General features: G+C 44.3%; 4 protein-coding genes and 1 pseudogene across 16 annotated transcripts in view; 2 read left to right on the forward strand and 3 right to left on the reverse strand.

Moving 5' to 3' along the window:
• Window positions 1–25535, forward strand: part of LOC311135504 (MOB kinase activator 2-like) — a 99094-nt gene extending 73559 nt beyond the window's left edge. For 6 of the 11 annotated variants that reach the window (XM_084169509.1, XM_084169508.1, XM_084169503.1 and 3 more), the window contains 4 exons: window positions 14437–14597; window positions 16210–16303; window positions 22722–22846; window positions 23169–25535. In XM_084169509.1, coding sequence (XP_084025635.1) covers window positions 14437–14597; window positions 16210–16303; window positions 22722–22846; window positions 23169–23482 — 694 coding nt within the window. In that variant the 3' untranslated portion in view covers window positions 23483–25535. Of the gene's footprint in view, window positions 1402–1758; window positions 2417–7464; window positions 9801–14436; window positions 14598–16209; window positions 16304–22721; window positions 22847–23168 lie in introns of those variants that run through there. The other 5 variants (XR_014613775.1, XR_014613774.1, XM_084169501.1 and 2 more) reach the window with 5 other exon arrangements.
• A 95-nt stretch (window positions 25536–25630) lies between these two features.
• Window positions 25631–28377, reverse strand: LOC311135503 (ATP-sensitive inward rectifier potassium channel 11-like). The gene has a single exon (XM_084169500.1). It carries the CDS (start codon window positions 27257–27259, stop codon window positions 26108–26110), a length of 1152 nt encoding a protein of 383 aa, XP_084025626.1. The 5' UTR covers window positions 27260–28377; the 3' UTR covers window positions 25631–26107.
• Window positions 28378–34272: 5895 nt separating this feature from the next.
• On the reverse strand, window positions 34273–162048 carry LOC311134439 (ATP-binding cassette sub-family C member 8-like; the record flags this gene model as incomplete). 2 transcript variants are annotated; one of them, XM_084168120.1, is made up of 40 exons in its annotated part: window positions 34273–34410; window positions 47818–47880; window positions 48651–48784; window positions 49714–49817; window positions 56069–56177; window positions 56282–56360; window positions 56468–56598; window positions 57010–57130; window positions 57312–57425; window positions 57711–57813; window positions 57912–58004; window positions 58103–58260; window positions 58455–58524; window positions 59601–59767; window positions 68396–68643; window positions 72856–72917; window positions 73712–73815; window positions 76229–76354; window positions 76513–76650; window positions 77258–77338; window positions 78601–78685; window positions 82562–82660; window positions 82986–83027; window positions 87325–87381; window positions 93825–93930; window positions 94077–94149; window positions 94300–94467; window positions 95026–95137; window positions 100973–101118; window positions 104945–104985; window positions 115049–115211; window positions 121863–121997; window positions 130387–130542; window positions 131832–131996; window positions 138092–138280; window positions 144357–144599; window positions 149190–149356; window positions 157381–157502; window positions 158328–158469; window positions 161892–162039. In XM_084168120.1, 40 exons carry the CDS (start codon window positions 162037–162039, stop codon window positions 34273–34275), a joined length of 4902 nt encoding a protein of 1633 aa, XP_084024246.1. The 2 variants fall into 2 exon arrangements, with proteins under 2 accessions (XP_084024246.1, XP_084024247.1); XM_084168121.1 differs by lacking the exon at window positions 72856–72917 and having other exon boundaries at window positions 73719–73815; window positions 87349–87381; window positions 94300–94413; window positions 161892–162048.
• A 49192-nt stretch (window positions 162049–211240) lies between these two features.
• On the reverse strand, window positions 211241–263140 carry LOC311134765 (harmonin-like; the record flags this gene model as incomplete). The annotated part of the gene is made up of 20 exons (XM_084168543.1): window positions 211241–211334; window positions 221048–221103; window positions 221551–221660; window positions 222134–222233; window positions 222859–222912; window positions 223418–223459; window positions 242259–242332; window positions 242702–242844; window positions 244643–244708; window positions 245699–245841; window positions 253442–253498; window positions 253585–253644; window positions 256391–256579; window positions 256795–256852; window positions 257126–257150; window positions 257269–257377; window positions 257917–258055; window positions 258300–258443; window positions 259315–259382; window positions 263105–263140. 20 exons carry the CDS (start codon window positions 263138–263140, stop codon window positions 211241–211243), a joined length of 1767 nt encoding a protein of 588 aa, XP_084024669.1.
• Window positions 263141–265214: 2074 nt separating this feature from the next.
• Window positions 265215–287161, forward strand: LOC311134742 (coiled-coil domain-containing protein 77-like; annotated as a pseudogene). The gene is made up of 12 exons (XR_014615411.1): window positions 265215–265300; window positions 282962–283008; window positions 283266–283456; window positions 283878–284020; window positions 284123–284219; window positions 284346–284418; window positions 284740–284831; window positions 284942–285090; window positions 285433–285700; window positions 285857–285982; window positions 286251–286403; window positions 286500–287161. The product of XR_014615411.1 is annotated as a coiled-coil domain-containing protein 77-like (transcript).
• Window positions 287162–288358: the final 1197 nt, after the last annotated feature.

Consider the following 288358-nt stretch of genomic DNA (forward strand, 5'->3'; position numbering starts at 1 on the left):
AAAAGCTCTGCCTTGTTCTGGCCTCTCTCTCCTCCCCCTTCTCTATCTTTCTCCTCACCACTGCAGCAGCCATTCAGAGCGATGCTCTGGAGCACCAGAGCTCCACCCCCCCCAGCCTCCCTCCCCCATCCCCCCTGACTGAGCTCTGTGCTGGGGCCAGACAGGGAGGCATGTGCCCTAAGAGGAGCCATGCTGGCAGAGCGTGCAGATGGACCTGTACAGGGCCCCTATCAAACCACCTCACTCTCAGATACTTGTAAGATATACACGGGAGGAGTTCACAGCCACCACCGCACACAAACAAGCAGGGTCTCTCTCTCTTGCGCACACACGCATGTAAAGATTTCTCACACACACTGATTGACCCTGACAAACTCTCAGACCCTTACACACGCAGACTGTCTGTGACATACACACTTAGTCACACACACACACACTGGGAGTGAGCTGAGCTCCAGAGGTCCCCCAGATTAGTGTGTCTTTGTGAGTGTCTATGCCATGCTACAGCAGTCAGCTGGAATGTCTCTCATTTGCAGCTGCAAGCCCACTGGTCCAGCCTGAGAGAGGGGGACAAGGAGAGAAACCTGGGCCATATTTATAAAATGGCTCTGAGTAGGAGTGCTGATAAAGGGTCAGTTTTGGCTTTTAGATCATAATGAATTACATGATATTGACGGGGGGACTTGATCCTAGATCAGCACTCCTCCTCTGAGATGCTTTAGGGATACCAGCCCTGGTCAGAAAAGGGAAAAATGTAGAGTGAAAAGGGGTCAGAAGGAAAATGTCAAGAGAAAAGGAAGATGTTAAATGGAGGGGCGAATGAAAGATGGGGAAAGAAGTGTCTGAGGATAGAAGGGAGAGAGGAAGATTTAGAATGCCTTTTTATTCATAATAATAATAATTGGTAATTTAGCAGACGCTCTTATCCAGAGCGACTTACAGGAGCAATTAGGGTTAAGTGCCTTGCTCAAGGGCACATCGACAGATTTTTCACCTAGTCTGCTTGGGGATTAGAACCAGCGACCTTTCGGTTACTGGCACAACGCTCTTAACCACTAAGCTACCTGCCGCCCTTTTATCATAACCTGAGAAAGTCTTCTCACTTTCTGTTGCTGTAGTAGGCCTGTTTTCAAGATTGCTTTGTACTCTCTTTGTACTCAACGTTGAGGATCGATATCAACCAAGTCCAGATTGTGTAATGCCTCTATTAACCCGACCTCAGACTTGCGCCGAAACAACCAAAACACCACCTCAGCCTTCACACTCAATCTTAATTGGAGGCTTTCAGAGCTGGTTTACCTCACTGCCTCTCACCTGTACACCACCAGTCCTGTTGTGCCAAAGTCAAGTTGCTACATGCCCATCTACTGCTCATCTCCCGGCCTCACAGTTAAGTTCCAGGTGAGGTTCAGAGTCAAACACAAGAATGTGGCCTCGCCCTTTCAACATGTAGCCTTTCATGAACTAACCACGTTCTGCTGATATCAGGCCTCTCAATGCAGCTAACCTATCTAGTGAGATTACTATAGGCCTGTGCAACAAAAATATAGGTCATTGCTGCCATCTAATTGTACATTAATTGTTTGAGATTTAATTTTAGGAATTGTTTTAATCCAGCTGGTTGGGATATAATAGGGATAGCCTCAGGCTGAAGAATATTAGCTTGGTTTAAATTGATTAGACCACTTATCTTTGTGTTTACAGTATGCTTTTGGCATTGTTTTAAATTTGTTACAGTACAGTACAACTACATAGTTATTACAATGTTAGATCAAAGTTACAACTGTCATAGTAGATTGTGTCTTCATACCACAGTGTGATCATTATTAACTAGAGTTACATTTGTAACCGTTATGGCTAGATTGTAGCACAGAATCATGTACTATGTAGCCTTCTTCAGACCACCTGGCTCTTTCTTGTCCTTTGCGACAACTCTTCAAGAAAGAACATGGACCACGTCCACATGAGCTGGCTGTGACGTCCGCCCGCCCGCACCTCTCTGATTCAGAGGGGTTGGGTTAAATGCAGAAGACACATTTCTGTTGAATTCATTCAGTTGTGCAAGTGACTAGGTATCCCCCTTTCCCTTATTGTGGGGGTTCTGTTTTCGCACCTAGAGGAGACTCCTCTCCCCCGATTGGCTGCAAGTAGAGAAGGTGGGCGGGCAGTTGCGAAAGCCACAAATAGGTTTCTCCTCAGGTCTTCTGTAGCCTACAGTCAAAATTGTAGTATTTAATTGTACAGCCTCATCGGAGAGAAACGGTGTGGAGAGACGTTTTCTAAAGTTTTTCCGTTCAATTATGGTCGGAGATTACTGTCCTATTTCAGGAGACAATACGGATATGCACTCACAGAGGAACTCAAAAAGTGGATTAAGTTGTAAAATGGTCCTTCAGGCGGTGGGCAAAGTATTAAGGTAAAATAACAGTATTTTAGACTTCACTTTTCGGCTAGTTTACTCGTTGCTACGGTTCTCTGTAATGTCAAGACAAGGCAGCAGTGGGCTCGCGCGACCGTACGCGTGACCGCAGCATGGTTGGTGTAGTGGAACTTTCCATGGGACAGCGAACATCCAATCAATGTCTGATTTGGGGAATACAATTTATTTTAGGCTACATTTTGTAAGAGATGTCTGCTTTGCAATTAGATAATGTATTTATAAAAATTAAGTGGAAGTACAGTTTTTGATAAAATATGAAGAAAGTATGCTCTCGACACCCAGTTAACATGATACAGTAGGTGTAGAAGCAACAGTGTGTCCATGGTGTGTGTGTGTGACGACCAACATCGCCACAATGTAAGAAGTGGGTAGCCAATACTGTCATTTTCATGTCGGTAAACATTCCTCTCTAAATCAGTTCTTGGTTTGATGCGTTGGCAGCAGATATTGGATGCAGGAACATGTCGTTTTATGGCACTGAACGTCGAAAGATACTTTTAGAATAGAATAGGCGCTGTCAACTTTCTCACTGCAAAGTAGGCGCTACTTGCATTACCTTAAACATAGGCCTACTGTTTTCTCGCTGTAGTATTGTAAACAGCTCACAGTTTAAAAAGGAAATTGCTGTGCGTCTTAAACTGCAATTACAGGCTTTTCGACTCTCAGGTTACGGGTTAGCAACAATTCACTAGTCAGTGGAATTTGGTTTGGCTTCCAGCATTCAGCGACAGCTCGACATATCTCCCCAGCAAGACTGAACAAGAGCAATGTGATATGCCTCCTCAACCACTGTAAATAATTAAAGCCCCAACTTCCGTTTTAACAACTTCAAACAAAAACATTGCTTACTTAGAGGTGTTTTGGATAGAAATGTGTTTATGGTCCTTCATTCTCTAGATAAAACATTACAACACACCTTTAAAAGCATATACATATTGCACTGTTCTTACACAATGCCACCTGTTTCCTTATTGCATACTACAGATGTAACTTAAAATGTATGATCCAAATAGTGTTAGTATTGAATGTGTTTGTGTCATTAAACAAATACAAAAAAAAACATCACAGACCCACTTTCAGAAATCATCCCAAGATCTCTAGCAATGTGGGAAATATCCACCAAGTAACCCATGACACTGCCTCATAGTCTGTATGGGCATGGCTGGAAGTAGACACATTGGTTTTCTGACCAGGAAACGCTCTGGACCATTATACCAGGAAACACTCTTTTAAACACCCAAATAGGCTACAATTTGGGCCCACCGTCCCATAATTGTTTCTTGTTAACTGTCATGTAGTCAGTTTAAAACTTGTTGGCCTAACCATGGGGCCTGTCAGTGTGGCCTTTCCTTATGAAGTCTTTGAGAGATGTAATGAGGCTAATCCTTCATGGGACAGAGTCGACAGACTGACCATGCTGGTTAGTTCCTCTTTGAAGTTTCCTCTCTCTTACCTCCACCTAAACGCTTGGAAACATTCAGTCCCAATAATGGAACCTTAGATAATAGATATGGGTATGTACAGTATAGGGATACTTCAGGATTTTGGCAATGAGGCCCTTTTATCTACTTCCCCCAGAGTCCGATGAACTCATAAATACAATTTTTAATGTCTGTGTCCATTATGAAGGAGGTTAGAGGCATTTTCGCGAGCCAATGCTAATTGCGCTAGCGCTAGTTAGCAACTTCCTTCAAACTGTACGCAGTCATAAAAATGGTATCCACAAGTTCATCTGACCCTGGGGAAGTAGATAAAAGGGCCTCATTGCCAAAATCCTGAAGTATCCCTTTAAGAATGCCCACCATTTTAGGATTCCGTGTTGTAGGAATGAATTATTGTACATTACAGCAGTCACAATACCAGTATTGTACATTATAGTAGCAGATGGCAATCTGTCAAATCTAACAGGTAACGACAAGTTATGCATGCCCCTCCTTTCAATGGAGCTCAAGTTAATCTACTCTCTAGAATGCCAAAGTGATTGCAACCGGTTGATGCATGTAGCCTACACATACCGCCTTTAAAAATTAACTTTTATCACCTTCAAGTGGATTTTCCAGTTCACTGACATTTGAAGAATAACAAAAGGGAAACTATGGCAGCGTTTAGACAGGCAGTCCAATTCTGATCTTTTTTTTGCTATTTTATTTTTCTGACCAGCTCTGAAAAAGATCTGATGTGAAAAGATCTTATGTGATTGGTCAAAAGACCAATTAGTGGAAAAAATATCACAATTGGTCTGCCTGTGTGAACACTGCCTATGAATGCATAGTTCTCAGCGTGTTGCAATGTAATTTTTCATCACAAAAGGGACTGCTCCTTGTAATACGTTCCGGCATTCAACATACTTTTTTACCACCTGAACATTGAGACGCCATATCAGTCCTTCCACAGCCGTGGGGACAGTGTTGTCTCTTGCTTCCTTGATCTGAACTATAGGCTGTTCATCAAAGTAGCCTATTTAGCATTGATAACCAAATATAACCTCAGCGACTGCTTCAAATAGTAAATCAAACAACAAGAATCCACCCCCCAAAATTGTTTATTCACAGACTACTGTGAAATGGTAGAACCTGCTGTAGCCAACTAGCTAGCCATGTGCTTTTTTCTTCTTGACCAAAACATGATGACTTCTATTTTTAGCTGATATGAGAATGAATACACAAGCAGCATATCAAACTGGGATAATGTTTTAGGTTACACTGGCAAGTATAAGAATATTTGCCACGGCATATTTTTTAATTATACATTTGATTATTTCACATGGAGATGTGGGAAGCTAACAAGGCAAGCTAGCTTGCTATGTTTTTAGCCAGGCTAAATCCAGCTAGCCAGGCTGCCAGCTAGCTTCTACTAGCAAGGGAAGGTGACTCTTCCTTGGTTTCACAAAATAAAGACAAAAAAAAACAATTTATCGCCCCCTTGTGAATGGGATTGGGACCAGCGAGGATATTGTGTTTCCAAAAGGTTTCCGCTACTCCAAAAATACCACTACCCACATGCAGTCAAGCACCTAGATCAACGGAGTGAAGCTTGTAGTAAACCTAAGCTGTTCTCCCCCTCTCACACACGTCTGTTGTAACGTTGATGCCCTTACATTATAGTGTCTGCAGGGGTTCTTTATGAGCTCAGCGGGGCAGTGGGGCTCTGAATGGGGTTTAGCCCTATTGCAGCACACAGGCATGGGAAGGAGGGACCCCCAGCCTCCAACACATTGTCAAGTGATCCTGTATGTCATGAAGGGAAATTGATGTGATTGTAGGAAATATGGCATGAAAACGTCCATTCAACTAGATTAAGAAAAACAGACTTAACAGAATTCGCATGGCAAAAGAAGACTATCAAACAGGCCTCAGGACAGTTTGCCTTTGACTTCTAAAAGTACAAGAAATCAGAGAAGACTGCCATTGTTGCACATTTCTACCTATATATTAGTGGAGTATGAAATGTGTGGAGATTTCTGCCCTTACTCCTGTCTCTTTATAGCCCAGTAATGGCTGCCGTGGCTTGGTTGGCTCGGTCTGCTCCTCTCTGTCTGTGGTTTTTCAGGGGAAAAAATTGTATTTGTATTTATTATGGATCCCAATTAGCTGCTGCCAAGGCAGCAGCTACTCTTCCTGGGTTCAAGCCAGTTTATACAATTTTAAAAACATTACAATACATTCACAGATTTCACAACACACTGTGTGCCCTCAGGCCCCTACTTGAGAAGTATACTCAATTTTGATGCCTGAAATAGATCTAGGGCTGTCCCCGACAAAACAAAAATGTAGTCGACCAAGAGTCGTCTGTTCTTTCGACCAATGGACTGGTGGACATTTTAAAACGTGTATTTTTCCATACAGTGCATTCAGAAAGTATTCAGACCCCTTCACTTTTTCCACATGTTATGTTACAGCCTTATTCTAAAATTGATTTAAATCGTTTTTTCCCCTCAATCTACACACAATACCCCATAATGACAAAGCAAAAACTGAAATCACATTTACATAAGTATTCAGTTCCTTTACTAAGGACTTTGTTGAAGCACCTTTGGCAGCGATTACAGCCTTGAGTCTTCTTGGGTATGACGCTACAAGCTTGGCACACCTTTATTCGGGGAGTTTCTCCCATTCTTCTCTGCAGATCCTCAAGCTTTGTCAGGTTGGATGGGGAGCGTCGCTGCACAGCTATTTTCAGGTCTCTTCAGAGATGTTCAATTGTGTTCAAGTCCGGGCTCTGGCTGGGCCACTCAAGGACATTGAGTCTTGACCCAAAGCCACTCCTGCGTTGTCTTGGCTGTGTGCTTAGGATCGTTGTCCTGTTGGAAGGTGAACCTTTGCCCCCGTCTGAGGTCCTGAGAATTCTGGAGCAGGTTTTCATCAAGGATCTCTCTGTACTTTGCTCCGTTCATCTTTCCCTCTACTGACTAGTCTCCCAGTCCCTGCCGCTGAAAAACATCCCCACAGCATGATACTGCCAACACCATCATGCTTCACGGTAGGGATGGTATTGGCCAGGTGATGAGCGGTGCCTGGTTTCTTCCAGACGTGCCGCAATGCATTCAGGCCAAATAGTTCAATCTTGGTTTCATCAGACCAGAGAATCTTGTTTCTCATGGTCTGAGAGTCCTTTAGGTGCCTTTTGGCAGACTCCAAGTGGGCTGTAATGTGCCTTTTACTGAGGAGTGGCTTCTGTCTGGCCACTCAACCACAAAGGCCTGATTTGGTGGAGTGCTGCAGAGATGGTTGTCCATCTGGAAGGTTCTCCCATCTCCACAGAGGAACTCTGGAGCTCTGTCAGAGTGACCATCGGGTTCTTGGTCAGCTCCCTGACTAAGGCCCTTCTCCCCCGATTGCTCAGTTTGGCCGGGCGGCCAGCTCTAGGAAGAGTCTTGGTGGTTCCAAACTTCTTCCATTTTAGAATGATGGAGGCCACTGTGTTCTAAAAACCTGTTTTCGCGTTGTCATTAGGGGGTATTGTGTGTAGATTGAGGCAAATTAATTTAAATCAATTTAGAATAAGGCTGTAACAAAATGTGGAAAAAGTGAAAGGGTCTGAATACTTTACCAATGCACTGTATATAGACACACCCGCTGTGTTTTTTAATAAAATCAACCTATATATAGTCTACTGAGCTTGTTGGATGCTTTAAGCACAATTAAATAAGACACACAAATGACTTGAGGGAGCTAGAGATCAAGATAGTTTAAAACCTTTTCCCGACCTTCCTTCTCCTGCTGCTGCTGGCCTTCGCAGATTCTGCCATTACACTCCTGAAGTTGCCAATAATAGGCTACAGCAGCGGTCAGCAACCTTTTCCATTTGCAGTGCCAATTTATCTTACCATTTCTACCAATCTGCGTGCCAGTTATGATTTTCATATGCACATTTTCGTGGAACAGTTTTTTATTTCTTTATAATAAAATCTTCATATCTCAGTCATTGTAGAAATTAATAGAAATTGTATCTAAAATGAAAATTATACAAATCTAAAAGTAACTTCCATTGCCATTGCCAGCTATGTAAATATAGCCTACATAAAGCCAACAAATAAAAAACATTGCAGCCTGCAGATAGATAATTATCCTGATAAAAAATAAATCACATTGGCTATGGTCTGTCTGCAAGGAACTTGAAACATTGTATCAACTATCAACTTGGTCCAGCCTGAAGCTTGAGCTAACAAACTTTGAACATTGTATAAAAATATTCTGGACCCTCAGTTTCCCACGCCAGTGAGCTCCGGAAAAAGACTGCTGTATTTGCACAAGGGATAAGAAGTTGCTTGCATTTAAGTCGCTTGCAATATTTACCATAAAGTAGTGTGAAAGTATCAGGTTTTGACCACTAGATGCCGCTGTTCCTGCTATACCGCCACACTCTTTAATACATTTTTCTGGTCTCTTGTGTTTATTAAATAGATCACAACATTTTCTTTGGATAGAAAACCAATAGATTTGGTTCATGATGAAAATAAATTGTTGTCATCCTCACAATTCAAGCCAGTCCTCCATGAAAGCAAATCAGTTTAACTTTATTTTATGCTTAATCTGTCTCCAGGAAACGGCTCCTTTGTGTGTGTCTGATTTATTCCCTTCAAAAAAAGCTTGGGATTAGTTAGTGGTAGACCATTCCTGGTGAACAAGCAAACCATTAGACTACAGCAGTTCTAATGGTGTCAATGCTATGGTCGCTAATGGTCTTCAGTGGTGAAAGTCCCAAAAATACACTGTATAGTGTATTGGGTTGCATTGAGTTTCAAAATCACTATGTATAAAGCTATTTCCTGATCATTTTTATTGATAAACATAACTTATATTATTAGGGCCACCCCATTTTAGTCCCTAGTCCATTTTTCAAGTTTTGGGCTTGTAGAAAAAGTCTTCATATGAGAATTGCATAGGGATAGCCCTCTGAGAGCTGGCCACTTGTTGGACTATTCAAGGAGAGTTGAGTTGAGGCATTAGGTTGCTATTAGGACAAACTGAATTGCTTTCATGGAAGACTGGCTTAAATTGTGAGGATGACTACACAATTTATTTTCATAATGTGACAAATCTATTGTTTTTCTGCCCAAAGTGGCAAAGGAAATGTTGATCTATTTACTAAACACAAGAGACCAGTAAAATGGATGTGTGTGTGTGGCGGTATAGCAGGAACAGCGGCATCTAGTGTTCAAAACCTGGCCGGTACTTTTACACTACCTTATGGTAAATAATGCATGCGACTTCAGTGACTAATGTCTCTGAACGGGGGAAAAAACAAAACCAGATTCACAGGGAATACATTACATAGTATGGAGAAGCAATACTCCAAGCCATATCTTCATTTTACTTGTCAAACATAAATAACTGATTCTGTATACTGACTGTTGGGGTGGGATTGGCGTGGGGGGTCCATGGGTGGCTTTAGACAATTGTTGGGGATTTCTCATGTCTTACTCATTGGTAGGAAGAAGTTTGGTCCAAATTGGATGTTGGGTAGTATATTGAATATTACCTGAATCATATCAATTAAAATGGCCAATTTGGGTGCAATCAATTAGTTTAATTTCTCAGATTAAATAATATTTCAACAAAATAATATTTCAGGGATGCTAATCGTATCTGTTACTTAACTACCTCTTGACTTTCTATTGATTCCCTTTTTGGCCTCGGACTTACCTTGGGGTTGGTTTGGTTTGTTTCCAGGGTTGTTGTTCAGATTGTTTGTTGGTCAACAAAGTACAGGAAGAACATCCAGACATCTGTTCCTTATCTGTTGTTGTCTTGTCTCCTCTACCCTCACTGTAGATACTGTAGGGTTTTCCACTGCTGGTCGGCTGGTATTACATCATCGAATTAAATCCAGGTGGTGAGAAAAGCAGCATGTTTCTCTGGTGAGAAGTTCACCCACACATACCAGAGTTACAGGAAACATACTCAGTAGGTGATTCAAAAATCCATCATAGCTACCCTTCAGAGGAAACGGGGAAAACTCATCACATTGTCTGGCATAACTTTATTGTTTATGCTCCAAGTACACATTCTTCTCCCCAAATCATCTTGGGGTCCATGTGTTAATTTCCTCTGTTATGGGGAGTGTTAGCTGATCCTAGATCTGTGCTCTGTGTGCTAGAAGCCATCTTGTTTACGGTAACTGTGTTGGATGGATGTGAATGCTGTTCCCTGTCACAGATTGCATTAACCACTTCCATATGCAAATAGTTAGATGCCGCCACAATTCACCAGGCCAATTTAAGCAAGCTTTGTGAAATATTGCGCTTGGCAGGCAGGCGCCTCTGGCTGAGGGGAAAGTCAATACATGGATAAAGTTAGCAATAATGCACTAATAAAAACAAGAACTGTTTTAGCTTCCAAGCCTTTAAAGTAGCAGTATGTGCGTCAGTGTAGATGGAATTTGCGTGTTTCACTGTTGAGGTGATAACTAAACATTGGCCTAGTGTTAGCGATGCCTACAAAGTCGCCAAGTGGCTTGATTTCAAAGGTTGCTTAGAAAATAAACCACTGTTAGCTTAATGGATACAGCCTTTTTGGTAGCACTTTTAGTCAAAGCACTTTGGGCTAATTCCTCTGCATATTTGTGTAACGTGTGGTCCCAAGTGATGTTATTAATTGGAAGCAGGTTGTTGGGGCTGAACAGTAACAGCCAGTCTTGTGTTGTACCTGCCAGAAGGCTGCCTCTCCTTAGTGGGCTTCTATTGTAGTCTTGAACACTGCATAGTCAGCATTCAGTAGCCACACAACATATTTCTTATAGGCCAACGAGTTGACGCCTGATAAGGAGGATTGAGGAACTGCGCTCACTGCACCAACATCGTTTGCACTCTGAAACCTCTGTAAACACACAGTTCAGATGGTAGATACATCTATGGATTTTGTTGTCTTGAAGAGTGGTGGTCACAGGCACTGAATGGTCCACTTCAGAAACGAAACGATCCACATAAGTTGCCCGAAACTAGGATCACACACATGCGCGCGCACACACTCTCTGTCCTCCTCTTCTCGGGTTCATGTTCAGTGTGACCACTTCTGAGGTGAGAGGTCATATTTTTGCACGCCACACCAGTCTTCCCATGCACCAGTGGGATGATTTATTTTTCCCTACCCTGATTTAAAGGCTGGGGCACTGCAGATTACACTCCTAACTAATGATTAATGACCACCTTTGTCTCGCCTCTTTCCCCCTCTATATCCCTCATTATTATTTCTCCCTCCTCCTACCCTTTTACATTCTTACTTCTTTTCATGTAGACCTGTCTCTCTATCCCCCTCTCTGCCTCTCCACAGACTCACCTGTCCAGTCAGGGTCAAGAGCCACAGGCCCTACACTCCCCTCTCCAACCGCTTTCATCTTTCTGTGCCCTCTACCCTCTTGCTCTTGGCTACCTGCTCTCCTATCTCTTCATCTTTTCTCATCCCTTTTCCTTTCTCCACTATTCTACATTTGGTAATTACCCCTTCTCTCTCTTTCTCCTTTTCCTATCTTACCTTCCCCATCGTTCCCCTCTCTCTTTTTTATTTTCTTATCTCTGTCTGCTTCCCTTCCTCTCCCTCCCTCGCTCTTCTCCCACACCCCCTTCCCCCATAAGGAGCATTGAGACAGATGTATGTGATCCATGCGGTTAAGGTACATGTTCTGTCATGTGAAACAGCTTATCGCCAGCCATTAAGGCTTCATCTACGGATGTTATCAGAGTACACACGTTTTCAAAGGATTCCATAAGCCCCTCAGAAAAACAACGGGCTTCTTATTTTTTTCATGTAGAAAACATTGTTTCACTGAGCCATTTCCTGTCTCTCCTCCCTAATTTCGTCATTTTCCATACCATGCCTCTGAGGTATTTTCTGGATCCATTACTTTATTTTAGGATAAAGAAAACATCCTCTTTGCCAGCACCCCTCCCCTGACACACACACACACACACACACACACACACACAGGGCCGTGCCTGCTCTTGGTTAAGGTCTCCCAGGCAGAGTCTTTCCCATAAAAGGCGTTGTATTCCTCCTCCTCACCAGGCCAGGCTAGACCAGACCAGAGGCCAGGGCCAGACACACGTCTCTGGGCAGGAAGTTGGCATGCCTGGTACTAGGAGGAAACCATGCATGCCATAGACTATGTAGTCACGCTCATCAGCCGGGTGTCTTAAGACACTGCTTATAGGAAAGCTTTGAAGCCTGTGGCTCAAATTAGTGTTTAAGTACATTTACATGACATTTTAGTCATTTAGTGAGTGCATACATTAATTTTTTATTTTTTGTACTGGTCCCCCGTGGGAAACGAACCCACAACCCTGGCGTTGCAAATGCCTATTCTAGCCCACAGTAATGGGTTCTTCAAGTGTGCCTGTATGTGTGTGTTTTGTGTGTGTTTTTGTCAAGGTCGTTGCATGCGTGACTATTTGAAGTCTCAGGATGATTTCCCGAGGAAAAACGGACAAGACTGCCGAGCCAGTGTGTGGTCCTAATTACTGTTTTTAATTCAATAACCAAACACACATCCTCAGATCTGATTGAAGTTCCTTTTAGCGGCCTGGCAGTTCTGGGTTCAATAGCATTATTCATATCAATTTAAATGATAGGTGAGCTCTTTTCTAGAGTAGACGTGGTGTTATTGATCTATAACAGGAAGTGGGGTAACGTTGTAATGCAGGGTGATGTTGAGGTCAGAACTGGAACCGTTGGATGGCTGACTGACAGACTGGATCTCACAGCTGTTGGCTCTGTCAGTGTTCCGGGAGACTCTGTCAGACCCTTAGTCTCCATCTATCCCCCTTTGTCTATCACTCTCTCCTTCTCTCTGGAAGTCTTACAGCTGGCTGTAGCTCCTCTCCCTCTCATTGCACGACCAGCTGGACACGGCAGCTGCGTCACCATCCTGATTCCGCAGTAACGCGGACCAGCCCTGTCTGCTGATGTCTGTGTGTCTTTCACCTTTCAGATCTACAGCCCTCTAGTCCTCATGACACTAAGTCAGACAGTAGAGGGTGGTCTTAAAAGTCCTCAAACATGAACAGTTGGCAGTGAATGTTGTAAACATTCTGTACAGTACTTTCCTCTGTCTTTAAATGCATGTCTGTGTGTGAAAGGGAAAACCTAGAGGTACGCCTCGGGGGCAAAAAGTTCCGGGTTTTTGAGCAATGTTCCTTGGTCCAAGAAGCCTCGGGCTCCAGAGTCCTGTCATGTTTTGTAAATGTGTTTAGTAGTTCCCATGGATATGTGAGGGTAATGTCAACTCTTTTTTTGGGGGTTCTTCTCTCCTCAGTCTTTCTTTCTCTTTCTGAAAGTACTTGATTAGGCCTAGTTCTCAGTCTTGGCTGTGGACAGCCTCTGTTTCCTCCCTCTTTGGAAAACAAACTAGCAGTTGTCAGAGTGTTGGCTTCCCTCTGCATGGCTCCTGCTGAAAAGACAGAGTGTTTAGGGCCTTGCTGTTCTTACTCTCTTCCTCCTGATTCTGGACTGTCGTCCAGGAATTAGGATCTGGGAGTGGGAAGGAAAGGCTAGAGCCAAGAACACATGGAGGGGGGGGGAACATTGTGTTTAGACAGAGGGTGTGGAGAGAGATGGAGGAGGGGGTGGATAGCGTAAATGAGGGTCAACAGAGGCGCAATAAATTCAGGGAGTAAAGTAGGACTCCCCTGTCCTCAAACAAACCCAAACACTGTAATAAGAGAGAACGGGAGGGGATGAAGATGAAGATGTAGAGGGAGGGAGATAATAAAAAGAATGGAGCGAGGAATTGAGCCATCAGAATGCTAATCGTGTTCTTAAGTGGGACACTGAAACTCAATAGAGGTTAAGCTCAGTGAAATCCCCAAGATGTTAAAACCCTGACCGCCAGAAAGTAGTGCCGTAATCGTCGTTGCGTTAATTGAGCCAGGCTTGCAGTGTCCCACAGCCCTGCTTTTGTCTGAAATAGGCTAGTCTCACTCAGCCTATTAACTCATTCAACCTTTAACCCCTAGATAGGCTATATCAGTTTACTAGCTGTTTGGGTGAGGGGAGGCGGAGAGTTACGGCCCTGGAAGTGTAGTGGGAGTGTGATATGACAGTCTCATGCTAAAAGTAGCGCTGGAAGTACAAGGTGCTGCGGGCGGCTAGCTGTGTGGTAACTGGCCCTTACGGCAGGCCAGGGGTCATGCCCTGGGTCAGGTACAAGAACAGAATTCTCTCTGTACAGATGCTGGGTGCATGGTCCTTTAGCGGGCTCAAAGCCCCACAGCGGGAGAGAGACGGCGAGTCTGGCACTGACCTGTGTGCGAGTGTGAAACACATGGTTGTCTGCCAAAGTGGCTATTTACACTCTCAGGCCAGGGTGATAAGGCTCTTTCCGTTAGTGCATTTAATGCATATGAAACGACCCTCTGCAATGTAATGGCTACTAGCTAGCTACGGTACCTGCCTTTTAAATTTTTGTCAAACTGAGTAGTTCTTAAAATGTCCTCTCTGTCGTCTGTGACAGTCCCTGTGCATCGCTCTAATCTGTCCCCCTTCTCTTCCTGTCCCCTACAGGAAGTCTAAGACGAAGCCCAATGGGAAGAAGCCGCCAGCGGAAGAGAAGAAGCAGTATCTGGAGGCGGAGTTCACGAAAGTACGCGTGGTCGACTTCGACCTCAAAGAGCTGGTGGTGCTGCCCAGGGAGATAGACCTCAACGAATGGCTCGCAAGCAACAGTGAGTTAGCAGCAGCTAATAACACTGATAAAACATATTTGGGTCGTGTTGAGCTTCCACTCGTCTTTCCAGACACAAGATGCTTTCAGAAAAGTTAAACACTTGACAGATTACTTGAATATTTCCTCAGTATTCAGGCATCTGGATTTCTGCCTTACCAGAGTGTGTCTTCAATAACAGCACTGCACTGTAGCTAAATCCTAAAGACATTTATCTCCAGGTGCAGCTCCTTATGTTATGGGCAATTCCACGGTAACAGAGTGACAGACTTCAGATTTTGTACTTTTTCAAATGTATATCAAAAACCAATGATTGCAAAGTTAAACAAACCATACAACTATATGCACAAGGACTACTTTCAGCAATTTCCACTGAAACTTTTACAAATACAAAATGTTCAGTGGAAATTGTTCAAAGTAGTCCTTGTACAGAGAGTTGTATGGTTTGTTTAACTTTGCAATCATTGGTTTTTGTTTGACATACTTTTAAAATGTAAATGTCTTTCTGTTACCTTGGAATTGCCCATATACAATAGCTCGATAAGAACAACATTATCTCAGGGGTTCCAGTCATCTCAGGCATCTCCATCTTAGGCATCTCCTCTGGAAGTGTCTGAACCCCTGTAATGCCCTGCAGGCTGAGACAGCAGAATATTCCATCCAGACTATTGACAATCCACTGCCTGTTCTATACAGTGCCTTTTTATCTAGTGCCTTCTCCTCAAACAGTTAACTATCATCTTAAACATATTATACAATAAAATATATTGTTGATAGTTTAGTCATCTTTGGCATCTTCTCTAGTGGCTTGTGAAGCCCTGTAAAACCCTGCGTCCTCAGTGCGGATTGTTTTATCAGCCTTCGTGTGAGGGGGACTACACAGGGTTTATTTAGTTTGTCTCTCAGGGCTTGTTTTGGAGACTGCGCAACCTGCCAGGTGCTCTCCAGAGGGAGATGGAAAGAGCCTTCCTTTTTTTAGCTTTATGTAAAACAAATGGAACGTGTTTTCGCCTGCGAAGGCAGTTTCCGCTGTGAAATCAGGGAGTTGCGCAACAAGGCCAAGCCCTGTCCGTATCGATTCGTATCAACCACTAATCAGGTTTGTTTTTGAACACAACAACGCTCGTCTTATCAATGTTTTGGTTATGTTAACTGTCTGTTAACAGCATTGAATGATACGTAAGGTTGGCCACAAACAAACATAGCAAAGAAGAAGCATGAGAAACATACAAAGAAGTTGCCTTGCGGCAAAAATGATGGTTATGAATGGAGTCAACAGTACCTCCAACCTCCTCTCCCTCTCTCTGCTTTATACCTGGGGTTGAACATGTACACTACTGTTCAAAACGTTGTCTGTGCAGATTAACATAGCTGGTGCTCCGAAGGGACAGATGTTGTCCCATTCACTGTAAGCATCACACTGCAAAATTACTGTTCAAGAACAGTAATTACTTGGATCAAACAGCTTACATATCAAATACTTGGAAGCAGCAGCCGAACTATTTGAAAGTAGTTGATGTATGTATGTATGTAGGCTATTTGACCAAGGCTAGGTCTAGAGCAGACTCATTACTGAGTGTAATAATGAGTGTATTACTCTTCTTTCCCTTCAGCAACGACCTTCTTCAATCTTATAAACCTGCAGTACAGCACCATCTCCGAGTTCTGCACTGGGGACACCTGTCAAGCCATGACAGCCTGCAACACGTAAGTCATCTCCCCCACCATTGGTTTATTCATCAGTGCTCGGCCTCCCATTGGGTTATTTATCAGATGTCTTGGATCCCGTTGGATAATTTACGAAGGGTGCTTTGACACGGCAAAAGACAGACCATCTCTTGATAGCAGGAGAGCTTCTGACCGCAGGGCTGTACTCACTGTTACCCCTGACTTTCTGTTTTGTGTTCCTTCTCTCTCCCTGTCTGTTCTGTAAAGTGGAGGGCTGTAGAGCTATCTAATGCTAGTGAGAGAATGTCGGAATGTAGGTTATGCTGTGAGCCTTCTCCAAATCGCATGAGCCTTTCTGAGGTGCCTTGTGTTCCTAGCTGGACTGGTGCATAGTGAGGTCTCTGTACTTAGAACACAGAGTTCCTAGATAGAGGTCCAAGATCTAATGGTTCTGAGAAGCTGATGGAGATCTGGCCATATTGTTTGTGTTCCATTGCCAAGTAAACTGGAGGGGGCTATCTAGCTAATAGTTCTGGTCACTCTCAGAAAATCCTGTTGAATATGTAGGACTTTCCATGTGCGCCATGACATGAGTCATCACTATACCATGCATCCGTCCCCTGATGGTTTTAGCTCAGAAGTCACCAAACAGTCTTAAAATGACACCTTCAGCCGTAGTTGTTCATAAAGGAATGCCTTTAATCTGTACAAAGAGCTATCTACAGTTACTGTTTGTCTACCCCCATACAAAGGCAGAGCATACACTTACAGTAGTCAGAGTCAAAGACCGTCATAACATGGAGGCCTATTCATCCCTGTCTAGCAGATGGGAGGAGATTGACTGTAAGTATTTACCCAACGAGTTGACCCTGTCAGGGCGGGGTGCCGTTTTCATGTGTGAGCCCTTGTCTTGGGAAAGAGGCCCTTCTCGCCTGTGTATACTTAGGGCTGGAAAAACCAGGTCCCCCACATTTAGGCTAAACCACACTGTGTGTGTGTGTGTGTGTGTGTGTGTGTGTGTGTGTGTGTGTGTGTGAAAAATGACAGTGACAGAGCGAAAGCAAACAATAGAGAAGCCGTTGAGGAATGACAGGCCTGTGACAGAATTGTTGTCAGGTGGCCTTGTCGAGAACCATGCTTCCCTAAAACGGGAAGCCTGGGGAAGTTCATGGCAGAAAAATAGCTAAATATTGGTGGAGACCCGGTGTAAATCGGTGAGGCCTTGCAACACGTCAAACCAATCAAATGCCTTGCTTGGGCAGAACTCCAATAGTGCTCACTAGATTAGTGTTGTAGGTACAACAGTGCATTCGGAAAGTATTCAGACCGCTTCACTTTTTCCACGTTACGTTATAGCCTTATTCTAAAATTGATTAAATTGTTTTTTCCTCTCATCAATCTACAAACAATACCCCATAGTGACAAAGCAAAAACAGGTTTTTAGAAATATCCAATTTACATTAGTATTCAGACCCTTTACTCAGTACTTTGTTGAAGCACCTTTGGCAGCGATTACAGCCTCGAGTCTTCTTGGGTATGACGCTACAAGCTTGGCACACCAGTATTTGGGGAGTTTCTCCCATTCTTCTCTGCAGATCCTCTCAAGCTCTTTCAGGTTGGATGGGGAGCGTCGCTGCACAGATGTTCGATTGTGTTCAAGTCCGGGTTCTGGCTGGGTTCTTGTCCCGAAGCCACTCCTGCGTTGTCTTGGCTGTGTGCTTAGGGTCGTTGTCCTGTTGGAAGGTGAACCTTCGCCCCAGTCTGAGATCCTGAGCGCTCTGGAGAAGGTTTTCATCAAGGATCTCTCTGTACTTTGCTCCGTTCATCTTTCTCTCGATCCTGACTAGTCTCCCAGTCCCTGCCGCTGAAAAACATCCCCACAGCATGATGCTGTTCTCCCATCTCCACAGAGGAATTCTGTAGCTTTGTTAGCATGACCATCGGCTTCTTGGTCACCTCCCTGACCAAGGCCCTTCTCCCCTGATTGCTCATTTTGGCCGGACGGCCAGCTCTAGGAAGAGTCTTGGTGGTTCCAAACTTCTTCCATTTAAGAATGATGGAGGCCACTGTGTTCTTGGGGACCTTCAATGATGCAGAAATCTTTTGGTACCCTTGCCCAGATCTGTGCCTCGACACAATCCTGTCTCGGACCTCTACGGACAATTCCTTCGACCTCATGGCTTGGTTTTTGCTCTGACATGTATTGTCAACTGTGGGACCTTTACAGTGAAGAAAAAAAGTATTTGATTCCCTGCTGATTTTGTACGTTTGCCCACTGACAAATAAGTTATCAGTCTATAATTGTAATGGTAGGTTTATTTGAACAGTGAGAGACAGAATAACAACAAACAAATCCAGAAAAACTCATGTCAAAAATGTTATAAATTGATTTGCATTTTAATGAGGGAAATAAGTATTTGACCCCCTCTCAATCAGAAAGATTTCTGTCTCCCAGGTGTATTTTATACAGGTAACGAGCTGAGATCAGTAGCACACTCTTAAAGGGAGTGCTCCTAATCTCAGCTTGTTACCTGTATAAAAGACACCTGTCCACAGAAGCAATCAATCAATCAGATTCCAAACTCTCCACCATGGCCAAGACCAAAGAGCTCTCCAAGGATGTAAGGCACAAGATTGTAGACCTACACAAGGCTGGAATGGGCTACAAGACCATCGCCAAGCAGCTTGGTGAGAGGGTGACAACAGTTGGTGCAATTATTTGCAAATGGAAGAAACACAAAAGAACTGTCAATCTCCCTCGGCCTGGGGCTCCATGCAAGATCTCACCTCGTGGAGTTGCAATGATCATGAGAACGGTGAGGAATCATCCCAGAACTACACGGAAGGATCTTGTCAATGATCTCAAGGCAGCTGGGACCATAGTCACCAAGAAAACAATTGGTAACACACTACGCCGTGAAGGACTGAAATCCTGCAGCGCCCGCAAGGTCCCCCTGCTCAAGAAAGCACATATACAGGCCCGTCTGAAGTTTGCCAATGAACATCTGAATGATTCACAGGAGAACTGGGTGAAAGTGTTGTGGTCAGATGAGACCAAAATGGAGCTCTTTGGCATCAACTCAACTGGCCGTGTTTGGAGGAGGAGGAATGCTGCCTATGACCCCAAGAACACCATCCCCACGTCAAACATGGAGGTGGAAACATTATGATTTGGGGGTGTTTTTCTGCTAAGGGGATAGGACAACTTCACCGCATCAAAGGGACGATGGACGGGGCCATGTACCATCAAATCTTGTGTGAGAACCTCCTTCCCTCAGCCAGGGCATTGAAAATGGGTCGTGGATGGGTATTCCAGCATGACAATGACCCAAAACACACGGCCAAGGCAACAAAGGAGTGGCTCAAGAAGAAGCACATTAAGGTCCTGGAGTGGCCTAGCCAGTCTCCAGACCTTAATCCCATAGAAAATCTGTGGAGGGAGCTGAAGGTTCGAGTTGCCGAATGTCAGCCTCGAAACCTTAATGACTTGGAGAAGATCTGCAAAGAGGAGGGGGACAAAATCCCTCCTGAGATGTGTGCAAACCTGGTGGCCAACTACAAGAAACGTCTGACCTCTGTGATTGCCAACAAGGGTTTTGCCACCAAGTACTATGTCATGTTTTGCAGAGGGGTCAAATACTTATTTCCCTCATTAAAATGCAAATCAATTTATAACATTTTTGACATGCTTTTTTCTGTTTTTTTGTTGTTGTTATTCTGTCTCTCACTGTTCAAATAAACCTACCATTAAAATTATAGACTGATCATGTCTTTGTCAGTGGGCAAACGTACAAAATCAGCAGGGGATCAAATACCTTTTTCTCTCACTGTATATAGACAGGGGTGTGCCTTTCCAAATCATGTCCAATCAATTGAATTTACCACATGTGGACTCCCAAGTTTTAGAAACATCAAGGTTAATCAATGGAAACAGGATGCTAAATTTCGAGTCTTATAGTAAAGGGTCTGAATACTTACGTAAATAAGGTAATTCTGTTTCTTATTTTTAATACATTTGTAAAAATTTAGAACAAGCTGTTTTTGCATGATGGGGTATTGTGTGTAGATTGATGAGGAAAAAATCATTGAATCCATTTTAGGCTGTAACGTAACAAAATGTGGAAAAAGTCAAGGGCCTGAATTCTTTCCGAATGCACTGTATATGGAAAAAAAAATACGTTTTAAAATGTCGACCAATTGTTGGTCGAAAGAACAGACGACTCTTGGTCGACACACATTTTTTTGGGGTCGGGCACAGACCTAAATATTGTAATGAAATGCAATTCCAATACGCAAACCCCATGAACCCGGATGCTCCCAGTGTTTCTAAGGAGGATTGTAGTCGTAGGCTGTAACAGCTGTGGAGACGTGCAGTCTGTTAGTCAGTCAGCCGGTCAGTCTAATGGTGTGCCACAGTTACAGCACCCCGCCCTTTTCCTGCCTCTCTGGCTGGCACGCACCCACCCCACAACAAAGTCCCAGTCAATTGCTCCTACCCCAGGCACTGCAAAACGCGCTATTTTAGGAGAAAACTTTCCATGATCTATAGGAACAGGCCCATTTGGTAGTCATTTATGCCCATTTTATGTGGGTGGGTGAATGGACGGGTGGGTGTGTTTTTTTGTTTTTTTTTGTGGGCTAATGACGTCTGTCTTTTTTGGCATGTTTGCTGGTCTTTGTAAGGTTGTCTGTGTGTGTGTGTGTGTGTGTGTGTGTGTGTGTGTGTGTGTTATCCTGTTGTACTCTCCTCAGTGTGGAGTCCCTGGCCTGGTGCTTGTCTTGTGGTCAGTAGGGTCCTCCTGCAGGGTCAGTTATCTGGACGCTCTACATTCCTCAGGATTTGTAATGTCTGCCCTACTGCCTGCCAGACCGAGACCACGCCATGCTGCTATTGCTAACTCAACTATCCCAGTTTGCAAAATTGGTTGAACTTTTCAACCAAAAATATGTATTTTCAACGTCTTGTGCTCATGGGGATTCTGCTACGCCGGCTAAGGCACGCTTGGCGTACTCCGCTAGTTCACTTACCTCTACTGCTACAATTTCTAGCTTGCTTTGGGTTTCAGTCAGACCTTTGTTCAAAAGCAATTAGCCTTGTTTGTAGCTTGACCTTGGTAAATCCCACAGACCATGCCATCTCTGCTCTACGGCTCATTTGGAGCCTGTGCTAGATTGGTAACCCCTCTAGTTTTGTCAGCCTGTCAGCTACCATACACTGCTAGCCTCATTAGCTAATGGCTATACCACTGTTAGCTCTGTTTCCCTGTTGCTTTAGCCGTGCTAGCTTTGACCTTGCTCACTCCTAGATGGGCCTTCCCTGTGAGTTCTCTTATTTGGTTATGTGGTGCCTGGCCATACTGATGTGCAGTTTATGACCCCTTTAGCTCTCATACCCAGCTAGCTTCACTCTCACGCTGCTAGCGCCAGTACAGTATTCCCTGGTAGCCTGTGTCATGCTAGCCATGCTATCTTAGTTTGGTGACTTCACTGACTTGCAATTTGACCTTGCTAACTCATGACTACCGTGGCTAGCCCTGAGGGGTTGCCTTCAGTTACAGCCATTGTCTAACTGGGTCACCCCTCTCCGGAAATGTTTGACCAGTCAGTGCGAGCACCGCGCAACCAGGGGATCAGTATCGTGTCACTCCGAGACTGCAGGGAATTCGGCCCAAACAGGAAATGAAACGGGCATGGGGTTCATTTAAGTCCACTGGAATGAAAATATGCAAACATGTCTATGTTAGAAGGTGGTGGGGTTGGCTGGTCCTGCACTGGGCTGGAGGCCTGTGACAGGTTCACACGCATACACACATACACAGTTCAATCATTCATCACGTTGGGTTAAAGGTCCCGACGGTCACACCCGATCCCCTTAATAGTCCCACCTCCTGAATCCAAGTGTTTGACATGGGGGAGGGGACCAGTAACTTTATGATCAAACTTTATCAACGTAGAAGCAACATACTTTGGTCATCTATGCTTTGATCTGGTTTCATCCAAATATCATCCGATGGCATGTAATACATGATTTTGACTGTTCATGACCTTTCAAAGGAATTTTGGTCTTGTTTCTAGATGAGGAAATGCTGTGAATGTGGGGGCTGTCACATAGGGTTTGTGTGTTTCACCTTTCAACATAATGATGTGAATGATTCAGCCATTTACAGTTTCTGGAAAAGCACACCATGCAGTGTAAGGAAGCTGCCTCGCTCTTTCAGGTTGTTCCTTTTCAAGATCAGATGACTTAATAACATACTAGGCAAAGTAATAATAGACTAGATCTTGTTCATTTTTATTTCCTGGGGCCACCCATATGGAAAATGTATGCATGCATGACTGTAAGTCGCTTCGGATAAAAGCGTCTGCTAAATGGCTATTATTATTATTATTATTATTATGTATGTAAATAGTGGAATGGCGTAGAAAAATAACCCGCTGTCTTTCTGTTTGTGTCCAGAATATACTACTGGTATGACGAGAGGGGAAAGAAGACTAAGTGCACTGCCCCTCAGTACGTCGACTTCGTCATGAGTCTGGTGCAGAAGCTGGTCACAGACGAGGACATCTTTCCTACGAAATATGGTGAGTTAAGCTCTGGTCCACATCTGCAGCGCCTCGCTGTGGTCAGTCTGCAGCACTGCAGCCTCTCTGGTTCTGACATCAAACTGAAGCTGGGGCTTTGTGAACTGTGCCACTGCTGCCCTCTACTGTCTCAAGTAGTAAAGTGTTTAATGTTTTTTGGCACTTCATAGCTGTCTTAGCATTGTGATTGTAGCTTCTTTAAATCAGAATGGCGACGCTAGCACCAATTAAAACATACCAAATGATTTCTAAATTGCTCTTTCCCCCTCTTCTCTCCTCTCTCTCTCCTTCCCCCTCTTCTCTCCTCTCTCTCTCCGTGCAGGCAAAGAGTTCCCCAACGCGTTTGAGGCGTTGATAAAGAAGATCTGCAGGTATCTGTTCCACGTCCTGGCTCACCTCTTCTGGGCGCACTTTAAGGAGACAGTGGCCCTGGATCTACAGGGCCACTTGAACACACTGTATGCACATTTCATTGTTTTCGTAAGGGAATTCAACCTGGTCGACCCCAAGGAGACCTGTATCATGGACGACCTGTCCGAAATCCTCTGCGCCCCCGCGCCCCCAGCGCCCGCCGCCCCTTCCTCCCCCACCTCGGCCCCCTCCCCTTCTTCACACAACCATGTGACGGAGAGATGAGCAGGGGTTTCCGCGACAAGCAGCCCCGGGAGGAAGATGGTAGAGGGAGAGATGGAAACAGAACGCCTGGTCCCCTTCCTAGACCTCTGGCTTCAGCAGCAGGACCTGGAGACCTTCCACTATCCTTATATTTCGCTATGACGCCAGCCAGCCGGAAGGATCCAGGGGGGAGGGTTTTTTGGGGTTGGGGGGGGGGGGAAGTGTTGTCACTCCAACAGGAATTGGTGTCAGCATGTTCCTCCCAGGGGCAAATCCCTCCCATCTGCTCTGCAATTTAAACTAGGAACAAACTATGTGTAATGTTTTATTTTACTTTTATTGTATTATTTTCTGTTGGAAAAGTTCTATTCAGTTTTATTTTTTGTTTTATTTTTCTAATTTGGGACAGTGTGTCTTTTTGCCCTTTCCTCCCTCTGTCCTCTGCCTAAAGTATAGTTCAGGATGGTGGCTCTGCTTTGCTTGAACATACTATTGTAGTGTTGTCATTGTGTGGAGAAAAGGCGACTGTTATCGGATTGGCTCTTTGCTCCCCCTAGTGGTGGGAGGATTGAAGGGGGAAGGTCACTACGCTGGCCTATAGGGAGCCATGTTACTGCCTGGTGGGCGATACTAGCCAATCACTGTTTGGGTTGTTAATCTGGGGATGATTCAAGTGCTTCCTACTCAGGACCAGAGAGAACACAAGTCACTGCTGCCAGAGAGAAGTACTCTCTATTATTCTCTCCCTCCCTCTCTCTTTCTAGCTCATTCTCTCTGTCCACAAAACGACTCTCAGTCCCTTAAATATTACAGTTGTCATTCTCGTATTACTCTAGTCAGGTATCACCTGATGTACCCCTCTTTAACAGCTCCATCCCAGAGGCCACCCATAGAGGGCAGTATAGACATAGGGTGGCACTGCCACACAAACAGGGAGATGGAGAAGAAGATATAAAGATTGTATTTTAGATATATTAGAATCTGACCAGACATGCTACTACAAGACAGACTGGTTCCCATTATCTGGGTACAGGGGAGGGTGGTGGAGACCTTTTCCCCAGGGAAAAGAGCTGTTTGCTGGGGTGCGATACAGCGGCAGCCCCCCTGCCCCCTCCAGCAGCACAGGAGAAGGACAAAGACATTGGTTATGTCTGCACGCCCAGAAAGAAGGGAGGAAAGGAGGAGAGAAAGGATAAGTGTGGGGGTGGTCTGTTTGCTGTTCTGGATTGCAGAACAAGCCCCCACTGTCTCTTGACGATACCCCCCCCCCAGCCCAGCCCCTTAACGTTTGGTTTTTATTTTCCCTTTAAAATGTACTTTTTTAAATTATCAAAGACGAAACTAGTTCATGAAAAATAATGGCATCCTTACACATGTATAGAAAAATGCAGTCTGCTTCAACTTGACTACAGAGTGGAGAGCGGAATCCGTCAGACAGCCTCTATCAAGGAGGATTAGGGTTTATAGTTCTACTTCTATTTATAATTTAAAAAATGTGCAGGGTTCTTCAGTTCTGGCTTTCATTTTTATGTATTTTAATTATTAACTAAGTTAAAAGCAATTTAATATTTTAAACTCTGCGGATTATAATCGAATAAAATACATAAATGCCGCTCTGTCTCATGTTGTCTTCTGTCAACATGATGATGATGATGATGATGAGGATTAAGTAGATGTGTGGCATGCATAGTAACTTGACGAGGAAAACGGGTCACTTTCAAGGAAGTTCTCTTCTGCATATCATCCATGCGCACACATACTGTACAGTACATGTCAAGTGCTTTTCAACAGGTATTCCTTTTTTATTTCCAAGTCAAGCTTTGCATACAACTATCAAAGACCATAGTCATTTTTACCATACAAGAGCATCATTATGTAGATCAGTACTGGTCAAGTCCATGAGGGCCACAGTGACTGTTATGGTTTTCATGCAGGGTCAGATGGAAAGCCTGCAGGAGGCTAGATCTCCAGGAGGAGTGTGTTGGGCACCAGTCTACTACACACACGCTGGCCTCTGCCTTCAAACTGGATAATTGCATAACTTTGTATAATGTTATAAATCTATCAAACTGCATTCCATCATGCATATGTTTTCATTGAGCACCCTGAGTAAGAAGGTATTTGATACGTGCATATTCTGGGATTGATAGAACGGCAAGACGTTCAGGCCCCTAAAATCACCTAACGCTTCAGGTAAATAGTACATTGACATTGCAGTCTATAGGGACACATGGCTATTAGGCTACAATACTTGATCCTGGTCCTGGCTTAATACCCACAGGGTGTGCGGGATTTTGTTCTAGCCCAGCACTAACACACTGGATTCATCTAATCATATAGTCCTTGGTTGAAGTAGGTGTAGTTGCTTTATCTTGGCCAGGTCGCAGTTGTAAATGAGAACTTTTTCTCAACTGGCTTACCTGGTTAAATAAAGGTGAAATAAAAAAAAGGTGTGTACTGGGCTAAAACACGCATGCACACCTTGTGGGTCCCATTGACCAGAATAAGAACATTATTGGACATAATAAACAAAGCATTTATGTAATATTACGAAAAGATACATTAAAATGTTATTGGTAATAAAAAATAATCTTTTCATATACAAAATGCATTGGCACTATCCACTGCTTTATAAAAGTAGGCTATTTAGGCTAGTGGGCTGATTGTGCTTTGACGCTTTATGCGCATTCTCGCGGACGGCCGCAGGGTGGCGTGCTCGTGCAGTTTAAACCTGGCGATGCCTCCGTCCTCATCCAGCTTCTTGGCACTGCAGCTGGGTGTCGGTACTCTAACCGTGTTACCGAATTTGGAGTAGTCTACCGCGTACGTGCCCTCTTCCTCGGATATAGTGGGCACAAAGCGCTGCCCCCACAGTATCTCCTCGGACAGGTAGGATGTCCGGGCCTGGGTGGTTATCCCCGTGGTCTCCACCACCCCCTCCAGCACCACTATCACCTCGATGTCATTATTTTGTAACTCCGCTGGGGACAGCTCATAGAGCGGGCTGTCTTTGTTGATAATGTGACATATGATAAGGGGGGCCACCAGGAAAATACCGTTGGTCCCTACGGGGTTGTCCATGTGAATGTCTATCTGGTCCAGGGGGACCACCTCGCCCTCCGGAGTGGTGCTGCGCCTTACCACTTGCATCCGCACGGTGGCGCTGATGATCATGCTCTTCCTCAGGTCCCCTAAACGAATCATGAAGCAAAGCTTGTTATTTCGGATGGAAATGACAGAATGCTTGCTGAAGATCAGCGTCTCGGCGCGCCGATTCGCCTGTGCCGTCTTCATAAAGATGCACCCCAGCATGATGGCGTTAATCAACAAGCCCACGATGTTCTGAATGATAAGGACCACTATGGCAGACAAGCATTCCTCTGTGACCATACGTCCACCGAACCCAATGGTCACCTGCACCTCTATGGAGAAAAGGAAAGCAGAGGAGAAGGAGTGGATGTCCGTTACGCAAGGGACAAAGTCGTCACCTTTTTGTTCCAGGTCGCCGTGCGCAAAGGCAATGAGCCACCACACCATCGCAAACAGCAGCCAGCTGCACAGAAACGACATGGTGAAAATTATAAGTGTGTGAAGCCATTTTAGATCCACTAAAGTGGTGAAAACATCCAGTAGGAACCGTCCTTGTTCGCGAATGTTCGTGTGGGCCACATTACAGGTTCCGTTTTTGGCAACGAACCGAGCCTTCCGCGCTTTCGCCTTGAATATAGGGTGCTGGACATCCTCAGCCAAGCGGGTCAGCAAGTAGTCGTCCGGGATCAGTCCTTTTCGGGACAACATAGTGCTCCCATAGCCTACTATTCTCCGCGGGACCACTTGCCAATGATTAAGCAGATTAGCAACCTCCTCTTGATGAAATCTATAGGCTAATTTCCTCTTCTCATGTGCGTCTTCTAACCGAAGGCGACTGCCCGTGACAGTTCTCTTCCGAATGACAGCAGCTGCCGGAGGAAGAGAGTTGTGCTGTCATCTAATTTCTAAAAGTATGTGAGCTCTTCACATTGCCCCGGTCCAGATCAGGCAGGCGCACCACCATAGCCGCCCAGGTCCCATGAGAAGATTCTGCATTCAGCTGCCGCTGTCAATCACGCACTGCAACTCGATAGTAGTGTACCGTCGCAATTGACGCACCGCTCTGGCGCGCTTGTCCCGCGATTAAAGTACATATAATTCCCCCACGTGTAGGCCTACCTATAAAAAGGTAGATGAATCGCAACAGCAGTTGTGTAATCGAGTGTTTTCTGTAGTGGTGATAAAACTACCCCCATCCATTGTTTGGATGAGGCAGGCAGGTTTTCTGAAGCGCAGTGTATAGGTGCTCGTGCTTGGAAACGAGAGCTCAAGTTGGGAAGGCGTTTAGACAGAACAAACAGTTCTTTCTTTCCATAGTACTCAGTCAGTAGCCTAATATAAAACATTATGTCAATGCCTGGATTATGCTGGTAGCATTTCCCCCTCTAGGGATACATTAACTTAATTTAGTTAATTTAGTTAAACTCCCAATAGTTTATTTCTGGAACGTTGTTACATAGGGTCAATTCAGAAAGAGTGGGAAATCATATAAACTGGGACAGCTTAATCCTGACGCGTTTATTTATTGGTCTGACAAGAGAAAGTCAAAACTATTGTTACTAAACCTTTGCAGAGAAACCACATGATCAAAGTCACATCACTTCATTGGTGTGACATCATAGTGGGGGACAGAGCAAGCTTCAACCAGGAAGCTCACCCAGCGAAGCACACTGTAAGATCAGTGATATAGCTTTTTTCTGTTTTTATGTGATAAAACTGTCAGAAATAATGCACTGTGCCAAATTGGGATGTAACTGTGCATACTATGTACTGGTGCATCAAAATACATAAAGAAAAGTTGACAATATTTTGTTTCAATTTTGTAATTCAGTATTTTTGTTGTCCTGCTTTACCAACCATAGCTAGCTAAAAAGCATGGAGTAGCTAAAGTGGGACAGTCTTATAGGCTTTTCCAATGGAGTAAAGAGATCCAGTTTACATTAGGGACCCCTAATGTAAGGGCTCTGGTTCTTGTAGTACTACACTAAACAAAAATATAACCGGAACCTTTAACAATTTCAAAGATTTTACTGAGTTACAGTTCATATAAGAAATCATTAGGCCCTAATCTATGGATTTCACATGACTGGGAATACAGATATGCATCTGTTGTTCACAGATACACTACAGAACAGCTCAATACCCATTATTAATATGGAGTTGGTCCCCCCTTTGCTGCTATAACAGCCTCCACTCTTCTGGGAAGGCTTTCCACTAGATGTTAGAACATTGCTGCAGGGACTTGCTTCCATTCAGCCACGAGCATTAGTGAGGTCGGGCACTGATGTTAGGCAATTAGGCCTAGCTGACAGTCGGCGGACCAATTCATCCCAAAGGTGTTCGATGGGGTTGAGGTGAGGGCTCTGTGCTGGCCAGTCAAGTTCTTCCACACCGATCTCGACAAACCATTTCTGTGTGGATCTCACTTTGTGCACAGGGGCATTGTCATGCTGAAACAGGAAAGGGCCTTCCCCAAACTGTTGCCACAAAGTTGGAAGCACAGAATCATCTAGAATATCATTGTATGCTGTAGCATTAAGATTTCCCTTCACTGGAACTAAGGGGCCTAGCCCGAACCATGAAAAAAGCCCCAGACCATTATTACAGTTGGCACTATGCATTGGGGCAGGTAGCGTTCCCCTGGCATCCGCCAAATCCAGATTTGTCCATCGGACTGCCAGATGGTGAAGCGTGATTCATCACTCCAGAAAACAAGTTTCCACTGCTCTAGAGTCCAATAGTGGCAAGCTTTACACGACTCCAGCCGACGCTTAGCATTGCGCATGGTGATCTTGGGCTTGTGTGCAGCTGCTCGGCCATGGAAAACCATTTCATGAAGCTCCTGACGAACAATTATTGTGCTGATGTTGCTTCCAGAGGCAGTTTGGAACTCGGTAGTGAGTGTTGCAACCGAGGACAGATTATTTTTATGCGCTACACGCTTCATCACTCTTCGGTCCCGTTCTGTGAGCTTGGGTGACCTACCACAGCGCGGCTGAGCCGTTGCTGCTCCTAGATCAGGGTTCTTCAATTCCGGTCCTGGAGGGCCGAAACACCTTGTTTTTCATCCTCTCCTTCTAATCAGGGGCTAATTCAGACCTGGGACATCAGGTGAGTGCAATTAACTACCAGGTAGAAATAAAAAAACAGAAGTGTTTCGGCCCTCCAGGACCGGAATTGAAGAACCCTGTCCTAGACGTTTCCATTTCAAAATAACAGCACTTACAGTTGACCGGGGCAGCTCTAGCAGAGCAGAAATTTGATGAACTGACTTGTTGGAAAGGTGGCATCCTATGACGGTGCCACATTGAAAGTCACTGAACTCTTCAGTAAGGCCATTCTAATGGCAATGTTTGTCTATGGAGATTGTATGGCTGTGTGCTCGATTTTATACACCTGTCAACAACGGGTGTGGCTGAAATAGCTAAATCCACTAATTTGAAGGGGTGTTCACATACTTTTGTATATATAGTGTACCTTAAAAAGCATAAAGTTGATCAGGCTGTTGATTGTGACCTGTGGAATGTTGTCCCACTCCTCTGTGCGAAGTTGCTGGATTTTGGCGAGAACTGGAACACTGTTGTACACATGATCAATGGGTGACATGTCTGGTGAGTATGCAGTCCATGGAAGAACTGGGACATTTTCAGCTTCCAGGAATTGTGTACAGATCATTGAGACATGGGGCCGTGCATTATCATGCTGAAACATGAGGTGATTGCGGCGGATGAATGGCACGACAATGGGCCTCAGGATCTTGTCACGGTATCTCTGTGCATTCAAATTACCATAAATAAAATGCAATTGTGTTCGTTGTCCATAGCTTATGCCTGCCCATACCATAACCCCACTGCCACCATGGGGCACTCTGTTCACAACATTGACATCAGCAAACAGCTCGCCCACACGTCTGCCATCTGCCCGGTACAGTTGAAACCGGAATTCATCTGTGAAGACCACTCTTCTCCAGCGGGCCAGTGGCCATCGAAGGTGAGCATTTGCCCACTGAAGTCTGTTACGACGGCAAACTGTAGTCAGGTGAAGATCCTGGTGAGCACGAAGAGCACGCAAATGAGCTTCTTTGAGACAGAAATTCTTCGGTTTTGTAAACCCACAGTTTTGTCAGCTGTCCGGGTGGCTGGTCTCAGACGATCCCGCAGGTGAAGAAGCCGGATGTGGAGGTCCTGGGCTGGCGTGGTTACACGTGGTCTGCGGTTGTGAGGCCAGTTGGACGTACTGCCACATTCTCTAAAACGACGTTGGAGGCGGCTTATGGTAGAGAAATTAACATTCAATTGTCTGGCAACAGCTCTGGTGGACGTTCCTGCACTCAGCATGCCAATTTCACGCTCCCTTAAATCGGACATTTTTGTGTTGTGTGACAAAACTGCACATTTAAGAGTGGCCTTTTATTGTCACCAGCACATGGTGCACCTGTGTAATGATCATGCGGTTTAATAATCTTCTTGATATGCCACAGCTGTCAGGTGGATGGATTATATTGGCAAAGGAGAAATGCTCACCAACAGGGATGTAAACACATTTGTGCACAACATTTCATTTCATGAAACATGGGACCAACACTTTACAATGTTGCGTAAATATTTTTGTTCAGTATATATGTACAGTTGAAGTCGGAAGTTTACATACACCTTAGCCAAATACATTTAAACTCAGTTTTTTCACAATTCATGATATTTATTCCTAGTAAAAATTCCCTGTCTTAGGTTAGTTAGGATCACCACTTTATTTTAAGAATGTGAAATGTCAGAATATTAGTAGAGAGAATTATTTATTTCAGCTTTTATTTATTTCATCACATTCCCAGTGGGTCAGAAGTTTACATACACTCAATTAGTATTTGGTAGCATTGCCTTTAAATTGTTTAACTTGGGTCAAACGTTTCTGGTAGCCTTCCACACGCTTCCCACAATAAGTTGGGTGAATTTTGGCCCATTCCTCCTGACAGAGCTGGTGTAACTGAGTCAGGTTGGTAGGCCTCCTTGCTCGCACACACTTTTTCAGTTCTTCCCACAAATGTTCTATAGGATTGACCAAAATCAGAAGCTTCTAAAGCCATGACATCATTTTATGGAATTTTCCAAGCTGTTTAAAGGCACAGTCAACCTAGTGTTTGTAAACTTCTGACCCACTGGAATTGTGATACAGTGAATTATAAGTGAAATAATCTGTCTGTAAACAATTGTTGGAAAAATTACTTGTCATGCACAAAGTAGATGTCCTAAGAGACTTGCCAAAACTATAGTTTTTTAAAAAGAAATGTGTGGAGTGGTTGAAAAACGAGTTTTAATGACTCCAACCTAAGTGTATGTAAACTTCCGACTTAAACTGTATATATATTGTTCATTTTTTATTGTACAGTATTGCTGTTACTTGAGTGAATTCAGAAAAAGTGGGACACTTTTTGGATTTCTGTCTTCTGTAACCTCTTCAGACATCTAACATTTTAGCCCAAAAAATGTTATATTTCTGAAATTCTCAGATGTTTCCTAATCACACAAAATTGAATTGTCATTAGGGAACAATTAGGACTATAATAATGGTGTCCCAGTTTATCTAACCTGTTGTCCCAGTCTACCAAATGCAAACTGAAAATATGGTTGACTCAGTGTACACAAATGGGTGTGTCATGCCTCCTGTGAAGATGATAAAAAAAAAAAATTGTGATTAGGAAACATCTTGAGGATTTCAGAAATGGATGATGTGTTGGGCTAATATGTTGGATAGATGTCGAAAGAGGTTACAGAAGACGGAAATGCATTCCGAATTCACTCTATATAAGGTTATTTATCCATTCCCAATGATAGACAATCTTCCCAAACACTAATGACATAATGCATTGATAAGAACATAATTAGTCAACACACTATAAACTATTTTTTATCTCAGATAGTAGGCCTAAACATACACAATCTCAGTCCCTCTCATGCTGTTTACAACAGTGGAGGCTCCTCAGAGGAGGAAGGGGAGGACCATCCTCCTCAGTGAAAACATTGAAAAAGTTATCATTTTTAGATAAAACTATACATAAATATATTCACGTCACCAAATGATTGATTAAAACACACTGTTTTGCAATGAAGGTCTACAGTAGCCTCAACAGCACTCTGTAGGGTAGCACCATGGTGTAGCCGGAGGACAGCTAGCTTCCGTCCTCCTCTTGGTACATTGACTTCAATACAAAACTTAGGAGGCTCTTGGTTCCCACCCCCTTCCATAGACTTACACAGCAATTATGACAACTTCCGGAGGACGTCCTCCAACCTATCAGAGCTCTTGCAGCATGAACTGACATGTTGTCCACCCAATCAAAGGATCATAAAATGAATCTAGAACTGAAAGCATAAGCTACAGCTAGCTAGCACTGCAGTGCATAACATGTGGTGAGTAGTTGACTCAAAGGGAGCGAAGGACAATAGTTGAACAGTTTTCAACAAATTAATTACTTCAAAAATAAAGGAGAAGCGAGAGAGAGAGTAATTTTTTTCCCACTTTTAGTTTCACTTACTTAGCTAGCAAATGCAGCTGGCTAGTTTACTTACTCAAACACCAGGCTCAAACAGAGGGATGCTATGTTAGCTAGCTAGCTATGACTATGCAACACAACACTGGAAATCTTCCAAGTCAAGGTAAGCTTTTGGTTTTATTAATTTATTGCCACCAGGGACTGCCGGTGTAACTGCTTACTGACTATACACCCTAACGTTACTGCATGATTGTAGCGGTTTACTAACGCATTACTTCTATTAGCTATGTTGACTAGGACGTTACTTTAGCTAATATCGGGACAACGATGTAGGAAGTGTGTCGCGGTTATGTGTGTCACGACAAACAAAACCCATGCTGAGCTGGGTTCACATTTTCAGGAAGCCCATGGGGTGCTAGGGCCTACATAACAAACCAGGGGACTCCATAAATGTTCATAATATTAACCTTGGCACTCCCATAAACATGACCAATTGCTTGGAGGAGACTGAAATGTGTGTGACCTGGGGTGTGTTCAGCAGTAGGCAAGGTTTTGGAACGCTCAGATAGAATTATGCTAAATAGAACAAACATGCATCTCTGACCTGTAGAATATGGAATCACTCTATTCGTGTCATTTCTATCTGCAACATTCGACGTTTGGCTATTGAACGTGGCCCTAGAGTCAAAAGGGTGTCCGGCCCCCTAGCAACCAATCAGGGCTCACATGTCAGAGTGCGAGGCCGGTTTATGGTAGTGGTGAAGACTCCATGATTCTCAGCTACTATTGACTATGGGCGCGTTCCTTTGCCCAGGTGTTGCTGACGCATGCCAGAGTTTACGCCTGGATAGGTATTTTACGTATCACTTAACCACATATGTTATAGCAATCTGGTGCCCAAAGGCACAGTCGATGATGTTGCATGCATCAACACCAGAGCAGGGGAATGCGACCCATTTCTAGAACAACCCCAGAGTCAATTAGTTTAATTCTAACCCAGCCTTCCACTGCTGACTCATTGCTCTGTACAGTGAGAGAGGTCAGATACATCTACCTTCCTGTTACTAAATTGTATGCAAAATTGTATACTGCTTCACAATGAGTATTTATGTTTTTTATTAACAAAGAATTAACATTTTATGTACGAATATCATACAGAATTAGAAAATAAAATAATAATATATAGTCCATGGTACAATTGTACTTTGGAATGTCCTCCCCTCTTCCTCCTCTGTCACTTGTCCGCCTTGACGAAGGAGGCGAAGACACTGTCCTCTTTCTCCAGCAGCGCCTGGGGTCTGTCGTATTCTAGAATTAGTCCTCTCTTCATCACTATCACCAGGTCTGCTTTCAGGATGGTGTGGACACGATGCTGAGTAAAGAGAGAAAGAAAAGTGGAGAGAAATAAACTGATTAGGTCAAGGAGAAATATAAAAGTTTTCAACAACTTCTGTGTTTTGACATCAAATCAAATGTTATTTGTCACATACACGTTTAGCAGATGTTATTGTGGGTGTAACGAAATGCTTGTGCTTCTAGCTCCGACAGTGCAGTAATATCTAACAAGTAATATCTAACAATTTCACAACATATACCCAATACACACAAATCTAAGCAAGGAATGGAATTAACAATATATACATATTGGACGAGCAATGACAGAGCGGCATGGACTAAGATACAGTAGAATATTATAGAATACAGTATATACATATGAGATGAGTAATGCAAGATATGTAAACATTAAAGTGACTAGTGTTCCATTTCTTAAAGTGGCCAGTGATTTCTATAGGCAGCAGCAGCCTCTAATGTGCTAGTGGTGGCTATTTAACAGTCCGATGGCCTTGAGATAGAAGCAGTTTTTCAGTCTCTCGGTCCCAGCTTTGATTCACCTGTACTGACCTCGCCTTCTGGATGATAGTGGGGTGAACAGGCAGTGGCTCGGGTGGTTGATGTCCTTGATGATCTTTTTGGCCTTCCTGTGACATCGGGTGCTGTAGGTGTCCTGGAGGGCGGGTAGTTTGCCCCCGGTAATGTGTTCGGCAGACCGCACCACCCTCTGGAGAGCCCTGCAGTTGCGGGCGGTGCAGTTGCCGTACCACACGGTGATACAGGCCGACAGGATGCTCTCAATTGTGCATCTGTAAAAGTTTGTGAGGGTTTTAGATGCCAAGCCAAATTTCTTTAGCCTCCTGAGGTTGAAGAGGCTCTGTTGCGCCTTCACCACACTGTCTGCGTGGGTGGACCATTTCAGTTTGTCAGTGATGTGTACGCCAAGGAACTTGAAGCTTTCCACCTTCTCCACTGCAGTCCCATCGATGTGAATAGGGGGGTGTTCCTTCTGCTGTTTCCTGAAGTCCACGATCATCTCCTTTGTTTTGTTGACGTTGAGTGAGAGGTTATTTTCCTGGCACCACACTGCCAGAGCCCTCACCTCCTCCCTGTAGGCTGTCTCGTCATTGTTGGTAATCAAGCCTACTACTGTTGTGTCGTCTGCAAACTTGATGATTGAGTTGGAGGAGTGCTTGGCCACGCAGTCATGGGTGAACAGGGAGTACAGGAGGGGGCTGAGCACGCACCCTTGTGGGGCCCCAGTGTTGAGGATCAGCGAAGTGAAGGTGTTGTTTCCTACCTTCACCACCTGGGGGCGGCCCGTCAGGAAGTCCAGGACCCAGTTGCACAGGGTGGGGTTCAGTCCCAGGGCCTCGAGCTTAATGATGAGCTTGGAGGGTACTATGGTGTTGAATGCTGAGCTATAGTCAATGAACAGCATTCTTACATAGGTATTCCTCTTGTCCAGATGGGATAGTGCAGTGTGCAGTGTGATGGCGATTGCATCGTCTGTGGATCTATTGGGGCGGTAAGCAAATTGAAGTGGGTCTAGGATGACAGGTAAGGTAGAGGTGATATGATCCTTGACTAGTCTCTCAAAGCACTTCATGATGACAGAAGTGAGTGCTACGGGGCGATAGTCATTTAGTTCAGTTACACTGTGTTATCCTCAAAGCGGGCGAAGAAGGTGTTTAGGTTGTCCGGAAGCAAGACGTCGGTGTTGGCGACGTGGCTGGTTTTCTTTTTGTAGTCCGTGATTGTTTGTAGACCCTGCCACATACGTCTCGTGTCTGAGCCGTTGAATTGCGACTCCACTTTGTCTCTATACTGATGTTTTGCCAGTTTAATTGCCTTGCGGAGTGAGTAGCTACGCTGTTTGTATTCTGCCATATTCCCAGTCACCTTGCCATGGTTAAATGTGGTGGTTCGCACTTTCAGTTTTTTGCGAATGCTGCCATATATCCACAGTTTCTGGTTAGGGTAGATTTTAATAGTCACAGTGGGCACAACATCTCCTATACACTTCCTGATGAACTCAGTCACCATTTCAGTGTATTCGTCTAAATTATTTTCGCAAGCTACCCGGAACATATCCCACCCCGCGTGATCAAAACAATCTTGAAGGTTGGATTCCGATTGGTCAGACCAGCGTTGAATAGTCCTTAGCACGGGTACTTCCTGTTTGAGTTTTTGCCTATAGGAAGGGAGGCGCAAAATGGAGTCGTGGTCAGATTTGCCGAAAGGAGGGAGGTGGTGGGCCTTATAAACATCCCGGAAGTTCGAATAGCAATGGTCGAGAATTTTAGCAGCCCAGGTACAACAGTCAATATGTTGATAGAACTTCGGCAGCCTAGTCCTCAAATTTGCTTTGTTAAAATCCCCAGCTACAATAAATGCAGCCTCAGGATATGTGGTTTCCAGTTTGCATAAAGTCCAGTGAAGTTCTTTGAGGGCCGTCGTGGTATCGGCTTGAGGGGGGATATACATGGCAGTGACTTTAACCAAAGAAAATTCTCTTGGGAGATACAGTGGGGAAAAAAAGTATTTAGTCAGCCACCAATTGTGCAAGTTCTCCCACTTATAAAGATGAGAGAGGCCTGTAATTTTCATCATAGGTACACGTCAACTATGACAGACAAATTGAGAATTTTTTTCTCCAGAAAATCACATTGTAGGATTTTTAATGAATTTATTTGCAAATTATGGTGGAAAATAAGTATTTGGTCACCTACAAACAAGCAAGATTTCTGGCTCTCACAGACCTGTAACTTCTTCTTTAAGAGGCTCCTCTGTCCTCCACTCGTTACCTGTATTAATGGCACCTGTTTGAACTTGTTATCAGTATAAAAGACACCTGTCCACAACCTCAAACAGTCACACTCCAAACTCCACTATGGCCAAGACCAAAGAGCTGTCAAAGGACACCAGAAACAAAATTGTAGACCTGCACCAGGCTGGGAAGACTGAATCTGCAATAGGTAAGGAGCTTGGTTTGAAGAAATCAACTGTGGGAGCAATTATTAGGAAATGGAATACAAGACCACAGATAATCTCCCTCGATCTGGGGCTCCACGCAAGATCTCACCCCGTGGGGTCAAAATGATCACAAGAACGGTGAGCAAAAATCCCAGAACCACACGGGGGGACCTAGTGAATGACCTGCAGAGAGCTGGGACCAAAGTAACAAAGCCTACCATCAGTAACACACTACGCCGCCAGGGACTTAAATCCTGCAGTGCCAGACGTGTCCCCCTGCTTAATCCAGTACATGTCCAGGCCCGTCTGAAGTTTGCTAGAGTGCATTAGGATGATCCAGAAGAAGATTGGGAGAATGTCATATGGTCAGATGAAACCAAAATATAACTTTTTGGTAAAAACTCAACTCGTCGTGTTTGGAGGACAAAGAATGCTGAGTTGCATCCAAAGAACACCATACCTACTGTGAAGCATGGGGGTGGAAACATCATGCTTTGGGGCTGTTTTTCTGCAAAGGGACCAGAACGACTGATCCGTGTAAAGGAAAGAATGAATGGGGCCATGTATCGTGAGATTTTGAGTGAAAACCTCCTTCCATCAGCAAGGGCATTGAAGATGAAACGTGGCTGGGTCTTTCAGCATGACAATGATCCCAAACACACCGCCCGGGCAACGAAGGAGTGGCTTCGTAAGAAGCATTTCAAGGTCCTGGAGTGGCCTAGCCAGTCTCCAGATCTCAACCCCATAGAAAATCTTTGGAGGGAGTTGAAAGTCCATGTTGCCCAGCGACAGCCCCAAAACATCACTGCTCTAGAGGAGATCTGCATGGAGGAATGGGCCAAAATACCAGCAACAGTGTGTGAAAACCTTGTGAAGACTTACAGAAAACGTTTGACCTGTGTCATTGCCAACAAAGGGTATATAAGAAAGTATTGAGAAACTTTTGTTATTGACCAAATACTTATTTTCCACCATAATTTGCAAATAAATCCATTAAAAATCCTACAATGTGATTTTCTGGAATTTTTTTCTCATTTTGTCTGTCACCTATGATGAAAATTACAGGCCTCTCATCTTTTTAAGTGGGAGAACTTGCACAATTGGTGGCTGACTAAATACTTTTTTCCCCCACTGTAATACGGTCGGCATTTGATTGTGAGATATTCTAGGTCGGGTGAACAAAAGGACTTGAGTTCCTGTATGTTACTACAATTACACCATGAGTCGTTAATCATGAAACACACACCTCAGTCCTTCTGCTTCCCGGAGAGATATTTATTTCTGTCTGCGCGATGAACTGAGAACCCATCTGGCTGGACCGATTTCAACAGAATATCAGAGAGAGCCATGTTTCCGTGAAACAAAGTATGTTACAGGCCCTGATGTCTCTCTGGAAAGAAATCCTTGACCTGAGCTCGTCGACTTTGTTATCCAAAGACTGAACAATTAACGAGTAATATATTTGGAAGCGGTGGGTGGTGTGCGCGCCTCCTAAGTCGAACCAGCAGGCCGCTCCGAATGCCTCTCCTCCGCCGGCGATGTTTTCGGTCAGCCACTGGAATCAGTTCAATTTCCCTGGGGAGAGCAAACAAAGGATCTGCTTTGGGAAAGTCATATTCCTGGTCGTAATGCTGGTAGTTCTGATGACCACCGCTCTGATATCCAAAAGTTTTTCCCAGCTGTATGTAATGATACAAAACACTTTCTGAGCTAATAATGTAAAAAAGAATACATAAAAACACAAAATACCGCAAAGTTTCCTAAGAGCTAGTCACGAGGCCGCCATCTTCGTCGGCGCCAGGTACATAGGTTACATAGATTACAAATATATACAGTGCATTCAGAAATTATTCAGACCCCTTTACTTTTACTTAGCCTTATTCTAAAATGGATTATTCTTTTTTTCCCTCAATCTACACACAATACCCCATAATGACAAAGCGAAACAGGTTTGTAGAAATATTTGCAAATGTATTACAAATAAAAAACACACCTTATTTACATAAGTACTCAGACCTTTTGCTATTTTACATTTTAGTCATTTAGCAGACGCTCATACTGCTATGTGATTCAAAATTGAGCTCAGGTGCATCCAGTTTCCATTGATCATCCTTGATGTTTCTACAACATTATTGGAGTCCACCTGTGGTAAATTCAATTGATTGGACATTATTTTGAAAGGCACACACCTGTCTATATAAGGTCCCACACTTGACAGTGCATGTCAGAGCAAAAATCAAGCCATGAGGTCGAAGGAATTGTCCGTAGAGCTCCGAGACAGGATTGTGTTGAGGCACATATCTGAGGAAGGGTACCAAAACATTTCTACAGCTTAGAAAGTCCCCAAGAATACAGAAGCCTCCATCATTCTTAAATGGAAGAAGTTTAGAACCAACAAGACTCTTCCTAAAGCTGGCCGCCCGGCCAAACTGAGCAATTGGGGGAGAAGGGCCTTGGTCAGGGAGGTGACCAAGAACCCGATGGTCACTCTGACAGAGCTCCAGAGTTCCTCTGTGGAGATGGGAGAACCTTCCAGAAGGACAACCATCTCTGCAGCACTCCACCAATCAGGCCTTTTATGGTAGAGTGGCCAGACGGAAGCCACTCCTCAGTAAAAGGCACATGACAGCCCACTTGGAGTTTGCCAAAAGGCACCTAAAGGACTGACCATGAGAAACAAGATTCTCTGGTCTGATGAAACCAAGATGGAACTCTTCGGCCTGAATGCCAAGCGTCAGGTCTGGAGAAAACCTGGCACCATCCCTACGGTGAAGCATGGTGGTGGCAGCATCATGCTGAGGGGATGTTTTTCAGCGGCAGGGAGTGGGAGACTAGTCAGGACCGAGGAAAAGATGAACAGAGCAAAGTACAGAGAGATCCTTGATGAAAACCTGCTCTGGACCTCAGACTGGGGCGAAGGTTCACCTTCCAAAAGGACAACGACCCTAAGCACACAGCCAAGACAATGCAGGAGTGGCTTCGGGATAAGTCTCTGAATGTCCTTGAGTGGCTCAGCCAGAGTCTGGACTTGAACCCAATCAAACATCTCTGGAGAGACCTGAAAATAGCTGTGCAGTGACACTCCCCATCCAACCTGACAGAGATTGAGAGGATCTGCAGAGAAGAATGGGAGAAACTCCCCAAATACAGGTGTGCCAAGCGTGTAGCGTCATACCCAAGAAGACTCGAGGCTGTAATTGCTGCCAAAGGTGCTTCAGCAAAGTACTAAGTAAAGGGTCTGAATACTTATGTAAATGTCATATTTCAGTTTTTTATTTGTAATAAATGTGAAAACAAATCTAAACCTGTTTTTGCTTTGTCATTATGGGGTTTTGTGTGTAGATTGATGAGGGGGAAAAAAAAACAATTTAATCGATTTTACAATAAGGCTGTAACGTAACAAAATGGAAAAAGTCAAGGGGTCTGAATACTTTCCGAATGCACTGTATGCTAGGCACATTGGGGGAATTCCAACCTGAGTTAAGCGGGTGTAAATGGAACGTACAGTGGGGAGAACAAGTATTTGATACACTGCCGATTTTGCAGGTTTTCCTACTTACAAAGCATGTAGAGGTCTGTAATTTTTTATCATAGGTACACTTCAACTGTGACAGACAGAATCAAAAAAAAAAATCCAGAAAATCACATTGTATAATTTTTAAGTAATTAATTTGCATTTTATTGCATGACATAAGTATTTGATACATCAGAAAAGCAGAACTTAATATTTGGTACAGAAACCTTTGTTTGCAATTACAGAGACCATATGTTTCCTGTAGGTCTTGACCAGGTTTGCACACACTGCAGCAGGGATTTTGGCCCACTCCTCCATACAGACCTTCTCCAGATTCTTCAGGTTTCGGGGCTGTCGCTGGGCAATACGGACTTTCAGCTCCCTCCAAATATTTTCTATTGGGTTCAGGTCTACCTTGAGATGCTTCTTACGGAGCCACTCCTTAGTTGCCCTGGCTGTGTGTTTCGGGTTGTTGTCATGCTGGAAGACCCAGCCACGACCCATCTTCAATGCTCTTACTGAGGGAAGGAGGTTGTTGGCCAAGTTCTCGCGATACATGGCCCCATCCATCCTCCCCTCAATACGGTGCAGTCGTCCTGTCCCCTTTGCAGAAAAGCATCCCCAAAGAATGATGTTTCCACCTCCATGCTTCACGGTTGGGATGGTGTTCTTGGGGTTGTACTCTTCCTTCTTCTTCCTCCAAACACGGCGAGTGGAGTTTAGACCAAAAAGCTCTATTTTTGTCTCATCAGACCACATGACCTTCTCCCATTCCTCCTCTGGATCATCCAGATGGTCATTGGCAAACTTCAGACGGGCCTGGACATGCGCTGGCTTGAGCAGGGGGACCTTGCGTGCGCTGCAGGATTTTAATCCATGACGGCGTAGTGTGTTACTAATGGTTTTCTTTGAGACTGTGGTCCCAGCTCTCTTCAGGTCATTGACCAGGTCCTGCCGTGTAGTTCTGGGCTGATCCCTCACCTTCCTCATGATCATTGATGCCCCACGAGGTGAGATCTTGCATGGAGCCCCAGACCGAGGGTGATTGACCGTCATCTTGAACTTCTTCCATTTTCTAATAATTGCGCCAACAGTTGTTGCCTTCTCACCAAGCTGCTTGCCTATTGTCCTATAGCCCATCCCAGCCTTGTGCAGGTCTACAATTTTATCCCTGATGTCCTTACACAGCTCTCTGGTTTTGGCCATTGTGGAGAGGTTGGAGTCTGTTTGATTGAGTGTGTGGACAGGTGTCTTTTATACAGGTAACGAGTTCAAACAGGTGCAGTTAATACAGGTAATGAGTGGAGAACAGGAGGGCTTCTTAAAGAAAAACGAACAGGTCTGTGAGAGACGGAATTCTTACTGGTTGGTAGGTGATCAAATACTTATGTCATGCAATAAAATGCAAATTAATTACTTAGTCATATAATGTGATTTTCTGGATTTTTGTTTTAGATTCCGTCTCTCACAGTTGAAGTGTACCTATGATAAAAATTACAGACCTCTACATGCTTTGTAAGTAGGAAAACCTGCAAAATCGGCAGTGTATCAAATACTTGTTCTCCCCACTGTAATTCCCTTTTCATGCACTTTTCTCTCTACGTGTATTCAATCAGACCTTGAACTTAAGCATGAGAATAGTATGCATGCTATTCACCAGGTATTCGTTTGGGTTGAGATCAAAGTAATGAAGGTGTGGCGGAGGTGTGTCTACAGGTACGCCGTATTCTGACCTTGATTAAATTCCCTCATAATTCCGCCACCTTTACACGAGAGGAATTCATGAATAAGTTCGAGCGAACCTGCTGGTTCCAAGTGGGAAAAGCATAAACTTGATAAGAGCTCTTGATAAGAGCTAGGTAAATGAGTAATCCTTATGGAGAAGGGGATTGTAAATACACATAGCAATTGTTTTAGATGATTTTTCCTTATGATCCCTGGAGACGAATGTGAAACCAGCCATATGGAAGCAAACTGAAAATCATATTAACATGACATGTATTGCGGCCCCTTTTCCACAGTGAAGCAGGCTATAAATAGCTGTGCCGTTATTCAGAATTGTAAGTGTATGCCCTCATAATTTACAGGGATGATATTTGGAGACCCAGGCTATAGGCTTCTGCAGCGCCGAACCTGCCCAGTTGATTTATGAAAGCACTTTAGAATGTTTTAATTATATGCCCAGCCTTTTGTCATTTTTATTTTACCCACATACATTTATAACTGTTAGCTTCCTTCTATTTGTAACCTACATTTTGCATCGTTCCATTCCGTTTCCCTTTCTTTCCTCTGACACGTCTGTGTAGTTGTTCCTGAGGTTCGCTAGCAATAGTGGATCATATTAGGCTAAACGTTGTGCAATAATTTGGGACAAGTAGCCTATTTGAATCGTTATGGAACTCAGACCACAAGTAGCATAGGAAAGGCGTTCATAGGAAAGGGGTACATTTCCTAAGTCTGAATCGGCCCCATGATGACCAGCATAGGCCTACTAAAGATATATTTTGGGGAGCTTCCTTTCATGGAGCTACCCTACAGATGTAGGATCTTAATTTGAGACAGTTTGCTACAGCAGGAAAATAATCCCACAGCAACAGGAAATGTGAATTATTATGTGGATTATAATTCATTGACATTTTTGTTGGGGTTGATACAAGGGAAAATCTCAAATACACACAAAAGATCCTGCAACAGGGTGACCAGATTAAGATTCTACATCTGTACCTAGCTATCGTCCTTGAGGACCAGAGTTGTGCACCAGAACTGTAAATAATGTGTCTCCTAGGGTTCTCTCTCCATCTCACTTTCCCATGGGAAACCACCACATATGGCTGCCTGGTAGTCACTTTTGACTCTTGATATTCTAACTTAAGTGAATAAAAAGCATATTTGCTCCCACTGAATGCAGTCCAATAGAAAAAAACTAACCAGCAGGACAGTGGCCCTCCAGGACTGCACTACCAGTTCAGATTGCTATATTTCTATTTTACCCAGTTCTACCCATGCTACAGTATTCACCCCCCCCCTTGGCATTTTTCCTATTTTGTTGCCTTACAACCTGGAATTAAAATAGATTTTTGGGGGGTTTGTATCATTTGATTTACATAACATGCTTACGACTTTGAAGATGCAAAATATTTTTTCTTGTGAAACAAACAAGAAATAAGACAAAAAAACAGAAAACTTGAGCGTGCATAACTATTCACCCCCCCCCCCCAAAGTAAATACTTTGTAGAGCTCTGGATAAGAGCGTCTGCTAAATGACTTAAATGTTAAATGTTAGAGCCTCCTTTTGCAGCGAAACCTGTTTACAGCTGCAAGTCTCTTGGTTATTTCTCTCTAAGCTTGGCACATCTAGCCACTGGGATTTTTGCCTATTCTTCAAGGCAAACCTGCTCCAGCTCCTTCAAATTGGATGGGTTCCGCTGGTGTACAGCAATCTTTAAGTCATACCACAGATTCTCAATTGGATTGAGGTCTGGGCTTTGACTAGGCCATTCCAAGACATTTAAATGTTTCCCCTTAAACCACTCAAGTGCTGCTTTAGCAGTGTGCTTAGGGTCATTGTCCTGCTGGAAGGTGAACCTCCGTCCCAGTCTCAAATCTCTGGAAGCTTGAAACAGGTTTCCTTCAAGAATTTCCCTGTATTTAGTGCCATCCATCATTCCTTCAATTCTGACCAGTTTCCCAGTCCCTGCCGATGAAAAACATCCCCACAGCATTATGCTGCCACCACCACGCTTCACTGTGGGGATGGTGTTCTCGTGGTGATGAGAGGTGTTGGGTTTGCGCCAGACATAGCGTTTTCCTTGATGGCCAAAAAGCTCAATTTTAGTCTCATCTGACCAGAGTACCTTCTTTCATATGTTTGGGGAGTCTCCCACATGCCTTTTGGCAAACACCAAACGTGTTTGCTTATTATTTTCTTTATGCAATGGCTTTTTTCTGGCCACTATTCCGTAAAGCCCAGCTCTGTGGAGTGGATGTTCAAAGTTTCTGATATTTTTCTATAACCCAACCCTGATCTGTACTTCTCCACAACTTTGTCCCTGGCCTGTTTGGAGAGCTCCTTGGTGGTGCCCCTTGCTTAGTGGTGTTGCATACTCTGGGGCCTTTCAGAACATGTGACACTTAGATTGCACACAGGTGGACTTTATTTAACTAATTATGTGACTTCTGAAGGTAATTGGTTGCACCAGATCTTATTTAGGGGCTTCATAGCAAAGGGGGTGAATACATATGCACGCACCACTTTTCCGTTATTTATTTTTTAGAATGTTTTGAAACACTTTTTTTGTGTATGTCCATTACATGAAATCCAGATAAAAATCCATTTAAATTACAGGTTGTAATGCAACAAAATAGGAAAAATGCCAAGGGGGATGAATACTTTTGCAAGGCACTGTATATCTACACTCCCCTCCGTATGCATTTGGAAAGTGAAGCTACAATTGTAAAGTCCACCATTTTGGATTTAAGATCAAATGTTCCATACATAATGTCCCCTTTTATTTGAGGGTATTTTCATGCATATCTGTTTTACAGTTTATAAATCAAAGCACGTTATATAGTTCCTCCATTTGAAGAAGTCAAAAGTATTTGGACAAATTCACTTATAGAGTATTAAAGTAGTCAAAACTTAAGTATTTGATCCTATATTCCAAGCACGCAATGACTAGATCAAGTGTGTGACTCTACAAACTCGCTGGATGCATTTGCAGTTTGTTTTGGTTGTGTTTTGCCCAATAGGAACCGACTGATTAATTTCTAAGTGACTAGATAAGATGTTTCTGAACACTTGATAATGCCATGATTAATAAAGATCATCAATGAATCATGAATAATGATGATTGAGAAAGTTACAGAGGCTACAACAAAAGCTGCTAACCTTTCACCATTACCAATAATGGGAGATACCTATACTCCCAATATAACGTGTGTACAATTCATTGATTAGAGAGAGATTTCAAATATCAATTTCATTTGTATACCCTGTAGCTTTAGAATCGCGGCAAAGTTGGTTCCTGTTTCAGTCACTTCTTTGGTCATATTCACGTGCGTCAAACAAAAACACCCTAACGACAAACCAAATAATGCTTCCCACAATGCAAGTGATGGCTGCATGGTGCAGTTGGTGAGAAGCAACTTCAGCGACTTGAAGGCGACTTCATTAAAAACTGCATGACCTTTAATCAAAAGATTTTTGTAAACTTCATGCAGTCGACATGTGATACAATTTTTATACCCATAATGCAACACACTTTGAAAGACAGTGCTAAAGATGGTCACCGTCTTGACAAAAGTGATCCACTCAAACTCAACCATTGTGTGCCAGGAATATAGGACAAAATACTAAACTTTTGAGTACTTTTATACACCAGAAGTGACTTTGTCCATATACTTATGACTTCTTCCAATGGGGGGACTAGGTACATTTCTAAACGGTAAAATATACAGTGAGGGAAAAAAGTATTTGATCCCCTGCTGATTTTGTACGTTTGCCCACTGACAAAGACATGATCAGTCTATAATTTTAATGGTAGGTTTATTTGAACAGTGAGAGACAGAATAACAACAAAAAAATCCAGAAAAACGCATGTCAAAAATGTTATAAATTGATTTGCATTTTAATGAGGGGAATAAGTATTTGACCCCTCTGCAAAACATGACTTAGTACTTGGTGGCAAAACCCTTGTTGGCAATCACAGAGGTCAGACATTTCTTGTAATTGGCCACCAGGTTTGCACACATCTCAGGAGGGATTTTGTCCCACTCCTCTTTACAGATCTTCTCCAAGTCATTAAGGTTTCGAGGCTGACGTTTGGCAACTCAAACCTTCAGCTCCCTCCACAGATTTTCTATGGGATTAAGGTCTGGAGACTGGCTAGGCCACTCCAGGACCTTAATGTGCTTCTTCTTGAGCCACTCCTTTGTTGCCTTGGCCGTGTGTTTTGGGTCATTGTCATGCTGGAATACTGCAAACTTCAGACGGGCCTGTATAATTGCTTTCTTGAGCAGGGGGACCTTGCGGGCGCTGCAGGATTTCAGTCCTTCATGGCGTAGTGTGTTACCAATTGTTTTCTTGGTGACTATGGTCCCAGCTGCCTTGAGATCATTGACAAGATCCTCCCGTGTAGTTCTGGGCTGATTCCTCACCGTTCTCATGATCATTGCAACTCCACGAGGTGAGATCTTGCATGGAGCCCCAGGCCAAGGGAGATTGAAAGTTATTTTGTGTTTCTTCCATTTGCGAATAATCGCACCAACTGTTGTCACCTTCTCACCAAGCTGCTTGGCAATGGTCTTGTAGCCCATTCCAGCCTTGTGAAGGTCTACAATCTTGTCCCTGACATCCTTGGAGAGCTCTTTGGTCTTGGCCATGGTGGAGAGTTTGGAATCTAATTGATTGATTGCTTCTGTGGACAGGTGTCTTTTATACAGGTAACAAGCTGATATTAGGAGCACTCCCTTTAAGAGTGTGCTCCTAATCTCAACTCGGTACCTGTATAAAAGATACCTGGGAGCCAGAAATCTTTCTGATTGAGAGGGGGTCAAATACTTATTTCCCTCATTAAAATGCAAATCAATTTATAAAATGTTTGACATGCGTCTTTCTGGATTTTTGTTGTTGTTATTCTGTTTTCTCACTGTTCAAATAAACCTACAATTAAAATTATAGACTGATCATTTCTTTGTCAGTGGGCAAACGTACAAAATCAGCAGGGGATCAAATACGTTTTTTCCCTCACTGTATATATATGAAAATATACTCAAATAAAAAGTGACATTCTGTACTGTCGCCTCGTCTGAAACATTTGATCTCAAATCCAAAATGGTAGAGTATAGAGCCACATTTCACTGTCCAAATACATACGGAGGGGAGTGCATGTTACAACCATTTGGATTACACAAGATGAAGGTCATAGCAGAAGAGGAGCCTCCAAAAGAGATACTTACTGCTATAGTAACCACTGTTCTATCAGCGAAGGCAGTCATCACCACCTTCTGTAGGATGCTTTCCTGTAGGCACAATACAAACCCAACACAAAGTCAGAAGAGGAGGAAACGTTTATAACATGATATTCTTATATCCATGAGTCTTATGCACAGAGTACACTGTACTTAAAAAAGGTAAAATAGTTTGTGCCTTCGCTATTTCATCAAAACATGTTTTATATTACGTCACAAGTAATACCAGCGAGTCACACGATTATTAGAGTCAAGAGTTAGAGGCTCGCTGTCAGTGTAATTATTCTCTAGTTAGCATTATCATCATCATCAGAATTTACACACACCGAAACCTTGATGTCAACCCAAAACATCACTTCTCCTGACTCTAATGCTGTCCGATCCCTCTGCTGCTCTATTAGCTCCCATTTATGATACGCTCCATTTCCCCAGGGTTACTACTGTGCTACTGTGAGCCAGTGCAGGCCCGTCGTTGTGACAGGTCATTTAAGTGTGTGTGCGTGCGTGCGTGTGTGTGTGCAGCAGTGAAAGGAACCTATTTAGGAAGCCCCATTCATTCCCTCCTAATCCCATTGATTTCTCTAGGGCTCTCTTACACTCCTACCCCCTTTAAATGTATTCCTCTATTCTCCCCGTTCATCTTTAGAATCAATTACTTTATCCTCTCATTTTCATTACACACCTCCCCTTTTGCTGTTCACCCACCCTCAACCTCCTCCACACTCACTCACTTTCTCCCATTCTCCCCTCCCTACTCACCCTCTGCCTTCCCATTCCACCTCATCTCCTCCTTTTACCAATCTACCACACACACGTCTCACCGTGGCCATGTCTATAGAGGCTGTGGCTTCGTCCATGATGAGGATGCTAGACTTCCTGACGAAGGCTCTGGCCAGACAGAAGAGCTGTCTCTGGCCCTGGCTGAAGTTCTCCCCTCCCTCTGTCACTGTGGCGTCTGCAACACAACAAATATTATCGCCATAATACTGGACTATATATATGTCTTTAGCCTGAAAGAACATTTGTATTACAATGACATTACATAACCTACAAAACATCAAATACATATTATTAGACTTGTGCTTGACCACATGAAAATGGATTTGTCAACTCTGTCAAATGAACAGACCTTTTCTCTGGCTGGTAATTGATCAATATCAAATCAAACATTTAGCAACATTCAGTCTCTACATCTCTCTGTCACTGTGCAGTGTGGATAGCCACCACTCAAACACACACGCACGTTCTGAAATGTCTTAATCTCTTGTTTCTTTTCTTTCTTTCTTTCTTGGGATTATTTGTGTATTAATATTGTACTGTTAGACATTTACTGCACTGCTGGAGCTAGAAACACAAGCATTTCGCTGCACCTGCTTTAAAATCTGTGTACGCGACAAATCAACTTTGATTTGATTTGACACACTTTCTCAGTCTTAACTTGAGTACATCATGTGAGATCATTTCCTGCAGCCATTAGTCCGCTAGAGAGAGAGTCTAAAGGTTGGAGCTAGCTGCCCTATCATCTTACAGCCATGATACAGAATCTACTCTAGGCTATAGATAACTGACACATTTTCCAACTGATCAGACAATGGATGAGAGCATGAGAGATTGGTCAGGGCACCACTGCTCTCAAACCCACTTAATCTATCATAACCAACCAGCAGGGTTTATCTGGGGTCAACTCAGAGCGGGTGCTGCACTGATATACTGCTTTCCAAATCATACAGTATATAATGTTGTTGAGACCGATATATCTATATCTCATTAAGCACCAGCTCTCAGCTCATATCTCTGAACAAGATACTGTATAACTTCAGAGCATGCATGCATGGGCGCGCACACACACACACACACACACACACACACATTCACACTCCTTACCCAGTCCTCCTGGTAGAGTCTTGACCACAGGTTTGAGCTGAGCGATGTCCAGAGCCTCCCACAGCATGTCATCAGTAGCCTTCTTCTCTGGGTCCAGGTTAAACCTGATGATCACACATACACTGACAGAGTCATACACTCAACAACAAAAAGGTTCTTGAGGGGTTCTTTGTCAGGGGTGAGGGTGATGTTTAACCTTTTATGGGGGCATATCAGGAAGGGTTATTTACTGCTGTGATAGTTGTGAAGAAACATCCTGTTCTTTCCCTCTCTACCACGATTTCCTTTATTCCATGAAATGCTACACTTAAAAAGTTACTGCAATTTTACGGCACACTACAGGCAACTGGTTGCAGTTAAAGTACGGTAAACAACAAGTTACTGAATGTTGTGTATTTATGCCAACTGTCAGTGGATGTGTTGTACCAGTTTAACTGGTTGATGGTTATGTTGTCAAAGGTTGAGCACTTCTTTTAACACTGTCAGTTATGCAATCTTTGTAAGAGCATGTGACAATAAAGAGCTGCACTGTTAAGAGGTTACTGTGCATTACATCACTGTAACTTAATGGCAGTTAGTTGCCTGGAAGTAGCTGTGAATTTTGCATTAACTAACTGGCAACCAGCTATTTTAATATCCAGTAACTGCTAGTAACTTACTTACAACTAGCTGCCAGTACCTTCCTGTACTTTCACTGAACTTTTCTGATTACAAGCTAGCTTAACATTAGTTGACAAATATTAAGCAATTTTTGTGGTGATTACACTTGGGACCCAGCCTCACCTGGCCTCAACCTCTTGGTTGACAGCAAACTGACCTTCCTGTCACACCATCAGGTCAGTGAGCGTGACAGAGATCAGCACAGTAAAGTACTGTGAAATTTACAATAACTACTTGCAGCAAGCTTACAGTAAAATAAACATGAACTTCCTGGTGACCAAGTACCATTAAGTTACTGGAAAATGAACAGTAACTTCTTAACAGCTCAGCTCTTGATTGTCACACGCTCTTACAAAGATTGTAGAACTGGGAGTGGACAAATGAGATGGTCAACTGTCATCAACATAACGATAAAACCACTTAAACTGTTACAACACTTCCACTAATGGTTGGCACAAATACAATATATTTTAGACCATGCCCCCAAATATACTAATGTCCCCCAGCTACAGTTCAAAGTGCAGTAATGATTGTACGTTAATCACTTTCTATGAAAACCATATGCATAATACATTATACAGCATTACACATGTACTCATAATGCACTATGATGCAGTAATAATGCAGTATAAGCATAGTTATAGACACACAAAGACTCAATTCCGTATACCAATACTCCTAATGCATTATAAGTAAAATCACTTATAATGTACAGCAACAAAGTGCTTCATAATTGCTGGTCACTTTTTCAGTTTCATCAGAGTGATGCATTTCTAACATTTTTGTCAGTGAACAGTAAGTACATCATTGTTACTGCATCATAATCTTTGTTATGGTGTGTTATAGCATACTATAAAGTTATCTTTGATTGGTTTAGGTAAAGCGATGAAATGCCTAAGGCAGACAGATAATACACCATAAGCTGTTATGTTATGATCATCATAAAAAAATATGCACATCCAACTTATCAGGTGCAAAGAAAAAAGGAATGGCCGACTCGTATGCTCCCATGGTGATTTAAATCAGACACGCAATAAAGACAACGTTTCGATCAGAGTTGGATCTTTGTCAGGTCATACACCACCGTGAAATAACCTCTAGAGGAATGTACTGTACATCCGGTCAATTGAATACATATAATACATGAACATCACAAATATTATACAGTACACATACTATACAGTGCATTCAGAAAGTATTCACACCCCTTGACTCTTTCCACATTTTGTTGTGTTACAGCCTAAATAAAATTGATAAAAAATATATTTTTTGTCCCTGGCCTACACACAATACCCCATAATGTCAAAGTGGAATTTAAATGAAAATATTAAATGTCTTGATTGAATAAGTATTCAACCCCTTTGTAATGGCAAGCCTAAATAAGTTCAGGAGTTAAACTGTGCTTAACAAGTCACATAATAAGTTGCATGGACTCACTTTGTGTGGAATAATAGTGTTTAACATGATTTTTGACTACCTCATCTCTGTACCCCACACATACAATTATCTTTAAGGTCCCTCAGTCGAATTTCAAACACAGATTCAATCACAATGACCAGGGAGGTTTTCCAATGCCTCGCAAAGAAGGGCACGTATTGGTGGATGGATAACAGACACTGATCCCTTTGAGCATGGTGAAGTTATTAATTACATTTTGGGTGGTGTATCAATACACCCAGTCACTACAAAGATACAGGTGTCCTTCCTAACTCAGTTACCGGAGAGGAAGGCAACCGGTTAGGGATTTCACCATGAGGCCAATGTTGACATTAAAACAGTTACAGAGTTGAATGGCTGTGATAGGAGAACTGAGGATGGATCAACAACATTGTAGTTTCTCCACAATACTAACCTAATTGACAGAGTGAAAAGAAGGAAGCCTGTATAGAATACAAATATTTCAAAACATGCATCCGGTTTGCAAAAAGGCACTAAAGTAATACTGCAATTTTTTTTGGCAAAGCAATTAACTTTTTGTCCTGAATACAAAGTGTTAAGTTTGGGGCAAATCCAATACAACACATTACTGAGTACCACGCTCCATATTTTCAAGCATAGTTGTGGCTGCATCATGTTATGGGTATGCTTGTAATCGTTAAGGACTGGTGAGTTTTTCAGGATAAAAAATAAACTGAATGCAGCTAAGCTCAGGCAAAATCCTAGAGGAAAGACTCATTCAGTCTGCTCTCCACCAGACACTGGGAGATTAATTCACCTTTCAGCAGGACAACAACCTAAAACACAAGGCCAAATCTACACTGGAGCTGCTTACCAAGAAGACAGTGAATGTTCCTGAGTGGACGAGTTACATTTTTGACTTAATTCTACTTGAAAATCTATGGCAAGACCTGAAAATGGTTGTCTAGCAATGATAACAACCAATTTGACAGAGTTTGAAACAGTTTGGGCAAATGTTGTGGAAAGTGCTTAGTGACTTACCCAGAAAGACTCTCAGCTGTAATCGCTGCCAAAGGTGCTTCTACAATGTATTGACTCAGGGGTGTGAATACTTATGTAAATGAGATATTTCTGTATTTCATTTTCAATACATTTGCAAAAATATAAAAATTAAAAAATATATTATGGGTTATTGTGTGTAGACGGGTGAGAAAAATGTAATAATTTAATCCATTTTGAATTCAGGCTGTAACACAACAAAAATGTGGAATAAGGCAAGGGGTATGAATACTTTCTAAAGGCACTGTAAGTACCTAACAGTGTGTGCCATAAATGTATCTGAAGTCTTCTATAAGTATAACTGTAGAATCTGTCATTGGTTCTACCTGGAACCAGAGGGTTCTTCATGAGAGGGTTCTAAATGGAACTCCCTCTAAAAATACAGTAACTTTTTGTTTACTTACTGTATTTTCACTGCAACCAGTAGCCGGGACATTTTAACAGTGTAATGAATAACCCTCTGGTTCTAACAGTGTAATGAAGAACCATACAAATGATTATAGAAAGGGTTCTTCAAAGAACCAATATAAAAACGTTCTCCACAGGCTAAAAAAGGGTTCCCCTACAGCACAGGTATCAAACTCATTCCACGGAGTGTCTGTGGGTTTTTGCTCCTCCCTTGTACTTGATTGATGAATTAAGGTCACTAATTAGTAAGGAACACCCACACCTGGTTGTCTAGGTCTTAATTGAAAGGAAAAAAACTAAAACCTGCAGATACTAGGCCTTCCATGGAATGAGTTCGACACCCCTGCCCTACAGGGACAAAATGAATAACTATATTTTGATACAAACTAGCACCTTATATTTTGAGAGAGTACTACTGGTCCAGTCATACAATCTCATAGCAGGACTTGATACAGTATTACCTACAGTGAGGGAAAAAAGTATTTGATCCCCTGCTGATTTTGTACGTTTGCCCACTGACAAAGACATGATCAGTCTATCATTGTAATGGTAGGTTTATTTGAACAGTGAGAGACAGAATAACAACAACAAAAAACAGAAAAACGCATGTCAAAAATGTTATAAATTGATTTGCATTTTAATGAGGGAAATAAGTATTTGACCCCTCTGCAAAACATGACATAGTACTTGGTGGCAAAACCCTTGTTGGCAATCACAGAGGTCAGACGTTTCTTGTAGTTGGCCACCAGGTTTGCACACATCTCAGGAGGGATTTTTTTCCACTCCTCTTTGCAGATCTTCTCCAAGTCATTAAGGTTTCAAGGCTGACGTTTGGCAACTCGAACCTTCAGCTCCCTCCACAGATTTTCTATGGGATTAAGGTCTGGAGACCGGCTAGGCCACTCCAGGACCTTAATGTGCCTCTTCTTGAGCCACTCCTTTGTTGTCTTGGCCGTGTGTTTTGGGTCATTGTCATGCTGGAATACCCATCCACAACCCATTTTCAATGCCCTGGCTGAGGGAAGGAGGTTCTCACACAAGATTTGATGGTCCATGGCCCCGCCCATCGTCCCTTTGATGCGGTGAAGTTGTCCTGTCCCCTTAGCAGAAAAACACCCCCAAAGCATTGTTTCCACCTCCATGTTTGACGGTGGGGATGGTGTTCTTGGGGTCATAGGCATCATTCCTCCTTCTCCAAACACGGCGAGTTGAGTTGATGCCAAAGAGCTCGATTTTGGTCTCATCTGACCACAACACTGACCTTCACGGCGTAATGTGTTACCAATTGTTTTCTTGGTGACTATGGTCCCAGCTGCCTTGAGATCATTGACAAGATCCTCCCGTGTAGTTCTGGGCTGATTCCTCACCGTTCTCATGATCATTGCAACTCCACGAGGTGAGATCTTGCATGGCGCCCCAGGCTGAGGGAGATTGACAGTTATTTTGTGTTTCTTACATTTGCGAATAATCGCACCAACTGTTGTCACCTTCTCACCAAGCTGCTTGGCGATGGTCTTGTAGCCCATTCCAGCCTTGTTTAGGTCTACAATCTTGTCCCTGACATCCTTTGAGAGCTCTTTGGTCTTGGCCATGGTGGAGAGTTTGGAATCTGATTGATTGATTGCTTCTGTGGACAGGTGTCTTTTATACAGGTACCAAGCTGCGATTAGGAGCACTCCCTTTAAGAGTGTGCTCCTAATCCCAGCTCGTTACCTGTATAAAAGACACAAATCTTTCAGATTGAGAGGGGGTCAAATACTTATTTCCCTCATTAAAATGCAAATCAATTCATAACATTTTTGACATGCGCTTTTCTGGATTTTGTTGTTGTTATTCTGTCTCTCACTGTTCAAATAAACCTACCATTAAAATGATAGACTGATCATTTCTTTGTCAGTGGGCAAACGTACAAAATCAGCAGGGGATCAAATACTTTTTTCTCTCACTGTATAGGTATACTTCAAATCACACTCATGTACAGTGTAAAACAAGTATGCATTCTTTACTGTACATGCCTCACAAGGATGGTTTTCTAGTTTTTCCCCATTCATTAAAAATCATATTTTCTGTTGTCTGATTGTGTAATTTTGGGCTTCTCCTGAATTGACTTGATAGGGAGACAGTACAGCAGCACCCAACCCTAAATTATTCCCTTTCTGTTTAGCTTGGTGCATCTACAACATGATAAGGCTTTTGAGCGTTCCAAAAATAAATCACTACAGTTGAGTTTTTCCGAGAGGCATCCTGCTATCAGACACCTCCTAGTAGTCAGACACCTCCTCGTAGTCCCGTGTAGCTCAGTTGGTAGAGCATGGCGTTTGCAATGCCAGGGTTGTGGGTTCGTTTCCCACGGGGGACCCGTATGAAAAAAAAAGAAAGAATGTATGCACTCACTAACTGTAAGTCCCTCTGGATAAGAGCGTCTGCTAAATGACTAAAATAAAAATGTAAATGTAAAATAACGGTCTTTGAAGTTTCAACAGTTTGACCCAGATACAAGTGAGAGTAGCTTCCGTCTCTCATTTCCTCTCCTAAAACAACTCACACTAGGCAGTGTTTTTCCGGGAGCACAGCATTGGGTGGTTTAAAACCTCAATACTTTTGGCTTAACTACCTATGTTCATCTCAGGGTTCTTCACTCTTGGGAATGCAGGTTTTTGTTCCAGCCCAGCCATAAAACACCTGAATCAGCTAATCAAGGTTTTGATGATGAGTTGATTGGTTGAATCATGTGTAATGGTGCTAGCCACACTGAAGACACTGTGGCCCTCCAGAACCAAGAGTGAAGACCTCTGATCTAGATGGAAACGTAGTGTGAGGATTCTCTTACCGGATGGTTCCGCTGAATAAGATGGGGTCCTGGAGGATGATGGAGAATCGAGACCTCAGGGTCTGCAGAGGCAGCTTGGCGATGTCAATGTCATCTATGATGATACGCCCTGTTGGGAGAGTTGATCATCTATGTTAGTGACCCAGTCAAGCACAGGAGCTTATAAGGAACTTTAGTTTTAGTGTCGTCACAGTAACAGTTGGCAGTGTTTACCCTCGAACATGTCGACCATGCGAAAGAAGGCCAGGGAGAAAGAAGACTTCCCACTTCCTGTCCTGCCACAAATCCCCACCTGGAAACCACAGGAAGTCTGTTTCATCTTCTTCATCATCATCACCACCACTACACAAGTCTACAGTTTAAATTCTCAACTCCCTTCCTTCCATGTTTCTCTGTTACCTTCTGCCCAGGGCTGATGTGTGCGTTGACTTGTTTGAGGACAGGTTTCAGGGTGGTGTCGTAACGCACACTCAGGTTCTCAATCTGAATCTCCCCCTGCTGTGGCCAGCCATCCGGCACCTGAGATGCAGCTAGAGGGAGAGAGGGGTAGAGATAGGCGAGACAGACAGAGAGAGGGAGGGACAGGTGAGCGGGAGGAAAAGTGGAAGAGAGAACTGCTCTGTGGCGACTAGGTACGGTGATGTTGGGATGTCCCATGTTCCACAGGAGTAAGCCTTAACTCCAGGACTTGAGCATGCCTGGGATATACTGTAGGCAGTGGTTAAATTGAGCCAGAGCTACCCGGTTTGGGCTGGAGCTAGGGTCAGGTTTAGATTTATGGGCTTAGGTCAGTGCATGATTAGGGTTAGGGTTGGGGTTGAACCGGGATGTGGACATGAACTAGGGTTAGGGTTGTGTTTGAGGCAAGGGTTGAACCAGGATGTAGATATGAAGCTAGGGTAAGGGTTGGGGCTGGAGCTAAGAGGTGGTACTGTACTGACTGAGCAGTCCTTCGTAGTTCTCAGGCTCAGTCTTCAGCAGACCATTGATTCTCTTGACTGAACCCAGCTGAACCTCCATGTCTGCCAGGTTACGAACCATCCAGTTCAGGTAGTTCGACACCTGGGACACAGAGACACAGTCAGATCAGACAACCTCATTATAGACCTGCAGAGAGAAAGCTACTGTAACGAAGGTGGAGACATGAGTTTCACTAAATTAGGGGCTTAACCTCCAGTCCTTTCATCAAGAAATATGTGACTATATTAGACCCTAGACACACACACACCAGAACGGTCCTCACCATGAGTGCATAGGTGAGTCCTAGTCCTACCAGGCCAGTGGAGAGGTGGTTATACAGACAGTTCGTGATGGAGGCCACAGCTGCTATCAGAACCACACAGGCTCCTATGTACTCCTACAGTATAGAGAAACAGCATAATAGTGAACATGCACACACTTATATACTCCATGGAGAGAAAACAAACAGTTAACACACAGGTAACTATTTAGTGCCGTAGAAATCGAAAAAGACTCAGTATCAAATCCATATGATCCTGTCATATTCAAAATTCCCATAGAGGGAGCAGTCACCCAATAAAAGGTTAGAAAACATGGAATAACTTCAATCAACATGAACCATACAAGTAAAGTCGAGTCAAGTATAGTAGAGTAGACTATAGTATAGAGTAGAGCTCATTACCATGCGGACCTCTAGCCAGCGATTGGCTGCTGTGAGGAAGAGGGAGGCGATGTTGTTGGCATCGGTGAACTCCAGTAACCTCTGTCTGAACCTGGGCTCATACCTGGAGGAGAGACATCCATTGAATAATATGTGTAAGTGGAGAAACACACAAACTCCTAGCTGTTGCTGTCAAAATGGATGTGTTTAAAAAATCTTTACTTGAATGCCCGGATGGTGGTGAGGCCCTCCACTGTCTCTGAGAAGTGGGACAGGAGAGGGAGCTGGGTACTATCCTCCAACTGCTGGAGGTCCCTGACGAGAGAAATAGAGAGAGAGAGGGGAGAGAGATACTGTAACTACTGAATACACTGCAGCAAAACAAGTGCCAAAATCCCAAACCAAGCGCTCACCTAGAGGCGACCCGGAAGTACTTTTGTATGAAGTAGCAGGCGATGGCCAGAGGCACCAGAGCGATGAGGAACACAGGGGTCACGTAGGAGATGACGCCCAGTGCCGACACACACAGCAGGGTGGAGCGACTCAGACACTCCAGAGTGGCAGGGATGTGCTGGGGATACAACCACCAATAAAACATTACATCTACCAGGAAAAGCAAGCAAAGGGTTCAAAGGCTGAAGCTACTGCCACAGCCATGAAGAAAAATAGGCAAACTATTTGAGATTCATAGAATTTGAAAGTTCCAAGGCAGTATGGTTGTGGCTATTGCTACTGTTAACACAGAGAAAGGTGGTGCTGAAATACCTGGTCTATGGTGTTGGTGTCAGAGGAGAACCTGTTGAGGATGCTGCCCAGGGGAGTGGTCTCAAACAGCCTGGAGGAGACAACCACATAGATACACCTAAGGGTTATACATGGTTCATATTTACGGTAGATTATTGTACCTGAAAGTTATGTTTTAAAGCTCACTGTTACATCTGTATAACCTTAAGTGAGTAGAAAAAGCTGCTGGTACATCAGCAATGTTTCTGTTACAAATTCTATTCCTCTGAGGATTTTGAGGAATTGAATTTGAAAGCAAGAAGACAATGTAAGTAACTTTTCTTCTTGGCCACCACCTCATCTAAAACGGTTCGGTACAGAGTAGTGTTGGGTCGTTCACGAACAAGCTGCTCTTTTTGAACGGATCTTTTTGCTGAACGTCGGGAACCAAATCACATCAGTGTAAGAGCCGTTAATTTGGCTCCCTGATTTGCATACTGCTACCACTGCTTTTTGAGCTCAAAACAACGCTTGTCTGCAGACAAGTTAAAAAATAATTTTCTAAAGAGGGTGAATCCTCATTGCAGAAATAATAAATAGTGGGGCGATTGCGTCAATCTGGTCCATGCTGATTTTTTCAGTGTATTTATTTTTTATTACCATCTAATAATTTGGCCAGGTACACATTTATTTGAACGCGCATTTCACGATCTGACATAATGGTAGCCTACCTTTTGGGCTTTACATTGGAGATTTGCTATTTTTTCATGGTTCTAGGTTGATTTCTTTGGCATTTTGAACGAAGAGCCGTTTGGGAGCCAAATGAGCCGGCTCTTTTATGTGAACGGAGCTGGCTCCCAGAACAGACTCAGAATGCCCATCACTACTACAGAGGCCCAACCACAGAGTCATTAGTTATCAGTGATCTGACACTGCGCTGGCGTCGCTGTGGTTTCAGTGTGTGGCAGGCAGATGGACCTCTGGGTAATGGGGCGGATCACAGTGTTTACAGTGTCTCACCTCGCGCCCCAAGATGATCGATCATCACACACACACACACACCAACGCATTATACACAGTCGCAAACACACACACTGACAACCTGCCCTCCCTAGAGTAGTAATAGGTACCATAAAAAGCACATGACGCATCAAACCTGCACACACACACACACACACACACCTTTACCTCATAGGGGCCAGTATGATCTTGCTGAGCAGGTTGTGGTGTAGTTCTTTGGCCACTCTCAGTCCTGTCCACTCTACGGCCACAGAGGTGACCAGACACAGAACGATGCCCAGACAGCACAGCACACTGAACACCGACAGGTACCACGAGTGGTTGAACCCACATTCCTACAAGGGGTACACAGGGAGAAGAGGGTTGGTTAGACAGCTGTGTGTGTGTGTGTGTGTGACTAGACATTAGGATATATGATAAACAGAGTAGCAGCAGCGTATATGATGATTGTGTGTGCATGTGTGTAGAGTCAGTATAAATGTGTGTGTAAGCAAATTATGAAGTGAGTGTTTGTGTGTCTATATCTATATGCAATTTGAGCTTCATCACACTCTGGGGTCATTAGAGAACACTTCACAAACCAAAATAACATCACACCCCTTCTCTCACGGACACTCTCTCTCACACACACACACGAAAAAATACTATAGTTTACTACAGTACTTACTATAGAATTCTATAGTAAATTGTAGAATACAACACTATATACATTTACGTCATTTAGCAGACGCTCTTATCCAGAGCGACTTACAGTTAGTGAGTGCATACATTTTTCATACTTGTTATTTTTTATGATTCATATTACATTTAAGTCATTTAGCAGACGCTCTTCTCCAGAGCGACTTACAGTTAGTGAATGCATACATGTTTTTTTTGTGTGTTTTTTTCATACTGGCCCCCCGTGGGTAACAAACCCACATCCCTGCCGGCCAAACCGTCCCCTACCTTGGACGACGCTGGACCAATTGTGCGCCGCCCATGGGTCTCCTGGTCGCGGCCGGCTGCGACAGAGCCTGGACTCGAACTAGGATCTCTAGTGGCACAGCTAGCACTGCGATGCAGTGCCTTAGACCACTGCGCCACTCGGGATGATGTAGTATCCCTCGATCGTTGGTAGTACTTACTATAGAATGTTGTAGTATACTGTAAAATACTATAGTAAATACTACAGTATTATCCGGGGGGAAAACACTGTAGTAAATACTACAGTTATGTCTGCAAAAACACTACAGTCAGTAAAAACGCTACACTTTAAAAAAAAATATATAGTAAATACTACAGTATTTAATTTGCATATACCCTGCCCATTCTCCTCCACCATATCACAATTTGTGCCACCCTTAAGTGAGAAACCTACATGCCAAGTATAGACCATACATTGTGTTCCCTACAGGTTATATAAAAGAGAAGAAGCTCTGAACTAGTCGTTCATGATTGAAAGTCACCAAAGCTGAACTGACTAAAGTCTGTGTCTTGTCTTCTTCCTCTCCCGCCTCCTCTCTAATCAGTGATATTAAAAGATAAAGGCTAAATTAACCCCTGAGGTAATCTATATACCAATTTAACACAATCAAACATTCAGAGCCAAACCCCCTCTAGCCAAGGAGAATAAAGTGACTGGGGAAATTAAAGGGATATGTCTTAGAAGTCAAATAATTACTTATACGTTTCCTTCAGTTGAATTAACCACTCAGACAATCACTTTAAGGGCCTGACAGAATGAATAGGCTTCTAATTCAAGGTCAAAGACAACTTAAGGGTTCTGTGAGAAGAGGAGATTTTTGATGTCCTCCCCAGAGTGTGGAAGGCAGAGGGTGAAAACGCTGAAGCTAATGAACACACAGAAACACCTCTGATAATCAGACATTGGGAAGTGACCCATGTGTGTGTGTGTGATAGGGAACAGCTGTGTTTGAGCCCCAGAGGGAGATGCAGCAGTGATTGTCACGCACACTGTTAGTCTATTTGCTGCCAGATTGAGGTTTGTTCTGTGCAGTAGACACTAGGCAGTCCTCACAGCTGCAGTGTGCATGGGGCTGTGTTAAGATAGCGTGACAAAGGTTTTGAGGGTCCCCACATGTCTGTGAAAGTCTATTTGTATGTGTGTGTTTGTATGTGTGTGTAACTATCTATCAGCTGATGTCCCCTGCACCTTCTGGATTACTGTGTGAAATGTGCCCTGGCATTAAGCAGAGGACACACAGTCTATTAATAAGAGACAGGCTTTAGTAGCACCAGGATAACCCACACACCTGCCATGGCCCTAATGTGTGAATGACACAGCTTACCCTCTCCTGTAATTATATACGCATGTGTGCACCCGCGCACGTATGTGCATGCTTGTGTTTGCATACTCAATTCTTAATAATGATAATGATTTTACATCACTATAATTACATTACAATAGCAATGCCATTTGGAAAAAGGCTTTCTAAGTGGCCAAATATGATTATAAGTGTAAAGTGCAGTGGGTGGGTGCACATCAAGGCAACAGAAAGGCAGTCCTTTCAAATGAAAAGTGAAAACAGTATTTCGATAAACCCAGTTGGTTACCTCAGAGCTTCTGATCAAGTCCTTTTGATTTTGAATTATAACCTGAAGCGTTTCTAGGTTCCAATAAATGTTACCCTCACATAGATATGATTGATATTCTCATTATGGCAATGTCTCCCAACCTTATTGTGACGAGGTGTGAATGAAGGAGTCAGGCGCAGGAGGTAAACTACCGAAGTCCAGAGTTTATTCCGTTTACATAAATCAAACGCCCAAAGCGTCAAACAAAACTATTACAAGGGAAACATCCACCTTGGCATAAACACAGTGAATAGTAGCTCAACCAAGCTACACGCTCTCACAACAAACAATCACTCACAAAGACAAGGGGAACAGAGGGAAAACTTATACCAAATCAAATCAAATTGTATTGGTCACATGCGCCGAATACAACAGGTGCAGACATTACAGTGAAATGCTTACTTACAGCCCTTAACCAACAGTGCATTTATTTTAAAGAAAAAAAGTAAAAATAAAACAACAACAAAAAAAGTGTTGAGAAAAAAAAGAGCAGAAGTAAAATAAAGTGACAGTAGGGAGGCTATATATACAGGGGGGTACCGTTGCAGAGTCAATGTGCGGGGGCACCGGCTAGTTGAGGTAGTTGAGGTAATATGTACATGTGGGTAGAGTTAAAGTGACTATGCATAAATACTTAACAGAGTAGCAGCAGCGTAAAAAGGATGGGGTGGGGGGGCAGTGCAAATAGTCCGGGTAGCCATGATTAGCTGTTCAGGAGTCTTATGGCTTGGGGGTAGAAGCTGTTGAGAAGTCTTTTGGACCTAGACTTGGCACTCCGGTACCGCTTGCCGTGCGGTAGCAGAGAGAACAGTCTATGACTAGGGTGGCTGGAGTCTTTGACAATTTTGAGGGCCTTCCTCTGACACCGCCTGGTATAGAGGTCCTGGATGGCAGGAAGCTTTGCCCCAGTGATGTACTGGGCCGTACGCACTACCCTCTGTAGTGCCTTGCGGTCGGAGGCCAAGCAGTTGCCATACCAGGCGGTGATGCAACCAGTCAGGATGCTCTCGATGGTGCAGCTGTAGAATTTTTTGAGGATCTGAGGACCCATGCCAAATCTTTTTATTCTCCTGAGGGGGAATAGGCTTTGTTGTGCCCTCTTCACGACTGTCTTGGTGTGTTTGGACCATGATAGTTCGCTGGTGATGTGGACACCAAGGAACTTGAAGCTCTCAACCTGTTCCACTACAGCCCCGTCGATGAGAATGGGGGCGTGCTCAGTCCTCTTTTTTTTCCTGTAGTCCACAATCATCTCCTTTGTCTTGGTCACGTTGAGGGAGAGGTTGTTGTCCTGGCACCACACGGCCAGATCTCTGACCTCCTCCCTATAGGCTGACTCATCGTTGTCGGTGATCAGGCCTACCACTGTTGTGTCGTTGGCAAACTTAATGATGGTGTTGGAGTCGTGCCTGGCCATGCAGTCATGGGTGAACAGAGAGTACAGGAGGGGACTGAGCACGCACCCCTGAGGGGCCCCCGTGTTGAGGATCAGTGTGGCAGATGTGTTGTTACCTACCCTTACCACCTGGGGGCGGCCCGTCAGGAAGTCCAGGATCCAGTTGCAGAGGGAGGTGTTTAGTCCCAGGATCCTTAGCTTAGTGATGAGCTTAGAGGGCACTATGGTGTTGAATGCTGAGCTGTAGTCAATGAATAGCATTCTCACGTAGGTGTTCCTCTTGTCCAGGTGGGAAAGGGCAGTGTGGAGTGCAATAGAGATTGCATCATCTGTGGATCTGTTGGGGCGGTATGCAAATTGGAGTGGGTCTAGGGTTTCTGGGATAATGCTGTTGATGTTAGCCATGACCAGCCTTTCAAAGCACTTCATGGCTACAGACGTCAGTGCTACGGGTTGGTAGTCATTTAGGCAGGTTATCTTAGAGTCCTTGGGCACGGGGACTATGGTGGTCTGCTTGAAACATGTTGGTATTACAGACTCAGTCAGGGACATGTTGAAAATGTCAGTGAAGACACTTGCCAGTTGGTCAGCACATGCTCGGAGTACACGTCCTGGTAATCCGTCTGGCCCTGCGGCCTTGTGAATGTTGACCTGCTTAAAAGTCTTACTCACATCGGCTACGGAGAGCGTGATCACATAGTCATCCGGAACAGCTGGTGCTCTCATGCATGCTTCAGTGTTGCTTGCCTCGAAGCGAGCATAGAAGTGGTTTAGCTCGTCTGGTAGGCTTGTGTCACTGGGCAGCTTGCGGCTGTGCTTCCCTTTGTAGTCTGTAATAGTTTTCAAGCCCTGCCACATCCGACGAGCGTCAGAGCCAGTGTAATACAATTCAATCTTAGACCTGTATTAACTCTTTGCCTGTTTGATGGTTCGTCGGAGGTCATACCGGGATTTCTTATAAGCGTCTGGGTTAGAGTCCCGTTCCTTGAAAGCGGCAGCTCTACCCTTTTGCTCAGTGCGGATGTTTCCTGTAATCCATGGCTTCTGGTTGGGGTATGTACGTACGGTCACTGTGGGGACGACATCATCGATGCACTTATTGATGAAGCCAGTGACTGATGTGGTGTACTCCTCAATGCTGTCTGAAGAATCCCGGAACATGTTCCAGTCTGTGCTAGCAAAACAGTCCTGTAGCTTAGCATCTGCGTCATCTGACCACTTTTTTATTAACCGAGTCACTGGTGCTTCCTGCTTTAGTTTTTGCTTATAAGCAGGAATCAGGAGGATAGAGTTATGGTCAGATTTGCCAAATGGAGGGCGAGGGAGAGCTTTGTATGCGTCTCTGTGTGTGGAGTAAAGGTGGTCTAGAGTTTTTTTCCCTCTGGTTGCACATTTAACATGCTGGTAGAAATTAGGTAGAACGGATTTAAGTTTCCCTGCATTAAAGTCTCCGGCCACTAGGAGCGCTGCATCTGGATGAGCGTTTTCCTGTTGATTAATGGCCTTGTACAACTCATTCAGTGCAATCTTAATTCCAGCATTGGTTTGTGGTGGTAAATAGACAGCTATGAAAAATATAGATGAAAACTATCTTGGTAAATAGTGTGGTCTACAGCTTATCATAAGATACTCTACCTCAGGCGAGCAAAACCTCGAGACTTCCTTAGTATTTCATTTTGTGCACCAGCTGTTGTTTACAAATATACACAGAACGCCACCCCTTGTCTTACCTGAGTCAGCCGTTCTGTCCTGCCGATGTAGCGTATAGCCTGCTAGCTGAATGTTATCATTGTCGTCGTTCAGCCACGACTCGGTGAAACATAAGATATTACAGTTTTTAATGTCCCGTTGGTAGGATAACCGTAATCTTAAGTCGTCCACTTTATTTTCAAAAGATTGAACGTTGGCTAATAGGATTGATGGAAGAGGCAGTTTACTCGCTCGCCGTCGGATCCTTACAAGGCACCCCGATCTCCGTCCACGATATCTCCGTCTCTTCCTCACGCGAATGACGGGGATTTGGGCCTTGTCGGGTGTCTGTATGATATCCTTCGCGGCCGCCTCGTTGAAGAAAAAATCTTCGTCCAATACGAGGTGAGTAATCGCTGTCCTGATATCCAGAAGCTCTTTTTGGTTATAAGAGATGATGGCAGAAACATTATGTTCAAAATAAATTACAAATAACACGGAAAAACACACATAATAGTACAATTGGTTAGAGGGCTGTAAAACGGCAGCCATCTTCTCCGGCGCTGTTCTTTACACATACTAATTAGGGGAATGAGCACCAGGTGTGTGTGATTGACAAGACATGACAAGTGGAGTGATGAGAAAGAGATCGGCAGTAGCTAGTACTCCGGTGACGACGAACGCCGAATCCTGCCCGAACCAGGAGGGGGGGCAGCCTCGGCGGAAGTGTCCACCTGTTGTAAATTCCATTGATGGGACATGATTCGGAAAGGCACACACCTGTCTATATAAGGTCCCACAGTGCACGTCAGAGCAAAAACCAAGCCATGAGATCAAAGGAATTGTCTGTAGAGCTCCGAGACAGGATTATGTCGAGGCACAGATCTGGGGAAGGTTACCAAAACATTTCTGCAGCATTGAAGGTCCCCAAGAACACAGTGGCCTCCATCATTCTTAAATGGAAGAAGTTTAGAACCACCAAGACTCTTCCTAGAGCTGGCCGCCCGGCCAAACTGAGCAATCGGGGGAGAAGGACCTTTGTCAGGGACGTGATCAAGAAACCGATGGTCACTCTGACAGAGCTCTAGAGTTCCTATGTGGAGATGGGAGAACCTTCCAGAAGGATAACCATCTCTGCAGCACTCCACCAATCAGGCCTTTATGGTAGAGTGGCCAGACGGAAGCCACTCCATGACAGCCCGCTTGGAGTTTGCCAAAAGGCACCTAAAGACTCTCAGACCATGAGAAACAAGATTCTCTGGTCTGATGAAACCAAGAATGAACTCTTTGGCCTGAATGCCAAGCATCACGTCTGGAGGAAACCTGGCACCATCCCTATGGTGGATCATGATGGGGGCAGCATCATGCTGTGGGGATGTTTTTCAGGGGCAGGGACTGGGAGACTAGTTAGGATCGAGGCAAAGATGAACGGAGCAAAGTACAGAGATGAAAACCTGCTCCAGAGTGCTCAGGACCTCAGACTGGGGCAAAGGTTCACCTTCCAACAGGACAATGACCCTAAGCACACAGCCAAGACAACGAAGGAGTGGCTTCGGGACAGGTCTCTGAATGTCCTTGAGTGGCGCAGCCAGAGCCCAAACTTGAACCAGATCGAACATCTCTGGATAGACCTGAAAATAGCTGTGCAGCAACGCTCCCCATCCAACTTGACAGATCTTGAGAGGATCTGCAGAGAAGAATGGGAGAAACTCCCCAAATACAGGTGTCCCAAGCTTGTAGCGCCATTCCCAAGAAGACTTGAGGCTGTAATCGCTGCCAAAGGTGCTTCAACAAAGTACTGAGTAAAAGGTCTGAATACTTATGTAAATGTGATATTTGAGTTTTTTATTTTTAATACATTTGCAAAAATGTCAAAAAAATAGTTTATGTTTTGTCATTATGGGGTATTGTGTGTAGTTTGATGAGCAAAAAAGGGGGTCTGAATACTTTCCGAATGCACTTTATACAAGGGTCAACTCAGATAGTCCGTGTAGCCATTTTGTTAGCTATCTTGCTAGCTATTTAGCAGACTTATGGCTTGGGGATATAAACTGTTCAGTAGCCTATCGGCGTCAGACTTGATGCACCGGTACCGTTTGCCGTGCGGAAGCAGAGAGAACAGCCTATGGCTTGGGTGGCTGGAGTCATTAATGATTTTCCGGGCCTTCCTTTCACACCGTGCATGATATAGAAATCCTGGATGGCAGGGAGCTCGGCCCCAGTGATGTACTGGGCTGTCCGCACAACCCTCTGTAGCGCCATATGATTGAGGGCGGTGCTATTGCCATACCAAGCAGTGATGCAGCCAGTCAAGATGCTCTCAATGGTGCAGCTGTAGAATTGTTTGAGGATTTGAGGGCCGATGCCAAACCTTTTCCTGAGGGGGAAGAGGTGCTGTCGCGCCTTCTTCACGAATATGCGCTTGTGGACCAAGTCCTTAGTGATTTGGACATTGAGTAACTTCAAGCTCTTGAACTGCTCCACTGCAGCCCTGTCGATTTGGATGGGGTCGTGCTCGCCCCTCCGTTTCCTATAGTCCACGATCAGCTCCTTAGTCTTACTGACATTGAGGTTGTTGTCCCGGCACCACACTGCCAGGTCACTGACCTCCTCCCTGTAGGCGGTCTCATCGTCACCGGTGATCAGGCCTACCACGTCGTACGTGGCCATGCAGTCGTGGGTGAACAGGGAGTACAGGAGGGCAGCACACACTCCTGTGGGGCCCCCGTGTTGATGGTCAGCGTGGTGGAGGTGATGTTGCCTACCCTCACCACCTGGGGTCGGTCCATCAGGATGTCCAGGATCTAGTTGCAGCTGAACTGAACGCTGAGCTGTAGTCAATTAACAGCATTCTCACATAGGTATTCCTCTTAACTGCAGAGGCTTTTATCCAAACAGATCTAAACTGCTTTTAGGTATTGACACAGTTTCCCCAATCATGCAGTTGTTAATCGATATATGCAAATGAGACTACGTGTAGCTCAAGGGCAACACACACGTATGGAGGCTCCATCAGAGAGCTTATTTGCATTACGTCTAGGTCAGAAGTACTGCACCTAAATCAATATTTGTTTTGTTGGTAACATTATTTGATGGTCCTATTTCAGCTGTATTTTCCTGGTATCTAAAATCAATGCTGTAGTTGGCAGGATTATCATGTAAACTACCATTTCACCAGGTCCTTTAAAAGTGAATACTACACTGTACGGTAAATAGTGTACTGTAGATTAAAGCGTAACCACAGTGTTTTAAAAGTAAATTGCCATTTGGTTTGGTAGGACCAAATTGATCCCTGTCACCTGACCTGAGCGACGGTGCAGTTCCTCCCGGTGGCTTCCATCTTGGCATTGATGACGTGGGAGGTCCAGTGGGCCAGCCAGTAGTCGATGGCAACCATGAGGGAGTGTTTGAAAAGCTGTGATAGGAGGAGCAGCGACAGGAGGAGAAGACCTGCAGAGGACAGGTAGACCCCACAGGAGCGCCAGGGGATGGTGGCGCGGTGACGCATGGCCTGGGACAGGTTGTCGTCCTCGTCACTGTCCACAGAGTCTTCTGGAAGGACAGAGAGACGCATGAGAGAGGGATAGACTGTGAGAGGGTGGAGGGGCTGTGTGTGTGTGTGCGCCTCCACTATTTACAGTTGAAGTCGGGTTGTTTACATACAAAAAAGTATTTGATCCCCTGCTGATTTTGTACGTTTGCCCACTGACAAAGACATGATCAGTCTATAATTTTAATGGTAGGTTTATTTGAACAGTGAGAGACAGAATAACAACAACAAAAATCCAGAAAAACGCATGTCATAAATGTTATAAATTGATTTGCATTTTAATGAGGGAAATAAGTATTTGACCCCTCTGCAAAACATGACTTAGTACTTGGTGGCAAAACCCTTGTTGGCAATCACAGAGGTCAGACGTTTCTTGTAGTTGGCCACCAGGTTTGCACACATCTCAGGAGGGATTTTGTTCCACTCCTCTTTGCAGGTCTTCTCCAAGTCATTAAGGTTTCAAGGCTGACGTTTGGCAACTCGAACCTTCAGCTCCCTCCACAGATTTTTTATGGGATTAAGGTCTGGAGACTGGCTTCTTCTTGAGCCACTCCTTTGTTGCCTTGGCCGTGTGTTTTGGGTGATTGTCATGCTGGAATACCCATCCATGACCCATTTTCAATGCCCTGGCTGAGGGAAGGAGGTTCTCACCCAAGATTTGACGGTACATGGCCCCGTCCATCGTCCCTTTGATGCGGTGAAGTTGTCCTGTCCCCTTAGCAGAAAAACACCCCCAAAGCATAATGTTTCAACCTCTATGTTTGACGGTGGGGATGGTGTTCTTGGGGTCATAGGCAGCATTCCTTCTCCTCCAAACACGGCGAGTTGAGTTGAGGGTCTCATCTGACCACAACACTTTCACCCAGTTCTCCTCTGAATCATTCAGATGCTTTCTTGAGCCGGGGGACCTTGCGGGCGCCGCAGGATTTCAGTCCTTCACGGCGTAGTGTGTTACCAATTGTTTTCTTGGTGACTATGGTCCCAGCTGCCTTGAGATCATTGACAAGATCCTCCCGTGTAGTTCTGGGCTGATTCCTCACCGTTCTCATGATCAATGCAACTCCACGAGGTGAGATCCTGCATGGAGCCCCAGGCTGAGGGAGATTGACAGTTATTTTGTGTTTCTTACATTTGCGAATAATCACACCAACTGTTGTCACCTTCTCACCAAGCTGCTTGGCGATGGTCTTGTAGCCCATTCCAGCCTTGTGTAGGTCCACAATCTTGTCCCTGACATCCTTGGAGAGCTCTTTGGTCTTGGCCATGGTGGAGAGTTTGGAATCTGATTGATTGATTGCTTCTGTGGACAGGTGTCTTTTATACAGGTAACAAACTGAGATTAGGAGCACTCCCTTTAAGAGTGTGCTCCTAATCTCAGCTCGTTACCTGTATAAAAGACAACTGGGAGCCAGAAATCTTTCTGATTGAGAGGGGGTCAAATACTTATTTCCCTCATTAAAATGCAAATCAATTTATAACATTTTTGACATGCGTTTTGTTGGATTTTTTTGTTGTTATTCTGTCACTCACTGTTCAAATAAACCTACCATAAAAATTATGTCAGTGGGCAAACGTACAAAATCAGCAGGGGATCAAATACTTTTTTCCCTCACTGTACACCTTAGCAAAATACATTTAAACTCAGTTTTTCACAATTCCTGACATTTAATCCTAGTAAAAATTCCCTGTTTTAGGTCAGTTAGGATTGCCACTTTACTTTAAGAATGTGAAATGTCAGAATAATAGTAGAGAAAATGATTTCTTTCATATTTTATTTCTTTCATCACATTCCCAGTGGGTCAGAAGTTTACATACACTCAATTAGTATTTGGTAGCATTGCCTTTACATTGTTTAACTTGGGTCAAACGTTTCGGGTATCCTTCCACAAGCTTCCCACAGTAAGTTGGGTGAAATTTGGCTCATTCCTCCTGACAGAGCTGGTGTAACTGAGTCAGGTTTATAGGCCTCATTGCTCGCACACGCTGTTTCAGTTCTGCCCACAATTTTCTATAGGATTGAGGTCAGGGCTTTGTGATGGCCACTCCAATACCTTGACTTTGTTGTCCTTAAGCCATTTTGCCACAACTTTGGAAGTATGCTTGGGGTCATTGTCCATTTGGAAGACCCATTTGTGACCAAGCTTTAACTTCCTGACTGTCTTGATGTTGCTTCAATATATCCACATAATTTCCCTTCCTCATGATGCCATCTATTTTGGGAAGTGCACCAGTCCCTCCTGCAGCAAAGCACCCCCACAGCATGATGCTGCCACCCCCGTGCTTCACGGTTGGGATGGTGTTCTTCGGCTTGCAAGCATCCCTCTTTTTCCTCCGAACATAACGATGGTCATTATGGCCAAACAGTTCTATTTTTGTTTCATCAGACCAGAGGACATTTCTCCAAAAAGTACGATCTTTGTCCCCATGTGCAGTCGCAAACCGTAGTCTGGCTTTTTTATGGCAATTTTGGAGCAGTGGCTTCTTCCTTGCTGAGCGGCCTTTCAGGTTATGTCGATATAGGACTCGTTTTACTGTGGATATAGATACTTTTGTACCCGTTTCCTCCAGCATCTTCACAAGGTCCTTTGCTGTTGTTCTGGGATTGATTTGCACTTTTCGCACCAAAGTACGTTCATCTCTAGGAGACCGAATGCGTCTCCTTCCTGAGAGGTATGACGGCTGTGTGGTCCCATGGTGTTTATACTTGCATACTATTGTTTGTACAGATGAACGTGGTACCTTCAGGCGTTTGGAAATTGCTCCCAAGGATGAACCAGACTTGTGGAGGTCTACAATTTGTTTTCTGAGGTCTTGGCTGATTTATTTTGATTTTCCCATGATGTCAAGCAAAGAGGCACTGAGTTTGAAGGTAGGCCTTGAAATACATCCACAGGTACACCTCCAATTGACTCAAATGTTGTCAATTAGCCTATCAGAAGCTTCTAAAGCAATGACATCATTTTCTGGAATTTTCCAAGCTGTTTAAAGGCACAGTCAACTTAGTGTATGTAAACGTCTGACCCACTGGAGTTGTGATACAATGAATTATAAGTGAAATAATATGTCTGTAAACAATTGTTGGAAAAATTACTTGTGTCAAGTAGATGTCCTAACCAACATGCCAAAACTATAGTTTGTTAACATGACATTTGTGGAGTGGTTGAAAAACAAGTTTTAATGACTCCAACCTAAGTCTATGTAAACTTCCGACTTCAACTGTGTATGTCCCTTCCATCTCTACTCTCTCCGCTTCTCCCCTCCTCCTCTCTCCCCCTATATCCCGGTCTCTCTTCTTCTCCATGTCCTTCTCATCTCTGTCTCTCTCTCTCTTTCTAGTGGATACAGTACGACAGGAGTATCTGTGTGGCTAGTGAGGATCAGGAGGACAGGAAGTGAAATGGGCCTCAGGAGAGGAAGGCTCTGTTTCAGCTACTGGCTGACAGACTGGAAGGCAGAGTGACAGGCCATTTCACAGCAGCTCAGGTGGAGAGGGAGAAAGAAGCTGAGAGAGAAGAATAGAGGGGGAAGAGAAAGGACAGAAAGTGTGACAGAGATACAGCTAGAGACAGAGTAGGTTCATGGCTAGAAGGGATCCAGATTTTGTCAAATTAACGTCAAAAGTTGATTTTCTTTCTTCATTTTACCTAACCCTAACCCTTTTCCTAAATGTAATCTTATTCTCCTAACCTGCTATGTTAATTATTCTAATTTTACAAAAGCTCGAACCCTTCTAGCCATGACCAAATGAACAACTGGTCGTTCAGTACTGTATCGATACATCATTTGTTTCCTGATGGGAAACATAATTTGTTTCATGTGTTGGGTTAGACCGAGCAGGGACAGCAGACAGGACATGTTGACCATGGTGAGTAGAGCAGTGCTAACGACTTCCCACCTCTTCCCCTTATCTAAATATACATGACATCATGCAGGCAAGCCTCAGTGCTGATGACTGCATGGGCGTGTCTACGGGATAGGCCAGAGCGAGAGGTAAGGAAAGAAAGAGTGAAGGATGGAGTGGAAGAGAGAGGGAGAAAAAAAAGAGGATGGAAAATGGCATGAATGGAGCATGGGTAGAGTCTGCAAGCTACAAGCCAATAGGAGCAACATGGTCGCAACATGGACATGGGAGCTAGTAAGGAGCGTAGTTGCAGCACGATGCCACAGACTGGTCACAACTGGTCACGACTGGTCACCATGCGGTCGGCCCACACCTGCTTCGTCTAAAAGAGCAGCGGCCCTCTGTGCTGGGGATATCTCACAAGTCCACACCAGGGTGCCACCAGAACACAGGAGACAACACAGAACACAGAATAAAGAGCACAGTCCCACTCCCATGACACTGTCACAACAGCACTGACACAGGATGCATTTGCCCTTAGAGATATACTGATCTTGAGTCCGTTTTGTGGATAAAGGTAATGATTTGGGGATAGGGAGGGTACACTGATCCTAGATCTGTGCTTAAAGGTAACTTATATCCGGACATCATAGCAGAGAGACACACACAGGGTTTGTCCCAATACTCTAAACCAGTGTGGGACTCTGGTCCTAGGGAGCAGCAGTGTGCTGGTTCTCGTTTCCCTCTGGTATTTTATTCTAGTAATGGCATTGATTCTTCACCTGGTTTCTCCAGCAGAAACTGTAGCCCCCAAGGACCAGATTTGTCCTTTTCAACAGATCTTAAAATACGTGGAGTCTCTGGCCCAGGACTTGACTAGACCATGTCTTTTACAGATCAGTGGTGACAAAGAAAGAAGAGAAAAGAACGCACACACACATCCGAGTTTCAGCTGAGGTAGATCACTGGGACATAGCCACAGACAGACACCACAGGATCACATACACCGTTAGTTCCACTATAGGTTCGAAAACTGATACTCTGTAGAGGCATCACATTTTAGAAACATTTTTTTTTACCACCTAGTAAATGTATCACCTGTCATTTTTGAGTCTCCACAAACAAAGCATACTGAAGTAACTATGCCCATGCTAACCCCCTGGTTCCCATTAGCGAGCGATTGAAAGCTGGTGTCCTTCAGTCCCATGGGGAGGTTTGTGAACTTTGACCTCTCACCTGTGTCCTCCTCCTCAGTCTTGGCAGCCTCTTTGGAGTACATGGCTCTCCGCAGGTTCTTACGCTCCAACACCGTCATACTCTCAGGCACTGTCTCCTGGAGAATGCACACACACACACATCAGAGTTTCAGCTGAGGTAGTTTGCCGAAATAGATTTGACAAGATGAATTTAAAATAGAACAGGAAAAGAGGAGCCAAATAGAGCAAGCCTAGTACAAACACATTACAATTGCTCATCAGTTGTGACCCAGTGACGAAGTTGGCCGTTACCTCGTGCACATAAAACGTTTTCACACATTCAATTAACACAACAGTAGCAGATGAACTTATGGAATAAATGTTAAACTATGGCAGCATATGAAATATTACTGAAAAACAGGGCCCTCTTACAAATAAACACTAACACATTCATACAATGGGGAACACAGTGCATTCGGAATGTGTTCAGACATCTTCCCTTTTTCCACATTTTGTTATATTACAGCCTTATTCTAAAATTGATTAAATAAATAAAACATCTCAATCTTCACACAGTACCCCATAATAATAAAGCGAAAACAGTTTTGTTTATTACATTTTTGCAAATGTATTAAAACATAACAGAAACATAACAGAAACACCTTATTTACATAAGTATTCAGACCCTTTGTTATGGGACTCGAAATTGAGCTCAGGTGCACCATGTTTTCATTGGAGTCCACCTGTAGTATATTCAATTGATTGGACATGATTTGGAAAGGCAAACGTATATAAGGTCCCACAGTTGACAGTGTATGTCAGAGCAAAAACCAAGCCATGAGGAACTGTCCGTAGAGCTCCAAGACAGGATTATGTTGAGGCACAGATCTGGGGAAGGGTACCAAAACATTTCTGCAGCATTGAAGGTCCCCAAGAACACAGTGGCCTCCATCATTCTTAAATGGAAGAAGTTTAGAACCACCAAGACTCTTCCTAGAGCTGGCCGCCCGGCCAAACTGAGCAATCGGTGGAGAAGAGCCTTGGTCAGGAAGGTGACCAAGAACCTGATGGTCACTCTGACAGAGCTCCAGAGTTATTCTGTGGAGATGGGAGAACCTTCCAGAAGGACAACCATCTTTGTAGCACTACACCAAATCAGGCCTTTATGGTAGAGTCCCAGATGGAAGACACTCCTCAGTAAAAGGCACATGACAGCCCACTTGGAGTTTGCCAAAAGGCACCTAAAGGACTCTCAGATCATGAGAAACAAGATTCTCTGGTCTAATGAAACCAAGATTGAACTCTTTGTTCAGAATGCCAAGCGTCACGTCTGGAGGAAACCTGGCACCATCCCTACAGTGAAGCATGGTGGTGGCAGCATGATGCTGTGGGGATGTTTTTCAGTGGCAGGGACTGGCAGACTAGTCAGGATCGAGGGAAAGATGAACGGAGCAAAGTACAGAGAGATCCTTGATGAAAACCTGCTCCAAAGCACTCAGGACCTCAGACTGGGGCGAAAGTTAACATTCCAACAGGACAACGACCCTAAGCACACAGCCAAGACAACGCAGGAGTGGCTTCGGGACAAGTCTCTGAATGTCCTTGAGTGGCCCAGCCAAAGCCCGGACTTGAACCCGATCGAACATCTCTGGAGAGTCCTGAAAATAGCTGTGCAGCGACGCTCCCCATACAACCTGACAGAGCTTGAGAGGATCTGCAGAGAAGAATGGGAGAAACTCCCAAAATACAGGTGTGCCAAGCGTCATACCCAAAGAAGACTCAAGTCTGTAATCGCTGCCAGAGGTGCTTCAACAAAGTACTGAGTAAATGGTCTGAATACTTATGTAAATGTAAATTAGCAACATTTTCTAAAAAAAAAACTGTTTTCGCTTTGTCATTATGGGGTATTTATTGTGTGTAGATTGATGAGGGGGAAAAAACTATTTAATTAATTTTAGAATAAGGCTGTAACGTAACAAAATGTGGAAAAAGTCAAGGGGTATGAATAATTTCAGAATGCACTGTATATGGTTGTGTTTACACAGGCAGCTCAATTTTGGGGTGCGTTCAGTTCGCTTCAACGTTTGCTACATTGCGTGACTGTTTGTACTGAACGACACAATTCCCTAACACGGTGCTCACAGTTCTTCAACAGCCTTTGGAGGTATGTTTGCTCCCGTTTGATGGGTGTAGCGAGGTGAGGCCTGATCAATATGGGTGTAACCATTTGAAATTGCTAAAACTCCTGCAGCACACCATACAAAATCATCACACCGTTCTTCAACTGGTTGTTCAGTACAGTACCCTTTCCGTTTAATTCAACATTGCACACCGTTTTTTCGTACTGAACGCAGCAGCCCTGATCTTTTTTCACTAATTGGTCTTTTGACCAATCAGATCAGCTATTTTGACAATAATTGGGCAAAAGATCAGAATTGGGCTGCCTGTGTAAACTCAGCCTATGAGAGGTGAGGATGTGCCATCATCCTCACACACCCCTTTGACCCTTTCTGTCATGGCCATCTAGAGACACATCGTCTGATACAGTACCTTCTCAAACTCGCCGTCCTGCCGGTGCATCAGGGTCTTCCACTGTTCAAACAGTTCAGGCTCAGAGTTCTGGATGTCTTTCAGAGTCCCCTCGGTTTGAGTGGTCCCATTCTTCATCGCAATGATCTGACCACGGAGGGTGGGTGGGTGGGTGAGAGAGAGAGAGAGAGAGAGAGAGAGAGGTGATTGAATTAGTGACCGTCTAGATGTGAATGAAGAATGCTGCTTGTGTGACACGATGAACATTTCATTTAGCAGATTTTATACGCACACACTACTCTCACCCAGTCGGCATGTGGTAGGTACTGTAGTTTGTGAGTGACCAACACCACAGTTCTCTTCTCTTCTCTCAGCAGTTTGAGGATGCCCTCCTGCATCAGGTGGTCACTCAGGTGGATGTCCAGCGCTGAAAACGGGTCATCCTGAAACACAGAAAAGGACAGGTCAAAGAGAGGGACATGATTCCATGGTCTACAATCAAAGACAATGTATTGTGGCTTCATCTCAATGTAGCCAATGCAAAATAAATGAATACAGAGACGTGCTGCAGTAAAGAGGTGAAAAGTGATTTGCAAAGGTGAAAAATATTGGTTACTTTACTAATTAGACCACTCCGAGTGGCGCAGTGGTCTAAGGCACTGCATCGCAGTGCTAGCTGTGCCACTAGAGATCCTGGTTCGAATCCAGGCTCTGTCGTAGCCGGCCGCGACCGGGAGACCCATGGGGCGGCGCACAATTGGCTCAGCGTCGTCCAGGGTAGGGGAGGAAATGACCGGCAGGGATGTAGCTCAATTGGTAGAGCATGGCGTTTGCAATGCCAGGGTTGTGGGTTCGATTCCCATGGGGGGCCAGTATTTAAAAAAATTATGTATGTACTCACTAACTGTACGTCGCTCTGGATAAGAGCGTCTGCTAAATGACTAAAATGTAATGTAAATGTAATATCAGTTCTAAGTGATTCAACATGATTATTTTGATAAATCTGAGGTCACTGTGTAGACCTAAGTTAGTGTAGACAGGCTCTCTCACCAGGAAGACCACGTTGGCCTGTTGGTACAAGGCTCTGGCCACACCTATACGCTGGCGCTGCCCTCCAGATAGAATTATACCCTGTAGAGAGAGAGGGAGGAGGGGAGAGAGAGATATGAAAGAATGAATGGAGGTACGTGGAGTGTACAGGTGAAGTGGACAGTATCAACATTATCTAACCCAGACCACATTTCAGTGTGTGTACTGTGTGTGTGTGTGCTGTGTGCTTTGGTGTGTGATTGAGTGTTAGGAGCTCTCCCCAAAGGTAGACTGATGTAAATTATCTGCCCTCTTCCTCCTTTACTGCCACTAAGAGTCGCTGTACTATCCACTTCGGTCTCTGCATAATAGGTTCATGCCTATCCTACAGAAGTAGTACTGCACATCACACATACAGCACGCTCACACTCACAGCTTTCAAATAACACACACACATATATGCTTCAAATAACACACACACATATATATGCTTCAAATAACACACACACACATATATGCTTCAAATAACACACACACATATATGCTTCAAATAACACACACACATATATGCTTCAAATAACACACACACACATATATGCTTCAAATAACACACACACACATATATGCTTCAAATAACACACACACACATATATGCTTCAAATAACACACACACACATATATGCTTCAAATAACACACACACACATATATGCTTCAAATAACACACACACATATATGCTTCAAATAACACACACACATATATGCTTCAAATAACACACACACATATATGCTTCAAATAACACACACACATATGCTTCAAATAACACACACACATATATGCTTCAAATAACACACACACATATATGCTTCAAATAACACACACACATATATGCTTCAAATAACACACAAACACATAACCCAGAACTAAGATCTTGCGTATGTTTACGTAGTCTATTAACGAGAGATTACACAAACACTGACATTACAGAAATACACACCGCTATATTATTAAAACACACACACACCTTTGTCACAGAAACACAACCAAGACCTGCTTACATAACAGAATGATGCCTGAACAAATTAAACATGACAGTGTACTGGGCAGGCTCTGGTGAAGCTTGCTTCCCGTACAGTATAAACATCAAACAGGCAGGTGGTGACAGGACTCTCTATAGTGAAAGAGATTCTGTCTCAAACCTGAATACATAAAGATTATATAAAGTTTATACTTGATTACTACTATTATAATGTGGTCCACTTGATTGCCATTTAGTAAGTGAGAGTGACAAGAGACAGGTACGAGTGGTCCCGAGTGACAGAAACAGTGAAAGAGACAGTGACAGGTACGGTGCGGGTCACTCACCCTCTCTCCGATCTCCGTCTGGTCTCCCTGTGGCAGGATGTCGATATCCGGCTGCAGGGAACACGCCTCAATGACAGCGTTGTACCTGGACAACACAGAAACAGATAATCAGATGACAACTGTGACATTAAAACAAATACCCTGAAATGTCAATGGGCTGGGGAAAGCTGAACAGATTCTAAGTGATTTGTACTGTCAGAGTAATGATATCATGGTACACTGTAAAAACAAATACGATTGTTTTTACAGTAATTTACAGGCAGACAGTTGCCTGTAAATTACAGTAAAATAAATGGTACAGTATGTTACCGTAATCAGTTTTATAGTACCAATACTGTTACTGTAATCCATTTACGGTATCCAATACTCTTACTGTTATCTATGTAAGACAGCAACAGTATATTATTCTAAAGGTTGTATTCAGGCTAAACATCTCCACAGAGATGCAGTTCAACTGAAGAACATTTTAAGTGGATTAAGTTGAACAGAGAAACTCTAAAGGGGTCTACACGGTTTATGTGTGGAGATCTATGTGCATGCATGCTAGTGGGTGGAGTGGGGTTTTTGGAGCAGCGGACTCTTTCTGTTGCGTTACACCCAGAGAGGAAGTCCGCCTTGTGAAGTGTATACCCACTAGGGGGCTTGGAGAGCCAGAGTAGCTTACCAAGCAAGACGAGCCAAGACACTCTTTTTGACTCTAGCTAGCGATGACGTTTGAACTTCCGGATCCGGTTATATGCTGTTTACAAATGCTAGCTGTCAGGCTAGTCTGGTGTTCTATGCTTTACGACACTACTTTTTAGCTACAGAAGCAAACATGTCTGAACATCAAGAGCTTGAACTGCTATTACTACTCAGGAGGAGAAAAAATACTTAGAAAATTGAGAATACACGTCTCTTGTCCAACCTAATGCTATCGGATGTGAGTTGCCAGATCTGACGACTTGCTTCAGCGGCTTGCCCCTCACATCTCGCACGAGATAACTCATAGCTTGCCAGTAAGTGCTGCAGAAAGGCTGGGTGACCCTTCGGTTTTTGGCGAGTGGCAGCACACAGCAAAGTATCGCTGTGGGTAATTTATAAACTTGGAATCTCGACAGTTTGTGCCATCGTCACGGAAGTGTGCCAGGCTATCTGGCATGTCCTGAAGATGGATTTGGTTGCTTATCCCGCCGTGGCACAATGGGCAGAAATCGCCAGGGATTGTTAGAATTATCAGTTTTGTGCAGGAGCTGTCGACGGAAAATATGTTCGGATCCGAGATCCGGCAAACTCGGGCAGCGTTTACTACAACTACAAGGGCTTTTTCTCATTGGTCCTGATGGAAATCTGCGATCCAAGGTAACAACCATATCCAGTTAAGATATGCTAAAGTTTGAACACACCTACTCATTCAAGGGTCTTTCTTTATTTGTACTTTTTTCTACATTGTAGAATAATAGTAAAGACATCAAAACTATGAAATAACACATATGGAATCATGTAGTAACCATAAGTGTGTTAAACAAATCAAAATATATTTTATATTTGAGATTCTTCAAAGTAGCCACCCTTCGCCTTGATGACAGCTTTGCACACTCTTGGCATTCTCTCAACCAGCTTCATCTGGAATGCTTTTCCAACAGTCTTGAATGAGTTCCCACATATGGTGAGCACTTGTTGGCTGCTTTTCCTTCACGCTATGGTCTAACTCATCCCAAACCATCTCAATTGGGTTGAGGTCGGGAGGCCAGGTCATCTGATGCAGCACTCCTTCACTCTCCTTCTTGGTCAAATAGCCCTTACACAGCCTGGAGGTGTGTTGGGTCATTGTCCTGTTGAAAAACAAATGATAGTGCCACTAAGTGCAAACCAGATGGGATGGCGTATTGCTGCAGAATGCAGTGGTAGCCATGCTTGTTAAGTGTGCCTTGAATTCTAAATAAATCACAGACAGTGTCACCAGCAAAGCACCCCCACACCATCACACCTCCTCCTCCATGCTTCACGGTGGGAACCACACATGCAGAGATAATCCATTCACCTACTCTGCAATCACAAAGACACAGCGGTTGGAACCAAAAATCTCACATTTGGACTCATCAGACCAAAGGACAGATTTCCACAAGTGTAATGTCCATTGCTCGTGTTTCTTGACCCAAGCAAGTCTCTTCTTCATATTGGTGACCTTTAGTAGTGGTTTCTTGCAGCAATTCGGCCATGAAGGCCTGATTCACGCAGTCTTCTCTGAACAGTTGATGTTGAGACGTGTCTGTTACTTGAACTCTGTGAAGCATTTATTTGGACTGCAATTTCTGAAGCTGGTAACTCTAATGAACTTATCCTCTGCAGCAGAGATAACTCTGGGTCTTCCTTTCCTCTGGCGGTCCTCATGAGAGCCAGTTTCATCATAGCGCTTTATGGTTTTTGTGACTGCACTTGAAGAAACTTTCAAAGTTCTTGAAATGTTCCATATTGACTGACCTTCATGTCTTAAAGTAATGATGGACTGTCGTTTCTCTTTGCTTATTTGAGCTGTTCTTGCCATAATATGGACTTGGTCTTTTACCACCCCTACCTTGTCACAACACAACTGATTGGCTCAAACACATTAAGAAGGAAAGAAAATCCACAAATTAACTTTTAAGAAGCACACCTGTTAATTGAAATGCATTCCAGGTGACTATCTCATGAAGCTGGTTGAGAGAATGCCAAAAGTGTGCAAAGCTGTCATCAAGGCAAATGGTGGCTACTTTGAAGAATCTCAAATATAAAATATATTTTGATTTGTTTAACACTTTTTTGGTTACTACATGATTCCATGTGTGTTATTTCATAGTTTTGATGTCTTCACTATTATTCTACAATCTAGGTATTGTGTGTAGATTAATGAGGGATTTTTTTTTTTAAATCCATTTTAGAATAAGGCTGTAACGCAACAAAATGTGGAAAACGTCAAGGGGTCTGAATACTTTCCGAATGCACTGTATATAGTATGGCTCTGATTTATCAACGAAAACATGTATATGTTTGATAAGTTTGATAAATCCCAATAATAAGGGGCGGCAGGTGGCTTAGTGGTTAAGAGCGTTGTGCCAGTAACCGAAAGGTCGCTGGTTCTAATCCCCGAGCCGACTAGGTGAAAGATCTGTCGATGTGCCCTTGAGCAAGGCACTTAACCCAAATTGCTCATGTAAGTCGCTCTGGATAAGAGCGTCTGCTAAATGACTAAAATAAAAATAATAATTTTTTGCACACGCAAATCCTAGAATCTCGATGTACACCAGAATTTAGTATGATATTTACACATGGTTGATAAATGAGGCCCCAGAGGAGCACTGAAACTACAGAGAGAACTGTCCCTCTGTGCTTGGAGAGACAGAGAAAGAGGGAAGAGAGAGAGCGAAAGAGAGAGATAAAGCTGCTCAACTACTGTTCTCAGAGACAGAGACAGAGAGAAAGGGAGAAAGAGGGGGGAGGAGGAGAGTGAGTCGAAGAGAGAGGGAGAGATAGAGAGAGAGCGATAGCAGAGAGAGAAACAATGGAGAGAGAGAAAAGTAACAAGTGTGAGTAGGTAAACACTACTCCTTTATGCTTCTCCATAGCAACCGAGATAACTCAGGGTTCCATTTAATAATATTTTCTGCAGCTAGCGCATTAGGCCCAGAGAGAGAGGAGATAGGACCATAAACACACAGGCTATCTGCTCGTCTGGGAAACCTTTTGTCATAAGGATAAAAAAGTGTGTGTCACCGTGCCCATCCAGTGGCAGGGGAAAACAGCATATGGTGTTGTGCCACGGGAGGGGGTTGGAGGTTGGGTGCGAGGGCAGAAACCGTTAGCAATGATAAAAGAGGCAAACAGCGATTTAGAATGTACTAAATTAGATGTCAACTAACCTTTGAGCCTGGGAGTCCCTGACATGATCCAGTATTTCACTTTTGTTCTAATGTTTTACAAGCACTTTATAATCAAGTCTCACCTGGGTTTGATCATAGGCATCTCAAAGGTGATGTTCTCCACCAGCGTCGCATTGAGCAGCCAGGGCTTCTGGGAAGCATAGGCCACAGGGCCTCTCTTCCTGCCAAGATAAACAGTGTCAAGATCACCCAACATCTGACAACTTCCTGTCCTTTCTCAATGACGCACAAAGATAAATACACTTCATGGCAGACTCAGTTCAAAGGTCTGTAACAAGTGAGGTAAAATGGTTTTGGATTGCTTTCTGTGTTGTTCAATTACAATGGAAAACCAGGGTGTTATCTTGTTTTTTGTAATACAGGCGGTTACTTCACTGTACTGACTAGATACTGGCTGTATTCTTCTACTGTGGATAATAGGGTATAAGAGTAAATACAGCATCTCCATAGTGACCATCTGGTGCGAGGCGTCATGTGTGTGCTTACTGGATATCTCCATCACCAGCTGCATCCTTGTCTGATGTGAGGCTGCAATGACACAAACATACACACACGTGCACACACACGCACATACACATCATTAGCACCAGTAATGTATACAGTCGGCAACACAAACCAAAACAAGGCCATCGTTGCTCTATATGAGCATGTCTATCATTAGATCTTAGTGTGTCTATACATTTTTAAAAACTATTACTTCCTGTAATTTGCAGATTCTGATGCACTCTGAATATAGAAGACTGAGTTTTTGAAAAAAGCTGCATACGTCATGGCTGGATTTAATGCGGTTGTATCTAGTCTGTTATTGTGTGTCTTTTCTTGGTATAGTTATAATTGCTGTGACATATTAGTGAGATAATTAACAGATATAGAAGACAGAGGAAAGGGCTGGACACACACACACACACTCTCTCTCTGAGTTCCCCTGTGGTCTGCCAAGAGTGACAGGAGCTCAGCTGCCTTTCCTTGGCAGCTACTTGAGCGAGGGAGAAGGAGAGTGGGAGGAGTGAAAGGGAGGATGAGAGGGAGAGCTAGAATATTTTGAGTTGGTTGATAAGCGTCCCAGGGTCTATCTAATGATCCTGATCACCACAGACATACCCGGCCAGTTCAGAGGCATGTTCCAGACAGGATGTCACAAGGCTGTGCTCCAGTGATTAAACTGCAGATTAGTTGAAGTGGTGCCTGGAGACCAAGGGGAGAATCCTAAAATCCACTTAAAGGTCCCGAACAGTAATCCTGATTCCCATGTAAAATAGCCTTTTGAGTGACCAAAACATCATCCATATTATTTTTTTCCAGATAAAAATGCTCAGAATTTAAGAAAATATCATTTTTCTTTCATGTCTAACTATCAGTAAGGCTGAAAAGACAGGCTGAGAATGCGCAGAGCTAATAGGCTGAGTGGGCGGGGAGTTCACCTTGACTGACAGTTCTTTGAAACACCTACGTCAAGCAACTTGGATGCAGTGTTGCAGTAAAATAATTTCAAGCACATTTGCTGATACATAAAGCAACTCAAACAACATTTAAATTGCAAGCAACATACATCCCCGTCATACATCACACCATGGTTTCACAAATTATTTGTTTATCCAACTGTTTGGTATTGTAAGAGCATCAATCTAGACAAAATGCTGGCTGTATAATTTAGCTAGCTAGGCAAAATTGAATTGTCAGCACTGTCCTATCAAGCTGGCTAGCTAGTTCATATTGGACAATTTCAGTTGAAACTGGACAGGTTGAGGTCTGGGTACACCTCATAAAATATAGACAGAATATTGACTACCAGAGCATTTTTATAAACCATGACTATCAATGATTTTTTGTATCTCCCGTTTGGCATGTCTCTTCTGTCACAGTTTGCAGCAGCACTGACAGATGTGTTGTGTCAGAGTTTTGAGCGACCCTTCCCCCTCTCTTCTGTTCCATGCTGGCTGAAGAACTAGCTAGCCAGTAACTAGCAAACACCAGACATAGATGATAGGGGAAATCTATAAGTATCTTTGCCATAGATAGAATAGGAGTACAATTTTGGCACCAGTAGACTAGCTAGCTAGCTATGTAAACCACACCCCTCTACGAACAACTTCTGCGATGATGGTTACTAGTCAGTACTTATTTAATTAAGTAAGAGAATAAGACGTTACCATTGGTGTATTAAAATGAAGGGCTTTATGTGATGTCACATGCCTCCTGAATTCAAGTTTCTGACATGGGGAGGGGGCCAGTAACTTTATGATCAAACTACCAGCAACAGTAGGACCAGCAACAGTCATTTTTCATACTTTGGTCATCCTACTTTGATCTTGTTTCATCCAAATACTGTATCATTCAATTTCATGAAAAACATGATTTGGACTGTGCAGGAGCAAAGTCAAATTGAACATTTTACTTAAGTGGAAGTTAGGATTCACATCTAAAGTTGGGAGTAATAGCTCAGACACACCGGTAGGATTGTCAAACGGTGTCGGCAGTCAATTTATTTTGCGTTCACACAGGAAAGACCTTGAAGTCATCAGCCACTAAGCCTTGTTAAAATACTCCAAAGCAAAAGGTGGCAGTAGCGTTGTTTAGCAATACTACCGTGTGTTGCTTAGTTCATGGTCTAGATTCCAGCGTTAGCTAGCTGCGCTAATGTTGGTATTTTGTAGAAAGCCCTTGTTGATACTAGCCAGATGGCCACAGCTAGATAACTACCTAGCAAGATGACGAATAAATAATTTAATTCACTCTCCATAATATACTGCCAGTGCCAGCCCATAGCTAAATGTTTAGCTAACTAGCTAATGTTAGCATATTCGGTAGCTAGCACAACATAGATAGCTAGCTATCTATCTAAGGACATTGCACTAACTGGGCAGCTATAATGTAAATACTAGCTACAGTGGTTAGCTATCTTGGAGGAAGTATTTAGTGTTGTGTGCATTGCGTCTGTGCACTTAGCTAGCTACCATCCCATAGACTACACTGCATATGAAGTGTGACTGGCTCATGACATTTAACTGTGGATGTATGTACAAAATGCCCTCTTTTTTCCTTTTTGTTGTCATGTTGGCTCCCCCACGTGGGGGTTCATGCTCTCTGATTGGCTCAAAGTCAAGTTGTTGGCCACTGACGAGCATTATGATTCTACAAGTAGAAACAGCAGGATCGTCGCTACCAGGTCCGCATGCAGCAGGTACAGCTTTTGTTCTAGCAAGAGAAGGAACGGCCTCCCACTGTGATAAGTAACTATCCGCAGTAAGATTATCGGTGTGTTTCATGCTTAAGGTGTAGCAGTGAGGGAACCTGTGTCTAATACCACTAAGTGAAGCAAATTTCTGCTGAGGTGGGACACTGAGCTCAGAACAGTGTTGACCAGGGGTAATTTAGGAAATCTGTTCCTAAGTATTCCCACAAATAAAAAAAGAGACAAATTATGTGATCATGTCTCAATGTAATCAAGGTATGAACTGATTGTTATCTATTTTTGAGCTTAGTTGTGGTCAATTTGCAGTGTACAAATTATTATAATTATGTTGCAGCCCCCAGACCATCAGCTCTGTCAAAAATCAGCCCACGGCTGAATCTAGTTGCCTACCCCTGGTGTAGACTGATTAATTATTAAACATTATGAAAGGATACATGAATAATGCATTAGCTGTAAAATGACTATGGCCAAAAACATGTAATTCAAAGACATTATGATAATAAATGATACAACTTCATTATTGATTAAGTCTCCCGGTCACTACACAACAAAGTAATTACAAGAAGTTGTAGAAATAGTGTAAACGTATGGCTGTATACTGTATAGCAGTATGCCTCAAAGAGAAGAAGTATGAAAAAACGGTATCCTCTGGGATACACACTAATTTGTCTCTTGAACTACTATTCACTACTGTCCTCACAGCCTCAGATGTACACCAATTCTATTTAAATGGCACCACCTCATACACATTCCCTCAAATATCCTCTATCTCACTTTCTTACAGTGCACTACACTAACAATACTCTGGGATGCAACAGGGAAACCACAGGTCAGCAGCTATAACCTTGGTGGTCTGTCTGTCTTTATCCCTTTATTCCATTACTCTGATAGCCCTGGCCTGCTGAGGGATTACTACTGTTTCCAGGATCCTGTCAGCAGGTACACACACACACCTGTGCTATTCCTTGTGTTATTATTTGTATATAATTGTTTCTATTATTTTTCTCTCTGCATTGTTGGCAAGGGCCTGTAAGTAAGCATTTCACTGTTAGTTTACACCTGTTGTTTACGAAGCGTGTGATAACTACAATTCGATTTGATTTGACACACATACATACAGACACAAACAGGCTTGCATGCACATAAGCACCACAAACCACACACACACACACACAGCTTAGCATAGTACAAAGCTTTATGTTTTATTAGAGAAACTAGCGGAGCAGGACAGAGATCGAGGGATTACCCAATGACAGGACAGGGACAACAGCCGTGTGTTTCCTTTTTGTGTGTGTGTGTGTGTGTGCGCATGCACGCTTGTCTGTGTGTGTGTGTCTGTGTGTGTGTGTGTGTGTTGCTCCCTGTGTGGGTCATGCTGTGAGTGACATCGTTGATAGATGGAAAGTTGAGTTGTGTTGACAGTGATGTATTACATATTAAATTGTACCCTGCTATGTCTGTGAGAAAGATTGTTGCCAGAGACATAAACACAGATCTGTGTACGTCCTACCAAGACGTCCTCTGTATCTCTACTGTTGATGTGCCTCTTATATCAGTGACTCCTGATCATATTGTGCTGACCTGGAGTATCCTAGAGCTATGGAAATGTTATGATCTAATACATTGACATACCTCTCGTCTCCTTCAGACACATACCTCTCATCTCCCTCAGAGTCCAGGCAGGGCAAACTGCAAAGAAAAGAAAAAGAGGTGAGAAAACAGAGGTCACATCAATGTCAAAAGGTAGAATATTATTAATGGCAATATTTCTTAAACTATGAAACACTCATGTAGCTACAGTAGTACGAAATGCCCTTTTTTTTGTATAATTTTTTGGTATATTTGACCCAACCTCTGTTGCCATTAGTTTCCACTAGTACTCCCTTTCACTGTGACAGCTGTTTGGGTACTCCTGGCTCAGTTTGAACTTCCCCAGGCCAGTAGGCACTGCTGTTGTATTTTTAGCCTTGACTAGTTGACACGTTTCACAGAGTTCCTGGGTCAGTGTTTCTGATGAAGTGAGTTTACAGCCAGAAAGGTGAGGGCTGCAAATCTAGGATCAGAGTACCCACCCTCAATTCCTAACCTTAACCATTAGGAGGATAGGAAACCATCTGACTCTGGGCCAGTTTCTTAGGGCGTCTTCTACATACTCTGTGTTTTCACACCACCATGGATTTAAAATGGACGCATCTCGAGGAGACATGACCGGCGAACACAGCTGTCACCAAACATTCCGGAAGACTGATATTTAAGAATCCGACAGTGTGCCACACACACACTCTCTCGCACGCGTGCACACACACAAAAACATAAGCATGCAAGCACACACACACACACTTGCACACACTCAGTCTTATAAAGGCAAAATAAACTAAACAATGCGAGGTAGTGTGTTGAGAAGGTGTTAGGCTTTTGAGGAAAAAGGTATTTGTGACTGCAGGCCAAATAACACACGGCAGAGCAACTTTACTGTACTGCAAGTTACTCCAGCTGTAGCATCTACACACTACTGTATGTCAGTCAATGTTAAACTTGCTTAGACTAAAGAAAACTGTAGAAGAAAGGGTTTGATAAAAAGTCTCATATTCACAGAGTTTGACAGTTGACAGAAAATAGACCCAGTCACTGGAGAGGCTAACGATGTCCCAGCTATCAGAGTAAAAGCTAATGTGCCATGTAAGAGGCTATAATTATCATGTTCTATTGTACTTCCTTCACAAACAGGATCATCAAACTATTAGAGCTGATGACAACCAGCTTTCATCTCTTACTGAGACTCCTCATCATTAAGGATCATTATACTCTTCTTGTCAGGACATGCAGATAAGAGATTTTAAACCACAATCATGAGGCCAAATTTATTTAAATGACCATTGAACATTCTTCATGTACATCAGTACATATAAGATATGTGATCTTAATGGGAAATATTATTATCACCCTGGACCATACAGTGCCAGCCAGGGCGTATAGCACTAATCCCCATTAAAAGATAAAGGAACAGATACTTAGCTAGGAAGAACCTAATGTCTTTCCTGGTGAGCACTCCTGATAATAGTGATAATGAGACAATGATAATGAATCTTGGTGTGAGGAGACGCCACTTTCTCAGCCCAAAGGAAAGTCTCTTCGCCCTGCTCTTTAACTCACACAAACACCCAGAAACCGGGAGGAAAACAAACTGCCCATTTCACCAATGCTGCAGGCTTGACAAGTAATCTAAGATTAGACATATCTGATGAAAAACTGGACATACACTGAACAACAGTCAATATCAGCCAATTAAACCATTTTAGTAGACTTTTCTATTCTATTCTCGGAACCCAGAAGTCATCTTACGAACTGTTACGAGAGATTACTAGATGTCATCCCAACCTCTCTGAGTATGTGCTGTGTCCTACTTGGAACATGAGGGGACCCCTCTACGAGGGTTCACAGGGATTACTACACAGGGGCGAGGGTAAGGTTGAGGGGTAGGAGGGTGTTAGGTATGTGGCATGGCGTAAAGATGGTGATGACAGTAGGGAGAAGTGCTGCGAGGTCAAACCAAACAAACACACTACTGGCAGAGTTCTTGTTGGAGACTAATCAATGGATTATCATAAACACCACTTTGTTAGTGCCAGTTAAAGGAAGCAACTGTCAAAATAATTATTTTGAGGTAATATAGGAGGTGTCATAAGATCACAACGACAGAGACTTAACTACTGTTTTGATTTAATGGGTGTAATGGATGGGGCCATACTCGCAAACTTTTGCTTACACAGAGGATTAGACCTGTGGTCTAAAATGTCTAGCTGCTAGCTTTTCTCATAGGCCAACCTGGCACAATTAGCCACTATGCTGAGTACGACCAGCTGAGCACATAATTATATCCGGTTACAAAATAACGAATCAACCTATCAGAGACCTTACACGGTAGAGCCACCATCCAATCACATTTGTTAAACAGGTCAACATGAGGGAGATTCTAAAACCTCCAACTTCAAGGTTTAGTTTGCTCCCCTTGACTTGGTCTAAGAAGTGGAGTGTGCCAATATATTGGCACCGTTTCACATACACTACCAGTCAAGGGTTTTTATTTATTAAAAAAATAAAATAATACATTGTAGACTAATAGTGAAGACATAAAAACTATGAAATAACACACATGGAATCATGTAGTAACCAGAAAAGTGTTAAACAAATCAAAATATATACATTAGACCGGTGGAAATGTGTCCTTTGGTCTGGAATCCAAATTGCAGATTTTTGGTTCCAACCGCTGTGTCTTTGTGAGACGCGGTGTGGGTGAACGGATGATCTCTGCATGTGTAGTTCATGGATGAGGAGGTGTGATGGTGTGGGGGTGCTTTGCTGGTGACACTGTCTGTGATTTATTTAGAATTCAAGGCACACTTCACCAGCATGGCCGAAGTTTGAGGGATATGACAGCAATGAGTTCGAACCCCTCTTGGGGCAAGTAAAATAGGAAATAACACTCCACTGCTGGGCCTCAAGTCAAATAACGCATATGTGAAATAGTAGATCAGGGGCATCATGCACTCCCAAAAATCTGAGGGGTCACAAAGTGTGTGGCTGGGGGTTGTTCTGGAGGGGGCTAGGCCCCTCGTCCTTAAATTGGAGAATTTAGCTTTTTTGAAACACCAGAAACAGCTTTTTCCTGCAATCTAGAGCCATAATCATTATGCTTATTTCTATGACAAATATCTGTATATCTTTCTGCATATCTAAGCAAATGTGTTTAACGAAGGTTATGCTGTGCTATCGTAAATGACGGTGACTTTGATGATGACAACAATGATGCTGCTGATTAAAAACACATGATGATAATGATGATGACAACAACGAGGGTGATGATTATGCTGTAAAACAACATCCCACAAAAAAGATCTGACCCAACAGTTCAAAGTCACTGTCCACAGGAAGCTCAGGACATTAGCCAACCCCTGATGCCCACTACAGAAACATTTCACTCTAAACATCACATTAAATCCTTTATGAGGGCTCAGCCTAAATAGCCTTTGTCTACCTCTGTTTATATAAGTGTGTGGGATGGCGCCAGCCGCAGGGTGTAGGATGGGCTCCAGTATCTGAGGACGTGCCAGCTTGTCCTTGGCATGGGGACAGGAGAGGGTGTGTTTGGCTGGCAGGGGGACAGACAAGGATAATCTAACAAGGTATCTGATCTTTATGAAGAGACAGGGAGTAGTCTGACCATGGCCAGGTGGCCAGTCACAAAGACAAAGCCTGAGTACAAACTCAATGTAGATACTTACACATTAATACCAGGGCTCAAGTCCTTATCTATCCTTTCATTTCATCTCTCTCCTGTGGCCCTCTTGGATCTCTATGTCATCCCCTTAACTCTCCCCCTTAACTCTCTCTCTCCCTCCCTCTCTCTCTCCTTCCCTACAATGTGTATTTTTCTCTCTTTCCTTAGATGGGAGGATGTGAGCAGAGATGGGCAGTATTTTGGTTACACGTATTTTAAATATGTATATAATAATAATAATAATAATAATAATATGCCATTTAGCAGACACTTTTATCCAAAGCGACTTACAGTCATGTGTGCATACATTTTTACATATGGGTGGTCCCGGGGATCGAACCCACTACCCTGGCGTTACAAGCGCCATGCTCTGAGTATTTTCTCAATTTACATCAACAGTATAGCTCAGGCAGTAGGAAGCTCTCTCATCCATTTATATGCAGATGATACAGTCTTATACTCAGCTGGCCCCTCCCCGGATTTTGTGTTAAACTCTACAACAAAGCTTTCTTAATGTCCAACAAGCTTTCTCTGCCCTTAACCTTGTTCTGAACACCTCCAAAACAAAGGTCATGTGGTTTGGTAAGAAGAATGCCCCTCTCCCCACCGGTGTGATTACTACCTCTGAGGGTTTAGAGCTTGAGGTAGTCACCTCATACAAGTACTTGGGAATATGGCTAGACAGTACACTGTCCTTCTCTCAGCACATATCAAAGCAGCAGGCTAAGGTTAAATCTAGACTTGGTTTCCTCTAGCGTAATCGCTCGTCTTTCACCCCAGCTGCCAAACTAACCCTGATTCAGATGACCATCCTACCCATGCTAGATTACGGAGATCGGCAGGTAAGGGTGCTCTCGAGTGGCTAGATGTTCTTTACCATTAGCCCATCAGATTTGCCACCAATGCTCCTTATAGGACATCATCACTGCACTCTATACTCCTCTGTAAACTGGTCATCTCTGTTGACCCGTCGCAAGACCCCCACTGGTTGATGATTATTTACAAAACCCTCTTAGGCATCACTCCCCCTATCTGAGATACCTACTGCAGCCCTCATCCTCCACATACAACACCCGTTCTGCCAGTCACATTCTGTTAAAGGTCCCCAAAGCACACACATCCCTGGGTCTCTCCTCTTTCCAGTTCGCTGCAGCTAGCGACTGGAACGAGCTGCAAAAAACTCAAACTGGACAGTTTTATCTCCATCTCTTCATTCAAAGACTCAATCATGGACACTCTTACTGACAGTTGTGGCTGCTTCGCGTGATGTATTGTTGTCTCTACCTTCTTGCCCTTTGTGCTGTTGTCTGTGCCCAATAATGTTTGTACCATGTCTTGTGCTGCTGCCATGTTGTGTTGCTACCATGTTGTTTTCATTTTGGGTTGCTACCTTGCTGTGTTGTCGTGTGTTGCTGCCATGCTATGTTGTTGTCTTAGGTCTCTCTTTATGTAGTGTTGTGTTGTCTCTCTTGTTGTGATGTGTGTTTGGTCCTATATTTATAAATATTTATTATTTTGTTCTTAACTGACTTGCCTTGTTAAATAAAATAAAATAAAATGTTTTTGTCATTTATATTTCACCAGCCTGAACTACAATCGAATGCATTTTGGAACAAGATACTTTCGAGACCTCTAATTTGTATTTTCAAAGTACAAAATACTTTTCTATATCATTCTTTATAGCGGTTCACAATTTTGTGGCCCCCTTTCATCCTGCATTGGTATCAGCAGTCTGATGGCACTATGCTGTGATAAGAGCGTCTGCTAAATGACCAAAATGTGAAAATGAACACTTGCAAAGCACGCTGGGTATTTTTCCTAATGAGCTCCACTCCTGAAACAAGGCCAATAATAATACCCAGTGTGCTTTGCAATTGTTACATTTACATTTTGGTCATTTGGCAGTCACACAATATAACAGAATAGATTAACCGGAATGACATTTACTCTCACAGTGGCCAAAAATCTGAAATATCTGAAAGCCTCGCCTCTACTAAGCCACACCTAAAGTCTTCTGATCTGATCCGGTAGATTATCGCTCAATAACCCAGCATCAACAACACAACCTTTAAAAAAAGAACAATGGGTTGTTTGTGACCCAACTGGCTGGATCAAAATAACCCAACGTGTGTCTGTCCAAAATTGACACATTGGTCTTCAGAGTATCTCAGTGAGGCTTGTGGGACCACATACAAATGACTGAGCAAGCATCACTCCATAACTCCTGAATCATACATATCCCTCCACCTGGGGTAAGCAACATAGATCTGGAGAGAGCATAGTTTCCAACACTCACTTCAGTTTCTCTTAAACCTACTCAACATTTGACATGAGGAAAATTTGTGACATAAGCTCTCTTTAAATGGCCAGTAAATCAGCAAAATCCTATTAGTTGGATGACTTGGAGGAGGAAGTAGTAGCAGAGTCAGTGAGTGGGATATTGATGTTAATTAAATGGCCCTGAGAGCTGCAGTATTTATCTCCCCATCCCAAACACATAAAACAACCACACTCGCTTCCCCAGACAGACTCATTACCAGTTGGTGCTGTAGAGCATTTTATATAGCTGAGAGAGGTAAACAGTCAGTCTTCTGTTGACTGCAGCTACCTGGCTCTCTGTGGAGTCAATACACCTTTCACTTCTAATCTTTGACCTTTAGAATTGACATCATCCAAGCTCAGGTCACACAAACCTATACTGTAATTCAATAGACCTTTTTCTTGGTTTGGATGTGAAAGATGCTTGAGAAACTGTTTAGTATGTCCATCCTACTAGTACATAGTTGTCTGTCTGTCTGTCCATCCATCTATCTATGATGTCTGCGGTACGAGTAGTAATTTCATCCAGTCTTACCTGTTCCAGGTGACAGTCCCAGAGACTCTCTGCATCTCTCCCAGAGCTGCCAGCAGCAGGGACGACTTCCCACAACCCACCTGGCCCACGATCATAGTCAGCTGACCTGAGAGAGACACACAGAGAGGAAATGTGAGTGGAAAAGAGAGAGAGTAGAGAGAAAGAGAAAGAGAGCTAGAGAGAGTTGGGGGGTTAGGAGGAGTGAGTATGAATGCCATGGCATTTAACCTTCCTCCAGGATCAGAGCCTTACCAAAGGGAACCTTGATGTCTATGTTAGACAGGGTGGGAGGTCCGTCTGTCCAGGTGAAATATCCGCTGGTTATCTGGAGGAAAAAATACATTACACACATCGATCAAATCAAATATCAAAGACTGAATGTCAAGCAGTCAGACAGGAGAGGCTTCCTGGCAGCACACCGATAAGACTGAATGATGGATTGAACTTCTATTTAATTCTGCTACCTCCCACTCACCCTGATGCAGAGGTCTTGGTCCCTCTCCTGGGGGGGCGGGTTGCCTCCCTTGTGGCTGTAGTTGTTCCAGCAGTCTTCCCTGGGGGGTCTCTTCCTGTTCACCACCTTCAGGGGCTGGGAGGGGCGCAGGGAGGGGGCAGGGCATGGCTTAGGCTTTTTAAAGGACAACTATGAACACCACAGAGAGTAGTGGTGGAGGTGGTTGTGAGAGGGTGAGTGTAAGTGAGTTTGAGGTGGAGGAAGGAGGATAGGACATACATTAGAGTGAAGAGAAACAGTGAATACTTCATTGATGTGCACTCTGCCTGTGAGTGAGTGGTTGACGTCGACTAACCTGTGCCCCCGCACATTGACTCTGTACCGGCGCCCCCTGTAACCGTTACTGTTATTTTACTGTTGCTCTATAATGATCTGTTATTTCTTTTAATTTTAGTTTTTTACTTATCTATTTTTTACTTAACACTTATTTTTCTTAATACTGCATTGTTGGTTAAGGGCTTGTAAGTAAGCATTTCACCGTAAGGTCTACACCTGTTGTATTCGGTGCATGTGATAAATACAATTTGATTTGATTTGATTTGAGTGTGTAAGAATTGCTGGGGGCAGGAAACTCTCTTTGTGGGAGCGCTGTGTACTTGCGTGTGTGTGTTTGTGTGTGTGTATGCAAGTGTGTGTGCATGCATTAGAGTGTGCATGTGTTCGTGTGTGTGTGTGGTCCCTACTCACCACAGCCTGATACTTGCTGTTGTGGTTGCTGGGACCAGCGGGCATGGTAGCGTTGGGCTCCTGCTCGTCTCCAATCTCATCACTGCTGAAGAACTCACTCAGCTTCTGGGCACTGGAGAGAGGACAGGGGACACCACAGGTCCATTTCACATTTTCACACTCTAGTATTAGCAGATGCTTTTCTCCAGAGTGAGCTACAAGGAGGAAAAGTTACCGTGGAGATGGGATAGGGAACGACACAGTAAGAGGTTTTCATTTAAAAGTCACAGGTAATTCTCATTGGACTATACATCTGATAGAAGAATGCAAAAAATGGAGGAGTGAAAGGATGATTGTTTTCATTTCCTAAACAAGTCTCCAGACTATCTGAAATTAATAAAGTTTTAAAAAAGTATTATTTTTGTGTGCCTTTTGCTTAAGTTTTATGGGTCAAACGTATTACCATCATCTACCTGCTTCAGCTTCAGTACATCTGGAATAAACATAAAGGTGTGAAAATGATTAGTATAAACTCGTTATACAAACATGACTACACTTGATTACCCATCTAAACAAAATATACACAAATAATATAGGACTCGCTGTACATCTACCGGTAAATGAGGTTCAATCAGCTGTGACATACTCGTACAGTCCAGGTTGTTCAACGAGCCACACAACGCATCATTCATTTGGAGAGTTCTTATTGGACCATACATTTTGTGGAACATGACTTAGTAAGCTGCAGCTGTTCTCTCAATCCCTCTTTCTCTCTCACTCCTCTCTGTCTCTTCCCTACCTCTATCTCGCTCTGTTCCTCTCTCGGTTCTCTTATCTGCGCTCTCGCTCTCTCTCTTTTCAAGCTCACCACTCTCCGCTTTCTCGCTCTCTCTGTTTTCAAGCTCACCACTCTCCGCTTTCTCGCTCTCTCTGTTTTCAAGCTCACCACTCTCCGCTTTCTCGCTCTCTCTGTTTTCAAGCTCACCACTCTCCGCTTTCTCGCTCTCTCTGTTTTCAAGCTCACCACTCTCCGCTTTCTCGCTCTCTCTGTTTTCAAGCTCACCACTCTCCGCTTTCTCGCTCTCTCTGTTTTCAAGCTCACCACTCTCCGCTTTCTCGCTCTCTCTGTTTTCAAGCTCACCACTCTCCGCTTTCTCGCTCTCTCTGTTTTCAAGCTCACCACTCTCCGCTTTCTCGCTCTCTCTGTTTTCAAGCTCACCACTCTCCGCTTTCTCGCTCTCTCTGTTTTCAAGCTCACCACTCTCCGCTTTCTCGATCTCTCTGTTTTCAAGCTCACCACTCTCCGCTTTCTCGCTCTCTCTGTTTTCAAGCTCACCACTCTCCGCTTTCTCGCTCTCTCTGTTTTCAAGCTCACCACTCTCCGCTTTCTCGATCTCTCTGTTTTCAAGCTCACCACTCTCCGCTTTCTCGCTCTCTCTGTTTTCAAGCTCACCACTCTCCGCTTTCTCGATCTCTCTGTTTTCAAGCTCACCACTCTCCGCTTTCTCGATCTCTCTGTTTTCAAGCTCACCACTCTCCGCTTTCTCGCTCTCTCTGTTTTCAAGCTCACCACTCTCCGCTTTCTCGGTCTCTCTGTTTTCAAGCTCACCACTCTCCGCTTTCTCGGTCTCTCTGTTTTCAAGCTCACCACTCTCCGCTTTCTCGCTCTCTCTGTTTTCAAGCTCACCACTCTCCGCTTTCTCGATCTCTCTGTTTTCAAGCTCACCACTCTCCGCTTTCTCGATCTCTCTGTTTTCAAGCTCACCACTCTCCGCTTTCTCGATCTCTCTGTTTTCAAGCTCACCACTCTCCGCTTTCTCGATCTACTCTGTTGGATCTGTCCCACTACTTTAATTTCTACTACTGTATTCTTACTCTATTTTCTATTAATTTGTGCATCTCTCTCTCACACACTCACTCACTCACTCACTCTCTTTGTACTCCAGAATGAAACAAATGTCCCACACTCACTGGGACTGACATCCACTAATTGAAGCTTCAAAGCCAAGTCAGAATTGTCAGACTTAAATTCAGCTTCACTCAAATGCCAGGATCCAGGATTTATTTACTTAAATCCTGTTACGCAAGACTCATTTTCTTTCCATTTTTTATTAATTTCATCCTTCATGGCTTCAGAGAATTCTGAATGTATTGTTTCAAGTTTCAATGTCACATGCACAAGTACAGTGAAATGCCTTTCTTGGAAACTCAAAACCAAACAATGCAATAATCAATAACAAAGTATTACTAGAAAGAAAGTACATGAGAAATACTAATAATAAATATGAAATACACAATAAAGTAACTAAGTAAGCATACTATATACAGGACATTTTAAAAAGTCCGTTTTAAAAAGTCAGTTTTAAAAGTTTTAAAACCAATACCATATTTACATGTGCAGGGATACTGGAGTGATGGAGGTAGATATGTATAGGGATAAGGGGACTTGGCAACAGGATATAAGATAAACAGAGCAGCAGCAGCTTGTATGTGAGTGGTTGAGTGGGTGTGTAGAGTCAGTATAAATGTATGTCCATATTATGTGTGAGTGAGAAAATTATGGAGTGAGTGTTTGTGTGTATGTTGGAGTGACAGTGTATGTGAGTGTGTAGGGCCCTGTGTGAGTGTGCATAGAGACAAATACTGAAAAAAAGGTAAATAAAGATACAAGATAAACTTGGTCTGTGTTGCTATTTTGTTAGCTATTTATCAGTCATATTGCTTGGGGGTAGAAGCTGTTCGAGAGCCTGTTGGTGTCAGACTTAATGCACCGGTACCTCTTGCCGTGCGGCAGCAGAGAAAATAGTCAATGGCTTGGGTGGTTGGGGTCTTTGACGATTTTCCGGACCTTCCTTTCACACCGCCTTATATTGAGGTCCTGGATGGCAGGGAGCTCTGCCCCAGTGATGTACTGGCTGTCCGCACAACCCTCTGTAGCGCCATGCGATTGAGGGCGGTGCTATTGCCATACCAAGCAGTGATGCAGCCAGTCAATAAGCTCTCAGTGGTACCTTTTGAGGATTTGAGGGCCCAGGCCAAACTTTTTCAACCTTCTGAGGGGGAAGAGGCACTGTTGCGCCTTCTTCACGACTGTGCGTGTGTGTTTGGACCATTTTAAGTCTTTAGTGATTTGGACACAGAGGAACTTGAAGCTGTCTACCAGCTCCACTGCCGCCCTGTCGATGTAGATGGGGGTGTGCTCGCCCCCCCCCCTGTTTCCTGTAGTCCACAATCAGCTACTTGGTCTTGCTGACGTTGAGGGAGAGGTTGTTGCTCCGGCACCACACTGCCAGGTCACTGACCTCCTCCCTGTAGGCTGACTCATCGTCGGCGGTGATAAGGCCTACCACCGTTGTGTCGTCAGCGAAGTTGATGATGGTGTTGGAGTGTGTGGCCACGCAGTCGTGGGTGAACAGGAAGTACAGGAGGTGACTAAGCACACACCCCTGTGTTAAGGGTCAGTGTGGCGGATGTGATGTTGCCTACCCTCATCACCTGGGGTCGGCACGTCAGGAAATCCAGGATCCAGTTGCAGAGGGAGGTGTTCAGACCCGGAGTCCTACGTTTGGTGACGAGCTTGAAGGGGACAATGGTGTTGAACGCTGAGCTGTAGTCAATGAACAGCATTCTCACATAGGTATTCCTCTTATCTAGGTGGGTGAGGGCAGTGTGGAGAGCATGGTGGAGTTAATGTGTGCCATAACCAGCCTCTCAAAGCACTTCATGATTACAGAAGTGAGTGCTACAGGGCAGTAATCATTGTGGCATGAAGCCTTAGAGTTCTTAGGAACAGGGATGATTGTGGTCATCTTAAAACACGTGGGGATTACAGACAGACAAGGAGAGGTTGAAAATGATGTGAATATGCCTGCCAGCTGTTCTGCGCATGCTCTTAAGAAACCTCCCTGGAATCTTCTGGGTCGGTGACGGCCCTCACACCCGGCTCGATGTTGTTGTTGTCAAAGCGTGCATAAAATGCATTGAGTTCGACTGGTAGAGAGGCATCGTTGTGCAGATAACGGCTCCTTTGTAATCCGTAATAGTCTGTATTGTGCATGAGGACTTCTCTTGAACCAAAGCCAGTGCAGTAGAGTAGAGCAGGCAGCATATGCTCCAGCTCCACTGCAGAATGGCAGCAAGCAGATGGTACTATCGAAAGCTAGGTCAATACCAGGCTGTTACAGGGATCATTAGGACATCTTGACCATAAACGGAACAATGGACCTAGATTACCCCTAAAATACAGCATCACATCCAACCTGCTGTCACCATAGAGATGAATAAAGATAGGATCACTATGGCTGTAACTCAGTGCAAGTCATTGAGTAAGTGGGATATAAAAGGGAATGTATGGATGACTGTAACATGGTAATGATGCCTCTCTCCTTGACAATACAACACTATACATTTTGATGAGCCCAACTGCTTACATTAGGCCAATATACCATGTCTAAAACACTTACTTACATGTAGATGATGGTAAACAAATGTGAAAGCAGTGGTTAGAATGACAAGATGGGTGATTGCTTCCCAGTGAAAATGTATTTTCAACCAGAAAACGTATTTTGCTCATAGGGTTGTGTGAATGACTGATGACACAGTACAGCACTCTGCATCTGATTGGTCAAACACGCCTACTCTTCCTATACTCGGTACAGAGCGTAATACAGTTGGAACTGTATATACAGTGGGGAGAACAATATTTGATACACTGCCGATTTTGCAGGTTTTCCTACTTACAAAGCATGTAGAGGTCTGTAATTTTTATCATAGGTACACTTCAACTGTGAGAGATATTTTCTGATGTATCAAATACTTATGTCATGCAATTAAATGCAAATTAATTACTTAAAAATCATACAATGTGATTTTCTGGATTTTTGTTTTAGATTCTGTCTCTCACAGTTGAAGTGTACCTATGATAAAAATTACAGACCTCTACATGCTTTGTAAGTAGGAAAACCTGCAAAATCGGCAGTGTATCAAATACTTGTTCTCCCCACTGTATGTATATGATGTTCGAAGCACTCGTTATACTGTTATGTATGATAGGACGGGTAATAGTCTGTGAGGAATAGGGTAGAAGGGTAGCTTTATGACATCACAATTACAGCAGTTAATCTAATCGTCAGTGTAGTAGTCAATGTTACTGACAGAAACGGACAGGTTTTTTAGTGACTGACTTCAACTTAACTTCACCTCAATTAAACTTTATTTTGGTAAATCTGACATGAATTCAGCTTCTCAACTCAACACTAACGGAAAACTACTTTATACAATAATTTTGGGATTTGTTTTGCCATGTAGTCACTGCCAGTTTGGAAACATTTGTTAAGGCTTCTAGAAGTGCAAAGTGATATAAAACACCAAATATTCATTGATATCCTGTAATGTGTAAACACATTACCTAGTAGCCAACCTGCATGCACCTGGAATTACAGTAAAATACTGTGAAATACAAACCCTTCCCCTCAATGAATGTCATTCATTCATCCATTCATTCATTACGTTTTTTGGTACCCTTCCCCAGATCTGTGCCTTGACACAATCCTGTCTCAGAGCTCTACTGACAATTCCTTCGACCTCATGGCTTGGTTTTTGCTCTGACATATACTGTCAACTGTGGGACCTTAAATAGACAGGTGTATGCCATTCCAAATCATGTCCAACCAAGTTGTAGAAACATCTCAAGGATGATGAATGGAAACAGGATGCACCTGAGCTCAATTTCGAGTCTCATAGCAAAGGGTCTGAATACTTATGTAAATAATGTATTTATGTTTTTTATATTTAAGACATTTGCAAACATTTATAAAAACCTATTAAAAAATAAATAAATTACATCCATTTTAGAATTAGGCTGTAACATAATAAAATGTGGAAAAGGTCAAGGGGTCTGAATACTTTCCAAAGGCACTGTACCTACTATTAGCTGCCTGTAAGTGTGTGTCCATGATACACAGCTCACCTGACCACAGCCTTGACTGTGGATCGCACCACGCTGGAGAGCAGGAAGAGAGGAGTGACCAGGATGTGAAACAGGGATAAGGACGCAAAGGCCACAGCAGGGGACAGGTCAGCCTCCTCAGAGATGTGCACATGGACCACAAACGTCTACAGGAAGATGACGACAGGAGAGAAAAATATTATTCTCACTCCAGTAACCAGCAAAGATACTGTGAGTGAAGTCTGAATCCTGACTCAAGATGCAAGTGAGCAACTCAAACGTTTACATAAATCATGCATTAATGTCAATGGGAGATATGCTATAGTCTGAGCTGTGCTCGCATCCGATACAGGACCCGGAATTAATAAATATCCTTCAGAAAGACACATTACTGATTAATTTAAATACTTTTGCCTTTCAGTCAGTTTGTGGCAAACTTGAGCATTTCCACTTTGGGGCTAAGCAATGAGAGATATATAAGTCTCTCTCTCTCTCTCTCATATATATATACATTCAGTTGAAGTCGGAGGTTTACATACACCTTAGCCAAATACATTTAAACTCAGTTTTTCACAATTCCTGACATTTAATCCTAGTAAAAATTCCCTGTCTTAGGTCAGTTAGGATTACCACTTCATTTTAAGAATGTGAAATGTCAGAATAATAGTAGAGAGAATGATTTATTTCACATTCCCAGTGGGTTAGAAGTTTACATACACTCAATTGGTATTTGGTAGCATTGCCTTTAAATTGTTTCACTTGGGTCACACGTTTCGGGTAGCCTTTCACAAGCTTCCCACAATAAGTTGGGTGAATTTTGGCCCATTCCTCCTGACAGAGCTGGTGTAACTGAGTCAGGTTTGTAGGCCTCCTTGCTCAAACACACTTTTTCAGTTCTGCCCACACATTTTCTATAGGATTTAGGTCAGGGTTTTGTGACGGCCACTCCAATACCTTGAATTTGTTGTCCTTAAGCCATTTTGCCACAACTTTGGAAGTATGCTTTGGGTCATTGTCCATTTGGAAGACCCATTTGCAACCAAGCTTTAACTTCCTGACTGATGTCTTGAGATGTTGCTTCAATATATCCACATAATTGTCCTTCCTCATGATGCCATCTATTTTGGGAAGTGCACCAGTCCCTCCTGCAGCAAAGCACCCCCACAGCATGATGCTGCCACCCCCGTGCTTCACGGTTGGGATGGTGATCTTCGGCTTGCAAGCATCCCCCTTTTTCCTCCAAACATAACGATGGTCATTATGGCCAAACAGTTCTATTTTTGTTTCATCAGACCAGAGGACATTTCTCCAAAAAGTATGATCTTTCTCCCCATGTGCAGTTGCAAACCGTAGTCTGGCTTTTTTATGGAGGTTTTGGAGCAGTGGCTTCATCCTTGCTGAGAGGCCTTTCAGGTTATGTCGATATAGGACTTGTTTTACTGTGGATATAGATACTTTTGTACCTGTTTCCTCCAGCATCTTCACAAGGTCCTTTGCTGTTGTTCTGGGATTGATTTGCACTTTTCGCACCAAAGTACGTTAATCTCTAGGAGACAGAACGCGTCTCCTTCCTGAGCGGTATGACGGCTGCGTGGTCCCATGGTGTTTATACTTGCGTACTATTGTTTGTACAGATGAACGTGGTACCTTCAGGCATTCGGAAATTGCTCACAAGGATGAACCAGACTTGTGGAGGTCTACAATTTCTTCTTGGCTGATATCTTTTGATTTTCCCATGATGTCAAGCAAAGAGGCACTGAGTTTGAAGGTAGGCCTTGAAATACATCCACAGGTACACCTCCAATTGACTCAAATTATGTCAATTAGCCTATCAGAAGCTTCTAAAGCCATGACATCATTTTCTGGAATTTTCCAAGCTGTTTAAAGGCACAGTCAACTTAGTGTATGTAAACGTCTGACCCACTGGAATTGTGATACAGTGAATTATAAGTGAAATAATCTGTCTGTAAACAATTGTTGGAAACATTACTTGCGTCATGCACAAAGTAGATGTCCTAACCGACTTGCTAAAACTATAGTTTGTTAACAATAAATGTGTGGAGTGGTTGAAAAACAAATTTTAATGACTCCAACCTAAGTGTATGTAAACTTCCGACTTCAACTGTGTATATATATATATATATACTACCAGTCAAAAGTTTGGACACACCTACTCAGTCAAGTGTTTTTCTTAATTTGTACTATTTTCTACATTGTAGAATAATAGTGAAGACATCAAAACTATGAAATAACACATATGGAATCAAGTAGTTACCAAAAAGTGTTAAACAAATCAAAATATATTTTATATTTGAGATTCTTCAAATAGCCACCCTTTGCCTTGACAGCTTTGCACACTCTTGGCATTCTCTCAACCAGCTTCATGAGGTAGTCACCTGGAATGCATTTTCAATTAACAGGTGTTCCTTATTAAAAGTTCATTTGTGGAATTTCTTTCCTTCTTAATGCGTTTGAGCCAATCAGTTGTGTTGTGACAAGGTATACAGAAGATAGCCCTATTTGGTAAAAGACCAAGTCCATATTATGGCAAGAACAGCTCAAATAAGCAAAGAGAAACGACAGTCCATCATTACTTTAAGACATGAAGGTCAGTCAATACGGAAAATCTCAAGAACTTTGAAAGTTTCTTCAACTGCAGTCGCAAAAACCATCAAGGGCTATGATGAAACTGGCTCTCATGAGGACCGCCACAGGAATGGAAGACCCAGAGTTACCTCTGCTGCAGAGGATAAGTTCATTAGAGTTACCAGCCTCAGAAATTGCATCGCAAATAAATGCTTCACAGAGTTCAAGTCACAGACACATCTCAACATCAACTATTCAGAGGGGACTGTGTGAATCAGGCCTTCATGTTCGAATTGCTGCAAAGAAACCACTACTAAAGGACACCAATAAGAAGAAGAGACCTGCTTGGGCCAAGAAACACGAGCAATGGACATTAGACTGGTGGAAATCCGTCCTTTGGTCTGGAGTCCAAATTTTAGATTTTTGGTTCCAACCGCCGTGTCTTTGTGAGACGCGGTGTGGGTGAACGGATGATCTCCGCATGTGTGGTTCCCACCGTAAAGCATGGAGGAGGAGGTGTTATGGTGTGGGGGTGCTTTGCTGGTGACACTGTCTGTGATTTATTTAGAATTCAAGGCACACTTAACCAGCATGGCTACCACAGCATTCTGCAGCGATACGCCATCCCATCTGGTTTGGGCTTAGTGGAACTATTATTTGTTTTTCAGTAGGACAATGACCCAACACACCTCCAGGCTGTGTAAGGGCTATTTTAACAAGAAGGAGAATGATGGAGTGCTGTATCAGATGACCTGGCCTCCACAATCCCCCGGCCTCCTCAAGACTGTTGGAAAAGCATTCCAGTTGAAGCTGGTTGAGAGAATGCCAAGAGTGTGCCAAGCTGTCATCAAGGCAAAGGGTGGCTATTTGAAGAATCTCAAATATAAAATATATTTTGATTTCTTTAACACTTTTTTGGTTACTAAATGATTCCATATGTGTTATTTCATAGTTTTGATGTCTTCACTATTATTCTACAATGTAGAAAATAGTAAAAATAAAGAAAAATGAGTAGGTGTGTCCAAACTTTTGACTGGTACTGTATATATAACTGGGATTTACAGTGGCCATGCCACAAACCTCTAGTGTGTCCCTGTGAAATGTCACTGGCCATCCTTTAGAGAGCCGTAACATGTCAGACTGACTGTGATACCACTCTAGCCGGACTGGTCTGGCCTGTGCCATTCACTGGGGAAAAGGGATTGTGTTCTTTGTAAAAGCCCATCCACTGAGAACAATCCACAGACCAGAATGCAGCTTATTTTTAGGGGTGAAATGGTGGTTAGAACATGCTGTTCTATGGCGAACAATGTGAGGGAGGACAGATATTGGGGTAGTCTGTAGACATTATTATGCATGGCACCTATGAGATATGAATAGCCATTTATGAGTGGAATGAATACTCACGGTCAGGACAGCTGCGATAGGGATGGCTGCATTCATGAATACTGAGAAAGATGAGACACAGACATCATTAGATACATGACAATATGGTTCAGATACTGTACAGACAGTTTGTTCCAGAGCGCGAGAATACTTAAGACGCAGTGTCTTTCTCCAGGAACTCAGCTCAACTGAACGGCTTGAAGTGGTTTTTGTCTATGAATAAGCTAGAGCATCAGCACTGAGACAGGCAAGGTTTTTATAGTTTTGTGTTTTTTGCCTCATGCAGCGCGACACATCTCCTTCGCATAGAGTTGATCAGGCTATTGACTGTGGCCCGTGGAATGTTGTCCCACTCCTCTTCAATGGCTGTGTGAAGTTGCTGGATATTGGTGGGGAATGGAACACGCTGCCGTACACGTCGATCCAGAGCATCCCAAACATGCTTAATGGGTGACATGGCTGGTGAGTGTGCAGGCCATGGAAGATAGTGATACACAAGCTAGGCCTATTTGAAACATTGCCATCTCCTGCCAGATTCAGAAGCTTGAAAACCCCATTAGAAAAAAGTGAGAAAACCCCATTCGATTTCTGCCCAGATGATAAAAAAGTAAAACTGAACGCGTTTTTATTTTATTTTATTGCAGTTTGTTTCGGAGTCAAATATAATAGTTTCAGTATTTAAAACGGGTTTCTTAATTTTATTCTTTCAGTTTACTAAATTGTTTTCATGATTCGTTTCAGTTTACTATAATAACCTTGAGAGGCGCACACACACACACAAACAGGGTCTGACCTACAAACAAACACACACACACACACACACACACACACACACACACACACACACACACACACACACACACACACACACACACACACACACACACACACACACACACACACACAGGGTCTGACCTAAAAACAGCTGTCTCTCTGCTCCATGTCTTATCAGATAGTCCTTCCAGGATTTTGCAGAGTTTTTTGTGTTATCTGTGGGCAAAAATGCTTTCAGCAATTCTGACATTTTGCATGGCAAATTGCGCAGATTTCTCTCAAATTTTACACCAAAATTCACTGATGGGGGAAGCATTTGTTGACGTGTCTTGATTGAACCATTTTATGCAGTATAAGTGCAGTGATTGGTTAAAATTGAGAGCCCTCCTTTTGTAGTGTGGTGATCATACAGTTTAATGCGGAAATATTGCAGAGATATGACTGTTTTGTGCGGTGATTGGTCAAAATTGCAAGCCCTCGCATAATATGCAGGTAATTGTTGATTTTGAAAAAATATTTGCGATTGCAGAATCGCAAAATCCTGGAGGAACTAGGCAAGATGACTTACAAGGCTAAGAATGCAACATATATTTTATTACATTTAAAAATAACTTACTAGATATGGATGTATAGAGGGAGGTAAGGTAACCTACTAGATATGGATGTATAGAGGGAGGTAAGGTAAAACCTACTAGTTCTATATCGTGGAGCTCCGCCCCATAGGGGAGCTCTGCTCCTAATGGTTTACCCTCTGCCCTAAGGCAGCAGCAGCCTGAGACAAAATTATGCACACACCTACAGCCAATAGGAGTACAGGTGTCCCTATAAGAGGGGACGCTTCCCCTCAATCAGCCTCCCTTTTTCTTCAGCGACTGGATGACTAGACTGAAGAGCCAAGAAGAGACGAAGCACGAAGACTCAGGACGAAAACGCCGTTGATATTCCAGTCATCAACGTCGTCTAAATGAGCACACCGGGTGATTTTCCACCCCCAAAAGCTATTTTCAGAGCTCAGTGCAGATGCACCTCCATGGCGGCCGGTGACCACCACGACTTATGTTTCGTGTGTTTGGGATCCCAGCATGCCAAGGAGGGCGTCTGCAGTCCCCCGAATTGCGCCTCCTGCGCCCTCCTTTCTTTAAAGGAGAGGAAGCAGCGTTGGGCGTTTTTCAGGGAGGACATCCCCCTTGAGGATGTGTTGTCGATACTAGCCTCTGCTTCAGAGGCGTCGTCCGACGGCGCAGACTCGGGGGAAGATGGGGATTTTGAGGAAGGGTCTGGCATTCCAATGGAACAGTCGGACCCCGTCCCTCATACTTTCAAGCCCCCCTTTCCTCTGGAGAGCGAGAGGGCTTGTAGTCCCTATAGCGAAGGGGATACGAGCTCTGAGAGATCAGAAGCTCTCTCTTTCGCTGCAGCCTCTCTGAGAGCGGATTTTCTGGGTCTCATTGAGAGAGCTGCTCAACGGCTGGCAATAAGCCTGCCCCCTCTTCCCTCCGCACTGGAGGTTGATATGATGGAGGGCGGTCCTTATTCCAGGCCGAGGAAGGCGGCAGAGCCAGTGGCTCCTGCCATGCCTTCTTTGGCTAGGTACGTTGGAGGCTCGTGGGAGGCACCTTTAGCGGCGCGTTCGCCTGTAAAAGCGTATCTCCCATTCACGAGAGTGGAAGGAAGGTTCCAGGGTCAGGGGATCCCCAGGTTAGAGAGCGCCATGGCGGCGTATCTCGTACCGGGTTCGAGCCCTTGGCCCTCTTCCAAGAAGGCCACGTTGCCATCCCAGAAGGACCGACTCACAGCGTCGCTGTTGGAGAAGTCTTTTGGGTTGGGAGCCCAAGCTGTAGCAGCAGCTAACAACATTGCCCTCTTGGCGGCCTCTCTGTCCCGTTTAACCACGGGTAAGACAGAGATGGCACCAGAGGAGGTGGAGGAGGCGTCCAGGATTTCTGGCGCCATACTCCACCTTACACAGGCGTCCGCAGTCTGCGCGGGGAGATCCATGGCCACTTCGGTGGTCGGGGAACGACACCTCTGGTTGTCTTTGACTTGCATGAAAGAGGCAGACAGGACGTCTCTCTTGAACGCCCCCCTCTCTGACGACCGCCTCTTTGGGGGTCGCAGTCAAAGAGGCGACGGAGCGTTTTTCGAAGTTGGAGGAGGAGAAGAAGCAGTTGGCCAAGCACCTGCCGTTGGCAGGACGACTCGGCCCCCCTCCTCCCCAAAGGCCATCTACCTCCGCCCCTCTAAGTAGACTGGGATCTACGACGAGGCGGCGTAATCTGCGTCATCCTGCGGCCACGAGCAGCAAGGGAGCGGGCTCGGCCCTCCCAGCAGCTACGGTAGCCCCACTACAGCCGGCGAGGGAGGTGACGAGGACGCCGACCTGGCCCTCCAAGGGAGGCAAGAGGAGGCGTACGTGACGGGACGCGGGGGAGAGGATGGAGGACGCATCAATGGTGTCGAACGTGCCCACTGTTCCCCCCCACCCTTCGGTTGAAGGGACGGGTGCTGATGTAAATGCTTTTGTTGATGTGTTTAATAAAGAGTTGGCTCCACCTGACTTTGTCAAAAAAGAGCCCCTTTTCCATAATACGTCCGAGAGCGTTCAAATCTCACCCTCTCTTCCTTACCACTCTAAGAGCCGTTCAGCCCACCGAGGGTGCGTTGCTGAACAGGCACTAAGAGTAGGTATCCAGAAGACCTCAATCAGGTCGTCACATCACACTTCACGTATAAGAAGTGCTTTACATAGAAGGCAGCAGTCCCGGTCAGATTCTGACATGAGGACGCAGCCGCTATTTGGGGATGGCGCACTAGTACAGACTAAGGTCTCCACTAGTACGAGCCAGACCCATGCTGCGTTCACGGAGGGCCCGATTACCGCGGTCACCAAGGTGCCCAGAGTATCGGCGCCCCCAGGCATTGTAACACAGCAGCTATCTGGGGACGGCGCATTATCGCAGACCAAGGTCTCGGTTAATGCGATTCAGACCCATGCTACGTTCACGGAGGGCAGGATTACTAGCGTTATGGGTATAACCAAAGTATCAGCTCCCCTGACAGAACGAGCCAGTACTCACCACACTGAGCGTGAATCAACCCACCAGGGGTGCAGAGTTGAACACACACAGAAGGTGAACGTTAAGAAGGTATCAAGGCGCCGTCTTGTTTTACCTCATAGAGACCTCATACTACAGACTTCTAGGAGTACTGTAGTGAAGGGCTCTGATAGCGAATTGCAGTCACCTAAGATGAGGATGGTGCCCTGCCGCAGGCTGTGGCCTCGGTCAGCGCAATTCAGACCCGCGATGCGTTCAAGGAGGGCAGGAATACGACGGTTACGGGTTTAACTGACGTCCCTACTCCTCTTTCTTTCTCAGAACGCATTTCCTCTCCCTTTCACGGGAGGCCCACCTTGGGCTGTTCCACCACTTCAATGTCGGGGAACAGTGGCGGTAAGGGCCTTAGAGGAATACAGGTCCTTCCTACTGGATGCACCACAGCTTCGCGCCCAGCCACTTTCTCTGCATTGCTGGCAGTGGCGAAGAAGCTGCACCCTCTCACGCTGGCTAGAACAGACGTTGCAGAAGGGTTATGCTCTCCAATTCCACCGGACCCCACCCCCGTTCAGGGGAGTGGTGGAGACGGTGATGAAGACGCCAGACAAAGTGGCCGCTCTGATGACAGAGATTACGGAACTTTTGGAGAAGGAGGCGGTGACAGTAGTTCCCCGGGAGCAAAGGAACAAAGGGCTATATTCGCCTTATTTCCTAGTGCCCAAAAAGACGGGAGGAGTGAGGCCGATTTTGGATTTACGCATTCTCAACGAGAGCATAACCAAACGGCCCTTCCGAATGCTAACGACAAAACGCCTGCTGGAATGTGTCCAGAAAGGGGATTTTTGTACGAGCATAGACCTAAAGGACGCGTACTTTCATGTGCCGGTTCAGCCGCGTCACAGGAAGTTTCTGCGGTTCGCCTTTCAAGGGGTGGCGTACGAATACACGAGGATGCCATTTGGGTATGCCCTGGCACCTCGCACATTTTCCAAGTGTGTGGAGGCGGCATTGGAACCGTTGCGTCGTCAGGGAATACGGCTACTAGCCTACCTGGACGACCTACTGGTTCTCGCCCCGTCAGCAGAGCTGGCGATCACTCACACAACACAGACAGTGATGCATCTCACAAGTCTGGGGTTTGCTGTGAATTGGAAAAAGAGCGCGCCCTGGCCCACTCATCAGATTGTCTACCTGGGGATACAGCTAGACACTGTGAGGATGAGGGCTCGAATTTCGGACCCCCGAAGGGTAGCCTTGTTGCTAGCCCTAAGGAAGTGTCGTCCGAATCACACGGTGACGGCGCTGTCGATCATGTCACTTTTGGGTCTCATGTCGTCAGCCCACTCTGTGGTTCCGCTGGGACTCCTGCACATGCGCAGGACGCAGCGATGGTTCGCCCAACTAAGACTAGACCCATTGCGTCAACGTCATCGGTTGGTGATGGTTCCCCTCTCGCTCAGTGCAGACCTAAACTATTGGAGAAACTCGCGCGTTCTCACGCACGGAGTCCCGATAGGAAAGGTGTCCTCTCACATCCCAGTATTCACGGATGCGTCCCTGACGGGATGGGGAGGGACATGTCAGACACAAGCGATAGGAGGTGTGTGGCCTCAATCAGGTCGTCACATCAACCTCCTGGAGTTGGAAACGGTTCGACTGGTTCTGACCCACTTCGCGTCTACCCTTCGGGGTCGCGATGTGCTGGTCTGGTCAGACAACCGGACCACAGTAGCCCACATAAATCGCCAGGGAGGAGTCAGGTCTCCTGCTCTCCATCGGGCGGCAGAGGAATTGTGGCTGTGGGCTCACAAGCACCTTCGCTCATTGAGAGCAGCACACATTCCGGGCTACTTGAACGTAGGAGCAGATGTCAAGAGGGGGTCCTCGAGACGACGAGTGGTGTCTGCATCCAGACATTGTTCTCCAGATTTGGGAACAATTCGGGAGAGCCGAGGTGGACCTATTCGCGTCACGCGTGAACGCGCAATGTCCTCTGTGGTTCTCTCTGAGGGAACAGGACGAACCGCCACTGGGAAGGGATGCCTTTGCGCACCAACCGTGGCCGAGAGTTCTCCTGTATGCATTCCCTCCGCTGTCCTGCATTCTCCCACTGCTAGCCAGGGTGAGGTCAGGGGGGCTGTCAGTGATACTGATAGCGCCCGATCGCCCGGGGGCTCTGTGGTTTGCGGAGATGAGTCAGATGTTGATTGCGCCACCTTGGCCAATTCCACATCGACGGGACGCGTTGTCTCAGGCGGCTGGCACGATAGGGAAATTGCCCATAATCGGCCAACCACTGAAGGCCTGGCTGCTGAGAGGGACAGGCTAGAGCGCCGTGGGTTATCTGATGCGGTGATCAGGACCATACAGGGTTCACGTGCCAGTTCCACTTCTAAGATGTATGCCAGTAGATGGAACGTGTTTTCACGATGGTGTGTCACACAAAGTATGGACCCCATGAGCTGTCAGGTGGAGAGTATTCTCTCTTTTCTGCAGCTCATGTTTGATAAGCAAAAATCGCCTGCCACGATTAGAGTGTTTGCAGCAGCGATTTCAGCTTGTCATGAGGGTTTTGGCAGAGACAATGTCTATAGTCACCCTCTAGTGAAACGCTTCCTATTAGGAACGCGGCGACTTAGGCCAACACCTAGAGTCACGCTTCCTCAGTGGGATTTGGCTTTGGTACTCGAAGCGCTATGTAAGTCGCCGTTCGAGCCATTGAATCAAATACCCCTCAAGATGCTGTCTATCAAGACAGCACTGTTGCTCGCTTTGACTACAGCTAAGCGGGTCAGTGATTTGTGTGCTCTTTCGACGAGACCTGACTGCCTGGCCATCAATGGTGACCTGAGCAGAGCAGTGTTACGTCCTAACCCGGCATTTGTGCCGAAGGTTATTAAGAGTTCATATAGGTCACAGACCGTGGAGCTGTGGGCTTTTTCTCCTCCTCCTCATAGAGAGAGGAGTGAGGAAAAGCTCCATCGCCTGTGCCCGGTACGCGCTTTGGCGTGTTACGTCGAGCGCACAGCAGCGATTAGGTCATCGCCTCAGTTGTTTGTGTGTCACGGTGCGGCTGCACTAGGTAGACCACTTTCAAAACAGAGGCTGTCTCACTGGCTTTGCGAAGGCATTGAGACAGCTTATGAGGTAGCAGGGCGGCAATTGCCTCAGGGTATCAGAGCTCACTCCACTCGTGGAGTAGCGGCTTCTACTGCCCTTTTTAGAGGAACGGGAGTAGAGGATATCTGTAGAGCAGCATCCTGGTCGACGCCGTCTCCATTTATCCGTTTCTATCTCTTAGATATGTCTTCCAATTCTCTGGCTCGATCTGTACTCAGCGTGGCTGAAGGGAGATCTTGAGCAAGAAGGAGAGGAGAAGCAGGACTGTGGACACAGGTTTCCATCAGGTCCGCTTTTGGTTAGGAAGACGTGTCTTTAACAGATGTGTTTTCTAACTCTTTGGCTCGGTCTGTACTCAGCATAGCTGAAGGGAGATCTGGAGCTAGGAAGAGAGGGAAAAGCAGGACTATGGACTGGGTTTCCATCAGGTCCGCTTTGGATGAGAAAACATATTTTGTGGCATGAATCCTGACTGACAAGCTCAGTACAGTAGAGGCATGCGTGGATTAACAGAATATGAGGTCATCTATCTGCTCGCTCAGTTAGTATGACTCATGTTTTGTTCCTGCCCACTAATCTCTGGGATTCCATTGAGTGAGTGAGGCGGTCTACCGCGTTCATAATGTAGAGTGACATTTGATGTCATTCCATTAGTGGTCGGTAGTGTTTTCACAGGATATTGAGGCACATCTATCTGCTAGTACAGATTAGTATGGCTTCTATTCTGGTGATCTGCCCACTAGTCATTGGCATTGCCATTGGACTAGGTGGGGCGGGTCTTTTAACCGATGACGCGGTATATTGTGACGCCCGTAGGGTTTTTTAGTTGCAGTACTGCGGGACTCGGTTACAGCCATTGCTGGGCCTGACTTTCTCGTTTTGATGGGAAGTGTTAGGCTCGGCAGGGAGTACATTTTGGAGCGCTACGCTCCGCCTTAAACCATTAGGAGCAGAGCTCCCCTATGGGGCGGAGCTCCACGATATAGAACGATTAGTTACCGGAGTGTAACTCCAGTTCTATGAGTGGAGCAGAGCCCCATAGGACTTAAGGCCCTGCCGACCCTCTCTAGTCTCGCTGAAGAAAAATATCTCGGGAGGCTGATTGAGGGGAAGCGTCCCCTCTTATAGGGACACCTGTACTCCTATTGGCTGTAGGTGTGTGCATAATTTTGTCTCAGGCTGCTGCTGCCTTAGGGCAGAGGGTAAACCATTAGGAGCAGAGCTCCCCTATGGGGCTCCGCTCCACTCATAGAACTGGAGTTACACTCCGGTAACTAATCGATATGGATGTGTAGAGGGAGGTAAGGTAACCTACTAGATATGGATGTGTAGAGGGAGGTAAGGTAACCTACTAGATATGGATGTGTAGAGGGAGGTAAGGTAACCTACTAGATATGGATGTGTAGAGGGAGGTAAGGTAAAACCTACTAGATATGGATGTATAGAGGGAGGTAAGGTAACCTACTAGATATGGATGTGTAGAGGGAGGTAAGGTAACCTACTAGATATGGATGTGTAGAGGGAGGTAAGGTAACCTACTAGATATGGATGTGTAGAGGGAGGTAAGGTAACCTAGTAGATATGGATGTATAGAGGGAGGTAAGGTAAAACCTACTAGATATGGATGTGTAGAGGGAGGTAAGGTAACCTACTAGATATGGATGTGTAGAGGGAGGTAAGGTAACCTACTAGATATGGATGTGTAGAGGGAGGTAAGGTAACCTACTAGATATGGATGTGTAGAGGGAGGTAAGGTAACCTACTAGATATGGATGTGTAGAGGGAGGTAAGGTAACCTACTAGATATGGATGTATAGAGGGAGGTAAGGTAACCTACTAGATATGGATGTATAGAGGGAGGTAAGGTAACCTACTAGATATGGATGTATAGAGGGAGGTAAGGTAACCTACTAGATATGGATGTATAGAGGGAGGTAAGGTAACCTACTAGATATGGATGTATAGAGGGAGGTAAGGTAACCTACTAGATATGGATGTGTAGAGGGAGGTAAGGTAACCTACTAGATATGGATGTATAGAGGGAGGTAAGGTAACCTACTAGATATGGATGTGTAGAGGGAGGTAAGGTAACCTACTAGATATGGATGTGTAGAGGGAGGTAAGGTAACCTACTAGATATGGATGTGTAGAGGGAGGTAAGGTAACCTACTAGATATGGATGTATAGAGGGAGGTAAGGTAACCTACTAGATATGGATGTATAGAGGGAGGTAAGGTAACCTACTAGATATGGATGTGTAGAGGGAGGTAAGGTAACCTACTAGATATGGATGTGTAGAGGGAGGTAAGGTAACCTACTAGATATGGATGTGTAGAGGGAGGTAAGGTAACCTACTAGATATGGATGTGTAGAGGGAGGTAAGGTAACCTACTAGATATGGATGTGTAGAGGGAGGTAAGGTAACCTACTAGATATGGATGTGTAGAGGGAGGTAAGGTAACCTACTAGATATGGATGTGTAGAGGGAGGTAAGGTAACCTACTAGATATGGATGTGTAGAGGGAGGTAAGGTAACCTACTAGATATGGATGTGTAGAGGGAGGTAAGGTAACCTACTAGATATGGATGTGTAGAGGGAGGTAAGGTAACCTACTAGATATGGATGTGTAGAGGGAGGTAAGGTAACCTACTAGATATGGATGTGTAGAGGGAGGTAAGGTAACCTACTAGATATGGATGTATAGAGGGAGGTAAGGTAAAACCTACTAGATATGGATGTATAGAGGGAGGTAAGGTAACCTACTAGATATGGATGTATAGAGGGCGGTAAGGTAACCTACTAGATATGGATGTATAGAGGGAGGTAAGGTAACCTACTAGATATGGATGTATAGAGGGAGGTAAGGTAAAACCTACTAGATATGGATGTGTAGAGGGAGGTAAGGTAACCTACTAGATATGGATGTGTAGAGGGAGGTAAGGTAACCTACTAGATATGGATGTGTAGAGGGAGGTAAGGTAACCTACTAGATATGGATGTATAGAGGGAGGTAAGGTAAAACCTACTAGATATGGATGTGTAGAGGGAGGTAAGGTAACCTACTAGATATGGATGTGTAGAGGGAGGTAAGGTAACCTACTAGATATGGATGTGTAGAGGGAGGTAAGGTAACCTACTAGATATGGATGTATAGAGGGAGGTAAGGTAACCTACTAGATATGGATGTATAGAGGGCGAAGGCCTCCAGGCTGGTGAGCTCCTTGGCCCTGGTCTCCTCCACACTGTGACAAAAGATGTGTTCCCAGGCGTACAGCTTCAGCAGCTTGATGCCCCGCAGCAGCTCATTGGTCTTCTTCAACCGCTCGCTGGAGTACTCCTTTAGGATGATACACACACATCTGAATGACTGGAGTACTCCTTTAGGATGATACACACACATCTGAATGACTGGAGTACTCCTTTAGGATGATACACACACATCTGAATGACTGGAGTACTCCTTTAGGATGATACACACACATCTGAATGACTGGAGTACTCCTTTAGGATGATACACACACATCTGAATGACTGGAGTACTCCTTTAGGATGATACACACACATCTGAATGACTGGAGTACTCCTTTAGGATGATACACACACATCTGAATGACTGGAGTACTCCTTTAGGATGATACACACACATCTGAATGACTGGAGTACTCCTTTAGGATGATACACACACATCTGAATGACTGGAGTACTCCTTTAGGATGATACACACACATCTGAATGACTGGAGTACTCCTTTAGGATGATACACACACATCTGAATGACTGGAGTACTCCTTTAGGATGATACACACACATCTGAATGACTGGAGTACTCCTTTAGGATGATACACACACATCTGAATGACTGGAGTACTCCTTTAGGATGATACACACACATCTGAATGACTGGAGTACTCCTTTAGGATGATACACACACATCTGAATGACTGGAGTACTCCTTTAGGATGATACACACACATCTGAATGACTGGAGTACTCCTTTAGGATGATACACACACATCTGAATGACTGGAGTACTCCTTTAGGATGATACACACACATCTGAATGACTGGAGTACTCCTTTAGGATGATACACACACATCTGAATGACTGGAGTACTCCTTTAGGATGATACACACACATCTGAATGACTGGAGTACTCCTTTAGGATGATACACACACATCTGAATGACTGGAGTACTCCTTTAGGATGATACACACACATCTGAATGACTGGAGTACTCCTTTAGGATGATACACACACATCTGAATGACTGGAGTACTCCTTTAGGATGATACACACACATCTGAATGACTGGAGTACTCCTTTAGGATGATACACACACATCTGAATGACTGGAGTACTCCTTTAGGATGATACACACACATCTGAATGACTGGAGTACTCCTTTAGGATGATACACACACATCTGAATGACTGGAGTACTCCTTTAGGATGATACACACACATCTGAATGACTGGAGTACTCCTTTAGGATGATACACACACATCTGAATGACTGGAGTACTCCTTTAGGATGATACACACACATCTGAATGACTGGAGTACTCCTTTAGGATGATACACACACATCTGAATGACTGGAGTACTCCTTTAGGATGATACACACACATCTGAATGACTGGAGTACTCCTTTAGGATGATACACACACATCTGAATGACTGGAGTACTCCTTTAGGATGATACACACACATCTGAATGACTGGAGTACTCCTTTAGGATGATACACACACATCTGAATGACTGGAGTACTCCTTTAGGATGATACACACACATCTGAATGACTGGAGTACTCCTTTAGGATGATACACACACATCTGAATGACTGGAGTACTCCTTTAGTATGATACACACACATCTGAATGACTGGAGTACTCCTTTAGGATGATACACACACATCTGAATGACTGGAGTACTCCTTTAGGATGATACACACAAACATCTGAATGACTGGAGAATTTCTATATCAAAATACACACAAACATCTGCTTCCACATCTGCATTGCTTGCTGTTTTAGGCTGGGTTTCTGTATAAGCACTTTGTGACATCTGCTGATATAAAAAGGACTTTATAAATAAATGTGATTGATTGATTGAATGACTGTGTCACGCCCTGGCTCTGGGGACTCTTGTATGTTGAGCCAGGGTGTTAATTTATTTGTGTAGTGTCTATGTTTCGTTTCCTATGTTCTGTTCTAGGTTATGTGTTTCTATGTTGGCCGGGGTGGTTCTCAATCAGAGGCAACGAGAATCAGCTGTTGCTTGTTGTCTCTGATTGGGAACCATACTTAGGCAGCCTTTTGTGCACTTGTGATTCGTGGGATCTTGTTCCGTGTAGGTTTGTGTATGACCGAGGACTTCACGTTTCGTTTTGTTGTTTTGTTATTTGTATCGTGTTGCTAAGTACACTATTAAAGAGATGTACGCATATCACGCTGCGCCTTGGTCCACTCATTATGACGATCGTGACAGACTGGAGCGCTCTTGTACAGTATCATAACACAGAAAAACATAGAGTAGTCCTATACCGTAGTACACACAAGAATATCAGAACAGAATAATTGTCATGAAAGATACAGTACTTAATCTCAGACAATTAAGCTAGTGGTATACATACTTATGTATTACAGTAGCATGGTATTATAGAAATGAACAGTGTATTTAGAGAGAGAGGCAGACGAAGCAGGAAGACATGTTACGTGATTAATGAAGAGATTATGGTTGAAAAATACTATTGTTTCTTACCAATCCACTTGGTTATTATCAGTAAGATAACAACGGTTATCCAATATCTGAGGGTGTGTGTGTTTACTATAAAAGGATCACGCACCTTAATTCAGCAGTCTCATGACATCTACTCTCTAATCTCTCCCACCAGGAAGATAAAATCAAAACATACCCAGACTGTTTGCCAAGATGGCAGTGCAGTCGGTCTCCTTGGAACAGTGATAGGTCAGAGCCCACACAGAACACTGTTTGTCTAACTGCTAACTGCTTATTGAAGGGTCCTACTGTAGCTCAGTTGGTAGAGTATGGGGCTTCCAACGCCCGATAGTGTGTTCAATTCCCAGGACCACCGTATGTAAAATGTATGCAGGCATGACCAGAGACGGGCAAAAGATACATCAAAATGTATCTTGTTACACCTACAAGATAGTCTAAAGACCAATGTGTCCAATTTAAATACTTTTGCAGAGTACTACAACTAGATAAAATATTATTATTGGCCTTGTTTTGGGGACGGAGCTCATTAGAATAAATCCCAGCATGCTTTGCAAGTGTTCATTTTTACATTGACATTTTGGTCATTTAGCAGACACTCTTATCACACCATTGTGCAGTCAGACTTCTGATACCAATGCAGGGTGAAAGGGTGCCACAAAATTGTGAACCGCTATTGTGTACAAATTACAGGTCTCAAAAGTATCTCGTTACAAAATACATTTGATTGTAGTTCAGGCCAGGGTAACCCTTTACATTAAGTTTCCCAGTTTACTATGTAATTACACAGTAATAACTGTAGTAACAACATAGTAGTTACACAGGTATTACTATGTAAATGCGTGGTAATAAGATTTTAGCGCTATCAGTTATTACACAATTGGAACAAGGAATGTGTAATTACACATCCACTTGCTTAGCCTGGTTGCCAGTCTCTGCCAAAGAGTGGAACGGTAGAGACTGGTACCCAGAATACCACTTGCTGAGGAATTTTTTTGGGGGGGAAATGCTAGCTAGCTTTACCACCCTGTGTTAGTATGTTTTACTAACTAGTTAGTATGTTTTAATAATAATTATTGCTTTAAGTCTGAAATTTAGAATTTAATTTGAATAGTTTGAATATGAATATTTGTAAAATCTATTAAAGAAAAGTCAAACTGAGAAGAACGTTCTCCTGTCTCCTTATTTCTCCTGGTTAGCCTATTGTCTGCAAGGGTTGTTATATTGTAAGTACAAAGTCATTAAAAATGTCACTTCACTTTACATTAAGTTGCTTGCTCCAGGGTAAGTACATTGTAAATACAGTAGATACAGTAGTAGTATATACCTTGTAATAAAATTGTAATTACAGAGTTGGTTGTTAAAGATTGTTATAAAGGGTTATACCTAATGTTCTCCTGTCTCCTAATTTCTCCTGGTTAGCCTATTTTCTGCAAAGGTTATTACATTGTAACTACATCGTAATTACAAAGATTATACCCTCACGTTACATTAAGTTGCTTGCTCCTGGGTAGGTACATGATAATTACAAGTATATCCTATGTAACGCCATTGTTTTTACATTATACTTGATTCAGTATAGCCTTTGAGCCAGGTCATAACATAGAAATAAACACATTGAAAATGACCAGTAGTTAATGACAAGGGTGTGCCTTGTTACAATTGTTGTAACCTGGTCTTAGCCTATTTAACCCTGGTATTGCATGTGGATTCGATGGTAGTGGCACCTTGTAGTTACATGTAACAAGGTCAGATTTTGGATTGTGTTAATAACATCAGTGGCGATTTTAGCATGTAAATCTTGGTGGGGCAAAACAAAAATAATGTGGGATGCATGCCAGCAAAGCCACTACACAACACTAAACAATACATTCAATGCACTATAACGGTGACAAACGGTGCCCACAAACTGTTAGGGCCTACATAAAGCTGTCCCAACAGCAGTCCCAACAGCAGTCCCAACACCTTACCACTGCTACACCTGGCTATCAGCGGAGCCTTGACTGTCTGCAAAACAGTTCATTCAGCCTCATTTACTGCCTTTAAAAAAAACAAAGCTGATATGGCTGACTTGCTTAAACAAATGTGGTTTCTACTGACAATTGAGATGTACAAACTATGGCATAAGGGGACGACAAGTGAATAAGAGGCAATCTGTAATTTCAATTAAGACATTAATGAGCGAGCTAGGACAGACGTAGTCAATATAACTATTTGTTCAGCACTTTTGAAATGTACAGCGACAGAATTCAGAACATGGGCCGTTCTTACAGTATTCTCCCTGTACACAAAGTAAGATAAATAAAGGGGGCATATTACATTGTAGTCATTTAGCAGACGCTCTTATCCAGAGCGACTTACAGGTAGTGAGTGCATACATAAACGCCATGCTCTACCAACTGAGCTACATCCCTGCCGGCCATTCCCTCCCATACCCTGGACGACGCTGGGCCAATTGTGCGCCGCCCCATGGGTCTCCCAGTCGCGGCCGGCTACGACAGAGCCTGGATTCGAACCAGGATCTCTAGTGGCACAGCTAGCACTGCGATGCAGTGCCTTAGACCACTGCGCCACTCGGGAGACTTATAAGCAGACAATGAAAGCTCTTACAATATTCGATGATTACATTTCTCTAAAACAGGTTATAGGCTACATGTGCACCACAAAGTCAGAACAGTAGGCGAAATTAAGAGGGGAAAATAGACCAAATTATTAGGGTGAGGCACATGGGCTACTAACAGCTTACTACACAACATACACTTAGTATTACTTTCTTAGCTACAGTATACATATCTCCCTGGCATATTACATCATTTATGCAGCAGCATACAATACATTTTTGGACTCACGTTGTTGTGCTGTGCTCACTTGAACAGGAAGGTGGCGCGGAGGTCTTTCGTGGGCAAATTTTGTCATCAAAGTCTGGCATTCTCTGGATTTATGGTGCTTTCAAGACAACTGGGAACTCGGGAAAAAAACAAGGTTGAATCATGATGACGTCAGTGATCTTCAGGTCGTAGATCTAGAAAGAGGCCCGAGTTCCGGATTTACAATTTTGAGTTGTCTGACCGTTCAAAACGTATTCTCCCAGTCGGAGCTCGTTTTTCCCGAGTTCCCAGTTGTCTTGAACTCACTGAAGTCAGATTTCGCAGCTCCGAGTTAAGTTGTTTTGAGCGCGGCTCAAATCATGCTTCATTGACAGCATGGCCAATGTTGAATGTTTATCATTTTAAGCTTGGAAAAGAGACCCTTAATCCCAGACTTGGGACCACACAGCCACTCCACTGAATAGCAGGCTAGTGATTGCTTTGCAATGCTTGCAGTTAGCCACTGATTCCTTCCAAACCACTCATTGTTGAATTTGCGATTTCCAACTTGTTGTGTAATGTTTATGTCCAATGGCCGATGAGCACCGATACGTTTTATCTATAATTTCTCTTCATTATTTCTCTTCATATGACAAGGATTAAAAAGGATTTGCCAGTAGATTGTCGACTTGATTCATGATGATGACTGCTAGCAAAAATTTTGAAAGTATGATGTTGACATGATCAGTCCAATCAAAGCTACTGTAGATATAACGTGATTTGATGTCATTTTATCTGTGGCCAATGACCTTGAGCCTTCATGGATGGGCACTTCTAATGTAACTCCATGGCAGCACCAAAGGGGCTTGAATTTTCTAGCTCTACCCTTAGACTTGGCAGTGACGTAGTGTACCCATGAGTGACAGAACACTGAGTCAATCACGGCACAACTAGAGAACATTACCAACACCTACGCTCTGTATTTTCCGCTGGCTGCTCCACCACCACAGAAACACCTGCATTTTGGAGCTGCCTTACTCAATAAAGCAAAAAAGAGACCATGTTTGTATGCGGCTTTATTAACATCAGTAGTTACACATGTGGAAAACCTTCAGCAAGTGGATGCGTAAGTAAACATTCCTTGTTCCAATTGTGTAATAACTGATAGCACTACAACCTTAATACCATGTCATTACATAGTATTACCCTCTTAACTATGTTGTTACTACATTTATTACTATGTAGTTACATAGTAATAGATGCAACTTAATATAAAAGGGTTACCCAGGCCAGTGTAACACAAATGACAAAATACTCAAAAATAATTCAAAAGTAATTAAATACGTATTTAAAATACATGTAACAGAAATACTGCCCATCTCTGGCCATGACTGTGAATCGCTTTGGATAAAAGTGTCATCTAAATGGCATTTATTACTCACCAGGGTGCTCTTCTGTGCTTGGGACAGCTTGGTGGCCACAAAGTACTGGACAGGGGCCAGGACAGCGATGACTGTGGCCCCGATCAAGGCACTGATCCCCAGGAGGTAGTAGAGCAGAATCACTCCCACAATGATCTGAAGAATACAATACAGAATGTTGTTTGGGCATTTTAAACCTTGGGAAATGTTAAGATCAGGGAAAATTGGATTGTACGCCTGATTGGACATGCAATTTAGTGGAACATGTGTGAATCGCAGCTTCTCTCTCTATCTCTCTCTCTCACACACACACACACACACACACAAGCACACACACAAACACAATATGCCATTAACCTGTCTCCCCTTGACCTTGAGAGAGAGAGAGTGTGGTAGGAGAAACTGACCGTGTCCAAAAACCCATACTAGCATACTACATTGAACAAAAATATAAACGCAACATGCAACAATTTCAAAGATTTTACTGAGTTACTGTTCCTATAAGGAAAACAGTCAATTGAAATCAATTCATTAGGCCCAAATCTATGGATTTCACATGACTGGGAATACAGATATGCATCTGTTGGTCACAGATACAAAAAAAAAAAAAGATAGGGGTGTGGATCAGAAAACCAGTCAGTATCTGGTGTGACCACCATTTGACTCATGCAGCGCAACATCTCCTTCGCATAGAGTTGATCAGGCTGTTGATTGTGGCCTGTGGAATGTTGTCCCTCTCCTATTCAATGGCTGTGCGAAGTTGCTGGATATTCGCGGGAAATGGAACACGCTGTCGTACACATTGATCCAGAGCATCCCAAACATGCTCAATGGGTGACATGTCTGGTGAGTATGCAGACCATGGAAGAACTGGGACATTTTCAGCTTCCAGGAATTGTGTACATATCCATGCGATATGGGGCCGTGCATTATCATGAGGTGATGGCGGCGGATGAATGGCACAACAATGGGCCTCAGGATCTCTTCACGGTATCTCTGTGCATTCAAATTGCCATTGATAAAATGCAATTGTGTTCATTGTCTGTAGCTTATGCCTGCCCATATCATAACCCCACGGCCACAATGGGGCACTCTGTTCACAACATTGACAGCAGCAAACCGCTCACCCACATGACGCCATACACGCTGTCTGCCATCTGCCCAGTACAGTTGATACCGGGATTAATCCATGAAGAGCACACTTCTCCAGTGTGCCAGTGGCCATCGAAGGTGAGCATTTTCCCACTGAAGTTGGTTACGACACCGAACTGCAGTCAGGTCAAGACCTTGGTGAGGATAAAGATCACGCAGATGAGCTTCCATGAGACGGTTTCTGACAGTTAGTGCAGAAATTATTTGGTTGTGCAAACCCACAGTTTCATCAGCTGTCCGGTTGGCTGGTGTAAGACGATCCCGCAGGTGAAGAAGTCAAATGTGGAGGTCCTGGGCTGGTGTGGTTACACGTGGTCTGTGGTTGTGAGGCCGTTTGGACGTACTGCCAAATTCTCTAAAACAACGTTGGAGGTGGCTTATGGTAGAGAAATGAACATTCAATTCTCTGGCAACAGCTCTGGTGGACATTCCTGCAGTCTGCATGCCAATTGCATGTTCCCTCAAAACTTGAGACATCTGTGCATTGCACTGTGAGACAAAACTGCACAGTTTAGAGTGGCCTTTTATTGTCCCCAGCACAAGGTGCACCTGTGTAATGACCATGCTGTTTAACCTCTACGGGATCGGTGTCCCGTATACGGAACGGTTGAGCTAACGTGCGCTAATGTAATTAGCATAACTGCTGTAAGTGACAGCAAACTTTCCAGGACATAGACATGTCTTATATGGGCAGAAAGCTTAAATTCTTGTTAATCTAACTGCACTGTCCAATTTACAGTAGCTATTGCAGTGAAAAAATACCATGCTATTGTTTGAGGAGAGTGCACAACAACAAAAAACGTATCACGGCAACTGGTTTGATACATTCACCTCTGAAGGTAAATAATGTACTTACATTCAGTAATCTTGCTCTGATTTGTCATCCTGAGGGTCCCAGAGATAAAATGTAGCATAGTTTTGTTTGATCAAATCAATTTTTATATTCAAATGTAGGAACTGGGTTCTACAGTTTGAACCCCTGCTGTCTCTGGCTCCACACCCACCCCGCCCGGCCATCTAGATGTATGAAAGTTAACTTTCGTAGCTAATGATCCATCATGTATGACATTCCTGGGAGTGTGTAAACTTACATTTTGTATTACCATATCATTTTTGTATGTTCTCTATTGTTATGTAATTGAAAATTTATCAATTGACCAATTCGGCACATTTGGGCAGACTTGATACAAAATAGTCCAGTATTGCAATGCTTCACTGGATCAATCTGAAACTTTGCACACACACTGCTAAATTGCGCCTAAACTGCAATATTATATTGTGGCCTTTCTCTTGCATTTCAAAGATGATGGAACAAAAAAATTAATAGAAAATGCATGTTTTTTGTTTGTATTATCTTTTACCAGATCTGATGTGTTATATTCTCCTACCTTAATTTCACATTTCACAAACTTCAAAGTGTTTCCTTTCAAATGGTATCAAGAATATGCATATCCTTGCTTCAGGTCCTGAGCTACAGGCAGTTAGATTTGGTTATGTCTTTTTAGGCAAAAAAATGGGAAAAAAGGGTCAGATCCTTGAGGTTAATCAGCTTCTTGATATGCCACATCTGTCAGGTGGATGGATTATCTTGGCAAAGTAGAAATGCAGAATAACAGGGATGTAAACGAATTTGTGCACAAAATTTGAGCACCGGAGAAGATGGCTGCCGTTTTACAGCCCTCTAACCAAGGGGTGTGTTTTTTTCGCATTATTTGTAATTCAATCATTTAAAAATAAATTGGACGACCTAAGATTAAGGTTATCCTACCAACTGTACATTAAAAACTGTAATATCTTATGTTTCACCGAGTCGTGGCTGAACGACGACATGGATAACATACAGCTGGCGGGATATACGCTACATCGGCAGGATAGAACGGCTGACTCCGTTAAGACAAGGGGTGGCGGTCTGTGTATATTTGTAAACAACAGCTGGTGCATAAAATCTAATACTAAGGAAGTCTCGAGGTTTTGCTTGCCTGAGGTAGAGTATCTCATGATAAGCTGTAGACCACGCTATTTACCAAGAGAGTTTTTGTAGCTGTCTATTTACCACCACAAACCGATGCTGGCACTAAGATTGCACTCAATGAGCTGTATAAGGCCATAAGTAAACAGGAAAACGCTCATCCAGAGGCAGAGCTCCTAGTGGCCGGGGACTTTAATGCAGGGAAACTTAAATCCGTTCTATCTAATTTCTACCAGCATGTTAAATGTGCAACCAGACGGAAAAAAAACTCTAGACCACCTTTACTCCACACACAGAGACGCGTACAAAGCTCTCCCTCGCCCTCCATTTGGCAAATCTGACCATAACTCGATCCTCCTGATTCCTGCTTATAAGCAAAAACTAAACCAGGAAGCACCAGTGACTCGGATAATAAGGAAGTGGTCAGAGGACGCAGATGCTAAGCTACAGGACTCTTTTGCTAGCACAGATTGGAATATGTTCCGGGATTCTTCCGATAGCATTGAGGAGTACACCACATCAGTCACTGGCTTCATCAATAAGTGCATCGATGACGTCGTTCCCACATTGACCGTACGTACATACCCCAACCAGAAGCCATGGATTAAAGGCAACATCCGCACTGAGCTAAAGGGTAGAGCTGAGCTTTCAAGGAGCGGGACTCTAACCCGGACGCTATAAGAAATCCCGCTATGCCCTCCGACGAACCGGCAAAGCTTCAATACAGGACTAAGATTGAATCACACTACAGTGGCTCCGACGCTCGTCGGATGTGGCAGGGCTTGAAAACTATTTCAGACTACAAAGGGAAGCACAGCCACAAGCTGCCAAGTGACACAAGCCTACCAGACGAGCTAAATCACTTCTATGCTCGCTTCGAGGCAAGCTACACTGAAGCATGCATGAGAGCATCAGCTGTTCCGGATGACTATGTGATCACGCTCTCCGTAGCCGATGTGAGTAAGACTTTTAAGCAGGTCAACATTCACAAGGCCGCAGGGCCAGACGGATTACCAGGACGTGTACTCCGAGCATGCGCTGACCAACTGGCAAGTGTCTTCACTGACAATATTCAACATGTCGCTGACTGAGTCTGTAATACCAACATGTTTCAAGCAGACCACCATAGTCCCTGTGCCCAAGAACACTAAGATAACCTGCCTAAATGACTACCGACCTGTAGCACTCACGTCTGTAGCGTTAAGTGCTTTGAAAGGCTGGTCATGGCTCACATCAACACCATTATCCCAGAAACCCTAGACCCACTCCAATTTGCATACCACCCCAACAGATCCACAGATGATGCAATCTCTATTGCACTCCAACTGCTCTTTCCCACCTGGACAAGAGGAACACCTACGTGAGAATGCTATTCATTGACTACAGCTCAGCGTTCAACACCATAGTGCCCTCAAAGCTCATCACTAAGCTAAGGACCCTGGGACTAAACACCTCCCTCTGCACCTCAGGGGTGCGTGCTCAGTCCCCTCCTGTACTCACTGTTCACCCATGACTGCTTGATCAGGAACGACTCCAACACCATCATTAAGTTTGCCGACGACACAACAGTGGTATACCTGATCACCGACAACGATGAGACAGCCTATAGGGAGGAGGTCAGAGACCTGGCTGTGTGGTGCCAGGATAACAACCTCTCCCTCAACGTGATCAAGACAAAGGAGATGATTGTGGACTACAGGGGGAAAAAAGAGTACTCAGCACACCCCCATTCTCATCGACGGGGCTGTAGTGGAACAGGTTGAGAGCTTCAAGTTCCTTGGTGTCCACATCACCAACAAACTACCATGGTCCAAACACCAAGACAGTCGTGAAAAGGGCACGACAAAGCCTATTCCCCCTCAGGACACTGAAAAGATTTGTCATGGGTCCTCAGATCCTCAAAAAGTTGTACAGCTACACCATCAAGAGCATCCTGATTGATTGCATCACCGCCTGGTATGGCAACTGCTTGGCCTCCGACCGCAAAGGCACTACAGAGGGAAGTGCGTACGGCCCAGACAAGCTTCCTGCCATCCAGGACCTCTATACCAGGCGGTGTCAGAGGAAGGCCCTAAAAATTGTCAAAGACTCCAGCCACCGTAGTCATAGACTGTTCTCTCTGCTACCGCATGGTAAGCGGTACCGGAGCACCAAGTCTAGATCCAAAAGGATTCTTAACAGCTTCTACCCCCAAACCATAAGACTCCTGAACAGCTAATCATGGCTACCTGGAATATTTGCATTTTTTTTACTTATCTTTTTATTTTTTTACTGCATTGTTGGTTAAGGGCTTATAAGTAAGCATTTCACTGTAAGGTCTACACCTGTTGTATTCGGCGCATGTGGCAAAAAAAATGTGATTTGATTTGATTTTAAATACGCTTTTTGTGCGTATGGACAATTTTTGGGATCTTTTATTTCAGCTCATTAAACATGGGACCAACACTTTAAATGTTGTGTTTATATTTTGGTTCAGTATATTTCAAATGTAATTTTTTTCCACCAACACCTTCCTTCCATTTCCATGTATGGATTTAGAGAAAGGATATGAGAGATCATCACTGCTGTCACGATCGTCAAAAGGATTGGACCAATGCGCAGCGTGGAATGCGAACATACTTTATTATATATTCACCACACGAACAAAAACAACAAAACGATACGTGAAGTCCTTGGTAACAAACACAAACCAACACGGAACAAGATACCACCCCACACAAATGCCAAACGACTACCTAAGTATGGTTCCCAATCAGAGACAACAAGCAACAGCTGATTCACGTTGCCTCTGATTGAGAACCACCCCGGCCAACATAGAAACACATAACATAGACTCTACACACCCTGGCTCAACATAACAGAGTCCCCAGAGCCAGGGCGTGACACTACCCCCCCCAAAGGCGCGGACTGCGACCGCACCAAACATAAACCGAACAGGGGAGGGCCGGGTGGGCATTCCTCCTCGGAGGCGGATCCGGCTCCGGGCTTGACCACCACCCTCTAACAACCCCCCCGTAGCGCCCCTGGTCTGGTCTGGCCCCGCTGGCTGGAGCTGGACTGGACATCGGTGGAGCGGATTGCTTAGGCTCCGGTGTGGTACCTGACCAGGCACCGGTGAAACGGGCACGGGCTGTGCCGGACTGACGACGCGCACCACAGGCTTGGTGCGGGGAGCAGGAATGGGCCGGACCGGGCTGGCGACGCGCACCATTGGCTTGGTGCGGGGAGCAGGAATGGGCTGGACCGGGCTGACGACGCGCACCCCTGGCTTGGTGCGGGGAGCAGGAACGGGCCGGACCGGGCTGACGATGCGCACCACAGGCTTGGTGCGGGGAGCAGGAATAGGCCGGGCCGGGCTGGCGACACGCACCATTGGCTTGGTGCGGGGAGCAGGAACAGGCCGGCCCGGGCTGGCGACGCGCACCATAGGCTTGGTGCGGAGGGCAGGAACAGGCCGGGCCGGGCTGGCGACGCGCACCATTGGCTTGGTGCGAGGGGCAGGAACAGGCCGGGCCGGGCTGGCGACGCGCACCATTGGCTTGGTGCGAGGGGCAGGAACAGGCCGGGCCGGGCTGGCGACGCGCACCATTGGCTTGGTGCGAGGGGCAGGAACAGGCCGGGCCGGGCTGGCGACGCGCACCATTGGCTTGGTGTGAGGGGCAGGAACAGGCCGGGCTGGGCTGGCGACGCGCACCATTGGCTTGGTGCGGGGAGCAGGGACGGGCCGAACCGGGCTGACTAAGCGCACCACTGGCTTGGTGCGGGGAGCAGGAACGGGCCGGGCCGGGCTGGCGACGCGCACCATAGGCTTGGTGCGAGGGGCAGGAACAGGCCGGACCGGGCTGGCGACGCGCATCACAGGCTTGGTGCGAGGGACAGGAACAGGCCAGACCGCACTGGGAACACACACCACTGGCCTTATACGGGGATCAGGAACGGGCCGGACCGGACTGGCAACACACTTCAGTACCTCTCGCCGTGCCTCTACACTTTCCCTCCCTCTAATCACCAATGGCTCCCGTAACCCAGTGGCCTTTTCTCCTCGTCCACAAACTCGCCCTTTATCTGCCTCCAGCAGCCCCGTCGCCCATGCCATGTGCCCCCCCCTAAAAATTTATTGGGGGTGCCTCTCCCCCGTGGATATGCCCTCCATGGCTCTCGCCAGACTCTCCATCCTCTGCTCCCAAGTCCAACCTCTCTCCTCTTCACGCTGCTTGGCACAGTGTATGGTGGGATCTTCTGTCACGATCGTCAAAAGGATTGGACCAATGCGCAGCGTGGAATGCGAACATACTTTATTATATATTCACCACACGAACAAAAACAACAAAACGATACGTGAAGTCCTTGGTAACAAACACAAACCAACACGGAACAAGATACCACCCCACACAAATGCCAAACGACTACCTAAGTATGGTTCCCAATCAGAGACAACAAGCAACAGCTGATTCACGTTGCCTCTAATTGAGAACCACCCCGGCCAACATAGAAACACATAACATAGACTCTACACACCCTGGCTCAACATAACAGAGTCCCCAGAGACAGGGCGTGACAACTGCTTAACATGAATTATACATGCCATAGAGCATAAACCTGAAGGTCACACTGTTCTGTTGTAATATATAGTATGCAATAAATCTATTTCAAATCCATAGGGGCCTCCTGCTGTGCTTCTTCTTTTCTGCCTGGCTGTCTTTTTTAATTGTTCTACCCTTCTGACTCATATCCTGCGTTTGCCTTTGATACAGTAGATTAGACTAGAATACACTGTAATGGAAAACTGTCATTTACACTGTAATTTTGGATATTATCAACAGTAAAATACTGTGAAACATTTTACTGCAGCATACTGTAAATTCTGGTACATTGTGGGAAGATTGTGGGGGAGGGAAGAATTGCTATATTTCAAATGGTACTGCAAGTCCATCCCACAGAATCAGTACTGTACTGTATTTTTAGAGATGCAAAAAACACTGTAAAAACATCCTGGCAGCCAATTGCCTGTAAATTACTGTTAAAAAAAGTTGTGAAATACAAAACCCAATTCAGTGAAATACAAAACCCAATCCCCTCAATGAATTGAATTCATTCATCCATTAATTCATGAATTCATTCAGATTATGGTAGCATTTACTTTTTTTTACAGTACTATACAGTCAATTCTACAGTATTGTACTGTGTGTCATTACACAGTACTTGCTGTGATACTGTATTTAGATTACAGTAGGTGTACTGCAATATGAAATATAGTAACTTTCTTGCCTATTTACTGCCTGTAAATTACTATCAAATTTACAGCAATCCCTTTACAGTGTACTGTAGACTAGAACCAAACAGAATATACCCAGATAGAATAGAATCAAATAAATCTGTATATAAACTAACCAAGTAGAGTAGAGTAGAACAGAATAGTGTTACCTGGACTGGCATGGCCCACAGGTTGGGACAGAGGAAGAAGAACCACATGAGCTGGTTGGTATCTATGGCTACCAGGTTGCAGATCTGTCCCACAGTCAGTTCTCCCATAGACATGTTGGAGGTGCACAGCCGCATTATCTTATTGTAGATCTTAGTCTGGAAGGAGAAGTTAGTCAGACACATCATAGGGAAACAGATAAATGAATGCTCCTCCCTCCCAAACCTGTTATATAATGTAGTTATCAGAGGACCTCGCCTTACTATAACTCACCTAACCTGTGATGTAGTTTGGCTACTCTCATTCTTAGTCCCCCCCCCGCTATACATGTATAATAATGACAACATGAGTCTCCCGGTCGCAGCCGGCCGCGACCGGGAGACTCATGGGCGGCGCACAATTGGCCCAGCGTCGTCCAGGGTAGGGGAGGGAATGGCCGGCAGGGATGTAGCTCAGTTGATAGAGCATGGCGTTTGCAACGCCAGGGTTGTGGGTTCGATTCCCACGGGGGGCCAGTATAAAAAAATAATAAAAAAAATGTATTCACTAACTGTAAGTCACTCTGGATAAGAGCGTCTGCTAAATGACTTAAATGTAAATGTAAATAAGGGACAATGTACAGGTAACTGCCAAAATAAAGGAAACACTTGAGTAAATGAGGGATACAAAGTATATTGAAAGCAGGTGCTTCCAAACAGGTGTGGTTGCTGAGTTAATTAACCAATTAACATCCCATCATGCTTAGGGTCATGTATAAAAATGCCCAATTGCCCATTATTTTGGCTACCATGGCTAGAAGAATAGATTTCAGTGACTTTGAAAAAGGGGTCTCGAAGGAGCATACGGGGTTTAATAAAGTGTGTGTGTGTGTGTGTGTGTGTGTGTGTGTGTGTGTGTGTGTGTGTGTGTGTGTATGTGTGTGTGTGTCTCAGTCACCAGATCTCAACCCAATTAAACACATGGGAGATTCTGGAGCGGCGGCTGAGACGGCGTTATCCACCACCATCAACAAAACACCAAATTATGGAATTTCTCGTGGGAGAATGGTGTCGCATCCCTCTCGACACTGCCAAGGCGCATTGAAGCTGTTCTGGTGGCTCGTGGTGGCCCAATGCTCTATTAAGACACTTTATGTTGGGGTTTCCTTTACTTGGCCAGTTACCTGTATGTAATTGTATGTATTGACAATGTATGACTGTACTCTCTATGAGCTCTACTGGGCTTCTACCATTGACAGGCATACTGTTCAAAATTGAAATATTGATACTGCAGATGCTTTTGTGACACTAATTCCCTGTTTCTAAGTAATAGAGAATGAGAATAAGCATAAGGGGCAGAATGTCTTCACACAAATCTCCATTGACATCAATGTGTGATGTATGCGAAAGTTTGCAGAGATCATTTGTGCGATGTGGTCCCTTCTGTATATAGGCCTACAGTACAGTACCTGTATAGCCCCTCGTAAGTTGATGCCCGTCTCGATGGCCACATAATACGAGGCCTGGAGGAAGGTTCTCTGCAGGATCAGGGCGAAGAACAGCAGCACGGCCAGCACGTATGCATTTGCCAAGAACTCTTGAGAGGAGATAAAGTAGACCCCCAGCAGCTTTATCTGAAATCAAAGCGAGAGACACAGACATTGACCCAGTCAGTCAGCACCCCCAGTCAATATACTACACACATAGACAGGAGCTGCCAGCAGGGAGGGCAACGGATCAAAGGAAACACATCCCAGTATGGCGAGTCTGACTGTGACTGTTATTTCAAAATCTATAAAAGAGAATATGTACATCAGAGGGGAAAATGCTTTGATTTTCTATAAGGAAATTCTATTAATTCCTACCCCGTTGAGAAAAATAACTCCCAGACATTCCTTAAGATGATCAATGAACAATCAATCTCCTTAAAGTAATCTGCTGTATCTTTCTTATCTAACTACACACGCTAACACTCTTGATCATGTCAACTATTCTTGGCACACTCTTCCTTTTTCTGTCTGTACTATAATGATAATTATGATCATCCATGATTTTGTCATTTAGCAGATGCTCTTATCCAGAGCGACCTACATTATTTTTTAAATGTTCATACTGGCCCCCCGTGGGAATCAAACCCACAAACTTGGCGTTGCAAACGCCATGCTCTACCAACTGAGCTACATCCCTGCCGGCCATTCCCTCCCCTACCCTGGACGACGCTGGGCCAATTGTGCGCCGCCCCATGGGTCTCCCGGTCGCGGCCGGCTACGACAGAGCCTGAATTCGAACCAGGATCTCTAGTGGCCTTAGACCACTGCGCCACTCAGGATGGCTGTCTTTAGTCATTCAGTTCTACCAGTGAATCACACCAAGGTTGGGGTCATACTGTACCAAATCCTCTGTCTTAAGGAAGTTCAATCAATGACAGAAGTCATCCTTTAGGTGTTGACCCTAACCTTGGATTATGCTGTCAATGGTCTCAGGTGAGAGAGATATCTTATTTCTCATCTCTCCTATCTCTGAGGAGCCATTAATACTGGGACAGGTAATACATCATTCTAGCTTAGATATAATTTCGCAGGTCTCTCTCTCTCCCTGTCTCTCTCTCTCCCTGTCTCTCTCTCTCCCTGTCTCTCTCTCTCTCCCCGTCTCTCTCTCTCCCTGTCTCTCTCTCTCTCCCTGTCTCTCTCTCTCCCCGTCTCTCTCTCTCTCCCGTCTCTCTCTCTCCCGTCTCTCTCTCTCCCCGTCTCTCTCTCTCTCCCTGTCTCTCTCTCTCTCCCTGTCTCTCCCGCTCTCTCTTTCACACACTCATACATAGACACATTTTACAATCTTTTAATGGTATACAGTCGACTCCTGTCCTAAATGTATGTCATATGAATGCAAATAAATACTTTGTTTGAGTACACTGCCCTTCAAGTTCCAGATTTCCATTTCTCTGGACATCTGGGTGCTCCATTGCAGGGATTCACAACAAGTTATTGACAAGTTCCAAGCCATTGCATTTATAAATAGTTGACTACAAAGCCTTTTCTTGTCAGTCTACAGACTCATGGCATACGTTTTTGCTTGACAGCACTCTTTAATCTCTTCCAGGAGCGACTATTTCAGTCTACCTTCGGACCAAACACACTGTCAAGATAAAGACAGAGCCAGAAAAGAATGCTGTTTGCCTTCTATGAGTGTCTACAGATGACAGGTCCACCCACTGTTCAGCTCCTCTTTTAGATATTCCATTTCGTAACCTCTGACAAAGTCATAAGATACCTTTTTTTCGGAAGAGGGCATTTCCCTTTTGCTTTCTATGAGTAGCTACATAACACTTCTACAGTTACTGAGCCAAATCAGCAATATTCCATTACGCAACTCTGTGACTTCCAAACAACTGATGGAGGAGCTATTATTACAGCAGGAGTGGAGATCTGACTGCGGTCAGTAAAGGAGATCTGACAGATGTGTCCATGTCCTGTCTGCTCTGCTCTGAGTGGAATATGAGAGTTTGAGACAGACAGAAAGCAGCACGGTGAGCCCGCCAGTCATTAGCCTCATAAATACTTCATGGGCTTAAATGAGGAGTTCACCTTTGAGGATAAGTGTGTCCTCCTTTTGGAGGACCTGACCTTTTAAAAGATGGGCTCAAATGTGTGTGTGTGTGTGTGTGTGTGTGTGTGTGTGTGTGTGTGTGTGTGTGTGTGTGTGTGTGTGTGTGTGTGTGTGTGTGTGTGTGCGTGCGTGCGTGCACGCACCTATGTGTGTCCTTGCCCATCAGTGTATGCAGGGATGGGCAAAAATGACAAAATACAGATACAAAATACCATAAAGATCAATGTATCAAAATAAACTACAAAATATTTGTACATTTGCAAGTAGCCGGCCCAAACAACAACAACATTCTCAGTAACGGTTACAAAAAGGTTTTACTTGCTATGACTGTGATATGTTGTTGTTTAACTACCTTAGTTGAGCAAGTAAATTACCAAAATGTAAATGTGTATGTGAAAATGAATACACGGGGTGGAGCTCATCAGAATACTACTCAGCATGCTTTACAATTGTTCATTTTTACATATACATTTATGTTTAGCTGATTTAGCTGATGTTTTTATCACACCATAGTGCTATGATACTTCTGATACCAACGCAGGGTGAAAGGGGGGGCCACAAAATCTGAACCGCTATAAAAAATCGAATAGAAAAGTATTTTGTATTTAGAAAATACAAATTACAGTATTTTGAAAATACAAAATACATTGGTGTAGTTCAGCCCAGTGTAATTGAAATGACAAAACACACAGAAGTAATTAAAATACATATTTAAAATACATGTAACATAAATACTGCCCATCTCTGAGTGTACGTGTGGGCTGTCTTTATCTAACTCCGAAGCTGTGACCAGAGATGGGAAGTACTGTAAGATGGTAAGTCTGTTACATGTATTTTAAATATGTATTTGTCATTTTGTATTTCACCAGCCTGAACCACAATCCAATGTATTTTGTAACAAGAACCTTTCAAGACCTGTAATTTGTATTGTCAAAACACAAAATACTTTTCTATAACATTTTTTAGAGGTTCACAATTTTGTGTCCCCCTTTCACCCTGCATTGGTATCAGCCGTAGCAAGTAAAACATGTTTTTGTTACCGTTACTGAGAATGTTGTTGTAGTGAAGGCGTGTACTTGCAAATTTATTTTGTATTTAGAAATGTCAATATACTGTGCCTTCGGAAAGTATTCAGACCCCTTGACTTTTTCCACATTTTTTTACGTTACAGCCTTATTCTAAAATTGATTAAATAAATAAAAATCCTCAGCAATCTACGCACAAAACCCCATAATGACAAAGTGAAAACAGTTTCTTAGAAATTTTAGCAAATGTATTAAAAATTATACACTAACGGTCAAAAGTTTTAGAACACTCATTCAAGGGCTTTTCTTTATTTTTACTATTTTCCACATTGTAGAATAATAGTGAAGACATAAAAACTACGAAATAACACATATGGAAACATGTAGTAACCAAAAAAGTGTTAAACCAATCAAAATATATTTTATATTTGACATTCTTCAAATAGCCACCCTTTGCCTTGATGACAGCTTTGCACACTCTTGGCATTCTCTCAACCAGCTTCACCTGGAATGCTTTTCCAACAGTCTTGAAGGAGTTCCCACATATGCAGAGTACTTGTTGGCTGCTTTTCCTTCTCTCTGCTGTCCACTCATCCCAAACCATCTCAATTTGGTTGAAGTCGGGGGATTGTGGAGGCCAGGTCAACTGATGCAGCACTCCATCACTCTCCTTCTTGGTAAAATAGCCCTTAAACAGTGTGAGAATAGCCCTTAAAAAATGTCTGCAGCATTGAAGGTTCCCAAGAACACAGTGGCCTCCATTATTCTTAAATGGAAGAAGTTTGGAACCACCAAGACTCTTCCTAGAGCTGGCCGCCTGGCCAAACTGAGCAATCGGGGGAGAAGGGCCTTGGTCAGGGAGGTGACCAAGAACCCGATGGTCACTCTGACAGATCTATAGAGTTCCTCAGTAGAGATGGGAGAAACATCCAGAAGGACAACCATCTCTGCAGCACTCCACCAATCAGTCCTTTATGGTAGAGTGGCCAGACGGAAGCCACTCCTCAGTAAAAGGCACATGACAGCCCGCTTGGAGTTGGCCAAAACGCACCTAAAGACTCTCAGACCTTGAGAAACAAGATTATCTGGTCTGATGAAACCAAGATTGAACTCTTTGGCCTGAATGACAAGCGTCACGTCTGGAGGAAACCAGCCAGAGCCCGGACTTGAACCCGATCGAACATCTCTGGAGAGACCTGAAAATAGCTGTCCAGCAACGCTCCCCATCCAACCTGACAGAGCTTGAGAGGATCTGCAGAGAAGAATGGGAGTAACTCCCCAAATACAGTTGTGCCAAGCTTGTAGCGTCATATCCAAGAAGGCTCGATGCTGTAATCGCTGCCAAAGGTACTTCAACAAAGTACTGAGTAAAGGGTCTGAATACTTATATAAATATGATAGTTCCGTTTTTTATTTGTAATAAATTAGCAAAAAATTCTAAAAACCTCTATTTGCTTTGTCATTATGGGGTATTGTGTGTAGATTGATGAGGGGAAAAAACAATTTAATCAATTTTAGAATAAGGCTGTAACGTAACAAAATGTGGAAAAAGTAAAGAGGTTCTTTCCAAAGTAAATAAATACAATCATTTGCAAAAGTATTTAGTATTTTAGTTTGATACATTGGTCTTTAGACTGTCTTATATTTGTTACAAGATACATTTTGATGTATCTTTTGCCCATCTCTGGCTGTGACTGAGATGCTCCCTCCTCCTCCTGACCATCTCCCTTTCACCCTGCATTGGTATCAGAAGTCTGATGGCACTACGGTGTGATAAGAGTGTCTGCTTAATGACCAAAATATAATTGTAAAAATGAACACTTGGTTTTATTCTAATGAGCTCTGCCCCCGAAACAAGGCCAATAATAATAATACCCATTGTCCTTTGCAATTGTTACATTTAGGTAATTTAGCGGACACTCTTATTCAGAGCGACTTACAGTCAGTGCATTCAACTAAGGTAAATAAATAACCACATATGACAGTCATAGCAAGTAAAACGTTTCTTTTTTATTTTACCGTTACTGAGAATGTTGTATTTTGAAATTACAAAATACCTCAATATACCTGTATTTAATGTAAATACAATACTTGCAAAATTATTTAGTATTTTAGTTTGATACATTGGTTTTTATACTATCTTGTATTTGTTACAAGATACTGTACATTTTGATGGATCTTTTGCCCATCTCTGGCTGTGACGGAGATGCTCCCTCCTCCTGACCCTGAATGTTTCGTCTACTACTCCGCTCACTATCTGAAGTGCTTGAACTGAACAACCCTCTGACCTAGCTACAGATTGTAACACCAGATAATGTAATTTAACCACCAAAATTTGACCAGTAGTTACTGGTGTGGCTATACAAAACGTTGGCAGAGATTTTTCAACTAACCTGATATTGGTGATAATATCTTAGTCCTCAATTCGTGGAAACAAGAGTCTCATAAACCTGTGTTGCAGGGGGTCTGTTTGAATTTAGAAAATGCTCCATTATTAAAATAAATACTTTTTTGGGTCCATGAAGTAATCCAATAATGTGTACGCCATCTTGTCTTTTTCAAGTCTTCTCTCATTGATTGTGACAGGTGACATCATGACATGCAGCACTTTGGGGTGGCACCTGTCTCAATCAATGAGAGAAGATTTGAAAAATACACACATTGTTTGATTACTTCATGGACCAAAACATGCATTTATTTAAAGAACGGAGCATTTTCTAAATTCAAACAGACCCCCTGCAACTGCACACTGACATTTTATGAGACTCCTGTTTCCACGAATCGAGGTATTGCCAATATCAGGATAGTTGAAAAATCTCTGGCGACATTTTGTATAGCCACACCTGTAACTACCAGTATATTGGTGAAAATTTGGGGGGTTGAATCACATTATCTAGTGTTACAATCTGTAGCTACCTCTGACCAATCCATCTGACTTCTGAACTTTCTTGATTAGCTAACACCTTTATTGATTTACTTTGTTTTCTTACATTTCTCGATGTATACGCAATTTAGCTTTTAGCTGCCATGTATAAAAAAATTATTAAAAATAATAATAATAAATAATAATATATGATAATAAATAATATATATATTCTCACCGGGGGCTGTATGGTGGGATTCTCCTTGCTGATGTGGTGGACGATGCCAGAGATACAGAGGGGCCCAGCGAAGCCCAGCAGGTCAGCCAGGAAGCGGAAGGTGATGCTGATGATGAGGGGACGTCCAAACGCCTGGCATAGGGCCCTCCAGATCCACTTAGGGTCCTGCGGCATGGAGCCCAGAGGCCTCTGCTAGAGGAGGAACGTCATGATTATATCAAATAAAAAAGTGAAAAATCACACTGCAAATCGGCCAGTGTTAACTTGAGTTGATATTTCAGTCTAACATTTCTAGTGTTGATTCAAGTGTTAAATTAACTCTGTAAGTGTTAAATTAACACTCACTGGTATAAAATAACCCAAGTGTTGGTGTTAATAACCAGTGTTAATCCAAAACCACGCCCATTATTATAATATTTCCCAGCATGCTTTATTGCAAGTTCATTGTTCTAATTGTTTGTTTCAATATCTATGATTTTTTATTAATCTTATGCTACTCAAATATAAATAGCATAGAACATTTTAAACTAATCCAATCAGTTACTTGGACTTATTGCACTCGTTACTGAAATGGTTGTTTCTTGTTTAGATAGTTTAGGTAGTCTTCTTCTACCCAACCAGCAGTCATTCTGAATGCACGTTGTGGGTGAATACAAATTCCAAACGTTGGATATCCCCACTCTGGCTTGATTCCAATAGGAATTACACTTCACTTTGCAAGCCATCATAATGTGACTTGCAGGCCTGAAAATGATGAGGTTGAGGCCACTGTATTTGGGTAAAACTAAACCCTAAAAAATAAAGCTGTTGAAGAATTCCATTTATTCATGATGTATTGGGCCTCCTGACTGGTGCAGCGGTCTAAGGCACTGCATTGCAGTGCTAGAGGCGTCACTACAGACCTGGGTTCAATCCCAGGCTGTGTCACAACCGGCAGTGATCGGGAGTCCCAATTGGGTTAGGGGAGGGTTTGGCTCATCGCACTCTCTAGCGACTCCTTGTGGTGGGCCAGGCGCCTGCAGGCTGACCTCGGTCGTCAGTTGAACGGTGTTTCCTCCGACACATAGGTGCGGCTGGCTTCCGGGTTAAGCGGGTGTAAAGAAGCGCGGTTTGGCGGGTCATGTTTCGGAGGATGCATGACTCGACCTTCGCCTCCCGAGCCTGTTGGGGAGTTGCAGCGATAAGACAAGATTGAAAAACGGGGTAAAATAACACCCCAAAACAATATACACTGGTACTGTATATATATAAAAATGTATTTGCTTAGAATCTCACTTGGTGAAGGCAACAGGACAAAGAAAAATGACTGCAACAACCATGTCTCCGTCACTAACAAATAAAATCATGGGTGGTAACTTTACAATTAATCAGAAAGGCAAGGCACCCTGGGAAATATACAAATAAGGCCTTACACTAAGCAGTGTGTTAATTTAATACTGAAAAGTGTGGACCCATATAGACACCAGACCAGTGTTGAATTTAACACTGGAGAATTTGCTGTGCAAGGGTCATGTAAAGTGCCACCTAAGTTCCTATTAAGGAATCTGAATACATTTATGTTCTATTGCTGCGGTTCTCATGGTCAGTCCTCCCCCCCACACACCATGTTGGTTTCTAAAAGGTCTTACACCAGAAAAACTAGGTCACACATCAAAAGGCTGTTAACATGACATGAAAAAGTAATTGGCCGGAAGAAAAACCTGCATACCCAACGTGATCAGGAGCAGTGCACCAGCCAGACAAAAACCCTACAGAACTAGGACAAGCATGGACCCCCTGCTGGCTCGCTATTTCTGTTGCAGCTTGGGATTCAGTGTTTAATTAGGGAAGAAGGAGAAGAGCGTAGTTCTCGTGCATCTCATCTCAGTGGTTCCCTAGTAATGATGTCCTCCCAGTTTTGCCGTCTCATGAGTTCAGTCTTAATGACTCCTAGGCTACTGTGACACCACACAATGGGACCTCACAGAAGAGATTAGCTCAGATCCTACAATATACCAGCATTCAGCCATTGCAGGCATTTGTGTGCCATCAAAATGTTTGTCTGATCTCAATATTTGAAACAAAGGTTTAAACCCGCCATGTATACTGTATGAAGGATAAATATTCAGAGGCCAAACATTTTGAATGTTAAACTATTTATTGTAGTTATTCCACTGCCGCTGACAATGCGTTGTGTGATGTTTACACATTTAGAGTTTGTGATTATCATTTTACATTTACGTCATTTAGCAGACGCTCTTATCCAGAGCGACTTACAGTTAGTGAGTGCATTATTTTCATACTGGCCCCCCTTGGGAATCAAACCCATAACCCTGGCGTTGCAAGCGCCATGCTCTACCAACTGAGCTACACGGGGCCCGTGTAGAGAGAGAGGGTTCGGAGGCGTCGTGAGAGTTATTTAACATACTCTTCAAAGAGGTAGGGTTTCAGACGTTTTCGAAAGATGGGCCGGGACTCCGCTGTCCTGACTTTAGGGGGAAGCCAGGACAGAGAAGAGCTTGGACTGGGCTGAGCAGGAGCTTCCCTCCCGTAGGGGTGGGAGGGCCAAGAGAACAGAGGTGGTGGAACAGAGTGCTCAGGTTGAGATGTAGGGTTTGAGCATAGCCTGAAGGTAAGGAGGTGCAAAGTAGCGGGGTGACATGGGAGAACTTAGGAAGGTTGAACATCAGGTGGGCTGCGGCATTCTGGATAAATTGCAGGGGTATGATGGCACAAGCGGGGAGCCCAGCCAACAGAGAGTTGCAGTAGTCTAGACGGTTACAAGTGCCTGGATTAGGACCTGTGCCGCTTCCTGTGTGAGGAAAGGTCGTACTCTACGGATGTTGTAGAGCATGAACCTGCACGAGCGAGTCACTGATGTTTGCAGAGAACGACAGGTGTTGTCCAGGGTCACACCAAGGTTTTTTGAACTCTGGGAGATGGACAATGTGGAGTTGTCAAGCATGATGGAGAGGTCTTGAAGCGGGCAGGCCTTTCCCTGGAGGAAGAGCAGCTCCGTTTAGTCGAGGTTGAGGTTGAGCTTGAGGTGGTGGGTCCACATCCAAGTGGAGATGTCTGCCAGGCATGCAGAGATGCGTGTTGCCACCTGGGTGTCAGAAGGGGGTAAGAAGAAGAGTAGTTGAGTGTCATCCGCATAGCAATGATTGGAGAGACCATGTGAGGATATGACAGAGCCGAGCGACTTCGTGTAAAGAGAAAAGAGGAGAGTGCCTAGAACTGAGCCCTGGGGAACACCAGTAGTGAGAGTACATGGTGCAGACACAGATCCTCTCCACGCCACCTGGTGGGAGCGACTTGCCAGGTAGGATGCAATACAGGAGTGTGCAGAGCCTGAGACGCCCAACCCTGAAAGGGTGGAGAGGAGGATCTGATGGTTCACGGTGTCTAGGAGGATGAGAACAAAGGGATGAGAGTCAGCTTTGGCAGAGCGGAGAGCCTCTGTGACCCAGAGGAGAGCGGTCTCAGTTGAGTGAGTCACCTTGAAGCCTGACTGGTTAGGATCAAGAAGATGGTTCTGAGAGAGATAACGAGAGTTGTTCAGACGGTGTTCTCTCTCAGTGAGACACAACAACACGTGGCAGGGGACAGAGGTCAAGGATCAAAAGTTACATCGGGGTCAGGGTTTTCCAGTGCGCACTGGACTCTGAGGTCAATGAGACAGTCTCGGCTGCTTGTGCGTCCGCAGCCACACTTCCTTCCGGGAGGAGAGAAGGATGAGAGAGATGGAGGGATGAAGTAGAGAGATGAAGGAGGGGAAAAGAGGACTAAAAGACTAAGAGGGGCAAGGTCATTCTCATTCTACTGTGAACACTGCGACTTTTTGACCCCTCGCAGGGTGAAAGAACTAGACTTTTCATGGGAAGCAAGTGGGAGGTGTGTGTGTGTGTGTGGCGACGGGGTTTGTCCCTCTGCTACTCTGTGTGATGATTAAAGTCTCAAGTTTCACAGAGTCCGTTCGTTTTAAATCAACAAAGCAACGTATAAGCAAAATAACATTATTTAGCCTGCAGAGTTACCAGATATGGCTTGACAAGTTACATGATCTTATTTCCTGTGAAACTGGACAGTCACACACAGTAAGGGAACCGGAATGTTGGATGTGTGTGTGTGTGTGAGAGAGAGTGGGGATATATCATTTCAGTGTTAACTATAGAGAAAAATCATCTATTTGAAATCCATCTCAGTTTTACGGATGCATGCAGTCAAATCACCACAGGCCATTGGAGAAAAAATAAAATCGATGCTTTTTAATTATTCCTATTCCCATTTTCTTTACATAATCCAACTAGGCAAGCTGCACTGATGCAAGCTAAAAAAAAGCAATACAAACAGAATATGTCATGCTTCAAAAGAAACATCAAAATCAACCAAAACATACTGTGCAAACTGTTCTTATATAAACACTTCATACTGGCTTAATTTGTCGCTGTGTGGAACATCCAAGCTAATCCCCTGCACTGTAAAAAAAAAAGAATCCTGTAATATTGTAATATATACTGTAATATTTGGTACCGTTGTTTTACGGTAACTAACAAGTAACTGGCTGTCAGTAAGTTACTGTAAAATCAGAGCAATGACAAACATGACATTACTGTTAAATGTACTGTATACTACTATAAATAAGTAAATGCTACTGTAATTGTAATTAATTAAATTCATTGAAGGGAAGTGGGGTTTGCATTTTACAGTATTTTACTGTAATTACATGGGATTGGTGCAAGCAGATTGGCTGCTAGGTAATGTGTTTTCATATTACAGCATATCAAATATACAGTACCAGTCAAAAGTTTGGACACACCTACTCATTCAATGTTTTTTCTTTATTTTTCCTATTTTCTACATTGTAGAATAATATTGAAGACATCAAAACTATAAAATAACACATATGGAATCATGTAGTAACCAAAAAAAGTCTTAAACAAATCAAAATATATTTTAGATTTTAGATTCTTCAAAGTAGCCACGCTTTGCCTTGATGACAGCTTTGCACACTCTTGGCATTCTTGCAACCAGCTTAATAAGGTAGTCACCTGGAATGCATTTCAATTAACAGGTGTGCTTCTTAAAAGTTGATTTGTGGAATTTCTATCCTTGTTAATGTGTTTGAGCCAATCAGTTGTGTTGTGGCAAGGTAGGGGTTGGGGTATACAGAAGATAGCACTATTTGGTAAAAGACCAAGTCCATATTATGGCAAGAACTGCTCAAATAAGCAAAGAGAAACGTCAGTCAATCTGGACATTTTCAAGAACTTTGAACGTTTCTTCAAGTGCAGTCGCAAAAACCATCAAGCGCTATGATGAAACTGGCTCTCATGAGGACCGCCACAGGAAAGGAAGACCCAGAGTTACCTCTGCTGCAGAGGATAAGTTCATTAGAGTTAACTGCACCTCAGATTGCAGCCCAAATAAATGCTTCACAGAGTTCAAGTAACAGACACATCTCAACATCAACTGTTCAGAGGAGACTGTGTGAATCAGGCCTTCATGGTCGAATTGCTGCAAAGAAACCACTACTAAAGGACACCAATAATAAGAAGAGACTTGCTTGGGCCAAGAAACACGAGCAATGGACATTAGACCGGTGGAAATCTGTCCTTTGGTCTCACGCATCCCATTGACAGATCTATGGTAACATTTATGTTTACATCGTCTGTCTACGTGAGCCAGAAACAACAATACCATGCAGCCACTAATGGTCAAAAGGTTATTGGCGCTCCAAAAATACAGTAGAAAACTGTATTCTTACAAAACTATTCAAAAGACAACACTTTTTTTTTTACCTCTATTTTATAATTATTTACTTTATTTTTTATTATAACTTCTTTACAGTAATGTACTATTAAATCAAAGTTTCTTTGGAATTTACGGTATCATTTACCAGTTACGCCTAAAATCATCCACACTGGAAAACATTACCTGTTGTTTTTACGGTAACTTACAGGCAGCCAGTAAGTTACTGTAAACGGTATCCAATACTGTTACTGTAATCTTTTTTTACCATTGTTTTTAAGGTAACTTACAGCCCACTTGCTGCCGTCTCCCTCTCTCTCTCTCTCTCTCTCTCTCTCTCTCTCTCTCTCTCTCTCTCTCTCTCTCTCTCTCTCTCTCTCTCTCTCTCTCTCTCTCTCTCTCTCTCTCTCTCTCTCTCTCTCTCTCTCTCTCTCTCTCTCTCTCTCTCTCTCTCTCTCTCTCTCTCTCTCTCTCTCTCTCTCTCTCTCTCTCTCTCTCTCGCTCTCTCTCACATGCTCGGTATTACTACCTTTACCCTCTGACTCTCGAAAGCCTTGCGGAGCTTCAGATAGTTGGTGAGGGCTCGCATGGCGATGGGCAGTTTGCCGATGACCTTGAGGTCGATGGGGCGGCGGTGGGCTGCCGTGATGAAGGTGTTCATCCACCAGTAAGTGGCCTTGGACAGCAGGTTGACAAAGGGCTGCAGGAACCTCACCCCCAGGTCCTGCAGGTCCTCTGGGGGTTTCACCTCCGTAGCCTCAGTGAAACACAGGTAGCGCTGTGGGGAGAGACAGCGGGAGAGAGGAGTTATTAAGTGGGAAGAGCGAGCGAAAGACAGATGGAGGAAAGTATGGTGAGAAAAAATGCACTAAAAGAGAGAGACACAATCATTCATTTATTCAGAACTTTGAACACAAATGTGAACAACGGAAAGACCTACGCAACTATTCACTAACGTATATCCAGTTTCGGCAACACAAACCCTGCCAAGTTTTTGAGAGATAATGATTATCTTGTTGGCCTGTGAGCAACTGGATATGACGGATGGTGTCTGATAAATATGGGTGATGTAGAGTATCTGACAGGGAAGCTTGCTCTGTTGTGTATTCAATTATGGGTTGCCTGGTCACTTCTTGGCAAATGCATCAATGCCTTGGCAAAGCCTCCCTGTATCATACACTGAAATAAGAAACCCTGAATTGTGTTCACTTGAGCTATTCAACTTTAGAGCTTTGTTGAAGAGAAGTATTATGGCCTGCACTAGGTCTAACAACGAGGCACACTTCTGGTGCCCTGAGCACTGAAACGGGACGACACTTAGAGTGAAACCCTAATGTAACAGAGTCAGTTCAGTTAAGCAGTGAGAGTCTCAGCTTGAGGGAAACTAGGTTACTGAAGAATTACAGCATAGACACATAACCTCCAAACACTTACAGAGAATAGGCCCACCAGGTAAAACAGAAACGTAAAAAATAAAGTGTTTCTTAAAGTTGGAATCCATAGCGGTGAAACTGCCAGGTCCATTTGTGATATTACAACAACAGAGACGTTACTTCAAACAGCAAAAATGTTTTTTTCCCCCCGGACATCATTGCACATCATTGCACGCGCGATAGAACACCAGAGTTTCTTCAAACTGCATTGTTGGTTAAGGGCTTTTAAGTAAGCATTTCACTGTAAGGTCTACACCGGTTGTATTCGGCGCATGTGACAAATACAATTTGATTTGATTTGATTTGAGTATGTACTACCATTGTTTTTTACCACGAAGCTGGAGCTCCTCTTCTCCATTTAATAAACAAAACAAAAAGAATAACAAATACGCCTGGAGCGGCTAGTGGCACTGTTTCCCCTAATGCGGATCTCAGCTTTAAACGTAAAGCTACTTTTTTTATTTTCTAAACTCACATCTAAATGTCTAACCAAAACCTTTTCAATAGACAGGACATGGCAATCATTACTGCATCTTGTCAGTACATCTGAGGGTATAGTTTCACACTGTTTAATTTATATCTGTAGAAATAATTACCACTTTCTAAAGGGTATCACTAGCTAGGTTTCCATTCAATTGGCGACAGATTTTCATGCGAATATTCTAAAATCGGCATAATTAAAATATGCGCATTTCAGACATGGAATGCAACGCAATGTGCTTTACAGGAAAAAACAAATAAAAAACAATGAAAATAAAAGCTGAAATACTTCCTACAGACTACTAGACTACTTCCAACCCTGTAACACAAAAACATACTATCTGCACAACAACAAAGACCTCTTCCAGTATGGTAAAAAGAGGGCTTTTTTGTCTTCTCACAGTTACCAAGTTAGGCAAGCTTGCATATACTATGTATACAAAAGTATGTGGACATCCCTTCAAATTAGTGGAGTCAGCTATTTCAGCCACACCTGTTGCTGACAGGTGTATAAAATCGAGCACACAGCCATGCAATCTCCATAGACAAACACTGGCAGTAGAATGGCCTTACTGAAGAGCTCAGTGACTTTCAACGTGGCACCGTCATAGGATGCCATCTTTCAAACAAGTCAGTTCGTCAAATGTCTGCCCTGCTAGAGCTGCCTCGGTCAACTGTAAGTGCTGGTATTGTGAAGTGGAAACATCTAGGAGCAACAATGGCTCAGCCGCGAAGTGGTAGGCCACACAAGCTCACAGAACGGGAACGCTGAGTGCTGAAGCACGTAGCATGTAAAAATTGTCTGTCCTCGGTTGCAACACTCACTACTGAGTTCGAAACTGCCTCTGGAAGCAACGTCGGCACAATAACTGTTCGTCGGGAGCTTCATGAAATGGGTTTCCATGGCCGAGCAGCCGCACACAAGCCTAAGATCACCATGTGCAATGCCAAACGTCGGCTGGAGTGATATAAAGATCACCGCCATTGGACTCTGGAGCAGTGGAAACGCATTCTCTGGAGTGATTGAATCACGCTTCACCATCTGGCAGTCCGACGGATGAATCTGGGTTTGGCGGATGCCAGGAGAGCGCTACCTGTCCCAATGTATAATGCCAACAGTAAAGTTTGGTGGAGGAGGATTCATGGTTCGCGCTAGGCCCCTTAGTTCCAGTGAAGGGAAATGACATTCTAGACAATTCTGTACTTCCAACTTTGTAGCAACAGTTTGGGGAAGGCCCTTTCCTGTTTCAGCATGACAATGTCCCGTGCACAAAGCGAGGTCCATACATAAATGGTTTGTCTAGATCGGTGTGGAAGAACTTGACTGGCCTGCACAGAGCCCTGACCTCAACCCCATCAAACACCTTTGGGATGAATTGGAACTCTGACTGCAAGCCAGGCCTAATCGCCCAACATCAGTGCCCGACCTTACTAATGCTCTTGTGGCTGAATGGAAGCAAGTGACCACAGCAATGTTCCAACATCTAGTGGAAAGCCTTCCCAGAAGAGTGGAGGCTGTTATAGCAGAAAAGTGGGGACCAACTCCATATTAATGTCCATGATTTTGGAATGAGATGTTCGACGACTGGGTGTCCACATACTTTTGGTCATGTAGTGTATATGTGTAGACTTATTCAGTGTAAATTGGGACTCAGAGGACTCTTACCCAACAGATGTGTCTTTCCTGACTGCAGATGTTGCCAATGCAACATACACACTCTCACTTTACAGAGTCCTTTATCAAAACAGGAATGTGTGTATAGACTACTCTGTGTTTGTTGGCTCTGGTAGAAGCCCAAGGCATTATGAAGGCATTGGAAAAATTGCCCATTAGTGATCATCAATAGAAACTGTAATTAGAATAAGTGCTGAGATTAGTCCCAATCTTAATCAATACAAACCAATGAAGAATGCCAATGATTGTCAAGTGCCAAGAGCCTGATTGCTCTCAGACACGAGATGGGATGTTAAAGAGAACAAATAGACCAGGTGGGATAGTGCCAGGAGAAGAGGTGATTGTTGTGAATGGGAAGATCCTGACTGACGCCTCAAAACATGAACATGAATTGACCTGCATGCACACACATTTGCATGAATACCATTCTCACATCAAGAATATGTCGTTGTCATCCAACACAAACAAAAAGCTTGAAAGCCTGATCACCATCATAGCAAGACATCCTCATTCTTTCAGGAGAAAATCTCCAGACAGAACCCCCACTGATTAAAATGATGCCTCATTCAAACATCCACGCAAACAAGTCCATCATAAACATCCTATTATAGTTAGAGATAAGTAGCGGGTGATTGTATGCGGTTGCGTCATGCACCCATTATTTTAGAGGGGGCACAAGGTTGAAGAATTTAGCATTTTTCAAATACCTGAAACAGCTTTTTCCTGCAATCTACAGCCATAATCTAATGATATGTCAAAAATATGTATATCTCAGCATATAACTGTTTACCTGTTCAATTGTCATTTTAATAATGATGCACATTGATTCTTTAAGAACATTTATGTCTTAGGAGCTTAGTACAACTGCCACACTGGTATATATAACTCAAGAATTAAAAAAACATGTGTCTTTTCTAAAGTCTAGCAACCTTGCCAGCAGGCATGCCAGCTAAAATAGTTAGACAAGCTAGCTACTCTAACTTGTTTGACAGACTGAAATGGCTTCTTGGTAGCTAGTTATGAGGTTGGGAGATTGGGAACCTATTTAGCTGGCTAGCTAAAGCCAACATCATTTTTTTTTTTTTTTTTTTGTCATTTAGCAGACTTACAGTTAGTGAGTGCATGCATTTTTTTTTTTTTTTCATACTGGCCCCCCATGGTAATCGAACCCACAACCTTGGCATTGCAAACGCCATGCTCTACCAACTGAGCTACATCCCTGCCGAGCTACATCCCCCCCTGAGCTACATCCCTGTAAGTTGGTTTGTATTACAGAGATTTTTTGGGGTTGTTGTTGTATTTATTCATCAAGAAGGAATCAATAAGCTACACAGCTTGACCAAATTCATTTCCAAACATACATACCGCTGACAGATTTTTTGTATAAATAATTATGATAAAACAAAGAATAGTAATTCATTGAACATCTGAAAAACAGGACAAATCTGAGGTGGCACGTCTCCTTGTGCCCCCTTTGGGCATGACACCTCTGATTGTATGACTCACAACAACCCAGCACATTCTGTCTTCTATCTACTGTATAAACAGACCTGTAGGCAGCAATACTTAACATCCAATATACAGGAGCATACAAAATGCTAAACTGAAAGAGGGGAGAGCTGATTGAAGCAGAGGAAAGACAGGATAGAGATGTCCAGACACACAGAGGAAAACAGATGCACGTACACACACACACACACACACACACACACACACACAAAAAGGCGCACACAAATACATACACACACACCATCCCCCTCTCACATACACTGCTGCTCACCCTGCCCAGTATGACGTTGATCTCCACAGCCAGCAGTAGTCCGTAGAGCAGGGCCAGGAGTCCTGTGATGCAGTAGCGGAGTTGTCTCAGGCCGATGCCGTGCTCCGTGTACTTGGCAAACTTGATGGTTTTCATCAGAAAGGCCAAGACCCAGTAGAACAGTAGAGCTTTAGAGAGGATCAGAGAGACACATTAGACATGCCGGGAATCATATGGGAATCGTCAGTCATTTCAAGTCAACTCCTGATAAATGCAATTGGGTTAGGAATATCCTATACATCCCCAACAGATTATGCAGATATCCAAAGTAAAAGGAATTTTGTTTCTGGTGAACTGTATATCTACACAGTGAATGTAAAGTGAATATCATACATATTATTTATAATCCATATCCTACATTTTATAATTCATTTTCCCAATCTTTCCTCTGCTTTTCTCCGGGGTTTTTTAAACATTTTGTGTCATAGCATTTCTGACAGCTCTGCTCATGTTAAAAACTCAGTGACAATAGGGAACAGCTGTACTATAACTGTCAGAATTACTGTGCCTACCTGTTGAAAGACAACCCACTCACAGATGCCATCCATTCTAAATCCCCAAGACACACCCTAAACGAGCTGACAGATGTCATTTGTACACCTTTATAAATGTTTTATAGGAGAGAAACCATGGTAACAGAGTCTCGTAGGAGTATGCTAAACATTCTGGGATTTGGGTTATTTTTCCTCCGCCAAGAAGTCTGCAGATGTTCATAACAGAAACGTGGCCTGCATCTCAAACACTAAGTCATGTTCTCTCCCCTCCCCCCGCTCCTTCCTCTCTTCCCTCCCCTCCTCCTCTCTCTCCTTGACTTCCCAGTTGTTAAGTGATGTATGTCCATGGTTGCCAAGCTCAATATCCATAGAAACAGAGTGAAAAGAATGGACTCAGTATTGAAAACCGTGGTTGATTCAGATCCTGTTTTAGTCAGGTTGCAATTGTAAGTCACATTCAACGAATCAACAATATAATTCCTTTCTTGAGAGGGGTGGGGGGTGTAACAATATTAGGAAGGTGTTCTTAATGTTTTGTACACACAGTGTAAGTCCTTTCAGTGTGTTTGTTGTGGCTGTTTTGAAAGTAAATTACTTACAGTATTTGTCAGGCCTGTAGTTCTCTACATCTCTAATGGAAGGCAGAGTCAATAAGAAGCCTATGGAAAAGGTGATTGATGGAGGAATGGAGGGACGGTTGTGATGAAAGTTTCAGATGGAAAGTGAAGAGGACGCAGAATGAAGAGTACTACTGATTAGAGTTTTGGGTTTGATTCCCACAAGGGCCTTATATACTGAACATTTAAAAAGATCCCATAAGAAGAGAGAAGAATGGATAACAATGTTTGCCAAATGGCCATATTAGCATATCCCTTCTATGCTCTCCATGTCTATGGCTATCCATCCCTCCAGCCCCAGCTGTAATCAGAGATTAATGTCTGTCTGATAAATACCGCCTGTGGGGTCACTCCCTCGACTGACACGGATTGGCCACGCATCGAGGTTGAGGCTCAAGCACTGATGTGAACGAGGGAACTAGAGGAAGAGTGAACGAACTAGTGCAGAACGCTGATGAGTTAATGACGCAGGAGGAGGAGGAGAATTATGTGATCAGACGAAAAGGAGGAACATAGCAATGGAGGGCATGATTAAAGGAGTCAACATTACAGTGCAACAGTGAGAGAACCGTGAGACAATAAAGACCACCCAGTGAGCACAAGAGATTGAAAATATGTCATTTCAACCAAAAATACGTATTTTCAACTTCTTTTCAATGTCTTGTGCTCATAGGGCAACGGACTGAGCAGGGAGATGGCATTTATTGACATGATTTTATAGATCCTCTCTACTTCAGAGAATATTGGCTATCAAATAATGATAACCAGAAGAGATCAGTGTTGATGCTTGAGGATGTCTTGATGATGCAACAAAAATATTTATTTGGCAATAACCACACAGCAAATGGGCAAGTGTTACCTAATGTAGATTTTTCAGTGTAACATTGGTGTAAAAGAACCCAAGTGTTGGTGTTAATAACCAGTGTTAAACCAAAACCACGGCCATCATTATCATATTTCCCAGCATACTCTATTGCAGGTTTGTTTGTTTCAATATCTATGTTTTTGCATGTACATTGATTAATTAATTAATCTTATCCTACTCAAATATAAATAACATACATTTTTCTAAACTAATCCAATCTTCTACTTGGACTTATTGCACCGGTTTCTGAAATGGTTGCTCCTTGTCTCATATCTTCGTCTCCCCATCCCGGCAGTCATTCTGAATTCAGGTTGCAGGTGAATACAAATTTGAAATGTTGAATATCCCCACTCTGGCTGGATTCCAAAAGGAATTACACATCACTTTGCAAGCCATCATAATGTGACTTGCAGGCCTGAAAACCATGAGATTCAGGCCACTGCACTAGGGTAAAACTAGGCCCTCAAAATAAGGCCTTATTAATAGCTTGTATTGTGTTGAATAATTTAATTTGAATGATAAAGTATTCGCTTAGAATCTCACTTAGTGAAGGCCACAGGACAAACAAGTATTACTGCAAGAACCATGTCTCTGTCACCCCGCTACCATCTAGAAGGCGGAGACGGTACACAGAGAGAGAGAGACTGATAAACAGCTTCTATCTCCAGGCCATCAGACTGTTAAACAGACACCACTAGCCGGCTTCCGCCCAGTACCCTACCCTGAACCTCAGACACTGTTACTAGCCGGCTACCACCCTGTACTTTTCCCTGCACCTTAGAGACTGCTGCCCTATGTACATAGAGTCAATGAACACTGGTCACTTTAATAATGTTTACATACTGTTTAACCCACTTTATATGTATATACTGCATTCTAGTCTTGGCTTATCCTATATAACTTCTGCTATACATACCTTTTCTATTCACAAACTGTCCATACTGTCTATACACACCATTCACATACAAATTATTCAGATTCCGAACTCATGTCCGGAAGCTCATTTCCTGCAATTCTATCCATTTTGCTATGGGGTTTTGTACTGTGTATTTATACTGTATTCTCAACATAGATCATTCTAATATTTCTACTACTGTAAATTGCATTTGAGTTACACTGTTTATACACACTTGACTGGCCTGCACAGAGCCCTGACCTCAACCCCATCGAACACCTTTGGGATGAATTGGAACTCCGACTGCGAGCCAGGCCTAATCGCCTAACATCAGTGCCCGACCTCACTAATGCTCTTGTGGCTGAATGGAAGCAAGTCCCTGCAGCAATGTTCCAACATCTAGTGGAAAGCCTTCCCAGAAGAGTGGAGGCTGTTATAGCAGCAAATGGGGGACCAACTCCATATTAATGACCATGATTTTGGAATGAGATGTTCGACGAGCAGGTGTCTACATACTTTTGGTAATGTAGTGTATGTTGATGTTGGGGTGGTGCTGGAGATGATGAATAAGAAGTTGATAGATTTGTGAAATTTCCCTTTAAGGGTTGACAAAAAAACAAACATAAATACAGTTGTTTCAACTAATTATTGTTAAGTAACTGGTTCCACAGCCTTTTTTTCCCCATTTACTTTTCTGTCCAAGTGTTACCTAATGTCACGAACGTTGAGAGACGGGTTAGACCAAGGTGCAGCGTGAAAAGCGTACATGTTTATTTAACTCAATAAACATAAACAAAAAAAAGAAACAACATAACGTGAAGACCTCAGACTAACCACATACCAGCCTAACACAGAACAAGATCCCACAACTAAGGTAGGTAAACAGGCTACTTAAGTATGATCCCCAATCAGAGACAACGAGCGACAGCTGTCTCTGATTGGGAATCACACCCGGCCAAACATAGAAACAACACATCTAGATCCTAAACATAGAAATTCTAACATAGATCCTCACGCCCTGACCAAACCAACTAAAGACAACCAGCCTCTCAAGGCCAGGGTGTCACACCTAAAGAAAACAAAACAATCCTAAATAATAATTTATAGTTGAATGAACAAACATAATTTTAAATTGACTAAGTTTTTGCCAAAGTTCCCTCAAGTTAGAGTTAAGTTTGGCCCAACTAATAATGTTAAGTTTAGGTAACACTGAGATCAAAAAATGTAAACCAAAAAAGGCTGTGGAACCAGTTACTTAATAATATTTAGTTGAAACAACTAGATTTTCTTTCCAATGTTGTGCATATGACTTTGTCGATGGTGGGGATGGGTGGTCTCATCTTTGAATGTCAATTTGCCTGACGGTTTTGCTATCTGTTTTTCATGATCCATTACACCTCATAGCACAACAAACTGCTTAATATTAATATAGAAATATAATTATTCTTTCTTCAAACATGCATATACAGTGGGGAAAAAAAGTATTTAGTCAGCCACCAATTGTGCAAGTTCTCCCACTTAAAAAGAAGATAGAGGCCTGTAATTTTCATCATAGGTACACGTCAACTATGACAGACAAAATGAGGGGAAAAAATCAAGAAAATCACATTGTAGGATTTTTAATGAATTTATTTGCAAATTATGGTGGAAAATAAGTATTTGGTCAATAACAAAAGTTTCTCAATACTTTGTTATATACCATTAGTTGGCAATGACACAGGTCAAACGTTTTCTGTAAGTCTTCACAAGGTTTTCACACACTGTTGCTGGTATTTTGGCCCATTCCTCCATGCAGATCTCCTCTAGAGCAGTGATGTTTTGGGGCTGTCGCTAGGCAACACGGACTTTCAACTCCCTCCAAAGATTTTCTATGGGGTTGAGATCTGGAGACTGGCTAGGCCACTCCAGGACCTTGAAATGCTTCTTACGAAGCCACTCCTTCATTGCCCGGGCGGTGTGTTTGGGATCATTGTCATGCTGAAAGACCCAGCCACGTTTCATCTTCAATGCCCTTGCTGATGGAAGGAGGTTTTCACTCAAAATCTCACGATACATGGCCCCATTCATTCTTTCCTTTACACGGATCAGTCGTCCTGGTCCCTTTGCAGAAAAACAGCCCCAAAGCATGATGTTTCCACCCCCATGCTTCACAGTAGGTATGGTGTTCTTTGGATGCAACTCAGCATTCTTTGTCCTCCAAACACGACGAGTTGAGTTTTTACCAAAAGGTTATATTTTGGTTTCATCTGACCATATGACATTCTCCCAATCCTCTTCTGGATCATCCAAATGCACTCTAGCAAACTTCAGACGGGCCTGGACATGTACTGGCTTAAGCAGGGGGACACGTCTGGCACTGCAGGATTTGAGTCCCTGGCGGCGTAGTGTGTTACTGATGGTAGGCTTTGTTACTTTGGTCCCAGCTCTCTGCAGGTCATTCACTAGGTCCCCCCGTGTGGTTCTGGGATTTTTGCTCACCGTTCTTGTGATCATTTTGACCCCACGGGGTGAGATCTTGCGTGGAGCCCCAGATCGAGGGAGATTATCAGTGGTCTTGTATGTCTTCCATTTCCTAATAATTGCTCCCACAGTTGATTTCTTCAAACCAAGCTGCTTACCTATTGCAGATTCAGTCTTCCCAGCCTGGTGCAGGTCTACAATTTTGTTTCTGGTGTCCTTTGACAGCTCTTTGGTCTTGGCCATAGTGGAGTTTGGAGTGTGACTGTTTGAGGTTGTGGACAGGTGTCTTTTATACTGATAACAAGTTCAAACAGGTGCCATTAATACAGGTAACGAGTAGAGGACATAGGAGCCTCTTAAAGAAGAAGTTACAGGTCTGTGAGAGCCAGAAATCTTGCTTGTTTGTAGGTGACCAAATACTTATTTTCCACCATAATTTGCAAATAAATTCATAAAAAATCCTACAATGTGATTTTCTGGATTTCTTTTTCTCAATTTGTCTGTCATAGTTGACGTGTACCTATGATGAAAATTACAGGCCTCTCTCATCTTTTTAAGTGGGAGAACATGCACAATTGGTGGCTGACTAAATACTTTTTTTCCCCACTGTAACATGGTGTAAAAGTATTGTAAAGTCTAAACATTTTGAATGACCCACAATCCTCTAAAAAACATAGCCATATGGCAAGTTGTTGCTAGAAATTAAATGTATTTTAGACTAACATTTAGTTTTCAACAGCGGAGATTTGTCTCCCCGACATTTGCAACATTGTTTCAATACTCAAATTCGATCTCCAGCTGTCCCATAGTAATGAACATGAAGTCGGGACGAGACAGACAGGCAGACAGCGTCGAAATCATGAATAAGCATAATTTTTATGGATATATACAAAGAACTATCAATAGAAAACAGGTCAAACGAAACGAAGTGCAGCTAGTTTGCTGTCTTTCTAGCTTCAGTTTGAAGTGATTGTGTTAAATGTGCTGTTGGCAAGCTCCTCTGAACAACAGTGTCCTGACGAGAGAGCCCATTTTCTACGTCGGGCGAAATCTTGCATCATTAGCTCATTGTTATGGATGTATCCAAATAAATGTCACTAGAAAACAGCTTAAACAAACGCAAATGCAGCCACTTTGCTATTGTTTTCTGGCAGCATTGTTTGACGTGACTGTAAGTTAGCCGTAGTTGGCTAGCTAGCAAGCGAGGGATAAGAACGTTGCCAGCCAGTATGGCAATGGACCATTTAGAACGAACGACTGGGTCGCGTCCATAGATACAGAACAAAAAGACTGAACGACTGCGTCGCGTCTCTGGCAACCGAACTGATAGAACAAACAACCAGCCGGCTTGGGTAGCAACTCTAGATTTGTGTCAGGACTATATCTTGTGGAAGGATGAAATAGTATGAATACATTAATCAAAATAACGTTTTTTATGAAAATATATAAATCATTATTTGAAAATGTTGGTAACCCTTTGTATAAAAGTGATAATTCCCTCGAAGCCGGTGTCTGGAGGATATATTGGCAATATATCCTCCAAACACCGGCTTCTTGGGCATTATCACTTAATTAGCATTTTCGAATGTCATGCTTTCTGAGAAGTTAGGTATTCAAACATTGAAGCAGAACCAGAAGCCTGCATTTCTATGTGAAAATCATTAATTTGGGGGGTAATATTTACTAAGTCCCCCATTTTTTTTTTACAGTGTATAGACGCTGTCAGTGTTGATTTAACACTGGAGAATTTGCTGTGCAGAATCTCAACAGTACCATGTCATGGGAGCATCCTTTTTTCAGTACAGTATATCTTAATATTCTCAGCGGACATTTGTATCACTACTTAAAATGTAATTAAATGTTAAATGGATGCCCCCTTCACTTTTTATTTTTAGAAAAACAAATTTTATTTAAAGTTGTTCTGAAAAATTGCAAGATTATAGTAAAATAATGTACTCATTCACTTCAAGTAAAGATACACAACAACTTCATTTCAGATTATGGCTGAACTATACCTATTTTAGCCTCCCCTAGAGGCAAACATCTTCGGATTAGTGAACTAAGGTCGATATACGAATTAGATCTCTGACACCTGCTCGGCGGACACACATTGAATATTCTATAACTTTGGATTCTGCCTCGAACTGCAGTATAATTAATATCCATTCAATCAGAATAACGTAATTACACTTGAATGGTATTGCCTATAACCTTTAGAGCGTCCAAACTCAACTCTGGACCTTGAAGCTAGTTCCACTGCTTTTTTAAATTGTTCCCCTGTAATCAGGGACTGATTTAGACCTGGGACAGCAGGTGTGTGCAATTAATTATCAGGTAGAACAGAAAACCAGCAGTCTCCGGACCTCGTAGGGTAAGAGTTGAATACCCCTGCTTTAGAGCAAAACCCATCTCATCTGAATATAATGAACCATGCATCTGGATTAACATTACATTATTAATGCCTATGGTTTAGACAAAACCACATACATTTGAATTGCTCATTGTATTGATTTGGGCTTAGAAGGCCCTAGGGGCCAGCAAGCCTGCAGTGAGTCATACAAGGTGTATCCACCATTCAGTAAAGCCTAGCAAGAGGTTGCTCTAACACACACAGTCATTGGGGACATCTTCTACAGGGAGGCAGACTTCAGCAGTTGAAGTTGGAGGTTTGGATGTTTAACACTAGAGTGAGGTGAGCTGTGCATTGAAGTGTGGTGACCATTCTGGCATAATTAGCATGCACGGACGCACACACGCACACACACTGTATGAATACACACACACTCTGTAAAGTGCTTTGAAAAAATTGAAGGAGCACTACCTAACAGTAGCTTGGGGAAGTTGGAGGTCTCGATGTTGTGGTAGTAGATGATGGAGGTGATCCCAGCCATGAAGGCCAGGCCTGCAGGCATGTACAGGTGCAGGTGGAGGGACTGGGTGAACCTGGGAGAACACACACAGGACAGAAGGGGTTTAATACACACACACAAACACATGCACAGCTGCACACACACACAAACACACATCCCAATTGGAGCAGTTAAAACCATTCTATTCACACACTCAATGCCATATAAAAGCTGCAAGCAGACATTGTGTTATAGTGAATGGTATTCTAGGGTGAAAGTGCAGGAGGAGAGCTCTTCCAATCAATTCACAAACACATAGGAGATGCTCTCAGCGTCGACAGTCAAGCCTAAAGTAATCATGTGTAGGGGACTATAGGGGACATGCGTGGGCAACCAACATGAGAGGAGGAGAACATACAAGGACAGTAGAAGAAAGAGAAGAGGTGAAAGCCAGAGTGAGGAGGGGAGAAAGAGACAGAGAGAGACAACAGAGGCAAATTAATGTAAAGGCTCTGATTTATTTTCTGTAATTATTTAACCTACAATCGTGAATCACACAATATTGGATTGTGGAGTGAGGAGAGGAAGAGGGAGAGACAGATAAGTTGAAGACTAAATGGAGAAAGGGTCGGCAGTGCTGTCACTCAAAGTAGGTAAGGTAGAAGTGCAGACGAGGAAGAGAACCTAGTGAGCTAGGTGGGGGGAACGGTGGAGAGTTATGAAAAGAGTACAGTTTACAGCAGAAGCAGTCATTGAGAGGAGCAGAGGAGTTGAGAAGTCTGTGATGACACTGCTAACTTTGCTAAAGATTCACTCTTGTTCAATGTTATGGAGGTGTATGGTCGTTGTAATGTACTGTGGGTCGGTGATGTCAAACATGGGCATAATTCCAGTAGAAGAGCAGGGGGAATGGACTCACCCATCAGAGACGATGCCCTCTGCGATCTCACAGACCAGGACGAAGAGGAGGATGAAGGTGAGGAGCCAGCGCAGGTTGTGACCAGGGAAGTGCAGCCAGGTGCTGTGGTGGATGTGCACCTTGGAGCTCTGGCTGCCCCAGCCTTACAGAACACAGCAAACACAACAATAAGACAGGAAACAGGAAGTTAACTTCAGAGAACAGAGTGTCCCGTCCGTCTAACTTAGCTTCCATCCCTCCTTTATCTGATCTGCTGGGAAGGTGAGTCAATTCCCAACTAAGCATCCGCAATAATATTACACATTTTACTTGTCTACGGCCGGGATTCAATCCGATCTAGCTTTTTCAGCTATGCACATTCTAAAGGCAATGTTTCCGAGTTCGCGGAGACCGCATTCATGGTAAATGCTGCATATGTTGGCTCAATCAAAAATTACCTTTAATTGTCAAGCGTGCTATAAGATGGATCTAGCGCTGATCAGATAAAATACCGGCCTAAAAGAAGACACCACAAGAGGTTGGTGGCACCTTAATTGGGGAGGACAGGTTTGTGGTAATGGCTGGAGCGGAATTAGTGGAATGGTATGAAAAATGTATGCACTCACTAACTGTAAGTCGCTCTGGATAAGAGCGTCTGCTAAATGACTAAAATGTAAATGTAAAAATGTATCAAATACATCAGACATATGGGTTCCAAGTGTTTGATGCCATTCCATTTGCTCCTTTCCAGACATTATTATGAGCCGTCCTCCCCTCAGCAGCCTCCACTGGAAGACACTTCAGACTATTGATTCACGTAGAGACTGTGGAGGGTGCACACAAAGTCCCCTTCAGGTGTATTACTCTGGATATCCAATTCATGACCTTGGCTTAATAGCTGATAGGATCAATTCTTCTGACTCGCAGTACAACCTTGAAAAACAAGAAAGTTGTCCCTGTGAGTCCTGTGGGTCACAGGAGTAGGACTAGATTAAAGGTCATCAAAGGGGAGTCAGTGGCAACCAGTGGCAAGTCTGTCAAGGTCTTCACTGTGAGGTGGGTCACCCTCCGGTACCTGCAGCTAGGCCTGTCTAGACAGAGACAGAACAAAGCTACTGTACCTTGCCTGAGACCGCTATTCCAGTTAGCTCTTAAAAGCTCACACACCTTACGTGCTGCTAGGTGCATGGAGAAAAATGTAGCTTCATAAAAACAAACTCCAGCACATTGGGGATCTAGATGTTTCCGACAATTAATGGATCTTATTTACCAATGTTTTGGTCAAACAACCTTCTTCAGAACGCATCTAGACCACCAGTGTTGCTGGAGTATGTGTTTTTATTACAGTAAGCTCCTAAAAGCTAACACCTAGGACTTTAGCTCAATGGGATACTGTGGTGTTGAGCCAGGCAGTACCCACCGGTCAGTTACATCTACCTTCATGCTCTTAAAAGGAGCGTAACAGCTTATTTTGCTGAACCTCTGGGTTATCAAACACAAAACCTGGTCCTAACTGACCAAATGCTTATATCATTAAATGTATATAATAATCAAATTGCGATGGGTTTCATTAGCAATGCATCCAACTGCTGCTCCCAACAACACCTCCCTACCAATTACATCATAATACCTGTCGGGAGGTAAGTTAATCACCCTGCACTGCTGGCATGCACACACACACACACACACACACACACACAAGTATTCTGTGTGTGTAACTGAAGCTCTGCAAACATTGCGACGCCCATGGCTGAGTGGGAGATTAATCTCTCAAGGTCACAAGGCACCTCTGACCTTCTCATCCAATGGGTTTTGAGGACCCGAGAGGATGCAAGGGATCAAGGAAATGCAATTGAGATTCTCCCACTGGCTCAAGGTGACAGGGAGGATGAATGAGCGAGAGAGAGAGAGAGAGAGAGAGAGAGAGAGAGAGAGTAGGAAGAGGACGAGAGGAAGAAAGAAGGAAAAATAGGTTGAAAGATAGATTAATTGAATGCTGGAGAAACAGAGAAAGAGAAACGAGACTGAAAGAAGCAGAAAGAAACAGGGAGAGAGAGAGAGAGAGTCAGAAAGATGCAGAGATCTGTAAATAATTTTGATCAGCATGTCTTTCACCTCCGCAGTGGTCCCTGGGGGTTTATGAGTTTATCCTATAGCCATTAGCGTCAGTTTACAGTCATTCTCTCTACTTCTCTATTCCTGTCTTTGTGTTTTTCTGTCTTTTTCATCTCTCATCTCCCCCTCTCTCTCTCTCTCTCTCTCTCTCTCCCCCCACCCGCTCTATATCTATCTTTCTCTCTCTCTATGTACTAGCTCCATCTTTTAACTTCCTTCTAAGGTAATGGTTTTTATCCCAGTCCTTTGTAGTTTTGGGGTAAGTCTGGTATGGCACCCTATTCACTATAGAATACACTTATGTTTTCCAGAGCCAGTGGAGCACTGTAAAAGGGAATAGGGTTCCATTTCAGATGTAATGTAGCCTCCCTCTAACAGTGTCACAGGGACATAGAGAATTGGTCAGTCACACACTGATGACACATAGCCAAGCACATTAGTCACTTTACCAGCAGTCACAGGAACACAAAACGGGTCTAGGAATGATGATAACACCCGAAGAATGTCTCAGCAAATTACAATCACTTTAACAACAGGGACGGGGACACAGTGAACTTGTCACACATTGATGACACGGAGGTGGTCGGCCGGTCACACAGTGATGGTGACACCAGTGGAATTGGAGGGGGTAGCCAGGTGGAACAGACTGGGAGGCGAGCAGGGATGTGTAACCCGACCCTACAGGTTCCAGCTCCTGCTCGCTAGGCCTAAATTCCAGCAGAAAGGTCACATTTGTTTGTCAAAAATAAAAATGCTTCCCACAACGAGAGGTTTCTTGGAATATGTCCAAGCCACCCACCCCCACCATGCTTCATCTAGGGTCATGTTCCCATTAGAATGTTAATGGTTTTATCATAGGGGACACACTGTATACTTTATACAGTGGTCCTGTATGGCTCAGTTAGTTGATCATGGCGCTTGCAAGGCCAGGATTATGGGTTCGAATCCTGGGGCCACCAATACGTAAAATGTATGCACACATGACTGTAAGTCACTTTGGATAAAAGCTCCTGCTAAATGGCATATATTATAAACTGTACCGTGGACTTTATATTTCTATGCAAAATGAATGAATGCATCGTTAGTTAAATTAAAAAAGTGGAGCACATGGGAGAGGCTCAGTAATAATTTATGATCTTAGGGACTAGGTCTTAGGTACACGCCTTCTGGCATATGTTGACATCATCTTCATCATCATCATCATCATCATCATCATCATCATCATCATCATCATCATCATCATCACCACCACCACCACCACCACCACCATCACTGATTACCAGTCATTACAGTTCATTTCATTGCAACATAAGCATACAGTAACGGAGTGAATGGCTCAGTAACGAGCTGCCATAGGACAGTTATGCTTGGGCGTGTGTGTGTGTGTGCGTGCGTCCGTGTATTACCCGCCCTTGTGGTTGCTGTATGTGTGGTGGGGCCGTGGGGCTCTCACCTCGTGGTAACACTCACCGATGAAGAGGATGGGGAAGGTGATGAAGAGCAGGAAGATGTGCGGGACCACGTTGAGCGCGTCCAGGAAGCAGCCGTTGTTGAGAACGCCGCTGTCCACGTTGTACGCCAACGAGTTGTTCTCGTTCCCACAGAACGCCAAGGACATGGTGGAACCGGGACTCTATGGAGGAACTCACCACAGGAACAAGATGAGGAAGAAAGGGAGAAAGAGGAGGAGGACAACAAGAAAAAAGGAGAGAATCTCTCAGAGCATGTTCTTTCTTTGTAGGACACTGCTGTATTTCCAGCAGCAGGTCTCGACGAGTTAGAATGTGACCTCTGCTCTCTTAGTTCCTCTCTTTCACATCCTGGCTCCCAATACCAGATCCAGAGAGAAAGAAGGGAGAGGGAGAAGAAAGGAGGGAGAGAGACAGAGGGTAATTATAGTCCAGTTAGAGGGAAACAGCAGCACCCTTTTCTCTCTGAGTTTCTAAGAAGCAGCATTGCCAGCGGAGAGCTCGCTGGTAACAAATTCCTGCATCCTGTTCCCCTGCAGTCTCCAAAACACATCCTTGACACCCGCGTCTGCTTGCCAGGCTGGCTTTGTCTAATCGCTCTCACGTGCAAAATGCTGCACAGCTCCTCTGGAACACACACCACAAAGACACAAAACACACACCGGCGCCTCACACACACACACACACACACACACTCACACACACAGACTAGAGCGGAGTCCTGCTATTCCTATCTCTGTAGATTTCAGTCGACCTTGCAAGAGGACAGCTGAGGCTGAATGTGAGACAGTTTGTCCGTACAGAGCAGACAACCTGCTAGAGGTGGTAGGGAGAGAAGGAGGGAGTGAGAGAGGAGGAGAGAGATAGTGGGAGGGAGAGGGAGAGCGAGAGAGATAGAGGGAGAGAGAGAAAGGTGAGGGGTGAACAAGACCGAGGAAAGAGAGGGGAGGGGGTAATCAAAGAAGAGGAGGGGTGAACATGAATGAAATAGAGAGAAACAGAGACACAGAGAGAGAGACACAGAGAGAGAGAGAGAGAGAGAGAGAGAGAGAGAGAGAGAGAGAGAGAGAGAGAGAGAGAGAGAGAGAGAGAGAGAGAGAGAGAGAGAGAGAGAGAGAGAGAGGTACCAATGCTGACGTCACAGAGTTAGGCTACGTGAGAGGCATCTGGAAGCATGCTAAATCCCAAAACACAATTATTTCCAGGAATTACATAATGATATCCCTCATTGTCTTCATTGTCTTTCTACATATTCAGCTGTGTTCAAGCACTAAGGGACAGAATGAACACAATGGTTGCAGAATAACTAGGTTGCTGTAGTTGCACATACATATATACTATCTAAAACACATAACACTGGAACATAAAATATGAATGGCTTCCTAAAAAAGACTACTGTATGTTATGCTGTTTTATTATAATGATTATACTCTCTATGGATCCCAATGACATTCCACTCATTCACGAAGGTAATCAGCCCAAGTTAAAGAATGCACTGTGTAGATTCACTAATTTTTTATAATTGATGTGTAGATCATCAGTAATCTCTACGATGCCCAGCTCAGGTGTCAGGGGTGAGGTGACAACTAGGCCACGTTCAGTTGCAAAACGTTCTCGAACATGGCAAATAGATTTTATTTATTTATATTTTTTTATTTGTTAACTTTTAGAGTATATTTTAAATTTTCATTTGTTTTATATATATACAGTGAGGGAAAAAAGTATTTGATCCCCTGCTGATTTTGTACGTTTGCCCACTGACAAAGACATGATCAGTCTATAATTTTAATGGTAGGTTTATTTGAACAGTGAGAGACAGAATAACAACCAAAAAAATCCAGAAAAACGCATGTCAAAAATTTTATGAATTGATTTGCATTTTAATGAGGGAAATAAGTATTTGACCCCTCTGCAAAACATGACTTAGTACTTGGTGGCAAAAGCCTTGTTGGCAATCACAGAGGTCAGACGTTTCTTGTAGTTGGCCACCAGGTTTGCACACATCTCAGGAGGGATTTTGTCCCACTCCTCTTTGCAGATCTTCTCCAAGTCATTAAGGGTACGAGCCTGATGTTTGGCAACTCGAACCTTCAGCTCCCTCCACAGATTTTCTATGGGATTAAGGTCTGGAGACCTTAATGTGCTTCTTCTTGAGCCACTCCTTTGTTGCCTTGGCAGTGTGTATTGGGTCATTGTCATGCTGGAATACCCATCCACGACCCATTTTCAATGCCCTGGCTGAGGGAAGGAGGTTCTCACCCAAGATTTGACGGTCCATCGTCCCTTTGATGCGGTGAAGTTGTCCTGTCCCCTTAGCAGAAAAACAGCCCCAAAGGATAATGTTTCCACCTCCATGTTTGACAGTGGGGATGGTGTTCTTGGGGTCATAGGCAGAATTCCTCCTCCTCCAAACACGGCGAGTTGAGTTGATACCAAAGAGCTCGATTTTGGTCTCATCTGAACACAACACTTTCACCCAGTTCTCCTCTGAATCATTCAGATGTTCATTGGCAAACTTCAGACCGGCCTGTATATGTGCTTTCTTGAGCAGGGGGACCTTGCGGGCGCTGCAGAATTTCAGTCCTTCACGGCGTAGTGTGTTACCAATTGTTTTCTTGGTGACTATGGTCTCAGCTGCCTTGAGATCATTGACAAGATCCTCCCGTGTAGTTCTGGGCTGATTCCTCACCGCTCTCATGATCATTGCAACTCCACGAGGTGAGATCTTGCATGGAGCCCCAGGCCGAGGGAGATTGACAGTTATTTTGTGTTTCTTCCATTTGCGAATAATCGCACCAACTGTTTTCACCTTCTCACCAAGCTGCTTGGCAATGGTCTTGTAGCCCATTCCAGCCTTGTGTAGGTCTACAATCTTGTCCCTGACATCCTTGGAGAGCTCTTTGGTCTTGGCCATGGTGGAGAGTTTGGAATCTGATTGATTGATTGCTTCTGTGGACAGGTGTCTTTTATACAGGTAACAAATTGAGATTAGGAGCACTCCCTTTAAGAGTGTGCTCCTAATCTCAGCTTGTTACCTGTATAAAAGACACCTGGGAGCCAGAAATCTTTCTGATTGAGAGGGGGTCAAATACTTATTTCCCTCATTAAAATGCAAATCAATTTATAACATTTTTGACATGCGTTTTTCTGGATTTTGTTGTTGTTATTCTGTCTCTCACTGTTCAAATAAACCTACCATTAAAATTATAGACTGATCATTTCTTTGTCAGTGGGCAAACGTACAAAATCAGCAGGGGATCAAATACTTTTTTCCCTCACTGTATATATATATATTTTTTTTGTTGTATTTTTTTGTATTACATTTTTTATTTATTTATTATAATAATAATAATTATTATTATTTTTATTTTTATTTTGTGAGGGTGGGGGTAGAAGGATTACTTTTATACTATCCCAGGTATTCCTTAAAGAGGTAGGGTTTCAAGTGTCTCCGGAAGGTGGTCAGTGACTTCGCTGTCCTGGCGTCGTGGGGGAGCTTGTTCCACCATGGGGGTGCCAGAGCAGCGAACAGTTTTGACTGGGCTGAGCGGGAACTGTGCTTCCGCAGAGGTAGGGGGACCAGCAGGCCAGAGGTGGAAGAACGCAATGCCCTCGTTTGGGTGTAGGGACTGATCAGAGCCTGAAGGAAAGGAGGTGCCGTTCCCCTCACAGCTCCGTAGGCAAGCACCATGGTCTTGTAGCAGATGCGAGCTTCAACTGGAAGCCAGTGGAGTGTGCGGAGGAGCGGGGTGACGTGAGAGAACTTGGGAAGTTTGAACACCAGACGGGCTGCAGCGTTCTGGATGAGTTGTAGGGGTTTAATGGCACAGGCAGGGAGCCCAGCCAAAAGCGAGTTGTAGTAATCCAGACGGGAGATGACAAGTGCCTGGATTAGGACCTGTGCCGCTTCCTGTGAAAGGTAGGGTCATACTCTGCGAATGTTGTAGAGCATGAACATACAGGATCGGGTCACAGCTTTGATGTTAGCGGAGAACGACAGGGTGTTGTCCAGGGTCACGCCAAGGTTTTTTACACTCTGGGTGGAGGACACAACGGAGTTGTCAACCGTGATGGCGAGATCATGGAGCGGGCAGTCCTTCCCCGGGAGGAAGAGCAGCTCCGTCTTGCCGAGGTTCAGCTTGAGGTGGTGATCCGAAATCCACACTGATATGTCTGCCAGACATGCAGAGATGCGACTCGCCACCTGGTTATCAGAAGGAGGAAAGGAGAAGATTAATTGTGTGTCGTCTGCATAGCAATGATAGGAGAGACCATGTGAGGATATGACAGAGCCAAGTGACTTGGTGTATAGAGAGAATAGGAGAGGGCCTAGAACTGAGCCCTGGGGGACACCAGTGGTGAGAGCACGTGGTGCGGAGACAGATTCTCGCCACGCCACCTGGTAGGAGCAACCTGTCAGGTAGGACGCAATCCAAAAGTGAGCCGCGCCAGAGATGCCCAACTCGGAGAGGGTGGAGAGGAGGATCTGATGGTTCACAGTATCAAAGGCAGCAGAGAGGTCTAGAAGGATGAGAGCAGAGGAGAGAGAGTTAGCTTTAGCAGTGTGGAGAGCCTCCGTGACACAGAGAAGAGCAGTCTCAGTTGAATGACCAGTCTTGAAACCTGACTGGTTTGGATCAAGACGGTCATTCTGAGAGAGATAGCAGGAGAGTTGGCTATAGACGGCACGCTCAAGAGTTTTGGAGAGAAAAGAAAGAAGGGATACTGGTCTGTAGTTGTTGACATCGGAGGGATCGAGTGTAGGTTTTTTGAGGAGGGGTGCAACTCTCGCTTTCTTGAAGATGGAAGGGACATAGCCAGCGGACAAGGATGAGCTGATGAGCGAGGTGAGGTAAGGGAGAAGGTCGGAAATGGTCTGGAGAAGAGAGGAGGGGATAGGGACAAGCGGGCAGGTTGTTGGGCGGCCGGCTGTCACAAGTCGCAAGATTTCATCTGGAGAGAGAGGGGAGAAAGAAGTCAAAGCATAGGGTAGGGCAGTGAGAGCAGGACCAGAGGTGTCATTTGACTTAATAAATGAGGATCGGATGTCGTCAACCTTCTTTTCAAAATGGTTGACGAAGTCATCCACAGAGAGGGAGGAGGGAGGGGGAGGGGGAGGAGGAGGAGGATTCAGCAGGGAGGAGAAGGTGGCAAAGAGCTTCCTAGGGTTAGAGGCAGAGGCTTGAAATTTAGAGTGGTAGAAAGTGGCTTTAGCAGCAGAAACGGAGGAAGAGAATGTAGAGAGGAGGGAGTGGAAAGATGACAGGTCCGCAGGGAGTCTAGTTTTCCTCCATTTCCGCTCGGCTGCCCGTAGCCCTGTTCTGTCAGCTCGCAATGAATCGTCAAGCCACGGAGCAGGAGGGGAGGACCGAGCCGGCCGGGAGGATAGGGGACATAGAGAGTCAAAAGATTCAGAGAGGGAGGAGAGGAGGGTTGAGGAGGCAGAATCAGGAGATTGGAGGGAGAAGGATTGAGCAGAGAGAAGAGATGATAGGATAGAAGAGGAGAGAGTAGCGGGAGAGAGAGAGTGAAGGTTGCGACGGCACATTACCATCTGAGTAGGGGCAGAGTGAGTAGTGTTGGAGGAGAGCGAGAGAGAAAAGGATACGAAGTAGTGGTCGGAGACTTGGAGGGGAGTTGCAGTGAGATTAGTAGAAGAACAGCATCTAGTAAAGATGAGGTCAAGCGTATTGCCTGCCTTGTGAGTAGGGGGGGACGGTGTGAGGGTGAGGTCAAAAGAGGAAAGGAGTGGAAATAAGGAGAGAAATGAGTCAAAGGCAGATGTAGGGAGGTTAAAGTCACCCAGAACTGTGAGGGGTGAGCCATCCTCAGGAAAGGAACTTATCAAGGCGTCAAGCTCATTGATGAACTCTCCAAGGGAACCTGGAGGGCGATAAATGACAAGGATGTTAAGATTGAATGGGCTAGTGACTGTGACAGCATGTAATTCAAATGAGGAGATAGACAGATGGGTCAGGGGGAAAAGAGAGTATGTCCACTTGGGAGAGATGAGGATTCCTGTGCCACCGCCGCGCTGACCAGATGCTCTCGGGGTATGTGAGAACACAATATCAGACGAGGAAAGAGCAGTAGGAGTAGCAGTGTTTTCTGTGGTAATCCATGTTTCCGTCAGCGCCAAGAAGTCGAGGGACTGGAGGGTGGCATAGGCTGAGATGAACTCTGCCTTGTTGGCCTCAGAACGGCAGTTCCAGAGGCTACCGGAGACCTGGAACTTCACGTGGGTCGTGCGCGCAGGGACCACCAGATTAGAGTGGCAGCAGCCACGCCGTCACATAGTTGACAGGCTACAGAAAAGGCTACAATAATGCAAAGGAGATCGGAATGAAATTAACTAAGCATCTGGGAAAGCGAGAGAGCGGGGCCTCCCTCACGTTTCACTGAAACACTCAAATATAACTCTCCCAACTTCCACTTTAGATTAATAGACTTTAGTTAGTGTCTGATCTGTTAGCGATGTTACCAAACAGACTAGTTCTGTCTCTTACCTCTAGTTAGTATCTGGTCTATTCGCGATGTTACCAAACAGACTAGTTCTGTCTCTTACCTCTAGTTAGTGTCTGGTCTATTAGCGATGTTACCAAACAGACTAGTTCTGACTCTTGCCTCTAGTTAGTGTCTGGTCTATTAGCGATGTTACCAAACAGACTAGTTCTGTCTCTTACCTCTAGTTAATGTCTGGTCTATTAGTGAAGTTACCAAACAGACTAGTTCTGTCTCTTGCCTCTAGTTAGCGTCTGGTCTGTTAGCAATGTTACCAAACAGACTAGTTCTGTCTCTTACCTCTAGTTAGTGTCTGGTCTATTAGCGATGTTACCAAACAGACTAGCTCTGTCTCTTACCTTTAGTTAGTGTCTGCTATATTAGCGATGTTACCAAACAGACTAGTTCTGTCAAGACAGACTACATGTCAGAGAGGCATGTTTGTTCTACATAGCATATTTCTAGCTGAACGTTCAAAAATAGTGCGTTCTACTGAATGCATCCCTGATGCCAGAGGGAGGTGCAGGGAGGGAGGGGCACAGAGTGAAGATGCACAGCTGGTCGTCTAGACACGATACCTGATCCCTCCCTCGACATCTGAGCCTGGGACAGGTTCAGCAGGACGCAACGTTTTAGAACATTCAGATAGAAATATGCTATATAGAACAAAACATGCCTTTTCCGACGTAGAATAAGGAATCACGTCAGCTCTATTCATGGCATTTCTATCTGCAACGTTCAAGAATGTTTTGCAACTGAACGTGGCCCCAGGGGAATGCAAAATCTGTAACTCTGCACCCTCACTTCCTGTCCCGCACCAAAATACCTCCCCACGTGGGAACGTGTGGGAAACATAGGAAGAAGTTGGCATGAGGTAGATATCCAGTAGCTTCCACAGACATCTCTAGGAAGAACTTTTAAATACATATACACTATATTTATATATTTTATAGCTTTTCTATATACATTTTATTGTATATGTGCAACATACATGTTTTATTTGAGCGTTTTCTTTAGTCTGCCTGCAGTGTCACGTGGGCGGGGTTTTGCACTATTCGTTACGTAGCAACAGGCAAGCTCAATCAAGCACTGATAAAGTATTTGAAATAATTTCAATAGTATTTGATCGTAGGTATGATGTGCAACAATCAACAATCTCCAACCTACTTGTGCTTTTTTATTTCTCCTCAGTATTCACGTGTGTGGCCAGCTTTAGCTGTCCCTGTGGCTGTGTTACGTTGTCGTGTCCTGAATTTGAGATTACCACCGTCCATTGTGGGATTATTCCCCAGGGAGAGTTTTAAACATCAACTGGCAGACTTAAAAGGGGAGGGGCAGAACAGACGCTTTAACAGCGGCTCAGAGGAACACTTAGACGCATCAACTGGCAGAATTAAAAGGGGAGGGGCAGAAGAGACGCTTTAACAGCGGCTCAGAGAAACACTTTGATGCTCTCATGTGGAACTCTTATGTGGAATGTGGAACGTTCCAGAATGGAACTCACGTCGGAAGTTCTTGTAACCTTCAGTAAAATCACTGACCAGTGGCTAAAGAGACCACTGACTGACTGACTTTCCTACCTTTCAGCTGCTCCAGTTGTGCATAGGTATGTAATTGGTTTCAAATCTCTATTGCAGCTTTTTAGGACCAGAACTAAATCATTACGACTAATGGCCATGTGGCCAAAGAGACAGACAGACAGACCTACTCACTGACAGACAACAGTCTCAGCTGGTTTTTAGAGTGAAATACATTGGAAAAAAACAAATGAAAACTGCAAGACTGAATGAGAGACAAAACAGCAAATGATGAAAATGGGCTTGTGAAAAAATATACATTTGTATAAAATTGTGCAGTTATCTTAGCTAGCTGGATTGTTTACCAGTTGCTAAGCAGTTGCTAGGGACTCTCCTAAAAGAAGCTAGCTAACAAAAAAATTGCTAGTTAACAACACAACAGAAAGACAAAAGAAGGACAAAATACAAAGGACACCAAAGTAAAACAGTCCTCTAAAGACACTAGACAATAATGCAAGAAACAACACTGTTTTGGAAAAGGTAGGCTTCTATTGCAACATTGTAGCCAACATCACCAGCGTTGCTATGGAAATTGTTTACCCACCAGACATCCAGACAGAGAAAGCTAAGAAAAGTTGATGATGGGACAGAACCATGAATGCCTGTTTGCAAATCTTACCAGTTGCAAAACAAAAGCAAATGTAATATTTAATACCAAACGAGGGCACATATGGAAAAGGGTTATTTGCAACCAATTCCCTTTCTCAAAAAAGAGAGGCATCAGCCAAGGCTGTCAGATCAGCATTTTTGAAGAAGCTACCAGAGCAACACATTAAACAGTCAACTTATGCAATAATGGAACTGTATTGATACAAGGCAATGATTCAAGCCTCCAGGCTTCTGAGAATATGTTTGCTACCCTAAAAGTAGAAGCTGAACTCATCACATTGCTTTGCACAAAAAGGGCTTCACAGGCAAGGATATTGCTGCTAGTAAGATTGCACCTTAGTCAACCATTTATCGGATCATCAAGAACTTCAAGGAGAGAGGTTAAATTGTTGTGAAAAAGGCTTCAGGGCACCCAAGAAAGTCCAGCAAGCGCCAGGACTGTCTCCTAAAGTTGATTCAGCCGAGGGATCGGGGCACCACCAGTGCAGAGCTTGCTCAGGAATGACAGCAGGCAGGTGTGAGTGCATCTGCACGCACAGTGAGGCGAATACTTTTGGAGGATGGTCTGTTGTCAAGAAGGGCAGCGAGGAAGCCACTTCTCTCCAGGAAAAACATCAGGGACAGACTGATATTCTGCAAAAGGTACAGGGATTGGACTGCTGAGGACTGGGGTAAATTCGTTTTCTCTGATGAATCCCCTTTCCGATTGTTTGGGCCATCCGGAAAAAAGCTTGTCCCGAGAAGACAAGGTGAGCGCTACCATCAGTCCTGTGTCATGCCAACAGTAAAGCATCCTGAGACCATTCATGTGTGGGGTTGCTTCTCAGCCAAGGGAGTGGGCTCACTCACAATTTTGCCTAAGAACACAGCCATGAATAAAGAATGGTACCAACACATCCTCCGAGAGCAACTTCTCCCAACCATCCAAGAACAGTTTGGTGACGAACAATGCTTTTTCCAGCATGATGGAGCACCTTGCCATAAGGCAAAAGTGATAACTAAGTGGCTCGGGGAACAAAACATCGACATTTTGGGTCCATGGCCAGGAAGCTCCCCAGACCTTAATCCCAATGAGAACTTGTGGTCAATCCTCAAGAGGCGGGTGAACAAACAAAAACACACAAATTCTGACAAACTCCAAGCATTGATTATGCAAGAATGGGCTGCCATCAGTCAGTCAGGATGTGGCCCAGAAGTTAATTGACAGCATGCCAGAGCGGATTGCAGAGGTCTTGAAAAAGAAGGGTCAACACTGCAAATATTGACTCTTTGCATAAACTTAATGTAATTGTCAATAAAAGCCTTTGACACTTATGGAATGCTTGTAATTATACTTCAGTATACCATAGTAACATCTGAGAAAAATATCTAAAAACACTGAAGCAGCAAACTTTGTGAAGACCAATTCTGTCATTCTCAAATATATTTTAGTTACTACAAGATTCCATATGTGTTATTTCATAGTTTTGATGTCTTCACTATTATTCTACAATGTAGAAAATAGTAAGAATTAAGAAAAACCCTGGAATGAGTAGGTGTGTCCAAACTGTTGACTGGTAGTGTTTATTATTATTATATATACACTTTACTCAAACCAGTGAATATCACTTATTATAAATGAGATCATTAACTATCAGCTCTTGGAATATCCAGGGCCTATCCTCTTCGCATTTTGGTTCTAAAAAAACAAATGCAGAATTTCTTAAAAACATCAAGGGACAGGCCATCATAATCCTACTGGAAACATGGTGTCGTGGAGACATTGATATTCAGTGTCCCTCAGGCTATAGAGAAAGTTTACTACCATCAATCAAACATAAAAATGTTAAACAGGGTCGGGAATCATCATTTGGCATAAGCAGGACTTGGCACTAAATGAAATGAAAAAAAGGGACTAACCACACTTGGCATAAACGTAACAAAGGTACAATCTATTGTGACGATGTATACATATGTGCAGCTTATGCTCCTCCTTCAGATTCATCATATTCTGATGAGCAGTTTTTGGGCAATCTCCATACAGAAATAATTTCATTTCAGGCAGAGGGTAAAGTGCTTCTTTATTTTGATTTCAAAGCGAGGACAGGTTCTGAGCCAGACTACACTGATGCGGGAGGTAACCACCACATATTTGGACACCCCTCCTTGTACAGTAGTCCTGTTATAAATAATAGAAACAGTCCTGACCAAATACTGAACAAAAACGGGAAGGAGTTAGTGCATCTCTATCGAGCCTTAGGCCTGTACATGCTTAATGGTAGAATCAGAGGGGACACTTTAGGTCGGTTTACTTACTGCTCAGCTCTTGGGACAAGTGTAGTCGATTATGCCATCATTGACATGGACCCCTTCTCCATTAGTGCATTCACTGTCAGACCACAGACACCATTGTCAGATCACAGTCAGATCAACGTGTTTCTATAGAAATTAACCAGCAATACTCATTTAAAGAAACAGCCCAATAAACTCTACAACATGAACCAATCATACAGATGGGCTCCAAACAGTGCAGAGAAATTCATTGAAACATTGAACTCAAATGAAATGATGAACTCTATACAGGTCTTCAATAACTCACAATATCAAAACAATAAAGAAGGTGTCAATTCGGCTACTCGAAACATAAATTGCATATTCCAAAAAGCAGCATCAAAAGCTAATTTGAGAAAACCAAAGAAATGCAACATCAGAAACAAAAAATAAAACCTTTCTGTAAAATGGTTTGATAACGAATGTAAAACAATTAGAAAACACCTAAAACAAATGTCAAATGAAAACATAAGCAGCAAAACAACCCAGAGCTACGCTATGAATACTTTGAAACAGTATAAACACAAGAAATTGAATTATACCAATAAGACACTTGACGAAATTAGTTAGTTAGTTATACGTTAGTTATAGTTTCATTTTCCATGTTTAGTCTTTTATATGTATTATATTTCTACTATTGACTTACCATTTTATTGTTGTTGTTATTATTATTATTTTATTATTATTTACTACCATTTTATATTATTATTATCATTATTTTATTACATGCATATTGTATACATTGTTGCTTTGGTAATGTTTTTCATGCCAATAAAGCAGCTTGAATTTGAATTTGAGAGAGAAATCCTGGGGGATAGGTGGGAGAGAGAGAGAGTCTCTCTCTCTCTCTCTCTCTCTCTCTCTCTCTCCGCCTATCCGCCTATCCCCCAGGATTTCTCTCAAATTCAAAATTCAAGCTGCTTTATTGGCATGAAAAACATTGCGTCAATATTGCCAAAGCAAACAATGTATACAATATGCAAGAGAGAGCGAGAGCAAGAGCGAGAGAGAGAGAGAGAGAGAGAGAGAGAGAGAGAGAGAGGGAGAGAGAGAGAGAGAGAGAGAGAGAGAGAGAGAGAGAGAGAGAGAGAGAGAGAGAGAGGAGAGAGAGAGAGAGAGAGAGAAGAGAGAGAGAGAGAGAGAGAGAACAGAGGCAAAGGCATGTAAAGTGTGTGTCGAGTAGTACTCTGAATGATGTAGTGCTGGTCATATATAATTTAGTGACAGACAGAGGCAGCACTCTTGTCACTAAATTACACACACTCTCTCTCTCTCTTTCTGACACACTCTCTCTCTCTTTCTGACACACACACAGACACTCTCATACACTTGCCACGAGGAAAGCAATAACATATAATAACACACGTGAAGGACACATAAAACAAACAAACAGAGCTATATTTCTCACTCTCCCATCTTGACACCGAGCACAGCTTGATTGGACATCCAGCAAGATATAAGTCAGATATATACAGTTGAAGTCGGAAGTTTACATACACTTATCAAAAGAAATCAGACCTCAGAAAAAAATGGTAGACCTCCACAAGTCTGGTTAATCCTCGGGAGCAATTTCCAAACGCATGAAGGTACCACGTTCATCTAACAATAGTACGCAAGTATAAACACCATGGGACCACGCAGCCGTCATGGAAGAAGCCACTGCTCCAAAACCGCCATAAAAAAGCCAGACTACGGTTTGCAACTGCACATGGGGACAAAGATCGTACTTTTTGGAGAAATGTCCTCTGGTCTGATGAAACAAAAAAAGAACTGTTTGGCCATAATGACCATCGTTATGTTTGGAGGAAAAAGGGGGTGCTTGCAAGCCGAAGAACACCATCCCAACTGTGAAGCACGGGGGTGGCAGCATCATGCTGTGGGGGTGCTTTGCTGCAGGAGGGACTGGTGCACTTCACAAAATAGATGGCATCATGAGGAAGGAAAATTATGTGGATATATTGAAGCAACATCTCAAGACATCAGTCAGGAAGTTAAAGTTTGGTCACAAATGGGTCTTCCAAATGGACAATGACCCCATGCCAAAGTTGTGGCAAAATGGCTTAAGGACAACAAAGTCAAGGTATTGGAGTGGCCATCATAAAGCCCTGACCTCAATCCTATAGAACATTTGTGGGCATAACTGAAAAAGCGTGTGCGAGCAAGGAGGCCTACAAACCTGACTCAGTTACACCAGCTCTGTCAGGAGGAATGGGCCAAAATTCACCTACCTTATTGTGGGAAGCTTGTGGAAGGCTACCCGAAACGTTTGACCCAAGTTAAACAATTTAAAGGCAATGCTACCAAATACTAATTGAGTAAACTTCTGACCCACTGGGAATGTGATGAAAGAAATAAACGCTGAAATAAATCATTCTCTCTACTATTATTCTGACTGTTGACCTGTTAAAAGGTCTTGCTCACATCGGGTACGGAGATCGTGATCACACAGTCGTCCGGAACAGCTGGTTCTCTCTAGCATGCTTCAGTGTTGCTTGCCTCGAAGCGAGCATAAAAGGCGTTTAGCCCGTCTGGTAGGCTCGCGTCACTGGGCAGCTTGCGGCTGGGTTTCCCTTTGTAGTCCGTAATAGTTTGCAAGCCCTGCCACATACGACAAGCGTCAGAGCCGGTGTAGTAGGATTCAATCTTAGTCCTGTATTTACGCTTTGCCTGTTTGATGGTTCGTCTGAGGGCATAGCGGGATTTCTTGTAAGCGTCCGGATTAGTGTCCCATTCCTTGAAAGCGGCAGCTCTAGCCTTTAGCTCGGTGCGGATTTTGCCTGTAATCCATGGCTTCTGGTTGGAATATGTACGTACGGTCACTGTGGGGACGTCGTCGATGCACTTATTGCAATTCCTGCTATGCCCTCAGACGAACCATCAAACAGGCAAAGCATCAATACAGGACTAAGATTGAATCCTACTACAAAACAGTCCTGTAGCGTAGCATCCGCGTCATCTGACCACTTCCGTATTGAGCGAGTCACTGGTACTTCCTGCTTTAGTTTTTGCTTGTAAGCAGGAATCAGGAGGATAGAATTAGTTATATTTTGAAATAGAGCCCATGCCTTAATTTTAAGAGTTGTTTGGTAAATGTAAGTGTTTTAGAAACCTTAGAGCCTGCTCTTTCAGATCAAAATGTATTACCTGCATTTGAAAAAGTTGCTTTTTGGTAAGCTCCGTTCCATTCTTTGTCAATTACTCACGCTGCGTTGCAGTGTCTTCATTCACAAGGCAATTGATAATAATGTCACTCATCAAACTATAGTTTTGATATAGTTAGGTGTAGTTTCTATGGGCCAGATGGCAGCCAACCGATTGTCAGATGAAAGCCAACCGATTGAAGGAAGCGCGGGGTGGGGGTGTGGATGAAATGTCCTCCTAAAACTGCTTATCACACAAACTCAGTTTGTGATATCAAAATTCTAACAACAGTGTGTTGAATAGACTTATTTAGGAAACCTACTTAGTTTTTAGTTAGTTACCTATGATTAATCTCTCCTCGTTAATTTTTAAAATACCAACGTGGGATTGTATGGTCCTGAAAACCAATGAGTAGATAGGAGAGGCTGGACTTGCAGCGCCTCAAGCCTTTCAAATAGAACCAAGTTCTATTTTACATGCAAACCACACCAGCCATGTTGCATGTGCAAGCGTTGCAAAATAAATGTACAAATACATGTTATTCAATCAATTCACCCACACCGCTCGCGCGTGTGAACGAGCGTCTGCTTAGCCAAGTGCTAAACTAGAACTTGGTTCTATTTAAGACGCTCCACAATTTCCCTCCTTATTGGATATCGCGAACACACAAACCCACGTGGATGCTTGAAAGACGAAAGAGGAGCGATTAATCAAAGATTAACTAAAAACTAATTATGTGTCACAAATTCAGCCGAGGCTGCCCCTCCTCCTTGCTTGGGCAGGTTTCGGCGTTCGTCGTCACCGGCTTACTAGCCACTACCGCTCCATTTATCATCACTCCATTTGTCTTGTCTTGTCTTGTCTTGTCAATCACACACACCTGGTACTCATTCCCTCATTAGTCTGTGTATAAGTGTTCCCTCTGCCCCCTTGTCCTTTGTGAGTGATTGTTCATTGTGAGATTGAGTAGCTCGGTTGAGCTACTCTTTCCTTATATGTAGCCAAGGTGGATTTTTCCCTTGTGCTAGTTTCGTTTTGACGCTTGCTGCTCTTTATTCATGTACACTGAATAAACTCTGGATTTCGGTGTTTTACCTCCTGCGCCTGACTCCGTCATTCACACCTCATCACAGAATCACTCACCTCTATGGAGTCAGCAGGAGAGGAGCATATGCCTGGAATAGTGGCAAGGGTCCAGGAACATTCCACTATGCTGGCCAGCTTGGGGGAAGCGATGGATCGGGTTCTTCAGGTAGTCCAATGCCTGGAGAGAAGAGGAACTGATCCGTCGAGACCAGCTGGCCAACCGGATCCAGCCACCTACATCACAGCACCCGGAGGGATCCAGATATCCCGACCACAGGCGTTCGATGGGACGCCAGCTCTATGTCAGGGATTCCTTCTCCAACTTGAGCTGTACTGCTCCAGTGTCAGGCCGGCGCCATCAGATCGAGAGCAGGTGTCCGTCCTCATTTCCTGCCTGTCGGGGAAAGTCCTGGAGTGGGCCAACGTGGTTTGGAGAGAAGGAGGAGCCGCGTTGGAAGACTACAGGGAGTTCGCCCACCTATTTCGGGCGGTTTTCGATCACCCGCCCGAGGGTCGAGAGGCGGGTGAGCAGCTGGTCCACTTGAGGCAGGGGATGAGGACAGTACAGGAGTTCGCGCTGGAGTTCCAGATTCTGGCAGCAGGATCCGGGTGGAACGAGCGGGCCCTGATCAACCAGTTCCGGTGGCATCTATGGGAGGACGTCCGACGGGAGCTAGCCTGCCGTGACACCAGTTAGTCTTTTACCGAACTGGTGGACATGTCCATTCGTCTGGATAACCTGCTGGCAACCAGAGGACATCCTGGAGGAGGTCTGCCCGTTCCCGCCCCGACCAACGCGGATCCAGATCTCATGGAGCTGGTGGTACCACACACCGAGAGAGCGGAAGACGACAGCGCCAGTGCCAATCGGATGGCACGAAGGGACATTCCACCACACGTTGTCGTCAGCGCTCTTTTGGGTCTGGAGGCGGCCGGCAGGGCACTCTCGCATCACCCCAGGTATTGAGCACCCACACTTGTTCAGAGCCCTCTGCTGCGCACTGTACCATACCCATATACTTCCCTGATTACATGAGATTTGCCAAGTGTAAGGCGCTAGTAGATTCAGGCGCAGCTGGGAACTTTATGGATAAACTTTCGCACGTCGCCAGGGCATTTCATTAGTTCCCCTATCCATTCCACGCCCCATCAGAGCACTTGATAATTGACCATTAGGGTCCGGGTTGATAAAGGAAGTCACGGTACCAGTCACCATGATCACACAGGAGACGCATTGTGAGCAGGTCACTTTTTCCATCATTGAGTCTCCTGCTTTCCCTGTGGTGTTAGGTATTCCGTGGCTAGCACTCCACAACCCCACTTTCTCATGGCCGCAGAGGGTTCACACGGGGTGGTCGCGAGCGTGTCTGGGTGTTTCCGTTGGTGCAACCACAGTGGAAAGTCCAGACGGTGCCTCCACCGTGCACATTCCCCCCGAATACCATGATCTGGCACAAGTTTTCTCCAAGAATAAAGCAACTAAATTGCCACCTCATCGGGCGGGGGATTGCGCAATAAACCTTTGGGTAGACGCTGTACCTCCCAGGAGTCATGTGTATCCCCTGTCGCAGGCGGAGACGGAGGCTATGGAGACATACATCACCGAGTCCCTGTGCCAGGGGTACATACGTCCCTCCACTTCACCCGCCTCCTCAAGTTTATTTTTTGTGAAGAAGAAAGACAGCGGTCTGCGCCCGTGCATTGACTGTTGACCACTGAACAAGGAGACGATTAGATTTAGTTAATCTTTCCCCCTCATTCCGTCAGTGGTTGAGTCATTGCATGCGCTTCTTCACTAAATTAGATCTCAGGAGTGCGTACAACCTGGTGCGTATCCGAGCGGGAGATGAGTGGAAGACAGCATTCAGCACAACCACGGGGCATTATGAATACCTGGTGATGCCCTATGGTTTGATGAATGCTCCCTCAGTCTTCCAGTCCTTTGTGAACGAGGTGTTTCGGGACATGCTTGGTCGCGGTGTAGTGGCCTACATCGATGACATCTTGGTGTATTCCGCTGTGCGCGCCGAGCATGTGTCCCTGGTTCGCAAAGTACTGGCCCAACTGTTGGAAAATGACCTTTATGCTAAGGCAGAAAAGTGTATGTTTTTCCAGCAGTCTGTCTCCTTCCTCGGATACCGCATTTCTACCACAGGTGTGGAGATGGAGGGCGACCACATTGCAGCCGTGCGTAATTGGCCGCCTCCAACCACGGTAAAGGAGGTGCAGCGCTTCCTTGGCTTTGCCAACTATTATCTGAGGTTTATCCGGGGCTTTGGCAAGGTCGCAGCTCCCATTACATCTCTGTTGAAGGGTGGAACGTCCCGGCTCCGCTGGTCTGCTGAGGCTGACAGGGCCTTCAGTAACCTGAGGGAACTGTTCACCTCGGCCCCGGTACTGGCCCACCCCGATCCATCACTACCGTTCGTAGTGGAGGTGGATGCGTCTGAGGTTGGGATGGGAGCAGTCCTGTCTCAACGCTCGGGCACGCCACCCAAGCTCCGCCCCTGTGCGTTCTTCTCAAAGAAGCTCAGCCCGGCGGAGCAGAACTACGGCGTTGGTGATCGGGAGCTATTGGCTGTTGTCCGAGCTCTGACCGTGTGGAGACATTAGCTCGAGGGGGTGAAACACCCATTTCTTGTTTGGACGGACCACCGTAACCTGGAGTACATCCGGGCAGCGAGGAGGCTGAACCCTCGCCGGGCCAGGTGGGCCCTATTCTTCACACGGTTTGATTTCACACTGTCATACATTACGGGTACGAAGAACGTGAAGGCAGACGCACTGTCCCGGCTGTATGATACAGAGGACAGGCCCAGAGACAATACCCCCATACTGCCAGACTCATGCATTGTGGCGCCGGTAGTATGGACGAGGATATAGCGCAGGCATTATGCACAGATCCATCTCCACAGCAGTGTCCAGCTGGGCTGCAGTACGTGCCTGCGCTTATCCGTGATCGTCTGATCTACTGGGCACACACGTCACCCTCCTCTGGTCACCCAGGTATCGGTTGTACAATGCGCTGCCTGACCGAAAGGTACTGGTGGCCTACCTTGGCTTAGGAAATGAGGGTGTATGTTTCCTCCTGCTCAGTGTGCGCCCAGAGTAAGGCACCTAGGCACCTCCCAGCGGGTAAGTTAAAACCTTTACCAGTTCCACAACAACCATGGTCTCATTTGAGTGTTGATTTTTTAAACTGATCTGCCTCTCTCTCAAGGGAACACCACCATCCTGGTCATTGTGGACCGCTTTTCGAAGGCCTGCCGCCTCCTTCCTCTGCCCGGTCTCCCCACGGCTCTGCAAACTGCGGAGGCGTCTTCCGGCACTACGGGGTACCAGAGGATATAGTGTCTGACCGAGGTCCCCAGTTTACTTCAAAAGTCTGGAAGGCATTCATGGAACGTCTGGGAGTCTCGGTCAGCCTGACCTCTGGGTTCCACCCTGAGAGTAATGGGCAGGTGGAACGGGTAAATCAGGATGTGGGTAGGTTCCTGAGGTCCTATTGCCAGGACCGGCCGGGGGAGTGGTCGGTGTTCCTGTCATGGGCAGAATATGCCCAGAACTCTCTCCGCCACTCCTCTACGAACCTAACACCATTTCAGTGTGTTTTAGGTTATCAACCGGTTCTGGCACCTTGGCACCAGAGCCAGACCGAAGCTCCTGCGGTGGATGACTGGTTTCGGCGCGCAGAGGTGTGGTGTGTCAGAAGGCCAACGCTGACCGTCACCGCAGTGAGTCTTCGTACCGGGGAATTGGGTCTGGCTCTTGACCCGGAATCTGCCCTGCCGGAAGCTGAGCCTGCGGTTTGTAAGGCCGTTCAAAGTCCTGAGGAGAATCAACAAGGTCACATATAGGTTATTACTCCCCCCTGATTACCGTATTAACCCCTCGTTTCATGTGTCTCTCCTCAGGCCGGTGGTGGCTGGTCCACTCCAGGAGTCTGAGGTGCGGGAGGTCCCTCCACCTCCTTTGGACATCGAGGGGGCGCCGGCGTACTCTGTCCGTTCCATACTGGATTCGAGGTGCCGGGTGGGGGGCCTTCAGTACCTCGTGGAGTGGGAAGGGTATGGTCCGGAGGAACGGTGCTGGGTCCCGGTGAGGGATATCCTCGATCCTTCTCTGTTGAGGGACTTCTATCGTCGCCATCCGACTCGCCCTGCTCCGCGTCCTCCTGGCCGTCCCGGAGGCCGGTGTTGGCGCGCTGCTGGAGCTGCACGTCAAGGTGGGGGTACTGTCACGAATTCAGCCGATGCGGCCCCTCCTCCTTGCTCGGGCAGGTTTTGGCGTTCGTCGTCACCGGCTTACTAGCCACTACCGCTCCATTTATCATCACTCCATTTGTCTTGTCAATCACACACACCTGGTACTCATTCTCTCATTAGTCTGTGTATAAGTGTTACCTCTGCCCCCTTGTCCTTTGTGAGTGATTGTTCATTGTGAGAGTGGGTAGCTCGGTTGAGCTACTCTTTCCTTGTATGTAGCCAAGGTGGATTTTTCCCTTGTGCTAGTTTCGTTTTGACGCTTGCTGTGCTTTATTTCATGTACACTGAATAAACTCTGGATTTTGGTGTTTTACCTCCTGTGCTTGACTCCGTCATTCATTATGTTTCCCTTTTTATCTGTGGATTAATCGTCAGAGTAGAGAAACACACGATTTTGTATGACTCCGGGTCAAAATTCTACAAAGAACCAGCTAAAAAAAGGAAGATATGCATTTCGGGTAAAATAACAACCCAATGTTCATTTTCCAGGAAAAACTAGCTAGCAACAGCTAGCTAGCTAAATGTCCATGAATGTTTCTTGTGTGTTTCGACCTTCCGCAAAATTAATATAATTTATTCACCTTTCATTTTGGTATGTTAACCTGCGTGTCATGATCGCATTTTGTGGGGATAAACAAAATGATCACACGCACGATGGCGCACACATCATATGTTATAGCCATAGACATTAAAACCAGTAGCTAGTGATGGCGCTGACGTCCTCCACATATTCCTATGGAAAACTCCTGATGGCGCATCAATTTGAATTTGAAGCGCACCATATTGCTGAATGGGGCCGAATGGCACCAAAAAAAATCGCTAAGGATCGTGGTGAAAGTAGCCATAACTAGCAAAGGATCATGGTCGACGTAGTCGTTTTCATCCTGCCTGAGAGAGTCAACCTTAAAGTCTATGGCATGAGGGCGCGAGCACAGAGTTTCTAAACCCAGAGGCGCAACATCCCAACACTTACGGGAACGCTTGTGAAACAGACCAAACAGACCAGGCTGGCGTTTAAGCTTTGAGAAGTCAATGAGAGAATTGAAAAATTCTTCCTTAGTTGTTAATTTTCTCGTAATTTCAAGGCACAACCTAAATTTGAGCCAATGTCAAGTAGTTGAACATGTTTTTACTCCAACCTTGTGAACGTGAAAAACTGACACGTTTTCATTTTCGTCAAAAATAACTTTATATCGAAGGATTTGACGGCTTGCACATGCACAGTTCGGAGGGAGACAAACTTTTTATTCTGAGTTCCCAGTTGTCTTGTACGCACTGAAGTCGGAAGTCTGAGATTTCCGAGTTGTTTTGAATGTGGCATTGGCGTCTGGCTACACAGACTTCTGTTGACACGCGCGAGCAGTGTGGATGAAATGTTTGAATAACATTTATTTTGCAAAGCTCACGTAGGCACTGGTTTGGGTGTAAAGTATGTAGTGAATGACAAAGCAGCGGAAGAATTTCGTGTAAATTGGGGAGGGTGTCACGGTTTCGGCCGAGGCTGCTCCTCCTCCTGGTTCGGGCAGGCTTCGGCGGTCGTCGTCCCCGGAGTACTAGCTGCCACCGATCTATGTTTCATGTTCGTTTGGTTTGGTCTTAATGTTGTACACCTGTGTCTAGTTAGTCCTCGTTAGTGTTCTATTTAGTTCTCGTTGTGTGTGTCTGTGTTTGTGTGTGATTGCGCCTCTGTTACGTGTTGGAGCTACATTTTTCCCTCCAGTGTTTGGAGTGGTTTCTTTGCACATGTTTTGTGCGCAGTTTATTTTGTCGCCTGTGTGCGACTGGTATTCGCCTTCAGGCTTATTGTGCTTTTGTTTGTGTGAATTTAGCACTAAAGCCTTTGAACTGAGCCTCTGCGTCCTGCGCCTGATTCCTACACCACACCCACCTTCAGCACCTTATGACAGAATCACACACCACAATGGAATAAGCAGGATCGGCAGAGACGCCTGTGTCGCTCGAGGAGCATATCCGTGGACAAGATGGCCAGATTCGACAACTGGAGACCGCTCTACAGGAGGTAATCTACACCTTGCACCAATGGGAGGCCAGCCGGGTACCCACACCTCCACCTATCCTGTCCACCCCATCGGTCGGTCCACCAGTCCTAGGTTCGGAACCCAGGGGGATTCGGCTCTCGCTCCCGAGGGCGTATGACGGAACAGCTGCCGGGTGTCAGGGGTTCCTCCTGCAGGTGGAGCTCTACCTGGCCACTGTACACCCGGTGCCCTCGGGATACGAGAGCGTTTCCGCTCTCATCTCCTGTCTCACGGGCAAGGCGTTGGAGTGGGCTAACGCCGAGTGGAGGAGAATGGACGCCAACACCGTGACCTACGCAGAGTTCTCCCGCCGCTTCAAGGCCGTGTTCGACCATCCACCTGAGGGCAAAGCGGCGGGGGAGCGTCTAGTCCAGTTGAGACAGGGGAGGAGGAGCGCGCAGGCGTTCACTCTAGAGTACCGGACTCTAGCGGCTGATGCAGGGTGGAATGAGCGGGCTCTCATCGACCATTTTCGATGTAACCTACGAGAGGACGTTCAACGTGAGTTGGCCTGCAGGGATACCCATCTTACATTCGACCAGTTGGTCGATATGTCCATCCGTCTGGACACCCTGCTGGCCACCCGTGGACGTCCCGAGGGGAGTCCGTCCATTCCGCCCTCCGGCGCCTCCGAGCCGAGCCCTATGGAGCTCGGGGGTGCCGGCGCTAGAGAACAGAGTAGGAGGAGCCCGAGGGGGCCTGTCTCCTGCACCAAGTGCGGTCGTGGAGGGCACACTGCGGCCAGGTGCTGGGGAGGGTGCTCCGGGGGAGAAGACAACAGGCCACGCACTGGGGGGGCCTCCCAGGTGAGTAGACGTCCCACTTACCCAGAGCTTTCTGTTGCGCACTTTTGTATACCTGTGTGTTTTCCACAGGTTGCACCTCATTCCCAGCATAAGGCGCTCGTAGATTCAGGCGCAGCTGGGAATTTTGTTGATCGGAAGTTTTGTTTTGAGTTAGGGATCCCTCTCCTACCTGTTCACAAACCTTTTCCCGTTCATGCCTTAGATAGCCGTCCGTTGGGGTCGGGGTTGATCAGGGAGATCACAGCGCCACTTCGGATGTGTGCGCAGGGGGGTCATGAGGAGACTATACAGCTGTATCTGATCGACTCTCCTGCGTACCCAGTGGTGCTGGGGATTCCCTGGTTAAGCACCCACAACCCTGCTATTTCGTGGCAACAGAGGGCTCTCGATGGGTGGTCTGCTCAGTGCGAGGGGCGATGTCTGGGTGTTTCCGTGGGGGCGACTTCGGTGGAGAGTCCAAACCAAGTGCCCGCACTGCACATTCCGCCTGAATATGGGGATTTAGCTCTCGTGTTTAGCAAAACTAGGGCGACGCAGTTGCCTCCTCATAGACAGGGGGATTGTGCGATTGATCTCCAGGCAGGAGCAGCGCTCCCACGGAGCCATGTGTATCCTTTGTCTCAAGAGGAGAGAAAATCTATGGAGACTTACATAGCCGAATCTTTGAGACAGGGATACATTCGGCCCTCCACTTCTCCCGCCTCCTCGAGTTTCTTTTTTGTGAAAAAGAAGGATGGAGGGTTGCGCCCGTGCATCGATTACCGTGGTCTCAATCAGATTACTGTGAAATACAGTTATCCACTCCCTCTGATTGCGACCATGACGGAGTCATTGCATGGAGCGTGGTTTTTCACAAAACTGGATCTCAGGAGCGCGTATAACTTGGTGCGCATTAGGGAGGGTGACGAATGGAAGACAGCGTTTAGTACCACGTCAGGTCATTTCGAATATCTCGTCATGCCATATGGGTTGATGAATGCTCCATCAGTCTTCCAATCCTTCGTAGATGAGATTTTCCGGGATATGCAGGGACAAGGGGTGGTCGTGTACATTGATGACATTCTGGTGTACTCGTCTACCCGAGCCGAGCATATAACCCTGGTGCGTCGTGTATTGAGGAGGCTGTTGGAGCACGACCTATATGTCAAGGCAGAGAAATGTCTGTTTTTCCAGGAGTCGGTCTCCTTTTTGGGTTATCGGTTGTCCGCGTCAGGGGTGAGAATGGAGGTGGATCGTGTGTCCGCTGTGCGTAATTGGCAAACCCCAACTACTGTAAAAGAGGTGCAGCAGTTTTTGGGCTTTGCGAATTACTACCGGAGGTTTATCCGGGGTTTTGGACAGGTGGCAGCTCCCATCACGTCCCTTCTGAAGGGGGGTCCGGTGCGACTGCAGTGGTCAGCCGATGCGGACAGGGCCTTTAGGAGACTGAAGGACCTGTTTACGTCGGCTCCGGTGCTGGCGCCTCCGGATCCCGCATTACCCTTTCAGGTTGAGGTAGACGCGTCTGAGGCTGGTATAGGGGCCGTTCTCTCTCAACGGTCCGGCACGCCACCTAAACTCCGCCCCTGTGCTTTTTACTCTAAGAAGCTCAGCCCGGCGGAGCGTAACTATGACGTTGGGGACAGGGAGCTGTTAGCTGTAGTTCAAGCCCTTAAGGTGTGGAGGCATTGGCTTGAGGGGGCTCAACACCCTTTCCTCATTTTGACTGACCATCGGAACCTGGAGTACATCCGGGCAGCGAGGAGACTGAACCCTCGCCAGGCTCGATGGAGTATGTTTCTCACCAGGTTCGTATTTAAAATCACGTACATCCCTGGGTCCCAGAATGGTAAGGCAGATGCGCTGTCCCGGCGGTATGACACGGAGGAGAGGTCCGTTGAGCCCACTCCCATACTACCGGAGTCGTTCCTTGTGGCACCGGTGGTGTGGGAGGTCGATTCCGAAATCGAGCGAGCGTTGCGTACCGACCCCAGCCCTCCACAGTGTCCTGAGGGTCGGAAGTACGTTCCGCTCGAGATTCGGGATCGACTCATTTACTGGGCTCACACGTCACCCTCCTCTGGACATCCGGGTATCGGCCGGACAGTGCATTGCCTTAGCACTAAATACTGGTGGCCCACTTTGGCTAGGGATGTGAGGGTTTATGTCTCCTCCTGCTCGGTGTGCGCCCAGTGTAAGGCGCCCCGACATCTGCCCAGGGGTAAGTTACAGCCCCTACCCGTTCCACAACGACCATGGTCCCACCTCTCGGTGGATTTTGGTAACAGACCTTCCCCTCTCTCAGGGGAATACCACCATCCTGGTCGTTGTGGACCGTTTCTCTAAGGCCTGTCGTCTTCTCCCTATGTCGGGTCTTCCTACTGCCCTACAGACTGCTGAGGCCCTATTTACCCACGTCTTCCGGCATTACGGGGTCCCCGAGGATATAGTGTCTGATCGAGGCCCCCAGTTTACCTCCCGGGTGTGGAGAGCGTTTATGGAGCGTTTGGGGGTCTCGGTTAGCCTTACCTCGGGGTACCACCCGGAGAGTAACGGGCAGGTAGAACGTGTCAACCAGGATGTGGGTAGGTTTCTGAGGTCTTATTGCCAGGACCGGCCTGAGGAGTGGGCGCGTTACATTCCCTGGGCCGAGATGGCCCAGAATTCTCTCCGCCACTCCTCTACCAACCTAACCCCTTTCCAATGTGTATTAGGTTACCAGCCGTTTCTGGCACCGTGGCAGCAGAGCCAGATCGAGGCCCCTGCGGTGGATGATTGGATGAGGCGCTCGGAAGAGACGTGGAACGCTGCCCACGTCCACCTGCAGCGGGCCGTCCGTCGTCACAAGGCGAGCGCCGATCTCCACCGCAGTGAGGGGCCGGTGTACGCACCCGGAGATCGAGTCTGGCTCTCTACCAGAAACCTACCCCTCCGCCTGCCCTGCCGGAAGCTGGGTCGGTGGTTTGTGGGGCCCTTTAAAGTCCTGAGAAGATTGAACGAGGTGTGTTATAAGTTACATCTACCTGTTGAATATAAGAATATTAACCCCTCGTTCCATGTGTCTCTTCTCAGGCCGGTGGTAGCTGGTCCACTCCAGGACAATGAGATAGGAGAGACTCCTCCGCCCCCATTGGACATCGAGGGGGCTCCGGCGTACACCGTTCGGTCCATCTTGGACTCCAGACGCCGGATGGGGGGTCTCCAGTATCTCGTGGAGTGGGAGGGGTACGGCCCGGAGGAGCGGTGCTGGGTGCCGCGGAGGGACATCCTAGACCCATCTCTCCTGTCGGAGTTCCACCGGGACCATCCTGCGCGCCCTGCTCCGCGTCCTCCTGGTCGTCCCCGAGGCCGGGGTCGGCGCACGGCTGGAGCCGCGCGTCAAGGGGGGGGTACTGTCACGGTTTCGGCCGAGGCTGCTCCTCCTCCTGGTTCGGCGGTCGTCGTCCCCGGAGTACTAGCTGCCACCGATCTATGTTTCATGTTCGTTTGGTTTGGTCTTAATGTTGTACACCTGTGTCTAGTTAGTCCTCGTTAGTGTTCTATTTAGTTCTCGTTGTGTGTGTCTGTGTTTGTGTGTGATTGCGCCTCTGTTACGTGTTGGAGCTACATTTTTCCCTCCAGTGTTTGGAGTGGTTTCTTTGCACATGTTTTGTGCGCAGTTTATTTTGTCGCCTGTGTGCGCCTGGTATTCGCCTTCAGGCTTATTGTGCTTTTGTTTGTGTGAATTTAGCACTAAAGCCTTTGAACTGAGCCTCTGCGTCCTGCGCCTGATTCCTACACCACACCCACCTTCAGCACCTTATGACAGAGGGGGGTTCAGAATTGTTTTTGTTGCCCGAGCTACAGATGGCTATATCTGTCCACTAATACAGGACTAGTAAAGGCCCAGTGCACTACCTTTGATTTTTCAGGGGGTGCTGCAGCACCCTCAGCACCCTTACTTCCCATGGATATGCAAGGAATCCTTTTTTATCCTATAGCTGTGCTCCGGTGATAGGCTGTGTAGGCTATTGTACCACTTGGATTATAGGACCTGCCACAGGTCTCTAAGGTAACATGTGATGTGGGAGAATGAAAAGAGTAAGATGATGTTGGGACAATTTACTCATTTAGCAGACGCTCTTATCCAGAGCGACTTACAGTTAGTGCGTGCATACATTTTCATACTGGTCCCCCGTGGGAATCGAACCCACAACCCTGGCGTTGCAAGCGCCATGCTCTACCAACTGAGCTACATGGGACTAACCTAAGGTCATTTTTTTGCATTTGATTTTGCCAGAGGGCTACCAAGCGCTGAATGTAAAGGGATGCCTGGCTCTGGCTTAATTTACTTACTGAGACATCAATAGGCCCATAGTTTTAGCAAGATGGTCACGTTTTTCCATTACTTTCTGACTAAAACAATAAGTAATCCACTGGGGGAAAAACGCGTTAAATCAACCTTGTTTCCACATCATTAAAACCCAAAAAACTAAATGTGATGACACTGAATCAATGTGGAAAACTGATTGGATTTGAAAAAAGTTATCAACGTATGGGAATTTCGTATTCTTTTCACCTAACTTTCAACTTAAATCCAATTACATAGTGAAATGTTTTGTTGATTTCACGTTAGTTGACAACTCAACCAAATGTAAATAAAAACTAGACGTTGAACTGACATCTGTGCCCAGTGAGAAACAACCGAATGATGAGCGTCTTTGAAACAAAAGAAAAAAGATGGTGAGTAATGTTGGGCCAAATGGTGACATTTTTTGTTGATTTCACGTTTGTTGACAACTCAACCAAATGTAAATGAAAACTAGACGTTGAACTGACATCTGTGCCCAGTGAGAAACAACCGAATGATGAGCTTCTTTGAAAGAAAAAAAAATCGATGGTGAGTAATGTTGGGCCAAATATTTAAAAAAAAACGCCTACGTTTTTCACTGTAGTTATTATTTCACAAATTGTGTGCACGAGAGAACTGTTTCGACCAAGCACCCACACATGCAAAACACTTACCGATTTGTATCGTGAGATCATCACGTTCCAAGAGCGACGGTTGTGGACTCCACTGAAATGTTCTAAATCAATTTTATTGGGACCTTCAGTCCCTGAGTGGAGCAAAAAGCCACCATATACAGATGATTTTAAATCAAGAAGTAGGCTAGTTATTTTACAAGTGGACCCAAAAAAAAATCTCAGGTACTGTGCATCTTCTCACTTGTGCCTCCTTGACTGAGCATCCAAACAACTAAAAAAAAATTAAACACTCGGAAAGAAACAAACAATAAACCACGTCTGTTCAGAGACAATAGTTTTTTTTTTCCTTTCTGGTTTTAAACGCAGCTATAGTCCATCACCTCCGCTAACAAAGGGGAATTTGTTAACTGACAGAAATGATGTATGACCGTCTAGGCAAAGATAGTACAGTATAAAGATAGGCAGAAACTGCTTCTCCAATAGAAATCCCCGATCACGCTTGTAGGCGATGTCATGGCGACGTTGTCTAGCTAAGCTCATGCGCAGAAATACTTCATCGGGTCTAACGGTCTCTCGCGCCGAACTGCGCATGTGCTGGCCGTCAAATTAATGACACTCCTTCGATATAAAGTATTTTTGACGAAAATGAAAACGTGTCAGTATGTCACTTTCATGAGGTTGGAGTAATAACATGTTCCACTACTTAAGACATTAGCTAGAATCTAGGTTGTGCCTTTACATTTCGAGAAAATTAACAACTAAGGAAGAACATTTCACTTCTCTCATTGACTTCTGTAACCGAAAACCCCAGCCCGGTCTTCTTGGTCTGCTTCGCAAGCGTTCCCGCAAGTCTCGCGATGTTGCGCCTCTGGGTTTAGAAACTCTGTGATTTGGGAGTCTGACTGAGCCTCTACCCAGAGCTGGCCACAGTCATGAAACTGGGTAAGAAGGAGGAAGCAGCGCGAGACACAATATCCAGGCCACATTCTGCTTTAGCATGAGCCGTCGACTACTGTACAAAAACCGGTCGATCTGATGCATACACACAAAATGGTCTGTAGTCACGTAGCCTATGCCAGCCCGCCACATTTGAAAATTCACTGAACGTCATTGCCTTAGCGTTGCCATTACATCATCGCCTGGTGGGCAAGCATGCAATCCTTCATGAACTACTTAATTTGCAGACGCAATTAATTGTACCAGCGTTTTCATATAGTCAACAATAATAATGCTTAATATTTTATTAATCAAAATCAGTGGGTGATTGAACATTTACTCATACAATATTTTAACTAAGCGACACAGGCTAAATAGACAGACTGAATTAGGTTTAGGCAAGGGTTTGCGTGTTCCCGCATTGTAAATGGGACAAGATAAGTGGCCAATTAATCCATTGAGTTAGACATCACCAATTAGGCCTACTGTGATTCAATAATGTCAGGAACACCACTTTAGACGAGAAGACCCTCGCCACGGAACGGGGTCGACCCCGCCCACCAGATGTTTTCTTTTGGGGAGGCTTTCCAGACAAACAAGTGATTATGGGCAGAGATACAGTGAGGGAAAAAAGTATTTGATCCCCTGCTGATTTTGTACGTTTGCCCACTGACAAATAAATGATCAGTCTATAATTTTAATGGTAGGTTTATTTGAACAGTGAGAGACAGAATAACAACAACAAAAAATCCAGAAAAACACATGTCAAAATTTTTATAAATTGATTTGCATTTTAATGAGGGAAATAAGTATTTGATCCCTCTGCAAAACATGACTTAGTACTTGGTGGCAAAACCCTTGTTGGTAATCACAGAGGTCAGACGTTTCTTGTAGTTGGCCACCAGGTTTGCACACATCTCAGGAGGGATTTTGTCCCACTCCTCTTTGCAGATCTTCTCCAAGTCATTAAGGTTTCAAGGCTGACGTTTGGCAACTCGAACCTTCAGCTCCCTCCACAGATTTTCTATGGGATTAAGGTCTGGAGAATGGCTAGGCCACTCCAGGACCTTAATGTGCTTCTTCTTGAGCCACTCATTTGTTGCCTTGGCCATGTGTTTTGGGTCATTGTCATGCTGGAATACCCATCCACGACCCATTTTCAATGCCCTGGCTGAGGGAAGGAGGTTCTCACCCAAGATTTGACGGTACATGGCCCCGTCCATCGTCCCTTTGATGTGGTGAAGTTGTCCTGTCCCCTTAGCAGAAAAACACCCCCAAAGCATAATGTTTCCACCTCCATGTTTGACGGTGGGGATGGTGTTCTTGGGGTCATAGGCAGCATTCCTCCTCCTCCAAACACGGCTCATCTGACCACAACACTTTCACCCAGTTCTCCTCTGAATCATTCAGATGTTCATTGGCAAACTTCAGACGGGCATTCTTGAGCAGGGGGACCTTGCCGGCGCTGCAGGATTTCAGTCCTTCACGGCATAGTGTGTTACCAATTGTTTTCTTGGTGACTATGGTCCCAGCTGCCTTGAGATCATTGACAAGATCCTCCCGTGTAGTTCTGGGCTGATTCCTCACCGTTCTCATGATCATTGCAACTCCACGAGGTGAGATCTTGCATGGAACCCCAGGCCGAGGGAGATTGACAGTTATTTTGTGTTTCTTCCATTTGCGAATAATCGCACCAACTGTTGTCACATTCTCACCAAGCTGCTTGGTGATGGCCGATGAGCACCGATACATTTTATCTATAATTTCTCTTCATATGACAAGGATTGAAAAGGATTTGCCAGTAGATTGTCGACGTGATTCATGATGATGACTGCTTGTCTTGCTTGCTAGCTAAGATTGTGAAATTATGTTGACATGATCAGTCCAATCAAAGCTACTGTAGATATAACGTGATTTGACATCATTTTATCTGTGGCCAATGACCTTGAGCCTTCTTGGATGGGCACTTCTAATGTAACTCTATGGCAGTGTAACCGGTGTGAAATGGCTAGCTAGTTAGCGGTGCACGCTAGTAGCATTTCAATTGGTGACGTCACTCGCTCTGAGACCTTGAAGTAGCCACGGCTTTTGTGGAGCGACGGGTAACGGTGCTTCGAGGGTGACTGTTGTCAATGTGTGCAGAGGGTCCCAAGTTCGAGCCCAGGTAGGGGCGAGGAGAGGGACGGAAGCAACACTGTTACGGCAGCACCCAAGGGGCTTGAATTTTCGAGCTCTCCCCGTAGATTTTGCGGTGATGTAGTGTCCCCATGAGTCACAGAACACTGAGCCAATCACGGCGCAACTAGAGAACATTACCAACCCCTACGCTCCGTATTTTCCGCTGGCTGCCCCAACCCCACAGAAAGCACTGAGCTAGTCTGAAACACCTGCATTTTGGAGCTGCCTTACTCAAGAAAGCAAAGAAGAGTTTGTATGCGGCTTTATTACCTCAATTATTATTATTTTTTACATTGTTTGCAAACTGATATGTGACACATATTAATGGAAAAATAACATGCAAAACAGGTACACAAATTTGTTAACCTTTTTTTTAGCCCCACCTGCCCTGAATGCGATATAGAGTCTATGGATGTGTTATGAATGACCGAAGGGGTCTCACTTCAAACTAAGTATAACAGGACACTACATAATGTGTCAATAAATACCCCCCCAATCCTTTGAAAAGAGCACATAGTGCCACCTACTGAAAATAACCAGATTAGCAACCAACAGCATTTTAAACTCTTTCGCCTCGGTTGTATTGTATATAGTTATTTTTTAAATATATATATATTAATTCATTCCCACAATTGACGAATAATATAGGCACTTCCTACAAAGGATTGCTACCTATAACAATACCTATAACAAGGACTGGCAGTACAAAATCGACATTTTTGGCAAGCAGTTATTATTCATTTTACATGACATCTTGTGATTCCATCCTATACTGTCCATAACATCATTACCTGATAGCAACAGATGTGGGATACATACACACACTCACCCCACCCCTCCCACTCAAACACCTCTACCCCTCTTTCCCCTTCCACCCATAAACTGACCCCATTCAAGGGTTTTTCTTTCTTTTTACTAGTTTTTAAATTGTAGAATAATAGTGAAGACATCAAAACTATGAAATAACACATATGTAATCATGTGGTAAACAAAAAAGTGTTAAACAAATCAAAGTATGTTTGATATTTGAGAATCTTCAAATAGCCACCCTTTGCCTTTATGACAGCTTTGCACACTCTTGGCATTCTCTCAACCAGCTTCACCTGGAATGCTTTTCCAACAGTCTTGAAGGAGTTCCCACATATGCTGAGCACTTGTTGGCTGCTTTTCCTTCACTCTGCCGTCCGACTCATCCCAAACCATCTCAATTGGGTTGAGGTCGGGGGATTGTGGAGGCCAGGTCATCTGATGCAGCACTCCATCACTCTCCTTCTTGGTAAAATAGCCCTTACACAGCCTGGAGGTGTGTTGGGTCACTGTCCTGTTGAAAAACAAATGATAGTCCCACTAAGCCCAAACCACATGGGATGGCTTATCACTGTAGAATGCTGTGGTAGCCATGCTGGTTAAGTGTGCCTTTTTTTTCAAAGATAAGAAAGATCTTAGCTGAGAATTAATCAAGGATTTTAATATTTTAGCTAGGCAAGAACATTTAAATTGGGCAATAAGGTGGGGACTGTATCTTTGTACAGGTGTACATTGTCATAAAGACTGTCCAGGCTGAGGGTAGGATGGTGAGCCAGATGTACGTTAGGCCATAGCACACAGTCCTGAGAGAGGCTGGCATTTACCTGCTGGATGGTGGCAGGGTGAACATCTCTCCTCTGGAGCAGGGTAGATATTACAATCTTTGCAAGGGGGAAGATGGTAGAGGCCCTATATATCACTCCCCTTAGTGACGTGGCCACCCTCTCCTGTTGGGCACGCAGGTCATTGGTCCCTGTGTGAATGATGATAGAGCTGGGGGAGCCAAGCTGGGCCACAGTCAAGAGCTCCATACCTCTCTCTGTTGTGGGGCACCATAACCTTGCCACCTTTTTATTTGGGAAAAGTTTATTCTCTAATATAAACTTTCCATTGGAGTCCATCATTAATATAATGTCTGGTTTCTCGTCAGGTCTGTGGAGGATGGCAGGAGTGATGGGAGTAATTACAGGCTGTGAGATGGGGATGGAGGGGGTCAGCTGGGTTTGTGCGTTGGTTGGGTTGGTGCATTGGTTGGTTGTGGGGGTTCTGATTCAGCTGTTGGCTTGGTCCTGGGTTTATGTGGGACTCTTTGTAGAGCTATAACACCATAAGCGTGCATAAAAAAGTATTTACAGTCAACAGAAATGATTAACCCAAAAACTATTATTTTTATAGTTAGACATGACTCTGTAAACCTATAATGTTAGTCAGCTAACTAGCTAGCTAGAGTGGCAAGCTAGCTGATCTGTTACATGTACGTGCATATGTATCACCAGGCATGCTATGTTGTGTCGAGCGTGGTAGAATGCAAATGCGACTCAACCAACCGTGTGGTGGGACCCCACCCTCAGCCGACCCCACCCTGTTCCATGTGCCGCAGCGAGGGGTACTTTCTTTAGACCAGATTAGATGAACACGGCTGCCCCCTGTGGACGTTAATAATTTCACAGGAGTCCATACTGAGTATGAGATTTAGGCCTAATATCCAGTAGCTATGTTTCCATCAACTTGTCCAGTGATTTTTTTGTAGACATTTAGAAAGTTTGCATAGAAAATATGTGTGATGAGGGCCTCCCGAGTGGCGCAGCGGTCTAAGGCACTGCATTGCAGTGTTGCGGTGTCACTACAGCCTGGGGTTCGATCCCAGGCTGTGTCACAACCGGTCGTGACCGGGAGCCCCATAGGGCGGCGCACAATTGGCCCAGCATCGTCCGGGTTTGGGGAGGGTTTGGCCGGGGGGCTTTACTTGGCTCATCGCGCTCTAGTGACTCCTTGTGGCGGGCCGGGCGCCTGTAAGCTGACTTCGGTCGTCACATTGGTGCAGCTGGCTTCCGGGTTAAGCGAGCGGGTGTTAAGAAGCAGCACGGCTTGGCGGGTCATGTTTCGGAGGACGCAAGACTCGACCTTCGCCTCTCCCGAGCCCGTTGGGGAGTTGCAGCGATGAGACAAGATCACAATTGGATATCACGAAATTGGGGAGAAAAACGGGGTAAAAAAAAGAATAATAATAAAATAAATAGATGTGACAATTGCCTGATATGGTGTGTTTCTTGTGTTGATAAAAACAGATAAAGGTAATCGTCACACCTAAAAAAAAAATATATATATATATATATTACACAAAAACCTACAATAAAATGGAAGTGTTTGAAGTGTTCCCATTAGGCAAATTGTACATGAATAAATTGGCAACAGCCTGTATGCCCTCCCACCTTTTACAATTACAAGCATTTCGCTACACCCACAATAACATCTACTAAATATGTTTATGTGACCAATAAGATGTTATTTGATTTGATTTATCTGTTTCATGTCTCAGGTAGTCCACGAAAGCCAGCATGGATAGAATGCAATAATTGACTAATATTTGCCATATTCTAATAATTATCATGTGCCAATGTATCGCCACGGTCTGTGCCATGATGAAACCTGTACTACTGTAGATCTGAAATAATTTGATGGTGAAACTTTCCAGCCAACCAGAAAAGCAATGCGAAGCAATTCAGGTATTCTTGAAAGTCAGGAAAATCCTTGCCCTGCAAAGAAACATAGATTTTTCAAGCAGTAGGCCTTTAGAATTAAAGGTGGAGTGGAGCTTTATAGTTACGTAATGACATCACGTGCCCCACGTACCTTCAAAAGTATTCGGCAATCATCATTTATTGGAAAAACACAGTTTCCATCATAATTTGTCCCAATAACAATCCTCCCCTGTCAAACGGATAAAAATATTCTCGATCTTTCGAAAATGTCTCCTACATCCCACCAGTGATATGTTTCCAACAAACGTATTTGTTGAGGTTAAAATCAGTGCGATGACCTAGTGCACACAAAATGTACTTTTTCGCTTACGTTTTCATGTACCGAATAAAAATCGAATGTTCAATGTGTTCCCATCGCATTTTCAACTCTACCGATAGTTTTGTCAGAAAAACTGTTGAGTTAAATAGCAAATGTGCCTAGTCTGGTTTTGGCATGTGCGCTCTAGCCAACAGCTCGCAGATACAGTGTGGGTAGGCTGTGCGGGTAGGTTAGTCTACATCAGGGGTGTCAAACTCATTTTAGCTCAGGGGCCACATGGAGGAAAATCTATTCCCAAGTGGGCCGGACCGGAAAAATCATGGTATATATAACTTAAAAACAACAACTTCAGATTGTTTTCTTTGTTTTAATACGATCAACATACAACATAAAGCTGGAGCCTGAGGACAGTGTGTCCAAAATAGTACAAGCACAACATCACTATTAGTCATAAAACACGTCAAGTTTATTCGAAAATTCTAAAGAAAAAGAACACACAAACACACAATGCCTCAGTGATTAACAGAACTGTTTCACAGATCACAGAACTATATCAGGGTGTCATTTCTCAGGCAGAAATGTAGATACAAATAATGAAATCCTGTTCCCCAAACAAGTGCAAGAACCACAGAGTCAAGAATAGGTTAAATATACAAATAAAATAAAATCAATTAAAAACAATAGCACATCAACATAAAAACATATAAACATAAAGCTGGAGCCTGAGGACAGTGTCCAAAAGCACAACATCACTATTAATCATAAAACACCTCAAGTTATTTGAAAGTTCTGAGGACAAAGAACACACAAACACACAATGCCTCAGTGATTAACAGAACTGTTTCACAGATCACAGAACTATATCAGGGTGTCATTTCTCAGGCAGAAATGTAGATAAAAATAATGAAATCCTGTTCCCCAAACAAGTGCAAGAACCACAGAGTCAAGAATAGGTTAAATATACAAATAAAATCAATTAAAAACAATAGCACATCAACATAAAAACATAAACATAAATCTGAAAGCGTTGCTCAAACTCCCGTAACAGTCCCGTTATTTTATCTTTGAACCGCTTCATGTCTGCCACATGTTGGGTCGCGCACACATTTTTCAGACAGGGGAAGTGAGCTGCATCACCACCCGCAAGTTGCGTCTCCCACAATGACAGCTTCAACTTTAAAGAACGTATGCTGTCATAATACTGCGTGACAACTTTGTTGCGCCCTTGCAGCTGTTTGTTCAAGTTATTCAGGTGCTCTGTAACATCCACCATAAATGCAAGGTCCTGCATCCATTCTGCGGAATGAAATTCTAACACTGGTTTGCCCTTTTCTTCCATGAACTGTTCAATTTCTTCTCGTAAATCAAAGAAACGCCTCAGCACAGCACCTCGGCTTAACCATCTTACCTCAGTGTGGTATGGCAGGCCATAGATGTGGTCTTTCTCTCTGAGAAGGCTGTCAAACTGACGGTGATTCAGGCTTCTGGATCGGATGAAATTAACAGTTTGGATGACCACCTTCATGACGTTATCCATCTTTAATGACTTGCAACACAAAGCCTCCTGGTGCAAAATACAGTGAAAAGTCAAAAAATCACGTCCTCCATTTGCAGATTGCACTTTCTCTCTGAACTTTGTCACAACGCCTGCTTTTTTTCCGATCATTGAGGGCGCACCATCTGTAGCCAGGCTGACAGCGCGGGACCAGTCCACTCCGACCCTGTCCAGCGCGCCGACGAGTGCGGTAAAAATATCAGCTGCTGTCGTTGTATCTGTCATCGGCACCAACTCCACGAACTCCTCGGTGACGGTCAATGTGTCATCAACTCCGCGGATGAAAATGGCCAGTTGTGCAACATCTGTAATGTCCGTGCTTTCATCAATTGCAACCGAAAACGCAATAAATGACTTTACTTTTTGCTTCAACTGGCTGTCCAAATCCACTGAAAGATCGGAAATCCTGTCTGCAACTGTGTTTTTTGTCAGGCTGATATTTGCAAAAGCCTGCCGCTTTTCAGGGCACACAATCTCCGCTGCCTTCATCATGCATGTTTTTACAAATTCACCCTCACTAAATGGTTTTGAAGCCACTGCGATTTCATTAGCAATGAGGTAGCTAGCTTTCACTGCAGCGTCACTGATGTCTCGGCTGTGAGTAAACACAGACTGCTGTTTCTTCAGACCCGCCAACAGTTCATTCACCTTCTCTCATCTCCGCTGTCCTTGAAAGTTGTCATATTTGTCGGCATGAAGACTCACATAGTGGCGACGAAGGTTATATTCTTTCAGCACTGCAACATGCTCTGAACACACCAAACATACAGCTTTCCCATGTCACCCCTGGTCTACATGATGAGATTTTTATGGATAAGAGCAAGAATATTTGTATTTGTCAAACGGAAGTCAAGCATCACTCATCATGTCACCAGAATAAGACCCTCGACATTTATTGGAAAGGAGCATCAAGCTCATACGGTGCACTTTCACCACCCTGTGAAGTTCATCATAACTTATTTCAGTTGTAGCCTAATAAACTGCATTGTTTCGCGAGTCGTAGTGGGAGGACCACACACCATGTTATCATGCGACTCAGAGTTTACTTCTATATGATGGTTATTATATCAATATTTGCGCATAAAGGCGTCTCCACCGCCATTCCTCAACAATTAATTTTACCGACACAAAAAGATCCCACCATGCCGAACAAACAAATGAGCTGTCGCCATTTATAAAATTGTACCGAAACCTCCTGTTTCCATCACAGCTGTCGTGATTCTTTTTTATACAGTATGACTTTACTCGCATAAAAACTGTGGATGGAAACGTGGTTAATGCTTTTGTGAAATAAACCTGGGCCAATGGAAACCTGCCTAGTGTTTCATTCAATGTAAATAATGTTACTATTGGAGAGAGAGCTAGAGAGAGGGAGAGAGAGAAATTGAACTAACTAATGCATTAGAATTCCAGCTTTATCAACTGGATAAATCCTGAATCAAGACAATCTGATCAGTCAGTCAAAGTAAACAAATACCTTTATTGATTCTGAGAGAGCATTGATTTCAAATAGGGACATTGATTACATCACAGTGTGCCTGCCTGCTGCAGGGCCTGTGGGTCTGCTCCTGCTGCTGATTACCTACTGTAACTGAATACAGATAAGCTCAAACACCTTTCATTGGAGATTTAGGAGTGTAATTTCACCTAGAGCCAGGATGCTTTTGGCATACTGGAAGCTCATTCAGATGCACTTAGCATTTAATTAGACTCTAGCATTTAATAAAAACTTGTTGACACTGATGCCCCTTAGCATCAGAGTTCAGTTTTTCACCACTGGATTGACTCGAAACTTAATGAGATAGACTTCCTGTGCTGTAGTGTACTAGAATGAGAAGAATGGGGAACATAGCCATGTATTTAGTTGGGACATTGAGATTTCTGCATTATGATGCATTTTCATGACACATCAAACGATATGGCAAGCATGTTAGCAACCCATTAAAGTAACTGTCCAGTGGAAATCTCACTTTTAAATGTTCATATTCTGTTTACTCATACCCAAATAATGGTGTTGACTCATCCTGCACTCGTATGTGGCCAATGCATAAATGGAGAAAGAAAACACACAAACTTGTATCTCAAACAGACCGTTTCTAAAATGCTTGCTATTTCCTCAGAGTATGAGGTCATACTCCTGAGGAGCATGAGCTGGCCAACCAGCGCTCTACTAGCATTAATATTTTTAATGACAGGTATCTGCCCACACCAATCTGTTGTTGGGGTACACCCACACTGTTCCAACACAGAAAAGCTGCTTTTTAACATACTTAATTACAATTTTTTGGAAGGAAAGCTATTTCACTCATATTGTAAGTAATTATAGGTCATATTTCATAGAAATCTGGAAACACTGAACAGTTACTTTAACATTACAAGGGGAATCTTTAAATAATGATATGGAACTGAATTTCTAGAATTAGAACCATATTTGGAATTGTAAAAGTTGGCTCAACTCTCTAAGTATATAGTCTGGGTACCAGTCTTTTTAGTTATAGCTAACATTACACTACTTGTACCAGCTGTGTTCGAATACCCATACTAACATACTGTATACTACATACTTAATTAGTGTATACAGTTGAAGTCGGAAGTTTACATACACCTTAGCCAAATACATTTAAACTCAGTTTTTCACAATTCCTGACAATATTCCCTGTTTTAGGTCAGTTAGGATCACCACTTTATTTTAAGAATATGAAATGTCAGAATAATAGTAGAGAGAATGATTTATTTCAGCTTTTATTTCTTTCATCACATTCCCAGTGGGTCAGAAGTTTAAATACACTCAATTAGTATTTGGTAGCATTGCCTTTAAATAGTTTAACTTGGGTCAAACTTTTCGGCTAGCCTTCCACAAGCTTCCCACAATAAGTTGGGTGAATTTTGGCCCATTCCCCCTGAGAGAGCTGGTGTAACTGAGTCAGGTTTGTATGCCTCCTTGCACACGCTTATTCAGTTCTGCCCACATATTTTCTATAGGATTGAGGTCAGGGCTTTGTGATGGCCACTCCAATACCTTGACTTTGTTGTCCTTAAGCCATTTTGCCACAACTTTTGAAGTATGTTTGGGGTCATTGTCCATTTGGAAGACCCATTTGCGACCAAGCTTTAACTTCCTGACTGATGTCTTGAGATGTTGCTTCAATATATCTACATCATTTTCCTTCCTCATGATGCCATCTATTTTGTGAAGTGCACCAGTCCCTCCTGCAGCAAAGTGCCCCCACAGCATGATACTGCCACCCCCGTGCTTCACTGTTGGGATGGTGTTCTTTGGCTTGCAAGCATCCCCCTTTTTCCTCCAAACATAACAATGGTCATTCTGGCCAAACAGTTCTTTTTTTGTTTCATCAGGCCAGAGGACATTTCTCCAAAAAGTACGATCTTTGTCCCCATGTGCAGTTGCAAACCGTAGTCTGGCTTTTTTATGGCGGTTTTGGAGCAGTGGCTTCTTCCTTGCTGAGCGGCCTTTCAGGTTATGTCGATATAGGACTCGTTTTAATGTGGATATAGATACTTTTGTACCTGTTTCCTCCAGCATCTTCACAAGGTCCTTTGCTGTTGTTCTGGGATTGATTTGCACTTCTCGCACCAAAGTATGTTCATCTCTAGGAGACAGTACGTGTCTCCTTGCTGAGCGGTATGACGGCTGCGTGGTCCCATGGTGTTTATACTTGCGTACTATTGTTTGTACAGATGAACGTGGTACCTTCAGGCGTTTGGAAATTGCTCCCAAGGATGAACCAGACTTGTGGAGGTGTAAAAAAAAAAAAAACTGTGGTCTTGGCTGATTTCTTTTGATTTCCCCATGATGTCAAGCAAAGAGGCACTGAGTTTGAAGGTAGGCCTTGAGATTCATCCACAGGTACACCTCCAATTGACTCAAATGATGTCAATTAGCCTATCAGAAGCTTCTAAAGCCATGACATCATTTTATGGAATTTTCCAAGCTGTTTAAAGGCACAGTCAACTTAGTGCATGTACTGGAACTTCTGACCCACTGGAATTGTAATACAGTGAATTATAAGTTAAATAATCTGTATGTAAACAATTGTTGGAAAAACTACTTGTGTCATGCACAAAGTAGATGTCCTAACCGACCTGCCAAACCTATAGTTTGTTATCAAGAAATTAGTGGAGTGGTTGAAAAATGAGTTTTAATGACTCCAACCTAAGTGTATGTAAACTTCCGACTTCAACTGTACACTACATACTATTAGTGAATTTTAGTATACTGTAAACGAACGGTACCCTTTCAGTTGAGTGTACTAGTACTTCGCCTGTCGACCGGAAGTTGATGCTGTTGCTATGCAACTTCTTTCTAGCTTGTTAGAACAAATTACTAGCTAGACATCTTACAACTTCATTAACAATGTCCATTGAGAACGCACAACGACTATACCACTTAGCTAAGCTAAGAATGACATGAATAATCAAGTCAATAAACGTTGGGTAGTTAGTTAGATAGCATATAGTTAATATACTGGCAAGTTTGATGTATTAGTAGCCAACTAACGTTAGGTAGCTAGCTAACATACCGGTACATACAAGCAACTGCTGTAATGATATGCTATGCGGTTCGTAAGGCTAGCGTAGCTAACAAATGGTCACCAAACATAACGTATGACGTAACTTATTTGAAAAGGCATTACTTTATTACATTGCTCAACATGCTATTAACATTTGTCGTAATTAGTTAAAGCAATGAATTTGTATCCGCTCTCGTCGGACTTTGGCTGCATATTTTCTGCCATTTTCTTCAAATCTGAAAATGTTTTGAAGCCGCACCCATTTTCTGAAGAATTGCATTATGTGCCCCAAATGCACGGAAAGTGTTCCCTGTTTTATTTTTTTATTTTTTGGGGGGGGGGGGGGGGGGATGGATCAGCTTAATATTGCAGATAGATTGTATCTTCTATCAATGTAATTGTCTGCATCACTTCCAATCCCCCATGTTTTATATATATATATATATATTCCCCTTTATTACTTTTCAACCCCACCATCCTTTCCCTACTTGGAGTAAATTAGTGAACAACAATGCCCAGGCCTCTACTTCCGGTCTATACTTACTATCTACACCTTATGGACAGAGTTAATTTTACAATAATTATATTATATATATATATATATATATATATATATATATATATATATATATATATATATATATATTTTTTTTTTTATTGCTCCTGAACTTCTTCTACTCTCAAACTCTCCGATCATTTTCATGATGTCCATCCGGTTTGCTTCTATATGCCATATCTTTCTAACTGTGCTCTTTCCCAAAAGCTCCCAACATACAACCCATATACCCATTATGGACACAGTATGCTTACATTATTAGATATCTTTGTTATTATTTGTTGTTATTTGTTATTAGTCCCATCCTTCAACTCTATTCAATACCTCCCATCTATCTCTTAACACCATCCGTATAGGATTTCTATTTGCCATATATATTTCAACCGTACTGTGATGTTTTACAAAAGTTCTGAACCTTTCTATTCTCATTGCTTCTACAGATTGTGAATTAAAAATAAACATTTTTGCTAAAAGTATTATTATATTATTGATTGATTGACTATGACTTTTCAGATCACCCAGTAATGCTATCTGCAAGGTTAGTTCCAGGTAAATATTGCAATCCTTTAGCCATTCCTGGACCTGTGTCCAAAAACAAGCTACAAATGGACAGAACCAAAACAAATGATCTAATGATTCTGTCTCTTCACAGCAAAATCTGCAGAGCTGGGAAGATTGTATCCCCCATATAAATAACATTCTATTGGTAGCAAGAATTGTATATAATAATTTAAATTGAAAGATTCTAATTTTTGAATTCGGTGTCGTTTTGCGTGTCAGTTCATAAACACTATGCCAAGATCTCTTCCCAACTATTTTGCAATCTATATGGGACGGCTGTCAATCCTTTGGTCCTTAAGTGAAACTGATATACTTTTTTATTTATCACAGTTTTCCTTAACCAATTATGTTCTTTAATGCAAGGCCGACAGACAAGTTCCTTACTTTCTCCCCCTTCCACTTTCCTCTTCCACTTTTGCGGTAAGGCTGCAATTATTTGGTTGTAATTTTGGGTAGAGCAGACATTTCCATATGTTTTTGTTAGCTGCATGTGCGACATAACTCCACCAGTCCTACCGATGATATCATTTACGAAGATTATACCTTTTTTAAACATTCTGTCAAAAAATTAAGGTTTTTTGTCAATTAGTATATTTGAATTTAACCACAATATTTGTTGCATTATTTGTTCTGTCGTTTCTGGAGGATTAAATTGAAATTGCAACCAACTTTCTATGGCTTGTTTTAGAAATAGTGACATTTGGGAGATTATTTCCTTTTCAAATAACTGAAAGTGAGAGGTTGTAATCTGAATAAAGGGAAAAAGGCCTTTCTTGAACATTGGGTGAGACAATCTTACTAATTTGCTTGAGAACCAGTTCGGATTTAAGTATAACTTTTGGATGACTGAAGATTTTAGTGATAGGTCTAATGCTTTAATATTTAATAATTTCTGTCCTCCAAATTCATATTCATTATATAAATATGCTCTTTTAATTTTGTCTGGCTTGCCGTTCCAAATAAAATTGAATATTTTTTTCTCATATAATTTAAAAAAACTGTTTGCTAGGCGTAGGCAAGACCATAAGCAAATAGGTAAACTGGGATAATACTAAAGAGTTAATCAGGGTGATTTTTCCACAAATTGACAGGTATTTTCCTTTCCATGGTAGTAAGATCTTATCTATTTTTGCTAACTTTCTATTAAAATTTATTGAAGTGAGATCATTTATTTCCTTTGGGATATGTATTCCGAGTATATCCACATCACCATCAGACCATGTTATTGGTAAACTACATGGTAATGTAAAAATTGTATTTTTTAGTGATCCAATACATAATATAGTACATTTGTCATAATTTGGTTTTAATCCAGAGAGGTTAGAAAATGTATCTAGATCCTCTATGAGGCTGTGGAGGGATTCTAGTTGTGGATCTAAAAGAAAACATGAATCATCTGCGTACAATGACACCTTTGTTTTTAAGCCCTGTATTTCTAATCCTCTGATATTATTATTGGATCTGATTTTAATAGCTAACATCTCGATGGCCACAATAAATAGATATGCCGATAGTGGACAACCTTGTCCACTGTTTGTATACTTCGTATTTTGGCGAATGTAGTATGACATATGGGAACTTTTGCCATACTAACTATATCCATACTATGACCAAAAAGCATTCTATATACTAAATTTATGTCACAAATAGTATGGTTAGTGTGGTTAGTGTGAGTATTCTAACACAGCACGTGTCATATTCTAAATGACATCCAGTACCAGTCAAAAGTTTGGACACACCTACTCATTCAAGGGTTTTTCTTTATATTTACTATTTTCTGCATTGTCGGAAATACACATGCAGAGATCATCCATTCACCCACACCGTGTTTCACAAAGACACGGCGGTTGCAACCAAAAATCTTCAATTTGGACTCCGGAGGACACATTTCCAAAGGACACATTTCCACCAGGCTAATGTCCATTGCTCATGTTTCTTGGCCCAAGCAGGTCTCTTCTTATTATTGGTGTCCTTTAGTAGTGGTTTCTTTGCAGCAATTCGACCATGAAGGCCTGATTCACACAGTCCCCTCTGAACAGTTGATGTTGAGATGTGTCTGTTACTTGAACTCTCTGAAGCATTCATTTGCGCTGCAATTTCTGAGGCTGGTAACTCTAATGAACTTGTCCTCTGCAGCAGAGGTAACTCTGGGTCTTCCATTCCTGTGGTGGTCCTCATGAGAGCTAGTTTCATCATAGTGCTTGATGTTTTTTGCGACTGCACTTGAAGAAACTTTCAAAGTTCTTGAAATGTTCCGTATTGACTGACCTTCATTTCTTAAAGTAATGATGGACTGTTGCTTCTCTTTGCTTATTTGAGCTGTTCTTGCCATAATATGGACTTGATCTTTTACCAAATAGGGCTTTCTTCTTTTAACCCCCCCTACCTTGTCACAACACAACTGATTGGCTCAAACGCATTAAGAAGGAAAGAAATTCCACAAATTAACTTTTTAGAAGGCACACCTGTTAATTGAAATGCATTCCAGGTGACTACCTCATGAAGCTGGTTGAGAGAATGCCAAGAGTGTGCAAAGCTGTCATCAAGGCAAAGGGTGGCTATTTGAAAAATCTCAAATCTCAAATATATTTTGATTTGTTGAACACTTTTTTGGTTACTACATGATTCCATATGTGTTATTTCATAGTTTTGATGTTTTCACTATTATTCCACAATGTAGAAAATAGTAGAAATAAAGAAAAAAATGTGATTAAGTAGGTGTGTCCAAACTTTTGACTGGTAGTGTATGTCTTTGCCATATGACACGGAGTAGGCTACAAGGAGTGGAATGTTAGCTAAAAAGACTGGTACCCAGGCTACAAAATCTATGGCTCTGAGAGGGATAGTCCTGGTCAGTATTAGATAGAACATCGCGACCCGGCCCACCTTGAGGTAAAACAACTTGTGGTTACCATTGGCTCACTGCAAATATTTGACCTTTTTCCAAACACAATTTTCTTGTTGTCTGCTTGTTTTAGTCAATTACAAAACTACATTTAGGAAAAGTACAACATATCTAAAGATTACATTTCGACATTGCCTGCTCCCGAGCATTTTCACTATTTAGAAAAACGTAGTATTGTAGAGATTCCCTCACGCCCCTTTTCATGATGGTGCTAGCAGCCACGTGAGTGAGTGCTAGCTACCGACTGGAACATTAAGCTAGCCAAGACCAACAACACAAAGCAAACAGACTATATGTTTTCCACACACATAGCTACGTGTAGCCTACTTGGACACCGGGTCCCCACATTTCCCACTCTCCTACGTCGAATAGCCTGAAGCCACGGGTTCTTCTCGCAGGCACTATTTCACTACATGGGAGCATTGCAAACCATAGGTCGGGATTTTTGACCTGGTTACATGTACATTGAACAACACAGCAGCTTTTCAGCATTTTTTAAAATGTCTGTATAACAAAAAAAATTGACGATGAAGTTGGCTCTTTTACAATGGGGTTCAATTGGAAAGAATGTTTGTTTTTCCCAATTTGTGTGCGTGGCCGAGGTGAATTCCTTCTTATGACGTGAATATTGACTCAATATTACGTGGTGATGTCATAACCCTCTCAATTCTTCAGAAAGTATTTGTACTGGGATCTAAATGGAACTCAACAGAGGATGAAACTGAGTCTTTAACATTCTAGACAGTTCACAGGTAGCACATCACAGCGTGGTTCTGGTTCAACAGACTTGCTGTCAATAGTGAACAGCATTGCATTGCAACAGTTTGATGCAGGGATTTGATTGTGATGATAAAAATATGTAAAACGTAAGATGGAATGAGAAGGATGGTTGCTGGTTGGTGGGTATGGCTTGTTTGGCAGGCTGGTGGTCAGGTGACTCTCAGAAGAACGTCCTACAGAAAGAAAGAAGCCTTAGAATATGTCCTTGGTCACAAGTCCTGCTAGAAATGCCACTATGGGTTTCTTCACTGTACCCAAACCAAAAACAGATTTAATGTGTCGCTCAGTTATGTATAGAGCCATGTCATCATGGAATGCTCTGCCACCAGAGGTTACTCAGGCAAAAAGCAAGTTTAGTTTAAAAAAAAACATTTAAAAAAACATTGTTTCACATCACCTCTTTCTAAAGATCTAATTGAACTGTACTGTATGTAAGTATATGAATACATGAATAGCGGGTAAATATATATATTTTTGTCTCTTGGTACCTTGACAATATAGTACTTTTAATTTTCATTTGAATGTAATAATATCTTATATTGTTCTTGTTTATAACTGTTCCGTACTCTGTCATGTATTTTATGTTTTATGTGGACCCCAGGAAGAGTAGCTACTGCATGTGCAACAGCTACTGGGGATCCTAATAAACTAAACAAGTAAGTTAGAAATAACACGCATGTAGATGTGTGGAGAGACCCTTATGGCTGTGTTCCCCAAATGGACTGATTGCACCTACTGATGGGTCCCATTGGATTCTATACTGAACAAAAATATAAACGCAACATGTAAAGTGTTGGTCTCGTGTTTCATGAGCTGAAATAAAACATCCCAGAAATGTTCTCTTAAGATTTTGTGCACAAATTTGTTTACATCCCTGTTAGTGAGCATTTCTCCTTTGCCAAGGTAATCCATCCACCTGACAGGTGTGGCATATCAAGAAGCTGATTAAACAACATGATCATTTCACAGGTGCACCTTGTGCTTGGGACAAGAAAAGGCCACTCTAAAATGTGCAGTTTTGTCAAGTTTGAGGGAGTGTGCAATTGGCATGCTGACTGCAGGAATGTCAACCAGAGCTGTTGCCAGAGCATTTAATGTTCATTTCTCTACCATAAGCTGCCTCCAATGTCGTTTTAGAGAAATTGGCAGTATGTCCAACCGGCCTCACAACCGCAGACCACATGTAACCACACCAGCCTAGGACCTCCACATCAGGCTTTTTCAACTGCGGGATCGTCTGAGACCAGCTGATGAAACTGTGGGTTTGCACAACCAAATAATTTCTGCACAAACTGTGAGAAACAGTCTCAGGGAAGCTCATCTGCATGCTCGTCGTCCTCACCAGGGTCTTGACCTGACTGCAGTTTGGCGTCGTAACCGACTTCAGTGGGCAAATGCTCACCTTCGATGGCCATTGGCACACTGGAGAAGTGTGCTCTTCACGGATGAATCCCGGTTTCAACTGTACCAGGCAGATGGCAGACATGTGGGCGAGCGGTTTGCTGATGTCAACGTTGTGAACAGAGTGCCCCATGGTGGCGGTTGGGTTATGGTATGGGAAGGTATAAGCTACGGACACAATTGCATTTTATCGATGACAATTTGAATGCACAGAGATACCGTGATGAGATCCTGAGGCCCATTGTCGTGCCATTCATCTGCCGCCATCACCTCATGTTTCAGCATGATAATGCACGGCCCCATGCAGCAAGGATCTGTACACAATTCCTGGAAACTGAAAATGTCCCAGTTCTTCCATGGCCTGCATACTCACCAGACATGTCACCCATTTAGCATGTTTGGGATGCTCTGGATCGACGTGTATGACAGCGTGTTCCAGTTCCCGCCAATATCCAGCAACTTTGCACAGCCATTGAAGAGGAGTGGGACAACATTCCACAAGCCACAATCAACAGCCTGATCAACTCTATGCGAAGGAGATGTGTCACGCTGCACGAGGCAAATGGTGGTCACACCAGATACTGACTGGTTTTCTGATCCATGCCCCTTTTAAGGTATCTGTGACCAACAGATGTATATCTGTATTCCCAGTCATGTGAAATCCATAGATTAGATCCTAATATATTTATTTCAGTTGACTGATTTCCTTATATGAACTTTAACTCAGTAAAATCTTTGAAATTGTTGAAGGTTGCGTTGATATGTTTGTTCAGTGTACTTGGGCCATGAATTGTGACCAGAAATATTTGTTTCAACTAGGTAGGTCATAATGTGGTGGGTACATACAGTACCAGTCAAGAGTTTGGACACCTACTCATTCAAGGCGTTTCTTTATTTTTACTATTTTCTACATTGTAGAATAATAGTGAAGACATCAAAACGATGAAATAACACATATGGAATCATGTAACCAAAAAAAAGTGTTAAATAAATCAAAATAGATTTGAGATTTGAGATTCTTCAAAGTAGCCACCCTTTGCCTTGATGACAGCTTTGCACACTCTTGGCATTCTCTCAACCAGCTTCATGAGGAATGCTTTTCCAACAGTCTTGAAGGAGTTCCCCACATATGCTGAGCACTTGTTGGCTGCTTTTCCTTCACTCTGTGGTCCAACTCATCCCAAACCATCTCAATTGGGTTGAGGTCGGGTGATTGTGGAGGCCAGGTCATCTGATGCAGCACTCCATCACTCTCCTTCTTGGTCAAATAGCCCTTTCACAGCCTGGAGGTGTGTTTGGGTCATTGTCCTGTTGAAAAACAAATGATAGTACCACTAAGCGCAAACCAGATGGGATGGCATATCGCTGCAGAATGCTGTGGTAGCCATGCTGGTTAAGTATGCCTTGAATTCTAAATAAATCACAGAGAGTGTCACCAGCAAATTACCCCCACACCGTCACACCTCCTCCTCCTCCATGCTTCACGGTGGGAACCCCACACTCTGCGTATCACAAAGACACGGTTGGAACAGATTTCCAACAGTGTAATGTCGATTGCTCATGTTTCTTAGTAGTGGTTTCTTTGCAGCAATTCAACCATGAAGGCCTGATTCACACAGTCCCCTCTGAACAGTTGATGTTGAGATGTGTCTGTTACTTGAACTCTGTGAAGCATTTATTTGGGCTGCAATCTGAGATGCAGTTAACTCTAATGAACGTATCCTCTGCAGCAGAGGTAACTCTGGGTCTTCCTGTCCTGTGGTGGTCCTCGTGTGAGCCAGTTTCATCATAGCGCTTGATGGTTTTTGCGACTGCACTAAAATAAACGTTCAAAGTTCTTGAAATATTCTGGATTGACTGACCTTCATGTCTTCAAGTAATGATGGACTGTCATTTCTCTTTGCTTATTTGAGCTGTTCGTGCCATAATATGGACTTGGTATTTTACCAAATTGGGCTATCTTCTGTATAACACCCCTACCTTGTCACAACACAACTGATTAGCTCAAACGCATTAAGGAAAGACATTCCACAAATTAACTTTTAAGAAGGCACACCTGTTCATTGAAATGCATTCCAAGTGACTACCTCATGAAGCTGGTTGAGAGAATGCCAAGAGTGTGCAAAGCTGTCATCAAGGCAAAGGGTGGCTACTTTGAAGAATCTCAAATATATATAGATTTATTTAACACTTTTTTGTTTACTACATGATTCCATATGTGTTATTTCATAGTTTTGATGTCTTCAATATTATTATACAACGTAGAAAATAGTAAAAATAAAGAAAAACCCTTGAATGAGGTGTGTCCAAACTTTTGACTGGTTCCGTAGGAAAATTCCAAACGTTTGTGGTGGGCCACAGCACCAAAACAGTTTGGGGACCGCCACTACAGTAATCTCCCAGTATAGGTCCAAACATGTTACAGTCCCTTTGACTAACATCAATCAGAACAACTGCTGAAGGCTGGCAGAAGGCTATGTCACTACCTCGGTCACGCTAATTATGGCTGTGACCTCTTAGGACAGGCCAGAGCCTTGTAAATGCACTGTATTTGCAGAATGTATTTTGATCTAGAAAGACAGGCACTGCCATTCATTGTGACAGCAAGTGTCTAAAATGAGAGGCATAAAACTTAAATTGATGCTGGTGTGCCGTCATTTCTGATTGACAGAGAGACTGTCACATGAATTAGATGCATACTGCACAAGAACACACAGCCTACCTCCCCCTGGGGCCAAACAGTCATGCCAAACATCCCCCTCTGGCAGGGGCACAGGGTAGGGGTGTGTGGGGGTAGGGGTTTACCCTCAGGTGGGGGTGTGCAGGGTGGGAGGTTAGGGCTAAAACTGGAGCCGGTAGCCGTGTCTGTACACTGATGCACTGCCTTCAAACACCTTTCTGTTCACAGTGGGACTGACTGATGCTGACTTAGGGCTGGACACACACACACATGCCGACAGACAGACAGACACACATACACACACACACAGAGACAGACACACAGACACACTGGCATGAACATCGACAGATACACAGTCTGACAGACATACACAACACACACCCCTTTCACTAAAGAAGAGGCCATTTAGCTACAGTCACACAGTCAACACATACAGTCCATTTGGAAAGTATTCAGACACCTCCCTTTTTACACATTTCCACATTTTGTTACGTTACAGCCTTATTCTAAAATTGATTAAATAAATACACATCCTCATCAATCTACACACAATACCCCATAATGACAAAGCAAAAACTGGTTTTTAGAAAGTTTAGCAAATTTATAAAACCTAAAAAACTGAAATACCTTATTTACATAAGTATTCAGACCCTTTGCTATGAGACTCGAAATTGAGCTCAGGTGCATCCTGTTTCAATGGATCATCCTTGAGATGTTTCTACAACTTGGTTGGAGTCCACCTGTGGTAAATTCAATTGATTGGACATCATTTGGAAAGGCACACACCTGTCTATATAAGGTCCCACAGTTGACAGTGCATGTCAGAGCAAACACCAAGCCATGAGGTTGAAGGAATTGTCCATAGAGCTCTGAGACAGGATTGTGTCAAGGCACAGATCTGGGGACGGGTACCAAAACATGTCTGCAGCATTGAAGGTCGCCAAGAACACAGTGGCCTCCATCATTCTTAAATGGAAGAAGTTTGGAACCACCAACACTCTTCCTAGAGCTGGCCACCCGGCCAAACAGAGCAATCGGGAGAGAAGGGCCTTTGTCAGGGAGGTGACCAAGAACCCAATGGTCACTCTGAAAGAGCTCTAGAGTTCCTCTGTGGAGATGGGAGAACCTTCCAGAAGGACAACCATCTCTGCAGCACTCCACCAATCAGGTCTTTATGGTAGAGTGGCCAGACGGAGGCCACTCCTCAGTAAAAGGCACATGACAGCCCGCTTGGACTTTGCCAAAAGGCACCTAAAGGACTCTCAGACCATGAGAAACAAGAGTCTCTGGTCTGATGAAAACAAGATAGAACTCTTTGGCCTGAATGCCAAGCGTCACGTCTGGAGGAAACATGGCATCCCTACGGTGAAGCATGATGGTGGCAGCATCATGCGGTTGGGATGTTTTTCAGCGGCAGGGACTGGGATACTAGTCAGGAGCGAGGAAAAGATGAACAGAGCAAAGTACAGAGAGATCCTTGATGAAAACCTGCTCCAGAGCTCTCAGGACCTCAGACTGGGGTGAAGGTTCACCTTCCAACAGGACAACGACCTTAAGCACATAGCCAAGACAGCGCAGGAGTGGCTTCGGGACAAGTCTCTGAATGTCCTTAAGTGGCCCAGCCGGAGCCCGGACTTGAACCCGATCTAACATCTCTGGAGAGACTTGAAAATAGCTGTGCAGCAACTCTAGAGGAAATTAATATTAATTACGTACTATACTGTTTAATTAGACATACTATGCTGTTTTTTACTTAAAGATTGTCCATTGTTATATGCTAGTATTTTTTACTGATTCTGAACGTACAGATTTATGAGCCGTTTGGGTGCATATGTGTCCTCCTGTGTTTATGATCGGTAGGAATGTAGCTATGTTGGAATTGCAGGGAGGAACAGAGAATGGTACAACTCTGTTCCCAGGCCCTGTTTCTGTACATCTGCTAACTGTCACATAGTTACAGTGGGGGAAAAAAGTATTTAGTCAGCCACCAATTGTGCAAGTTCTCCCACTTAAAAATATGAGAGAGGCCTGTAATTTTCATCATAGGTACACGTCAACTATGACAGACAAATTGAGAAAAGAAAATCCAGAAAATCACATTGTAGGATTTTTAATGAATTTATTTGCAAATTATGGTGGAAAATAAGTATTTGGTCACCTACAAACAAGCAAGATTTCTGGCTCTCACAGACCTGTAACTTCTTCTTTAAGAGGCTCCTCTGTCCTCCACTCGTTACCTGTATTAATGGCACCTGTTTGAACTTGTTATCAGTATAAAAGACACCTGTCCACAACCTCAAACAGTCACACTCCAAACTCCACTATGGCCAAGACCAAAGAGCTGTCAAAGGACACCAGAAACAAAATTGTAGACCTGCACCAGGCTGGGAAGACTGAATCTGCAATAGGTAAGCAGCTTGGTTTGAAGAAATCAACTGTGGGAGCAATTATTAGGAAATGGAAGACATACAAGACCACTGATAATCTCCCTCGATCTGGGGCTCCACGCAAGATCTCACCCCGTGGGGTCAAAATGATCACAAGAACGGTGAGCAAAAATCCCAGAACCACACAGGGGGACCTAGTGAATGACCTGCAGAGAGCTGGGACCAAAGTAACAAAGCCTACCATCAGTAACACACTACGCCGCCAGGGACTCAAATCCTGCAGTGCCAGACGTGTCCCCCTGCTTAAGCCAGTACATGTCCAAGCCCGTCTGAAGTTTGCTAGAGTGCATTTGGATGATCCAGAAGAGGATTGGGAGAATGTCATATGGTCAGATGAAACCAAAATATAACTTTTTGGTAAAAACTCAACTTGTCGTGTTTGGAGGACAAAGAATGCTGAGTTGCATCCAAAGAACACCATACCTACCGTGAAGCATGGGGGTGGAAACATCATGCTTTGGGGCTGTTTTTCTGCAAAGGGACCAGGACGACTGATCCGTGTAAAGAATGAATGGGGCCATGTATTGTGAGATTTTGAGTGAAAACCTCCTTCCATGAAACGTGGCTGGGTCTTTCAGCATGACAATGATCCCAAACACACCGCCCGGGCAACGAAGGAGTGGCTTCGTAAGAAGCATTTCAAGGTCCTGGAGTGGCCTAGCCAGTCTCCAGATCTCAACCCCATTGAACATCTTTGGAGGGAGTTGAAAGTCCGTGTTGCCCAGCGACAGCCCCAAAACATCACTGCTCTAGAGGAGATCTGCATGGAGGAATGGGCCAATATACCAGCAACAGTGTGTGAAAACCTTGTGAAGACTTACAGAAAACGTTTGACCTGTGTCATTGCCAACAAAGGGTATATAACAAAGTATTGAGAAACCTTTGTTATTGACCAAATACCTATTTTCTGTCACGGTTCAGACAGACGACCAGAGGACCACAATTGCGTCACACCAGAAAGTTTATTAAAACTTAAGGGAAAAGGGAAGTAGGGAGTGAATGAAGGCTCCAGGGGTAACAGGGATCCCGTCCAATGTGCTGGGTCTGTGCCCCCCCCAGTGGCAGCGATGCGTCCTATGAAGCCGGTGGTGGGTGGTCCAGAAGTCCTGGGGGGGGGAGACACAGACACAACAGGGCGGAATGAAACAAGGCAGCAGTACAGTTCAAGGGAAGTCCAAAATACGTAGTAGCAAGGCAGAAGGCTGGTCAGAGTTACCGGGATTGAAGAGTAGTCAGGAGTCGTAATGGCAGAAGCAGGTCTGGATCTCCTGAGGCAGAAGAGTATCCAAAAATCAGGCAGGTCCGGGGTCACAAAACCAGGGTGAGCCAGAAGCGCGAGCAAACAGGTTCCGGGTGTGAGCTTTGCAGACGATCTGACACCGGAGAGCTGAAAGACAGGGCCTTAAATACTGGGAGAGGTAGTGGGTAATGCAGCGCAGCTGGCAGAGTAATTAGAGCAGAGCAGAGCAGGGACAGGTGGAGCTAGTTAGGCTGAGTAGAGAGAGTGGTGAGCAGAGTGGAAGAAAATTAAGGTGGTAACCCGGTGGAGTGAGAGGCCCATGACAGAACCCCCCCCCCAAGGGACGGCCCCAGAAGTCCCAAGAGCAACACCACGCCGGGCGGGAGGAGGGGAGCCGGAGGAGGGCTAGAACTCCTCCGAACGGTCCGAGTGAACGTCCTCATCCTCGGAGGAAGCCGGAGGGCCGTGGTCGGGAGATGGGACAGGTCCCGAGACAGGATCAGGCACAGGACAGGAAGCCGAGCGGGCAGGACGGTTAGGGACCCCTCTGGGGCGGCCCCTACGGATTGCAGGTTGATCAGGATGCCGTTGGTGGAAAGCGGTGATGAGAGTCCTATCCACAATCCGACTAGCTGGCACCCAGGTCCTTTCCTCAGGTCCATAGCCCTCCCAGTCAATGAGGTACTGGAGACCCCTACCCCTCCGTCTGGACCGAAGCAGGCGGCGGACGGTGTAAACCAGACCACCATCGACGAGCCGTGGAGGAGGAGGACAAGGCGCAGCAGGGACCAGCGGACTCTCATGGATGGGCTTAATCTTAGACACATGGAAAGTGGGGTGCACCCTCAGGGAATTAGGCAGTTGGAGCCGGACAGCAGTTGGGCTAATCACTCTTATGATAGGGAATGGGCCAATGAACCGAGGTGCCAGCTTCTGCGACTCCACCCTGAGTGGCAGGTTCTTCGATGACAACCACACCCTTTGACCAACATGGTAGGTGGGAGCAGGAATTCTCCGACGGTTGGCCCCGGTAGTGTAGCTGGCAACGGATCTGAGGAGTGTGGCTCGGGCTTGTGACCAGGTGCGGCGACATCGACGGGCAAAAGCAAGTGCAGATGGGCAAGTAACCTCCTCTTCCTGGCTGGCAAATAGAGGAGGCTGGTATCCATAAACACATTGGAAAGGGGACATACCGATGGCAGAGCAGGTCAGAGAATTGTGTGCGTACTCCACCCATGTCAATTGCTGCGACCAGGAGTGGGGGTTGCGTGAAGTCATGCATCGCAGTGCCTTCTCGAGCTCCTGATTAGCCCGCTCTGACTGCCCATTGGATTGGGGATGGAATCCGGAAGTCAGACTGACTGTGGCTCCCAGCAGGTGACAGAACTCCTTCCAAAAAGCGGAGGAGAATTGTGGACCACGGTCAGAAACTACATCCTTTGGCAGTCCGTGGATCCGGAAGACGTGTTCCAGGACCACCTGGGCGGTCTCCTTGGCGGTTGGGAGCTTGGGGAGGGGAATGAAGTGTGCCATCTTGCTGAAACGGTCAACGATGGTGAGAATGACGGTCATGCCACTTGAAGGGGGCAGCCCCGTGACAAAGTCAAGGGCGATGTGAGACCAGGGACGTCTGGGCACAGGCAGGGGCTGCAGCAATCCGGCTGGGGGCTGGCAGGACGACTTGTGTTGGTTGCAGATGGGGCAGGCTTGGACGAATTCCCGTACATCCTTCCTCAGAGAGGGCCACCAGAACCTCTGGGCGAGCAGGTTGTAAGTGCGGGTGGAGCCAGGGTGACAAGCTAGGCGGGAGTCATGTCCCCACTGAACGACCTGGGACCTCAGGTCTTCGGGGACAAAAAGGCGGTCAGCTGGGCAAGTGCTGGGACCTGGCTGGTTACGGAGAGCCTCCAGCACCTGTTCCTCAACAGCCCAGGTCAGAGCTGCAACGATGCAGGGACTTGGCAGAATCGACACAGGGTCCTTGGAGGGGGTGTCATCCTTCTGGAATTGACGGGAGAGGGCGTCTGGCTTGGTGTTGCGTGATCCAGGCCGGTATGACAGAGTGAAATTAAACCTGGTGAAGAACAGGGCCCAGCGGGACTGCCTGGAGTTCAACCGTTTGGCCGTGCGGATGTACTCCAAGTTCTTATGATCGGTCCAAACGAGAAATGGAATGGTGGACCCCTCCAGCCAGTGACGCCACTCCTCCAAGGCAAGCTTCACAGCCAGCAGCTCACGGTTCCCTATGTCGTAATTGCACTCAGAGGGGGACAACCGACGTGAGAAAAAGGCACAGGGATGGAGCTTCCTATCCTCCGCAGCCCACTGAGAAATCACAGCACCAACTCCCACATCCGAGGCGTCCACCTCCACAATGAATTGCCGGTCCACATCAGGCATCTGGAGGATGGGAGCGGAGGTGAACCTCACCTTGAGGGTACTGAAGGCTTTGTCGGCTGCTGGGGTCCAGGTGAAGGGTTGCTTGGTGCTGGTTAGAGCAGTGAGAGGGGCAGCAACGGTACTGTAGTTCCGGATAAACTTCCTATAGAAGTTAGCAAACCCCAGAAACTGTTGCAGCTTCTTTCTGTTCTCCGGAACTGGCCATGAAGTGACTGCTGATACTTTGGCAGGATCCATTTGGATACTTCCCTCTGCCACTATGTACCCCAGGAAGGCCACTGTCTTGACGTGAAACTCACATTTCTCTGCCTTGGCGTAGAGGGAATTCTCCAGAAGACGATGAAGGACTTGCTGGACATGGCGGGTGTGTTCAGACAGGTTTCTGGAGTAGATTAAGATGTCATCCAGGTAAACGAAGACAAACTTGTTTAACATGTCCCGCAGTACATCATTCACTAGAGCCTGGAACACAGCAGGAGCATTGGTGAGGCCAAAAGGCATAACCAGATACTCGTAGTGGCCTGTTGGTGTATTGAATGCGGTTTTCCATTCATCTCCCTCCCGGATCCGCACTAGGTGGTAAGCGTTTCTGAGATCCAACTTGGTAAAAACAGTGGCTCCCTGGAGCAACTCAAAAGCAGAGGTGAGCAGAGGCAGAGGGTAACGGTTTTTCACTGTGATGTCGTTGAGTCCCCTGTAGTCGATGCAGGGGCGAAGAGATCCGTCCTTCTTCCCCACAAAGAAGAAGCCAGCACCAGCAGGAGATGAAGATGAACGGATTAATCCTGCGGACAGAGAGCCATTGATGTAGTCCTCCATGGACTTTCTTTCAGGAGCAGACAACGAATAAAGACGACCCTTTGGAGGAGCTGTTCCAGGGAGGAGGTCGATGGCACAGTCGTACGGTCGGTGAGGGGGCAGAGATGTGGCTCTTGCTTTGTTAAACACCTCTCTGAGACCATGGTAGCATTCTGGGACATTGGAGAGGTCAGGAGCGGAGTTAGTAGGTACTGGCCGAGGGGGTAGTGCGGCAGCAAGCAGGCAGGTTCGGTGGCAGTCCTCTCCCCACTCCCTGATCACCCCGGTCACCCAGTCGAGCTGAGGGTTGTGCCGGCGGAGCCATGGGTAACCCAGGATGAGGGGTTGGCCTGGAGAGGGGAGCAGGTGAAACTGGATAGTTTCTTGATGGTTTCCGGACAGACCCATCGAGACCGGGGCCGTGACATGAGTGACCGATCCGAGTAAGTGTCCGTCCAGTGCCCGGGCAGGAATAGGAGGTGTCAAACGGAGGTTCTCCAGTCCCAGTTGGCGTGCCAGCTTGATGTCCATTATGTTGGCTTCGGCGCCAGAATCCACCAGAGCAGCCAGGGTGTGAGTTGAGTCAGAGAGGCGGAGGTGAACTTGCAGCAGGGGTTTGCGGTCGGAGGACTGGATGGTCATTGAACTCAACCGGACTCCCCCTATGCCCGGTGAGCTTCGGCCCTTTAAAGGGCAGGTTACCACACGATGTCCATCACCTCCACAATAGAGGCAGAGGTTTGAGGTGAAGCGGCGCTGGCGCTCTGCAGGAGTGAGAGAGGCTCGCCCAATCTCCATAGGCTCAGACTGATCAAGCTGACCTGGGTGAGTGGCAGTAGATGACAGGAGCCCAGTCGGATCTCTCCGAATGCCGGTAGTAGGTGGACCTTGGCGCCCCCTCTCACGACGACGGGTCTGTATCCTTCTGTCGATCCTGACAGTCAGTGCGATGGCTTCATCAAGAGTGGAAGGCAGTTCATGGGAGACCAACTCGTCCTTGATATAGTCAGCCAAACTATGGAAGAACGCGTCCACCAACGATGGTGTGTTCCAAGAACTTCGTCTAGCCAGGGTTCGGAAGTCGATGGAATGGTCTGCGACTGTACGTCTGCCTTGTCGAATACTGAACAGTTCACGAGACGCCTCTGCGGTTGGTGAATCCAGGTCAAACACCTTCAGCATCTCCTCAGCAAACAGGTCGAAGGTTGCACATGCGGGGGTTTGACGTTCGAACTCTGCTGTTCCCCAGAGTCGAGCTCGGCCCGTCAGGTGAGTGATGGCATACCCAACTTTAGCCCCCTCCGTGGCGAAGGTCCTTGGCTGCAAGGAGAACTGAAGTCGGCAGCTAGTCAGGAATGGCCGGACCTGGGTTGAATCGCCGTTGAACCGCTCGGGGTTTCCAATCTTGGGTTCCGGAGCAGCGGCTGCAATGACCGGGGCAGGTAACTCGGGGGCAGGGCTGGTGGGCAGACTGGCTGGGGTAAGGTTGGTGAGGAGTTGAATGATCATGGCGAGTTGTTGTTGCTGCTGCTGGAACTGCTGCTCATGCTCATCGGTTTCCATGTCGGGGAAAGTGTGCGCTGAGTCCATAATGGTCAGATCGTACTGTCACGGTTCAGACAGACGACCAGAGGACCACAATTGCGTCACACCAGAAAGTTTATTAAAACTTAAGGGAAAAGGGAAGTAGGGAGTGAATGAAGGCTCCAGGGGTAACAGGGATCCCGTCCAATGTGCTGGGTCTGTGCCCCCCCCAGTGGCAGCGATGCGTCCTATGAAGCCGGTGGTGGGTGGTCCAGAAGTCCTGGGGGGGGGAGACACAGACACAACAGGGCGGAATGAAACAAGGCAGCAGTACAGTTCAAGGGAAGTCCAAAATACGTAGTAGCAAGGCAGAAGGCTGGTCAGAGTTACCGGGATTGAAGAGTAGTCAGGAGTCGTAATGGCAGAAGCAGGTCTGGATCTCCTGAGGCAGAAGAGTATCCAAAAATCAGGCAGGTCCGGGGTCACAAAACCAGGGTGAGCCAGAAGCGCGAGCAAACAGGTTCCGGGTGTGAGCTTTGCAGACGATCTGACACCGGAGAGCTGAAAGACAGGGCCTTAAATACTGGGAGAGGTAGTGGGTAATGCAGCGCAGCTGGCAGAGTAATTAGAGCAGAGCAGAGCAGGGACAGGTGGAGCTAGTTAGGCTGAGTAGAGAGAGTGGTGAGCAGAGTGGAAGAAAATTAAGGTGGTAACCCGGTGGAGTGAGAGGCCCATGACAATTTTCCACCATAATTTGCAAATAAATTCATTAAAAATCCTACAATGTGATTTTCTGGAAAAAAATTATCATTTTGTCTGTCATAGTTGACGTGTACCTATGATGAAAATTACAGGCCTCTCTCATCTTTTTAAGTGGGAGAACTTGCACAATTGGTGGCTGACTAAATACTTTTTTCCCCACTGTAAGAGGATGTACTTTCTATAAAAGGAGAAAGCCAACTCTGCTCGTTGAGCTTTTTAACTGTGCACTGTGAGTGGAATGTTGAACTGTTCCATTTTTGCAAATCTTATAATAAAGTTGTTGTTGGAAAGAATCTGCAGTCTCTCTTCCTATAGAATTTCTACCACACGACTCTCCCCATCCAACCTGACAGAGCTTGAGAGGATCTGCAGAGAAGAATGGGAGAAACTCCACAAATACAGGTGTGCCAAGCTTGTAGTGTCATACACAAGAGGACTGAAGTCTGTAATCGCTGACAAAGGTGCTTCAACAAAGTACTGAGTAAAGGGTCTGAATACTTATGTAAATGTGATGTTTTAGATTAGTACTTAAAAAAATTTTGCTAACATTTCTAAAAAAATACAACGGTTTTTGCTTTGTCATTATGCGGTATTGTGTGTAGATTGATGAGGGAAAAAAAGTCAAGGGGTCTGAATATTTTCCGAATGCACTGTAAATAACAAGTAAATTGAAACATTACGCCCTGCATCTACTTTCAATTGAATCATTGTGAGCATTTATAGGCTATGCATTGTGTGTATTCAGATACTGTAGAGATTGTACTATATGTGGAGTTGATGGACAGAATGTACTTACACCTCATCTTCATACTCTTTTGGAGGTGACACTGCTATCACCAGGTCAATCCAATCCTAAAGACACACATACAGATAAATGAAAAATAAATTATGTTTGGCTCATTTAACGATGAAATGTCTATCCCTCTTTCATACAGGATTTCAATGGTAAATAAATATCACAGAGGACCTATTGATCCAAATAAATCCACCCCTCCCCTCTCCTCACTATAAAACCAACTGGCCTGATTGTTGACATTTTGATCGGGGCTGGCCTTTATAACCATATCAATAAGACTCATGTATGGCAAATTACCGTCAGCACAAACAACCAGGGTAGTATTTCACAATACAGGATCAAAATGACAGCCTCGGATATACTCCCATGCCTGTTTATTGAGAATAGTAATGAACGTTAGCTGCCTAACTCATTGATTTTGCTGTGAGACACCCCCCCCCAGCATTTCTTATCTTAGACGTTGTTGTTGTTGTCAGAGCGTAAAAGAAACAGTAAAATCGTACCCCTCCACTGTTCCAGGCCCTGGTCAGAGAGTTTTGTCCTTCTGTCAGTGAGGAGTCAGTCAGGATCTTCCCATTCACAGCTATCACCTCATCTCCTGGCACTATCCCACCTGGGGAAGCACACACACACATACATACATGCACAGTCACAAACACAATCACAAAAATAACATTTGTTTTTACATACCACAACCTCAGGGTGAATAGTAAACATATCTCACTCAATAGCCTGGGATTAGTTTCTACTATCATTGCTCCACAGGGACATAAAGGCTGTGTTTACACAGGCCACCCAATTCTGATTATTTTTCCACTAATTGGTCTTTTGACCAATCAAATCAACTCTTTTGCCCATAATTGGGCAAAAGAACAGAATTTGGCTGCTTGTGTAAACGCAGCCATAGACTAATAAGAACGGAATCAGACCATTGAATATCAGTCTGAGCAATTGAATACTGTTTGTATGTCAGAAACAAAAACATGCCATTCCATTTTTATTGGTGACAACAGAGGGTGAGAGAAGAGATTGATGTTTATAATCTTTAAATTAAATAAATCCAAGTGTTGACACATATGAACTCACCATGTTTGTCTGCTGAGCCTCCATCATAAATGGCAGATACCACTAGCTTTCCCAGAGGAGAGTCTACTCCTCCCTCCACAGCCAGATCAAGTGGTCCAACCTGAGGTAAGAGAGATACATGGAAATACTATTCATTACATATCATATAAAGATGCACTATGCAGAAATCACTCCTCCATTTCCTGGTTGCTAAAATTCTAATAGTTCGCCTAATTTCAGTTTATGTGACAAAACAAGCAAGTTTAGTGTAGAGAATCATTGTACCATCTAAACCGCTGTGAAATATATTTTCCATAACCAAAAATATTGTATTTTCAGTTGTTTGAAGCTGGTGTACAAAAACTAAAGCAAAAGACGCAAAACAAAACTTACGAACGGGAAGCATCGAAATAGCACACATAGAACAGATCTACCGCTTCTTAAACTTGCTTTCAATGAGAATGACAGATCTATAACTCACATTTCTATGTGAATTTGGTTGGGTCGCCCAAAAAGTTACATATTGCAGCTTTAAAGCCTTAGATGTATCATCATCATCATCCTACTGTATGTTTGTCTGAGGAAATAGAGATGATTCTGCAGTGCAGGAATTAACTTTTTGAATTGCCAATTAACTTTATTGTCCCCGAAGGTAAGTTTGTTTTGATCCTTCTTTCCTTAAATAAAAATACAACAACCTGAAAAGTCAAAACTGGACAGCTCATCCTGAGGGTAATTCTGATTACCTTTTTGATTCTCAGTAGTCTCACGTCTCGCCCAGCTATCTGCTCTGAGGATAACTGTTAACACAACCAGCAGAGAGAGATGGAGGCAAAACAAAACACACAACATTACAACACTGGATCACAGTGAATAGACATGTATGGATTGTACAATCTATACATTATATCTCTATTATATATGGCTTTATTATAAACCATTTCCCTGAGGTGCATTGACTAGTTCGAGGAAATATGTTCCACTGAGGTTTCCAGGAAAGCTATAACACAGAATGGCTGTTACAGTGACTCAATTGCCACATATAACCTAGGTCAACTATGGCATGGCTCACAATGGAGGGTGACTGACATTTACACACAGCTTTATAGTCAAAGTCACGCGTCACAGATCTTCATAGGCACATGTCACACCAGCAACACCTTGTGTTTAGTAAAGGTCGTATTGGCATATGACTGGTCTAATTATTCATAGAGAAATACAGGTTGCACACCTGTATACATGACATGATCCTATACGTCTAAAAGTCTTGCAGATATAGACAGACTACGCTCAGGCATACAGTACCATGGAGTGGGGATCAAAGTCTTCCACATATTTCTGAAAGCCCTGAAAGACAAACAACATATGATTAGACAGTTCAACATGGCAATGCTGCATTGAGGTTCAGCACCACTAGGAAGCATGGTTGAGTAATATAACTATGATATAGGCCCTAAATCACCCTGGTCTCTTAACTGATTTCTTGCTCTAGTTCTGATTTCTTGCTCAGTAATATGACATATTACACAATCTGTGGTATAAGCTGAAATGACTATCCTTTCCTTTGTTAGTCTGCAGCACTGTAAAACTTCATAGGTTCAACCCAAACCAGGTCAATGTAGCTTATCATTTATCATTACATTTCTAAATGACTTTGGAATGTAATTAGGCTCTAACGGAGAATGAGTGGTGAGTGTACAAGGCTAGATTTCCTTTGACAACCACTTCTATGTCTTTAAATGGTATTTCGAATCGATGAATGTTATAATACAAGAAAAACCAAGGCTTTCCATGTCTTTCCAGCTTTGTAAAATAAAGTGATGACAAGGTCTATGCGACTGTAGAGAGAAGGCTAACTGTATATACACTGAGTGTACAAAACATTAGGAACACCCCATTCATGATACACACAGGAAACTATTGAGCGTGAAAAACCCAGCAGTGTTGCAGTTCTTGACACAAACTGGTGAGCCTGTTTGTGTCAAGATACCCCATTCAAAGGCACTTAAATATTAATGGCGCAAATACACAATCCATGTCTCAATTGTCTCAAGGCTAAAAATTACTCTTTAAGCTGACTCCTCCCCTTCATCTACACTGATTGAAGTGGATTTAACAGGTGACATCAATAAGGGATCATAGCTTTCACCTGGATTCACCTGGTCAGTCTATGTCATGGAAAGAGCAGGTGTTCCTAATGTTTTGTACACTCAGTGGAACTCTGGAAATAAAAACGTTGCTTCAAAAATATATATGTTTTTGTTAAAACCAACACATTTCAGTGTTTCAACACTTTGGTAGTAAACTTCCATTGTCCTACCAAGAGTTTCCGAAAATCAGTTTTTCTGTTTGCTCCACTGTTCAAGCACCTTGGTTTGTAAAGCGAGATAGCGACAGCATTTCTTATTTTCACTTCAAAATATCTCAAAAGGAGTTGCGAATTCTGAAGGAAAAACATAACAGGCATGTTCAATCTACCTTTCATGTGTCTCTGTCTGCTAATGTGACATCTAAACTGTGACATCTAAAGGCTAATCTTTCTACTCTAGGACAGGCCTCATTGAAAACACGCACACAAACACACACCCTGTCATCTATGGCCTTCAAAATCTCCATTCAGGAGAAAGAGGACACATTTGTCATCTCTCCATCTCATGTCTCCATCACTGCAGCCACAGCTCAGTTAGCAAGGCAATCACAATGCGCTTTCCATATCAAAAGCAGACATCTCCAGTTTGAAACAAATGCCAATTTATTTGTATAGCGTCCATCGAAGCGTTGTTGTCCTTCATGGCTGGAGACATCAGTCTGAGTGAGTCTGAATGAACGTTAATTAAATCTGACTGAATGAGATGACGTAGAAGGCAATTTATTGCAATGACATTGATGCCTTTTTAATATCATCATGTAGGTGGTTTGAAAAGCAGCACCAGAACAAAAGCCTCTCTGCGGTCCGAAGTTGCATCTCAAATGGTACCCTAGCCCCTATATAGTGCACTACTTTCCGTCAGTTATAGTGCAGAATATGGGGAATAGCAGGGTGCCAATTGAGATTTCCACAGAGTTTATTTTGACAGATTTTGAACTATAGGGAATGAATTTAAGGCAAGGAATGTCAACTCAAGGTTTTTAATAACAATAAGCACGATCTGTAGGGTCGAGTAAAAACATGGAGGTCTTTCTTCCCATAGCACAGGAAGTTGCTTGTGGTCTCAGTCTGTATCAAACACTAAAATGCCATTGACAGCGGGACAATGCACTGTCAGTTCAGATCAGGGCAACCTGAACACTAAAAGGAAGACGTACAACTAAATATCTACACCACTCAGCATCCACACCATCTGCATATCTACCTTGAGACAAAATAATGCCCAATACATGTACATATACATACATACAACTTCCACAGTCATTAGTTGAGCTATCGAATGTGTACAAGGAACTACAGGGACTACAAGGAACTACAGGGACTACAAGGAACTACAGGGACTACAAGGAACTACTGCATCAAACAGAAAGGACAGATTGGGAACCAGAGAAATAAAGGAGGCAGTCACTCCACACGTCACTCTGAGGAAGAAAGATGGATTGCTTTAGATTAGAAAGAGCAAGGGAAAACAGCCACTAAACTACTAAGAACCACTCAGAGCAGAGGACAGCAGAGTCAGGTGGTGATTGGTATGGATTACTTGTCTCTTGTTGTTGGACCTAAAGGAGGTGTTATACGTCACCATCCGTTTCAGCATCTCCGGGGGCTGTAACACAGGAACCAGACAGTAGTCATTAGAGATTGACACTATGACACTAAACACCTCGCTTCTTCTTTTTTTCCCCTCGCTCCTTAAGGTTGATTATAAATACTAGAAGATGGTCAACTATGTGGGGGAATTTCAAGATGTGCGGGGGCTTAGGAGGGCTGTACTGCTGGAGAGGGCGGGTTAAATATACATACAGTGCCTTCGGAAAGTATTCAGACCCCTTGACTTTTTCCACATTTTGTTATGTTATAGCCTTACTCTAAAATTGATTAAATAGTTTTTTTCCCCCTCATCTACCTACACACAATACTCATAATGACAAAGCAAAAACCGTTTTTTAGAACATTTTGCTAATTTATTACAAATAAAAAATGGAAATACCACATTTACAGAAGTATTCAGACCCTTTACTCAGTACTTTGTTGAAGCACCTTTGGCAGCGATTAAAGCATTGAGTCTTCTTGGGTATGACTCTACAAGCTTGGCACACATGTATTTGGGGAGTTTCTCCCATTCTTCTCTGCAGATCCTCTCAAGCTCTGTCAGATTGAATGAGGAGCATTGCTGCACAGTTATTTTCAGGTCTCTCCAGAGATGTTCGATCGTGTTCAAGTCCGGGCTCTGGCTGGGCCACTCAAGGACATTCAGAGACTTGTCCCGAAGTCATTCCTACGTTGTCTTGGCTGTGTGCTTTGGGTCGTTATCCTGTTGGAAGGTAAACCTTCGCCCCAGTCTGAGGTCCTGAGAGCTAAGGAGCAGGTTTTCATCAAGGATCTCTCTGTACTTTGCTCCGTTCATCTTTGCCTCGATCCTGACTAGTTTCCCAGTCCATGCCAGTGAAAATCATCCCCACAGCATGATACTGCCACCACCATGACTCACCATAGGGATGGTGCCAGGTTTCCTCTAGACATGACGGTTGGCATTCAGGCCAAAGAGTTCAATCTTGGTTTCATCAGAGCAGAGAATCTTGTTTCTCATGGTCTGAGAGTCTTTAGGTGCCTTTTGGCAAACTCCAAGCGGGCTGTCATGTGCCTTTTACTGAGGAGTGGCTTCTGTCTGGCCACTCTACCATAAAGGCCTGATTGGTGGAGTGCTGCAGAGGTGGTTGTCCTTCTGGAAGATTATCCCATCTCCACATAGGAACTATAGAGCTCTGTCAGAGTGACCATTGGATTCTTGGTCACCTCCCTGACCAAGGCCCTTCGCCCCAAATTGCTCTGTTTGGCCGGGCGGCCAGGTCTAGGAAGAGTCTAGGTGGTTCCAAACTTCATGCATTTAAGAATGATGGAGGCAACTGTGTTCTTGGCGACCTTCAATGCTGCAGAAATTTTTTGGTACCCTTCCCCAGATCTGTGCCTCGACACAATCCTGTCTCGGAGCTCTACGGACAATTCCTTCCACCTCATGGCTTGGTTTTTGCTCTGACATGCACTGTCAACTGTGAGACCTTATATAGACAGGTGTTTGCCTTTCCAAATCATGTCCAATCAATTGAATTGACCACAAGTGGACTCCAATCAGGTTGTAGAAACATCTCAAGGATGATCAATGGAAACAGGATGCACTTGAGCTCAATTTCGAGTCTCATAGCAAAGGGTCTGAATACTTACGTAAATAAGTTTTTTCTTTTTAATACATTTGCAAAAAAAATCTAAAAACCTGTTTTTGCTTTGTCATTATGGGGTATTGTGTGTAGATTGCTGAGGAAATGTTTTTATTTAATCCATTTTAGAATAAGGCTGTAACGTAACAACATTTGGAAAAAGTATAGGGGTCTGAATACTTTCCAAAGGCACTGACTAACACAGTAGCCAATTAAAAGTTTGGTTGGTGCGTAAAACCCGTAAACTCAGATAAGCAAAAAGATGTGATGGGCCCGCACTCAAAAAATATGTTGCATGGGCCTCCTGAGTGGAGCAGTGGTCTAAGGCACTGCATCGCAGTGCTAGAGGCGTCACGACAGACCCGGGTAGACCTGGGTTCGATCCCAGGCTGTCACAACCGGCCGTGATCTGAAGTCCCGTTGGGCGGCGCACAATTGGCCCAGTGTCGTCCGGGTTAAGGGAGGGTTTGGCCGGGGGGGCTTTACTTGGCTCATCGCGCTCTAGCGACTCCTTGTGCTGGGCGCCTGCAGGCTGACCTCGGTCGTCAGTTGAACGGTGTTCCTCCGACACATTGGTGCGGCTGGCTTCCGGGTTAAGCGGGCGCGGTTTGGCGGGTCATGTTTCAGAGGACACATGACTCGATTTTCCCCTCCTGAGCCCGTTGGGGAGTTGCAGCGATGAGACAAGATCGAAATTGGGGAGAAAAAGGGGTTACATTTTTTTTTCTATTTGTTTTTATTATTTTCTTTGCATCAGGGATAGCGTACACAGACGTTTCCACTTTGTAGCCTTCTTCAGTATGTCAGTACAAATCTTTTTCATTCAAAACAGCATTTATAGGGAACACAGGTGAGCAACCGATGAGCAACAGGTGCTTCTAATCAGAGTTGCCACTCATCTGCCAATCAGGTTCTCTGGTCTACCCGTATACAAGTTACAATCACAAAGAAATACAGAATTATAGAGTATGGGAGCGGGCACAAAGGGCAATTGGGGGTATCAGGCGTGAACCGTCCGCTCATTTGGATACATTATATACATTTATGAGATTGCTTACCACAAAGGACATCAGGCTGTTCATAAATATGTGAGCCTAACTCATAAATTATATGCAAAATATGATATGGACGGTGTTCTTGATATGGACAGAGTTTAAATTGCTCACCTGTGTCCCCTATAAATGCTGTTTTGAATGAAAAAGATGACCTACAGACTAAAGAAGGCTGAAAAGCCGAAATGTCTGATGCAGTGAAAAGAATAGAACAATTTAAAAATGGAAGTAAACTTTATGTGACATCTTTGAGTGCTAACACAGCTGTCACCATACGTCAGAGCCTGAAAATGACTGCACCTAAACTGTACTGTAGGCTATATCCATGGGTGGTGGCCATCCATTTAATTAACAGGCACTTATGACAGGAGGGAGAGATGGGCTGAGATGGGCTTCCTGTGTGGTTTAATCGCGTCAGATAGAGCGTCAGTCTTACAGACAGACAGTAGGGCATGAGGGCGTCTCAGCATCCATCAAACTACTGCAGAGTTTCTACTCTGTTTCTGTGACTCTCTGACTCATAAGTCATTATGGATAATGGCTTGGGGGGTCTAGTGATCTAAGTCATTGCTGCTTCGAATCCATCCCACTGCTCTTTCAGCAATCTCTCTCCTACCGTTCACCTATATCTCTCTCTATCCAATAAACATACAAAGATATAAAGTACCAGTCAAAAGTTTGGACACACCTACTCATTCAAGGGTTTTTAGTTATTTTTACTATTTTCTACATTGTAGAATAATAGTGAAGACATCAAAACTATGAAATAACAAATATGGAATCATGTAGTATCCAAAAAAGTGTTAAACAAATCAAAATATATTTTATATTTTATATTCTTCAAAGTAGCCACCCTTTGCCTTGATGACAGCTTTGCACACTCTTGGCATTCTCTTAACCAGCTACATGAGGAATGCTTTTCCAACAGTCTTGAAGGAGTTCCCACATATAGTGAGCACATATCTGTGGTCCAACTCATCCCAAACCATCTCAGCCCTTACACAGCCTGGAAGTGTGTTTTGGGTCATTGTCCTGTTGAAAAACAAATGATAGTCCCACTACGCGCAAACCAGATGGGATGGCGTATCGCTGCAGAATGCGGTGGTAGCCATGCTGGTTAAGTGTGCCTTGAATTCGAAATAAATCACAGACAGTGTCACCAGCAAAGCACCCCCACACCATCACACCTCCTCCTCCATGCTTTACGGTGGGAACCACACATGCGGAGATCATCCGTTCACCTACTCTGCATCTCACAATGACACAGCGGTTTGAACCAAAAAATTTGGACTCATCAGACCAAAGGACAGATTTCCACCGGTCTAATGTCCATTGCTCGTGTTTCTTGGCCCAAGCAAGTCTTCTTCTTATTGGTGTCCTTTAGTAGTGGTTTCTTTGCAGAAATTCGACCATGAAGGCCTGATTCACGCAGTCTCCTCTGAACAGTTGATGTTGAGATGTGTCTGTTACTTGCAAAGCATTTATTTGGGCTGCAATTTCTGAGGCTGGGAACTCTAATGAACTTATCCTCTGCAGCAGAGGTAACTCTGGGTCTTCCTTTCCTGTGGCGGTCCTCATGAGAGCCAGTTTCATCATAGCACTTGATGGTTTTTGCGACTGCACTTGAAGAAACGTTAAAAGTTCTTGACATTTTCCGGATTGACTTACCTTCATGTCTTAAAGTAATGATGGACTGTCATTTCTCTTTGCTTATTTGAGCTGTTCTTGCCATAATATGGACTTGGTCTTTTACCAAATAGGGCTATCTTCTGTATACCACCTCTAGCTTGTCACAACACAACTGATTGGCTCAAACGCATTAAGAAGGAAAGAAATTCCACAAATTAACTTTTAAGAAGGCACACCTGTTAATTGAAATGCTTTCCAGGTGACTACCTCATGAAGCTGGTTGAAAGAATGCCAAGAGTATGCAAAGCTGTCATCAAGGCAAAGGGTGGCTATTTGAAGAATCTCAAATATTGTCACGACTTCCTCCGAAGCTGCCTCCTCTCCTTGTTCGGGCAGGCTTTGGTGTTCGTCGTCACCGGCCTTCTAGCCACTGCCGCTCCTCTTCTCATCATTCCATTTGTTTTGTCTTGTTTTTTACACACACCTGGTTCATATCCCCTCATCAGTCCCTGTATAAGTATTCCCTCTGCCCCCCATGTCTTTGTGTGTGATTGTTTCCATGTGGAGGTGTCGATAACTCGGTAGACCATTATGTACTTTATCGTCGGGATATTCACCCGTGTGTCTTGTTTTCCCCAGTGCGCCGTTATGTCGCACTGTAGTTGTTTTACGCATATCTGCGAACCGCTGTATTGGCCGAATAAACCATTATTCTGTGATTTACACCTCCTGCGCCTGACTCCGTCCAAATCACCCACTACAAATATAAAATATATTTTGATTTGTTTAACACTTCTTTGGTTACTACATGATTCCATATGTGTTATTTCATAGTTGTGATGTCTTCACTATTATTCTACAATGTAGAAAATAGTAAAAATGAGTAGGTGTGTCTAAACTTTTACTGGTACTGTAGATATATTTTTTAAACAATTAAAAATAATTAGGTGCCGTCTTTGTAACCTTTGTCTGTGAACTTTAGGGCTTTCCCCCCATAGATCTGTCCCCTTCAGATGAATAGGATCGCTAAGACTAAGACAACCTATCGGAACACCAATGTATTCCGAATTTATGATAGGCAAAGAAACAAGACACTCCTCTCACTACTGGAATGCAAGTCATGTTCTGATGCTGTATCGTTTCATTCGGTTACTGAGAAGTTCTGCAGCTAAACTGCAAAGACTATAATACTCTCTCAGTTTGTGTATTCATCCTTCACAAAATAATTGGACGATATATAAAAGCCAGACCTGATCCTCCCTTGGTTTTTCTGGATGATGATGACATATGGTAAATGACCAGTGGGAGCAGAGTAATGAAAGTTGCAAAAATTGAAGTTAGCATCGGTACACTAACCACCCTTGTCTGGTGCAGCAGAGAACCCAGAGAAACAGCTTGACAAAGTAGCACCCCGGCTAGGGACAGTGAGAACAAACTAGCACCCCGGCTAGGGACAGTGACAGGATAACAGAGCAAGCATGCAAAGAGGGTGTTTAGGGAGAGAGTAGGAGTAGGAGGACAATGTTTCTTACCAGGCCCTCAGAGTGTAGGGTTGGTCGATGTGACTGATTCTGGGACAGCATGACAGGTTTAGACATGACAGGGGCCATCTGACGCCTCTGGTTGGGCGGACTAGGAGCTATTTGCTATTGGGAACATCCAAGCAACAGCAGATAGGCCAGCAAACAATGGGGTTTGAGTGGGTTTCAGTGAGCAGAGCACCATGGACATAATTGAAAAGCACACGTAGGCATTCTACAGCTGAATCCCAGAACAAACAGCTCATGATCAAACCAGTGACATCAGAGCTTTAACCCTGTGATTTAACCCAATATACAGTTGAAGTCGTAAGTTTACATATACCTTAGCCAAATACATTTAAACTCAGTTTTTCACAATTCCTGGCATTTAATCCTAGTAAGAATCCCCTGTCTTAGGTCAGGTAGAGTCACCACTTTATTTTAAGAATGTGAAATAATAGTGGAGAGAATTATTTATTTCAGCTTTTATTTCTATCATCACATTCCCAGTGGGTCAGAAGTTTACATACACTCAATTAGTATTTGTTAGCATTGCCTTTAAATTGTTTAACTTGGGTCAAACGTTTCGGGTAGCCTTTCACAAGCTTCCCACAATAAGTTGGGTGAATTTTGGCCCATTCCTCCTGACAGAGCTGGTGTAACTGAGTCAGGTTTGTAGGCCTCCATGCTTGCACACGCTGTTTCAGTTCTGTCCACACATTTTCTATAGGATTGAGGTCAGGGCTTTGTGATGGCCACTCTAATACCTTGACTTAGTTGTCCTTAAGCCATTTTACCACAACTTTGGAAGTATGCTTGGGGTCATTGTCCATTTGGAAGACCCATTTGTGACCAAGCTTTAACTTCCTGACTGATGTCTTGAGATGTTCCTTCAATATATCCACATAATTTTCCTTCCTCATGATGCCATCTATTTTGTGAAGTGCACCAGTCCCTCCTGCAGCAAAGCACCCCCACAGCATGATGCTGCCACCCCCGTGCGTCACGGTTGGGATGGTGTTCTTCGGCTTGCAAGCCACTCCCTTTTTCCTCCAAACATAACGATGGTCATTATGGCCAAACAGTTATTTTTTTGTTTCATCAGACCAGAGGACATTTCTCCAAAAAGTGGCTTCTTCCTTGCTGAGAAGCCTTTCAGGTTATGTCGATATAGGACTCGTTTTACTGTGGATATACATACTTTTGTACCTGTTTCCTCCAGCATCTTCACAAGGTCCTTTGCTGTTGTTCTGGGATTGATTTGCACTTTTCGCACCAAAGTACGTTCATCTCTAGGAGACAGAACGCGTCTCCTTCCTGAGCGGTATGATGGCTGAGTGGTCCCATGGTGTTTATACTTGCGTACTATTGTTTGTACAGATGAACGTGATACCTTCAGGCGTTTGGAAATAATCTGTCTGTAAACAATTGTTGGAAAAATTACTTTTGTCATTCACAAAGTAGATGTCCTGACCGACTTGCCAAAACTATAGTTTGTTCAAAAGAAATTTGTGGAGTGGTTGAAAAACTAGTTTTAATGACTAGTTTTAATGACCGACTTCAACTGTATATCTCTATGTTTAAACCCGTAAGATCAGAGCCCTGGGAATGTTCTAGAACTATGAAGAATGTAGCATGGTTTAAAAGTCAACAGATCTCCAGCTTGTCTAAACATTTGTTCACATCACACAAGTACTTCCTCCACTACAGGAGCAATCTAGGCAGGCTTACTGAACACTCTCAAATATCAATTTATGGGAGGGAGCAGACTTACCAGGGAATTGCTTAAATTGGATACACCACTGATATGGGAAGTGTTTCTCATCACCTGAACCAGGAAAACACAGTAGTATCATGTATTTATCCCTGAATGACCATTACAGAACGCTACTGGAATATTAATGTCACACACACGCACGCACACACACACACACACAAAGTGGTGGTTTGAAATGGAACACACATGTAGGAAAGGAGATATCATGCACTTGAAGAGGAGCTATTCAGTCATCACTCTCAACCTCTCTCGTGTATAGACAATCTTATGTAATGTCTTTGTACTGCGGCGTACAGCAGGTCAGCCACCGGGGGAGACTCGTCGAGGCCTGGTAACAGATGGAGTATACATCACGAGGCGGTGGCTCCATCTGCTGGACGTGCCAGGTCTCGACGGGCTCCCCGGACAGGACTAATTGGGGCTGATTGGGAGCTGGTGAGTAATTTAGGACGGATTGCTCACCAGCTGTGGAAGGCCCATAAAGCTGCCAGGAGGGCAGCACACGAGAGAGGACTGGGGGAAGGAAGGTAACTTCAGTGTAGTTGGAGCCGGTATCCTGGAGAGAGTCTCATGGGGGAGACTTATCCTTTTCTTTTGATTACTTTATTAATAAACACCCTTGAAACCGAGCTAATCATACTCTGTCCATGTCTGATCTGTGTAAATGTCTTGACCCAACCCTCTGATATGCCACAAGTGGTGGAGAATGTGAGCATTTGATAACGTGGTCAGATCAGGGTTGACGTTTACACAGCATCAGCATGGACGAGTTGATAGCTCAGTTCGTCCGGGCCCAACAAGCACAACAGGCGGTTCAGGAACGAACGCTGGAGGAACAGCGACTACAAAACGTCTGCCTCGTGGAGGAAGTCAGGAAGCTGCAAGGAGGAGCGTCTCCTGAATCCCATCCCAATCAGTTTTTATTCAAGCTAATGGAAGACGATGACATTGAAACATACCTCTGTACGTTTGAATGGACAGCGTTACGGGAACGATGGCCAAGGCCGAAGTGGGCAAGTCTGCTGGCCCCGTTCCTCTCTGGGAATGCCCAAAAGGCATATTGGGACCTGAACGACGAACAGGCGGCTAACTACGATGGACTCAAACGGGAGATACTCAGCCGCTACGGGTACAGCCTGGCCCATCGGGCTCAACGGTTCCACGACTGGAGGTTCATAACCGACGCATCCCCCCGAGCCCAGATGAGCGACCTTCTGCGCGTCACCAGGGCATGGCTCCTAACCGACGTATCCACCCTCTCCCTCCTCGACAAAGTGGTACTGGATCGCTTCGTACTGGCGCTATCCCACGACATGAAGAGGGCAGCGAGCCTATGCGCGCCCCAGACCTTGGAGGGCCTCCTGGAAGCAGTGGAGATGCAGAACACTCAGGCCCTACTGAGTGGGAGCCGGGACGAATCGGCGACCTGTGCGAGGGGACGAAAGGACAACCCCACCGCGGGGTACCCCAAACCGACAGTCGGCAGGGCCAAGGGACCGCAAACCCGTGGAGAGACGGCTGGGGAAGGGCCGACCCGTCATCGACGACCCCAGGTAGATGGAGACCAATGGAGGTGTTGGAAGTGTGGCTTCCCGGGGGCACATTGCCTGGAATTGCCCTGCTCGAGAGGAGTCGATGCCATCAGCTAGCACCGGAGGCCAGGGGGTCGCGCCGTGAACTATGTTACCTCCTGTTGGGCGCACTATGAATCAACTGCACCCATGGTCCGTTGAAGGTTGACGGACACGCGCAGAAACGCTATTAGACTCCGGAAGCATGGTTACGCTCGTAACCACGAACCTGCTGAACCAGGCGACCGAACGGGGTAGGGAGATGTCAATTTCCTGTGTTCACGGTGACACAAAGCGGTATCCCGCCGTATGGACCAACATCGTGACACCACAAGGGAGCTGCCAGATGATGGTGGGTGCAGTACCAGAGCTGCCGGTACCTATCCTAGTGGGACGGGATTGTCCGCTGTTCGTGGCCCTATGGGGGCACGAGTTGAAAAAAAAGATACGAGCTGGCCGAAGAAGAGAGTGGGGATGACCTCTCGTCTGTGCGGCCAGGACGCCACCGGTTAACCCACCTGACTCTACGGGTCCGGAGTCGGAGGGGGAGCCGGACCCACTGGAGGAGGAGCCCAGCCTCCCCCTTCTCGATTTCGAGGGGGCCAGTCGAGACCCCCGTTGGGGGCCAACTGAGGGGACAATTCGGGACGGCCCAGTGGGAGGATCCGAATTTGAAAGCTGCCACAGCCCAAGTGATAGCGGTGGATGGACAGCTACTTCCGGGGATGAGTGACTGGCGATACCCCCATTTCCAAATTAAGAATAACCTTTTGTGTCAGGTGTCGCGCCACCAGGGGGAACTTCGAGAGGTATTGTTGCTGCTCCGACGGTACATAGGAACCGTTCTGCAGCTGGCCCACACCCACCTGTTGGGGGCGCAACTGGGAATGGAGAAGGCCCGGGAACAGGTCACCGCCCGGTTCCACTGGCCCGGGATGAGGACGGCCGTGGAAGACTACTGTCGCTAGTGTCAACTCACTGCCCCGAAAGCACACTTCCGAAACCCTCTGGTCCCCCTGCCGATCATCAGGGTGCCCTTTGAACGCATCGCCATGGACATAGTGGGACCCCTGGTAAAGACTGCATGAGGACACAGGTACATCTTGGTAATAGTAGACTATGCCACCCGGTATACCGAGGCCATTCCCCTACGGGCGGCGGTATCCAAGGGAATCGCCCAGGAGCTGTTCCACCTCTTTAGCCGGATGGGCATCCCGAACGAGATCCTGACTGACCAAGGTGCAGAGTTTATTTCCCGCCTCATGAAAGAGTTGTGTGCCCTCATGCAGATCAAGCAGATCCGGACCTCCGGTTTTCACCCGCAGAAGGATGGGCTCGTCGAGCGCTTTAACAAAAAGCTCAAACAGATGCTGCGGAAGGTCATCGAGCGGGACGGGAAGAACTGGGACCAGCTACTTCCCCACCTAATGTTCTCAATCCGAGAAGTACCCCAATCCTCCACTGGGTTTTCCCAGTTTGAACTCCTCTACGGGAGGAGGCCACGTGGCCTCCTGGACCTCGCCAAAGAGGTTTGGGAAGCCCAACCGACCCCCTTACGCAGCGTGGTAGAGCACGTGGAGACGATGCATGAGCGAATGACAGCCATATGGCCAGTCGTGAGGGAACATATGAAGAAGGCCCAAAGCGCCCAAGCCCAGGTCTACAATCGGGGAACCCAGCCCCGAGAATTCCAGGTGTGAGACAGGGTGTTGGACCAACATGGCACGGACCATACGAGGTGGTCGAGAAACTGGGACCTGTCAACTACCGCGTACGGCAACCGGGGAGACGGAAACCTCAACAGATTTACCACGTGAACCTGTTGAAGAAGTGGCACGAGAGGACAGCCTTGGCCGTGTTATGGTCGGGACCCCGGATGCCAACGGTACCAGTGGTGGTCCCGAGCAGTGAGGACCTCGACCCGGCCCAGAAGCTAGAGCTCCGGGAGCTGGTCGATCGGAACACGGCGGTGTTCTCCGAGAAGCCGGGCCGCACAACCCTCATTGAACACCACATCCGTACCTGGCCCGGGGAAACGGTAAGAAAGAGGCCGTATCGAATTCCGGAGGCCCGATGGAAGGCCGTGAAACAAGAAGTGGAGGCTATGCTGAGGATGGGGGTCGTTGAAGAGTCCCACAGTGCATGGTGCAGCCCCATCGTGTTGGTGCCCAAACCGGACGGTAGCCTCCGCTGTTGTAATGATTTCCGGGGGGTGAACGACATAAGCGTGTTCGTCGCCTACCCCATACCGAGGGTGGACGAGCTAATCGACCGATTGGGAAAGGCCCAGTACATCAGCACCCTTGACCTGACCAAAGGATATTGGCAGGTACCATTGGCAGCCTCCTCCCGGGAGAAGACGGCGTTCGACACCAGACGGTCTGTACCAGTACCGGGTGCTCTCGTTCGGTCTCCACGTAGCCCCGCCCACATTCCAGCGACTGATGAACAGAGTGCTTCGACCCCACCAGCAGTACGCAGCGGCCTATATGGATGATATCATCATCCACAGCCAAGGTTGGGAGGAGCACCTGACGCGCCTCCAGGCGGTGCTGGACGCGCTCAGACAAGCCAAATTGACCGCAACCCCCAAGAAATGCAAGCTAGTGTTCGAGGAGGTGGAATACCTGGGGTATTTGATTGGACGGGGGAACGTCAAGCCCCAGGAGAGGAAGGTTCATGCGGTACGTGACTGGCCCGTTCCACGCACAAAGACACAGGTCAAGTCCTTCCTGGGACTGGCAGGATACTATAGCCGGTTTATCCCCAACTTTGCGGCTATAGCTTCCGCCCTCACCGATCTAACCAGGGCCCGCCTCCCGAAAACAGTGAAATGGACGGACGAGACAGAAGTGGCGTTCAGCCGTCTGAAGGAAGCGCTGTGCTCCCATCTGATTCTCGTAACGCCTGATTTCCAGGTGCCGATAGTGGTCCAGACGGATGCATGTGATACGGGACTAGGGGCCGTTCTGTCCCAGATACAGATGGGGAGGAGCACCCCATCATGTACATCAGCCGAAAGCTGATACCGAGAGAGAAAAAATACTAAATTGTGGAGAAAGAGTGTCTGGCGGTGAAGTGGGCGCTAAACACTCTCAAGTATTACCTGTTAGGTACCCACTTCACCCTGGTCACGGACCATGCTCCCCAAGGGAAAAGACACAAACGATCGGGTCACCAGGTGGTTCTTGTCCCTTCAACGCTTCTCTTTTTCTGTTGTGCACAGGTCAGGGGTGAAGCATGGAAACGCGGATGCCCTATCGAGAAGGGGCGTACAGCAGATCAGCCACCGGGGGAGACTCGTCGAGGCCTGGTAACAGATAGAGTATATCATCACGAGGTGGTGGCTCCATCTGCTGGACGTGCCAGGTCTCGACGGGCTCCCCGGACAGGACTAATTGGGGCTGATTGGGAGCTGGTGAGTAATTAAGGACGGATTGCTCACCAGCTGTGGAAGGCCCATAAAGCTGCCAGGAGGGCAGCACACGAGAGAGGACTGGGGGAAGAAAGGTAACTTCCGTGTAGTTGGAGACGGTATCCTGGAGAGAGTCTCATGGGGGTGACTTATCCTTTTCTTTTGATTACTTTATTAATAAACACCCTTGAAACCGAGCTAATCATACTCTGTCCATGTCTGATCTGTGTAAACGTCTTGACCCAACCCCCTGATCTGCCACAGTCCAATAAAACACCCACCACTCACTGCATTTCACACCACATCATGCCATGCAATTCTACACCCAGTGCTGTCAAATACAATAACAATTCACAAAGCCAAATCACAAAGCCACCGCAAACAGACTGAATAAAAACCAATAACTGCATCCATGATTGCATTTAATTTAATCGGAGAGGAAATTGACATTGTTCTTCACAACATTCAGTCATTGTGACTCAGTGATTTGTTTCCTCTCCTTTTCATGAATGAAATAACCATGCATCTTCCCAGCACAGATCATGCAGAGTACTGTCCTTAAACATTCCCCTGCCCCCTTGATGTTCTGAGATCTGAAGGAACAAGATGTTTGCAGGAATGTAACAGTATGTCTTCCCTAAACCAATTGGATGGTTTAGTGGGAGCCATCACAATAGTTGCTCACACCTGTCCACTCCTATCAGCTCTGCTTAAAAGTTTTCGGGGGAAGGCAAGGGCAATGGGCTAGGGGTTGTTTTCAGACCAAGCCATAGTCACACCAGGGAGGCTACCTTAGGGCTGGAGGGGTAGGACACTTCACTGGTGTTGGACGAGTAGTAACCACCCCTTGGCATGTACCCGCCCCCTTCCCACTCGCTCCTTGTCTCTGGGGGACTGGAGGGGTGGTGATGGTGGTACCCTCCATGGGACCCTCCCCCCAGCCGCTCCTCAGGTTGCTGGGAGGGTGGGGGCGGAGGGGGTGGGGGAGGAGGAGGAGGAGGGGGAGGCTGAGGGTTGGGCCGGGGAGAGGACGGTGGCCTGTAGGACTGGGTGGGAGGGGGATAGTGGGAGGAGGAGGAGGAGGGAGGAAAGTGGGAGGTTGGGGCAGGAGGGTAGTGAGAGGAGATGGAGGTAGGAGGGTACTTAGAAGAAGGAAGTGGGGGTGGAGGGGGAGGTGGGGGTGGAGGAGGGGGCTGGCGTCCTCTGGAGGCCGTGGTAGAAGCAGAGGGAGGGGGCTTGCGGGTGGGGGGGGGAGAAGGGGGGAGGCGTTGGGGCGATGGTCGTGGTGAGGCAGGAGAGAAGTTGGGGATGGTGGGGTTGAGTCTGGGGGAGGGTGGCGGGAGAGGTAGGGGGGGTGGGGGCTGGGAGGAAGAAGGCTGAGTGGGGGCCAGTCTCTTCAGCGGCCCCCTCAGGCTCTGGTCCACCTCATCCAAGTTCAAATCATCCAGGTCAGTGGTAGCCAGCTGGAGACCCCCGGGGAAACGCCTCACCATGGGCCCAGAGGCAGGAGACCGAGGAGGGGACATCTGAAGGACAAGCCCAGCCTCTCAGACACTCACAACCACAGAGCTATCACTGTACACACAGTCACAGAGCATTGTAGCCTACGACAAATCTATCAATTAGCAACGGAAGGGAAAAAACATGAAATGATTGAAGAAAAGTTACTACACATAAAAAGATAATATGCGATAGGACCACCAGTGGTCCTAGCTGATACACAGATAAGAAAGGGTTCTAGGAGGAGGGGTTCTAGATGTACCTCCGGGGACTCGTTCTCCACACAGGAAATCTGTTCCAGGCGTGTCTGACAGAGACGTTCCACCCAGTGCTGCACCTTCTCTGACTCCTCCAGATCCTCCCGCTCTGTCTCTGACACCTAGGGCACGGCACAGCGCAACGCAACGCAATACTCAAGACCGGGTCACTGGTCACCCATATAGAACAACATACTGTATAACTCAAGGCTGGATTAGGGCTCAGTCACACAGTAAAGTAGAAATGAATAAAGAACACACACCCTATTGGCGAGGTGCTGATGGGAAGTCAACTCAGAAGATAAAATGAGAAAATAGTGACTTTCATGTTATTTCCTCACTCATACAGAACCACGTTCCACAGAACTCCTACCTCCTGCACCAGTCTACTGATCATTACTCATACCTCCTGCACCAGTCTACTGATCATTACTCATACCTCCTGCACCAGTCTACTGATCATTACTCATACCTCCTGCACCAGTCTACTGATCATTACTCATACCTCCTGCACCAGTCTACTGATCATTACTCATACCTCCTGTACCAGTCTACTGATCATTACACCTACCTCCTGCACCAGTCTACTGATCATTACACCTACCTCCTGCACCAGTCTACTGATCATTACTCATACCTCCTGCACCAGTCTACTGATCATTACTCATACCTCCTGTACCAGTCTACTGATCATTACACCTACCTCCTGCACCAGTCTACTGATCATTACTCATACCTCCTGTACCAGTCTACTGATCATTACACCTACCTCCTGCACCAGTCTACTGATCATTACTCATACCTCCTGTACCAGTCTACTGATCATTACACCTACCTCCTGCACCAGTCTACTGATCATTACTCATACCTCCTGCACCAGTCTACTGATCATTACTCATACCTCCTGCACCAGTCTACTGATCATTACTCATACCTCCTGTACCAGTCTACTGATCATTACACCTACCTCCTGCACCAGTCTACTGATCATTACTCATACCTCCTGTACCAGTCTACTGATCATTACTCATACCTCCTGTACCAGTCTACTGATCTTCAGCTGCTTCTCTCGTTCATACATCTCCTCTTTCTCTGCAGCCAGCTTGAGCTCAAACTCCATCTCTTTCTTGTTTTTCCTCTGTTCCTGCAGGGTGTCCGTGTTGGACACTTTCTTCTTTTTCTTCTTCTTCTCCCCTTTCTGAGACATCATTCATATTTATCGTTATAGAAACCAGGGAGAAACCAGAACCCATTCCACCCCAAACCACAAACGGTACCAGGACCAATACTAGACACTATAGGTTTTCCAACTTCAAATTGACACAAAGAGCCACTACAATATAGAACTGCCACAGCATTGTGGTGACAGAACCAGTAATGAAGTTATGTTATTTTGCTCCAAGTTAAATATGTCCGTTAGCTTTGACAGAACACACTCACAGCACACCAAACTGCGACCGTACAGAATACCTTGCGGAGTGTGGGCAGCTTCCCTTCATAGCGATAAAACCATCCAAAAGCTACAGAGAAAAAACAACATCAACCAGAGTCACTCTGATGCAGAGACAGATGCAAACCCTAGCAAGGCAGGAGGAATTAGCCTGTTCCCAGATTTGTTTGTGCTTTTGCCTACTCCATTGCCATTGTCAAGCCAAACATGTATTGCACGACAATTCCATGAGGAGTTGGCAAGAGAGCAGAAACAGTCTGGCACTCAGGCTAAGCAGGACTCAGAGCAGAACTTCAGCAACTATTGAGAAAAAGCATCTACAGTTCATCAACTAAATCCAGTGCACACAACAGAAATTAATGGAGAAAGACAGCTCAAGGGGTTGTGTTGAGAAAGATGGCTCCGTGTTAAGATGAATGCTAGGCAGTTTCAGAAATACAAGACAAGCTAGCTAAAGCAGAAACAGTCTAGCATCCAGGCTAGCACTACTAAGGTGTCGGAGCATGTCAATAGGTTTTGATTGTCAAAGGAAATCGAGCATGTTGTGAGTGGTATTGTGGTGCGTCTCTGACTCTGCGATCTGTGGGTACACTGTGAGACTCGTCACTCACGTCACTCCCCTCTTCCTCCTCCTCCTGCTCTTCATCATCATCATCGTCAGCCTGAAAAGAGCTTGCTCCAATGTCTGGCAGTGAAGGAAGTCAGAGAAGCACGGCACACAGTGGAGGAAGAGAGGAGACAGACAGCATGCAAAGAGATGAAACGCAACTGTAAGTCTAGGCCCTTACAGTCCCTGCTGATCTACAGGGCCTTGCTTGGATCTATTCATTCTTATATAGCCCTCAAACTCAACTCTGGACCTCGAAGCCAGTTCTACTGCATTTTTTCATTGTTCCCATCTAGTCAGGGACTGATTTAGACCTGTGACACCAGTTGTGTGCAATTCATTATCAGGTAGAACAGAAAACCAGCAGGCTCCGGACCTCGTAGGGTAGGAGTTGAGTACCCCTGCTCTATCGATTCATAGAACACTTTCAGAGGTACCACTCCTTACCAGAGCTCTTGGACTTGGGGGGTGGGGTGTTGATTTCGGGCGGGGCCGGGGAGGGACTCTTTGGGCTCTTGGTTTTGGGTTGATCTCTAGGCGCCCAGTCCTCCTCCCACTCCCTGTGGTGCTTCCTCTCCGCAGCCTCGATCCTACACACACACACACACACACACACACACACAGGCACACACACAAGGAGGCACACATAGACACACACAGGTCAGGAGGTCACTGGGTCATCCAAACTTACTAAACATTCTCTGATATAAACTCAGCAAAAAAAGAAACGTCCCTTTTTCAGGACCCTATCTTTCAAAGATAACTCGTAGATATCCAAATAACTTCACAGATCTTCATTGTAAAGGGTTTAAACAGTGTTTCCCATGCTTGTTCAATGAACCATAAACAATTAATGAACATGCACATGTGGAACGGTCATTAAGACACTAACAGCTTACAGATGGTAGGCAATTAAGGTCACAGTTATGAAAACATAGGACACTAAAGAGGCCTTTCTACTGACTCTGAAAAACACCAAAAGAAAGATGCCCAGGGTCCCTGCTTATCTGCGTGAACGTGCCTTAGGCATGCTGCAAGGAGGCATGAGGACTGCAGATGTGGCCAGGGCAATAAATTGCAATGTCCGTACTGTGAGACGCCTAAGACAGCGCTACAGGGAGACAGGACGAACAGCTGATCGTCCTCGCAGTGGCAGACCACGTGTAACAACAGCTGCACAGGATCGGTACATCCGAACATCACACCTGCGGGACAGGTACAGGATGGCAACAACAACTGCCCGAGTTACACCAGTCCGCAATAGGCTGAGAGTGGCTGGACTGAGGGCTTGTAGGCCTGTTGGAAGGCAGGTCCTCACCAGACATCACCGGCAACAACATCGCCTATGGGCTCAAACCCACCATCGCTGGACCAGACAGGACTGGCAAAAAGTGCTCTTCACTGACGAGTCACGGTTTTGTCTCACCAGGGGTGATGGTCGGATTCGCATTTATTGTCGAAGGAATGAGCGTTACACCGAGGCCTGTACTCTGGAGCGGGATCGATTTGGAGGTGGAGGGTCCGTCATTGTCTGGGGCGGTGTGTCACATTATCATCGGACTGAGATTGTTGTCATTGCAGGCAATCTCAACGCTGTGCGTTACAGGGAAGACATCCTCCTCCCTCATGTGGTACCCTTCCTGCAGGCTCATCCTGACATGACCCTCCAGCATGACAATGTCACCAGCCATACTGCTCGTTCTGTGCGTGATTTCCTGCAAGACAGGAATGTCAGTGTTCTGCCATGGCCAGCGAAGAGCCCTGATCTCAATCCCATTGAGCACGTCTGGGACCTGTTGGATCGGAGGTTGAGGGCTAGGGCCATTCCCCCCAGAAATGTCCGGGAACTTGCAGGTGCCTTGGTGGAAGAGTGGGGTAACATCTCACAGCAAGAACTGGCAAATCTGATGCAGTCCATGAGGAGGAGATGCACTGCAGTACTTAATGCAGCTGGTGGCCACACCAGATACTGACTGTTACTTTTGACCCCCCCCCCCCCCCTTTGTTCAGGGACACATTATTCAATTTCTGTTAGTCACATGTCTGTGGAAGTTGTTCAGTTTATGTCTCAATTGTTGAATCTTGTTATGTTCATACAAATATTTACACATGTTAAGTTTGCTGAAAATAAACGCAGTTGACAGTGAGGACGTTTCTTTTTTTGCTGAGTTTAGTTGTTAACACACAAGAACACTGAAGCTAAACTAGATGGTCTTTGAAGTTTTGATAGATCCTGGATTCCCTTCATGCAATACTCCCAGTCCCTGACTGATCTGTCTGTTTCACTATGAATATAATTAGCCATATGTGTAACATTGTGTATGTAACATACAAAATACATATATTACAGAAAGAGCAATACATATGCAAAGCTGGGTGAAAACCCACTTCTCCATCTCCTTCCGATAGCGTTCCTCTTCCTCAGCAGTCTTCTGAGAAATCTCCATCTTTCTCCTGTTCACAACACAAATAAACATTTATATATATGGTATGTATGACTAACATCCAATTTTATGGGAAATAACAACATATTCAGCCTATTCTTCTGGAGATAGCATCAGTATAATAGATTCACAAAGCTATGTTGATAACAAGTAATCACTGGAGTTTGTACACCGAGTATACAAAACATTAAGAACACCTGCTCTTTCCATGACATAAACTGACCAAGTGAATCCAGGTGAAAGCTATGATCCCTTATTAATGTCACTTGTTAAATCCACTTCAATCAGTATACATGAAGGGGAGGAGTCAGGTTAAAGAAGGATTTTTAAGGTGTTCCTAATGTTTGGCATACTCAGTGTATATATCATTTGTCAATCAGAAAAAAACCTGTAATCTTTTGTTTTGCTTGTCTCCTGTGAGTCTGATTGCTATCACTGCTAGTGAAAAGCCTGTTATTTTCTAGTGTACAGAGCCAAGAGATGAAGGCTCTGTGCTCTACGGATGTCAGCACCTGATTATTTTGGCAAACTGAACGTGGGTTGACAAGTGAAAACCAACATATGTTTCAGTCCTCACTTATTGTCTGTGCTCTCTTTCTGTCTGTGTGTATCAAGAGAGACATCTGTTCATAAAGCATTTGCACAGACAATAACTTTGACCAAAAATACATAATGATTCGTTTATAAATTCACAATTGTCAAAGCTTCAGCTCTCTGAATAAAATGATAATGTGTAGTCATCAATTGCTGTTTTTTGTGGCTTGTTCTGTCCAATCTTCCCATCATTGTTTGGACTGCCTATTCCTGGAAAAGTCTTCAGTAGAATAGTTTTCCCTCCAAAGGGCCTTATCTATTCTGATAAAGCCCCAGCCACAATATAAATATGTTCGACCACTTCTTTGAGTTGCCCTTGATGATTTTAAATGCCTTATATCCAATTATGTGGTTTAAATTAGGTTTTAAATCTCAAATAAAACGAATCAATCTGATATCCACTCACTGCCTCTCCTTCTCCTGCTGCTCCTTGACCACCTTGTTAGTCTCCAGGGCAACCCTCTTCTGGTGCATCAACTCTCGTCTGTCCAGCTCCCTGCGAGCCTCCACCGCCAGACGCTCCTCGTCTGTCATAAACAACTCACTGCCCTGTGGGGGGACAGAGAGACAGACAGACAATCAGGAAGGGGGGCGTCAGAGTGTTCAAATCTCTCCGTTTTGAAACTTTTGGTGAGCCTTAGAATTACAAACCTCACATCGATGACCAAACTTTGTATATACAGTGCCTTCGGAAAGTATTCAGACCCCTTGACTTTTTCCACATTTTGTTACGTTACAGCCTAATTCTAAAATTGATTAAACTGTTTTTTCCCCTCATCAATCTACACACCATAATGACAAAGCAAAAACAGGTTTATCTAAATTTTTGCTAATTTTTTACAAATAAAACACTGAAATATTACATTTACATAAGTATTCAGACCCTTTACTCAGTACTTTGTTGAAACACCTATGGCAGCGAGTACAGCATCGAGTCTTCTTGGGTATGACGCTACAAGCTTGGCACACCTGTATTTGGGGAGTTTCTCCCATTCTTCTCTGCAGATGCTCTCAAGCGCTGTCAGGTTGGATGGGGAGAGTTGCTGCACAGCTATTTTCAAGGTCTCTCCAGAGATGTTCGATCGGGTTCAAGTCCGGGCGCTGGCTGGGCCATTCAAGGACATTCTGAGACTTGTCCCGAAGCCACTCCTGTGTTGTCTTGGCTGTGTGCTTAGGGTCGTTGTCCTGTTGGAAGGTGAACCTTCGCCCCAGTCTGAGGTCCTGAGCACTCAGGAGAAGGTTTTCATCTGGGATCTCTCTGTACTTTGCTCTGTTAATCTTTGCCTCGATCCTGACTAGTCTCCCAGTCCCTGCCACTGAAAGACATCCCCACAGCATGATGCTGCCACCACCATGCTTCACCGTAGGGATGGTGCCAGGTTTCCTCCAGACGTGACGCTTGGCATTCAGGCCAAAGAGTTCAATCTTGGTTTCATCAAAGCAGAGAATCTTGTTTCTCATGATCTGAGAGTCTTTAGGTGCCTTTTGACAAACTCCAAGCGGGCTGTCATGTGCCTTTTACTGAGGAGTGGCTTCCGTCTGGCCACTCTACCATAAAGGCCTGATTGGTGGAGTGCTGCAGAGATGTTTGTCCTTCTGGAAGGTTCTCCCATCTCCACAAAGGAACTCTAGAGCTCTGTCAGAGTGACCATCAGGTTTCTAGACCTGGCCGTCTTGCTCAGTTTCGCCAGATGGCCAGGTCTAGGAAGAGTCTTGGTGGTTCCAAACTTCTTTCATTTAAGAATGATGGAGGCCACTGTGTTCTTGGGGACCTTCAATGCTGCAAAAAAAATGTGGTACCCTTCCCTAGATCTGTGCCTCGTCACAATCCTGTCTCGGAGCTCTACAGACAATTCCTTCGACCTCATGGCTTGGTTTTTGCTCTGACATGCACTGTCAACTGTGGGACCTTATATAGACAGGTGTGTGCCTGTCTATATAAGGTCCCAATCAAGTTATAGAAACATCTCAAGGATGATCAATGGAAACAGGATGCACTTGAGCTAAATTTCGAGTCGCATAGCAAAGGGTCTGAATACTTATGTAAATAAGATATTTCTGTTTTAAATTTTTCATAGATTTGTGAAAAAATCTAAAAACCTGTTTTCACTTTGTCATTATGGGGTATTGTGTGTAGATTGCTGAGGAATTTATTTTATTTAAACAATTTTAGAATAAGGCTGTAGCGTAACAAAATGTGGAAAAAGTCAAGGGGTCTGAATACTTTCCGAAAACACTGTATACTGTATGCCTCTGGGGTTGGACACCCAAACACTTGATACAGTATCTATGCATTTGATATCTACAGGTAACTGCCAAAATAAAGGAAACACCAACATTAAGGGCGTTGGGCCACCACGAGCCGCCAGAACAGCTTTAATGAGTCTTAGCATAGAATAGATTCTACAAGTGTCAGGAACTCTATTGGAGGGATGAGACATCATTCTTCCATGAGAAAGTCCATAATTTGGTGTTTTGTTGATGGTGGTGGAAAACGCTGTCTCAGGTGCCGCTCCAAAATCTCCCATAAGTGTGGTGTGACACACACACACACACACGCACACACACACACACACACATCTGGTGACACGCACACACCCTTTAAACCCCCTATACTCATTTGAGACCCCTCTTTCATTCAAAGTCACAGATCTCTTATTCTAGCCATGGTAGCCAAAATAATGGGCAACTGGGCATTTTTATACATGACCCTAAGCATGATGGGATGTTAATTGCTTAACCCTTTACACCCGTACCTGTATACGGGTTGAAAATGGCAGATTTGGGCACTGATAAACGCCTAAATTGGAACACAGTGTCTGTACAGTAACATGCTATAGATGACGTCAGAGCTCTGGCTCTGTGCTTCACAGCGCTGTATGGGTTTTGACTGACAGCCGTTCTGAACTATGGCAACTCGGACGACAAGAAGTTGCCCCCATCCCTCCCGCTAATTGGGCAACTTTTGCAAATGTTTTGTTGTCTGAGGGAGGGAAATGCTGTACATTAAGAGGACTCTATGTATTTTGAAAGATGAGACATTGAGGATTATAATAAATACCGCTTTGATGTCATACAAGCAAGCCAAACACCAGTGAGTCCAAATGTGCACTTCACATTTCCTTATAATAAAACTCATGTAATTTAGTGTCAACGTTTATGATCACTATGTTTGATGTACAGTTACAAGATGATCAGGCGTCATACCCTGGGTTGTTCTGAACAGAACGAGCCTATGGTTTGTCTATTGTGAAGAACATGAGCTGCGGAACACGCAGCTGAATGCAGGCATGACTCCTTTCTATGCGCAAACAAAATTACAATTTGTTTCTCTGCATTGCCCTGTGAAAGCCCTGTAAGATCATATTTTATACCTTAACTCGTCATGTTGGCAACAGAACAAGCTTCCAAATGATGCCCACCTGACCCAGATTGCGATTTATAATGGACTGTTTTTGGATTGCGTAAACAACAGTAATTGTGTGAGGGCAGGGATGCAGGGTTGTGTTCCAAACAAAACAACTACAAGTGTGCTCACTCTAGTTCCTCAACGGCACAGCTAGGAGAGCTCAAAAAAGCACCTTATAGTTGAAGACTTTTCTTTGATTTATAAAAGTGCATTGACATTACTTAGGAAATGTGCACACCAGTTAGTCCTCTCACTCAAACCCTTGTCATTTTGTTGTCTTATGTTGCACCTACCCCACATTTTCCAGGAATATTCCTATCATGTTACTGAATGTATGCAGAGTATTTTCAGATTTCGTTCTCAACGAAAGCGGCAAAAGGTACAGGAAATGTAAAATGCACATAAAATCATGTGTAATGTTTGGATTCAGTCTTGTGTCAGGTGAACTGTTGTGTCCTCACCTTTGGTCTAATAATGTTCCCATAATCCCCAAACTGTTCCCGTTCAATTGCTAGCATGGTTATGTATTTTCATATTTCTTCTGTAAGAAACATTTCAATTTAGCCCCATCCATATAGGCCAATTCCCATGAGTGTAAAGGGTTAATTAACTCACCAACCACACCTTTGTGGAAGCACCTGATTTCAATAGACTTTGTATCCCTCATTTACTCAAGCGTTTCATTTATTTTGGCAGTTAACTGTATGTCACTGGTGTTAACTCGCTCAAGTAGATGGACAATCAATAAGAACGCACTCTGCACTTGTTTGCACACAAATCAACAGAACATACACAGGAACAGTTCTCCATTTAATTGTATTTCCTCTGCTAGGAGAGGAGATAACGTGTGACAAGAACACAGCCCTGTTACTGAGGCCTGATGACAACCACCTGGTAAATGACTTTCTTAATGATTCATGTCCTCCTCCAGAGGCAGACAGATGCCTTTGTCTGGGTAAATGTAACATGTTCTAAAGATAGACGTCCACATTATCCTACTCAGTGGTGGATGTAATGCAGATCACAGGAGGTTGGTGGCACCTTTAATTGGGCGGAGGGGCTCGTGGTAATGGCTGGAGCGGAATCAGTGGAATGTTATCAAATACATCAAACACATGGTTTCCATGAGTCTGATGCCATTCCATTTGCTCCGTTCCAGCCATTATAATGAGCCGTCCTCCCCGGCAGCAGACTCCACTGATGCAGATATTGTTGTCTTCTGCATTAACTGTGTAAACTGTGGTGCGGGTATAAAGCTTACTCGGCTCTAGGGTCAACTTGGATAGAAGATAGATTTTTATTTCAGTTATTCACATTTTCCAAAATTGCTAGGGGTATCCGAGACACCATTAGGAAATAACATACTGAACACACCGCTCGCGTTGCAACATTTACATTTTAGTCATTTAGCAGACGCTCTTATCCAGAGCGACTTACATAAGCAATTAGGGTTAAGTGCCTTGCTCAAGGGCACATCGACAGATTTTCCACCTAGTCAGCTCGGGGATTAGAACCAGCAACCTTTCGGTTACTGGCACAACGCTGTTAACCACTAAGCTACCTGCCGCCTCAAAATAAATCTACACATAAATGTTATTCAATCATTTAATCCAAACTGCTCGCGGGAGCCAACGAGCATCTGCATAGCCAGGCGCTAAAATAGAACTTGGTTCTATTTTTTACGCTTGACGCGCTGCAAGTCTCCCATCTCCTCATTGGTTTTTAGGGGCCATGTGGGTGACTGAAAGATGAACTGAGGTACACACTCCAGTCCAGTTGGTGGAGGCAATGCACCTTACAGTTGGTTGCCAACCGCCATATAAAGTCCACAGAAGAAGAAGAAGAAGAAGACTGAAGGAGGAGAGATAACCTAGTTAGTTTCTAGTTTCCCCTTTTATCTGTGGAATAATTGTCGGAGTAGAGAACACACGATTTTGTGTGACTCAAAATGGGTCAAAATTCTACAAAGATCCAGAAAAAAGGACCTTGTGCATTTCAGGTAAAATAATAACCCAACGTTTATATCCCAGGACAACATACAGTGAGGGAAAAAAGTATTTGATCCCCTACTGATTTTGTACGTTTGCCCACTGACAAAGAAATTATCAGTCCATCATTTTAATGGTAGGTTTATTTGAACAGTGAGAGACAGAATAACAACAACAAAATCCAGAAAAACGCATGTCAAAAATGTTATAAATTGATTTGCATTTTAATGAGGGAAATAAGTATTTGACCCCCTCTCAATCAGAAAGTTTTCTGGCTCCCAGGTGTCTTTTATACAGGTAACGAGCTGAGATTAGGAGCACACTCTTAAAGGGAGTGCTCCTAATCTCAGTTTGTTACCTGTATAAAAGACACCTGTCCACAGAAGCAATCAATCAATCAGATTCCAAACTCTCCACCATGGCCAAGACCAAAGAGCTATCCAAGGATGTCAGGGACAAGATTGTAGACCTACACAAGGCTGGAATGGGCTACAAGACCATCGCCAAGCAGCTTGGTGAGAAGGTGACAACAGTTGGTGCGATTATTCGCAAATGGAAGAAACACAAAATAACTGTCAATCTCCCTCGGCCTGGGGCGCCATGCAAGATCTCACCTCGTGGAGTTGCAATGATCATGAGAACGGTGAGGAATCAGCCCAGAACTACACGGGAGGATCTTGTCAATGATCTCAAGGCAGCTGGGACCATAGTCACCAAGAAAACAATTGGTAACACACTACGCCGTGAAGGACTGAAATCCTGCAGCGCCCGCAAGGTCCCCCTGCTCAAGAAAGCACATATACATGCCCGTCTGAAGTTTGCTAATGAACATCTGAATGATTCAGAGGAGAACTGGGTGAAAGTGTTGTGGTCAGATGAGACCAAAATGGAGCTCTTTGGCATCAACTCAACTCGCCGTGTTTGGAGGAGGAGGAATGCTGCCTATGACCCCAAGAACACCATCCACACCGTCAAACATGGAGGTGGAAACATTATGCTTTGGGGGTGTTTTTCTGCTAAGGGGACAGGACAACTTCACCGCATCAAAGGGACAATGGACGGGGCCATGTACCGTCAAATCTTGGGTGAGAACCTCCTTCCCTCAGCCAGGGCATTGAAAATGGGTCGTGGATGGGTATTCCAGCATGACAATGACCCAAAACACACGGCCAAGGCAACAAAGGAGTGGCTCAAGAAGAAGCACATTAAGGTCCTGGAGTGGCCTAGCCAGTCTCCAGACCTTAATCCCATAGAAAATCTGTGGAGGGAGCTGAAGGTTCGAGTTGCCAAACGTCAGCCTTGAAACCTTAATGACTTGGAGAAGATCTGCAAAGAGGAGTGGGACAAAATCCCTCCTGAGATGTGTGCAAACCTGGTGGCCAACTACAAGAAACGTCTGACCTCTGTGATTGCCAAGAAGGGTTTTGCCACCAAGTACTAAGTAATGTTTTGCAGAGGGGTCAAATACTTATTTCCCTCATTAAAATGCAAATCAATTTATAACATTTTTGACATGCGTTTTTCTGGATTTTTTTGTTGTTATTCTGTCTCTCACTGTTCAAATAAACCTACCATTAAAATTATAGACTGATCATGTCTTTGTCAGTGGGCAAACATACAAAATCAGCAGGGGATTAAATACTTTTTTCCCCTCACTGTACTTATTTCCCTCATTAAAATGCAAATCAATTCATAACATTTTTGACATGCGTTTTTCTGGATTTTTTTGTTGTTATTCTGTCTCTCACTGTTCAAATAAACCTACCATTAAAATTATAGACTGATAATTTCTTTGTCAGTGGGCAAACGTACAAAATCAGCAGGGGATCAAATACTTTTTCCCCTCACTGTAGCTAGCAACAGCAAGCTAGCTAGCTAAATGGCCATGAATGTTTCATGTGTTTCGACCTGTCCCCAAATTAATATAGTTGGTTCAGAGTTCGTTTTGATATTTCAACCTGCGTGTCCTGATCGCGTCTGTTGTGGATGGACAAAATCAACATGTGCGCGATGGCACACGCATGCACGTGCCCGGTCTAGTCAGCATGTAAAAGTAATAAATCAAGTAAGACGCTAGAGGTATGTCGCTGCAGATAAGTTGGGGAAATGTTAAGGAAGCACTATTCACAGGGCGGCCCTAGGCAAAAGTGACATTAGCGACCGCTTAGGGTCCCGCGGCCACTAGGGGGCCCCTGACCCCAAATAAACTGAGTTAGGGTCTCAACTTACTGTTGAGAGTTAGAATAGTAGAATACACAAGGTGCAATTTCGAAATCTGGTTGTGCATCAGCAGGTTCTCTTGCTATGTCAGTCACTGACAGTCACTCAATTAGCCCTAGTAAAACATTTTTAGATTGGTATGTTAGTCTAGCCAGCTATCTAAACTTGTAGTAATCATGGTCGAATTACAGACTGGGCATGCAGGGCACGATTTTATTAGTCACTCTCACTCATATCATATTAACATGGCATAAATCATGGCAAAATGTGTAGAATTGTAGGAAATTAGCTTCAAAACTACACATTTTTCTCTCTGCCCTATGGCAAAATGAGTAGAGTTGCATGAAATTAGTTATAAAATTGCAACATTTTCTCTATGCCCCATGGCAAAATGTGTAGAATTACAGGAAATGTACTTACATTTTGTCTCTCCGCCGTCAAGCGGGGGGGCACTAAAATGTTTTGCACGCGAGGTGGAGGGGGGGGGGGGGGCCTGACGGTGTACTTTAATAAGGGTTGATGGTGTACTTACAGCGCCGGTGAGAACTGTGATGGTTAGACTCCTGCTACTCTTCAGAACTCTGACAGCCTGCAGACACCAATAAAGACAAAACTTAACTGAGCAATAAAAACTAAACATTACAAAGCAAATATATTGCATTTCATGTGTCCTACCTCTTTGTGGTCCAGATTGGTGAATTCCACCCCATTCACCTCCACGATCTGGTCACCAATCTAACAACAAAAAACACAATACAATCCACAATACCAACCATACAAAAACACACACACATTTCAGTACTTTATTTGATCCACATTGGGACATTGTGGCATACTAGGACCAAGATACAGTGCCTTCAGAAAGTATTCAAAGTATTCATACCCCTTGACTCCACATTTTGTTGTGTTACGGCCTGAATTCAAAATGTATTAAATATTTTTTTTCTCACCCATCTACACACAATAGCCCATAATGACAAAGTGAAAACATGTGTTTAGAAATGTTTGCAAATGTATTGAAAATTTAAAAAAGAAAGATCTTATTCATATAAGTATTCACACCCCTTTGCTATGACACTCCAAATTGAGATCAGGTGCATCCAATTTCCATTGTTCATCCTTGAGATGTTTCTACAACTTGATTGGAGTCCACCTGTGGTCAATTCAATTGTTTGGACATGATTTAGAAAGAAACACACCTGTGTACAGTATATAAAATCCCACAGTTGACAGTGCACGTCAGAGCAAAAACTATACCATAAAGTCTAAGGAACTGTCCGTAAATCTCCTAGATAGAATTGTGATGAGGCCTACATCTGGGGAAGGCTATAAAACAATTTCTAGAGTGTTGAAAGTTTCCAGGAACACAGTGGTCTCCATCACTGGGAAATTGAAAAAAATATGGAACTACCCAGACTCTGCGTAGAGCTGGCCGTCCAACCAAACTGAGCAACCGGGCAAAAAGGGCCTTGGTCAGGGAGGTGACCAAGAACCCAATGACCACTGACAGAATTACAGAGTTCCTTGGCTGAGATGGGAGGACCTGCCAGAAGGACAACAGACTATACAGCACTTCAACAATCTGGGCTTTATGGGCGAGTGGTCAGACAGAAGCTACTCCTGAGAAAAAGGCACATGACAGCATGCCTGGAGTTTGCAAAAAGGCAAGTGAAAGACTTTGAGAGCATAAGGCAAAAAAGGTACTTCTTGGCCTGAATGCAAAGCGCTATGTCTGGAGAAAACCAGGCACAGCTCATCACCCGTCTAACACCATCCCTACCGTGAATCATGGTGGTGGCAGCATCATGCTATGGGGATGCTTTTCAGCAGCAGGGACTGGGAGACTGGAAAGGACCAAGGGAACAATGAATGGAGCCAAATACAGGCAAATCCTTGATGAGAACCTGTTTCAGAGTGCAAACGACCTTAGACTGGGGTGAAGATTTACGTTCCAACAGGAAAATGACCCTAAGCATACAGCCAAAGCAACGCTGGAATGGCTTCAGAACAAGAATGTGAAAGTCCTTGAGTGGCCCAGCCAAAGCCCAGACTTAAATCCCATTGAAAATATGTGGAAAGACTTGAAGATTGCTGTTCACCACCACTCCCCATCTAACTTAACAGAGCTTGAAAAAATCTGCAAGGAAGAATGGGTGAAAATCCCCAAATCCAGATGTGCAAAGCTGATACAGACATACCCAAGACGACTCAAAGCTGTAATCGCCGCCAAAGGTGCTTCTACAAAGTATTGACTGAGGGGTGTGAATACTTATGTAAATTAGATATTTCTGTATTTCATTTTCAATAAATTAGCAAAAATGTCTAAACATATTTTTACTTTAACATTATGGGGTACTGTTGATGGGTAAGATACATTGTATTTAATCAATTTTGAATTCAGGCTGTAACACAACAAAATGTGGAATAAGTCAAGGGGTATGAATACTTTCTGAAGGCACTGTAGATGGAATCTTGAGACATGGTCAGAAAAAGTTTCCAATCCAGTGAAGTTTCTCATTGATCTTGACAAAACACTATGGGTCCATTCTTTTAAGTTTAAACTTTTTCTCTGTCTCAAAATGCGCATCAGCCAATTACAATTGTTGATGTAGTTGCACATGGCACATTCTGTCAACTGTGGGACCTTATATAGACAGGTGTACTGAGTAAAGGGTCTGAATACTTATGTAAATAAGGTATTTCTGTTTTTTATTTTAAATATATTTGCTAACATTTCTAAAAACCTGTTTTCGCTTTGTCATTTTGGGGTATTGTGTGTAGATTGATGAGGAAAAACATTAATTTAATCAATTTTAGAATAAGGCTGTAACGTAACAAAATGTGGAAAAAGTGAATGGGACTGAATACTTTTCGAATGCACTGTATATCTCCTTTAAATGTTGATATTTGGTTGCACTGTCAACCAAACACAATTCAATATTCCTTTTGTAATACAGTAAATAGCCTAACGTTAAGGCTATCTTACAAACTAATGTAACATTCAACCTTAAAATAAGTAGCACATCCATGGCCACATTTTGAGGTTACTGTAATTGTACATTTCTCCTTATTTAATCATATAAAGCGTGAATGTTCAAGATAGCATGCATAAGTCTGACATTGTATTCCCATTTCAACTTTGCTGTGCTTTTAAATGGTTGAAAGCACAGTGATAGAAATTTGGGTGACAACTTAAACCAAAATTCTGACATTGTTTTCCATTGGAATTTGGTTGTGCTTTTAGATGGTTGAAAGCATAGTGATAAAACATTAGAAATTCAACTAACTTTTGGTTATCTTTTTGAGTGGGTGAATATATATACAGTAGTTTGTAATCTCATTGATCAATGACTCAACCCCCCAAAAAATTATAATGCTCGCTGGTATGGACCCAACGAGTTGACTTGTTGTCATCGTGATACATTTCTAGATGTTCATTTCAAAGTGGTTTACAGTACGCTGAACAGGGCCAAACTCTTACCTGTAGTCCTACTTCAGCAGCGAGGGAGCCAGATTTGACGTTACTGATGTAGATGCCAGGCTTCTGTGTGGGGCCACTGGAGATGCTGACGCCCATGCCCTTGGTGCCCACTAGGCTCAGGAACACCTTCTTTTCCTTGATCTCCTTCCCTCCCATGGACGCCAGGCCTGCCACACTGCTCTTCTTATCCTGAGAGAAAGAGGGGGGGGGGGGGGGGGGGGGGGGGGCAGAGAGACGAGATTGTATTACAGTATGTTTTTTTTCTGCCTCCTAATTTGTAGGTCACTCTGGATAAGAGTGTTTACTAAGTTACTAAAATGTGAATGAAGAAGTGCCAAAGGGTGTTACTCTTCAAAGAATATGAGAGAATATTTAATCTAAAAGAAAATGAATCTCATTCTCACCCCAGAATAAGACACAAATTGGTCCACGAACTGCCACTTCAGAGGCTCCTCTGTGGAACTGGAGAACAACAGAAAGCGGAGGATAAATCCGATTCTATATTCATTTATGTATTTATTTCAGCTTTATTTAACCAGGAAGATCCCTTGAATAAGATTTTATGAGCAACACCTGGCACAGGAAATACATAAATCAATAGTCTAGCTACCATCTCAGTGCTCACCGGATACCCCTTATCCAGGATATAGTTTATTGTTTTATTTTTATCTCACAGTTTTTTCTAAATCAGAAAGTTGTCAAATACAATACCAACAAAGACAGAAACAGCCCTACCTCTTCACTGGTATCATCCCAACCTCTGCACAAAGAAAAGGAGGAAAGAGAAAAGGATCAAAATCGAAATAAGTCTTATTAACTTGTGCATTTGACATAAGGATGAGTGAGTATATTGGTTGGGTGGATTTCGTTTAACTTACGCCTGACTTTGAGCGACACGATTTTCTTGGTCTTGATGAGGTTGATGACTTCCTCGTGGATACAGGAAGAGATGGCGTATCCATTGATGCGTACAATCTCATCTCCCATCTGTAGGTCACAGAGGTCAGATGTTACGACCAGCACTTTTTATGTAGTGTGACAGAGTGTGTGGCTACTTTTCTGGGTGTTATGTTTCACAGTGTATGTTTGCCTCTCTTTAGATATTTGACCACATCCCCTCCATCCTGCATACTATGTACCATTTGGGAAAATATGTCTTGTGGGTAAGGATGAGTCTCTGAAATGTTTGTTTTTTCCAGATGCCAGACAGGATGGCTGTGTCGCCTCAGCTGTAGCTGTGTGTCAATTTGTGTCATCAGTTATTGAGCTAATGGAAGTGTGTGACATCCTGTCACACTGGCCGAGGGGAATAACTACAGCAGACCGACAGAAAAGCAGATCCAATCAGTCTGAGTCGTGACTCAGGAGCAAATGACTTCAGGAGGAGATGAAGGACAGGAAGGTACTTCAAAAGTTCCTGGATGTTTTTACCAAAGCGGTTTGTTCCTCGGATTGATTTTATTTGATGCATGTACAAGTGATGCACACACAAACACGCACGCAAACAAACAAACAAACAAACACACCTGCAGGCCACTGTTTCCAGCCTGTCCATCCTTGACGATCTGTGAGATGAAGAGTCCACAGCCGAACTCCAGGCCCCCTCTCACACTCAGACCCAGACCCTCAGGATGAGTACGATCCAGACGCACCTCCTTCAGCTTACTGCACCACCAGGATGGAGAGAGGGAGGAGGATAGGGAAGACAGGAGGGGAGAGGGAAAAGGGGTTGTATGGAAGATGACAGGAAAGGGTGGAGGAAGGGGTTATCAGTTCTGTGTTATCAAATTGGTGTACATTCTCGTTACCTATAAGTACTAATAGAGTAATTACATGGTATAAGACAAGTGCATCTTATTGAAAGTCTATGGGCTCCAGCCTGGTGGGTGGCAGCGATCCCTCCACTCACCGTGACCTCTTGGGGGTGAGCAGGTCGTACTCCACCTGGTGTTTGAGGGGAATGAGGGGCCGGATGGCATCAAACAGCGGCAGGCGACTGGGCTCATTGATGACCAGCTTCAGGTCCCCCACCAACACTGGCAGCTCCATGGACCTGAGGGAGAGGGCAGAGGGTCAGAGGACAGCTAAACACACACAAACGCACACTGCACAGTCATTCAGGAGAGAGCGAGATGTTTTGAACACCTTTCTTTATCATTCCTATTTTTGACTTTGAGGACAAAGTGACTCAAAGCAGCACACAGAGTGACTAGTACAGAACAGTATGATAAACGCCATGCCCTTATGGGTCATCAAGGATTCCAAGAATGTGCAATCTACCTACCAACTCCATTGGGAACATAAGGCCTATGACTATGAATTATTAACATTTGCCATTTCACTCCTGACTCGTGCACGAAAGGGTAAAGGGCTTTTGTGAATAGCTGGCCAGGCTTGGTGGAGCACAGTGGAAAACTGATCATCGGTCTAACCAATGGGGTCTCGGGGCTCTGGCTCCTTACAAAGAGCACATGGAAACCAGCACCGCTAACTCCCCTTCACCCCCATTCAGTCCACATTATCATCATAGTCCTGAATGAAACCCTATCTCCCACCATACACCTGTATACACACACAATAATGCACACACACGCACACGGACATGCACACGCACACACAGAATACTTAATCCTCCTATATGTAAATGTACAATTTGAGAGAAATCAAGAGGTTTGCTTGACCATTTTCCATTTTTGTTGAAATTGAAGTGACACACAAAAGGTCATCTTAATTTTTTTTAAGTACTGGCAGACCCACTAACAATCCACTTCCCCAAATAAAGGATCAGCAAACTGAAATCAGTTGAGGGAAGAAAACTGTCCGAAAATTGGTCATCCTGAAAAAAACGACAAGTCAATCATTTAGCACTAAACTAAAGTGAAAGTGTCCTAAAGTGAAAGTCAAACAGAGATGGTGGTACTCACTGGTGGTACATCCGCAGGACATCGTACAGGTAATCCTTTTCTGCCTCATTGTCAATGAGCAGCTCCACCTAGACAGCAAAGGCATCTTTAGTCTCATTCTCATCTTTATCATCCTCATCATCACAGACAAATTGGCAGCTGCCACAGTCAGGGAAGGCTGCAGGCTCTATACTGACACATCCCTCTCCGCTGTGGTCCTTTCAGCATAACAGGGGGCATTCCCTTTAGCCCTAGGTGTGTGTGTGTGTGTGTGTGTGCATCAGTATGTGTGTGTGTGTGTGTGTGTGTATCTTACCTTGTAGCGACTGAACTGCTGCAGAAAAGTTTTGAGGAAGCGCTTAGGCCAGTCATTAATATACCCCATCTCCTTCATTAAGGAAGGTTGTCTATCCGTCTGTGTGTGAGAGCCTCAGTGTGTGTGTGTGGGCACGTACCTGTGTATGTGCATATGTTTGTCAATGCTGCATTTGTGTGCCTATGCCTGTAAAGCGTTAGCATCAATAGTATCTCAGCTCTATTGTTTGTTGCTGGTGGTAGAAGGCCAGGTAGCTTTCCTGTTTTCTAGATCCCTTCTCCTGTGAAGTGGCCGGCCCTTACTAGGACTGTGAGCTGGTAGCCACACTTATGCCACCGGACTAGGGAGGGGGAGTACGGGAGCGAGACGGAGGGGTGGAGGTTGGAGGGCGGTTTGGAATAGTGAGGTGAGCAGTGTCCCCTTACAGTACATCCCTGTGACAAGCAGTCCTCCACCATACACTCTTAGAATAAGGGTTGACTCGAGGAACCCTGGAGATTTTAAAGGAACCATTGCAGTCAATGGGTTCATATTTGCACCTTTGGTTAGTTGAGGGGTTATTGGAAGAACCTTTAATGTTTCAATGTAGCAAAGGGTTCCTGGAGTAACCTTTTTGCTCTGGTGTGCGGAGCACTTTGAATACATTTAGATGTTGGATTTGTTGCGCTGCCAGACTCAGAAGAAGATGAAAATATGTGGTTTTTGGCAATGCCTTTATGGGATGGCTAACTTGTAAACAATTACCCATTCCTATATGAGTACTATTTTAATAGCAATGGTGAATAATACAACATTGGCTGTCAAGCCAATTATACTATATGACTGTAGCCTCCTGTTTGTTTTCATTCCGAAAAGTTTATTGTGATGGTAATGACGTTTGTTTATGATGATAATTATTAGGTGTTGGCTTAGGTCGCTAGCTAGCTACAGTATCTTCAACCTAGCGTACACTCTTAAAAATACTTGGTTGTTTGGATGGCCCAACTGCTGGGTTGCAGGCATTGGGTCACTTCGTTAGGTGGTTTTCTTTAAAAAGCGACAGGTTTGATTGTTGATGCTGGGTTATTGATGCTGGGTTAGTAAGAAATGACCCGGCGAGTCAGATAAGATGACCGGGGGCGTGGCTTAGTAGGGGCGTGGCTTTCATATAGTTATTTTTGGCCACCCATGAGAGTAAATGTCATTCCTGTTAATTTGTTCATTGGTTCACTTAGTTAGGTGGTTTTCTTTCAAAATAGACAGGTTTGGTTGTTGATGCTGGGTTATTAAGAAATGACCCAGCGGGTCAGATAAGACGACTGGAGGTGTGGCTTTCAGATAGTTATTTCTGGCCATCCGTATTGTTAAGGTTGAACACTGACAGTTTTGTACCTTCATTGAGGCTTACAGAGGTGTATGAGTTCCTCAAGAGCCTATGCAAATCCCAATGTTGGAAGAGCCACCACTTTATTACTATATGTAATCAACAATGTTAATATGTAATATGTAATATGCATAAATATTCAAGGAAGATTTAAAAAGAAATTGTGCTAAAAGCCACGACTCCAATAAGCCACGCCTCCAATCTTCTGATAAGCTGCCGCCGCTACAATATATTATTAAAAGGGTTCAAAATGGAACTCCTCCATCACAAAAAGGTTCCTGTTTGAACCTTTACACAGGCAGCCCAGTATCAACGTATAAATGTAAATCTGTGAAGCTTCCTCAAACGGTTCCTCAAATAACATTTTCAGAGGGGTTCCTGTGGATGAACCTTTTTGACCTGGAAAGGTTCCCCCACAGTGGCAATCTTTTTAACCCCAAAAGGTTATTCAAGGCTCCTTTCCTTCCAAGAGTGTACAAAGAAAAGGCTTAGAGATACACACACTCACACGCAGACACCTAGACACACATTACCGCACACAAGCACAAACAAGCAGGTTCCTGGGTGTATGACAGTGTGTTTATGGTTTCGTAAAGCTCTTGGACTCAACAGTGAGAGACAGGGTAAGCAACAGCGACTATGTGCAGACTTTAGCACCCTGAACGGATGAAGCCAATGTCATAAAGAGCCACCCAGATTTACATTTACATTTTTGTCATTTAGCAGACGCTCTTATCCAGAGCAATTTACAGTTAGTGAATACATTTTTTTTTTTATACTGGCCCCCCGTGGGAATCGAACCCACAACCATGGCATTGCAAACGCCATGCTCTATCAACTGAGCTACATCCCTGCCGGCCATTCCCTCCCCTACCCTGGACGACGCTGGGCCAATTGTGCACCGCCCATGAGTCTCCCGGTCGCGGCCGGCTGCGACAGAGCCTGGATTCGAACCAGGATCTCTAGTGGCACAGTTAGCACTGCGATGCAGTGCCTTAGACCACTGCGCCACTCAGGAGACAGATACCACCGGTTATTCTGGGAATATGGACCAACACAAAGCTTATGTTATATATGAATTCCTCTTGTGTTCTCTAAACATTTCAACTCCCTTGTTCTCAAACATCCAACAAAAGCACAGGGGTGAATACAACACATACAACAAATAAGCTGTAAGAGAGATTGAAGGGCCCACTTCAATCTAACTGTAGCATATATTCACCTCTAAAAGAAATTTGTCACCGCATATTAATTGTCACAAACATGACCAAAAAGACGTGCTGTTCTGTGGTGTTGTTGTTGCTCATGCCTTCCTGCCTGCCCGTCCTCTCTGTCTCTAATTGCTGCTGTAAATTGTCCCATCCTTTCCGCTCGGCTGGACATCCCTGACACGGTCTAAATTATCTAATGGGGAGCTACCAAGTGAGAGCCTACAACATGGAGGACAGATGGCTCTGGGTCCACATTACAGAGGACTGAAAATACCCAAACGTATCATGTTCCCTTTACACAGTTTCTCTTTTTTACATTATTATCAGAATACTGTCACCATGAGTATCCGTGAACAATTGTATGGCTATGTACAAAATGCATCATTGATATCTTTGTGTTGGGTCTAGAATGACCAACAGGCAAAAATATGTTGGAAACACCAGGTGAACGTTCTGCAATACACACAGTTCACCTGACAAACGACTAGCCTAACCAATCAGGAAAGCTGACACACAGGCCATAGATAATCATGATAAAAGCTTACCTGTACACACTCTCCCTACAATCTACATTTTTGTTACTGTATAGCCTATACACACATTTGGTATTAAAAAGGAATACATTAAATTAAATATCCTCACGAAGGGGCAACTTTTTAATCCTACACTACAGAGAATGAACTTGTTGTATAACAGTTGTATAACACAACAGTCTAATTTCCCAATTGTGAAATAAAGGATGAAACAATTCAATAAAAATCCCAGCCAAAACATGTGTTAGTCCTATTATGAACATTGTATACACCTATGAAGACATTCTAAACGCATCTAAAGGCACCTGTGCAAAAGCCTTACCCCAAAAGGGTTCAGAGTACATCATAGGACTTTGATAACAGCCAAAGTTCTTAATTAAGTTCTTACCTTGTGCCTAAATTCTCGAGCTACTTTTCGTTCCATTTTCGACACAAAGAAAACGCTGCCACTGACCTGTGTTCTATCGTCCTGTTAGCAACAGTTCCCTCTCAACAGTGGCGCTACCGACAGTGAACGCTGGGTGGTAGACATAAAGAATGATAGAGGCCTCTAGTGGCCAAAAGGCCTCTTTAGCATGGGCAGCGCCATTGAGGGCTTCCACCATGCTTCCGCCATCTTAAAGTAGTCAACTGGGTGGGTATTCCTATAGAGTACCACAGTATGAGTCATAATACCCATAAACCTAAAGGTCAAACAGGGAAATGGTTCCAATCGTTTTCCAGTATTCATTTTTCCCATAGGGGATTTTAGAAACACTTAACATAAGGGCTGTGTTTCGTGTAGCCTTACCCTGGCGTGACGTTTTGATAACTGTGTAAATCTCTCTAGAACAAGGTGACTTTCATCAATATATTTGTCTGTGTTTACCTCCCAAAAATGAAATGCTAATTAGCTGCTAATGTGGCTATCATAAAGAACTAGAAACGCCATGATGATTTGGACGAGACTGCCGAATTGAGGCACATTTTTGAATCTGAGAGTAAATAGAGCCGAATATATTGATAAAAGTCACCTTGTCTGAGAAAGATTTACATGGTTATCAACATGTCATGCCAGGGTAAGGCTACATGAAACACAGCCCTTATTTAAAGTGTTTCTAAAATCCCCTATGGAAAAAATGAATGGTGGAAAAACGATTGGAACCGTTTCCCTGTTTGACCGCTAGGTTTTATGGGTATTGTGACACCTATACCGTGGGGCTCTATGGGTTGTAGCCTCAATGGCACTGCCCATGCTGTCACAGAAGCCATAATGTCACAGAAGAGTCCTCTATCTATCTCTATGGTGGTAGATGACACCAGTGGCCCTAATCAGAGAATAGCTCCAGGTATCACTTGCTGAGGCGCTGCTTGGTTGGGAAAAAGCAGATGTTTCCAGTTTTCAGGGATACAGTATTTACATTTCTTTGGTGGGAAGACAACGGTGCAAAGCTAAATATACTGAGCAAAAATATAAACGCAAAGTGCAACAATTTCAACAATTTTACTGATTTACAGTTCATAGAAGGAAATCAGTCATTAGGCCCTAATCTATGGATTTCACATGACTGGGCAGGGGTGCAGCCATGGGTGGGCCTGGGAGGGCATAGGCCCACCCACTGGGGAGCCAGACCCAGCAAATCAGAATGAATTTATCCCCACAAAAGGGCTTCATTACAGACAGAAATACTTTCATCAGCTGTCTGGGTGGCTGGTCTCAGACAATCCTGCATGTGAAGAAGACGGATGTGGAGGCCGGTCTGCGGTTGTGAGGCCGGTAGCACGTACTGCCAAATTCTCTAAAATGACGTTGGAGGCGGCTTATGGTAGAGAAATTAACATTCAATTCTCTGGCAACAGCTCTGGTGGACTTTCCTGCAGTCAGCATCTGTGGCATTGTGTTGTGTGACAAAACTGCACATTTTAGAGTGGCCTTTTATTGTCCACAGCACAAGGTGCACCTGTGTAAGGGGCATGCTGTTTAATCAGCTTATTGATATGCCACACCTGTCAGGTGGATGGATTATCTTGGCAAAAGATTAATGCTCACTAACAGGGACGTAAACAAATTTCTGCACAACATTTGTAGAGAAATACTGTTTTTGTGCTTATGGAAAATTTCTGGGATCTTTAATTTCAGCTCATGAAACATGGGACCAACACTTTACATGTTGAGTTTATATTTTTGTTCCTTATAAATAAAGCGTAGCTACTATTTCTATCATTATTGTCACCATCTATTCTACTACATTTAGGTTATTGTAACACATGGAAAATGAGTGCCTGTGGTACTGATGATTTAGGCCTATTGCCTATGAAAAATAAAAATAAAGGCTTATATATCCCTATTTCATTATGTAGGTCACCTTAAAACAGTTATTTTTCTACATCAAATGAAATGCAGTTAAATCAAAAGTTGGTGCCGAAGTCCAGCCGGTCACACAGTGTTTCTATTCATCAGAACAGCAGGTGGCGATAAAGCATCGCTAATCGAATCACACTGCACTTAATTTTTTCTCCGAAGAACTACAATTGTAAACTTCCAAGATCTACACTAGGTCGAAATGATAATCTTCAATCTAATATCTTTGAAGTTTCATGAAAGGTAACGACAAAACTCATTTCAATGTTTATTACAGATTAAGAATTGTTGTTGAAATAATGCCATCGGACTCGGCACTCAAACCTGGCCTTTGTATCCATTTCGCTAACGTTAGCTAGCTAATTTGGCTGGCCAATGTTTTTGAGACTTTTTTGTGAACTGCACGGCGTTCTAGCCAGCAGCTCACTTCGTTAGAACGAACATTGATTGTAATGGAAATCTTTCCTAAATACATTTCATTTATTTGATTGAATAGAAGTTCCGTAATGGTTAGATTGTTAGGAATGCACTGATATAAGTGGACTCACATTGCATTTCGGCAATTTACCGAAAAACCCCTTTATATCAGCTTTATGCCTGTTGTCATAGATAGAGGACTCATGGATATAACCCGTTTTAGCATGGACTTTGCCATTGAGGGATTCTACCATTTTAAAGTAGTCAACTGGGTGGGGATTACTATTGAGTTGGATGAAATCAGCCAATGAAAAATAAGAAAATGTACTACTTTAAAATGGAGATAGCTAAAGGGGGGGCCAACTCCATAGTAATGCCCATGATTTTGGAATGAGATGTTTGACGAGCAGGTGTCCACATACTTTTGGTAATGTAGTGTATGACCACTGACATGTTTGCCAAGGTAGCCCCATTACCACCAGACAAATTGCTGATAGGCATAGTATCTGCATTAGCTGGGAATGAAAAGGTGAAAGGTGCACATTGTTATATTAGCAGAATGCTGCTTCTAAGGTATTATGTAAAGGGTTGTTTATTCTACATGGACCTGTTACTACATTTGAAAGTTATCAAAACACTTAGTTTAGAATATCAACATAAATTCAGCAATTGTATTATTCTCATATTACTCTATAGGCTACCGACCTATTCAAAGCTTCCTCCAGCATCTCACCATACATCTGCCTGTAGTTATTGAACTCAATCTGCAGGTTTGTTTGTTGTGATTGAGTGGGGGGAAACAGCTGCGGGCAATGTTCTGACAGACGGGTGTATCTTGGTGGCGGCAAGGACACACCCAAAAAGTTTTATCCCAATAGCCAGAAGGGGGAGCCATGGGAAACACGAACTACAGAAATTCAGCCGTGGCAATATATTCATTTTGACAATAGATTTTCTGTTGGTTAAAGCAACTGGGATATTATTCCATCTACTTTTAGCGTTCTGTTGAAGTTTCTGGCAATGGTTTGAAGGAAATATATCTACTCCGAAATATTTAAAATGGGAAACGATTGGGATTCCATTAGTAGAGAGAGAGTCCTCCATTGGGGTCTTGAGAGGCAGTAGGGATGATTTGGTTAATTGTATGTATTGTAAAATATAATCTGCACAATGAGATGAAGTGATCAGTAGATTTGAGTGATTTTTTTTTATTTTTTTTATTTATTTTTTTCAAGTTTATTTAACCAGGTATGCCAGTTGAGAACACTTCTCATTTACAACTGCGACCTGGCCAAGATAAAGCAAAGCAGTGCGATAAAAACAACAACAGAGTTACATATGGGGTAAACAAAACATAAAGTCAAAAATACAACAGAAAATATATATACAGTGTGTGCGAATGTAGTAAGTTATGGAGGTAAGGCAATAAATAGGCCATAGTGCAAAATAATTACAATTTAGTATTAACACTGGAATGATAGATGTGCAAAATATGATGTGCAAATAGAGATACTGGGGTGCAAAGTAAATAACAATATGGGGATGAGGTAGTTGGGTGGGCTAATTTCAGAAAGGTTGTGTACAGGTGCAGTGATCGGTAAGCTGCTCTGACAACTGATGCTTAAGGTTAGTGAGGGAGAGAAGTGTCTCCAGCTTCAGAGATTTTTGCAGTTCGTTCCAGTCATTGACAGCAGAGAACTGGAAGGAAAGGTGGCCAAAGGAGGTGTTGGCTTTGGGGATGACCAGTGAGATATACAGTGGGGGGAAAAAGTATTTAGTCAGCCACCAATTGTGCAAGTTCTCCCACTTAAAAAGATGAGAGAGGCCTGTAATTTTCATCATAGGTACACGTCAACTATGACAGACAAAATGAGGGAAAAAAATCCAGAAAATCACATTGTAGGATTTTTAATGAATTTATTTGCAAATTATGGTGGAAAATAAGTATTTGGTCAATAACAAAAGTTTCTCAATACTTTGTTATATACCCTTTGTTGGCAATGACACAGGTCAAACGTTTTCTGTAAGTCTTCACAAGGTTTTCACACACTGTTGCTGGTATTTTGGCCCATTCCTCCATGCAGATCTCCTCTAGAGCAGTGATGTTTTGGGGCTGTCGCTGGGCAACACAGACTTTCAACTCCCTCCAAAGATTTTCTATGGGGTTGAGATCTGGAGACTGGCTAGGCCACTCCAGGACCTTGAAATGCTTCTTACGAAGCCACTCCTTCGTTGCCCGGGCGGTGTGTTTGGGATCATTGTCATGCTGACAGACCCAGCCACGTTTCATCTTCAATGCCCTTGCTGATGGAAGGAGGTTTTCACTCAAAATCTCACGATACATGGCCCCATTCATTCTTTCCTTTACATGGATCAGTCGTCCTTGTCCCTTTGCAGAAAAACAGCCCCAAAGCATGATGTTTCCACCCCCATGGTTCACAGTAGGTATGGTGTTCTTTGGATGCAACTCAGCATTCTTTGTCCTCCAAACACGACAAGTTGAGTTTTTACCAAAAAGTTATATTTTGGTTTCATCTGACCATATGACATTCTCCCAATCCTCTTCTGGATCATCCAAATGCACTCTAGCAAACTTCAGACGGGCCTGGACATGTACTGGCTTAAGCAGGGGGACACGTCTGGCACTGCAGGATTTGAGTCCCTGGCGGCGTATTGTGTTACTGATGGTAGGCTTTGTTACTTTGGTCCCAGCTCTCTGCAGGTCATTCACTAGGTCCCCCCGTGTGGTTCTGGGTATTTTGCTCACCGTTCTTGTGATCATTTTAACCCCACGGGATGAGATCTTGCGTGGAGCCCCAGATCGAGGGAGATTATCAGTATAATAATAATAATAATAATAATAATATTATAATATGCCATTTAGCAGACGCTTTTATCCAAAGCGACTTACAGTCATGCGTGCATAAATTTTTGTGTATGGGTGGTCCCGGGGATCGAACCCACTACCTTGGCGTTACAAGCGCCGTGCTCTACCAGCTGAGCTACAGAGGACCACATCAGTGGTCTTGTATGTCTTCCATTTCCTAATAATTGCTCCCACAGTTGATTTCTTCAAACCAAGCTGCTTACCTATTGCAGATTCAGTCTTCCCAGCCTGATGCAGGTCTACAATTTTGTTTCTGGTGTCCTTTGACAGCTCTTTGGTCTTGGCCATAGTGGAGTTTGGAGTGTGACTGTTTGAGGTTGTGGACAGGTGTCTTTTTATACTGATAACAAGTTCAAACCGGTGCCATTAATACAGGTAACGAGTGGAGGACAGAGGAGCCTCTTAAAGAAGAAGTTACAGGTCTGTGAGAGCCAGAAATCTTGCTTGTTTGTAGGTGACCAAATACTTATTTTCCACCATAATTTGCAAATAAATTCATAAAAAATCCTCTCAATTTCTCAATTTGTCTGTCATAGTTGACGTGTACCTATGATAAAAATTACAGGCCTCTCTCATCTTTTTAAGTGGGAGAACTTGCACAATTGGTGGCTGACTAAATACTTTTTTTCCCCACTGTACCTGCTGGAGCTCAGACTACGGGTGGGTGTTGCTATGGTGACCAGTGAGCTAAGATAAGACGGGATTTGATTTGCCTAGCAGTGATTTATAGATGACCTGGAGCCAGTGGGTTTGGCGATGAATATGTAGTGAGGGCCAGCCAACAAGAGCGTACAGGTCACAATGGTGGGTAGTATATGGGGCTTTGGTGACAAAACGGATGGCACTGTGATAGACTACATCCAATTTGCTGAGTGTTATTTCCTTCAATTGACGAATTGCCTGGGCCAGGGGTTCCATGGATAATAAGAATAGCAAAGGTGAAATTGGATCGCCTTGTCTGCTGCTTCTAGTGATTCTGAACAGAGCAGAGCATATGTTGCCTGTTATAACTATGGCTGAGGGATTGGCATAGAGTATAATCATATTAATGAAATTGGAGCCAATTCCATGTGTTCCGAGACAGACCAAAAAATATGACCATTCTAGTCTATCAAAAGCTTTTTCTGCATCGAGAGATAATACAGCCCAAGGAGCTGTTGTTTCTGATGAAGCATCTAAGCTATGTAATAGTTGGCTGAGGTTTTCCGAGGATAAATGCTTTTTTAACAAACCCGCTTTGGTCCGTGTGGATCAATTTGGGTAAGTTTCGAGACGGGATGACAACGTTTTGGAAAATAGTTTAATATATGTGTTTGTCAAAGATTGGGCATCCTTACATTTTGGGTGGCATCCTTATTTTAAATGTTTTATAAAAGTGAAATTAGTGCTGTATTCACATCTCTCCCAAATTAACCTTTGTAAGTGGCTGTATTAAAGGGTAGGCAGCATAAATGTAACCACATGTAACATATGGATTTGCAATAGTATATGCAGTATGCCAATATGAAGTTGGCAGTAGTAAGCGTGGTGGTCAGACAGGCTCATATGTCGAATTTCTACACTCAACAAAAATATAAATGCAACATGCAACAATTTCAAAGATTTTACTGAGTTCATATAAGGAAATCAGTCAATACATTCATTAGGCCCTAATCTATGGATTTCACATGACTGGGAATACAGATATGCATCTGTTGGTCTCAGATACCTTTAAAAAAAAAAAAAGTAGGGGTCTGGATCAGAAAACCAGTCAGTATCTGGTGTGACCACCATTTGCCTCATGCAGTGTGACACATTTCCTTCGCATAGAGTTGATCAGGCTGTTGCTTGTTGCCTGTGGAATGTTGTCCCACTCTTCAATGGCTGTGTGAAGTTGCTGGATATTGGCGAGAACTGGAACACGCTGTCGTACATGTCGATCCAGAACATCCCAAACATGCTCAATGGGTGACATGTCTGGTGAGTATGTAGGTCATGGAAGAACTGGGAGATTTTCAGCTTGCAGGAAATGTGTACAAATCCTTGTGACATGGGGCTGTGCATTATGCTGAAACATGAGGTGATGGCGGCGGATTAATGGCACGACAATAGGCATCAGAATCTCGTCACGGTATCTCTGTGCATGCAAATTGCCATCGATAAAATGCAATTGTGTTCGTTGTCCGTAGTTTATGCCTGCCGATACCATAACCCCACCGATACTGTAACCCCATCTGCCCGGTACAGTTGAAACCGGGATTCATCCGCGAAGAGCACACTTCTCCAGCATGCCAGTGGCCATCGAAGGTGAGTGTTTGCCCACTGAAGTCGGTTACGATGCCGAACTGCAGTCAGGTCAAGACCCTGGTGAGGACGACAAGCATGTAGATGAGCTTCCCTGAGACGGTTTCTGACAGTTTGTGCAGAAATTCTTTGGTTTTGCAAACCCAGTTTCATTTGCTGTCCATGTGCCTAGTCTCAGGCGATCCCGCAGGTGAAGAAGCCGGATGTGGAGGTCCTGGGCTGGTGTGGTTACACGTGGTCTGCGGTTGTGAGGCCGGTTGGACGTACTGCCAAATTCTCTAAAACGATGTTGGAGGCGGCTTATGGTAGAGAAATTAACATTAAATTCTCTGGCAACAGCTCTGGTGGAGCATGCCAATTGCACAAACCCTCAACTTGAGACATCTGTGGTAATGTGTTGTGTGACAAAACTAAACATTTTAGTGGCCTTTTATTGTCCCCAGCACAAGGTGCACCTCTGTAATGATCATGATGTTTAATCAGCTTCTGGATATGCCACACCTGTCAGGTGGATGGATTGTCTTGGTAAAGGAGAAATGCTCACTAACAGGGATGTAAACAAATTTGTGCACAATTTGAGAGCAATAAGCTTTTTGTGCGTATGGACAATTTCTGGGATCTTTTATTTCAGCTAATGAAACATGGCACCAAGGCCAACTGTTAGGGCACCAAGGCCATTAACCAAAATTGCCAATTAAATTGATTTGAAAGCCGAAAAACAGTAGCTATTCTGTTAACTTAAGTGTATGTAAATGTACATAAATAATTAGCCTTCATGTTGAAGTGTAGGTGATAGCCTTTGGTTACTTCCTGTCATGTCCAGACCTATGCTGACATATACAGTGGGGAGAACAAGTATTTGATAGAGGTCGAGGTCTGTAATTTTTATCATAGGTACACTTCAACTGTGAGAGACGGAATCTAAAACAAAAATCCAGAAAATCACATTGTATGATTTTTAAGTAATTAATTTGCATTTTATTGCATGACATAAGTATTTGATACATCAGAAAAGCAGAACTTAATATTTGGTACAGAAACCTTTGTTTGCAATTACAGAGATCATACGTTTCCTGTAGGTCTTGACCAGGTTTGCGCACACTACAGCAGGGATTTTGGCCCACTCCTCCATACAGACCTTCTCCAGATCCTTCAGGTTTCGGGGCTGTCGCTGGGCAATATGGACTTTCAGCTCCCTCCAAAGATTTTCTATTGGGTTCAGGTCTGGAGACTGGCTAGGCCACTCCAGGACCTTGAGATGCTTCTTACGGAGCCACTCCTTAGTTTCCCTGGCTGTGTGTGTCGGGTCGTTGTCATGCTGGAAGACCCAGCCACAACCCATCTTCAATGCTCTTACTGAGGGAAGGAGGTTGTTGGCCAAGATCTTGCGATACATGACCCCATCCATCCTCCCCTCAATACGGTGCAGTCGTCCTGTCCCCTTTGCAGAAAAGCATCCCCAAAGAATGATGTTTCCACCTCCATGCTTCACGGTTGGGATGGTGTTCTTGGGGTTGTACTCATCCTTCTTCTTCCTCCAAACACGACGAGTGGAGTTTAGACCAAAAAGCTCTATTTTTGTCTCATCAGACCACATGACCTTCTCCCATTCCTCCTCTGGATCATCCAGATGGTCATTGGCAAACTTCAGACGGGCCTGCACATGTGCTGGCTTGAGCAGGAGGACCTTGGGCATAGGGTGTTACTAATGGTTTTCTTTGAGACTGTGGTCCCAGCTCTCTTCAGGTCATTGACCAGGTCCTGCCGTGTAGTTCTGGGCTGATCCCTCACCTTCCTCATGATCATTGATGCCCCACGAAGTGAGATCTTGCATGGAGCCCCAGACCGAGGGTAATTGACCGTCATCTTGAACTTCTTCCATTTTCTAATAATTGTGCCAACAGTTGTTGCCTTCTCACCAAGCTGCTTGCCTATTGTCCTGTAGCCCATTCCAGCCTTGTGCAGGTCTACAATTTTATCCCTGATGTCCTTACACAGCACTGTGGTCTTGGCCATTGTGGAGAGGTTGGAGTCTGTTTTATTGAGTGTGTGGACAGGTGTCTTTTATACAGGTAACAGGTTCAAACAGGTGCAGTTAATACAGGTAATGAGTGGAGAACAGGAGGGCTTCTTAAAGAAAAACTAACAGGTATGTGAGAGCCGGAATTCTTACTGGTTGGTAGGTGATCAAATACTTATGTCATGCAATAAAATGCAAATTAATTACTTAAAAATCATACAATGTGATTTTCTGGATTTTTGTTTTAGATTCCGTCTCTCACAGTTGAAGTGTACCTATGATAAAAATTACAGACCTCTACATGCTTTGTAAGTAGGAAAACCTGCAAAATCGGCAGTGTATCAAATACTTGTTCTCCCCACTGTGTGTGTGTGTGTATGTGTGTATGTACAGTGGGGAGAACAAGTATTTGATACACTGCTGATTTTGCAGATTTTCCTACTTACAAAGCATGTAGAGGTCTGTAATTTTGATCATAGGTACACTTCAACTGTGAGAGACAGAATCTAAAACAAAAATCCAGAAAATCACATTGTATGATTTTTAAGTAATGAATTTGCATTTTATTGCATGACATAAGTATTTGATACATCAGAAAAGCAGAACTTAATATTTTGGTACATAAACCTTTGTTTGCAATTACAGAGATCATACGTTTCCTGTAGGTCTTGACCAGGTTTGCACACACTGCAGCAGGGATTTTGGCCCACTCCTCCATACAGACCTTCTCCAGATCCTTCAGGTTTCGGGGCTGTCGCTGGGCAATACGGACTTTCAGCTCCCTCCAAAGATGTTCTATTGGGTTCAGGTCTGGAGACTGGCTCGGCCACTCCAGGACCTTGAGATGCTTCTTACGGAGCCACTCCTTAGTTGCCCTGGCTGTGTGTTTCGGGTCGTTGTCATGCTGGAAGAGCCAAGCACGACCCATCTTCAATGCTCTTACTGAGGGAAGGAGGTTGTTGGCCAAGATCTCGCAATACATGGCCCCATCCATCCTCCCCTCAATACGGTGCAGTTGTCCTGTCCCCTTTGCAGAAAAGCATCCCCAAAGAATGATGTTTCCACCTCCATGCTTCACGGTTGGGATGGTGTTCTTGGGGTTGTACTCATCCTTCTTCTTCCTCCAAACACGGCGAGTGGAGTTTAGACCAAAAAGCTCTATTTTTGTCTCATCAGACCACATGACCTTCTCCCATTCCTCCTCTGGATCATCCAGATGGTCATTGGCAAACTTCAGACGGGCCTGGACATGCACTGGCTTGAGCAGGGGGACCTTGCGTGCACTGCAGGATTTTAATCCATGACGGCGTAGTGTGTTACTAATGGTTTTCTTTGAGACTGTGGTCCCAGCTCTCTTCAGGTCATTGACCAGGTCCTGCCGTGTAGTTCTGGGCTGATCCCTCACCTTCCTCATGATCATTGATGCCCCATGAGGTGAGATCTTGCAAGGAGCCCCAGACCGAGGGTGATTGACCGTCATCTTGAACTTCTTCCATTTTCTAATAATTGCGCCAACAGTTGTTGCCTTCTCACCAAGCTGCTTGCCTATTGTCCTGTAGCCCATCCCAGCCTTGTGCAGGTCTACAATTTTATCCCTGATGTCCTTACACAGCTCTTTGGTCTTGGCCATTGTGGAGAGGTTGGAGTCTGTTTGATTGAGTGTGTGGACAGGTGTCTTTTATACAGGTAACGAGTTCAAACAGGTGCAGTTAATACAGGTAATGAGTGGAGAACAGGAGGGCTTCTTAAAGAAAAACTAACAGGTCTGTGAGAGCCGGAATTCTTCCTGGTTGGTAGGTGATCAAATACTTATGTCATGCAATAGAATGCAAATTAATTACTTAAAAATCATACAATGTGATTTGCTGGATTTTTGTTTTAGATTCCGTCTCTCACAGTTGAAGTGTACCTATGATAAAAATTACAGACCTCTACATGCTTTGTAAGTAGGAAAACCTGCAAAATCGGCAGTGTATCAAATACTTGTTCTCCCCACTGTGTGTGTATATATATATATATATATACACGCACACACACACACACAGTGCATTCGGAAAGTATTCAGACCCTTTGACTTTTTCCACATTTTGTTACATTACAGCCGTATTCTAAAATTGATCAAACAACATTTTACCTCATCAATCTACACACAATACCCCATAATGACAAAACCAAAACAGGTTTTTAGACACTTTTGCAAATGTATTACAAATAGAACTACTGCTACCTTATCTACATAAGTATTCAGATACTTTGCTATGAGACTCGAAATTGAGCTCGGGTGTATCCTGTTTCCATTGATCATCCATGATGTTTCTACAACTTGATTGGAGTCCACCTGTGGTTGATTGGACATGATTTGGAAAGGCACACACCTTCTATATAAGGTCCCACAGTTGACAGTGCATGTCAGAGCAAAGACCAAGCCATGAGGTCGAAGGAATTGTCCGTAGAGCTCCGAGACAGGATAGTGTCGAAGCACAGATCTGGGGAAGGGTACAAAAAAATGTCTGCAGCATTGAAGGTCCCTAAGAACATAGTGGCCTCCATCTTTCTTAAATGGAAGAAGTTTGGAACAACCAAGACTCTTCCTAGAGCTGGCCGCCTGGCCAAACTGAGCAATCGGGGGAGAAGGGCTTTGGTCAGGGAGGTGACCAAGAACCCGATGGTCACTCTGACAGAGCTCCGGAGTTCCTCTGTGGAGATGGGAGAACCTTCCAGAAGGACAACCATCTCTAACCATCTCTGCAGCACCACCAATCAGGCCTTTATGGTAGAATGGCCAGACGGAAGCCACTCCTCAGTAAAATACACATGACAGCCCACTTGGAGAACTCTCAGACCATGAGAAACAAGATTCTCTGGTCTGATGAAACCAAGATTGAACTCTTTGGCCTGAATACCAAGCGTCACGTCTGGAGGAAACAACCCTAAGCACACAGCCAAGACAACGAAGGAATGTCTTCGGGACAAGTCTCTGAATGTCCTTGAGTGGCCCACCCATAGCCCAGAGTTGAACCAGATCGAACATCTCTGGAGAGACCTGAAAATAGCTGTGCATCAACGCTCCCCATCCAACCTGACAGAGCTTGAGAGGATCTGCAGAGAAGAATGGGAGAAACTCCCTAAATACAGGTGTGCCAAGCTTGTAGCGTCATACCCAAGAACACTCAAGGCTGTAATCGCTGCCAAAGGTGCTTCAACAAAGTACTGAGTAAAAGGTCTGAATACTTATGTAAATGTAATATTTCAGTGTTGTTTTTTATAGATAGATAGATAGATAGATATACAGTACCAGTCAAAAGTTTGGACACACATACTCATTCAAGGGTTTTTCTTTATTTTTACTATTTTCTACATTGTAGAATAATTGTGAAGACATCAAAACTATGAAATAACACATATGGAATCATGTAGTAACCAAAAAAGTGTTAAACAAATCAAAATGTATTTTATATTTGAGATTCTTCAAAGTAGCCACCCTTTGCCTTGATGACAACTTTGCACACTCTTAGCATTCTCACAACCAGCTTCATGAGGTAGTCACCTGGAATGCATTTCAATTAACAGGTGTGCCTTGTTAAAAGTTAATTTGTGGAATTTCTTTCCTTCTTAATGCGTTTGAGCCAATCAGTTGTGTTGTGACCAGGTAGGGGTGGTATACAGAAGATAGCCCTATTTGGTAAAAGACCAAGTCCATATTATGGCAAGAACAGCTCAAATAAGCAAAGAGAAACGACTGTCCATCATTACTTTAAGACATGAAGGTCAGTCAATCCGGAAAATGGCACAACGGCCACTGACCGCAAAAGGTATGGATTCTTTTAGGGTGCATTACGGCCACAAAGGGGATGCCGCCGTGAAATTCGAGGCATTATCAAGTGCTTGTCAAATTGTGAATGAGAGACTAATGAAGTGTGTACAGCCTGCGCAAAAAAAACAAAGCAGAGCTCATGCCTTTCAAGCAACTTTTTTCAAATCATAATTAGTCTCATCATGCAGCCTTACAATGTATTACAAATCAAAACATATAGCCCAACGTTTGTAGAACAACTAAAGTTACATGAATAACTCTAAATTAAGCATATAGGAGTACCTATTTCTTTGTTAACCGCTCAACCCAGAATAGATGAATTTATATAATGAATATTTTATTCAGCTTTGTTCAATTGTGTTCTTCATACTATAATATATAAAATAATGCCACAGAATTCTAACCAAATCTTGTCTGCTAAATGAACTAATGTAGCCCACAGCCATTTGGCATAGCCAGATCAGGACCTAACGTCAGGACAACTCAGTATGCTATTCTGTTCTTCTGAAATAGACTACATTTTCTTCATATCATGCTTCTTTAGACCTGTCTAAAATAAATAATGGATTTATTGTGAAGGTGTAGGCTATATTACATGGATTTATTAGACTTTTTAAAATGTAGATGTTCCAAAGGTCTGATTCAGTGGCTTGTAGGCTGTGTGTGGAAACCAGGAGATGCTAAATGTGTTTATGTTAATTAACGGTCAATTACCATGAGACCGACAGTCACTGGCTGACGAAATTTCGTGACCGCCATAGCCCTAGTTCTGACCATAGGAATGTTAAGTGGATAATTTTTTTAACACTTCCTCACATGCCATTGAAACCAGTATTTCTCTCAAGTTCTCAACTTTCTTTCGTTGTCCGGCAGCCTAGTCATATTAACAACCCATCCATGTTGTTGTGTCTTCAGATCTTCCTTCTTTCAACATTTCTGAAGGATATTTTCATCTCTGTCATGAAACTGTGCACATTTGCAGTGCACTTTTGAGAACAGTGTTTTCCTGTGAATTGCATTTTGTAACATTTGCGCTTATAGGCTACTATAGGCTACATTGCTGCGTTTATAATGTGAAGAAATAGCCTAACAGTTTATCAGCATTTTAAGCTAAACGTTCTGATCTGTTGCCTCAGCTTCATTGCTTTTAAAAGTTTGTTTGATTTATAGTGGTTGTATTAATTTGGGATCTATCGCGTCCCACAACTGTCCCAGAGTATGTTTGGAATATTTATTTATTGCACAGAAGGACAAGCTGACCAATAGAATAGGTCAACTTTTGTACTATGGGAGATAGTGGATTGACATAGGCTAGTGTTTTGTTGTTCGTTAGGCCTACTCATCTTGTTGGCTGACGAAAAGTAAATGTGGACAGTTCTAACATCTTCAATATGCACCTCGGAATTCGATAAGAAGGACGTGCGCCGTTGCATCCCCGATGTGTCTGTCTTCACTTGTAGCCTACTTCAGAGCTGCGATGCCTGTGAGAAGGACCCGATCATGTGACGGACATTGGCTAATAAGAATTGAGATATCTGAGAGAGCCATGTGAGTGAGAGGTGCTTTGGAGTAGGCTATGGCGATTGGCAGCCAAGAGAAGGGAATTATAATTATTATATTCAGCCCAAGGGCACAACGGCCACAAGGCATGACATTTATTAGAAGGCATTACGGCCATGGCCTGCCGATGCCGCCGGGAAATTCGAGCCCTGCTCGCCAGGCATCACTGTAGTTGTAAACAGAGAGTATATGCTGGAGAGCCTTGGTTGCGTGTGGATTGTAGTTGGTCTCATTAGATTTGACCAGATGGAATTCAGTTTATTCTAACACTATGCTGTTCAGAGAATCAAAAAACATAGGATCATAGGAATTTGGAGCATACACATTATTAAAGGCAATTTTCTTTCAATTATGGATACATCTAAGGAAAGTGATTCTGCCTTCCTGGTCTTCGCCTTTACCCAAGATGGTAATTTTGAGTTTCTGATGTATCATTATGATTACACCCTTAGTTTTGTTTGGGGCTGATGAAAAAGCAGCCAGTTAGTACAAATGATTCTCTATTAAGTCATTTTGGAGCAGGTGTGTTTCTTGGGCATTGCTATATCAAAATGTACCCCTGCAGACCTTTACATTTAAGTTTGCAGACTTAATGAGTTAGGGTGGGTAATGAAGGAAAAAAAGTTTTCTAAATATAACAGAAATGCAAGCCTAAACAGTCCAATAGGATGGCTGTAGGAGCAATAGCTCTTGATCCATTATCCTCATTATTATTATTATTATTATTATTATTATTATTATTATTATTATTATTATTAGCAATATGGTTTAAATGACCTTAAATATTATGTACCCTCAATTTGTATTAAGCATGTACTGTATGTGCTCTATACTATGTACAAAATAAATGAAAAAATAATCTAGATCTTCACAATAATTAATCATGGCCTGTAGCCAAGTCCTCCCTGGATGATAAATTCAGTAGCGTAAACGGAGGGGACAGCCATAAAAAAAAAAAAAAATATTAAGAAAATGAATTTTGTGGTAGCCCATATGGGACTGGCCATCTATCCTAAACAGTTCAGCGTGGAACAGGGTTTCCATTAGGAAAATTTGGCGCCGGACAACGTGACCAGAAACATTTTAATTGACCAAACTCCAATTATATCAGTCTTTTTACAGTTCTACTGGATTAGGTTAATAAATAGTATTTTGATCAATTAATAAAAATAATTACTTTGCAAAATATTATTTTTCTTCTCCCGGCAACAATTTTATTTATTGTATTTTATTTCATTTCTGGGGCCAAAAGCCGGCATTTACTGGCTAACGGAAACCCTGGCGTGGAGTAATTTTCTAAGTGTCCTCGACCATAGGCAATATAATAATAACGAAGTCCAATGTTCAGCAATAATAATAATAATAATAATAATAATAGTGTTCCTTTTACCCAATTGAGGGGGTGTCCTCAATATTATCTAATGCTGAGGGCAGCATCCCAGCCATAGGCTAGGCTGTGTGATTGTGCTTGGATAGCATACCTGAATATTGAGCCAGTCAAATTGTGGTTAGCCTAGCCCTGTCGGCTCGTTTAGGGCTTCTCGAAGAAGTCTTGAGCCGCCTCGGCAGTGGAAAACATGTGTGTTGTATTCTGAAAGGTCAGGATGAGTTTTGCCGCATCTCAGGTTTAGCTTGCGTAGCTGGGATCTCACCTCGTTGTAGGTCACCCTCTGTTTCAGCAGTTTGGCACTCAGATCTGGGTAGATGCCGATCCTTTTCTCGTCATAGGTCAGAGCCCCCGATTCTGCTGTGAGGCAAATAAATTGCCCTTTGACTTCAAAACCATGGAGTCGTACAATCATACACCGAGATCCGTTCCAGAGAGGACGCCAGCGTTTCCGTAGTGGCGCTGGACAACGTGACCGGGAAGATTTTAATTTACCTGCGATTTGAGAAATTTACAGAACATGCAACTCATGTAATGAAGCAGCCTATAAAACATCAATTTCAAACATTTGCCAAAATGCAATTCGTGGGAAAACACTATTCTAAACAGCGCACCTGATAGCGGTTCCATATGTGACAGAGATTAACATCTCTGTTAGAAACTTAGAAATAGGGGCAATCTAAAGATGCAACAACTAGGATGGGTTGCTATTATAACTAGGATTGTTCCTTTGGCTTCTGGACAATGAAAGAAAGTTGATATGAAAACCAATAGAACAGGAGAGAAATGGCATAGCAGTGGGTCCAATAGGGAAGTAAACAAAAATAAATTTACCAAAGTTATATAATTACTCCTGTCTATACATTCCAAATATTTCACCAGAAAGCATGACTTAGCCACAGAGGAATCGAGGACCATTAGCTTCTTTAAAAAAATTGCTGTGGATTGTTTCAAATCACAAGCTCGTAGGCCTATGCCTATTTGGGAAGCCTGCAATTTGGGAAGTGCGTGTGGCAATAGACCTAGTTGCGGCTGTCAGTGAAAAGCATCTAAAATACACTGAGTGTACAAAACATTAGGAACACCTTCCTAATATTGAGTTGCAACCCCTTTTGCCCTCAGAACTGCCTCAGTTCGTCAAGGCATGGACTCTACAAGGTTTCTATACCGTTCCACAGGGATGCTGGCCCATGTTGACTCCAGTGCTTCTCACAGTTTTCAAGTTGGCTGGATGGCCTCTGGGTGGTGGACCATTCTTGAAACACACAGGAAACTGTTGAGCGTGAAAAACCCAGCAGCATTGCAGTTCTTGACACAAACCGGTGTGCCTGGCATCTACTACCATACCCCGTTCAAAGGCACTTAAATCTTTTGTCTTGCCCATTCACCCTCTGAATGGCACACAATCATGTCTCAATTGTCTCAAGGCTTAAGAATCCTTCATTAACCCGTCTCCTCCCCTTCATCTACACTGATTTGAAGTGGATTTAACAAGTGACATCACTTAAGGGATCATAGCTTTCACCTGGATTCATCTGGTCAGTTTGTCATGGAAAGAGCAGGTGTTCTTAATGTTTTGTACACTCAGTGTTTGTGTGAAGATAATTCTTCTTGAGTATAATTTAAAATGTGAGCAATGAGCATGTGTCTGGTTTCTCTGTCCTGATAGTGTTGAGGCAGCTTTCGCGCCTGAGCACACATAGGCTATTTCTATCTGGCCTGCTGCGCGGAAATGTAGGAAAAAAATTTTGGGGTGCAAATTATAATACAGTATGTTACAACTATAGTTCCTCACAGTAAGCTATTTGAAAAATCTTTCCAACAATCTCCCCCTCGATAATCACCAATCCTCGGTGTGAAAGAGCAATGGAAGTTATAGGCCTACTGCTGCATTGGCCTATAGGCTATGAGTTCCATGCGCTAATTTCTTTAGCCGCCAATGGACCATGGTGTATCAATGTGTCCATATGGCAGAGGCTGGTGATCTCGCATTAGTTGATTTGAAACTTTCCGATTTGTATCATTTTATTTCCGATTTGTATGATTAACCACGTGACAAAAATGATTTTGAGAAACTAAATTATTATTATTGAAATGAAACTGTTCAACGAAACTGGAATGCAGCACATTATAAATGGTAGGATAAATTGTAAGCTTCCCCAAACTTGAAACTCACGCGCAGCCTATGAAGTCTTTATAAAATAATTGCCTCCAGTTTTCCATTGTCGTATTTTGCCAATAAGCTACTTTGAAGCAAGGTAAGCCATGCCGCATAATATGAAATAAACATTCAGGTTTCAAACAATTAAGTATGTTTTCAAAATGCATACTGCCTCCAGCTCACATTGTAAAGTGGTGGGTGACTCGCTGACAGCCTGTTGCCTGCACTTGAATTGTGAATGGGAGGCACACTTCAATTACCAGTTGAGAAATAAAAAGAGTAGCTATTTTTAATCGTTCACCAAAACTGTTTTTAACACGCGATTGCATTTATAATTGTTGCACAATGAATGGGCTTATAAAAGCAAATGTTTTACTCCAGCAGCAACCAGCTGAGGATCTGCAGCAGAAATCCCTCTCAAAATAGGCTCTGTATGCTGTGCGCGTGTGATAGTGGTGTTGGATAAATAAGATACATGATGACTAACAAAAATACACACGCCAATTTAATTCCACTAAATTATGCAAATTAACATATAGACCGATAAGCATGATGGTCAAATGTATTTAAATCAACTTGTATATCCATCAATTAATAAAAAGCATTATTTTGCAATGGGATTTTTTTTCTCCCTGTCATTTTCTCCCGGTCAGCAGTTTAAAAAATTTTATCGGCCAAAAGGTTAACAGCTAACGGAAACACTGCCGTGTGCAATGTTTATCAGCGGCATGGGACCCAGCTTCTCCTGCCCAAACAGTTAATAGATCAGATTGTTTATGAAGGAAATTAGTTTGCCTGCTTCCACACCAATTTCAAGTCCTGTGACCCGCACATTTAATTTATGGGATTGATTTTCGAGTGATTCTGTTTTATTTTTTAGGAGATTGATTTCCCCTTCTAACTTAGTTCACTCTGTTTCCAGGTCATGGAGTCACCCCTCTGTCACATTGGCCACTGTCTCCAAACTTTCCACTTTAGTTGAGTGGGTATCTACTTTAGAAGTGAGCAGTGCAAGAGATTCATTTATCGGTTTTAATTGCAATTCTTTCTGTTGTCGGGTGTTGAGCCACCATGTTCCCACAGGTGAATTGTGAAAGGACAGAATATGCCAAAGTACAAAGTATATTGAAAGTAGGTGCTTCCACACAGGTGTGGTTCCTGAGTTAATTAGGCAAGAATGGCATTGCATCCCTCCAATAGAGTTCCAGACACTTGTAGAGTCTATGCCAAGGTGCATTGAAGCTGTTCTGTCAGCTCGTGGTGGCCCAACGCCCTATTAAGACACTTTATGTTGGTGTTTCCTTTATTTTGGCAGTTACCTGTAGATAGATTCAAATTGAACAATATATGTATGTACAATTTAAATCTGTTTTAGGTCAACATGATGGAATCACCTCCAACAAGAGACCATGTTACAGACTGGTAAGGAAAAGCTACCTATTGTATAGCTAGCTATGTTTCCTCTACCACTGCCCCAGAGGGCATCATTAGCGACCAGCTCTCATCATTAGTGACCAACCTCCTTCTACTAACTGTAATCTCAGAATAATCAACATTATTGTGTCTAATTCCCCTACCGCTCCTACTCTAATCTGACTAAGGAATTGTTCCTAGATTGGGTTTATCTGTGTTAGCTTAGTGGGATCATCTCCTCCCTTCTGGGTTGTCTTTCCTTCCAGGCCGACGGGCCGCACCCCTGGGGTGGAGGACTCTCCCCTGCCCCCATCACGGAGCGCCTGGCATACCTGCGCCCCTCCAGAGAGCTGCTGGAGTTCTACAGGGAGAAGATGGCCCAGTTTGATGGAGAACACGAGGACCTGCTGCAGATGTTGGAGAAGTACAGAAGACAGAGGACACCACAGAAGACCAGGTAAATGGTGTGTGTGTGCGTGCGACATGCTGCAGGCATTCATCTGGAGAAGTACAGAGCAACCAGGAGGGTGTGTGTGTGATAAGCCGAAATCACATGGCGAGACGCCGTCAACGGGGTCAAGATTTGGGCGCGAGAGTAGAGCGAGTCAATTCACATACACTGCGTAGCGTATGCCAACTTAATTGTCATGAGAATCCATAATAAACACAGGTAGGCTGCAGTTGTTTTCAAATATGTAGCCTATTTGACTGATAAACCTTAGCTTACTGCCCAATACATTTAAAACTACATCTTTAAACTACATCTTTAGTCTACTTTACATGTTGCGTTTATATTTTTGTTCAGTGTAATTCCAGCGTGCACGCTCATTCACGCACGATTTGGGCTTTAATCCCCCTGTCTCTCCCTGCCCTCCCAGCACAAGCTGCAGTGGGAGGTGCACCAGCACAAGGGGGAGATCTCTGAACTGCAGAAGGCTCTGAGCGACATGCAGGTATACCTCTTCCAGGAGAGGGAACAGGCACTGCGCCTGTACGCAGAGAACGACAGACTCAAGATCAGGTGAGCTCTCATTTGATTCACAATTACATTTAACAATTGCAATTGACATTTCCAGCTTTACATTTCTGAGACATAAATGTTTTCTATTGTCTTTGTGTGCAGAGAGCTGGAGGACAGGAAGAAGATCCAGCGTTTGTTAGCCCTGGTGGGGCCAGACGCTGGGGAGATAACCTACTTCCACCGCAACCCTCCACACAAGGTGGGAGGTCACAGTCTCCAGGATCTATTCTACCCCATTGTCACATTACATGACTTCGGACAGGGAGCGATATCTAGTTGGCCACTTGCATAACTATAGTCTGTCTGTCTGTCTGCTGTGCTGTAGGTTACCATAGCCCAGAAGGAACTAGAGCCGAGGATTCTGGATCATCGGAAGACCACAAAATCAAGAACTGGATGTATAAAAGTTAATTTATTTTTATTTTTTAAATTATTTTTCATGACTTGATATATATATTTTATCTGTTATGCTGTTGTAGAAGGTTTATAGGTAAAATCATTCTAGATGGCATTTGGTTAAAATGTTCTCAAACTACCTAGCTAAGAGTTGGAAGATTTTACCTATTTAAGATCAACCGAAGCCTAAGGAGCTGCTAAAGTCTCATTAGGTAAGTAGGATTACAGTGGGCTCTTAGCACAAATCAGCTTACAGAAATGTGGAATAATCTGTTTTTGGAGTGCAATATTTCCCTTACTGTGCTGCTTCTGTCTGTGTGCAGAGGGTAACCGGGCATCTAGATCAGAGGAGGGAGTGGTGAATAGAGGAAGCCCAGAGCAGTACAGAAGAGACAACCAGACCTTACTACTACAGGTAGTAACGTATATACACACACACACACACACACACACAAAAGCAACTAATTTAGCTCTTTGAACACTCTTGCTGAAAGTTGAACTGGTGTAATGTGCCTACCTATGCAGGTGGAGGCGCTGCAGGCTCAGATGGAGGAGCAGACACGTCTGTCCAAAGAGCAGGTGGAGTCTCTGCTGGAGGACAGGAGGATCCACGTGGAGGAGGGACCGGTCCAGCACCAGAGAGACCAGGACCACATCACTGCACTCACTGACAAGTATGTTCACTATCTACTTTACTCTACCACACACCTCACATGCCTCTCATATTCCTCCTACTCTACCCCACATACCACTAAACGCCAATGACAAATGGGATTACATACCACTAGGGCTGCAAAGTTCCTGGAACTTTCAATAAATTCCCTGGTTTTCCAGAAATCCTTGTTGAAGGATTATGAATATCCTGCTTATTTGCTCCTGATTCCGGGAATACTCCAACCAGGATTTTGGGAAAACCAGGGAATTTATTGAAAGTTCCAGGAATTTTGCAACCCTACATGCCACTATCCAGCCTTTATGATTTTCTTACTCCATCTGTCCCTTCTTCTCCCTCCCAGGCTGGAGCGGACCCAGAACCTGATGTACGAGAGCACCAGGGACTTCCTGCAGCTGAAGTTAGAGACGCGGGCCCACGAGAAGGGCTGGATGGTGGAGAAAGACCAGCTGCTGCAGGAGCTGGACTCAAACCAGGACCGACTGGGGGAGGCCAAAGACAGCCACGGGAGGGAGCAGCCAGGATCCAGAGGACCCAGCAGCAGCAGCATGGCCCTGCTCCTCACCCAGCCCCAGCCTGACACACAGCACGTCCACAGGGAAGAGCTCAGGGTGGGTAGTGATGCACACGCTTCAGATGAGAGGTCTTACATCATTGGGATCATACCCAGCACCTCAAATACAGTAAGGTTTCTTCTTTGAATTTTTTTGTTGTTGAATAAGTGGTGTTAAGAGCGTTGTTGTGCCCTGTTATTTCCTGTGCCCCAGGCAATGCAGGAGGAGCTGAAGCAGGCCAACTGCCTGACTGAGATGTACAGGGAGCAGTGTGTTACCCTGGAGACAGACCTGGCTCAGATCAGAGAGGAGGGGGACGTGGGCAGGGAGATATTCAAGGTGCGTAGCCACATCCTTATCTGGGGGGAATAATTCTGACTTTCGTATATATTTAGCTAAATAAAAATGATTTTGTGTATTTTTTGTATTTGTATTTATTAGGGATTCCCATTAGCTGCTGCCAAGGCAGCAGCTACTCTTCCTGGGGTCCAAACACATTAAGGCACATATAAAACAAAAGATAAAACAGTGTGTTGGTATACCTTGTGTTTGTGTTGTATTTGTGTGTGAATTTACGCCACTGTGTTTTGCTCACCTTTGTGTGTAGGACCGGTCTGACAAGATAGCAAAGCGTCTTCAGATGATGACCCAGCGGTACGAGGCCCTGGAGAAGAGGAGGGCCATTGAGGTGGAGGGCTTCAAGACCGACATCAAATACCTCAGACAGAAACTCAAAGACGTGGAGAAACAGCTCTTCAAGGTGAGCATGGGACAAATGTCATACACCTGTGTGTGTTACCTGTTGTATGTTTTTACTTGTATATGTAGGCTCACGTGGGCTACCTGTGTGTTTCAGGTGACCCTGAACGTGGGTCCGAACCAGGACCTGGCCATCCTACACGAGGTGTGTCAGACCAACGCTCGGACCAGGAAGGTCCAGGGGGAGCTGAAGACCCTGAAGGCCAAGATCTACGGGCTGGAGAACGACCTCCGCTACAGCTGAGATACAGCCCAGACTGGCCCACTGGAGACCTGGGTACCGTTCAGTAGGCGCGAAACAGGAAACGCTTTGAAACAGAAATTGAGCATTGTTATTGGACAAGTTCAGGAAGTACAACCTCCTTTTCAAAACCTCTTTCGTGTCTACTGATCACAACCCTGTATTCCCCTTTGACATGCTAAGTTTAAGTTTGACTTTCTGACACTGTGCCTATCTAGAATGTCTCACGAATCAGTTTGTCAGGTTTTAGGCCAAGGAGACCTAGGTGTGTATGGTCATTGACAGACAAATCAAATCAAATCAAATTGTATTGGTCACATGCGCCGAATACAACAGGTGCAGACATTACAGTGAAATGCTTACTTACAGCCCTTAACCAACAGTGCATTTATTTTAAACAAAAAAAGTAAAAATAAAACAACAACAAAAAAGTGTTGAGAAAAAAAAAGAGCAGAAGTAAAATAAAGTGATAGTAGGGAGGCTATATATACAGGGGGGTACCGTTGCAGAGTCAATGTGCGGGGGCACCGGCTAGTTGAGGTAGTTGAGGTAATATGTACATGTGGGTAGAGTTAAAGTGACTATGCATAAATACTTAACAGAGTAGCAGCAGCGTAAAAAGGATGGGGTGGGGGGGCAGTGCAAATAGTCCGGGTAGCCATGATTAGCTGTTCAGGAGTCTTATGGCTTGGGGGTAGAAGCTGTTGAGAAGTCTTTTGGACCTAGACTTGGCACTCCGGTACCGCTTGCCGTGCGGTAGCAGAGAGAACAGTCTATGACTAGGGTGGCTGGAGTCTTTGACAATTTTGAGGGCCTTCCTCTGACACCGCCTGGTATAGAGGTCCTGGATGGCAGGAAGCTTTGCCCCAGTGATGTACTGGGCCGTACGCACTACCCTCTGTAGTGCCTTGCGGTCGGAGGCCAAGCAGTTGCCATACCAGGCGGTGATGCAACCAGTCAGGATGCTCTCGATGGTGCAGCTGTAGAATTTTTTTGAGGATCTGAGGACCCATGCCAAATCTTTTTAGTCTCCTGAGGGGGAATAGGCTTTGTCGTGCCCTCTTCACGACTGTCTTGGTGTGTTTGGACCATGATAGTTCGTTGGTGATGTGGACACCAAGGAACTTGAAGCTCTCAACCTGTTCCACTACAGCCCCGTCGATGAGAATGGGGGCGTGCTCAGTCCTCTTTTTTTTTTCCTGTAGTCCACAATCATCTCCTTTGTCTTGGTCACGTTGAGGGAGAGGTTGTTGTCCTGGCACCACACGGCCAGATCTCTGACCTCCTCCCTATAGGCTGTCTCATCGTTTTCGGTGATCAGGCCTACCACTGTTGTGTCGTCGGCAAACTTAATGATGGTGTTGGAGTCGTGCCTGGCCATGCAGTCATGGGTGAACAGAGAGTACAGGGGGGGACTGAACACGCACCCCTGAGGGGCCCCCGTGTTGAGGATCAGTGTGGCAGATGTGTTGTTACCTACCCTTACCAGACATGTTGTGTATGACATGTATTAAAATGTCATTTTACATTGATTCTGTAATCAAATACAAACAGAACAACTTGAACAGTGTGCATAAGTCGTGCACATGCGTCCTACACACTGGTTTTCTACTACTGATTTGTCTATTGTGTGTTGCTATGAAAAAACTACTGGATGTTTCATTTTTATCAATAAATATGTATTTTATCATTGATTAACTGGTCATTGTAATAAC

This window comes from Coregonus lavaretus (assembly GCF_964263955.1).
Source record: "Coregonus lavaretus genome assembly, chromosome: 9".
Taxonomy (NCBI): domain Eukaryota; kingdom Metazoa; phylum Chordata; class Actinopteri; order Salmoniformes; family Salmonidae; genus Coregonus; species Coregonus lavaretus.

What these genes read in the sequence shown, in the direction of transcription:
- LOC311135503 (XM_084169500.1), bottom strand. Translation starts at nt 27,259, where the DNA reads ATGTTGTCCCGAAAAGGACTGATCCCGGACGACTACTTGCTGACCCGC.